The 288358-nt window shown below is 49.6% G+C and overlaps 1 protein-coding gene across 2 annotated transcripts; it reads left to right on the forward strand.

The window, feature by feature from the left end:
- The first annotated feature begins 10704 nt into the window (after nt 1–10704).
- LOC140398974 (uncharacterized) lies at nt 10705–196345 on the forward strand. 2 transcript variants are annotated; one of them, XM_072487993.1, is made up of 6 exons: nt 10705–11893; nt 58804–58964; nt 71568–71693; nt 87780–88034; nt 107049–107315; nt 191445–191528. In XM_072487993.1, the coding sequence occupies exons 2-5, from the start codon at nt 58883–58885 to the stop codon at nt 107312–107314; spliced, it is 729 nt and encodes a 242-aa protein (XP_072344094.1). In that variant the 5' UTR covers nt 10705–11893; nt 58804–58882; the 3' UTR covers nt 107315; nt 191445–191528. The 2 variants fall into 2 exon arrangements, with proteins under 2 accessions (XP_072344094.1, XP_072344095.1); XM_072487994.1 differs by lacking the exon at nt 107049–107315 and having other exon boundaries at nt 191445–196345.
- Nucleotides 196346–288358: the final 92013 nt, after the last annotated feature.

Raw genomic sequence — 288358 nt, forward strand, 5'->3', positions numbered from 1 at the left:
GGTTAATTCCTCTTCCTCGTGTGCCAGGCTTAGCCTGTTGCAATTTAAGGTGTTTCATAGAGCGCGTATGAAGGGGGAGAGATTGAGTAGGTTCTTTGAGGTGGAGGACAGATGTGGGAGGTGCTCAGGAAGTCCGGCGAACTATGTCCATATGTTTTGGTCATGCCCGGCACTGGAGGGGTTCTGGAGGGGAGTTGCAGGAACAGTATCTAAGGTGGTGAAAGTCCGGGTCAAGCCAAGCTGGGGGCTAGCAATATTTGGAGTAGTAGATGAGTCGGGAGTGCAGGAGGCGAAAGAGGCCGGCATTCTGGCCTTTGCGTCCCTAGTAGTCCGGCGAAGGTCTTGCTAATGTGGAAGGAGGCGAAGCCCCCCAGCGTGGAGGCCTGGATAAACGATATGGCTGGGTTTATCAAGTTGGAGAGGATAAAGTTTGCCTTGAGAGGGTCTGAGCACGGGTTCTACAGGCGGTGGCAACTGTTCCTAGACCATCTCGCGGAGCGTTAGCTGAGGGTCGGACGGCAGCAGCAGCAACCCAGACTGTCCACACCCTCCTCTCAGCCTCCCCCAGCCCTACACTCACCTTACCCCACACAACCTCCCCCACCTTCCCACAACCCTACCCCCAACCTCCTCACTGCCTCCCCCATCCTCCCCTATCCTCCCCCAACCTTCCCACCATCCTCTACCAACACCGACAACCTCCCTCTCCCCCAGACTTCCCCCAACCCTCCCTCCACATTGTTGTGTTATGTACTCTGGGTTAACACAGGCTGCAACTTGATGCAGCTTTGACCAAAAGATACTCCAGGCTTTGAAGTAAGTTCAATGTGATTTATTGAACCATTAGCACAGTTCTCTATCAGTTCGACTCTCCTGCTAATCTTGCTATAGTAACTCAGTCTAACTAACCAGTCTGCCCTAAGCCACGTGGTGGGTCTGATGCTTCTGATCTGCCCCTGTCCTACTGTCTAAGTGTCGCCTGTGGAAAGAGACAGAGCATGTGTGCCCTGTCCTTATATATGGGTTGTGTAATGCCCCCTTGTGGTAGTGTCACCTCTTGGTGTCTTGACTACCCATTGGTCGTGCTCTATTCTATGTGTTCATTAGCTGTATGTCTGCATGTCATGACGTCTCTGGTGCTCCCTCTAGTGTTTATTTAGTCGTAGTGTATTTTTATTAACCCCTTGTGTATTTACAGTGATGCATATCACCACATCCCCCCTTTTTTCGTGGTACATATTTTCTGTACAGTGTTAAAGACAAAGTGAACAAAAACAGGTAACTAAGTGATGACATGGACAAGTTATGATGACTGTGATGACGATACAAGATCAAAGAATAGTTATGATGACATTGAGGATTATACAATACCAAATAATAGTTATGATGATGTTGAGGATTATACAATACCAAATAATAGTTATCAGTCCAAAGTTCATGAATTTACACGGTCGCGTGGCTTTCTCGCGCTGTTGTGGAAGTGTCAATGTTGATGTTGTCATTCCCTTGTGAAGGCCGTCTGTGTCCTGGTGTTTACGTAACCAAGAGGTCACCAGGAGGTGTTCCAATGGTCAAATAGCTTCATTGTCTGAGGTGGACTCTTTTTTTTAATGCTTGTGGTAACAATTCTTGATGACATCTTTCCTGAAAGCTGGTTTGCTTGTCCGTAGTGTAGCAAACGTGAATTAGTAAGATGCGTTGACATGCCGTGGTATGTTTGCACTCTCGCCATTGTTCTGAGCTGAGCAGTAACGTTGTCCCTCATGGGCAGAGTTGTACCATGTCGTCGCAGTTGTTGTTCTATTGTTGTTGGCATTGTTGTCTTTGTCGTGCTTGTTGTTGTGCTTGTTGCCTCTGGTACGCTTCTTGTTGTTGTTGTTGTTATATGTTTTGTTGTTGTGTTTGTTGCGCTCAATGACCACACCGAGTGGAGAATTCCGGTCCTTCACAAAGTTACTTGTGTCAGTGTCCTTTGTGGCATCTGCTGTTTCATTGAGCGTGCCGTCTCTGATTCCTCGGCCCTCCCCGTCTGGAGTCATGTCCGGTTCACTGGAATCATCTTTGGCTTGTCGGTGCTCCCCGTCTGGAGCCCTTTCTGCTTCACCTGAATCACCTTTGGTTTCTTGATGCTCCCCGTCTGGAGTCATTTCAGGTTCTTGTGGAGAGGCTCGAGAGGATGAGGTTTGAATTAACGTGGTGCCACTGGAGTCACTAGTAGCCTCACTTTGCTTGTCGAGTGCCTCTGTACATACTAGCTGAGATCTGTCAGACTCGCTGAGGTGTCGCACATCTTGTATGGGAATTGTGAAGCCTTTGTCACTTGTCGCACATACAGTGGGTAGACCCTCAGTGTCTTCTTGTCGGTTAGATGAGCCAGGTAGACTGTCAGAGTCTTCTTTTGGTGGCTCAAATAATCTGGGTAGACTGTCATAGTCTTCTTGCTGTGCACTTGAGCGTGGCAGACTTGCATCGTCTGCTGCTGGTTGCTCAGATAAGGTTGCTAGACCTTCATGGTCTTGTTCATGCAAGGACTGCGCTCTGGAGTCTTGCGTTGCTTCCATCGTGGAGTCTGTCAACGAGATCGCTGTGGCGGCTTGTATTGCTCTGTCTGTGGAGTCTGGCATCGTTCCCTGTGTGGAGTCGTGCCGTGGTCTCGCTGTGGAGTCTTTCTGTGTTCTCTGTGTGGAGACGTGCCGTGGTCTCGCCGTGGAGTCGATCTGTGCGCTCTCAACGGAGTCGTGCAGCGGTCTCGCTATGGAGTCTGTCATCGCTTTCTGTGTGGAGTCGGGGACTCTTTGTGGTGCGTGGACCACTCTCTTGGCGTCAGGCCTCTCTCTGTGGGCTTGTACCGCTCTCTGTCGCTTGGCGTCAGGCCGCTCTCTGTGGGCTTGTACCGCTCTCTGTCGCTTGGCGTCAGGCCGCTCTCTGTGGGATTGTACCGCTCTCTGACTCTTGGCGTCAGGCCGCTCTCTGTGGGCTTGTACCGCTCTCTGTCTCTTGGCGTCAGGCCGCTCTCTGTGGGCTTGTACCGCTCTCTGTCTCTTGGCGTCAGGCCGCTCTCTGTGGGCTTGTACCGCTCTCTGTCTCTTGGCGTCAGGCCGCAGCAGAATCCTGTACTCATGGGTCGGGATGTCGTCTATGCTGGGCTGAGGATCCTCAAATCCGAAGAACCCATCCATGACTGTGCCGGATGCTTCAATGTACAACACATCTCGTTGCGGTTCGGATTTGGTACTGAGGTCGCCACGTCCAATGATGAAATCATCGTCTGAGTCGTAGTCTTCAAGGACTAAATCATCTCTTAGGGCGGTGCTAACTGCTTGTTGCAGTTTCTGCAGATGTTACTTTCAGCTACTGGTCGAAGTCCAGACATTGTGCTGTCGTTCCAGGTGAAAGAATTGTGTTTTCTGGCGGTAATTTTTTTCTCACTATTTTCAGACATTTCCCCTTTAGGCGGGCGTGGTCCGGGGACTCTGACGTATGACGCTGAATTGTAGAGCGTAGGAATGGATTGCGCATGCGCAGATTGCTTTTCCTTCACTGTGCGCTCTTTTCACAACTGCGCATGCACGGCCTCTCTTTACCTGTGCCTCGTGGTGAATATAGGCACCAGTTTTACCGATTTCTGTTGTGTTCACCTCACAGTAGTTTTCAAACTTGTTCAGGACTGTCTGGAAGTCTCTCTTGTCCTGCCCTTTGGAGTACTTGAAGGACTCGAAGATTTCTGTTGCACTTTCACCCGCAATGGTGAGTAGAAGATCTATCTTCTCAGCATTGGCCACGCCATCTAGGTCGGATGCTACCATGTAAATCTCAAATCTCTGCTTGAATGCACGCCAGTTGGCACTGAGATTGCCATGGTACCTGAGCTGCTGAGGAACCGGACTCTCGATCATCTTGCCTGGGTGCTGTTGCTAGTAGTCACGGATCTCGCTGAGTTGAACTATATAGATTCAACAGGCACTACTGGTACCATGTTGTGTTGTGTACTCTGGGATAACACAGGCTGCAACTCGATGCAACTTTGACCAAAAGATACTCCAGACTTTGAAGTAAATTCAATGTGATTTATTGAACCATTAGCACAGTTCTCTGACTTTGACTCTCCTGTTAATCTTGCTATAGTAACTCAGTCTAACTAACCAGTCTGCTCTAAGCCACGTGGTGGGTGTGATGCTTCTGATCTGCCCCTGTCCTTGTCTCTGAGTGTCGCCTGTGGAAAGAGACAGAGCATGTGCGCCCTGTCCTTATGTGTAATGCCCCCTTGTGGTAGTGTCACCTCTGGGTGTCTTTACTGCCCATTGGTCGTGTCCAATTCTATGTGTTCATTAGCTGTATGTCTGCATGTCATAACATCTCTGGTGCTCCCTTTAGTGTTTACTTAGTCATAGTGTATTTACATTAACCCCTTGTGTATTTACAGTGATGCATATCACCACACACACCTCCTCATCTAACCCCACAATCCTCCCCCCACCCCCTGCAGCCTCAGCCTCTCTCCAGCCTCCACTAACACCCCCCCACCCCTACCCCCACCCCTTCCCAAACCCTACCCCACACCTCACTCCTCTAACCTTCCCTCAACCGCCCCACCAACTCGCCCCCTCCCCCACCACCTCCCCACCACCCTCCCCTCACCCTCCACCACAACCTACCCTCGGCTTCCCCAACCCCTCCTCCCTCCCCTCCCCATCCACCCCTCAGCTTCCACCAGCCTCCCCCCCCCCCCAACCTCCCTCACTCTCCACTCAGCCTCTCCCCACCCTCCTCCAATCTGCCCTCCCCCTCCCCCAGCTTCCGCCACCCTCCCCCTCCCCCTGCCCTCAGCCTCCGCACCCAGCCTCCCCCACCCCGCCCTCCCCCCCACCCCTGCTTTAGCCACCTCTTTTCTTGGGAAAGGAAATCCCGGGATTTCCAACTTTCCTGAGAGGCTTGTGAGAACACCGTGGCCTTGTGGGTAATGTCACCGGACTACTAATCCAGAGGCCTAATGTTCCGGGGTGGGGTACACACGGTTGAATCCCACCACAGCAATCAACTCTTAATGGCCCCTCGGAAACGGCCTCTAGCGAGTCCAGGGGAGCAATGGGCAAAAAACACTCGCCCGGCCAGTGAACCCCACATCGCCATCAAAGGATAAAGAAAGCAAATGATCTCAGATAATCTTAGCGCATCTTCAACCCCAGTCTTTCTGACCTCAGGTGATTGTGACAGTGACTGAACTACAGCAGCTAATCCGATTGGCTGTCTCTCTGAGATGGTGAGCATTGCTGAAAAAATGATTATCTCTTTCTCTCTCTCTCTCTCTTTCCATCTCACTGTGCCTCTCTTTCTGTCTGTCTCTCTCTCTCTCTCTTCGTCTCACTGTCTCTCCCTTTGTCACTCACAGTCTGTCTGTCTCTCACTCTCTGCCTCACTGTCTCTCTCTTTTGTCACTCTCTGTCTGTCTGCCTCTCTGTCTTTCTATCTCTTTGTCTCTGTCTGTCTCTCACTCTCTGTCTCACTGTCTCTCTCTTTGTCACTCTCTGTTGTCTGTCTCTCTCTGTCTCACTGTCTCTCTTTCAGTCCATCTCTTTGTCTCTGTCTGTCTGTCTCTCTTTCTCTCTCTGACTGTCTCTCTCTCGGTCTGTCTGTCTCTCTCTCTCTGTCTCACTGTCTCTCTCTTTCTGTCTCTCTCTTTGTCACTCTGTCTGTCTCTCACTCCCTGTCTCACTGTCTCTCTCTTTCTGTCTCTCCCTTTGTCTTTGTCTCTGTCTGTGTGGTAGTCACCACTAACTGTATTAGATGTATATTAGATGTAGTACGATAAGGCTCCTGTACTAGAGGTACATGGGTAAATCCCTGCCTGCTGACTCCGCCCAGTAGGCGGAGTATAAATGTGTGTGCTCACCGGAGCTGCTCCCATTCTGGAGGCCACACATCTTTGCTCAATAAAGCCTCAATTATTCACTACTCTCATCTTGGTAGAAATGGATAGTGCATCACTCTCTCTGTCTGTCTCTCTCCTTCTCTGTCTGTCTGTCTCTCTCTGTCTCACTGTCTCGCTCTGTCTCACTGTCTCTCTCTGTCTGTCTGTCTCACTGTCTCTCACTTTCTCTCTGTCTGTCTGTCTGTCTCACTGTCTCTCACTTTGTCTCTCTCTGTCTGTCTGTCTCTCACTTTCTCTCTCTCTGTCTGTCTCACTGTCTCTCAGTTTCTGTCTCTGTCTGTCTGTCTGTCTCACTGTCTCTCAGTTTCTGTCTCTGTCGGTCTGTCTGTCTCACTGTCTCTCTCTCTCTTTGTCTCTGTCTGTCTGTCTCTCTTTCTCAGTCTCACTGTCTCTTTTTGTCTGTCTGCCTGTCTCTCTTTCTCTGTTGTTACGACACCCTGGGCTAGTGTGCACTCAATCCCAGCCCCACGTGCCCCGGGGTCACAACACTAGTGAATTCACCAATTATTCTTCGAAAAATACCCAAAGTGTATGGCTGCCCAATAATTACAGTCACCAGGTGGGGATCTTCTCTTGGAGGGCGGGGGGGCTAACAGAAAACGACAGTGTTAGACAGTATGACACATGTAGCGCAGGGGGTGGGTAGCTGGTGGTCTCAGTAGCCAGGGCACCTGGCCATGGAGGCCGGTGTGGGTTCCGACATGTGGTGCAGGATGGGGGGTTGGGCCCCCCTCTGGGTGGGGGCAGGGAGTAGGGTTATGGGTGTGTGGGACGGGGGTTCGTGCGAGGCGCACAGTGCTGCCTACTCACCCTGGCCGCTGTGAGGAGGCCGTGAAGTTTTTTACGGGAGTGCTGGCTGGTCCGGAGGGTGTTACCCATGGCGCTGACCGTCTCTGCCACCTGCGCACAGGCATGGCGATGGGCAGCGGGTAGCAGCCTCCTTCCCGGGTACAGGGTGGCCCGCCTCTCCACCACCGCGCCCAGCAGGGTCTCCAGCTCAATGCCCATAAATGGTGGGGGCACGGTTCTTGCTGCCGTCTGGTTGGCTGGGATGGTGAGTGAGGGGAGTGAAGTGTGTATATGTGTCATGAATCAGCTGTGCAGCCAACTGAGCTACATCCCAGTTGCATTGGTAACCAGTCAACCCTTAAATTCGTGACAAAGCATCCGCAATCACATTATCCTTTCCAGGATTATGCACAATTTTGACATTGAACTGTTGTAATAATAAATTCCACCAGAATAATCCTGTGTTCCAGGTTTTAAATCTCTCTATACACGCAGGTGGATTATAGTCTGTGTAACAAAGCTTTGTTGGTTGATTGGTCGGACATAGACTTCAAAGTGCTGCAGAGCTAGTAGCAAGGCCAAGGCTTCCTTTTCGATGGACTTAATTATTTCAAAAATATCCCACTGGCCTCTCTATTCCTGCATCGTTGTCTTGTAGCAGCACCGCCCCCACCCGCAGGTCTTTGGCATGTGTGGCCTTTTTAAATGGTCTGGAAAAGTCCGGGGCGGCCAGCGCCAGTTTGTCCACTAACATGGCCGTCAATCTCGCAATCCCCACTTGGCGTTCTGTGGACCACAGCGGTTTCGCTTGTTTCGGCATCATGTCCAGCATGCATTGTATTTCAGTCTCTAACTGAGCCACTCTCCATGGTTTTAATCAAGATGGATGTGGCTTTATTGGTAAAGAGTTCCTTATAGCTACTTCATGATTAGTGCCCCCTGGTGTTTCACTACAACCCTGTTATGATACCTGTCTCTTTCTGTCTCTTTCTGACTCTTTCTCTCCCTCGTGTCATGCAGTCAGTCTTTTCTGATTGTCCAATGAATGTTGAACCAAATTTCGAGGATCTTCCACAACTAAACTGCACGTGGCATTGACAATGCTGAGTGAAATACTTGACTCAATTTTCATCAGTAAAAAGTTTCAACCCCTCCAGCTCTATATTCTCCCTTTCCCCCGCGCACAGCTTCTCACCGTCAGTTGCAGGTGAGGGTCCAATCTCCGAAGGGTTGACCAACTGTATCTGCAAACTTGTCTTGCAGCTTTTAAACCTCATCCCCCCTGGATTGGGCAAGGCCCCCCCCTCCCCTCCCCCGGGCCCCACCCCCAGCAGTGGGTACCTTGACACTGCCAGCCTGGCACCCTGGCTCCGGATGTCCCGGCCTCAACAGACGGAGATCCTGCGCGACAATGGACATGTGGTCTGGGAGAGGGAAGGACCATTTTGTCTGACATGAAGAGCTCACTTGAGGCAGGTCACCTGGGCGAAGGGGCAGTGGATCTGCAGCTCTGTGGCACAGGCCCACCTCACCGTCACTGGCTGCTTTCTCCTCCATCAACCCTGTGATTTCCTGCGATTCCTCGTAGTGGGGTGAGGAATGGACTCTCTGGTACTCCCTCCCCCGCCCCATATTGGCCCTTGCCCGCTTATTATGGGCTACCTTCTGCTTTGTGAGCCGCAAGCTTGATGAGTCAGGGGGTCTATAGCAGGTGGCATGTGTGGGCACCGCACCTGGACTTGAAGGGGTTGTGCCAATGGGTGCCGGGTGGGCTGAGGAACAAACATGGAGACCGGATGTGGGGAGGGTGCGATTTGGGCAGGGGGGGGGGGGTGGTATTTGTTGGGTGGCAGGCGGAACCGATGCCAGGTAACTTCCCCTTGCAGCTCGGTGGAGATCGCTGGTCTTCTTCCCGCTGGTCGTCCTGGTCATTCTGCCCGCGTTGACAGCCGCTGCCACTGCCCCCCAAGGCGGCATTGCCGACCCTGCTGTTGGTTCTCCCTCCCCCTCAGTGGTCTCTCCTCCTCGGGAAGCCTGGCCAGGTCCGCTTCGCCAAAGCGAGGAGCAGGTCTGTGCGCTGCCGTGGGGCGTGTGTGTTGACTGGGGGTGAGTGGTGGGGGAGCGTTTAAAAGCACCCCCCCCGGTGGAGACCGTGGCGAAGGCGGAAGGGAAAGAGTGCCCCCACGGCACAGGCCCGCCCGCGGATCGGTGGGCCCCGATCGCGGATAAGGCCACCGTGGGGGCACCCCCCGGGGCCAGATCGCCCCGCCCCCCCCCAGGACCCCGGGGCCCGCCCGCACCACCTTGTCCCGCCGGTAAGGTAGGTGGTTTAATCTACGCCGGTGGGACAGGCATTTTAGCGGCGGGACTTCGGCCCATCCGGGCCGGAGAATCGCGCGGGGGGGCCCGCCAACCGGTGCGGCGCGATTCCCGCCCCCCCGAATATCCGGTGGTGGAGAATTCGGCAACCGGCGGGGGCGGGATTCACGCCAGCCCCCGGCGATTCTCCGACCCGGCGGGGGAGGAGAATCTCGCCCATCGTGTGGGCTCATTTTTGGCATTAAGTGACGGTGAATATGGGCCGCGATCTCGCCAATGTGAGACATCCCGCCAACCACACTCAAAATCGGCCCGCTCAATCCCACCCAGGGAGATGAAGTGATAGAGAGAGACAGAGAGAGAGATGGAGAGAAAAAGAAAGTGATTGGCAGAAAGAGGAGAGAGAGCAGGTGACAGAAAGAGAGACAGAGAAAATGTGATAAAGACGGAGAGAGATGGAAAGAATGAGGAAATAGCAGAGATAGAGAGACGGAGTGGGGAAGTGACAGAGACAGACAGAGAGAGATAGAAAGTGATAGAGACTGAGAGATTTCAAGAAAGTGACAGCGAGACGAGGAGAGAGAAAGTGACTGAGCAACAAATAGAGAGAGGGAAATATCATAGATTATCATAGAATTTACAGTGCAGAAGGAGGCCATTCGGCCCATCGAGTCTGCACCGGCTCTTGGAAAGAGCACCCTACCCAAGGTCAACACCTCCACCCTATCCACATAACCCAGTAACCCCACCCAACACTAAGGGAAACTTTGGACACTAAGGGCAATTTATCATGGCCAATCCACCTAACCTGCACATCTTTGAACTGTGGGAGGAAACCGGAGCACCCGGAGGAAACCCACGCACACACGGGGAGAACGTGCAGACTCCGCACAGACAGTGACCCAAGCCGGGATCGAACCTGGGACCCTGGAGCTGTGAAGCAATTGGGCTAACCACAATGCTACCATGCTGCCCAGATGGAGAGATAGAGAAAGTGATAGCGAGACAGAGGGAGATGTTGAGAGAGAGTAAGTGGAAGACAGGGAGAGAGAGAGAGAGTGAGGGGTACAGAGAGTCAATGTTGAGGGAGTGTCAGCGAGTATATAGATACAGGTGCCTCTGGATGTGGCTGCTTAAGAAGGGCGGCACAATAGCACAGTGGTTAGCACAGTTGCTTCACAGCGCCAGGGTCCCAGGTTCGATTCCCCGTTGGGTCACTGTCTGTGCAGAGTCTGCACGTTCTCCCCGTGTGTGCGTGGGTTTCCTCCGGGTGCTCCGGTTTCCTCCCACAGTCCAAAGATGTGCAGGTTAGGTGGATTGGCCGTGATAAATTGCCCTTAGTGTCCACAAAGGTGAGGTGGGGTTACTGCGTTGCGGGGACAAGGTGGAGGTTTGGGCTTCATGCTCTTTCCAAGGGCCGGCTCGATGGGCCGAATGGCCTCCTTCGGCACTGTAAATTCAGGATTCTACGATTCTAAGGAGGTAATAAACAATCAAATTGAGAGCTGTCGAGCTGATGTGTTTATTCTGTCTTCCTCCCCTCCTCCCAGGCAGTTACTCAGCACCCAGAGCTGCTGTGGGAGGGAAGTGATCCTCACACCAGCCCAGCTGAGCTGAGCTGGGCCAGAGCCCAGCATCCCCCACCCCCCTCCTCTCCCCACAGCTCCGGAAACTCTGGCAGCTCTTTGCTCACAGCTCCACTTAAATCTGGGCAACCAGCCGGCAGCAGAACAAACTACACGGGAGAGAGTGAGAGACAGAGTGAGAGACAGAGTGAGAGACAGAGAGGGAGAGAGAGAAAGAGAGTGAGAGTGAGAGACAGAGAGAGAGACAGAGAGGGAGAGAGAGAAAGAGAGTGAGAGTGAGAGACAGAGAGAGAGACAGAGAGGGAGAGAGAGAAAGAGAGTGAGAGTGAGAGTGAGAGACAGAGAGAGAGGGAGAGACAGAGAGAGGGAGAGACAGAGGGGGAGGGAGAGAGAGAGAGTGAGAGACAGAGAGATAGAGAGAGAGGGAGAGACAGAGAGAGTGAGAGACAGAGAGAGAGGGAGAGACAGAGAGAGTGAGAGACAGCGAGAGGGGGAGAGACAGAGAGATAGACAGAGAGAGTGAGAGACAGAGAGAGAGAGAGAGAGGGAGAGACAGAGAGAGTGAGAGACAGAGAGAGAGGGAGAGACAGAGAGAGTGAGAGACAGAGAGAGGGAGAGACAGAGGGGGAGGGAGAGAGAGAGAGTGAGAGACAGAGAGATAGAGAGAGAGGGAGAGACAGAGAGAGTGAGAGACAGAGAGAGAGGGAGAGACAGAGAGAGTGAGAGACAGAGAGAGAGGGAGAGACAGAGAGATAGACAGAGAGAGTGAGAGACAGAGAGAGAGAGAGAGAGAGACAGAGAGAGCGAGAGAGAGAGAGACAAAGAGACAGAGAGGGAGAGGGAGAGACAGAGAGAGGGAGAGGGAGAGACAGAGAGTGAGAGAGAGAGACAGAGAGGGAGACAGAGAGAGAGAGGGAGAAAGACAGCGAGAGAGACAGAGATACATAGAGAGACACAGAGAGGGAGGGAAAGAGACTGACAGACAGATAGATTGTGGGAGAGACAGAGAGAAAGGGAGAGACATAAATAGAGAAATTCAGAGAGAGGGGGACACACACAAAGAGAGGGAGGGAGATAGAGATAGAGAAGGAGAGAGAGACACCGAGACACAAGCTAAGGAACAGAAATCTGTCACTCTCACATGCAGAGAATCAGTGAATAGAAGACATCTCGAGAAAAAGAGTGAACGTTCGCACCCAATCAATCATCTGGAGAAAATAAAGATTGCATTTTTCATGTGCACAGAGATCTGCAGATCCCGGAGTGAAAGGTGAGTGTATTGGTGAACATTACTGTTTCAAAAAAGACTTTCACTGCATCATCCGTCAGGAGATACAACTTGCAAAGTAGCAGCAACACAATCTGGAGACAGAGAGAGAGACGGGCAGACAGACAGAGACAGACAGAGAGAGAGAGAGACAGACAGAGAGAGACAGACAGAGAGAGACAGGGAGAGAGACAGACAGAGAGAGACAGGGAAAGAGACAGACAGCCAGAGAGACAGACAGGCAGAGAGACAGGGAGAGAGACAGAGAGAGACAGGGAAAGGATCAGGCAGAGAGAGACACAGAGAGAGCGACACAGAGAGAGAGACAGACAGAGAGAGACAGAGAGAGAGAGAGACAGAGAGAGAGACAGAGAGGGAGAAATAGAGAGAGACAGAGAGAGAGAGAGACCGAGAGAGAGACAGAGAGGGAGAGATAGAGAGAGACCGAGAGACAGAGAGAGAGAGAGAGAGCCAAAGAGAGAAAGAGAGAGGGAGGTATAGAGACAGAGAGTGAAACAGAGAGACAGAAGGATACAGAGAGAGAGGCAAAGAGAGATGGAGAGAGAGGCAGAGATAGGCAGAGAGAGACAGGGAGATAGTGAGAGAAAAACAGAGAGAGAGAAAGACAGAGACACAGAGAGAGAGACTGAGGGAGAAAGACAGAGACAGAGAGAAAGATGGCGAGAGTCACAGAGTCATTGAATTTTACAGCACACAAGGAGAGGCCCTTCCTCCCTCATGTCCTTGCTAGCCATTCCACCCCTATCTATTCTTGCTGCAATACTGTGTTCAGTTCTGGTCACCCTATAGAAAGGATATTATTAAACTAGAAAGAGCGCAGGAAAGATTTACAGGATTGCTACTGGGATTGATGGTCTGAGCTATAAGGAGAGGCTGGATAGGCTGGGACTTTTTCCCTGGAGTGTAGGAGGTTTAGGAGTGATCTTATAGTGATCGAAAAATAATGAGGAGCATCGATAAGGTAGAGTGTCAACATCTTCTCCCAAAGGTAGAGGAGTCTGGAACTAGAGGTTTAAGGTGAGAGGGGAGAGATAGAAAAGGGTCCAGAGAGACAATTCTTTCACAGAGAGGGTGCTGAGTGTCTGGTACGAGCTGCCAGAGGCAGTAGTGGAGATGGGTACAATTTTTTCTTTTAACAAGCATTTAGACAGTTATATGGGAAGCTGGGTATGGAGGGCTATGGGGCAAATGCACCAATTGGGACCGGCATAGTGGTAAAAACTGGGCAGCATGGCCACGTTGGGCCGAAGGGCCTGTTTTCATGCTGTAAACATCTAATCCCATTTTCCAGCACTTGAGGAGGCCCTTTGGCCCATCACGTGCATGCTGACCATTCCGTCCCCAACTACTCGAATCCCCTTTTCCAACACTTGTTCCTTTATATGCTGATCTGAATGTTTCTTAAACATTGAGGATTCCCGCCTCTACCACACTTTCAGTCAGTGACTTCCACATTCCCTCCACAGTCTGGGCAAAGAAGTTCCACCTCACATCCCCTCTAAACCTCCTGCCCCTTTAACTTAAATCTTTGCCCCCTGGTATTGACCCCTCCGGGAAGGGGAAATGTGCAGACTCCTCACTGTCTGTGCGGAGTCTGCACGCCCTCCCCGTGTGTGCGTGGGTTTCCTCCGGGTGCTCCGGTTTCCTCCCACAGTCCAAAGAACATAGAACGTAGAACATGTCAGCGCAGTACAGGCCCTTCGGCCCTCGATGTTGCGCCGACCTGTGAAACCACTCTAAAGCCCATCTACACTATTTATTGTCCATATGTCTATCCAATGACCATTTGAATGTCCTTAGTGTTGGCAAGTCCACTACTGTTGCAGGCAGGGCATTCCACACCCTTACTACTCTCTGAGTAAAGAACCTACCTCTGACATCTGTCTTATATCTATCTCCCCTCAATTTAAAGCTATGTCCCCTCGTGCTAGACATCACCATCCAAGGAAAAAGGCTCTCACTGCCCACCCTATCCAATCCTCGGATCATCTTGTATGCCTCAATTAAGTCACCTCTTAACCTTCTTCTCTCTAACGAAAACAGCCTCAAGTCCCTCAGCCTTTCCTCATAAGATCTTCCCTCCATACCAGGCAACATTCTGGTAAAGAAGTGCAGGTTAGGTGGATTGGCCATGCTAAATTGCCCTTAGTGTCCAAAATTGCCCTTAGTGTTGGGTGGGGTTACTGGGTTATGGGGATAGGGTGGAGGTGTTGACCTTGGGTAGGGTGCTCTTTCCAAGAGCCGGTGCCGACTCGATGGGCCGAATGGCCTCCTTCTGCACTGTAAATTCTATGATCTATGATTTATTTCTATCTATCCCTATCCATGTCCCTCATAATTTTATACTCCCCAAAATGGAACATCCCGCCGGCGGAGAATTCAGCACATTGGCTATGTATCTTGGAGGTCTGGTCCTGGTGTCATATTGGGTTCAATGAAGTGTCTGGGATGTATTAAACTTTGGAATTTAAATGGTTTAGAATTATGGATAAAATATTCTGTGTGGAGTATTGCTTTGTGAGAGAGAGAGGATTGTATGTAGGTGTGTATGAGAGAAAACCGTTTGTGCATGAGAGAGAGTGTGTGTGTGTTTGAGAGAGAGAGGATTGTGTGTGTGTGAGAGAGAAGGGTGTATGTGTGTGAGAGAGGGGATTGTGTGTGTGTGAGAGAGAGGATTGTGTGTGTGCGAGAGAGAGAAGGGTGTATGTGTGTGAGAGAGAGGATTGTGTGTGTGTGAGAGAGAGGATTGTGTGTGTGTGAGAGAGAGAAGGGTGTATGTGTGTGAGAGAGGGGATTGTGTGTGTGTGAGAGAGAGGATTGTGTGTGTGTGAGAGAGAGAAGGGTGTATGTGTGTGAGAGAGGGGATTGTGTGTGTGCGAGAGAGAGAAGGGTGTATGTGAGTGAGAGAGAGGATTGTGTGTGTGTGAGAGAGGGGATTGTGTGTGTGTGAGAGAGAGAGTGTGTGTGTGTTTGAGAGAGAGGATTGTGTGTGTGCGAGAGAGGGGATTGTGTGTGTGTGAGAGAGAGAAGAGTGGATGTGTGCGAGAGAGGGGATTGTGTGTGTGTGAGAGAGAGGATTGTGTGTGTGTGAGAGAGAGGATTGTGTGTGTGTGAGAGAGAGAAGAGTGGATGTGTGTGAGAGAGGGGATTGTGTGTGTGTGAGAGAGAGGATTGTGTGTGTGTGAGAGAGAGGATTGTGTGTGTGTGAGAGAGAGAAGAGTGGATGTGTGTGAGAGAGGGGATTGTGTGTGAGAGAGAGGATTGTGTGTGTGAGAGAGAGGATTGTGTGTGTGTATGAGAGAGAAGGGTGTATGTGTGTGAGAGAGGGGATTGTGTGTGTGAGAGAGAGGATTGTGTGTGTGTGAGAGAGAGGATTGTATGTGTGTGAGAGAGAGAAGAGTGTATGTGTGTGAGAGAGGGGATTGTGTGTGTGTGAGAAAGAGGATTGAGTGTGTGTGAGAGAGAGGATTGTGTGTGTGTGAGAGAGAGAAGGGTGTATGTGTGTGAGAGAGGGGATTGTGTGTGTGTGAGAGAGAGAACAGTGTATGTGTGTGAGAGAGGGGATTGTGTGTGTGTGTGAGAGAGAGGATTGTGTGTGTGTGAGAGAGAGAGAAGAGTGTATGTGTGTGAGAGAGGGGATTGTGTGTGTGTGAGAGAGAGGATTGTGTGTGTGTGAGAGAGAGGAGTGTGTGTGTGAGAGAGAGGATTGTGTGTGTGTGAGAGAGAGAGAAGAGTGTATGTGTGTGAGAGAGGGGATTGTGTGTGTGAGAGAGAGGATTGTGTGTGTGTGAGAGAGAGGATTGTATGTGTGTGAGAGAGAGAAGAGTGTATGTGTGTGAGAGAGGGGATTGTGTGTGTGTGAGAAAGAGGATTGAGTGTGTGTGAGAGAGAGGATTGTGTGTGTGTGAGAGAGAGAAGGGTGTATGTGTGTGAGAGAGGGGATTGTGTGTGTGTGAGAGAGAGAACAGTGTATGTGTGTGAGAGAGGGGATTGTGTGTGTGTGTGAGAGAGAGGATTGTGTGTGTGTGAGAGAGAGAGAAGAGTGTATGTGTGTGAGAGAGGGGATTGTGTGTGTGTGAGAGAGAGGATTGTGTGTGTGTGAGAGAGAGGAGTGTGTGTGTGAGAGAGAGGATTGTGTGTGTTTGAGAAAGAGGATTGTGTGTGTGTGAGAGAGGGGATTGTGTGTGTGTGAGAGAGAGGATTGTGTGTGTGTGAGAGAGAGGATTGTGTGTGAGAGAGAGAAGGGTGTATGTGTGTGAGAGAGGGGATTGTGTGTGTGTGAGAGAGAGGATTGTGTGTATTTGAGAGAGAAGGGTGTATGTGTGTGAGAGAGAGGAGTGTGTGTGTGTGAGAGAGAGAAGGGTGTATGTGTGTGAGAGAGAGGATTGTGTGTGTGTGAGAGAGAGAAGGGTGTATGTGTGTGAGAGAGAGGAGTGTGTGTGTGAGAGAGAGAAGAGTGTGTGTGTTTGAGAGAGAAGGGTGTATGTGTGTGAGAGAGATGATTGTGTGTGTGTGTGAGAGAGAAGGGTGTATGTGTGTGAGAGGGAGGATTGTGTGTGTGTGAGAGAGAGGATTGTGTGTGTGACAGAGAGGATTGTGTGTGTGTGAGAGGGAGGATTGTGTGTGTGTGTGAGAGAGAGGATTGTGTGTGTGAGAGAGGAGATGGTGTGTATGTGAGAGAGAGGATTGTGTGTGTGTTTGAGAGAGAGGGTTGTGTGTGTGTGCGAGAGAGGATTGTGTGTGGGTTTGTGAGAGAGGATTGTGTGTGTGTGTGAGAGAGAGGATTGTATGTGTGTGTGAGAGGGAGGGTTGTGTGTGTGTGAGAGAGGATTGTGTGTGTGTGTGAGAGAGAGGATTGTGTGTGTGTGCGAGAGGGTGGATTGTGTGTGCGAGAGAGGATTGTGTGTGTGTTTGTGAGAGAGGACTGTGTGTGAGAGAGAGGATTGTGTGTGTGTGAGAGGGAGGATTGTGTGTGTGTGTGAGAGAGAGGATTGTGTGTGTGTGTGAGCGGGAGGATTGCGTGTGCGAGAGAGGATTGTGAGTGTGTGTGAGAGAGGATTGTGTGTGTGTGTGAGAGAGGATTGTGTGTGTGTGAGTGGGAGGATTGTGTGTGTGAGAGAGAGGATTGTGTGTGTATGTGAGAGGGAGGATTGTGTGTGCGAGAGAGGATTGTGTGTTTGTGTGAGAGAGAGAATTGTATGTGTGTGTGAGAGGGAGGATTGTGTGTGCGAGAGGATTGTGTATGTGTGAGAGAGGATTGTGTGTGTGTGTGTGAGAGATAGGATTGTGTATGTGAAAGAGAGGATTGTGTGTGTGTTTGTGAGAGAGGATTGTGTGTGTGTGTGAGAGGGAGGATTGTGTGTGCGAGAGAGGATTGTGTGTGTGTGAGAGAGGATTGTGTGTGAGAGTGGATTGTGTGTGTGTGTTTGAGAGAGAGGATTGTGTGAGAGAGATAATTGTGTGTGTGAGAGAGGATTGTGTGTGTGTTTGTGAGAGATGATTGTGTGTGTGTGAGACAGAGGATTGTATGTGTGTTTGTGAGCGAGGATTGTGTGTGTGTGAGAGAGAGGATTGTGTGTGAGTGAGAGAGGATTGTGTGTGTGTTTGTGAGAGAGGATTGTGTGTGTGTTTGTGAGAGAGGATTGTGTGTGTGTGTGAGAGAGGATTGTGTGTTTGTGTGTGAGAGAAGATTGTGTGTGTGAGAGAGAGGCTGTGTGTGTGAGAGAGAGGATTGTGTGTGTGTGTGAGAGGGAGGATTGTGTGTGCGAGAGAGGATTGTGTGTGTGTTTGTAGAGAGGATTGAGTGTGTGAGAGAGAGTTGTGTGTGTGTGAGAGAGAGGAGTGTGTGTGAGAGAGAGGATTGTGTGTGTGTGAGAGAGAGGATTGTGTGTGTGTGTGAGAGAGAGAAGGGTGTATGTGTGAGAGAGAGGGGATTGTGTGTGTGTGAGAGAGAGGATTGTGTGTGTGAGAGAGAGGATTGTGTGTGTGTGAGAGAGAGGATTGTGTGTGTGAGAGAGAGAAGGGTGTATGGGTGTGAGAGAGGGGATTGTGTGTGTGAGAGAGAGAAGAGTGTATGTGTGTGAGAGAGGGGATTGTGTGTGTGAGAGAGAGAGGATTGTGTGTGTGTGAGAGAGAGGATTGTGTGTGTGAGAGAGAGAAGGGTGTATGTGTGTGAGAGAGAGGATTGTGTGTGTGAGAGAGAGAAGGGTGTATGGGTGTGAGAGAGGGGATTGTGTGTGTGAGAGAGAGAAGAGTGTATGTGTGTGAGAGAGGGGATTGTTTGTGTGTGAGAGAGAGGATTGTGTGTGTGTGAGAGAGAGGATTGTGTGTGTGAGAGAGAGAAGGGTGTATGTGTGTGAGAGAGGGGATTGTGTGTGTGAGAGAGAGAAGAGTGTATGTGTGTGAGAGAGGGGATTGTTTGTGTGTGAGAGAGAGGATTGTGTGTGTGTGAGAGAGAGGATTGTGTGTGTGAGAGAGAGAAGGGTGTATGTGTGTGAGAGAGGGGATTGTGTGTGTGAGAGAGAGAGGATTGTGTGTGTGTGAGAAAGAGGATTGTGTGTGTGTGAGAGAGAGGATTGCGTGTGTGAGAGAGAGAAGGGTGTATGTGTGTGAGAGAGGGGATTGTGTGTGTGTGAGAGAGAGGATTGTGTGTGCGTGAGAGAGAGGATTGTGTGTGTGTGAGAGAGAGGATTGTGTGTGTGTGAGAAAGAGGATTGTGTGTGTGTGAGAGAGAAGAGTGTATGTGTGTGAGAGAGAGAGAAGGGTGTATGTGTGTGAGAGAGGGGATTGTGTGTGTGTGAGAGAGAGGATTGTGTGTGTGAGAGAGGGGATTGTGTGTGTGTGAGAGGGGATTGTGTGTGTGTGAGAGAGAGGATTGTGTGTTTGTGAGAGAGAGAAGAGTGTATGTGTGTGAGAGAGGGGATTGTGTGTGTGAGAGAGGGGATTGTGTGTGTGTGAGAGAGAGGATTGTGTGTTTGTGAGAGAGAGAAGAGTGTATGTGTGTGAGAGAGGGGATTGTGTGTGTGTGAGAAAGGAGTGTGTGTGAGATAGAGGGGTGTGTGTGAGGCAGAGGATTGTGTGTGAGAGAGGATTATGGGGCGAGATTCTCCACTCCCACGCCGAAGTGGCCGCGCCGTTGTGAACGCCGTCGAGGTTCACGACGGCGCGGAACGGCCCCGGTCCCGACCGATTCAGGCCCTGACAATGGGCCAGGACCGGGCCCGCGTCATCTACACGCGCCAGGCCTTGTCGCCCGCGTAAAGGCGGCGCCACATAGATGACGCTGCCGGCGCCTCATAACGGGCTTCATCCGCGCATGCGTCACCATGCAAGAGGTCCGCCCCGCAAGAAGCTGGCGGACGGATCTTGCGGGGCCGCGGAAGGAAGGAGATCCTCCTTCAGAGAGGACGGCCCGACGATCGGTGGGCACCGATCGCGGGCCACCCCACATTTGAGGAACCCCCCGGTGCAGGATCCCCCCTCGCCCCCCCGCAGGCCGCCCCCCAGTGTTCACGCACCGCCCACGACTGCAGCGACCAGGTGTGGACGGCGCCGGGGGGAACCCGCCGTTTTGGCCTGGTCGCTCGGCCCATCCGGGCCTGAGAATAGCGGGAGTGCCGGAGAATCGCCATTTTGGGTGTCTCCGGCGATTCTCCGGCCTGCGGCCCGCGAAACTCGACCGGGCCGTTCCCGCCGCTTGGGAGAATTGCGGGAGGGCATCGGACCGGCGTCCCGGAAAAATTTGGCGGCCCAGGCGATTCTCCCAACCGGCGAGGGAGTGGAGAATCGCGCCCATGGTGTTTGAGGGAGGATACTGTGTGTGAGAGAGAGGATGTGAGTGTGTGAGAGAGAGGATTGTGTGTGTGTGAGAAAGAGGAATGCGTGTGTGAGATACAGAGGAGTGTGTGTGAGGTAGAGGATTTTGTGTGTGTGAGAGAGAGGATTGTGTGTGTGTGATAGAGAGGATGTGAGTGTGTGAGAAAGAGGATTATGGTGTTTGAGGGAGGATTTTGTGGGTGAGAGAGAGGATTGTGTGTGTGAGGTAGGTTTGTGTGTGTGTGTGAGCGACAGAGGAATGTGTGTGTGATATATCATCAATTCACAGCGAGACCATATGAACAAGTGAACAAAGGTTTTATTACACAAAGAACTAGCCTGCCAGTAACTTATGTACAAATGAGCGCCACCCACTGGGCGCAGGACTATATACCGTCCCGGGGGTGGGGGGGGGGGGGGGGCGGAGCCAGAGGCGGAGCCCACCGGGGTTCCAGCTCAATCCTTAAAGGTTAAAGCTTACACAGGCGCCACATCTCCTGGTGAATACATTTCACCACATTCACCCCCTGTTTAAAAAAAACACAATGTCTGGCGTGGTGACGTGGGTCTAATGTCCAGTCTATCCGGAGGCTGGATCGTCCTTTTAGACCTCCTCAGCTCTGGTGGCGCGGCGGGCACGGATGCCGTAGATGATGGTGACTCCGAGAGCATGTTGTTCGGAGATGCCTACCGGCGTGTCGGAGATGGTTGTGAGGCAGTGGTCGGCAGGGGCGGGTGGCTGCTGTGAAGGCGCGGGGGGAAGTGCAGGTGCGGGGGGCGGCATAGGTGCGGGACGACATACGAGCCCCAGGGGGGCGAAAGAGACACGGTTGGTGACGGTAGGCGATGTTGGGATCCGGGGGGGACGTGTTGGCAGGGGAACCAGCGGGCGGCAGGTCCCGTAGGGAGACTGTATCTTGCCGTCTGTCTGGGTGCGCGCCGTAGGCGTAATGGGGGTTTGCGTGCAGCAGCTGGACCCTCTTGACTAGGGGGTCGGTCTTATGGCTCCTCGCATGCCTCCGGAGAAGGACAGGCCCCAGATTTGTCAGCCAGGATGGAAGCGAGATCCCGGAGATGGACTTCCTGAGGAAGACAAACACACAGTCGTGAGGGGTCTCGTTCATGGCTGTGCAGAGGAGCGACCTAATGGAGTGGAGCGCGTCGGGGACGACCTCATGCCAGCGGGGAATCGGGAGAATTCTAGACCAGAGGGCAAGAAGGACGGCCTTCCATACCGTCGCGTTCTCCCTCTCCACCTGCCCGTTGCCCTGCGGGTTGTAGCTGGTCGTCCTGCTCGAGGCGATGCCCTTACCGAGCAGGTACTGACGTAGCTCATCGCTCATAAACGATGTGCCCCGGTCACTGTGGACGTAGGCAAGGAAACCGAACAGGGTGTAGATGCTGTGCAGGTCCTTTATTCCTGTGGCCGAGGTCATGTCGGGGCAGGGGACAGCGAAGGGGAAGCGAGCGTACTCGTCAATGACGGTCAGGAAGTACAGATTGCGGTTGGTGGACGGGAGTGGCCCCTTGAAGTCGATACTGAGGCGCTCAAAGGGCCGGAAGGCCTTTACCAGGTAGGCCTTGCCTGGCCGATAGAAGTGCGGCTTGCACTCCGCGCAGACTTGGCAGTCCCTGGTCACGGGCCTGACCTCCTCGGTGGAGTAGGGCAGGTTGTGGGACTGAATAAAATGCACAAACCAGGTGACCCCTGGGTGGCAGAGGTCGGACCTCCTGCGCGCTGGCGCAAGTACCGCGGGACAGGGCATCTGAGGGCTCGTTCAGTTCCCCAGGACGATACTTAATATCGTAAGTGTAGGTGGAGAGTTCGATCTTGTCCCGCTGTGCATTGTCAAACATAAAGGCTACCTTTACGTTGGTCGGTGACGAGGGAGAACCTCCTACCAGCTGGGTCGTGCCTCCAATTCCGCACAGCTTCCACAATGGCTTGCGCCTCCTTCTCGACAGAGGAGTGTCGACTCTCGGAAGCATTGAGGGTTCTCGAGAAGAAGGCTACGGGCCTGCCCGCCTGGTTGAGGGTAGCAGCCAGGGCGACGTCTGACGCATCGCTCTCTACCTGAAAAGGGATGGACTCGTCCCTTTTCAGCGGCCTTGGTGATGTCAGCCTTGTTGCGGCTGAAGGCCGAGCGGGCCTCAGCCGGTCTTAATCAGTGGGCGGGCTTTGTCCGCGTAGTTGGGGACCCACTGGGCGTAGTATGAGAAAAGCCCCAGGCAGCGTTTGAGGGCCTTGAGGCTGTGGGGAAGGGGAAGTTCCGTGAGGGGCGCATGCGGTCGGGGTCGGGCCCCAGGACTCCGTTTTCCACGACATAGCCGAGGATGGCTAGCCGGGTGGTGCGGAAAACGCACTTCTCCCTATTACATGTGAAGTTGAGGGATTGGGCGGTTTGGAGGAACTTCTTCAGGTTGGCGTCGTGGTCCTGCTGGTTATGGCCGCAGGTGGTGACATTGTCCAAGTACGGGTATGTAGCCCGCAGCCTGTACTGGTCCACCAATTGGCCCATCGCTTTCTGGAGGACCCCCAATAGTGACGCCGAAAGGGACCCTGAGGAAGTGGAAGAGTCGGCCGGTTGCTTCAAAAGCCGCGTAGTGACGATCCCCCGGGCGGATCGGGAGCTGGTGGTAGGCAGACTTCAGATCCACCGCAGAGAAAACCCAGTATTGTGCGATCTGGCTGACCATCTCCGCAATGCGGGGGAGGGGGTACACGCATCCAGTTGCGTGAACCGGTTTATGGTCTGGCTGTAGTCCACCACCATCCGGTTCTTTTCCCCAGTCCTGACAACCACCACTTCAGCTCTCCAGGGGCTGTTGCTGGCCTCAATGACCCCACTCTCAAGAATTCTCCCGATTCCCCGCTGGCCCTGTGACTTGATGAAAGTCATGTCTTGTGCACTGAACCGCCTGCTCCTGGTGGCAACGGGATTACAGTCGGGTGTGAGGTTCGCGAAGAGCGAAGGTGGGGGGGCCGACCTTAAGGGTCGCGAGGCTACATACCGTAAGGTGGGGTAAGGGTCCGCCGAACTTCCGGGTCAGGCTTCGGGGACTGCATTGGAAGTCCAGTCCAAGCAGTAGAGGGGCGCAGGGGTGAGGGAGGAATACAGCTTAAAAAGGGCATACAAGGTTCGCGACACAGTACCCCCGGATCCGGACCGAATGGGATCCGGAGGCGAGGGAGATCGTTTGAGATGCGTGGTAGATGCGCAGGGAGCAGCGCCTTACCGTTTCGGGGTGTACGAAGCTCTCCGTGCTCCCGGAGTCGAAGAGACAGGGGGCAAAATTCTCCCCCAACGGCGGGATGTCCGCCGACTGGCGCCAAAGCCGGCGCCAATCAGACGGGCATCGCGCCGGACAAAGGTGCGGAAGGCATTGAGGGGCTAGGCCGACGCCGGAGGGATTTCCGCCCCGCCAGCTGGCGGAAATGGCGTTTGTTTCCCCGCCAGCTGGCGCGGAAATGCGGCGCATGCGCGGGAGCGTCAGCGGCCGCTGTCAGTTTCCCGCGCATGCGCAGTGGGGAGAGTCACTTCCGCCTCCGCCATGGTGGAGGCCGTAGCGGAGGCGGAAGGGAAAGAGTGCCCCCACGGCACAGGCCCGCCCGCGGATCGGTGGGCCCCGATCGCGGGCCAGGCCACCGTGGGGGCACCCCCCGGGGTCAGATCGCCCCGCGCCCCCCCCAGGACCCCGGAGCCTGCCCGCGCTGCCTGGTCCCGCCGGTAAATACCAGGTTTGATTTACGTCGGCGGGACAGGCAATTCCTGGGCGGGATTTCGGCCCATCCGGGCCGGAGAATCCAGCGGGGGTCCCGCCAACCGGCGCGGCCGGATTCCCGCCCCCGCCCAATCTCCGGTACCGGAGACTTCGGCGGGGGCGGGGGCGGGATTCACGGCGGCCAACGGCCATTCTCCGACCCGGCGGGGGGTTGGAGAATGACGCCCAGGGGGTCTCATGCCCTTTGACCCGGAAGACCATCATGGAACTCCTCAGGTGCTTCGGCCGCGACTGGTCGAGGTTGACGGCGCCGAGCTGCGGGTAATCAGTGTAGTCGGAGGAATCTGGGTCATAAAATGGCGGCCCCCATGAGTCGCACGTGTCGGATTGAGGTGAAGATGGCGCCCCCACGAGTTGCACGTGGCTGATGACACGTCTGAAGGGGGCGTTTCTGGCAGGCACGCAGCCGCATTACACGGTCTACGGGCCTGTGAGTCCATGTGTCGGGCCTGAGGAGCTTTCGGCTTCTGGGCCTTCGGTCTGGCCAGACAGACTCTGGCGAAGTGACCCTTTTTGCCGCAGTCGCTGCATGTCGCCGAGCGGGCTGGGCAACGCTGCCGTGGGTGTTGGCCTTGGCTGCAGAAGTAGCACGACGGTCCCCCGGTCTGGGCGGGCAGCTGCGTGGCACAGGCCTGTGGCGTGGCAGGGTCTGGCGACATCCGCGTCGGCGGGACCCACGTGGGGCTCGCTGGGTCCGCGGGAACGCACTGAGGCTCTGGTAGGCCACCTCTCATGAGGTGGCTAGTTTTACCGTGTCCTACTGGTCGGTACGCCCGTTTTCCAGCAGTCGCTGCCTGACGTAATTAGAGTGGACCCCAGCCACATAGGTGTCCCGGATCTGCAGCTTCATGTGCTCCTCAGCCATCACGTCTTGATAATTACAGTTTCTGGCGAGTAGGGTCAGGTTTTCCAGATATCCGTCCAGAGATTCTCCTGCGCGCTGCCGGCGGATAGTGAGCAGATGCCGCGCGAACATTTCGTTTACAGGCTTGATTAAGCGCTTCTTCGAAATCGCGACCGCTGCCTCGTACGTGGCCGCCTTTTCGATCAAGACTGAAATTAAGTGACTCATCTGGGCGTGGAGGAGGTGCAGCTTGCGAGCTTCGGGGATAGGCGCTTCGGAGGAGCCGAGGTAGGCCTCGAAGCAGCGGAGCCAGTGAGAGAAGTTCCCCTTGGCTTCTGGGGTACGGGCGTCTAAGTCGAGTCGAGTTGTTCTGGCTTGAGAGCGGCGTCCATAGTGACGTTGCTTGTGTAATAAATTGATAAATTCACAGCGAGACCGTATGAACAAGTGAACGAAGGCTTTATTACACAAAGAACGAGCCTGCCAGTGACTGCTGTACAAATGAGTGCCAACCACTGGGCGCACGACTATATACCGTCCCGGGGGGGCGGAGCCAGAGGCGGGGTTCCTGCTCAATCCTTAAAGGTTAAAGTTACACAGGCACCACATCTCCTGGTGAATACATTTCACCACAGTGAGAGAGAGGATTGTGTATGTGTGTGAGAGATAGGATTATGTGTGTGTGTGAGAGACAGGAGTGCGTGTGTGAGAGAGGAGTGTTTGTGTGTGAGAGAGGATTGTGTGTGTGAGATAGAGGATTGTTTGTGTGTGAGAGAGGATTGTGTGTGTGAGGATTGTGTGTGTGAGAGGAGGATTGTGTGTGTGTGAGGGTTGTGTGTGTGAGGGTTGTGTGTGTGTGAGGATTGTGTGTGTGAGAGGATTGTGTGTGTGAGAGGATTGTGTGTGTGAGGATTGTGTGTGTGTGAGGATTGTGTGTGTGAGAGGATTGTGTGTGTGAGGATTGTGTGTGTGAGAGGATTTTGTGTGTGAGAGGAGGATTGTGTGTGTGTGAGGATTGAGTGTGTGAGGATTGTGTGTGTGAGAGGATTGTGTGTGTGAGAGGATTGTGTGTGTGAGAGGAGGATTGTGTGTGTGAGAGGATTGTGTGTGTGAGGATTGTGTGTGTGAGGATTGTGTGTGTGAGGATTGTGTGTGTGAGGATTGTGTGTATGAGGATTGTGTGTGTGAGGATTGTGTGTGTGAGAGGAGGATTGTGTGTGTGTGAGGATTGTGTGTGTGAGGATTGTGTGTGTGAGAGGATTGTGTGTGTGAGAGGATTGTGTGTGTGAGAGGAGGATTGTGTGTGTGAGAGGATTATGTGTGTGAGGATTGTGTGTGTGAGGATTGCGTGTGTGAGGATTGTGTGTGTGAGGATTATGTGTGTGAGGATTGCGTGTGAGAGGATTGTGTGTGTGAGGATTGTGTGTGTGTGAGGATTGCGTGTGAGAGGATTGTGTGTGTGAGGATTGTGTGTGTGTGAGGATTGCGTGTGTGAGGATTGTGCGTGTGAGGATTGTGTGTGTGAGAGGAGGATTGTGTGTGAGGATTGTGTGTGTGTGAGGATTGTGTGTGTGAGAGGATTGTGTGTGTGAGGATTGCGTGTTTGAGGATTGTGTGTGTGAGAGGATTGTGTGTGTGAGAGGATTGTGTGTGTGAGAGGATTGTGTGTGTGAGGATTGCGTGTGTGAACATTGTGTGTGAACATTGTGTGTGTGAGGATTGTGTGTGTGAGAGGATTGTGTGTGTGAGGATTGTGTGTGTGAGAGGATTGTGTGTGTGAGGATTGCGTGTGTGAGGATTGCGTGTGTGAGGATTGCATGTGTGAGGATTGTGTGTGTGAGGATTGTGTGTGTGAGAGGATTGTGTGTGTGAGGATTGCGTGTGTGAGGATTGTGTGTGTGAGGATTGCGTGTGTGAGGATTGCATGTGTGAGGATTGTGTGTGTGAGGATTGTGTGTGTGAGGATTGTGTGTGTGAGGATTGTGTGTGTGAGAGGATTGTGTGTGTGAGGATTGTGTGTGTGAGAGGATTGTGTGTGTGAGGATTGCGTGTGTGAGGATTGCGTGTGTGAGGATGGCGTGTGTGAGGATGGTGTGTGTGAGGATTGTGTGTGTGAGAGGATTGTGTGTGTGAGAATTGCGTGTGTGAGGATTGCGTGTGTGAGGATTGTGTGTGTGAGGATTGTGTGTGTGAGGATTGTGTGTGTGAGGATTGTGTGTGTGAGAGGAGGATTGTGTGTGTGTGAGGATTGTGTGTGTGAGAGGATTGTGTGTGTGAGAGGATTGTGTGTGTGTGAGGATTGTGTGTGTGTGAGGATTGTGTGTGTGTGAGGATTGTGTGTGAGAGGATTGTGTGTGTGAGAGGATTGTGTATGTGTGAGGATTGTGTGTGTGAGAGGATTGTGTGTGTGAGAGGAGGATTGTGTGTGTGTGAGGAGGATTGTGTGTGTGTGAGGATTGTGTATGTGTGAGGATTGTGTGTGTGAGAGGAGGATTGTGTGTGTGTGAGGATTGTGTGTGTGTGAGGATTGTGTGTGTGTGAGGATTGTGTGTGTGTGAGGATTGTGTGTGTGTGATGATTGTGTGTGTGTGAGGATTGTGTGTGAGAGGATTGTGTGTGTGAGGATTGTGTGTGTGTGAGGATTGTGAGTGTGAGGATTGTGTGTGTGTGAGCACCATATGAACAAGTGAACGAAGGCTTTATTACACCAAGAACAAGCCTGCCGGTGACTTCTGTGCAAATGAGCACCACCCACTGGACGCAGGACTATATACCGTCCCGGGGGATGCGGAGCCAGAGGCGGAGCCCACCGGGGTTCCATCTCAATCCTTAAAGATTAAAGTTACACAGGCACCACATCTCCTGGTGAATACATTTCACCACAGTGAGAGAGAGGATTGTGTATGTGTGAGAGAGAGAGGAGTGCGTGTGTGTGAGAGAGGATTGTGTGTGTGTGTGAGAGAGAGGAGTGCGTGTGTGAGAGAGAGGAGTGCCTGTGTGAGAGAGGAGTGTTGTGTGACAGAAAGAAGATTGTGTGTGTGAGAGAAAGGAGTGCGTGTGTGAGGGAGGAGTGTTTGTGTCTGAGAGCGGATCGTGTGTGTGTGATAGAGGATTGTGTGTGTGAGAGGATTGTGTGTGTGAGGAGTGTGTGCGTGTGTGAGAGAGGAGTGTTTGTGTCTGAGAGAGGATTGTGTGTGTGTGTGAGGATTGTGTGTGAGAGGATTGTGCGTGTGAGGATTGTGTGTGTGTGAGAATTGTGTGTGTGTGAGGATTCTGTGTGTGAGGATTGTGTGTGTGAGAGGATTTTGTGTGTGAGAGGATTGTGTGTGTGAGGATTGTGTGTGTGAGGATTGCGTGTGTGTGAAGATTGTATGTGTGTGAGGATTGTGTGTGTGAGAGGATTGTGTGTGTGAGGAGTGTGTGCGTGTGTGAGAGAGGAGTGTTTGTGTCTGAGAGAGGATTGTGTGTGTGTGTGAGGATTGTGTGTGAGAGGATTGTGCGTGTGAGGATTGTGTGTGTGTGAGGATTGTGTGTGTGAGGATTGTGTGTGTGTGAGGATTGTGTGTGAGAGGATTGTGTGTGTGTGAGGATTGTGTGTGTGAGAGGAGGATTGTGTGTGTGTGAGGAGGATTGTGTGTGTGTGAGGATTGTGTATGTGTGAGGATTGTGTGTGTGAGAGGAGGATTGTGTGTATGTGAGGATTGTGTGTGTGTGAGGATTGTGTGTGTGTGAGGATTGTGTGTGTGTGAGGATTGTGTGTGTGTGATGATTGTGTGTGTGTGAGGATTGTGTGTGAGAGGATTGTGTGTGTGAGGATTGTGTGTGTGTGAGGATTGTGTGTGTGAGGATTGTGTGTGTGTGAGCACCATATGAACAAGTGAACGAAGGCTTTATTACACCAAGAACAAGCCTGCCGGTGACTTCTGTGCAAATGAGCACCACCCACTGGACGCAGGACTATATACCGTCCCGGGGGATGCGGAGCCAGAGGCGGAGCCCACCGGGGTTCCATCTCAATCCTTAAAGATTAAAGTTACACAGGCACCACATCTCCTGGTGAATACATTTCACCACAGTGAGAGAGAGGATTGTGTATGTGTGAGAGAGAGAGGAGTGCGTGTGTGAGAGAGAGGATTGTGTGTGTGTGTGAGAGAGAGGAGTGCGTGTGTGAGAGAGAGGAGTGCCTGTGTGAGAGAGGAGTGTTGTGTGACAGAAAGAAGATTGTGTGTGTGAGAGAAAGGAGTGCGTGTGTGAGGGAGGAGTGTTTGTGTCTGAGAGCGGATCGTGTGTGTGTGATAGAGGATTGTGTGTGTGAGAGGATTGTGTGTGTGAGGAGTGTGTGCGTGTGTGAGAGAGGAGTGTTTGTGTCTGAGAGAGGATTGTGTGTGTGTGTGAGGATTGTGTGTGAGAGGATTGTGCGTGTGAGGATTGTGTGTGTGTGAGGATTGTGTGTGTGTGAGGATTCTGTGTGTGAGGATTGTGTGTGTGAGAGGATTTTGTGTGTGAGAGGATTGTGTGTGTGAGGATTGTGTGTGTGAGGATTGCGTGTGTGTGAAGATTGTATGTGTGTGAGGATTGTGTGTGTGAGAGGATTGTGTGTGAGGAGTGTGTGCGTGTGTGAGAGAGGAGTGTTTGTGTCTGAGAGAGGATTGTGTGTGTGTGTGAGGATTGTGTGTGAGAGGATTGTGCGTGTGAGGATTGTGTGTGTGTGAGGATTGTGTGTGTGAGGATTGTGTGTGTGTGAGGATTGTGTGTGAGAGGATTGTGTGTGTGAGGATTGTGTGTGTGTGAGGATTGTGTGTGAGAGGATTGTGTGTGTGAGGATTGTGTGTGTGTGAGGATTGTGTGTGAGAGGATTGTGTGTGTGTGAGGATTGTGTGTGTGAGGATTGTGTGTGTGTGAGGATTGTGTGTGTGAGAGGAGGATTGTGTGTGTGTGAGGAGGATTGTGTGTGTGAGAGGATTGTGTATGTGTGAGGATTGTGTGTGTGAGAGGAGGATTGTGTGTGTGTGAGGATTGTGTGTGTGTGAGGATTGTGTGTGTGTGAGGATTGTGTGTGTGTGAGGATTGTGTGTGTGTGATGATTGTGTGTGTGTGAGGATTGTGTGTGAGAGGATTGTGTGTGTGAGGATTGTGTGTGTGTGAGGATTGTGTGTGTGAGGATTGTGTGTGTGTGAGCACCATATGAACAAGTGAACGAAGGCTTTATTACACCAAGAACAAGCCTGCCGGTGACTTCTGTGCAAATGAGCACCACCCACTGGACGCAGGACTATATACCGTCCCGGGGGATGCGGAGCCAGAGGCGGAGCCCACCGGGGTTCCATCTCAATCCTTAAAGATTAAAGTTACACAGGCACCACATCTCCTGGTGAATACATTTCACCACAGTGAGAGAGAGGATTGTGTATGTGTGAGAGAGAGAGGAGTGCGTGTGTGAGAGAGAGGATTGTGTGTGTGTGTGAGAGAGAGGAGTGCGTGTGTGAGAGAGAGGAGTGCCTGTGTGAGAGAGGAGTGTTGTGTGACAGAAAGAAGATTGTGTGTGTGAGAGAAAGGAGTGCGTGTGTGAGGGAGGAGTGTTTGTGTCTGAGAGCGGATCGTGTGTGTGTGATAGAGGATTGTGTGTGTGAGAGGATTGTGTGTGTGAGGAGTGTGTGCGTGTGTGAGAGAGGAGTGTTTGTGTCTGAGAGAGGATTGTGTGTGTGTGTGAGGATTGTGTGTGAGAGGATTGTGCGTGTGAGGATTGTGTGTGTGTGAGGATTGTGTGTGTGTGAGGATTCTGTGTGTGAGGATTGTGTGTGTGAGAGGATTTTGTGTGTGAGAGGATTGTGTGTGTGAGGATTGTGTGTGTGAGGATTGCGTGTGTGTGAAGATTGTATGTGTGTGAGGATTGTGTGTGTGAGAGGATTGTGTGTGTGAGGAGTGTGTGCGTGTGTGAGAGAGGAGTGTTTGTGTCTGAGAGAGGATTGTGTGTGTGTGTGAGGATTGTGTGTGAGAGGATTGTGCGTGTGAGGATTGTGTGTGTGTGAGGATTGTGTGTGTGAGGATTGTGTGTGTGTGAGGATTGTGTGTGAGAGGATTGTGTGTGTGAGGATTGTGTGTGAGAGGATTGTGTGTGTGAGGATTGTGTGTGTGTGAGGATTGTGTGTGAGAGGATTGTGTGTGTGTGAGGATTGTGTGTGTGAGGATTGTGTGTGTGAGGATTGTGTGTGTGTGAGCACCATATGAACAAGTGAACGAAGGCTTTATTACACCAAGAACTAGCCTGCCAGTGACTTCTGTACAAATGAGCGCCACCCACTGGACGCAGGACTATATACCGTCCCGGGGAGGTGGAGCCAGAGGCGGAGCCCACCGGGGTTCCATCTCAATCCTTAAAGATTAAAGTTACACAGGCACCACATCTCCTGGTGAATACATTTCACCACAGTGAGAGAGAGGATTGTGTGTGTGTGAGAGAGGAGTGCGTGTGTGAGAGAGGATTGTGCATGTGTGAGAGAAAGGAGTGCGTGTGTGAGAGAGGAGTGTTTGTGTGTGAGAGAAGAGTGTTTGTGTGTGAGAGAGGAGTGTTTGTGTGTGATAGAGGATTGTGTGTGTGAGAGAGGATTGTGCATGTGTGAGAGAAAGGAGTGCGTGTGTGAGAGAGGAGTGTTTGTGTGTGAGAGAAGAGTGTTTGTGTGTGAGAGAGGAGTGTTTGTGTGTGATAGAGGATTGTGTGTGTGAGAGAGGATTGTGCATGTGTGAGAGAAAGGAGTGCGTGTGTGAGAGAGGAGTGTTTGTGTGTGAGAGAAGAGTGTTTGTGTGTGAGAGAGGAGTGTTTGTGTGTGATAGAGGATTGTGTGTGTGTGAGAGAGGATTGTGTGTGTGAGAGAGGATTGTGTGTGTGACAGAGGATTGTGGGTGTGTGTGAGGATTGTGTGTGTGAGGATTGTGTGTGTGAGGATTGTGTGTGTGAGGATTGTGTGTGTTAGAGGATTTTGTGTGTGAGAGGTTTGTGTGTGTGAGGATTGTGTGTGTGTGAGGATTGTGAGTGTGTGAGGATTGTGTGTGTGAGGATTGTGTGTGTGTGAGGATTCTGTGTGTGAGGATTGTGAGTGTGAGAGGATTTTGTGTGTGAGAGGATTGTGTGTGTGAGGATTGTGTGTGTGAGGATTGCGTGTGTGTGAAGATTGTATGTGTGTGAGGATTGTGTGTCTGTGAGGATTGTGTGTCTGTGAGGATTGTGTGTCTGTGAGGATTGTGTGTGTGAGGATTGTGTGTGTGTGAGAGGATTGTGTGTGTGTGAGGATTGTGTGTGTATGAGGATTGTGTGTGTGTGAGGATTGTGTGTCTGTGATGATTGTGCGTGCGAGAGGATGGTGTGTGTGTGAGGATTGTGTGTGTGAGGATTGTGTGTCTGTGATGATTGTGCATGTGAGAGGATAGTGTGTGTGTGAGGATTGTGTGTGTGTGAGGATTGTGTGTGCGTGAGGATTGCGTGTCTGTGAGGATTGTGTGTGTGAGAGGATTGTGTGTGTGTGAGGATTGTGTGTGTGTGAGGATTGTGTGTGTGAGAGAATTCTGTGTGTGAGGATTGTGTGTATGTGTGAGGATTGCGTGTCTGTGAGGATTGTGTGTGTGTGAGATCTGTGTGTGTGTGAGGATTGTGTGTGTGTAAGGATTGTGTGTGTGTGTGAGGATTGTGTGTGTGTGAGGATTGTGTGTATGGGAGGATTGTGTGTGTGTGAGGATTGTGTGTGTGAGAGGATTGTGTGTGTGAGGATTGTGTGTGTGTGTGAGGATTGCGTGTCTGTGAGGATTGTGTGTGTGAGACAATTGTGTGTGTGTGAGGATTGTGTGTGTGTGTGAGGATTGTGTGTGTGTGAGGATTGTGTCTGTGTGTGAGGACTGTGTGTGTGAGGATTGTGTGTGTGTGAGAGGATTGTGTGTGTGTGAGGATTGTGTGTGTATGAGGATTGTGTGTGTGTGAGGATTGTGTGTCTGTGATGATTGTGCGTGCGAGAGGATGGTGTGTGTGTGAGGATTGTGTGTGTGAGGATTGGGTGTCTGTGATGATTGTGCATGTGAGAGGATAGTGTGTGTGTGAGGATTGTGTGTGTGTGAGGATTGTGTGTGCGTGAGGATTGCGTGTGTGTGAGGATTGTGTGTGTGTGTGAGGATTGTGTGTGTGTGAGGATTGTGTGTATGGGAGGATTGTGTGTGTGTGAGGATTGTGTGTGTGAGAGGATTGTGTGTGTGAGGATTGTGTGTGTGTGTGAGGATTGCGTGTCTGTGAGGATTGTGTGTGTGAGACGATTGTGTGTGTGTGAGGATTGTGTGTGTGTGTGAGGATTGTGTGTGTGTGAGGATTGTGTGTGTGTGTGAGGATTGTGTGAGTGTGAGGATTGTGTGTGTGTGTGAGGATTGCGTGTCTGTGAGGATTTTGTGTGTGAGAGGATTATGTGTGTGTGAGGATTGTGTGTGTGTGAGGATTGTGTGTGTGTGTGAGGATTGTGTGTGTGTGACGATTGTGTGTGTGAGGATTGTGTGTGTGTGAGGATCGTGTGTGTGTGAGGATTGTGTGTGTGAGGATTGTGTGTGTGTGAGGATTGTGTGTGTGTGTGTGAGGATTGCGTGTCTGTGAGGATTGTGTGTGTGAGAGCATTGTGTGTGTGTGAGGGTTGTGTGTGTATGTGAGGATTGTGTGTGTGAGGATTGTGTGTGTGAGAGGATTGTGTGTGAGGATTGTGTGTGTGTGTGAGGATTGCATGTCTGTGAGGATTGTGTGTGTGAGAGGATTGTGTGTGTGTGAGGATCATGTGTGTGTGAGGATCATGTTTGTGTGAGGATTGTGTGTGTGAGGATTGTGTGTGTGAGGATTGTGTGTGTGTGAGGATCGTGTGTGTGTGAGGATTGTGTGTGTGTGTGAGGAATGTGTGTGTGTGAGGATTGTGTGTATGGGAGGATTGTGAGTGTGTGAGGATTGTGTGTGTGAGAGGATCGTGTGTGTGTGAGGATTGTGTGTGAGAGGATTGTGTGTGTGAGGATTGTGTGTGTGTGTGAGGATTGCGTGTCTGTGAGGATTGTGTGTGTGAGACGATTGTGTGTTTGTGAGGATTGTGTGTGTGTGTGAGGATTGTGTGTGTGTGAGGATTGTGTGTGTGTGTGAGGATTGTGTGAGTGTGAGGATTGTGTGTGTGTGTGAGGATTGCGTGTCTGTGAGGATTTTGTGTGTGAGAGGATTATGTGTGTGTGAGGATTGTGTGTGTGTGAGGATTGTGTGTGTGTGTGAGGATTGTGTGTGTGTGAGGATTGTGTGTGTGTGAGGATTGTGTGTGCGTGAGGATTGCGTGTGTGTGAGGATTGTGTGTGTGTGTGAGGATTGTGTGTGTGTGTGAGGATTGCGTGTCTGTGAGGATTTTGTGTGTGTGAGGATTGTGTGTGTGAGGATTGGGTGTCTGTGATGATTGTGCATGTGAGAGGATAGTGTGTGTGTGAGGATTGTGTGTGTGTGAGGATTGTGTGTGCGTGAGGATTGCGTGTGTGTGAGGATTGTGTGTGTGTGTGAGGATTGTGTGTGTGTGAGGATTGTGTGTATGGGAGGATTGTGTGTGTGTGAGGATTGTGTGTGTGAGAGGATTGTGTGTGTGAGGATTGTGTGTGTGTGTGAGGATTGCGTGTCTGTGAGGATTGTGTGTGTGAGACGATTGTGTGTGTGTGAGGATTGTGTGTGTGTGTGAGGATTGTGTGTGTGTGAGGATTGTGTGTGTGTGTGAGGATTGTGTGAGTGTGAGGATTGTGTGTGTGTGTGAGGATTGCGTGTCTGTGAGGATTTTGTGTGTGAGAGGATTATGTGTGTGTGAGGATTGTGTGTGTGTGAGGATTGTGTGTGTGTGAGGATTGTGTGTGTGTGAGGATTGTGTGTGTGAGGATTGTGTGTGTGTGAGGATCGTGTGTGTGTGAGGATTGTGTGTGTGAGGATTGTGTGTGTGTGAGGATTGTGTGTGTGTGTGTGAGGATTGCGTGTCTGTGAGGATTGTGTGTGTGAGAACATTGTGTGTGTGTTAGGGTTGTGTGTGTATGTGAGGATTGTGTGTGTGAGGATTGTGTGTGTGAGAGGATTGTGTGTGAGGATTGTGTGTGTGTGTGAGGATTGCATGTCTGTGAGGATTGTGTGTGTGAGAGGATTGTGTGTGTGTGAGGATCATGTGTGTGTGAGGATCATGTGTGTGTGAGGATCGTGTGTGTGTGAGGATTGTGTGTGTGAGGATTGTGTGTGTGTGAGGATTGTGTGTGTGTGTGTGAGGATTGTGTGTGTGTGAGGATTGTGTGTATGGGAGGATTGTGAGTGTGTGAGGATTGTGTGTGTGAGAGGATCGTGTGTGTGTGAGGATTGTGTGTGAGAGGATTGTGTGTGTGAGGATTGTGTGTGTGTGTGAGGATTGCGTGTCTGTGAGGATTGTGTGTGTGAGACGATTGTGTGTGTGTGAGGATTGTGTGTGTGTGTGAGGATTGTGTGTGTGTGAGGATTGTGTGTGTGTGTGAGGATTGTGTGTGTGTGAGGATTGTGTGTGTGTGTGAGGATTGCGTGTCTGTGAGGATTTTGTGTGTGAGAGGATTATGTGTGTGTGAGGATTGTGTGTGTGTGAGGATTGTGTGTGTGTGTGAGGATTGTGTGTGTGTGAGGATTGTGTGTGTGAGGATTGTGTGTGTGTGAGGATCGTGTGTGTGTGAGGATTGTGTGTGTGAGGATTGTGTGTGTGTGAGGATTGTGTGTGTGTGTGTGAGGATTGCGTGTCTGTGAGGATTGTGTGTGTGAGAGGATTGTGTGTGTGTGAGGATCATGTGTGTGTGAGGATCATGTGTGTGTGAGGATTGTGTGTGTGAGGATTGTGTGTGTGAGGATTGTGTGTGTGTGTGAATCGTGTGTGTGTGAGGATTGTGTGTGTGAGGATTGTGTGTGTGTGAGGATTGTGTGTGTGAGAGGATCGTGTGTGTGTGAGGATTGTGTGTGTGTGTGAGGATTGTGTGTGTGTGAGGATTGTGTGTATGGGAGGATTGTGTGTGTGTGAGGATTGTGTGTGTGAGAGGATCGTGTGTGTGTGAGGATTGTGTGTGTGAGGATTGTGTGTGTGAGGATTGTGTGTGTGTGAGGAATGTGTGTGTGAGGATTGTGTGTGTGTGAGGATCGTGTGTGTGTGAGGATTGTATGTGAGGATTGTGTGTGTGTGAGGATTGCGTGTGTGAGAGAGGATCGTGTGTGTGTGAGGATTGTGTGTGTGAGGATTGTGTGTGTGTGTGAGGATTGTATGTGTGAGGATTGTGTGTGTGTGAGGATCGTGTGTGTGTGAGGATTGTGTGTGTGAGGATTGTGTGTATGTGTGAGGATTGCGTGTCTGTGAGGATTGTGTGTGTGTGTGAGGATTGTGTGTGTGTGAGGATTGTGTGTATGTGAGAATTGTGTGTGAGGATTGTGTGTATGTGAGAATTGTGTGTGTGAGGATTGTGTTTGTGTGAGGATTGTGTGTGTGTGAGGATTGTGTGTGTGTGAGGATTGTGTGTGTGTGGGGATTGTGTGTGTGTGAGGATTGTGTGTGTGTGAGGATTGTGTGTGTGTGTGAGGATTGTGTGTGTGTGAGGATTGTGTGTGTGTGGAAATTGTGTGTGTGTGAGGATTGTGTGTGTGTGTGAGGATTGTGTGTGTGTGAGGATTGTGTGTGTGTGTGAGGATTGTCTGTGTGTGAGGATCGTGTGTGTGTGAGGATTGTGTGTGTGAGGATTGTGTGTTGAGGATCATGTGTGTCTGTGAGGATTGCGTGTCTGCGAGGATTGTGTGTGTGAGAGGATTGTGTGTGTGTGAGGATCATGTGTGTGTGAGGATTGTGTGTGTGAGGAATGTGTGCGTGCGTGCGGATTGTGTGTGTGAGGATTGTGTGTGTGTGAGGATCGTGTGTGTGTGAGGATTGTGTGTGTGTGTGAGGATTGTGTGTGTGTGAGCATTGTGTGTGTGTGAGGATTGCGTGTGTGTGTGAGGATTGTGTGTGTGAGGATTGTGTGTGTGTGTGAGGATTGTGTGTGTGTGAGAATTGTGTGTGTGAGGATTGTGTGTGTGTGAGGATTGTGTGTGTGAGAGGATCGTGTGTGTGTGAGGATTGTGTGTGTGAGGATTGTGTGTGTGAGGATTGTGTGTGTGTGTGAGGATTGTGTGTGTGAGGATTGTGTGTGTGTGAGGATCGTGTGTGTGTGAGGATTGTGTGTGTGAGGATTGTGTGTGTGTGAGGATTTTGTGTGCGAGAGGATCGTGTGTGTGTGAGGATTGTGTGTGTGAGGATTGTGTGTGTGTGAGGATTGTGTGTGTGAGGATTGTGTGTGTGTGAGGATCGTGTGTGTGTGAGGATTGTGTGTGTGAGGATTGTGTGTATGCGTGAGGATTTCATGTCTGTGAGGATTGTGTGTGTGTGTGAGGATTGTGTGTGTGTGAGGATTGTGTGTATGTGAGAATTGTGTGTGTGAGGATTGTGTGTATGTGAGAATTGTGTGTGTGAGGATTGTGTTTGTGTGAGGATTGTGTGTGTGTGAGGATTGTGAGTGTGTGTGTGAGGATTGTGTGTGTGTGAGGATTGTGTGGGTGAGGATTGTGTGTGTGTGAGGATTGTGTGTGTGTGTTAGGATTGTGTGTGTGTGAGGATTGTGTGTGTGTGAGGATTGTGTGTGTGTGAGGATTGTGTGTGTGTGAGAGGATTGTGTGTGTGAGGATTGTGTGTATGTGAGAATTGTGTGTGTGAGGATTGTGTTTGTGTGAGGATTGTGTGTGTGATGATTGTGTGTGTGTGAGGATTCTGTGTGTGTGATGATTGTGTGCGTGTGTGAGGATTGTGTGTGTGTGAGGATTGTGTGTATGGGAGAATTGTGTGTGTGAGGATTGTGTGTATGTGAGAATTGTGTGTGTGAGGATTGTGTTTGTGTGAGGATTGTGTGTGTGTGAGGATTGTGTGTGTGTGTGAGGATTGTGTGTGTGTGAGGATTGTGTGTGTGTGTGGCGATTGTGTGTCTGTGTGAGGATTGTGTGTGCGTGTGAAGCTTGTGTGTGTGTGTGAGGATTGTGTGTGTGTGAGGATTGTGTGTGTGTGAGGATTGTGTGTGTGTGAGGATTGTGTGTGTGAGATCTGTGTGTATGTGAGGATTGTGTGTGTGTGAGGATTGTGTGTGTGTGTGAGGATTGTGTGTGTGTGAGGATTGTGTGTATGGGAGGATTGTGTGTGTGTGAGGATTGTGTGTGTGAGAGGATTGTGTGTGTGAGGATTGTGTGTGTGTGTGAGGATTGCGTGTCTGTGAGGATTGTGTGTATGAGACGATTGTGTGTGTGTGAGGATTGTGTGTGTGTGTGAGGATTGTGTGTGTGTGAGGATTGTGTGTGTGTGTGAGGATTGTGTGTGTGTGAGGATTGTGTGTGTGAGGATTGTGTGTGTGTGAGGATCGTGTGTGTGTGAGGATTGTGTGTGTGAGGATTGTGTGTGTGTGAGGATTGTGTGTGTGTGAGGATTGTGTGTGTGTGTGAGGATTGCGTGTCTGTGAGGATTGTGTGTGTGAGAGGATTGTGTGTGTGTGAGGGTTGTGTGTGTGTGTGAGGATTGTGTGTGTGAGGATTGTGTGTGTGTGAGGATTGTGTGTGTTAGGATTGTGTGTGTGTGTGAGGATTGTGTGTGTGAGGATTGTGTGTGTGTGAGGATTGTGTGTGTGAGAGGATCGTGTGTGTGTGAGGATTGTGTGTGTGAGGATTGTGTGTGTGAGGATTGTGTGTGTGTGTGAGGATTGTGTGTGTGAGGATTGTGTGTGTGTGAGGATTGTGTGTGTAGGATTGTGTGTGTGAGGATTGTGTGTTTGAGAGGATCGTGTGTGTGTGAGGATTGTGTGTGTGAGGATTGTGTGTGTGTGTCAGAATTGTGTGTGTGAGGATTGTGTGTGTGTGAGGATCGTGTGTGTGTGAGGATTGTGTGTATGTGTGAGGATTGCCTGTCTGTGAGGATTGTGTGTGTGTGTGAGGATTGTGTGTGTGTGAGGATTGTGTGTATGTGAGAATTGTGTGTGTGAGGATTGTGTGTATGTGAGAATTGTGTGTGTGAGGATTGTGTTTGTGTGAGGATTGTGTGTGTGTGAGGATTGTGTGTGTGTGTGAGGATTATGTGTGTGTGAGGATTGTGTGTGTGTGAGGATTGTGTGTGTGTGAGGATTGTGTGTGTGTGTGAGGATTGTGTGTGTGTGAGGATTGTGTGTGTGTGAGGATTGTGTGTGTGTGAGGATTGTGTGTGTGTGTGAGGATTGTGTGTGTGTGAGGATTGTGTGTGTGTGTGAGGATCGTGTGTGTGTGAGGATTGTGTGTGTGAGGATTGTGTGTGTGAGGATCGTGTGTGTGTGTGAGGATTGCGTGTCTGTGAGGATTGTGTGTGTGAGAGGATCGTGTGTGTGTGAGGATTGTGTGTGTGAGGATTGTGTGTGTGTGTGAGGATTGTGTGTGTGAGGATTGTGTGTGTGTGAGGATCGTGTGTGTGTGAGGATTGTGTGTATGTGTGAGGATTGCGTGTCTGTGAGGATTGTGTGTGTGTGAGGATTGTGTGTGTGTGAGGATTGTGTGTATGTGAGAATTGTGTGTGTGAGGATTGTGTGTATGTGAGAATTGTGTGTGTGAGGATTGTGTTTGTGTGAGGATTGCGTGTGTGTGAGGATTGTGCGTGTGTGTGAGGATTGTGTGTGTGTGAGCATCGTGTGTGTGTGTGAGGATTGCGTGTCTGTGAGGATTGTGTGTGTGAGAGGATTGTGTGTGTGTGAGGATCATGTGTGTGTGAGGATTGTGTGTGTGAGGATTGTGTGCGTGCATGCGGATTGTGTGTGTGAGGATTGTGTGTGTGTGAGGATTGTGTGTGTGTGAGGATTGTGTGTGTGTGAGCATTGTGTGTGTGTGAGGATTGCGTGTGTGTGTGAGGATTTTGTGTGTGAGGATTGTGCGTGTGTGTGAGGATTGTGTGTTTGTGAGGATCGTGTGTGTGTGTGAGGATCGTATGTGTGAGGATTGTGTGTGTGAGAGGATTGTGTGTGAGGATTGTGTGTGTGTGTGAGGATTGCGTGTCTGTGTGGATTGTGTGTGTGAGAGAATTGTGTGTGTGTGAGGGTCATGTGTGTGTGTGTGAGGATTGTGTGTGTGAGGATTGTGTGTGTGTGTGAGGATTGTGTGTGTGAGGATTGTATGTGTGTGAGGATTGTGTGTGTGAGAGGATTGTGTGTGTGAGGATAGTGTGTGCGAGGATTGTGTGTGTGAGGATTGTGTGTGTGTGTGAGGATTGTGTGTGTGTGTGAGGATTGTGTGTTTGTGAGGATCGTGTGTGTGTGTGAGGATCGTATGTGTGAGGATTGTGTGTGTGAGAGGATTGTGTGTGAGGATTGTGTGTGTGTGTGAGGATTGCGTGTCTGTGTGGATTGTGTGTGTGAGAGGATTGTGTGTGTGTGAGGGTCATGTGTGTGTGTGTGAGGATTGTGTGTGTGAGGATTGTGTGTGTGTGTGAGGATTGTGTGTGTGAGGATTGTGTGTGTGTGAGGATTGTGTGTGTGAGAGGGTTGTGTGTGTGTGAGGATTGTGTGTGTGAGGATTGTGTGTGTGAGGATTGTGTGTGTGTGTGAGGATTGTGTGTGTGAGGATTGTGTGTGTGTGAGGATCGTGTTTGTGTGAGGATTGTGTGTGTGAGGATTGGGTGTGTGTGAGGATTGTGTGTGTGAGAGGATCGTGTGTGTGTGAGGATTGTGTGTGTGAGGATTGTGTGTGTGTGTGAGGATTGTGTGTGTGAGGATTGTGTGTATGTGAGGATCGTGTGTGTGTGAGAATTGTGTGTGTGAGGATTGTGTGTATGTGTGAGGACTGCGTGTCTGTGAGGATTGTTTGTGTGTATGAGGATTGTGTGTGTGTGAGGATTGTGTGTATGTGAGAATTGTGTGTGTGAGGATTGTGTGTCTGTGAGAATTGTGTGTGTGAGGATTGTGTTTGTGTGAGGATTGTGTTTGTGTGAGGATTGTGTGTGTATGAGGATTGTGTGTGTGTGAGGATTGTGTGTGTGTGAGGATTGTGTGTGTGTGAGGATTGTGTGTGTGTGAGGATGTGTGTGTGTGAGGATTGTGTGTGTGAGGATTGTGTGTATGTGTGAGGATTGCGTGCCTGTGAGGATTGTGTGTATGTGTGAGGATTGCGTGTCTGTGAGGATTGTGTGTGTGTGTGAGGATTGTGTGTGTGAGAGGATCGTGTGTGTGTGAGGATTGTGTGTATGTGAGAATTGTGTGTGTGAGGATTGTGTGTATGTGAGAATTGTGTGTGTGAGGATTGTGTTTGTGTGAGGATTGTGTGTGTGTGAGGATTGTGTGTGTGAGGATTGTGTGTGTGTGATGATTGTGTGTGTGTGTGAGGATTGTGTGTGTGAGGATTGTGTGTATGTGAGTATTGTGTGTGTGAGGGTTGTGTGTATGTGAGAATTGTGTGTGTGAGGATTGTGTTTGTGTGAGGATTGTGTGTGTGTGAGGATTGTGTGTGTGTGTGAGGATTGTGTGTGTGTGAGGATTGTGTGTGTGTGAGGAATGTGTGTGTGTGTGAGGATTGTGTGTGTGTGTGAGGATTGTGTGTGTGTGAGGATTGTGTGTGTGTGAGGATTGTGTGTGTGTGAGGATTGTGTGTGTGTGAGCATTGTGTGTGTGTGAGGATTGTGTGTGTGTGAGAATTGTGTGTACGTGAGATTTGTGTGTGTGAGGATTGTGTGTGTGAGGATCGTGTGTGTGTGTGAGGATTGCGTGTCTGTGAGGATTGTGTGTGTGAGAGGATTGTGTGTGTGAGGATCATGTGTGTGTGAGGATTGTGTGTGTGAGGATTGTGTGCGTGCGTGTGGATTGTGTGTGTGAGGATTGTGTGTGTGTGAGGATTGTGTGTGTGTGAGGATTGTGTGTGTGTGAGGATTGTGTGTGTGTGAGCATTGTGTGTGTGTGAGGATTGTGTGTGTGTGTGAGGATTGTGTGTGTGAGGATTGTGTGTGTGTGTGTGAGAATTGTGTGTGTGTGAGGATCGTGTGTGAGTGTGAGGAATGTATGTGTGAGGATTGTGTGTGTGAGAGGATCGTGTGTGTGTGAGGATCGTGTGTGTGAGGATTGTGTGTGTGAGGATTGTGTGTGTGTGTGAGGATTGTGTGTGTGAGAATTGTGTGTGTGTGAGGATCGTGTGTGTGTGAGGATTGTGTGTGTGAGGATTGTGTGTGTGAGGATTGTGTGTGTGTGAGGATTGTGTGTGTGTGTGAGGATTGTGTGTGTGAGGATTGTGTGTGTGTGAGGATCGTGTGTGTGTGAGGATTGTGTGTGTGAGGATTGTGTGTATGTGTGAGGACTGCGTGTCTGTGAGGATTGTGTGTGTGTATGCGGATTGTGTGTGTGTGAGGATTGTGTGCATGTGAGAATTGTGTGTGAGGATTGTGTGTCTGTGAGAATTGTGTGTGTGAGGATTGTGTTTGTTTGAGGATTGTGTTTGTGAGGATTGTGTGTGTGTATGAGGATTGTGTGTGTGTGAGGATTGTGTGTGTGTGAGGATTGTGTGTGTGTGAGGATTGTGTGTGTGTGTGTGAGGATTGTGTGTGTGTGAGGATTGTGTGTGTGTGAGAAGAGTGTGTTTGTATGAGGATTGTGTGTGTGTGTGAGGATTGTGTGTGTGTGTGAGGATTGTGTGTGTGTGAGGATCGTGTGTGTGTGTGAGGATTGTGTGTGTGAGGATTGTGTGTGTGAGAGGATTGTGTGTGTGAGGATCGTGTGTGTGTGTGAGGATTGCGTGTCTGTGAGGATTGTGTGTGTGAGAAGATTGTGTGTGTGTGAGGATCATGTGTGTGTGAGGATTGTGTGTGTGAGGATTGTGTGTGTGTGTGTGAGGATTGTGTGTGTGAGGATTGTGTGTGTGTGAGGATTGTGTGTTGGAGAGGATCGTGTGTGTGTGAGGATTGTGTGTGTGAGGATTGTGTGTGTGTTTGTGAGGAATGTGTGTGAGGATTGTGTGTGTGAGGATCGTGTGTTTTTGAGGATTGTGTGTGAGAGGATCGTGTGTGTGTGAGGATTGTGTGTGTGAGGATTGTGTGTGTGTGTGAGGATTGTGTGTGTGAGGATTGTGTGTGTGTGAGGATCGTGTGTGTGTGAGGATTGTGTGTGTGAGGATTGTGTGTATGTGTGAGGATTGCGTGTCTGTGAGGATTGTGTGTGTGAGAGGATTGTGTGTGTGTGAGGATTGTGTGTATGTGAGAATTGTGTGTGTGAGGATTGTGTGTATGTGAGAATTGTGTGTGTGAGGATTGTGTTTGTGTGAGGATTGTGTGTGTGTGAGGATTGTGTGTGTGTGAGGATTGTGTGTGTGTGTGATGATTGTGTGTGTGTGTGAGGATTGTGTGTGTGTGAGGATTGTGTGTTTGTGAGAATTGTGTGTGTGAGGATTGTGTGTATGAGAATTGTGTGTGTGAGGATTGTGTTTGTGTGAGGATTGTGTGTGTGTGAGGATTGTGTGTGTGTGCGAGGATTGTGTGTGTGTGAGGATTGTGTGTGTGTGACGATTGTGTGTGTGTGTGAGGATTGTGCGTGTGTGTGTGTGTGAGGCTTGTGTGTGTGTGTGAGGATTGTGTGTGTGTGAGGATTGTGTGTGTGTGAGGATTGTGTGTGTGTGAGGATTGTGTGTGTGTGACGATTGTGTGTGTGTGTGAGGATTGTGTGTGTATGTGTGTGTGTGTGTGAGGCTTGTGTGTGTGTTTGAGTATTGTGTGTGTGTGAGGATTGTGTGTGTGTGAGGATTGTGTGTGTGTGAGGATTGTGTGTGTGTCAGGATTGTGTGTGTGTGAGGATTGTGTGTCTGTGAGGATTGTGTGTGTGTGAGGATTGCGTGTCTGTGAGGATTGCGTGTCTGTGAGGATTGTGTGTGTGTGAGGATTGCGTGTCTGTGAGGATTGTGTGTCTGTGAGGATTGCGTGTCTGTGAGGATTGTGTGTCTGTGAGGATTGTGTGTCTGTGAGGATTGTGTGTGTGTGAGGATTGTGTGTCTGTGAGGATTGTGTGTCTGTGAGGATTGTGTGTCTGTGAGGATTGTGTGTGTGTGAGAATTGTGTGTCTGTGAGGATTGTGTGTCTGTGAGGATTGTGTGTCTGTGAGGATTGTGTGTCTGTGAGGATTGTGTGTGTGTGAGAATTGTGTGTCTGTGAGGATTGTGTGTGTGTGAGGATTGTGTGTCTGTGAGGATTGTGTGTCTGTGAGGATTGTGTGTGTGTGAGGATTGTGTGTCTGTGAGGATTGTGTGTGTGTGAGGATTGTGTGTGTGTGATGATTGTGTGTGTGTGTGAGGATTGTGTGTGTGTGAGGATTGTGTGTTTGTGAGAATTGTGTGTGTGAGGATTGTGTGTATGAGAATTGTGTGTGTGAGGATTGTGTTTGTGTGAGGATTGTGTGTGTGTGAGGATTGTGTGTGTGTGCGAGGATTGTGTGTGTGTGAGGATTGTGTGTGTGAGAGGATTGTGTGTGTGAGGATTGTGTGTGTGTGTGAGGATTGCGTGTCTGTGAGGATTGTGTGTATGAGACGATTGTGTGTGTGTGAGGATTGTGTGTGTGTGTGAGGATTGTGTGTGTGTGAGGATTGTGTGTGTGTGTGAGGATTGTGTGTGTGTGAGGATTGTGTGTGTGAGGATTGTGTGTGTGTGAGGATCGTGTGTGTGTGAGGATTGTGTGTGTGAGGATTGTGTGTGTGTGAGGATTGTGTGTGTGTGAGGATTGTGTGTGTGTGTGAGGATTGCGTGTCTGTGAGGATTGTGTGTGTGAGAGGATTGTGTGTGTGTGAGGGTTGTGTGTGTGTGTGAGGATTGTGTGTGTGAGGATTGTGTGTGTGTGAGGATTGTGTGTGTTAGGATTGTGTGTGTGTGTGAGGATTGTGTGTGTGAGGATTGTGTGTGTGTGAGGATTGTGTGTGTGAGAGGATCGTGTGTGTGTGAGGATTGTGTGTGTGAGGATTGTGTGTGTGAGGATTGTGTGTGTGTGTGAGGATTGTGTGTGTGAGGATTGTGTGTGTGTGAGGATTGTGTGTGTAGGATTGTGTGTGTGAGGATTGTGTGTTTGAGAGGATCGTGTGTGTGTGAGGATTGTGTGTGTGAGGATTGTGTGTGTGTGTCAGAATTGTGTGTGTGAGGATTGTGTGTGTGTGAGGATCGTGTGTGTGTGAGGATTGTGTGTATGTGTGAGGATTGCCTGTCTGTGAGGATTGTGTGTGTGTGTGAGGATTGTGTGTGTGTGAGGATTGTGTGTATGTGAGAATTGTGTGTGTGAGGATTGTGTGTATGTGAGAATTGTGTGTGTGAGGATTGTGTTTGTGTGAGGATTGTGTGTGTGTGAGGATTGTGTGTGTGTGTGAGGATTATGTGTGTGTGAGGATTGTGTGTGTGTGAGGATTGTGTGTGTGTGAGGATTGTGTGTGTGTGTGAGGATTGTGTGTGTGTGAGGATTGTGTGTGTGTGAGGATTGTGTGTGTGTGAGGATTGTGTGTGTGTGTGAGGATTGTGTGTGTGTGAGGATTGTGTGTGTGTGAGGATTGTGTGTGTGTGAGGATCGTGTGTGTGTGAGGATTGTGTGTGTGAGGATTGTGTGTGTGAGGATCGTGTGTGTGTGTGAGGATTGCGTGTCTGTGAGGATTGTGTGTGTGAGAGGATCGTGTGTGTGTGAGGATTGTGTGTGTGAGGATTGTGTGTGTGTGTGAGGATTGTGTGTGTGAGGATTGTGTGTGTGTGAGGATCGTGTGTGTGTGAGGATTGTGTGTATGTGTGAGGATTGCGTGTCTGTGAGGATTGTGTGTGTGTGTGAGGATTGTGTGTGTGTGAGGATTGTGTGTATGTGAGAATTGTGTGTGTGAGGATTGTGTGTATGTGAGAATTGTGTGTGTGAGGATTGTGTTTGTGTGAGGATTGCGTGTGTGTGAGGATTGTGCGTGTGTGTGAGGATTGTGTGTGTGTGAGCATCGTGTGTGTGTGTGAGGATTGCGTGTCTGTGAGGATTGTGTGTGTGAGAGGATTGTGTGTGTGTGAGGATCATGTGTGTGTGAGGATTGTGTGTGTGAGGATTGTGTGCGTGCATGCGGATTGTGTGTGTGAGGATTGTGTGTGTGTGAGGATTGTGTGTGTGTGAGGATTGTGTGTGTGTGAGCATTGTGTGTGTGTGAGGATTGCGTGTGTGTGTGAGGATTTTGTGTGTGAGGATTGTGCGTGTGTGTGAGGATTGTGTGTTTGTGAGGATCGTGTGTGTGTGAGAGGATTGTGTGTGAGGATTGTGTGTGTGTGTGAGGATTGCGTGTCTGTGTGGATTGTGTGTGTGAGAGAATTGTGTGTGTGTGAGGGTCATGTGTGTGTGTGTGAGGATTGTGTGTGTGAGGATTGTGTGTGTGTGTGAGGATTGTGTGTGTGAGGATTGTGTGTGTGTGAGGATTGTGTGTGTGAGAGGATTGTGTGTGTGAGGATAGTGTGTGCGAGGATTGTGTGTGTGAGGATTGTGTGTGTGTGTGAGGATTGTGTGTGTGTGTGAGGATTGTGTGTTTGTGAGGATCGTGTGTGTGTGTGAGGATCGTATGTGTGAGGATTGTGTGTGTGAGAGGATTGTGTGTGAGGATTGTGTGTGTGTGTGAGGATTGCGTGTCTGTGTGGATTGTGTGTGTGAGAGGATTGTGTGTGTGTGAGGGTCATGTGTGTGTGTGTGAGGATTGTGTGTGTGAGGATTGTGTGTGTGTGTGAGGATTGTGTGTGTGAGGATTGTGTGTGTGTGAGGATTGTGTGTGTGAGAGGGTTGTGTGTGTGTGAGGATTGTGTGTGTGAGGATTGTGTGTGTGAGGATTGTGTGTGTGTGTGAGGATTGTGTGTGTGAGGATTGTGTGTGTGTGAGGATCGTGTTTGTGTGAGGATTGTGTGTGTGAGGATTGGGTGTGTGTGAGGATTGTGTGTGTGAGAGGATCGTGTGTGTGTGAGGATTGTGTGTGTGAGGATTGTGTGTGTGTGTGAGGATTGTGTGTGTGAGGATTGTGTGTATGTGAGGATCGTGTGTGTGTGAGAATTGTGTGTGTGAGGATTGTGTGTATGTGTGAGGACTGCGTGTCTGTGAGGATTGTGTGTGTGTATGAGGATTGTGTGTGTGTGAGGATTGTGTGTATGTGAGAATTGTGTGTGTGAGGATTGTGTGTCTGTGAGAATTGTGTGTGTGAGGATTGTGTTTGTGTGAGGATTGTGTTTGTGTGAGGATTGTGTGAGTATGAGGATTGTGTGTGTGTGAGGATTGTGTGTGTGTGAGGATTGTGTGTGTGTGAGGATTGTGTGTGTGTGAGGATGTGTGTGTGTGAGGATTGTGTGTGTGAGGATTGTGTGTATGTGTGAGGATTGCGTGCCTGTGAGGATTGTGTGTATGTGTGAGGATTGCGTGTCTGTGAGGATTGTGTGTGTGTGTGAGGATTGTGTGTGTGAGAGGATCGTGTGTGTGTGAGGATTGTGTGTATGTGAGAATTGTGTGTGTGAGGATTGTGTGTATGTGAGAATTGTGTGTGTGAGGATTGTGTTTGTGTGAGGATTGTGTGTGTGTGAGGATTGTGTGTGTGTGAGGATTGTGTGTGTGTGATGATTGTGTGTGTGTGTGAGGATTGTGTGTGTGAGGATTGTGTGTATGTGAGTATTGTGTGTGTGAGGGTTGTGTGTATGTGAGAATTGTGTGTGTGAGGATTGTGTTTGTGTGAGGATTGTGTGTGTGTGAGGATTGTGTGTGTGTGTGAGGATTGTGTGTGTGTGAGGATTGTGTGTGTGTGAGGATTGTGTGTGTGTGTGAGGATTGTGTGTGTGTGTGAGGATTGTGTGTGTGTGAGGATTGTGTGTGTGTGAGGATTGTGTGTGTGTGAGGATTGTGTGTGAGTGAGGATTGTGTGTGTGTGAGGATTGTGTGTGTGTGAGAATTGTGTGTACGTGAGATTTGTGTGTGTGAGGATTGTGTGTGTGAGGATCGTGTGTGTGTGTGAGGATTGCGTGTCTGTGAGGATTGTGTGTGTGAGAGGATTGTGTGTGTGAGGATCATGTGTGTGTGAGGATTGTGTGTGTGAGGATTGTGTGCGTGCGTGTGGATTGTGTGTGTGAGGATTGTGTGTGTGTGAGGATTGTGTGTGTGTGAGGATTGTGTGTGTGTGAGGATTGTGTGTGTGTGAGCATTGTGTGTGTGTGAGGATTGTGTGTGTGTGTGAGGATTGTGTGTGTGAGGATTGTGTGTGTGTGTGTGAGAATTGTGTGTGTGTGAGGATCGTGTGTGTGTGTGAGGAATGTATGTGTGAGGATTGTGTGTGTGAGAGGATCGTGTGTGTGTGAGGATCGTGTGTGTGAGGATTGTGTGTGTGAGGATTGTGTGTGTGTGTGAGGATTGTGTGTGTGAGAATTGTGTGTGTGTGAGGATCGTGTGTGTGTGAGGATTGTGTGTGTGAGGATTGTGTGTGTGAGGATTGTGTGTGTGTGAGGATTGTGTGTGTGTGTGAGGATTGTGTGTGTGAGGATTGTGTGTGTGTGAGGATCGTGTGTGTGTGAGGATTGTGTGTGTGAGGATTGTGTGTATGTGTGAGGACTGCGTGTCTGTGAGGATTGTGTGTGTGTATGCGGATTGTGTGTGTGTGAGGATTGTGTGCATGTGAAAATTGTGTGTGAGGATTGTGTGTCTGTGAGAATTGTGTGTGTGAGGATTGTGTTTGTTTGAGGATTGTGTTTGTGAGGATTGTGTGTGTGTATGAGGATTGTGTGTGTGTGAGGATTGTGTGTGTGTGAGGATTGTGTGTGTGTGAGGATTGTGTGTGTGTGTGTGAGGATTGTGTGTGTGTGAGGATTGTGTGTGTGTGAGGAGAGTGTGTTTGTATGAGGATTGTGTGTGTGTGTGAGGATTGTGTGTGTGTGTGAGGATTGTGTGTGTGTGAGGATCGTGTGTGTGTGTGAGGATTGTGTGTGTGAGGATTGTGTGTGTGAGAGGATTGTGTGTGTGAGGATCGTGTGTGTGTGTGAGGATTGCGTGTCTGTGAGGATTGTGTGTGTGAGAAGATTGTGTGTGTGTGAGGATCATGTGTGTGTGAGGATTGTGTGTGTGAGGATTGTGTGTGTGTGTGTGAGGATTGTGTGTGTGAGGATTGTGTGTGTGTGAGGATTGTGTGTTGGAGAGGATCGTGTGTGTGTGAGGATTGTGTGTGTGAGGATTGTGTGTGTGTTTTTGAGGAATGTGTGTGAGGATTGTGTGTGTGAGGATCGTGTGTTTTTGAGGATTGTGTGTGTGAGAGGATCGTGTGTGTGTGAGGATTGTGTGTGTGAGGATTGTGTGTGTGTGTGAGGATTGTGTGTGTGAGAATTGTGTGTGTGTGAGGATCGTGTGTGTGTGAGGATTGTGTGTGTGAGGATTGTGTGTATGTGTGAGGATTGCGTGTCTGTGAGGATTGTGTGTGTGAGAGGATTGTGTGTGTGTGAGGATTGTGTGTATGTGAGAATTGTGTGTGTGAGGATTGTGTGTATGTGAGAATTGTGTGTGTGAGGATTGTGTTTGTGTGAGGATTGTGTGTGTGTGAGGATTGTGTGTGTGTGAGGATTGTGTGTGTGTGATGATTGTGTGTGTGTGTGAGGATTGTGTGTGTGTGAGGATTGTGTGTTTGTGAGAATTGTGTGTGTGAGGATTGTGTGTATGAGAATTGTGTGTGTGAGGATTGTGTTTGTGTGAGGATTGTGTGTGTGTGAGGATTGTGTGTGTGTGCGAGGATTGTGTGTGTGTGAGGATTGTGTGTGTGTGACGATTGTGTGTGTGTGTGAGGATTGTGCGTGTGTGTGTGTGTGAGGCTTGTGTGTGTGTGTGAGGATTGTGTGTGTGAGGATTGTGTGTGTGTGAGGATTGTGTGTGTGTGAGGATTGTGTGTGTGTGACGATTGTGTGTGTGTGTGAGGATTGTGTGTGTGTGTGTGTGTGTGTGAGGCTTGTGTGTGTGTTTGAGGATTGTGTGTGTGTGAGGATTGTGTGTGTGTGAGGATTGTGTGTGTGTGAGGATTGTGTGTGTGTCAGGATTGTGTGTGTGTGAGGATTGTGTGTCTGTGAGGATTGTGTGTGTGTGAGGATTGCGTGTCTGTGAGGATTGCGTGTCTGTGAGGATTGTGTGTGTGTGAGGATTGCGTGTCTGTGAGGATTGTGTGTCTGTGAGGATTGCGTGTCTGTGAGGATTGTGTGTCTGTGAGGATTGTGTGTCTGTGAGGATTGTGTGTGTGTGAGGATTGTGTGTCTGTGAGGATTGTGTGTCTGTGAGGATTGTGTGTCTGTGAGGATTGTGTGTGTGTGAGAATTGTGTGTATGTGAGAATTGTGTGTCTGTGAGGATTGTGTGTCTGTGAGGATTGTGTGTCTGTGAGGATTGTGTGTCTGTGAGGATTGTGTGTGTGTGAGAATTGTGTGTCTGTGAGGATTGTGTGTGTGTGAGGATTGTGTGTCTGTGAGGATTGTGTGTCTGTGAGGATTGTGTGTCTGTGAGGATTGTGTGTGTGTGAGGATTGCGTGTCTGTGAGGATTGCGTGTCTGTGAGGATTGTGTGTGTGTGAGGATTGCGTGTCTGTGAGGATTGTGTGTCTGTGAGGATTGCGTGTCTGTGAGGATTGTGTGTCTGTGAGGATTGTGTGTCTGTGAGGATTGTGTGTGTGTGAGGATTGTGTGTCTGTGAGGATTGTGTGTCTGTGAGGATTGTGTGTGTGTGAGAATTGTGTGTATGTGAGAATTGTGTGTCTGTGAGGATTGTGTGTCTGTGAGGATTGTGTGTCTGTGAGGATTGTGTGTCTGTGAGGATTGTGTGTGTGTGAGAATTGTGTGTCTGTGAGGATTGTGTGTGTGTGAGGATTGTGTGTCTGTGAGGATTGTGTGTCTGTGAGGATTGTGTGTGTGTGAGGATTGTGTGTCTGTGAGGATTGTGTGTGTGTGAGGATTGTGTGTCTGTGAGGATTGTGTGTGTGTGAGGATTGTGTGTGTGTGAGGATTGTGTGTGTGTGAGGATTGTGTGTCTGTGAGGATTGTGTGTCTGTGAGGATTGTGTGTGTGTGAGGATTGTGTGTCTGTGAGGATTGTGTGTGTGTGAGGATTGTGTGTGTGTGAGGATTGCGTGTCTGTGAGGATTGTGTGTGTGTGAGGATTGTGTGTCTGTGAGAATTGTGTGTCTGTGAGGATTGTGTGTCTGTGAGGATTGTGTGTGTGTGAGGATTGTGTGTCTGTGAGGATTGTATGTCTGTGAGGATTGTGTGTCTGTGAGGATTGTGCGTGTGTGAGAATTGTGTGTATGTGAGAATTGTGTGTGTGTGAGGATTGTGTGTGTGTGAGGATTGCGTGTCTGTGAGGATTGCGTGTCTGTGAGGATTGTGTGTCTGTGAGGATTGTGTGTGTGTGAGGATTGTGTGTGTGAGGATTGTGTGTTTGTGTGAGGATTGCGTGTCTGTGAGGATTGTGTGTGTGAGGATTGTGTGTCTGTGAGGATTGTGTGTGTGTGAGGATTGTGTGTGTGTGAGGATTGTGTGTCTGTGAGGATTGCGTGTCTGTGAGGATTGTGTGTCTGTGAGGATTGTGTGTCTGTGAGGATTGTGTGTCTGTGAGGATTGCGTGTCTGTGAGGATTGTGTGTCTGTGAGGATTGTGTGTGTGTGAGGATTGTGTGTGTGTGAGGATTGTGTGTGTGAGGATTGTGTGTCTGTGAGGATTGTGTGTCTGTGAGGATTGTGTGTGTGTGAGGATTGTGTGTGTGTGAGGATTGTGTGTCTGTGAGGATTGCGTGTCTGTGAGGATTGTGTGTCTGTGAGGATTGTGTGTCTGTGAGGATTGTGTGTCTGTGAGGATTGTGTGTGTGTGAGGATTGTGTGTGTGTGAGGATTGTGTGTGTGAGGATTGTGTGTCTGTGAGGATTGTGTGTGTGAGGGAGATGAATGACATCGGTGACTATGTGGGGGGTTGGATCAATAAGCTCGCAGAAGACAGAAAGACTGTGCGGGTGGTGAACAATGAGACAAAAACTTAAAACACACGACAACCTCAGCAGGTCTGACAGCATCTGTGGAGCGAGAATGGAGATCACATTACCAGTCTGGCTGGCTCTTTGTCAAAATGAAAGAGACAAATGGAAATCTTTGGATAGAAGAGCAGTGGGGTTGTGTGTCGTGGGGTACAGGAAGATAGAGATGGGCTGGTCAAATGGGCAGGTAAGTGGCAGATGAAATTTAACCGTGAGAAGTGTGAGGTGCTACACTTTGGAAGGAGTATGCAGCTAATGGCCAGGCACTGGGAAGGTCCGAGGAACAAAGGGACTTTGGTGTGTTTGTCCGTCGATCTCTGAAGACGGGAGGGTGGTGAAATAGGCACTTTATCAATCGAGGCATAGATTACAAAAGCATTGAGGTCATGGGCGGGATTCTCTAATAATGGGGCTATGTCCCCACGGCGACGTGAAAACCGGCACCAATGACTGTGGCGTCAATGGCCCCTGAAAGTTAGGAATTCTCACCTTTCTCGGGGGCTAGGTTGGCGCCGGAGTGATCCCCGCTGGAGCGGAATGGCCTGCGCGAGTTCCCGCATGCGTAGAACGGCCGGCGTATTTGCGTGCATGCGCGGAATGGCTGGCGTGATTCGGCGCATGCACGGGGCTTCCCTCCTCCGTTCCGACGTTATGGGCCAGGGTTTAGAGAGCCCCAAAGTGTATCATGGAGTTCACCTGACCCACGACTTTTAATAGATTGTGGTATGGGGAGCACACGGCCCACTCTACAGGTGTGGGACAGCAGAAATGGAAAAGTATTTTTTAAAGCAAAACAATGTTTATTCTATGAACTCAAGTTAACCTTTTTAAAACATACAGTGAACATCTTAGCAACCATTAATTCAAATACACCCCCCAAAGAATAAAACACTAAGTAATCCTTCATAACTTCCCAACAACATCCAGAAGACTTAAGAAACACCTTTTAACAGAAGCACGTTAGGTTTACATTCAGTATTGAGAACATTTATAATTCTGAATTCACCAATAGGGCAGCACGGTTGCATTGTGGTTAGCACAATTGCTTCACAGCTCCAGGGTCCCAGGTCCGATTCCCCGTTGGGTCACTGTCTGTGTGGAGTCTGCACATCCTCCCCGTGTGGACGTGGGTTTCCTCCGGGTTTTCCGATTTCCTCCCACAATCCAAAGATGTGCAGGTTAGGTGGATTGGCCATGATAAATTGCCCTTAGTGTCCAAAATTGCCCTTAGTGTTGGGTGGGGTTGCTGGGTTATGGGGATAGGGTGGAGGTGTTGACCTTGGGTAGGGTGCTCTTTCCAGGAGCCGGTGCAGACTCGATGGGCCGGGTGGCCTCCTTCTGCACTGCAAATTCTATGATATGAAAATGATCAGGAGACAGTCTTTTCATGGCAGAGAGATCAACAGTACACCTGCTCTGTCTGGCTTCAGCTCCAACACTGAAAACGAAACTAAAACACCCTGCAGCAAACAGCCTAAAATGAAAGTAAAGAGCTGACAGACAGTCCAGCTCCACCCACACTCTGACATCACTGATAAACACCCATTCCTTAAAGGTACTGTCACATGACACCTGCCCCCGGGCAATACAGGGGCCCGGCGCGGAGTAAAGTATGTCCCCACGGAACCAGACGGCCGGCGATCGTTAGGCCCCGATTGCGGGCCAGGCCACCATGGGGGCCCCCCCCCAAAGGTCGGATCCCCCTGCCCCCCCCCTCCAGGACAGCCCCCGCACACTCACCATCCAGGTCCCGCTTGTGGGAGGTGAGTAATCCACGCCGAAACTCGTCGACCACTCGGCCCATCGGGGCCCGGAGAATCGCCGGGGGGGGGGGGGGCCCTGTCAATGGCCCCCCCCTCCAGCGCCCGAAAAACGGCAGCAGACAATGGGGAAGCTGGCGTCGGGGCGGCGGGCCTCGGGGATTCTCCCACCCCGCTCCGGGCCGGAGAATCCCGGCCCATGTTGGAGTTGTATGGAACGTTTGTGAATCCACAGCTTGAGTGAGGTGTGGGAAGTTTCGGGGGGATTTCAGGGAAAACCCTTTTCCCCGGAGGGTGGTGACGGTCTGGAATACACTGCCTGGGAGAGTGGTACAGGCGGGTTGCCTCACATCCTTTAACAAGTACCTGGGTGAGCATACTCTTTTTGTGCAGCGCCTTACCGTGTCGGGGTGGACAAAGCTCTCCGTGCTCCCGGAGTCGAAGAGGCAGGGGGTCTCGTTCCCGTTGACCCGGACGACTATCATGGAGTTCTTTAGCGGTTTCGGCTGCGACTGGTCGAGGGTCACCGCGCCCAGCTGCGGGTAGCCTGCGTGGTCGGTGGAGTCACTAGATGGCGGCCCCCATGTGTCGCACGTTTCGGACGGGATAGAAGATGGCGGCCAAGATGGCCGCCCCCATCGGTCGCACACGTGTCGGTCGGTGCCGGGGCCGGCGGCCAAGATGGCAGCCCCCATGAGTCGCACGTGTCGGCCAGTGTTGGGGCCGGCGGCCAAGATGGCGGCCCCCACAATTCGCACAATGCCGATGCCGCATCTGGAGGGGGCGTTCCGGGCAGGCACGCAGCCACATTGCGGGGTCTGCGAGTCCATAGGTCGGGCCTGGTGCGTTTTCGATTTCTGGGCCTTAGGTGGACCCAGACAGACTCTCGCGTAGTGCCCCTTTTTCCCGCAGTCGCTGTACGTCGCTGAGCGGGCTGGGCAACGCTGCCGGGGGTGTTGGCCCTGGCCGCAGAAGTAGCATTGCGGTTCTCCGGGCTGGGCTGGCAGACGCGCGGCACAGGCCTCTAACATAGGCGGGTCCGACGGGGGCCGCGACGATGGTGTCCACGGGGGGTTCGTCGGGCCCGCGGGGAACGCGCTAAGGTTCTGGTAGGCCACCCCTAGCGAGATAGCTTAGTTTACCGTTTCCCGCAGGTCGGAGGTCCCGTTTTCCAGCAGACGCTGCCTGATATAGTTCGAGCGGACCCCCGCCACGTAGGTGTCCCGGATCTGTGAGTTCATATGCTCCTCCGCCGTCACATCACGATAGCTGCAGTTCCTCGCGAATAGGGTCAGGGTTTCCAGATACTCGTCCAGCGATTCTCCGGCGCGTTGACGGCGAGTAGTGGGGAGGTGTCTAGTGAACACCTCGTTTACAGGTTCACGAAGTGCGCCTTGAGGGTTGCGACCGCCTCCTCGTACGTGGCCGCTTTCTCAATCATTACCGAGATTCGATGGCTCACCCGAGCGTGGAGGAGTCGCAGTTTGAGGGTCTCCGAGGGACCCGTTGTGGAGGAGTCGATGTAGGCCTCGAAGCATCGAAGCCAATGTTCAAATATTTCCTTGGCTTTGGACGCGCGGGCGTCGAGTTCGAGCCTGTCTGGCTTTAGAGCGGCTTCCATGGTGCTGTCTATTACTAAGAAATTGATATACCTTCAATTCACCAAGAGGCCGAGAAAGCGAGTGAACGTAAGGCTTTATTAGTCGTGAACTTGCCTAGCCAGAGTCGGTTGTGCAGATGAGTGCCACCCGTAGGTGGCTGGGTTATATATGGCCCCGGTGAGGGCGGAGCCAGAGGCGGAGCCCACCGGCGTGACAGTACAGTATCTGGAAGCAGGTCGTATCACCACTTCCAGGTCAAAGGTTACATTAGGTGGATACAATGTTGCAGTGTCATGCATTATGGTGAGTACATTCACCACACTTTGTATCTAACCCCGTGCTGTACCTGTCCTGGGAGTGTTTGATGGGGACAGTGTAGAGGGAGCTTTACTCTGTATCTAACCACGTGCTGTACCTGTCCTGGGAGTGTTTGATGGGGACAGTGTAGAGGGAGCTTTACTCTGTATCTAACCACGTGCTGTACCTGTCCTGGGAGTGTTTGATGGGGACAGTGTAGAGGGAGCTTTACTCTGTATCTAACCCCGTGCTGTACCTGTCCTGGGAGTGTTTGATGTGGACAGTGTAGAGGGAGCTTTACTCTGTATCTAACCCCGTGCTGTACCTGTCCTGGGAGTGTTTGATGTGGACAGTGTAGAGGGAGCTTTACTCTGTATCTAACCCCGTGCTGTACCTGTCCTGGGAGTGTTTGATGTGGACAGTGCAGACGGAGCTTTACTCTGTATCTAACCCCGTGCTGTCCCTGTCCTGGGAGTGTTTGATGGGGACAGTGTCGAGGGAGGTTTACTCTGTATCTAACCCCGTGCTGTCCCTGTCCTGGGAGTGTTTGATGGGGACAGTGTAGAGGGAGCTTTACTCTGTATCTAACCCCGTGCTGTACCTGTCCTGGGAGTGTTTGATGGGGACAGTGCAGACGGAGCTTTACTCTGTATCTAACCCCGTGCTGTATCTGTCCTGGGAGTGTTTGATGGGGACAGTGTAGAGGGAGCTTTACTCTGTATCTAACCCCGTGCTGTACCTTTCCTGGGAGTGTTTGATGGGGACAGTGTAGAGGGAGCTTTACTCTGTATCTAGCCCCGTGCTGTACCTGTCCTGGGAGTGTTTGATGGGGACAGTGTAGAGGGAGCTTTACTCTGTATCTAACCCCGTGCTGTACCTGTGTTGGGAGTGTTTGATGTGGACAGTGCAGACGGAGCTTTACTCTGTATCTAACCCCGTGCTGTACCTGTCCTGGGAGTGTTTGATGTGGGCAGTGCAGACGGAGCTTTACTCTGTATCTAACCCCGTGCTGTACCTGTCCTGGGAGTGTTTGATGGGGACAGTGTAGAGGGAGCTTTACTCTGTATCTAACCCCGTGCTGTCCCTGTCCTGGGAGTGTTTGATGGGGACAGTGTAGAGGGAGGTTTACTCTGTACCTAACCCCGTGCTGTCCCTGTCCTGGGAGTGTTTGATGGGGACAGTGTAGAGGGAGCTTTACTCTGTAACTAACCCCGTGCTGTACCTGTCCTGGGAGTGTTTGATGGGGACAGTGTAGAGGGAGCTTTACTCTGTATCTAACCCCGTGCTGTCCCTGTCCTGGGAGTGTTTGATGAGGACAGTGTAGAGAGAGCTTTACTCTGTATCTAACCCCGCGCTGTCCCTGTCCTGGGAGTGTTTGATGGGGACAGTGCAGACGGAGCTTTACTCTGTATCTAACCCCGTGCTGTATCTGTCCTGGGAGTGTTTGATGGGGACAGTGTAGAGGGAGCTTTACTCTGTATCTAACCCCGTGCTGTACCTTTCCTGGGAGTGTTTGATGGGGACAGTGTAGAGGGAGCTTTACTCTGTATCTAGCCCCGTGCTGTACCTGTCCTGGGAGTGTTTGATGGGGACAGTGTAGAGGGAGCTTTACTCTGTATCTAACCCCGTGCTGTACCTGTCCTGGGAGTGTTTGATGTGGACAATGTAGAGGGAGCTTTACTCTGTATCTAACCCCGTGCTGTACCTGTCCTGGGAGTGTTTGATGTGGACAGTGTAGAGGGAGCTTTACTCTGTATCTAACCCCGTGCTGTACCTGTCCTGGGAGTGTTTGATGTGGACAGTGCAGACGGAGCTTTACTCTGTATCTAACCCCGTGCTGTACCTGTCCTGGGAGTGTTTGATGGGGACAGTGTAGAGGGAGCTTTACTCTGTATCTAACCCCGTGCTGTACCTGTCCTGGGAGTGTTTGATGTGGACAGTGCAGACGGAGCTTTACTCTGTATCTAACCCCGTGCTGTACCTGTCCTGGGAGTGTTTGATGGGGACAGTGTAGAGGGAGCTTTACTCTGTCTCTAACCCCGTGCTGTACCTGTCCTGGGAGTGTTTGATGGGGACAGTGTAGAGAGAGCTTTACTCTGTCTCTAACCCCGTGCTGTACCTGTCCTGGGAGTGTTTGATGTGGACAGTGTAGAGGGAGCTTTACTCTGTATCTAACCCCGTGCTGTACCTGTCCTGGGAGTGTTCGATGGGGACAGTGTAGAGAGAGCTTTACTCTGTCTCTAACCCCGTGCTGTACCTGTCCTGGGAGTGTTTGATGGGGACAGTGCAGACGGAGCTTTACTCTGTATCTAACCCCGTGCTGTACCTGTCCTGGGAGTGTTTGATGGGGACAGTGTAGAGGGAGCTTTACTCTGTATCTAACCCCGTGCTGTACCTGTCCCGGGAGTGTTTGATGTGGACAGTGTAGAGGGAGCTTCACTCTGTATCTAACCCCGTGCTGTACCTGTCCTGGGAGTGTTTGATGGGGACAGTGTAGAGGGAGCTTTACTCTGTATCTAACCCCGTGCTGTACCTGTCCTGGGAGTGTTTGATGGGGACAGTGTAGAGGGAGCTTCACTCTGTATCTAACCCCGTGCTGTACCTGTCCTGGGAGTGTTTGATGGGGACAGTGTAAGGGAGCTTTACTCTGTATCTAACCCCGTGCTACAATGGGCAGACTTTTAAGCTGTATGGGAATCGGCACCCTGTACCTACTAAGTCACCCAGGCTTCTCAATGGCTGCTTGTTGGTTTCAATTAATCAAGCGATGCTGGGAAGTGTTGCCAAGGGTGGTGAGGCTGACACTGTGTGGGATATGCGGTGGATGTGAGGCTGTGTTCGTTGGCAGGGTTGTTTGGGGCTGGTGGGCCGGCGGGGCTGAGGGAACTGTAGTAGGGGCAGGACCGTGGCTGAAACTCCGCGTAGTGCATCATCTGCGCGGACCCACACTGCACATGGATATAATTGTGAGAGGGGCTGGAGGCGTTGGTGAAATTTGGGATTGCGGGGGTTGGGAGTGGTGGTGATTGGGGAGTTATCTCTGTGACTGGGCTCCCAATATTGATCCTGGAGAGAAATCCATAATCCCAGGTCAAATCCCACCCGTCTTGTTGGTGGTTGTGGGATCTTGCTATGCGGAAAACAGCTCCGCTGCCCCCATGGCCTCCGCGTGCATCCAGAACGGTCTCGAGTCGAGGCAGCAATGTGGGTAAGGTACCCATCCACCAGTCCGAGCTTGCTGTGTAGAGATGGCTGTGAATACGGGCTAGGTTTTGTTGAGAGAGCAGTGGGAGCATGGCGATGTGCGGCCTATTTGACCTTTGACCCCCCCCCCCCCCGCCCCCCCAAGGAAGAGTTGCAGGGAGAGGCGACCCTTTATCAAGGGACACGGAGGAGCCAGGGATTTTGGGGAAGATGCATTTGAGAACAGTTCTCGAGTTTGAGTTTGGAATTGGTTAAAACGACATAAAACGGAGGGCAAGGGGTCCAAAATGGAGCCAGCTTTCGCTGCAAAATGGAGGGTCCATTGCGTGCCTCAAAGATTCCCGAAAATGTTTTAAATCATGATTACTCGCCCCAGGGAACATTCTGCCAGAGAGGGAAAGGCATTGGAGGTGAATAAAACACATGGGTGTGCTGGAAGTATACGTCAGTGAAGGATGTGGTCTACATTTCAATCACCCCCTCTCTCCTTCTCTCCCTCTCTCTGTTGCTAGGCCGCTGGCCGTCCCACTCGGCTGCTCCGCTTGGCTGATCCCTTTCCACGTTCCTTAGCGAACCCTGTCCTGCCGCCGGATGTCGGAGTGTGAGAAAGTCCTCGTCCATTGTCCAGGATGCGAGTCCCAGGCGGATCCTGGGAAAGACGCCGTCCGCAATGGTGAGTGCGCTATTTTTACTTTGTCGCCAAGGCTGGTTGGACTGCGCCAGGGCAGATCGAGTTGCAGATTGGGGGGGGGGAAGCAGGATGGGGATGAAAGGCCCCTGCATCCTTCAATATCCCACCCAGTCCCTGGTCACTGTTGGGTGTGTGGCTAGGGGGCAACCACACTGTTCTCAGTATTGCAAGTGGGATAGGGAGACAGGAACTACTATGTACAGTATCAATACAGTGCCGAAGGCGGCCATCCAGCTGCACCAACTCTCCAAAAGTGCCCCCTCAACTAGGGCCAATTCACAGCCCTCTCCACTTGACCCCACCTGACATGTGGACACTGAGGGCAATTTTTAGCAGGGCCAATCCACCTAACCGGCACAGCTTTGGACAGTGGGAGGAAACCGGAGCATCCGGAGGAGACCCGGGCAGAACGTGCAGACTCTACACAGACAGTCAGCTGAGGCCGGAATCGAACCCGGGTCCCTGGTGCTGTGAGGCAGCAGTGCTCACCACTCTGCCACCCTGGGTGAGGGAGGAGGCAGATTCCAAGTGTGATACGGGGAACGGACTGTGTATTCCACATGGAACAGGGAGACAGTATTCCAAGTGGGATGCAGAGACGGGAAAGGTGCACAGTATTCCAAGTGGGATACAGAGACGGGAAAGGTGCACAGTATTCCAAGTGGGATACAGAGACGGGAAAGGTGCACAGTATCCCAAGTGGGATACAGAGACGGGAAAGGTGCACAGTATTCAAAGTGGGATGCAGAGACGGGAAAGGTGCACAGTATTCCAAGTGGGATGCAGAGATGGGAAACGTGCACAGTATTCCAAGTGGGATACAGAGACGGGAAAGGTGCACAGTATTCCAAGTGGGATACAGAGATGGGAAAGGTGCACAGTATTCCAAGTGGGATGCAGAGATGGGAAACGTGCACAGTATTCCAAGTGGGATACAGAGACGGGAAAGGTGCACAGTATTCCAAGTGGGATACAGAGACGGGAAAGGTGCACAGTATTCCAAGTGGGATACAGAGACGGGAAAGGTGCACAGTATTCCAAGTGGGATACAGAGACGGGAAAGGTGCACAGTATTCCAAGTGGGATACAGAGACGGGAAAGGTGCACAGTATTCCAAGTGGGATACAGAGACGGGAAAGGTGCACAGTATTCCAAGTGGGATACAGAGACGGGAAAGGTGCACAGTATTCCAAGTGGGATACAGAGACGGGAAAGGTGCACAGTATTCCAAGTGGGATACAGAGACGGGAAAGGTGCACAGTATTCCAAGTGGGATACAGAGACGGGGAAGGTGCACAGTATTCCAAGTGGGATACAGAGACGGGAAAGGTGCACAGTATTCCAAGTGGGATACAGAGACGGGAAACGTGCACAGTATTCCAAGTGGGATACAGAGACGGGGAAGGTGCACAGTATTCCAAGTGGAATACAGAGACGGGAAAGGTGCACAGTATTCCAAGTGGGATACAGAGACGGGAAACGTGCACAGTATTCCAAGTGGGATACAGAGACGGGGAAGGTGCACAGTATTCCAAGTGGGATACAGAGACGGGGAAGGTGCACAGTATTCCAAGTGGGATACAGAGACGGGGAAGGTGCACAGTATTCCAAGTGGGATACAGAGACGGGAAACGTGCACAGTATTCCAAGTGGGATACAGAGACGGGAAAGGTGCACAGTATTCCAAGTGGGATACAGAGACGGGAAAGGTGCACAGTATTCCAAGTGGGATACAGAGACGGGAAAGGTGCACAGTATTCCAAGTGGGATACAGAGACGGGAAAGGTGCACAGTATTCCAAGTGGGATAAAGAGACGGGAAAGGTGCACAGTATTCCAAGTGGGATACAGAGACGGGAAAGGTGCACAGTATTCCAAGTGGGATAAAGAGACGGGAAAGGTGCACAGTATTCCAAGTGGGATACAGAGATGGGAAAGGTGCACAGTATTCCAAGTGGGATACAGAGACGGGAAAGGTGCACAGTATTCCAAGTGGGATACAGAGACGGGAAAGGTGCACAGTATCCTAAGTGGGATACAGAGACGGGAAATGTGCACAGTATTCCAAGTGGGATACAGAGACGGGAAAGGTGCACATTATTCCAAGTGGGATACAGAGACGGGAAAGGTGCACAGTATTCCAAGTGGGATACAGAGACGTGGAAAGGTGCACAGTATTCCAAGTGGGATAGAGAGACGGGAAAGGTGCACAGTATTCCAAGTGGGAGACAGAGACGGGAAAGGTGCACAGTATTCCAAATGGGATACAGAGACGGGAAAGGTGCACAGTATTCCAAGTGGGATACAGAGACGGGAAAGGTGCACAGTATTCCAAGTGGGATACAGAGACGGGAAAGGTGCACAGTATTCCAAGTGGGATACAGAGACGGGAAAGGTGCACAGTATTCCAAGTGGGATACAGAGACGGGAAAGGTGCACAGTATTCCAAGTGGGATACAGAGACGGGAAAGGTGCACAGTATTCCAAGTGGGATACAGAGACCGGAACTGTGCACAGTATTCCAAGTGGGATAGGGAGACGGAACTGTGCACAGTATTCCAAGTGGGATAGAGAGACCAGAACAGTGCACAGTATTCCAAGTGGGATATAGCGATGGGAACTGTGCACAGTATTCCAAGTGGGACACGGAGACTGGAACTGTGCGCGGTATTCCAAGTGGGATATAGAGATGGGAACAGTGCACAGTATTCCAAGTGGGACACGGAGACCGGAACTGTGCACAGTATTCCAAGTGGGATACGGAGACTGGAACTGTGCGCAGTATTCCAAGTGGGACACGGAGACCGGAACTGTGCTCAGTATTCCAAGTGGGATACGGAGACCGGAACTGTGCACAGTATTCAGAGTGGGATATACAGACCGGAACAGTGCACAGTATTCCAAGTGGGATAAGGAGACCGGAACTGTGCACAGTATTCCAAGTGGGATATACAGACCGGAACAGTGCGCAGTATTCCAAGTGGGATATACAGACCGGAACGGTGCTCAGTATTCCAAGTGGGATATACAGACCGGAACTGTGCACAGTATTCCAAGTGGGATATACAGACCGGAACAGTGCGCAGTATTCCAAGTGGGATACAGAGACCAGAACAGTGCACAATATTCCAAGTGGGATACGGAGACTCGAACCTGTGCGGAACCTTACTTTGGCCCAATTTGTGGGCAGTTCTGTGATGGATATGGAGACACATGAGGGGGGGGGGGGAAAGGGGTGGGCAGAACGACAAGGACAATCCCAGAAGTGAGTGGGGAGAATGTGGGACTCGCTCCCATGGGGAGTGGGGAGAATGTGGGACTCGCTCCCATGGGGAGTGGGGAGAATGTGGGACTCGCTCCCACAGGAAGCGGGGAGAATGTGGGACTCGCTCCCACAGACAGTGGGGAGAATGTGGATCTCGCTCCCACGGGGAGTGAGGAGAATGTGGGACTCGCTCCCAGGGGGAGTGGGGAGAATGTGGAACTCACTCCCACGGGGAGTGGGGAGAATGTGGGACTCGCTCCCACGGGGAGTGGGGAGAATGTGGGACTCGCTCCCAGGGGGAGTGGGGAGAATGTGGAACTCGCTCCCACGGGGAGTGGGGAGAATGTGGGACTCGCTCCCACAGGAAGCGGGGAGAATGTGGGACTCGCTCCCACAGACAGTGGGGAGAATGTGGATCTCGCTCCCACGGGGAGTGAGGAGAATGTGGGACTCGCTCCCAGGGGCAGTGGGGAGAATGTGGAACTCACTCCCACGGGGAGTGGGGAGAATGTGGGACTCGCTCCCACGGGGAGTGGGGAGAATGTGGGACTCGCTCCCAGGGGGAGTGGGGAGAATGTGGAACTCGCTCCCACGGGGATTGGGGAGAATGTGAAACTCGCTCCCACGGGGAGTGGGGAGAATGTGGAACTCGCTCCCACGGGGAGTGGGGAGAATGTGGAACTCGCTCCCACGGGGAGTGGGGAGAATGTGGAACTCGCTCCCACGGTGAGTGGGGAGAATGTGGGACTCGCTCCCACGGGGAGTGGGGAGAATGTGAAACTCGCTCCCACGGGGAGTGGGGAGAATGTGGGACTCGCTCCCACGGGGAGTGGGGGGAATGTGGGGCTCGCTCCCACGGGGAGTGGGGAGAATGTGGGACTCGTTCCCACGGGGAGTGGGGAGAATGTGGGACTCGCTCCCACAGGGAGTGGGGAGAATGTGGGACTCGCTCCCACAGGGAGTGGGGAGATTGTGGAACTTGCTCCCACAGGGACTGGGGAGAATGTGGTACTCGCTCCCATGGGGAGTGGGGGGAATGTGCGACTCGCTCCCACAGGGAGTGGGGAGAATGTGAAACTCGCTCCCACGGGGAGTGGGGAGAATTTGAAACTTGCTCCCACAGGGAGTGGAGAGAATGTGGTACTTGCTCCCACGGGGAGTGGGGAGAATGTGGAACTCGCTCCCACGGGGAGTGGGGAGAATGTGGAACTCGCTCCCACGGGCAGTGGGGAGAATGTGGGACTCGCTCCCACGGGGAGTGGGGAGAATGTGAAACTTGCTCCCACAGGGAGTCATAGAAGTTTACAGCATGGAAACAGGCCCTTCGGCCCAACCAGTCCATGCCGCCCAGTTTTTACCATTAAGCTAGTCCCAGTTGCCCGCACTTGGCCCATAACCCTCTATACCCATCTTACCCATGTAACTATCTAAATGCTTTTTAAAAGACACAATTGTACCCGCCTCTACTACTACCTCTGGCAGCCCATTCCAGACACTCACTACCCTCTGAGTGAAGAAATTGCCCCTCTGGGCCCTTCTGAATCTCTCCCCTCTCACCTTAAACCTATGCCCTCTAGTTTTAGACTCCCCTACCTTTGGGAAAAGATGTTGACTATCTACCTTATCTATGCCCCTCATTATTTTATAGACCTCTATAAGATCACCCCTAAGCCTCCTACGCTCCAGGGAAAAATGTCCCAGTCTATCCAGCCTCTCCTTATAACTCAAACCATCAAGTCCCGGCAACATCCTAGTAAATCTTTTCTGTACTCTTTCTAGTTAAATAATATCCTTTCTATAATAGGGTGACCAGAACTGCACACAGTATTCCAAGTGTGGCCGTACCAATGTCTTGTACAACTTCAACAAGACGTCCCAACTCCTGTATTCAATGTTCTGACCAATGAAACCAAGCATGCCGAATGCTTTCTTCACCACCCTGTCCACCTGCGACTCCACCTTCAAGGAGCTATGAACCTGTACTCCTAGATCTCTTTGTTCTATAACTCTCCCCAATGCCATACCATTAACTGAGTAGGTCCTGGCCTGATTCGATCTGCCAAAATGCATCACCTCACATTTATCTAAATTAAACTCCATCTGCCATTCGTCGGCCCACTGGCCTAATTGATCAAGATCCCGTTGCAATCCTAGATAACCTTCTTCACTATCCACTGTGCCACCAATCTTGGTGTCATCTGCAAACTTACTAACCATGCCTCCTAAATTTTCATCCAAATCATTAATATAAATCACAAATAACAGTGGACCCAGCACCGATCCCTGAGGCACACCACTGGTCACAGGCCTCCAGTTTGAAAAACAACCCTCTACAACCACTTCTGCCTTCTGTCGTCCAGCCAATTTTGAATCCAATTGGCAACCTCACCCTGGATCCCGTGAGCTTTAACCTTCTGCAACAACCTACCATGCGGTACCTTGTCAAAGGCTTTGCTAAAGTCCATGTAGACAACGTCTACTGCACTGCCCTCATCTACCTTCTTGGTCACTCCCTCAAAAAACTCAATCAAATTTGTGAGACATGATTTTCCACGCACAAAGCCATGCTGACTGCCCCGAATCAGTCCTTGCCTCTCTAAATGCTTGTCGATCCTGTCTCTCAGAATACCTTCTAGCAACTTACCTACTACAGACGTTAGGCTCACCGGTCTGTAGTTCCCAGGCTTTTCCCTGCTGCCCTTCTTAAACAAGGGCACAACATTCGCCACTCTCCAATCTTCAGGCACCTCACCTGTGGCTGCCGATGATTCAAATATCTCGGTTAGGGGACCCGCAATTTCCTCCCTAGCCTCCCACAACATCCTGGGATACATTTCATCAGGTCCCGGGGATTTATCTACCTTGATGCGCTTTAAGACTTCCAGCACCTCCTCCTCTGTAATATGCACACTTCTCAAGACATCACTATTTATTTCCCTTAGTTTCCTAACATCCATGCCTTTCTCCACCGTGAATACCGATGAGAAATATTCATTCAGGATCTCACCCAACTCTTGTGGCTCTGCACATAGATGTCCTTGTTGATCCTTAAGAGGCCCTACTCTGTCCCTAGTTACTCTTTTCCCCTTTATGTATCTGTAGAATCTCTTTGGATTCTCCCTTGCATTATTTGCCAAAGCAATTTCATGTCCCCTTTTTGCCCTCCTGATTTCCCTCTTAACTCTATTTCGACAATCTCTATACTCTTCAAGGGATCCACTTGATCCCAGTTGCTTTTGTACGTCATATGCCTCCTTCTTCTTTTTGACCAGAGTCTCAATATCTCGAGTCATCCAGGGTTCCCTACTTCTACCAGCCTTGCCCTTCACTCTAAAGGGAATGTGCTTACCCTGCACCCTGGTTAACACATTTTTAAAAGCCTCCCATTTACCAGCCGTCCCTTTGCCTGCCAATAGTCTCCCCCAATCTACCTCTGCAAGTTCCTGTCTGATACCATCAAAATTGGCCTTGCCCCAATTAAGAATTTTAACTCTTGGGCCAGACCTATCATTCTCCATAGCTATCTTAAAACTAATGGAATTATGGTCACTTGTCCCAAAGTGATCCCTCACTAGCACTTCTGTCACTTGCCCTTCCTTATTTCCCAAGACGAGGTCAAGTTTTGCCCCCTCTCTAGTCGGTCCATCCACATACTGAATGAGAAATTCCTCCTGAATACACTCAACAAATTTCCCTCCATCCAAGCCCCTAATGCTATGGCTGTCCCAGTCAATGTTGGGAAAGTTAAAGTCCCCTACTACTACCACCCTATTATTCTTGCAGCTATCTGTAATCTCCTTACATATTTGCTCCTCAATTTCCCGCTGACTATTTGGGGGCCTGTAGTACAGTCCTACCAAGGACTGGGAGTGGGGAGATTTTGGAAATCGCTCCCACAGGGAGTGGGGAGAATGTGGAACTCGCTCCCACGGGGAGTGGGGAGAATGTGGAACTCGCTCCCACAGGGGGCAAAATTCTCTGGTACCGGCGCGATGTCCGCCGACTGGCACCCAAAACGACGCAAATCAGTTGGGCATCGCGCCGCCCCAAAGGTGCGGAATGCTCCGCATCATGGTGGGCAGAGCCCCAACCTTAAGGGGTAGGCCCGCGCCGGACAAATTTCCTCCTCGCCAGCTGGCGGAAAAGCCTTTGGTGCCCCGCCAGCTGGCACGGAAATGACATCTCCGGGTGGCGCATGCGCGGGAGCGTTAGCGGCCGTTGACGGCATTCCCGCGCATGCAGCCTCTTCCGCCTCCGACATGGTGGAGACCGTGGCGAAGGCGGAAGGAAAAGAGTGCCCCCACGGCACAGGCCCGCCCGCGGATTGGTGGGCCCCGATCGCGGGCCAGGCCACCGTGGGGGCACCCCCCGGGGCCAGATCGCCCCGCGCCCCCCCCCCAGGACCCCGGAGCCCGCCCGCGCCGCCTTGACCCGCCGGTAAGGTAGGTGGTTTAATCTACGCCGGAGGGAAAGGCATTTTAGCAGCGGGACTTCCGCCCATCCGGGCCGGAGAATCGCGGGAGGGGGGCCCGCCAACCGGCGCGATCCCGCCCCCCGCCGAATATCCGGTGCTGAAGGATTCGGCAACCGGCGGGGGCGGGATTCACACCAGCCCCCAGCGATTCTCCGACCCGGCGGAGGGGGTCGGAGAATCTCGCCCAGGGAGTGGGGAGAATGTGGCACTCGCTCCCATGGGGAATGGGGAGAATGTGGGACTCGCTCCCACAGGGCGAGGGCGGAATGTGGAACTCGCTCCCACGGGGAGTGGGGAGAATGTGGGACTCGCTCCCACAGGGCGAGGGCGGAATGTGGAACTCGCTCCCACAGGGAGTGGGGAGAATGTGGAATTCGCTCACATGGGGAATGGGGAGAATGTGGAACTTGCTCCCACAGGGAGTGGGGAGAATGTGGAATTCGCTCACATGGGGAATGGGGAGAATGTGGAACTCGCTCCCACGGGGAGTGGGGAGAATGTGGAACTTGCTCCCACAGGGAGTGGGGAGAATGTGGAACTCACTCCCACGGGATAGAGGATGAGCCACGATCAAATTGAATGGCGGAACAGGCTGGAAAGGCCAAACTGCGTCCTCCTGCTCCTGTTTTCTACGTCTCTACGTCACTTCAGAGGGCGGCGAGGGAAACTCCCTGCGGTCCAGAGTATTCCGGGCCTTGGATTTATAGGCCGACAGTTCCGGTTGTGATGCGTGTCAAATCCCACGGGACGTCCAGAACCCGTATTAAAGCGCAGTTCCTGCTCGCCAAGCCTCCCACTGCTGGCCCTAATGGACATCCTGACAGGTTAATCTCCAGGTCTTTAAACGCCTCCTTGTCTGGAAGCGAAAATGATGTCAAGTGATCTCCCCAGGCTTCCCAGGCAGACGGGGTAATGGATCTCCACACTGGCAGCTAAGCTCCGAGACTGAGAAGTGATTAATCTGATGCAACATTAAATAGGTTCTGACATTATACAACCGCACTGGTGAGCCCACATCTGGAGTCCTGTGGACGGTATCAGCCTCCTTATTTGGGGAAGGATGTAAATGTGTTGGAAACAGTTCGGAGAAGGTTTACCAGACTCATACCAGGAATGGGCGGGTTGTCCAATGAGGGAACGTCGGACAGGCCGGGATTGCATCCCGCTGGGAGTTTAGAAGATTCAGAGGCAACTCGGTTACAACCTTTTCAGATCCTGAGGTGGGGTCTCGACAGGGTGGCTGTGGAGAGGGTGTTTCCTCTTGTGGAAGAATCTAGAACTGGGGGTGTGGGTGTTTAAAAGTAAGGGGGTCGCCCATTTCAGATGGAGTTTCTCTCAGACGGTCGAGAGTCTCCCCCCCGCAACCCTCGATGCCCTCCCGCGTCTCCAAACCCGCGTCTCCAAACCTCAGTTTTTCAGGCCGCCTGTCTTTTGTTCTTCGAGTTGCTGCGTTTTGTCTCAACCTCACGCAGCTCTGGCGCCTTGTCCCGCCCCTCCGCCCTGATGACGAGCAGAAAAAGGAACTCGTAACGTGAACCCTGCTTTCTCGCCCAGCGTTCAGGCCGACCATACGATGCTCGGCCTTGACGAGGGCTTGGCTGAATAACGGGGAACAGAGAGGCCGAATAAATAGGCCCTGTCCATATCGACGAGCCCCAGCCGGTGGAGTGCGACAACGATGCACTTTGGGAGGACTGGCGAGGCACGGGGATACACAATGAACGTCAGGAGGTGCAGAGGACCAGAGGGGCCTTGGGATTACAGAAAAGTAGAAACATGGAACCCAGGAGCAGGAGTGGCCATTTCGAACCTGCTCCACCATTCAAAATGATCATGGCCAATCCTCAGCGCCATATACCCGTTTACTCCCCATACCCCTTGATGACACTAAAATCTAAAATATCTCTCTCTCTTTTTTGAATACCTTCAGTGACTTGGCCTCCACAGCCTCCCGTGGCAAAGAATTTCACAGGCTCTCAGAGCGAAGAAATTTCTCCTCATCTCAGTCCTAAATTCTTTTAAAATTAATTTTTCCACGATGTGGGCGTCGCTGTTTCGGCCAGCATTTAGTGCCCCTCAGAAGGTGGGGGTGAGTTGCCTTCTTGAACAGCTGCAGTCCCTGAGGTGTAGGTGCACCCACTGTTCTGTTAGGGAGGGAGTTCCAGGATGTTGCCTCAGCGACAGTGAAGGGACGGGGATATTTGTTCAAGTTGGGATGGTGAGTGACTTCGAGGGGAACCAGGTGGTTCCCAGGCATCTGCTGCTCTTGTCCTTCGAGGCGGTAGTGGTTGTGGGTTTGGAAGGTGCTGTCTAAGGAACCTTGGTGAGTTACTGCAGTGCATCTTGTAGATGGTACACACGGCTGCCACTGTTCGTCGGAGGTGGAGGGTATGAATGTTTGCGGAAGGGGGAGCAATCAAGCGGTCTGCGTTGTCCTGGATGGTGTTGAGCTTCTTGAGTGTTGTTGGAGATGCACTCATTCAGGCAAGTGGAGAGTATTCCATTACACTCCTGACTTGTGCGTTGTAGATGGTGGACAGGCTTTGGGGGGGTCAGGAGGTGAGTTACTCTCCGCAGGATTCCCAGCCTCTGACCTGCCCTGGCAGCCACAGTATTAATATGGCGGGGTCCAGTTCAGTTTCTGATCAATGGTAACCCCCAGGATGTTGATTCATAGAATCATAGAATTTACAGTGCAGAAGGAGGCCATTCGGCACATCGAGTCTGCACCGGCCCTTGGAAAGAGCGCCCTACCCAAGCCCACACCTCTACCCTATCCCCGTAACTCATTGCGGGGGATTCAGCGATGGTAATGCCACTGAATGTCAAGGGGCAGTGGTTAGATCCTGTCTTGTAGGAGATGGTCATTGCCTGGCACTCGTGTGGCACGAATGTAACTTGCCACTGGTCAGCCCGAGCCTGGACATTGCCCAGATCTTGCTGCATTTGGACATGGACTGAGGAGTCGCGAATGGTGCTGAACATTGTGCAGTCATCCGCCAACATCCCCATTTCTGACCTTGCGATGGAAGGAAGGTCATTGATGAAGCAGCTGAAGGTGGTTGGGCCTAGGACACTACCCTGTATCCTGAGAAGGTGTCGCCTGGTTCTAGATACCACCAACCAGGAAAAATGCCCTCCCTGTATCAAGTCTGTCCAGTCCTGTTAGAATTTTATATTAGATCTCCTCTCAGCCACAAAGCAGCGTAGATAAGGTGGTTAAAAAGACCTACGGGATACTTATCTTTATTAATTGAGGCACAGATTTTAAGAGCAGGGAGGTTATAACGGAGCTGTATAAAACTCTGGTTAGGCCACAACTGGAGTACTGTGTGCAGTTCTGGTCGCCACACTATCGGAAGGATGTGGTCGCAGGAGACAGGGTTCAGAGGAGGTTCGCCAGGATGTTGCCTGGGATGGAGTGTTTCAGCTATGAAGAGAGGCCGGTTAGTCTGGGGTTGTTTTCCTTGGAGCAGAGAAAGCTGATGGAGGACCTCATCGAGGTGCACAAAATTATGAGCGACATAGATAGGATAGATAGGGAGGAACCTTTCCCCTGAGTCGAGGGAAGGCAGAGATAGGGGTGGTAGAGGTGGGAACACACAACATTTAAGAAGCATTCAGATGAGTATTTCAAACATTACAGCACACAAATTTCATGTGCTGGAAAATGGGATTGCAATAGATACAGTGTTTGATGGGCTGGCACATCCACAGTGGGCCGAATAGTCCATTTCTGTGCTGTAAACCTCTATGACTCTGTGGCTTTATGATCAGTGAATGGGCCTCAACTCTTCAGGATCAGTATTAATGACTTCAATGATGGGACCAAGTGGATTGTAACCAAATTTGCTGATGGTACTAAGATTGCCAGGAAGGTGAGCTGTGAGGAGAATACAAAGTGTTTGTAAAAGGGAAATTGAGAGGTTAAGTTAGTGGGCAAAGGTTTGACAGCTAGGAAATAGTGACATAGTCCACTTTGGCAGGTTGAACAGAAAAGCAGAATATCGAAGAGCCTGTGGAATGCGGCGTTACAGAGGGATCTGGGTGCCCTTGTAGACAAATCACAAAAACTTATCTTAAGGACATAGCGAGTGTGTGGGAAGGCAAATGGAATGTCGTCCTTTATCGCAAGGGGTGGGGGTGAATGGAGTATAAAGGTCATAATGTTGCTCCAACTGTACAGGGTGGTGGCCGTTTCCGCACCTGGAGTACTGCGTACAGTTTTTGGCCTCCTTATCCTTACTAGAGGAGGGGGATTCACTCATGTTGGAGGCCATTCGGGGAAGGTTCACGGGGCCGATTCCTGGGATGAAAGATGGGGGGGGGGGGGTTGTCTGATGAGGAAAGGGTTGAGCAGGTCGGGGCCCTGTACCCTTGAGGAACGGGAGGCGATTTTATTGAGACATATCAAATTCTGACGGGGGAGGGGGTGGATGCTGAGAGGGTGTTTCCCCCTTCGTGAGGGGGAATCTAGAACTGGGGGGAGGGGGAACAGTTTGAGAAGATGGATATGAGGAGGAGTTTTTTTCTCTGGGTGGTGGGGGGGGGGGGGGATCAGTCTGTGCAACCTCCCACCCCCACCCCAGACAGCAGTGGGGGCTGCGGCTCTTTGAATATATTCAAGGCCCGGTTGGACAGATTTCTGATCAACGAGAGGGTCAAGGGTCATGGGGGGAGGGGGAGAGGCAGACAGCAAAGTGGAGTTGAGATCCCGATCAGATCAGACACGGGTCTTATCGGATGGAGGTGGGGGAGCAGGACTCGAGGGGATGAATGGCGTCCTCCCCACTATTATTGCTTATGTTTGAATTTAATCGCTGTCGTTTCTCTCTCTCTCTCCCCAGACGACAAAGGTGGAGATGGTTACTCATCGGACAGCCAGCGCTCTTTCACTGGGGACGAGTTCACCGCCAACGAGAGCTCGCGGCTCATACCCACTCCAGGAGGGACGACCGCGGACACGCCGCGAGGTAAACAAAGGCCCCCCCCCGCCAACTCCCAGGCTGGGGGCAGGAACCAAACCCAGCCCAGGCCCCTTCCCTCCCCCACCTCCCAGGGAAGGAGGGGATCCGAGATCTTCCTCCTCCACCTGTCCCGGGAGTCGGTGTCACTCGCCGGGCCGACCCCCCCCCCCCCGCTTGCCGCACCTCACTCCAATCCAATCCACTACCTCTCCGAGTCCCCCAGTGGGGGGAGATGTGGGGGGGGGGGGACACACAACCAAACTGGAAAATGTGCAAGGGACAAAGAGCGAGAGAAAGAGACAGAAGATGTGTGAGGGAAAGAGGGAGAAAGAGAGGAAAGAGAAAATGCTGGAAAATCTCAGCAGGTCTGGCAGCATCAGTAGGGAGAGAAAAGAGCTAACGTTTCGAGTCCGATGTCTCTTTGTCAAAGCTAACAGACAGAGAATGTGTGAAATATTTATACGGTGGAGTGAGAATGAAAGATGAGTCATAGCCACAGAAACCCAGGGAAACCGGATGCTAATGGCCACAGAAACCAAGGGGAAGAGTGCTCATGGCAGTCCCCAGAGAGGACAAAAGGTGAGAAAGGCCAAACAGCAGAGAAACTAACATCAGAGGATGACCTGTAGATGTGGGGGGAGGGAAAGCAAAGAGGAGAAAGGTGAAGGAAAGTTGATAAGATGGGGGGGGGGGGGGGAATTAAATATATATTAAGAAAGAAAGAATTGGTAAAAATGAAATGAAAACAAATGGGTCGAGGTGGGGTAGAGCTGATCATCTGGAGTTGTTGAATTCAATGTTCAGGCCGGAAGGCTGTAGCGTGCCTAACCGGAAGATGAGATGTTGTTCCTCCAGTTTGCGTTGAGCTTCACTGGAACATTGCGGCAGGCCAAGGACAGACATGTGGACACGGGAGCAGGGTCTTGTTTAAAATGATAAGCAACAGGAAGGTCAGGGTCCTAGGAGAAAGAGAGATTGCACGTGAGAGAGAGAGAGAGAAAAACTGTGTGAGAGAGAGGGTGAGAGAAAAAATGTGAGAGAAAGAGAGAATGTGAGAGAAAGTGGGAGAAAGAGACAGAGAATGTGTGAGGGAAAAAGAGATTGCGTGTGAGAGAGAGGGAATGTGTGAGAGAAAAAGAGATTGCGTGTGAGAAAGAGAGAATGTGTGAGAGGAAGAGATTGCGTGTGAGAAAGAGAGAATGTGTGAGAGAAACAGGAAAAATGTGAGAGGGGAAAATGTGAGGAAGAGAGAGAATGTGTGAGAGCGAGAATGTGTGACAGGAAGTGAGAGACAGAGAGGATGTGTGCGAGAAAGTAAGAGGACTTGTGAATGAAAGAGAAAATGCATGAGAAAGATAGGGGCGGGATTCTCAATCGGAAAACGCGATTGGGCGGAGAATAGATTTGTGTGACAAAATCGCTGCGGGTGCTGGATTTGACGGCAAATCGCAATTCTCCGGTGCCTCGACAGGGCCGTCAATGCGGTCCAGAACGCACCTACAGACAACACCGCTTCCATATCATTAGCGGGCCCGACCCGGGATTCTCTGGGGCATCCACGATTCTCCGCATCTGATTGGCCGAGTGTATTTACAGTGCCCTAGTGTATCTACATTAACCCCTTGTGTATTTACAGTGATGATGCATATCACCACAGTCCCTAAGAGCCTCCCCCTCTTCAGGCTCCTCTACATCCCCCTTCACCCCCCCCCCCCCCCCCCACCACCCCTCAACCTCCCACAGGCCTCTGATTACCTGCTCTGCATCTCCCCTCCATTCATACCCCCCTGCATCATCCTTTCCTGGCCCCCCCCCACCCCCTCAGGCCCTGACCCTTGGCAGTGCCAACCTGGCACCTGCACACCTTGACTCTGCCACCCTGGGAGTTCTACTGCTGGATTTGAGGTGCCACCTGGGCACCTTGGCAGTCCCAGGGAGATAGTGCCAAGGTGGCCGTGCCAAGGTGCCCACATTGCAGGGGGAGGGCCAGGTGACCACCCTGCATTGTCCCTGACCACCCAGGGGCCTCCGATGGCCCAGGAGACCCCCAGGTGCTGTTCCACCTGGTCCTGCCCATTGTGTGTGGGATTTGGGGGTGACCTGGGTAGATCCCGCGAGCCTTCATGAAGCCAGCGGGAGACGTGGCCGGGAGACCATGGCCAGAATGTGTGACTGAGAGAGAATCTGTCAGAGATGGGGATAGAGAGAGTGAGAGAATGATTGAGAGAAAGAGGATGTTGACGATGTAAGAGTGGCGGATAGAGGCGCATGGGGTGTGGAAATGCTAGCACGGACAGATGGGCTGAATGGCATGAACACTGAAACCCGCTGTAAATGTCAGTGCAATGTGCACGTTGGGCAAAGGGTGTGCATCAAGGTCCAGGGCGCGAGCCCCGACGCCGGTGTGCGATTCTGCGAGGTGCGGAGCATCGGCGCCTCGTGGCCCGCTGTCCGAGGCCGGGCCGTAAATTCTCTAGCCTGGATGGGCCGAGCGGCCGCGCGGAAACGGCAGAGTCCCGCCGACGCCGTTCACCCCTGGTCGCTGCTAGCGGGAACACTGCGCGAAGGGTCGGGGACGGCCTGTGGGGGGGGGGGGGGGGGCCCTCCGATGGGGTCTGGCCCGCGATCGTGGCCCACCGATCGGCGGGCTGGACTCTCCCTCGCCGGGCCTACTTTGTTGCGCGGCCGGCCCCTGAACGCCCACGCCATGTTGCGTAGGGGCCGGCGCGATGAAGATGTCCCCCGCGCAGGCGCAGGTTGGCGCAGCGCCCATTTGGCACCCGGAAGGGAGGCTGGGGCGGCATGAGGCGCTCCAGCGCCGTGCTGTCCCGCTGTGGGGGCCAGAATCGGTCGTCCCCGCGCCCGTTTCGCGCCGTCGTGAAACGCAACGGCGTTCACGATGGCGCGAACACTTAGTCTCCATTTTGGAGAATCGCGCCCCAGTCTCTCGGGCTCACAAAGGTGAATGTCCAGATTCACCGTGGTGGGTGGGAGATACAGACAGAGGAGAGAGAGAGAGAAGGTGGGGGGGGGGGGGGGGGGGGGTAGGGTACAGAAAGCAACGACAGAGTTGGAATGAGGAATGATGCTGATTAGACAACTGCATGCACTCAGTCCCTCCCCAGCATTCATCTTCACTTAAAGAGTTCTTGCTGAGCTTGAGAACAAGCTGCTCCCAGAGGGCAAAGTCTGATCAATTAGAGCACAGACCAGAGAGGCGAATTGGCAATTAAGCACTGGCCTGTCCTGTCCAAACCCTGTCCATTTAATGAACCATTCAAAAAGACAATCCCTGCTGCATCTTGGCACACACAAGGGCCATTCTTACACAACAGGATCCCAGTGTGAGTCCCGCAGTGATGCCAATCACTCTCACGGTCACCTATAGTGTGGAGGGAGCTTTACTCTGTATCTAACCCCGTGCTGTACCTGTCCTGGGAGTGTTTGATGCGGACAGTGTAGAGGGAGCTTTACTCTGTATCTAACCCCGTGCTGTACCTGTCCTGGGAGTGTTTGATGGGGACAGTGTAGAGGGAGTTTTACTCTGTATCTAACCCCGTGCTGTACCTGTCCTGAGAGTGTTTGATGGGGACAGTGTAGAGGGAGCTTTACTCTGTATCTAACCCCGCGCTGTACCTGTCCTGGGAGTGTTTGATGGGGACAGTGTAGAGGGAGCTTTACTCTGTATCTAACTCCGTGCTGTACCTGTCCTGGGAGTGTTTGTTGGGGACAGTGTAGAGGGAGCTTAACACTGTATCTAACCCCGTGCTGTACCTGTCCTGGGAGTGTTTGATGGGGACAGTGTAGAGGGAGCTTTACTCGGTAACAAACCCCGTGCTGTACCTGTCCTGGGAGTGTTTGATGGGGACAGAGTAGACGGAGCTTTACTCTGTATCTAACACCGTGCTGTACCTGTCCTGGGAGTGTTTGATGGGGACAGTGTACAGGGAGATTTAGTCTGTATCTAACCCCTTGCTGTACCTATCCTGGGAGTTTTGGATGGGGACAGTGTCGAGGGAGCTTCACTCTGTATCTAATCCTGTGCTGGACCTGTCTTGGGAGTGTTTGATGGGGACAGTGTAGAGGGAGCTTTACTCTGTATCTAACCCCGTGCTGTACCTGTCCTGGGAGTGTTTGATGGGGGCAGTGTAGAGGGAGCTTAACACTGTATCTAACCCCGTGCTGTACCTGTCCTGGGAGTGTTTGATGGGGACAGTGTAGAGGGAGCTTTACTCGGTAACTAACCCCGTGCTGTACCTGTCCTGGGAGTGTTTGATGGGGACAGTGTAGAGGGAGCTTTGCTCTGTATCTAACTCCGTGCTGTACCTGTCCTGGGAGTGTTTGTTGGGGACAGTGTAGAGGGAGCTTTACTCTGTATCTAACCCCGTGCTGTACCTGTCCTGCGAGTGTTTGATGGGGACAGTGTAGAGGGAGCTTTACTCTGTATCTAACCCCGTGCTGTACCTGTCCTGGGAGTGTTTGATGGGGGCAGTGTAGAGGGAGCTTAACACTGTATCTAACCCCGTGCTGTACCTGTCCTGGGAGTGTTTGATGGGGACAGTGTAGAGGGAGCTTTACTCGGTAACTAACCCCGTGCTGTACCTGTCCTGGGAGTGTTTGATGGGGACAGTGTAGAGGGAGCTTTACTCTGTATCTAACTCCGTGCTGTACCTGTCCTGCGAGTGTTTGTTGGGGACAGTGTAGAGGGAGCTTTACTCTGTATCTAACCCCGTGCTGTACCTGTCCTGGGAGTGTTTGATGGGGACAGTGTAGAGGGAGCTTTACTCGGTAACTAACCCCGTGCTGTACCTGTCCTGGGAGTGTTTGATGGGGACAGTGTAGAGGGAGCTTTACTCTGTATCTAACTCCGTGCTGTACCTGTCCTGGGAGTGTTTGTTGGGGACAGTGTAGAGGGAGCTTAACACTGTATCTAACCCCGTGCTGTACCTGTCCTGGGAGTGTTTGATGGGGACAGTGTAGAGGGAGCTTTACTCGGTAACTAACCCCGTGCTGTACCTGTCCTGGGAGTGTTTGTTGGGGACAGTGTAGAGGGAGCTTTACTCTGTATCTAACCCCGTGCTGTACCTGTCCTGGGAGTGTTTGATGGGGGCAGTGCAGAGGGAGCTTTACTCTCTACCTAACCCCGTGCTGTACCTGTCCTGCGAGTGTTTGATGGGGACAGTGTAGAGGGAGCTTTACTCTGTATCTAACCCCGTGCTGTACCTGTCCTGGGAGTGTTTGATGGGGGCAGTGTAGAGGGAGCTTAACACTGTATCTAACCCCGTGCTGTACCTGTCCTGGGAGTGTTTGATGGGGACAGTGTAGAGGGAGCTTTACTCGGTAACTAACCCCGTGCTGTACCTGTCCTGGGAGTGTTTGATGGGGACAGTGTAGAGGGAGCTTTACTCTGTATCTAACTCCGTGCTGTACCTGTCCTGGGAGTGTTTGTTGGGGACAGTGTAGAGGGAGCTTAACACTGTATCTAACCCCGTGCTGTACCTGTCCTGGGAGTGTTTGATGGGGGCAGTGTAGAGGGAGCTTTACTCGGTAACTAACCCCGTGCTGAACCTGTCCTGGGAGTGTTTGTTGGGGACAGTGTAGAGGGAGCTTTACTCTGTATCGAACCCCGTGCTGTACCTGTCCTGGGAGTGTTTGATGGGGGCAGTGTGGAGGGAGCTTAACACTGTATCTAACCCCGTGCTGTACCTGTCCTGGGTGTGTTTGATGGGGACAGTGTAGAGGGAGCTTTACTCTGTATCTAACCCCGTGCTGTACCTGTCCTGGGAGTGTTTGATGGGGACAGTGTAGAGGGAGCTTTACTCTGTATCTAACCCCGTGCTGTACCTGTCCTGGGTGTGTTTGATGGGGACAGTGTAGAGGGAGCTTTACTCTGTATCTAACCCCGTGCTGTACCTGTCCTGGGAGTGTTTGATGGGGGCAGTGTAGAGGGAGCTTTACTCGGTAACTAACCCCGTGCTGTACCTGTCCTGGGAGTGTTTGTTGGGGACAGTGTAGAGGGAGCTTTACTCTGTATCGAACCCCGTGCTGTACCTGTCCTGGGAGTGTTTGATGGGGGCAGTGTGGAGGGAGCTTTACTCTGTATCTAACCCCGTGCTGTACCTGTCCTGGGTGTGTTTGATGGGGACAGTGTAGAGGGAGCTTTACTCTGTATCTAACCCCGTGCTGTACCTGTCCTGGGAGTGTTTGATGGGGACAGTGTAGAGGGAGCTTTACTCGGTAACTAACCCCGTGCTGTACCTGTCCTGGGAGTGTTTGATGGGGACAGTGTAGAGGGAGCTTTACTCTGTATCTAACTCCGTGCTGTACCTGTCCTGGGAGTGTTTGTTGGGGACAGTGTAGAGGGAGCTTAACACTGTATCTAACCCCGTGCTGTACCTGTCCTGGGAGTGTTTAATGGGGACAGTGTAGAGGGAGCTTTACTCGGTAACTAACCCCGTGCTGTACCTGTCCTGGGAGTGTTTGTTGGGGACAGTGTAGAGGGAGCTTTACTCTGTATCTAACCCCGTGCTGTACCTGTCCTGGGAGTGTTTGATGGGGGCAGTGCAGAGGGAGCTTTACTCTCTACCTAACCCCGTGCTGTACCTGTCCTGCGAGTGTTTGATGGGGACAGTGTAGAGGGAGCTTTACTCTGTATCTAACCCCGTGCTGTACCTGTCCTGGGAGTGTTTGATGGGGGCAGTGTAGAGGGAGCTTAACACTGTATCTAACCCCGTGCTGTACCTGTCCTGGGAGTGTTTGATGGGGACAGTGTAGAGGGAGCTTTACTCGGTAACTAACCCCGTGCTGTACCTGTCCTGGGAGTGTTTGATGGGGACAGTGTAGAGGGAGCTTTACTCTGTATCTAACTCCGTGCTGTACCTGTCCTGGGAGTGTTTGTTGGGGACAGTGTAGAGGGAGCTTAACACTGTATCTAACCCCGTGCTGTACCTGTCCTGGGAGTGTTTGATGGGGGCAGTGTAGAGGGAGCTTTACTCGGTAACTAACCCCGTGCTGAACCTGTCCTGGGAGTGTTTGTTGGGGACAGTGTAGAGGGAGCTTTACTCTGTATCGAACCCCGTGCTGTACCTGTCCTGGGAGTGTTTGATGGGGGCAGTGTGGAGGGAGCTTAACACTGTATCTAACCCCGTGCTGTACCTGTCCTGGGTGTGTTTGATGGGGACAGTGTAGAGGGAGCTTTACTCTGTATCTAACCCCGTGCTGTACCTGTCCTGGGAGTGTTTGATGGGGACAGTGTAGAGGGAGCTTTACTCTGTATCTAACCCCGTGCTGTACCTGTCCTGGGTGTGTTTGATGGGGACAGTGTAGAGGGAGCTTTACTCTGTATCTAACCCCGTGCTGTACCTGTCCTGGGAGTGTTTGATGGGGGCAGTGTAGAGGGAGCTTTACTCGGTAACTAACCCCGTGCTGTACCTGTCCTGGGAGTGTTTGTTGGGGACAGTGTAGAGGGAGCTTTACTCTGTATCGAACCCCGTGCTGTACCTGTCCTGGGAGTGTTTGATGGGGGCAGTGTGGAGGGAGCTTAACACTGTATCTAACCCCGTGCTGTACCTGTCCTGGGTGTGTTTGATGGGGACAGTGTAGAGGGAGCTTTACTCTGTATCTAACCCCGTGCTGTACCTGTCCTGGGAGTGTTTGATGGGGACAGTGTAGAGGGAGCTTTACTCTCTATCTAACCCCGTGCTGTACCTGTCCTGGGTGTGTTTGATGGGGACAGTGTAGAGGGAGCTTTACTCTGTATCTAACCCCGTGCTGTACCTGTCCTGGGAGTGTTTGATGGGGACAGTGTGGAGGGAGCTTTACTCTGTATCTAACCCCGTGCTGTACCTGTCCTGGGAGTGTCTGATGGGGACAGTGGAGCTTTCCTCTATACCAGAGAGAAGGGAACAAGATAGCCAAGAAGAGAGAGGGCAATGGAGACCCCATAGGGAGGGCAATGAGAGACCCCGGAGGGAGGGCAATGAGAGACCCCAGAGGGAGGGCAATGAGAGACCCCCGAGAGAGGGCAATGATAGACCCCAGAGGGAGGGCAATGAGAGACCCCAGAGAGAGGGCAATGAGAGACCCCGGAGGGAGGGCAATGAGTGACCCCTGAGGGAGGACAATGGGAGACCCAAGAGGGAGGGCATTGAGAGTCCCCGGAGGGAGGGCAATGAGAGACCCCAGAGGGAGGACAATGGGAGACCCCAGAGGGAGGGCAGTGAGAGACCCCAGAGAGAGGGCAATGGAAGACCCCAGAGGGAGGACAATGGAAGACTCCAGAGGGAGGGCAATGAGAGACCGCAGAGGGAGGGCGGTTGGAGAACCCAGAGGGAGGGCAATGAGAGACCCCAGAGGGAGGGCAATGAGAGACCCCAGAGGGAGGGCATTGAGAGACCCCAGAGTGAGGGCAATGAGAGACTCTGGAGGGAGGGCATTGAGAGACCCCAGAGGGAGGGCAATGAGAGACCGCAGAGGGAGGGCAGTTGGAGAACCCAGAGGGAGGGCAATGAGAGACCCCAGAGGGAGGGCAATGAGAGACCCCAGAGGGAGGGCAATCAGAGACCCCAGAGGGCGGGCAACGAGAGATCCTGGAGGGAGGCAATGGGAGACCCCAGAGGGAGGGCAATGGGAGACCCCAGAGGGAGGGCAATGAGAGACCCGAGAGGGAGGACAATGAGAGACCCCAGAGGGAGGGCAATGAGAGACCCCCGTGAGAGGGCAATGGGAGACCCCAGAGGGAGGGCAATGGGAGACCCCAGAGAGAGGGCAATGAGAGACCCCCGAGGGAGGGCAATGAGAGACCCGAGAGGGAGGGCAATGAGAGACCCCAGAGGAGGGCAATGAGAGACCCCATAGGGAGGACAATGAGAGACCCCAGAGGGAGGGCAATGAGAGACCCCGGAGGGAGGGCAATGAGAGACCCCAGAGAGAGGGCATTGAGAGACCCCAGAGGGAGGGCAATGCGAGACCCCAGAGGGAGGGCAATGGGAGACCCCAGAGGGAGGGCAATGAATGACCCCGGAGGGAGGGCAATGAGAGACCCCAGAGGGAGGGCAATGAATGACCCCGGAGGGAGGGCAATGAGAGACCCCAGAGGGAGGGCAATGAGAGACCCCAGAGGGAGGGCAATGAGAGACCCCAGAGAGAGGGCATTGAGAGACCCCAGAGGGAGGGCAATGGGAGACCCCAGAGGGAGGGCAATGAGAGACTCTGGAGGGAGGGCATTGAGAGACCCCAGAGGGAGGGCAATGAGAGACCCCAGAGGGAGGGCAATGAGAGACCCCAGAGTGAGGGCAATGAGAGACTCTGGAGGGAGGGCATTGAGAGACCCCAGAGGGAGGGCAATGAGAGACCCCAGAGGGAGGGCAATGAGAGACTCTGGAGGGAGGGCATTGAGAGACCCCAGAGGGAGGACAATGAGAGACCCCAGAGTGAGGGCAATGAGAGACTCTGGAGGGAGGGCATTGAGAGACCCCAGAGGGAGGGCAATGAAAAAATTGCTGAATGGAACCAAGTGAACACGTCGTGTTTGATTGACGTTGATTCAAGTTGATTGAAGTTAAGAAGAGCAGGTGTTAAGGTTCCATTTGTGAAACTTTTACGTCCAGTAAGAAGATGATGGATTTCAAAAATACTTCACGATATACGAGGAAGCACGGAATGTGAAGTGGAATCAGCAAAATGCATTCGAGCTCTGGAGAAGACATGAAAACAACAAGACGAAACGCAAACTTGGAGAATAAAGAAGTTGTAAAAACAATTTACCAAATGAAGTTAAGGAGGGAGAATTAATGAGAGAAATGGGGAAGAAGCTGAACTCCACTTGAAACAACTGGAAAATGAGAAAAGTCCAGTGAGGAATTGAATTCACAGGTGAGACTAAGATGAGTGGTAGAGCAAAGTGTTCAGAGGGCACTGAAAGTTTGCAGAGGGATATACATAGTTCAAGTGAGTGGGCAAGGATCTGGCAGGTGGAGTTCAATGTTGGTAAATGTGAGGTCATCCATTTTGGTCGGAATAACAGCAAAATGGACTATTATTTAAAAGGTAAAATAATTGCAGCAAGGACCTGAGTGTCTTTGTGCATTAATCGCAAAAAATTGGTGTGCAGGTGCAGCAGGTAGTTAAGAAGGCAAATTGAGTTTTGCCCTTCATTGCTAGAGGGTTGGAGTTTAAAAGCAGGGAGGTTATGTTGCAGCTGTATAGGGTGCTGGTGAGGCCACACCTGGAGTACTGTCTCCAGTTTTGATCTCCTTACCTGAGAAAGGATGTATTGGAACTGGAGGGTGTGCAGAGGTTGATTCCGGAGTTGAGAAGTTTAGCTTATGAGGAGGGACTGAATGGGCAGCACGGTAGCACAGTGGCTAGGACTATTACTTCACAGCACCATTGTCCCAGGTTCGATTCCCGGCTTGGGTCACTGACTGCGTGGAGTCTGCACGTTTTCCCCGTGTCTGCGTGGGTTTCCTCCGGGTGCTCCGGTTTCCTCCCACAAGTCCCGAAAGACGTGCTTGTTAGGTGAAATGGGCATTCCAAATTCTTCCTTTGTGTACCCGAACAGGTGCCGGAGTGTAACAACTAGGGGATTTTCACAGTAACTTCATTGCAGTGTTAATACAAGCCTACTTGTGACACTAATAAAGATTATTATGATTATTATTAGACTGGGACTATACTCATTGGAATTCAGAAGAATGAAGGGGGATCGTATGGAAACATATAAAGTTATGAAGGGAATAGATAAGATAGAAGCAGAGAGGTTGTTTCCACTAGTGGCATAGAACTAGGGGCATAGTCTCAAAATAAGGGGGAGCAGATTTCGGACTGAGCTGAGGAGGAAGTTCTTTACCTGAAGGGTTGTGAATCTGTGGAATTCCCCTGCCCAGTGAGGCAGTTGAGGCTACCTCGTTCAGTGTTTTTAGGTAAAAGATAGATAGGCTTTTGCACAGGTAAAAGAATTAAGGGTTACAGTGAGTGGGCGGGTAAGTGGAGGTGACCACAGAAAGATCAGCCATGATGTTATTGAATGGCGGGGCAGGCCCGAGGGGTCAGATGGCCCACTCCTGCTCCTAGTTCTTGGGCGGGATTCTCTCGCACATCGGGGCCGGGCCGGAGAATCGCCGGGACCGGCGCGAATCGCGCCACGCCGCCCCGACGGCGGTCTGCCGATTCTCCGGAGCGCGTCGCCCCTCGGGGCCTGCTCTGCGGCCCCCCCCCCCCCCCCCCCCCCCCCCGGCGATCCTCGGCCTGGGATGGGCCGAGCGGCCACGCTAAAAAAGCTGAGTCCTGCCGGCGTCGTCCACACCTGCTCTTACCCGGTGGGACCTCGGCGTGGATGCATCTGGGGGCGGCCTGGTGGGGGGGGGGGGCGATCGGGGCCCACCGATCGGCGGGCCGGCGCCTCGGGCTGGAGGCCTCTCTTGATCCGCGCCAGCCACTGTGGCCCTACGCCATGTTGCGTGGGGACCGGCGCGGAGAAGGGAGACTCTGCGCATGCGCGGCAATCGCACCCGTCCCACTGCGCATACGCAGACCCGCGGCGCCCAGCTGACGCCGGTGATTGGCAGCTGGAACGGCCTGGGTCGCTCCAGTGCCGTGCTGGCCCCCTGTAGGGGTCAGAATTGCTGATCCTGAGGTCGTGTTGACGCCGTCGAGAAACGCGACAGCGTTTACGACGGCGTCAACACTTAGCCTCAGGATCAGAGAATCCAGCCCCATATGTTCCTACGAATCGGGAGACTGTGAATCTTGGCAATGAGAAGTTAATTGAAGAGTTAAAAACATTGACACGGACAGCAGCATCAGCAATTCAGATGGCGAACGAGACTGTGATTCCGTGCCAGAAGAAGATTGCTGAAATGGTCTTACTGAGGGAAAAGCACACCGACAACCAAAATCACAAACGCTCGATGAGAAAGGTGCTGAGTCAGAATGTTGGAATGAGGAGGAGCTTTGCCATGTGACCTAAATGCCAGAAACAGAGCGACCTTTCCTTCACAGGTGACAGAACGAGACCATGAGAGGACTGTCAGCACATAAGACTGTTCTATTGTGATGATATGTGTGCATTATTACGTAAACTGCTCGGCAGAGTAAGTGTTAACATGCGACTGGATCGTGGCCTGTAGTCACATGGCCAGAGAACCGTCTCGGACACAACTCGGTAAGTAGCAAGCCTGTGTGGAACATTTCCATGGGAGACCATATTGACAACTGTATATCATTAAAACCTACCAATAAAAGTGTTTGGGCCGCCGGGCCGGAGAATCGCCGGGGGTGGGGGGGTGGGGGGCATGAATCCCGCACCCACCGGCTGCCGAATTCTTCGGCGCCGGGGTTTTGGCGGAGACGGAAATCGCGCCGCGCCGATCGGCGGCGATTGTCCGTCCTGCGATGGGTCGAGCGGCCGCCCATTTTAGGCCGGTCCCGTCGGCGTATATTCGACCTGGTACTTACCGGCGGGACCTGGTTCTGCGGGCGGCCTCCAGCGTCCTCGGGGGGGTGCGGGGGGTTCACGCCACTCCTCGGCGCCGGGACTGCCCGCCCAGCCGGGTAGGGGAGAACCCCGCCCTATGTTTAAACACACAAACCTCAATGAGCCACCAAGACTCGAACATAAAAGAAAACGTAAGTACATACGTGTTTCACAATATGAAACTTCGATAGTGGATCAAGTGGATTCGGTAGTGGATCCCAGAATTACTGCCTCTGAGATCGGGCTCCTGACGTACCAGGTAGATATGGAGGGATGGGTTGTTCGTGAACGCGTGGATCACTTGAGGGGTACGGAGATGCTCCAGCAGTCAGTGTTACCATCAAGTACAGTGGTTAGCACTGTTGCTTCACAGCTCCAGGGTCCCAGGTTTGATTCTGGGCTTGGGTCACTGACTGTGGAGTCTGCACGTTCTCCCCATGTCTGCGTGGGCCTCCTCCGGGTGCTCCGGTTTCCTGCCACATTTCCCAAAAGACGTGCTATTAGGTAATTTGGATATTCTGAATTCTCCCTCTCTGTACCCGAACAGGCGCCGGAATGTGGTAACTAGGGGCTTTTCACAGTCACTTCATTCCAGTGTTAATGTAAGCCTACTTGTGACAATAAAGATTATTATTATTATCTCTGGGCACTGAGGGACAATTTATCATGGCCAATCCACCTAACCTACACGTCTTTGGACTGTGGGAGGAAACCGGAGCACCCGGAGGAAACCCACGCAGACATGGGGAGAACGTGCAGACTCCGCACAGACAGTGACCCAAGGCCAGAATCAAACCTGATACCCTGGCACTGTAGGCAGCGGTGCTAACCACTCTGCCAACATGATGCCCTGGAAGCAAACAGTGATGAACTGCCAGTGCCAGAAGAGGTACCCATTATTGCAGTTTCTGTCAATGTCGATCCTGTGGAAATATCTCTGACAACAGAACTACGTCTTTCTGAAAAGAACGGAAACCTGCTCAAGGACTCGATTTATAATTCTTCAACGCATCTATATAATTTAGTTAAAAGTTAGGACCAAGTGAATTTGTTATTGAAGATTGTGTAAAGGAGTTAAAGAGGGAGGGATATGGTGATTGTCCCCTTAACGGGAACACAGCAGAAAAATGTCACCTGGCTTGGAGAACCAATTGGGACTCAGTGGGGAATCCCCACAGCAGGTGTCGCCCTCTTAGGCAGGATACATTTTGGGAGCCCTCTTAGGCAGGATACATTTTGGGAGCTCTCTTAGGCAGGACACATTTTGGGAGCCCTCTTAGGCAGGATACATTTTGGGAGCTCTCTTAGGCAGGACACATTTTGGGAGCTCTCTTAGACAGGATACATTTTGGGAGCAATCTTAGGCAGGACACATTTTGGGAGCTCTCTTAGGCAGGACACATTTTGGGAGCTCTCTTAGGCAGGACACATTTTGGGAGCTCTCTTAGGCAGGACACATTTTGGGAGCTCTCTTAGGCAGGACACATTTTGGGAGCTCTCTTAGGCAGGACACATTTTGGGAGCTCTCTTAGGCAGGACACATTTTAGGAGCTCTCTTAGGCAGGATACATTTTGGGAGCAATCTTAGGCAGGATACATTTTGGGAGCTCTCTTAGGCAGGACACATTTTGGGAGCTCTCTTAGACAGGATACATTTTGGGAGCAATCTTAGGCAGGACACATTTTGGGAGCTCTCTTAGGCAGGACACATTTTGGGAGCTCTCTTAGGCAGGACACATTTTGGGAGCCCTCTTAGGTAAGACACATTTTGGGAGCTCTCTTTGACAGGACACATTTTGGGAGCCCTCTTAGGCAGGACACATTTTGGGAGCTCTCTTTGACGGACACATTTTGGGAGCTCTCTTAGGCAAGACACATTTTGGGAGCTCTCTTTGACAGGACACATTTTGGGAGCCCTCTTAGGCAGGACACATTTAGGGAGCTCTCTTTGACAGGACACATTTTGGGAGCTCTCTTAGGCAGGATACATTTTGGGAGCAATCTTAGGCAGGATACATTTTGGGAGCTCTCTTAGGCAGGACACATTTTGGGAGCTCTCTTAGGCAGGATACATTTTGGGAGCAATCTTAGGCAGGACACATTTTGGGAGCTCTCTTAGGCAGGACACATTTTGGGAGCTCTCTTTGGCGGACACATTTTGGGAGCTCTCTTAGGCAAGACACATTTTGGGAGCTCTCTTAGGCAGGACACATTTTGGGAGCTCTCTTTGACAGGACACATTTTGGGAGCTCTCTTTGACAGGACACATTTTGGGAGCCCTCTTAGGCAGGACACATTTTGGGAGCTCTCTTTGACGGACACATTTTGGGAGCTCTCTTAGGCAAGACACATTTTGGGAGCTCTCTTAGGCAGGACACATTTTGGGAGCTCTCTTTGACAGGACACATTTTGGGAGCTCTCTTTGACAGGACACATTTTGGGAGCCCTCTTAGGCAGGACACATTTTGGGAGCCCTCTTAGGCAGGACACATTTTGGGAGCTCTCTTTGACAGGACACATTTTGGGAGCCCTCTTAGGCAGGACACATTTTGGGAGCTCTCTTTGACAGGACACATTTTGGGTGCTCTCTTTGACAGGACACATTTTGGGAGCTCTCTTTGACAGGACACATTTTGGGAGCTCTCTTTGACAGGACACATTTTGGGAGCCCTCTTAGGCAGGACACATTTTGGGAGCTCTCTTTGACAGGACACATTTTGGGAGCCCTCTTAGGCAGGACACATTTTGGGAGCTCTCTTTGACAGGACACATTTTGGGAGCTCTCTTTGACAGGACACATTTTGGGAGCTCTCTTTGACAGGACACATTTTGGGAGCTCTCTTTGACAGGACACATTTTGGGAGCCCTCTTAGGCAGGACACATTTTGGGAGCTCTCTTTGACAGGACACATTTTAGGAGCTCTCTTAGGCAGGAGACGTTTTGGGAGCTCTCTTAGGAAGGAGACGTTTTGGGAGCTCTCTTAGGCAGGACACATTTTGGGAGCTCTCTTCGGCACGAGACGTTTTGGGAGCTCTCTTAGGCAGGAGATGTTTTGGGAGCTCTCTTAGGCAGGAGACATTTGGGGAGTTTTCTTTGGCAACAGGGAGCAAGCTGCAACACAGTGGCTGCTGAACAAGTCTGACAAAAGGATTTCTTAATGTGTTTACGAATGAACTTTTCATGTGCATCTTCACACTAACCCCCGTGCTGTACCTGTCCTCGGAGTTTGATGGGGACAGTGTAGAGGCAGCTTTACTCTGTATCTAACCCCGTGCTGTACCTGTCCTGGGAGTGTTTGATGGGGACAGTGTAGAGGCAGCTTTACTCTGTATCTAACCCCGTGCTGTACCTGTCCTGGGTGTGTTTGATGAGGACAGTGCAGAATGAGCTTTACTCTGTATCTAACCTGGTGCTGTACCTGTCCTGGGAGTGTTTGATGGGGACAGTGTAGAGGGAGCTTTACTCTGTATCTAACCCCGTGCTGTACTTGTCCTGGGAGTGTTTGATGTCCACATTATACATGTCCCTGTGACTGTGTTGAACTCACCAGCTCTCTCTCTTTGTCTCCTCTCTGACTGTGTCTCTCTCTCTCTCTCTATTCACTGTTGCTATGTAGACACCTCTGTATCGCAGCCAGCATTACCAGTGCCAGTCTTGGGTGACACAGCATCAAAGCGAACACCTACCCAGTATACCAATGGAGGTGCCACTTCCAGCTGTGCCCAGAGTCACCCTGGTCCGGTGTCAGCGCCTATTTGTACATCCCCAGGCGCCCGGTCAGAGAAGGCGCGCCTGGGCTCAACATCTTCTGTCTACACTCGAAGCAGCTACAAGTCAGCGACCTCTCAGCTGTCGTCGCCAGTGGGTGAAGGTGAGTAACCTACCTGCCCGTCATTGCCCACTTTAGTACCGAAGCCTGTGGGGGAGGGCGGTGATTTTTAACCGTTGTCTGCTTCGTGCTGACACCAGTCCTAGAGGCCCCACACCATAGACCACCTTGCCCCACTGCTGAGGGACTGCCTCACCACAGTAATGTTCACAGAAGGCTCTCGGAAAAGTGCCACATGAAAGTATGTTCATGATAACAATTCAGGCCATCGACTACCATTGCATTTGCCTGACTGTGGGATGGCCAAGAAGGTGGATGGAATTGATTGAATCGGCTGTGTTTTGAGTAGCCAGAATAAGCGTTCGGGGAACTGCCTTTGGGATCTGTGGTAGGGAATTTTGTAGTTTAGGAACAAGCTGGTCGGCTCCTTCAACTGTTTGTCAGTGTTTCTGCCCCCACACCACCTACTTCACCTCCCCCATACCCCATATCCTATTAATTTCTCCATCAGTGTTTATCCAGCTTCCTCCTTCCATCCTTAAGCACATCGAGACGATTTACCTCAACCACTCCCCGTGGGAGCGAGTTCCACATTCTCCCCACTCCCCGTGGGAGCGAGTTCCACATTCTCCCCACTCCCCGTGGGAGCGAGTCCCACATTCTCCCCACTCCCCGTGGGAGCGAGTCCCACATTCTCCCCACTCCCCGTGGGAGCGAGTTCCACATTCTCCCCAATCCCCGTGGGAGCGAGTTCCACATTCTCCCCACTCCCCGTGGGAGCGAGTCCCACATTCTCCCCACTCCCCGTGGGAGCGAGTTCCACATTCTCCCCAGTCCCCGTGGGAGCGAGTCCCACATTCTCCCCACTCCCCATGGGAGCGAGTCCCACATTCTCCCCACTCCCCCTGGGAGCGAGTGCCACATTCTCCCCACTCCCCATGGGAGCGAGTCCCACATTCTCCCCACTCCCCGTGGGAGCGAGTTCCACATTCTCCCCACTCCCTGTGGGAGCGAGTCTCACATTATCCCCACTCCCTGTGGGAGCGAGTCCCACATTCTCCCCACTCCCCATGGGAGCGAGTTCCACATTCTCCCCACTCCCTGTGGGAGCGAGTCTCACATTATCCCCACTCCCCGTGGGAGTGAGTTCCACATTCTCCCCACTCCCCGTGGGAGCGAGTTCTACATTCTCCCCACTCCCCGTGGGAGCGAGTCCCACATTCTCCCCACTCCCCGTGGGAGCGAGTTCCACATTCTCCCCACTCCCCGTGGGAGCGTGTCCCACATTCTCCCCACTCCCCGTGGGAGCGAGTTCCACATTCTCCCCACTCCCTGTGGGAGCGAGTCTCACATTATCCCCACTCCCCGTGGGAGCGAGTCCCACATTCTCCCCACTCCCCATGGGAGCGAGTTCCACATTCTCCCCACTCCCCGTGGGAGCGAGTTCCACATTCTCCCCACACCCCGTGGGAGCGAGTTCCACATTCTCCCCACTCCCCGTGGGAGCGAGTTCCACATTCTCCTCACTCCCCGTGAGAGCGTGTCCCACATTCTCCCCACTCCCCGTGGGAGCGAGTCCCACATTCTCCCCACTCCCCGTGGGAGCGAGTTCCACATTCTCCCCACTCCCTGTGGGAGCGAGTCTCACATTATCCCCACTCCCCGTGGGAGCGAGTCCCACATTCTCCCCACTCCCCATGGGAGCGAGTTCCACATTCTCCCCACTCCCCGTGGGAGCGAGTTCCACATTCTCCCCACTCCCTGTGGGAGCGAGTCTCACATTATCCCCACTCCCCGTGGGAGCGAGTCCCACATTCTCCCCACTCCCCGTGGGAGCGAGTTCCACATTCTCCCCACTCCCCGTGAGAGCGAGTCCCACATTCTCCCCACTCCCCATGGGAGCGAGTTCCACATTCTCCCCACTCCCCGTGAGAGCGAGTCCCACATTCTCCCCACTCCCCGTGGGAGCGAGTTCCACATTCTCCCCACTCCCCGTGGGAGCGAGTCCCACATTCTCCCCACTCCCCGTGGGAGCGAGTTCCACATTCTCCCCACTCCCCGTGAGAGCGAGTTCCACATTCTCCCCACTCCCCATGGGAGGGCGTTCCACATTCTCCCCACTCCCAGTGGGAGCGAGTCCCACATTCTCCCCACTCCCCTTGGAAGTGAGTTCCACATTCTCCCCACTCCCCGTGAGAGCGAGTTCCACATTCTCCCCACTCCCCATGGGAGCGAGTTTCACATTCTCCCCACTTCCCATGGAAGTGAGTTCCACATTCTCCCCACTCCCCGTGGACACGAGTTCCACATTCTGCCCACTCTCTGGATGAAGGCCTGTCGGCTGAAATATTCTCTCTGGTGTCTCTCAGTCCTCTCTCTCTCAGGGAGATATCTGTACAATGACTGGTGTCTCAGTCCCCCCACCCCACTCTCTCTCAGGGAGATATCTGTACACTGACTGGTGTCTCTCAGTCCCCTCTCTCTCAGGGAGATATCTGTACACTGACTGGTGTCTCTCAGTCCCCTCTCTCTCTCAGGGAGATATCTGCACACTGACTGGTGTCTCTCAGTCCCCTCTCTCTCAGGGAGATATCTGTACACTGACTGGTGTCTCTCAGTCCCCTCTCTCTCTCAGGGAGATATCTGCACACTGACTGGTGTCTCTCAGTCCCCTCTCTCTCAGGGAGATATCTGTACACTGACTGGTGTCTCTCAGTCCCCTCTCTCTCTCAGGGAGATATCTGTACACTGACTGGTGTCTCTCAGTCCCCTCTCTCTCTCAGGGAGATATCTGTACACTGACTGGTGTCTCTCAGTCCCCTCTCTCTCAGGGAGATGTCTGTACACTTGACTGGTGTCTCACAGACCCCTCTCTCTCTCAGTGAGATATCTGGGGCGTCATTCTCCGACCCCCCGCCGGGTCGGAGAATGGCCGTTGGCCGCCGTGAATCCCGCCCCCGCCCCCGCCGAAGTCTCCGCTCCCGGAGATTGGGCGGGGGCGGGAATCCAGCCGCGCCGGTTGGCGGGACCTCCCGCTGGATTCTCCGGCCCGGATGGGCCGAAGTCCCGCCCAGAAACTGCCTGTCCCGCCGACGTAAATCAAACCTGGTATTTACCGGCGGGACCAGGCGGTGTAGGCGGGCTCCGGGGTCCTGGGGGGGGGCGCGGGGCGATCTGACCCCGGGGGGTGCCCCCACGGTGGCCTGGCCCGCGATCGGGGCCCACCGATCCGCGGGCGGGCCTGTGCCGTGGGGGCACTCTTTCCCTTCCGCCTCCGCTACGGCCTCCACCATGGCGGAGGCGGAAGAGACTCTCCCCACTGCGCATGCGCGGGAAACTGTCAGCGGCCGCTGACGCTCCCGCGCATGCGCGGGGAAACTGACAGCGGCCGCTGACGCTCCCGCGCATGCGCCGCATTTCCGCGCCAGCTGGCGGGGCAACAAACGCCATTTCCGCCAGCTGGCGGGGCGGAAATCCCTCCGGCGTTGGCCTAGCCCCTCAATGTTGGGGCTAGGCCGCCAAAGATGCGGAGACTTCCGCACCTTTTTGCCGGCGCGATGCCCGTCTGATTTGCGCCGGCTTTGGCGCCAGTCGGTGGACATCGCGTCGTTGGGGGAGAATTTCGCCCCTGTACACTGACTGGTGTCTCTCAATTCCCCCTCTCTCTCTCAGGGAGATATCTGTACTCTGACTGGTGTCTCTCAGTCCCCTCTCTCTCTCGGAGAGATATCTGTACACTGACTGGTGTCTCTCAATTCCCCCTCTCTCTCTCAGGGAGATATCTGTACTCTGACTGGTGTCTTTCAGTCCCCCCTCTCTCTCTCAGGGAGATATCTGTACTCTGACTGGTGTCTTTCAGTCCCCCCTCTCTCTCTCAGGGAGATATCTGTACACTGACTGGTGTCTCTCAATTCCCCCTCTCTCTCTCTCAGGGAGATATCTGTACTCTGACTGGTGTCTTTCAGTCCCCCCTCTCTCTCTCAGGGAGATATCTGTACACTGACTTGTGTCTCTCAGTCCCTCTCTCTCAGGGAGATATCTGTACACTGACTGGTGTCTCTCAGCCCCCGCTCTCTCAGGGAGATATCTGTACACTGACTGGTGTCTCTCAGTTCCCTCTCTCTCAGGGAGATGTCTGTACACTGACTGGTGTCTCACAGACCCCTCTCTCTCTCAGTGAGATATCTGTACACTGACTGGTGTCTCTCAATTCCCCCTCTCTCTCTCTCAGGGAGATATCTGTACTCTGACTGGTGTCTTTCAGTCCCCCCTCTCTCTCTCAGGGAGATATCTGTACACTGACTGGTGTTTCTCAGTCCCCTCTCTCTCTCAGGGAGATATCTGTACACTGACTTGTGTCTCTCAGTCCCCTCTCTCTCAGGGAGATATCTGTACACTGACTGGTGTCTCTCAGCCCCCTCTCTCTCAGGGAGATATCTGTACACTGACTGGTGTCTCTCAGTCCCCTCTCTCAGGGAGATATCTGTGACTGGTGTCTCCCATCCCTCTCTCTCTGGGAGATATCTGTACACTAACTGGTGTCTCTCAGTCCCCTCGCTCTCAGGGAGATATCTGTACACTGACTGGTGTCTCTCAGTCCCCTCTCTCTCTCAGGGAGATATCTGTACACTGACTGGTGTCTCTCAGTCCCCTCTCTCTCAGGGAGATATCTGTACACTGACTGGTGTCTCTCAGTCCCCTCTCTCTCAGGGAGATATCTGTGCACTGACTGGGGTCTCTCAGTCCCCTCTCTCTCAGGGAGATATCTGTACACTGACTGGTGTCTCTCAGTCCCCTCACTCTCTCAGGGAGAATCTGTACACTGACTCGTGTCTCTCAGTCCCCTCCCTCTCTCTCAGGGAGATATCTGTACACTGACTGGTGTCTCTCAGTCCGCTCTCTCTCAGGGAGATATCTGTACACTGACTGGTGTCTCTCAGTCCCCTCTCTCTCTCAGGGAGATATCTGTACCCTGTCTGGTGTCTCTCAGTCCCCTCTCTCTCTCAGGGAGATATCTGTACACTGACTGGTGTCTCTCAGTCCCCTCTCTCTCAGGGAGATATCTGTACCCTGTCTGGTGTCTCTCAGTCCCCTCTCTCTCTCAGGGAGATATCTGTACACTGACTGGTGTCTCTCAGTCCCCTCTCTCTCAGGGAGATATCTGTACCCTGTCTGGTGTCTCTCAGTCCTCTCTCTCTCTCAGGGAGATATCTGTACACTGACTGGTGTCTCTCAGTCCCCTCTCTCTCAGGGAGATATCTGTACCCTGTCTGGTGTCTCTCAGTCCCCTCTCTCTCTCAGGGAGATATCTGTACACTGACTGGTGTCTCTCAGTCCCCTCTCTCTCAGGGAGATATCTGTACCCTGTCTGGTGTCTCTCAGTCCTCTCTCTCTCTCAGGGAGATATCTGTACACTGACTGGTGTCTCTCTGTCCTCTCTCTCTCAGGGAGATATCTGTACATGGACAGGTATCTCTCAGTCCCCTCTCTCTCTCTCAGGGAGATATCTGTACACTGACTGGTGTCTCTCAGTCCCCTCTCTCTCAGGGAGATATCTGTACACTGACTGGTGTCTCTCAGTCCCCTCTCTCAGGGAGATATCTGTACACTTACTCGTGTCTCCCAGTCCTCCCTCTCTCTCAGGGAGATATCTGTATACTTACTTGTGTCTCCCAGTCCTCCCTCTCTCTCAGGGAGATATCTGTACACTGACTGGTGTCTCTCAGTCCCCTCTCTCTCAGGGAGATATCTGTACACTGACTGGTGTCTCTCAGTCCCCTCTCTCAGGGAGATATCTGTACACTGACTGGTGTCTCTCAGTCCCGTCTCACTCAGGGAGATATCTGTACACTGACTGGTGTCTCTCAGTCCCGTCTCTCTCAGGGAGATATCTGTACACTGACTGGCGTCTCTCAGTCCCCTCTCTCTCTCTCACAGGGAGATATCTGTACGCTGACTGGTGTCTCTTAGTCTCCTCTCTCAGGGAGATATCTGTACACTGACTGGGGTCTCTCAGTCCTCTCTCTCTCAGGGAGATATCTGTACACTGACTGGTGTCTCTCTCTGTCCCCTCTCTCTCAGGGAGATATCTGTACACTGACTGGTGTCTCTCAGTCCTCTCTCTCAGGGAGATATCTGTACACTGACTGGTGTCTCTCTCTGTCCCCTCTCTCTCAGGGAGATATCTGTACACTGACTGGTGTCTCTCTCTGTCCTCTCTCTCTCAGGGAGAATCTGTACACTGACTGGGGTCTCTCTCTGTCCCCTCTCTCTCAGGGAGATATCTGTGTCATGATATTCATATAAACATACCATGGTGCAAACACACACACACTGATGGACAGATCAACGGACCAATCAACACACACGCAACATCACAGCCAATCACCAGTGAGAGCACACGCACTATAAAACAGGGAACACCACAGTTCCCGCTCACTCTACCAGGAGATAGCTCAGAGCACAGAGCTCACAGCGTGCCACTCTGACATACACCATGTGCTGAGTGCCTCACTAAGATAGTGCTAGGGCTGTGTCCACAGGTTAGCCGGTGAAGTACGAACCACAGCCAGAGGTTAACAGTGGTTGTTATCAAGAATAATAAAACAGAGTTGTACCATCTACAACCCTGTTGGTTCATTTGTATAGCGAACACCCAACACGACATAGTACCAGGATTGGAACTCAGCAACTGTGAGACCTACCTGCACATCTTCAGGGATCCGCCATCCTGCTCCATGGACACCATCAGCCCGCCGCAGCCACTCTGAATCGCTGGAAATCGTGGCTTCAACTGGAAGCTGTTTAAACAGCGCTTCCAGTTCTTCCTAGAAGCCACAGACAGGGAGAATGCATCGGACACCAGGAAGATCGCCCTCCTCCTCTCCACGGCAGGGCAACACGCCATCCACATCTACAACTCCCTGGCACTCGCGGAAGGTGAGGACAAGACGAAGTACAAGACGGTCCTGCTAAAACTTGAGCAACACTTCAGCGTGGAAGTGAATGAGAGCTTCGAGAGGTACCTCTTCCAGCAGCGCCTGCAGGGTAAGGATGAGCCTTTTCAATCTTTTTTGACACACCTCCGTATCCTTGCGCAGTCCTGCGGCTATGAGGCCACCTCCGATTCCATGATACGGGATCAGATAGTTTTTGGGGTCATCTCGAACACCCTGCGCCAGCAGCTCCTCAAAATAAAGAGCCTCACCCTAGCCACCGCCATCGAAACCTGCGTCCTCCACGAAAATGCGACCAGCCGGTACTCCCAATTCCAGGCGGCCGAATCGGCACGGCAGGGGTCCCACGAGGCCGAGCGGGTCCAGTCGATCGAGTTCCTCCCAGCCCGCGGCCCGGACGAGGGCGACCATTTTGCACGCTTTCCGAGGCCTCCCGCGCTTGTATGCGGCAAAAGAGACGTCGACGCAGAGGGACGTGATGCGCAGGCGTGCTCTACGCAGGACTGAACTGCGCATGCGCGGTAGTGCAACGAACGCCATGACGTCACGACGTGCGGCAACTGTGGATCCGCACACTTAAAGTGGCAATGTCCAGCCAAGACTCGACAATGCCTCCGCTGTGGCAGCATGGGCCACTACGCTGCCTGCTGTCGAGCAGCTCAACCTGCCAACGCTCCGCAATTCCGCCAGCCTCGCAGGGACGTGCGGGCCATTCAGCTTCCATACACCGAGTCATACCCTGACGACGTACAGACCGGTGACACCGACGACCGGGAAGCCTTCCGCATTGCGGTAATTGACAAAAATCGGATGTCCTCAAGTAGGACCCATCAGCCGATGCCAGTGCACAGCGTTAATCCAGGCGATGAATGGTGTGCCACCCTAACGGTCAACCAATCACCAATCACATTCCGTTTACACACTGGTGCCTCCTCCAATCTCCTCGTATGGTCAGCCTTCTACGCCTTGAAGGTCAAACCACCGATTCTGCCATCCCGCTGTCAGTTGGTCGATTACAACGGAAACGTTATCCCGGCCATGGGGTCCTGCCAGCTCGAGGCTACACACAATTCACATACAGCCACATTGTTCTTTGAGATAGTTGGATCCTCGAAGGACTCTCTGTTAGGCGCACAGGCGTGCAAGGTCCTCCACCTCGTTCAGCGGGTACACACTCTGTCTCCAGAAGGCACGTCCGATTTCCCGGATGCAGAATTTAGGGCGCAGCTCCACTCGCTCCTCGCCCACAACCAGGAGGTTTTCGAGGGCATGGGCACACTGCCCTACACTTACAGAATACGGCTCAAACCGGACGCCACCCCGGTCATTCACGCACCTCGTAAAGTCCCAGCACCACTCAAGGACCGCCTCAAGCAGCAGCTGCAGGATCTCCAGGACCAAGGAGTGCTTTCCCAGGTCACGGAGCCTACGCCATGAGTCAGCTCCATGGTGTGCGTTAAAAAGCCCTCTGGCGAACTCCGGATCTGCATCGACCCGAAAGACCTGAACAATAACATCATGAGGGAACACGACCCCATACCCAAACGGGAAGAGATCACGAGCGAAATGGCTCGGGCTAAAATCTTTACAAAGCTTGATGCATCAAAGGTTTTTTGGCAGATTCAGCTGGATCAGTCCAGCAGGAAGCTGTGCACTTTCAACACTCCATTTGGCAGATACTGATACAATAGGATGCCGTTCGGCATCATCTCGGCCTCCGAGGTGTTCCATCGCATCATGGAACAGATGATGGAGGGCATCGAAGGGGTGCGTGACTATGTTGACGACGTCATCATCTGGTCCACCACACCACAGGAGCACATCAGTCGTCTCCAGCGCGTCTTTGCTCGGATACGAGATCAGGGCCTGCGCCTCAACCGAGCCAAGTGTTCTTTTGGCCAAACTGAGCTAAAGTTTCTGGGGGACCACATCTCCCGGTCAGGGGTGCGGCCGGATGCCGACAAAGTGACAGCTATTACAGCCATGCCGCAGCCGGCAGACAAGAAGGCAGTGCTACTCTTTCTCGGGATGGTCAACTTCCTGGGGAAGTTTATTCCCAACTTTGCCTCCCACACAACGGCTCTTCGCCACCTGGTGAAGAAGACTATGGAATTCCAGTGGCTGCCCGCACACCAGAGTGAATGGGAGGAGCTCAAGATCAAGCTCACCACCGCCCCGGTCTTGGCGTTCTTCAACACTAATCGAGATACAAAGATCTCGACTGATGCCAGCCAGTCCGGCATTGGGGTGGTACTCCTGCAACGGGACGACACTGCATCATGGGCCCCGGTTGCCTATGTCTCGCGGGCCATGACCCCCACAGAACAGCGCTACGCGCAGATCGAGAAGGAGTGCCTGGTCTTGTTAACCGGCATAGATAAATTCCACGAAGGTCTCCCTCAGTTCACCGTGGAGACCGACCATCGCCCCCTGGTCGGCATCAGACAAAAGGACCTTAATGAGATGACCCCTCGCCTCCAGCGCATTCTGCTCAAGCTCCGGAGGTACGACTTCCAACTGGTCTACACCCCGGGAAAGGACCTCATCATCGCGGATGCCCTGTCCAGAGCAGTGAGCACACCGCCCGAATCGGAGGGGTTCATCTGTCAGGTCAAAGCGCATGTGGCCTTCACATCGGCCAATCTGCCAGCTAATGATTCGAGTCTGGCCCGTATTCGCCGGGAGACTGTGGCTGACCCCCTTCTACAACGTGTAATGCGCCACATGACGGGAGGGTGACTCAAAGGACAGTGCCCACAATTCTACAATGTCTGGGACGACTTGGCCGTCATTGATGGTGTCCTCCTAAAGCTGGACCGGATTGTGATCCCACACAGCATGCACAGGCTGGTCCTCGAACAACTGCACGAAGGCCATCTCGGGGTTGAGAAGTGCAGGCGGAGGGCCCGAGAGGCGGTATACTGGCCGGGCATCAGCGAAGACATCGCCAACATGGTGCTCAACTGCCCCACCTGCCAAAGGTTTCAGCCGGCGCAACCCCCTGAGACACTTCAGTCCCATGAGCTGGTGACGTCCCCCTGGGCGAAGGTGGATGTGGACCTCTTTCATGCGCTCGGCGGGACTATGTCATCATAATTGACTATTTTTCCAATTATCCGGAGGTCATACGCCTGCACGACATGACATCATCAGCTGTAATCAGAGCATGTAAAGAAGCCTTCGCTCGCCATGGCATTCCGCTAACCGTCATGTCGGACAATGGGCCCTGTTTTGCGAGCCAAGAATGGTCTTCTTTTGCTGCTTCATACAACTTAACGCACGTGACGTCCAGCCCTCTGCATCCCCAGTTGAATGGCAAGGCGGAAAAGGGCGTCCATATCGTGAAGCGGCTCCTCTGCAAGGCTGCTGATGCCGGATCTGACTTCTGTTTCGCCCTGCTGGCCTATCGCTCAGCCCCACTGTCCACGGGCCTCTCACCAGCCCAGCTGTTGATGGGTCGCACCCTCAGGACCACTGTGCCATCCATTCATGTTCCTGAACCCGACCATGCTCCAGTACTGCAAAGGATGCGACAGCAGCGTGCTCAGCAGAAGGTGGCACATGACTCTCGGGCGACTGATCTTCCTGCCCTGTCGCCTGGAGACAACGTCCACATACACCTACCAGAGGGTGGCTGGTCGGCAACCGCCGAGGTTCTCCGCCGCGTGGCTCCCCGCACGTTCCTGGTTCGCATGCCTGATGGCTCCATTCACCGGCGTAATCGGCGGGACCTTCGGCTGCTTCCGCGCTCGCTACGTGATCATCCACCGGTGCTACGCCCTCCTGTTGTCCCTGATGTCGACTTCGTGGAGCTTCCTGCCACCATGCCTATTCCTCTATCGCCCGTGGCCAGGCCCATTCCTCAGCCGGTGGATCCTGACCCACCCTTGAGGCGGTCAACCCGAATTCGTCGCCCACCTGAGAGACTGGACTTATGAGCCTGTTTGCACATTGGACTCACTGAATTGTTTTACAACAATGTTAATGTGTTTCTCTTCTGTCGTGCCAGGAGTTCTCTTTCGATATTTGATGATTGCTCTAGTTTTGTTTATGGTACAACCTCGTTGCTCTGTTGCATCTGACACCTTCCTATGTATATAGTTTAGCCTCATGTACATATTGTAAATATTGCACACACATACTCAGCCGCACTCAGTACACACCAATATTTATTACCATATAGGCACATATTCTTGTGAAAGGGGGGATGTCATGATATCCACATCAGCATATCATGGTGCAATCACAAACACACTGATGTACAGATCAACGGACCAATCAACACACACGCAACATCACAGCCAATCACCAGTGAGAGCACACGCACTATAAAACAGGGAACACCACAGTTCCCGCTCATTCAACCAGGAGATAGCTCAGAGCACAGAGCTCACAGCGCGCCACTCAGACATAGACCATGTGCTGAGTGCCTCTCGAAGATAGTGCTGGGATGGGTCCACAGGTTAGCTGGTAAAGTACGAACCACAGCCAGAAGTTAACAGTTGTTATCAAGAATAATAAAACAGAGTTGTACCATCTACAACCGTGTTAGTTCGTTTGTATAGCGGAACACCCAACACGCAATCTGTACACTGACTGGTGTCTCACAGTCCCCTCTCTCTCAGGGAGATATCTGTACACTGACTGGTGTCTCTCAGTCCCCTCTCTCTCAGGGAGATATCTGTACACTGACTGGTGTCTCTCAGTCCCCTCTCTCTCTCAGGGAGATATCTGTACACTGACTGGTGTCTCTCAATCCCCTCTCTCTCAGGGAGATATCTGTACACTGACTGGTGTCTCTCAGTCCGCTCTCTCTCAGGGAGATATCTGTACACTGATTGGTGTCTCTCAGTCCCCTCTCTCTCTCAGGGAAATATCTGTACACTGACTGGTGTCTCTCAGTCCCCTCTCTCTCAGGGAGATATCTGTACACTGACTGGTGTCTCTCAGTCCGCTCTCTCCCAGGGAGATATCTGTACACTGACTGGTGTCTCTCAGTCCCCTCTCTCTCAGGGAGATATCTGTACACTGACTGGTGTCTCTCAGTCCCCTCTCTCTCTCAGGGAGATATCTGTACACTGACTAGTGTCTCTCAGTCCCCCCTCTCTCAGGGAGATATCTGTACACTGACTGGTGTCTCTCAGTCCCCTCTCTCATAGGGAGATATCTGTACACTGGCTGGTGTCTCTCAGTCCCCTCTCTCTCTCAGGGAGATATCTGTTCACTGACTGGTGTCTCTCAGTCCCCCCTCTCTCTCAAAAAGATATCTGTACACTGACTGGTGTCTCTCAGTCCCCTCTCTCTCAGGGAGATATCTGTACACTGACTGGTGTCTCTCAGTCCCCTCTCTCTCAGGGAGATATCTGTACACTGACTGGTGTCTCTCAGTCCCCTCTCTCTCTCAGGGAGATATCTGTACACTGACTAGTGTCTCTCAGTCCCCCCTCTCTCAGGGAGATATCTGTACACTGACTGGTGTCTCTCAGTCCCCCCTCTCACAGGGAGATATCTGTACACTGACTGGTGTCTCTCAGTCCCCCCTCTCTCTCAAAAAGATATCTGTACACTGACTGGTGTCTCTCAGTCCTCTTTCTCTCTCAAAAAGATATCTGTACACTGACTGGTGTCTCTCAGTCATCTTTCTCTCTCAAAAAGATATCTGTACACTGACTGGTGTCTCTCAGTCCCCTCTCTCTCTCAGGGAGATATCTGTACACTGACTGGTGTCTCTCAGTCCCCCCTCTCTCTCAAAAAGATATCTGTACACTGACTGGTGTCTCTCAGTCCCCTCTCTCTCTCAGGGAGATATCTGTACACTGACTGGTGTCTCTCAGTCCTCTTTCTCTCTCAAAAAGATACCTGTACACTGACTGGTGTCTCTCAGTCCCCTCTCTCTCTCAGGGAGATATCTGTACACTGACTGGTGTCTCTCAGTCCCCTCTCTCTCAGGGAGATATCTGTACACTGACTGGTGTCTCTCAGTCCCCTCTCTCTCAGGGAGATATCTGTACACTGACTGGTGTCTCTCAGTCCGCTCTCTCTCAGGGAGATATCTGTACACTGACTGGTGTCTCTCAGTCCCCTCTCTCTCTCAGGGAGATATCTGTACACTGACTGGTGTCTCTCAGTCCCCTCTCTCTCAGGGAGATATCTGTACACTGACTGGTGTCTCTCAGTCCGCTCTCTCTCAGGGAGATATCTGTACACTGACTGGTGTCTCTCAATCCCCTCTCTCTCTCTCAGGGAGATATCTGTACACCGACTGGTGTCTCTCAGTCCCCTCTCTCTCAGGGAGATATCTGTACACTGACTGGTGTCTCTCAATCCCCTCTCTCTCTCTCAGGGAGATATCTGTACACTGACTGGTGTCTCCCAGTCCTCCCTCTCTCTCAGGGAGATATCTGTACACTGACTGGTGTCTCTCAGTCCCCTCTTTCCCACGGAGATATCTGTACACTGACTGGTGTCTCCCATTCCCCTCTCACAGGGAGATATCTGTACACTGACTGGTGTCTCTCAGTCCCCTCCCTCTCTCAGGGAGATATCTGTACACTGACTGGTGTCTCTCAATCCCCTCCCTCTCTCTCAGGGAAATATCTGTACACTGACTGGTGTCTCTCAGTCCCCCCTCTCTCTCAGGGAGATATCTGTACACTGACTGGTGTCTCTCAGTCCCCCCTCTCTCTCAGGGAGATATCTGTACACTGACTGGTGTCTCTCAGTCCCCTCTCTCTCAGGGAGATATCTGTACACTGACTGGTGTCTCTCAGTCCGCTCCCTCAGGGAGATATCTGTACACTGACTGGTGTCTCTCAATCCCCTCTCTCTCAGGGAGATCTCTGTACACTGACTGATGTCTCTCAGTCCCCTCTCTCTCTCAGGGAGATATCTGTACACTGGTGTCTCTCAGTCCTCTCTCTCTCAGGGAGATATCTGTACACTGACTGGTGTCTCTCGGTCCGCTCTCCCTCAGGGAGATATCTGTATACTGACTGATGTCTCTCAGTCCCCTCTCTCTCAGGGAGATATCTGTACACTGACTGATGTCTCTCAGTCCCCTCTCTCTCAGGGAGATATCTGTACACTGACTGGTGTCTCTCAGTCCCCTCTCTCTCTCAGGGAGATATCTGTACACTGACTGGTGTCTCTCAGTCCCCCCTCTCTCTCAGGGAGATATCTGTACACTGACTGGTGTCTCTCAGTCCCCACTCTCTCTTCAGGGAGATATCTGTACACTGACTGGTGTCTCTCAGTCCCCTCTCCCTCAGGGAGAGATTGTCACCATTGTTTCTCAGTTGAAGTGAAAGCTGCCCTTCGGCCTGTATGTCCGACGGGCAATGGAAACTATGCAGAAAATGTATACAACATGTTTAACAATTTGCTTTCCCTCTCCCGGACTTTCATTTTTTAGTAATACCTGTTTTGAACACACAGCTACAATAAAGGGACAAGCGGCTTTGTTTTTCTGACCTTCCCGCTCCTCTGCAGGAGAGGAAGCCTGGAGCCTGATCCTTGGCAACTGTCAGGAAACGAAAGTTTATTCAGGGGCTCATGTGTCATCTGGTTGTCTCTCATTTCCTGGCGACACTCCCAGTACTGGTGAAAGGGCGATCAAAACAGATTTCCCCCGGTTGGCGCTGCATGCAGCTTAGCCTGCACTGCATTCTGGAGGATTGATGGCGGCCTGACACAAGGCCTCAATCCCACAGTAGTGGCTTGGAGTCAGCTCCACCGCCTCAGTTGTCATCTGCTGCTGAAACCCTCAAGCCTGATCCAACCCCGCTCCAGACTTGACTATTCTGTTCAAGGCCTCGTTACCTACCCAACCCTTCTATCCCTACATCCCATGGCCTAACGCGCACCCAGCACTGAGGTGGCAGACCCGCTCCTGGTCCGGCAATGCCTCCATTTTAAAATTCTCATCCTCCTTTTCAACTCCGGCCTGTAACGAAAAGGGTTTCCTTTACTCCACAACAGGCTGGTATTGGGTGTCACAGACGACTGTGGGTGTCTCTCTCTTGCAGGTGTTGAAACCCCGACCCGGAAGTGTCGCACTGGGACAGCTTCGCAAGAGAGAGGGGACAATCTCACTGTTTATACCTAACCAGTGAAGTTGCCCTTATGCCACACCAGTTACCTTGACTGCCACCTACGCCTGTGTGAGTCTCTCTCCTGTGATGGTGAAGTGTCACCCGGTAGTGCCCTCCTGGTGCAACTTCACAAGAGGGAGAGAAAGAGGGACCACTGTTTATTCCTGACCAGTGGCCTCTCTTGAGTGAGCGTGCTCGAAGCGCTCAGATCCCCTTTTCCGGTCCTTGACTACGGGACTATGTCCTGGCAATTATTGTGACTTGACCACAGCGGACAGTGAAAGGAAGGTGAGACCACAATAATGGTAGTTTTAAAATAATTGATTTATTCAAGAGAAATTAAGTCTTCTGCAACTCAGATTACCCCACACACACAATTATGAAATACTATCTGTAAAACAAGAGACTAAACGGCACAAAGAACAAAGAAAAGTACAGCGCAGGAACAGGCCCTTCGGCCCTCCAAGCCCGTGCCGACCATGCTGCCCGACTAAACTACAATCTTCTACACTTCCTGGGTCCGTATCCCTCTATTCCCATCCTATTCATGTATTTGTCAAGATGCCCCTTAAATGTCTCTATCGTCCCTGCTTCCACCACCTCCTCCGGTAGCGAGTTCCAAGCACCCACTATCCTCTGTGTAAAAAAACTTGCCTCGTACATCTCCTCTAAACCTTGCCCCTCTCACCTTAAACCTATGCCCCCAAGTAATTGACCCCTCTACCCTGGGGAAAAGCCTCTGACTATCCACTCTGTCTATGCCCCTCATAATTTTGTAGACCTCTATCAGGTCGCCCCTCAACCTCCTTCGTTCCAGTGAGAACAAACCGAGTTTATTCAACCGCTCCTCATAGCTAATGCCCTCCATACCAGGCAACATTCTGGTAAATCTCTTCTGCACCCTCTCTAAAGCCTCCACATCCTTCTGGTAGTGTGGCGACCAGAATTGAACACTATACTCCAAGTGTGGCCTAACTAAGGTTCTATACAGCTGCAACATGACTTGCCAATTCTTATACTCAATGCCCCGGCCAATGAAGGCAAGCATGCCGTATGCCTTCTTGACTACCTTCTCCACCTGTGTTGCCCCTTTCAGTGACCTGTGGACCTGTACACCTAGATCTCTCTGACTGTCAATACTCTTGAGGCACATCGACAATTCTTACAGCTTACACAGATTTACATTACGACGCAAACACAGATGCACAAATATATTCACTCACCCACCCCAAACTTCAACCAGCTATACTAATTGGGAGTTTTCTGTGAGCTGGAGGAAAATACTCACCGCTCCAGGGACAGGATAGTTAAAAAAACGATGGCACAGATTTCTTTAGATCTTCTTCCAAGTTGGCCGGTCCTTGTGGCTATTGCTCCTCCGGTTCTCGTGGTCTGTTTTCAGCAAGGCGAAGCGTGTGTCAGGTCAGGAGAGTCGAGTTCTTCCAACAGTTCCTCAGACTTGACTTTTTAAGGGCAAAACCTTGAAAGGGTCAAACACTGACCCTCCCGCAGGTGAGTTCCAGGACAAAGGAAGCCTTTCTGATTGTTGACAGGATGGAAGTGATCAAGTTCCCCAATCACAAGGTGTCATAATGTAATTTGATTTTAATCAATGCCCTTACAAAAAGCTTGCAATATCTCTGGTTTCTGCTGGTCTCTTGACAATGGTCGCTGGAGATAACTTTAATTGTTATCCCATTACGGTATTGTGCGTCTTTCTGGCCAGGGCCGCAAGTGACTTGCATTTCAACTGCCCCCTCTGAATGAGATTGGGCTGTTTCGTGACTCATGGCCTGTTTGTCTTGATTCTGTTGTCTAGACATGGTTTGTACAGCAATCTGTCCATTTAAAATGGAATGTCCTGTTCCAACATGTCCAGTTCATTTTGGTCCTTTGATGAGTTTGCTACAACTTACAGGCCCCTGCCCCTCGCCTCCCCCTTACCCACTTGTCAGCAACCTCCTCCAGCCCACGAAAGTCACTGCGTTCTCCCGTACTGAGAACAAGTATCTTTGTTAAAGGTGGTATATCAATGCAGCTGTTGTTCATTTCTGTACTTCTAAGCTAATTGTGCTCCTTCTCTCCCTTGCACTTTTGTGAGATTTGGGAAGGTCAAAGGTCCAACCTTCCTGTCAGTAGAACACACAGGCGACCAGACGCAGTGGCGGGGGAAGACTTACACGATGACACCATGGGAGGAAGAATTACAGGGACAGGCAGGTTATTCCAGGGTTGAGGAGTTTGGCGGGAATTGGACCGGTTTCTACTGACTGCAGATAGCTTTCAGCGATTAGGCGACGAGGAATTGATGAAGCTCCAGTTGATCATTTGTGGAGGTTTGGGATTGAGGGATACGGGAAGATTGTGGGATTGAGGGATACAGGGATAAAGTGAGAGCGAGGGATATGGAGAGAATGTGGGATTGAGCGATATGGTGAGAAAGTGGGGATTGAGGGATTTGCGGAGAATGTGAGATTGAGGGATATGGGGATAAAGTGGGGAATGGGTGATGTGAGGAGAAGGTGGGATTGAGCGATATGGGGAGAAGGTGGGATTAAGGGAAATGGAGAAAAGGTGGGAATTGAGGGACACAGGGAGAAGGTGGGATTCAGTGATATAGGGAGAAGGTGGGTTTGGGGCATACGGTGATGAAGTGGGGATTAAGGGACAGGGAGAGGTGGAATTGAGGGATGTGTACAGAAACTATGATTGAGGGGAAAGGGAGAAGGTGGGGTTTGAGGGATATAGGAAGAAGGTGAGGTTTGAGGGATATGGGAAGAAGGTGAGGATTGAGGGATACAGGGAGAAGTGGGGGTTGAGGGATACGGGAAGGAGGTGGGCATTGAGGGATACGAGAAGAAGGTGGGGATTGAGGGATAAGGGAAGAAGATGAGGAATAAGGGATGCAGGGAGAAGGGATTGAGGGATAGGGGAAGGAGGTGGGGGATTGAGGGATACAGGAGGAAGGTGAGGATTGATGGATATGGGGAGAAGGTGGGAATTGAGGGATACGGGGAGACAGTGGGAAATGAGGGATACGAGGAATAGGTGGGGATACGGGATGTAGGGAGAAGGGGATTGAGGGATATGGGAAGGAGGTGGGGGATTGAGGGACACGGGAAGGAGGTGGGGGATTGAGGGATACGGGAGGAAGTTGAGGATTGAGGGATATGGGGAGAAGGTGAGGATTGAGGGATACGGGGAGACAGTGGGAAATGAGGATTACGAGGAATAGGTGGGGATACGGGATAGAGGGAGAAGGGGATTGAGGGACACAGGGAGGTGGAAAATGAGGGATCCGAGGAATCGGTGGGGATTGAGGGATAAGGAAAGGATGTGGAATTGAGGGAGTTATACAGAAACTGGGATTGAGGGACACGGGGAGAAGGTTGGGATTGAACAATAAAGACAGAAGGTAGGTATTGAGGGATACGGGAAGAAGGTGGGGATTTAGGGATATGGGGAGAAGGTGGGAAATGAGGGATTGTGGTGAAGGTGGGGATTGAGGGATATGGGGAGAAGGTCGGATTGATGGCTAAGGGGAAAAGCTGGGGATATGGACATGCAGGGAGAAGGAGGGGTTTGAGGGACGGTGACACAGTCGTTAGCAATGCCACCCTCACAGCGCCAGGGACCCGGGTTCAATTCTGGTCTTGTGTGACTATCGGTGTGGAGTTTGCACGTTCTCCCCGTGTCTGTGTGGGTTTCCTCCCACAGGCCAACGATGTGCAGGTTAGGTGTGGTTACGGGGATAGGAGGAGGGAGTGGGCCTAGGTAGGGTGCTTTTACAGAGAGTCGTGCAGAGTTGATGGGCCGAATGGCCTCCTTCTGTACTGCAGGGTTTCTATGGATTCTACGGACGTCGGGAGAAAGTGGGATTGAGGGAGATGGGAGATATAATACTAACAAAGCTGAGGTCTGTGCACTAACACTGCTCTCTCTCTCTCTCAAATCCATTTCTCCATTGCCCTTCACTCCCTTCTCTTTCTGCCACCTCTTCACCCCCTCAGACGTCTGTGCCACCGTTCTGCTCACTTGTCTCTTCTGCCAGTTTACTGACTGCTGTCAGTTGATGCCCTCCCTGTGCATGGAGAGCCTCTGCAGCCTGTGGTGCTGCTCCAGCCAGACCATTGCCCTTGGGGCCACGGGGGAGAGAGAGCGCAGCGGCGACTGCCGGTGCGGCTGTGACCCGGACACGTCCATCTTTGATATGTGTCAGCAGACAGGCGACTGCTTGGAGCTGGCCCTGGAAATCTCCGAGCTGTGTTATCACTGAGGTAAACTGTGGGTGGGGTGGGGGTGGGGGGAAGGGGGGGGGGGGGGACCCCGGCCACGTCACTGAGGAGGCCATTCGGCCCTTGTTGTCACTGCTGGCGTTTTCATAGAGCTCTGCGATTGGACATCCGGTCCCCAACAGCCCCATCCCTCGACCAGAGACACGCTCATCTTTTTAATCCTTCATTCATACAGCCAATTGCCAATTTTGACCATCAAACTGCTTCCACACCTTCCCAGATCCCAACTCGCTCTCCCCCATCCCATAGTAACCCCCTGATATATCCCAGACCCCACACTGTAACCCCCTCATATACCCCACACCCCTCACTGTAACACACTGATATATCCCACACCCCTCACTGTAACACTCTGATATACCCCACACCCCTCACTGTAACACTCTGATATATCCCACACCCCTCACTGTAACACTCTGATATACCCCACACCCCTCACTGTAACACTCCGATATATACCACACCCCTCACTGTAACACTCTGATATATCCCACACCCCTCACTGTAACACTCTGATATACCCCACACCCCTCACTGTAACACTCTGATATACCCCACACTCCTCACTGTAACACTCTGATATACCCCACACACCTCACTGTAACACTCTGATATACCCCAGGCCCCTCACTGTAACACACTGATATATCCCACACCCCTCACTGTAACACTCTGATATACCCCACACCCCTCACTGTAACACTCTGATATACCCCACACCCCTCACTGTAACACTCTGATATACCCCACACCCCTCACTGTAACACTCTGATATACCCCACACCCCTAACTGTAACACTCTGATATACTCCACACCCTTCACTGTAACACTCTGATATACCCCACACCCCTCACTGTAACACTCTGATATACCCCAGGCCCCTCACTGTAAAACACTGATATACCCCACACCCCTCACTGTAACACTCTGATATATTATACCCCTCACTGTAACACTCTGATATACTCCACACCCTTCACTGTAACACTCTGATATACCCCACTCACCTCACTGTAACACTCTGTTATACCGCAGGCCCCTCACTGTAACACACTGATATATCCCACACCCCTCACTGTAACACTCTGATATATCCCACACCCCTTACTGTAACACTCTGTTATACCCCACACCCCTCACTGTAACATTGATATATCCCACACCCCTCACTGTAACACTGATATACCCCAGGCCTCTCACTGTAACACACTGATATACCCCAGACCCCTCACTGTAACACTCTGATATACCCCACACCCCTCACTGTAACACTCTGATATATCCCACACCCCTCACTGTAACATTCTGATATATCCCACGCCCCTCACTGTAACACTCTGATATATCCCACACCCTCACTGTAACACTCTGATATATCCCACAACCCTCACTGTAACATTGATATATCCCACACCCCTCACTGTAACGCTCTGATAGATCCCACACCCCTCACTGTAACACTGTTATACCCCACACCCCTCACTGTAACACTCTGATATACCCCACACCCCTCACTGCAACACTGATATACCCCTCACTGTAACGCACTGATATTCTCCACAACCCTGATTGTAACACTCTGATATACCCCACACCCCTCACTGTAACACTCTGATATACACCAAACCCCTCACTGTAACACTCTGATATATCCCACACCCCTCACAGTAACATTGATATACCCCACACCCCTCACTGTATATCAATGTTGATATACCCCACTCTGATATACCCCACACCCCTCACTGTAACACTCTGATATACCCCACACCCCTCACTGTAACACTCTGATATACCCCGCACCCCTCACTGTAACACTCTGATATATCCCACAGCCCTCACTGTAACACTCTGATATATCCCACACCCCTCACTGTAACACTCTGATATATCCCACACCCCTCACTGTAACATTGATATATCCTATACCCCTCACTGTAACATTGATATACCCCACACCCCTCACTGTACAAACAAAGAACAAAGAAATGTACAGCACAGGAACAGGCCCTTCGGCCCTCCAAAGCCGTGCCGACCATACTGCCCGACTAAACTACAATCTTCTACACTTCCTGGGTCCATATCCTTCTATTCCCATCCGATTCATATATTTGTCAAGATGCCCCTTAAATGTCCCTATCGTCCCTGCTTCCACTACCTCCTCCGGTAGTGAGTTCCAGGCACCCACTACCCTCTGCGTAAAAAACTTGCCTCGTACATCTACTCTAAACTTTGCCCCTCTCACCTTAAACCTATGCCCCCTAGTAATTGACCCCTCTACCCTGGGGAAAAGCCTCTGACTATTCACTCTGTCTATGCCCCTCATAATTTTGTATACCTCTATCAGGTCGCCCCTCAACCTCCTTCGTTCCAGTGAGAACAAACCGAGTTTATTCAACCGCTCCTCATAGCTAATGCCCTCCATACCAGGCAACATTCTGGTAAATCTCTTCTGCACCCTCTCTAAAGCCTCCACATCCTTCTGGTAGTGTGGCGACCAGAATTGAACACTATACTCCAAGTGTGGCCTAACTAAGGTTCTATACAGCTGCAACATGACTTGCCAATTCATATACTCAATGCCCCGGCCAATGAAGGCAAGCATGCCGTATGCCTTCTTGACTACCTTCTCCACCTGTGTTGCCCTTTCAATGACCTGTGGACCTGTACTCCTAGATCTCTTTGACTTTCAATACTCTTGAGGGTTCTACCATTCACTGTATATTCCCTACCTGCATCAGCCCTTCCAAAATGCATTACCTCACATTTGTCCGGATTAAACTCCATCTGCCATCTCTCCGCCCAAGTCTCCAGACAATCTAAATCCTGCTGTATCCTCAGACAGTCCTCATCGCTATCCGCAATTCCACCAACCTTTGTGTCGTCTGCAAACTTACTAACCAGACCAGTTACATTTTCCTCCAAATCATTTATATATACTACAAAGAGCAAAGGTCCCAGCACTGATCCCTGTGGAACACCACTAGTCACAGCCCTCCAATTAGAAAAGCATCCCTCCATTGCTACCCTCTGCCTTCTATGGCCTAGCCAGTTCTGTATCCACCTTGCCAGTTCATCCCTGATCCCATGTGACTTCACCTTTCGTACTAGTCTACCATGAGGGACCTTGTCAAAGGCCTTACTGAAGTCCATATAGACAACATCTACTGCCCTACCTGCATCAATCATCTTAGTGACCTCCTCGAAAAACTCTATCAAGTTAGTGAGACACGACCTCCCCTTCACAAAACCGTGCTGCCTCTCACTAATACGTCCATTTGCTTCCAAATGGGAGTAGATCCTGTCTCGAAGAATTCTCTCCAGTAATTTCCCTACCACTGAAGTAAGGCTCACCGGCCTGTAGTTCCCGGGATTATCCTTGCTACCCTTCTTAAACAGAGGAACAACATTGGCTATTCTCCAGTCCTCCGGGACATCCCCTGAAGACAGCGAGGATCCAAAGATTTCTGTCAAGGCCTCAGCAATTTCCTCTCCAGCCTCCTTCAGTATTCTGGGGTAGATCCCATCCGGACCTGGGGACTTATCTACCTTAATATTTTTTAAGACACCCAACACCTCGTCTTTTTGGATCACAATGTGACCCAGGCTATCTACACCCCCTTCTCCAGACTCAACATCTACCAATTCCTTCTCTTTGGTGAATACTGATGCAAAGTATTCATTTAGTACCTCGCCCATTTCCTCTGGCTCCACACATAGATTCCCTTGCCTATCCTTCAGTGGGCCAACCCTTTCCCTGGCTACCCTCTTGCTTTTTATGTACGTGTAAAAAGCCTTGGGATTTTCCTTAACCCTATTTGCCAATGACTTTTCATGACCCCTTCTAGCCCTCCTGACTCCTTGCTTCCTACTAAAGTTCCTTCCTACTTTCCTTATATGCCACACAGGCTTCGTCTGTTCCCAGCCTTTTAGCCCTGACAAATGCCTCCTTTTTCTTTTTGACGAGGCCTACAATATCACTCGTCATCCAAGGTTCCCGAAAATTGCCGTATTTATCTTTCTTCCTCACAGGAACATGCCTGTCCTGTATTCCTTTCAACTGACACTTGAAAGCCTCCCACATGTCAGATGTTGATTTGCCCTCAAACATCCGCCCCCAATCTATGTTCTTCAGTTCCCGCCTAATATTGTTATAATTAGCCTTCCCCCAATTTAGCACATTCATCCTCGGACCACTCTTATCCTTGTCCACCAGTACTTTAAAACTTACTGAATTGTGGTCACTGTTACCGAAATGCTCCCCTACTGAAACATCTACCACCTGGCCGGGCTCATTCCCCAATACCAGGTCCAGTACCGCCCCTTCCCTAGTTGGACTGTTTACATATTGTTTTAAGAAGCCCTCCTGGATGCTCCTTACAAACTCCGCCCCCTCTAAGCCCCTGGCACTAAGTGAGTCCCAGTCAATATTGGGGAAGTTGAAGTCTCCCATCACCACAACCCTGTTGTTTTTACTCTTTTCCAAAATCTGTCTACCTATCTGCTCCTCTATCTCCCGCTGGCTGTTGGGAGGCCTGTAGTATACCCCCAACATTGTGACTGCACCCTTCTTATTCCTGATCTCTACCCATATAGCCTCACTGCCCTCTGAGGTGTCCTCTCGCAGTATAGCTGTGATATTCTCCCGAACAAGTAGCGCAACTCCGCCTCCCCTTTTACATCCCCCTCTATCCCGCCTAAAACATCTAAATCCTGGAACGTTTAGCTGCCAATCCTGCCCTTCCCTCAACCAGGTCTCTGTAATGGCAACAACATCATAGTTCCAAGTAGTAATCCAAGCTCTAAGTTCATCTGCCTTACCCGTAATGCTCCTTGCATTAAAACATATGCACTTCAGGCCACCAGACCCGCTGTGTTCAGCAACTTCTCCCCGTCTGCTCTGCCTCAGAGCCACACTGTCCCTATTCCCTAGTTCTCCCTCAATGCTCTCACCTTCTGACCTATTGTTCCCGTGCCCACCCCCCTGCCATACTAGTTTAAACCCTCCCGTGTGACACTAGCAAACCTCGCGGCCAGGATATTTATGTCTCTCCGGTTTAGATGCAACCCGTCCATCTTATACAGGTCACACCTGCCCCGGAAGAGCTCCCAGTGGTCCAGAAAACGGAAACCCTCCCTCCTGCACCAGCTGTTTAGCCACGTGTTTGTCTGCTCTATCTTCCTATTTCTAGCCTCACTGGCACATGGCACAGGGAGTAATCCCGAGATTACAACTCTCGAGGTCCTGTCTTTTAACTTTGTAACACTCTGATATATCCCACACCCCTCACTGGAACACTCTGATATATCCCACACCCCTCACTGTAACACTGATATATCCCACACCCCTCACTGTAACACTCTGATATACCCAACACCCCTCACAGTGACACACTGACATACCCCACACCTCTCACTGTAACACTCTGATATACCCCACACCCCTCACTGTAACACTCTGATATACCCCATACCCCTCACTGCAACACTGATATAGCCCACACCCCTCATTGTAACACTCTGATATATCCCACACCCCTCACTGCAACACTGATATAGCCCACACCCCTCACTGTGACACTCTGATATAACCCACACCCCTCACTGTAACACTCTGATATACCCCACACCCCTCACTGTAACACTCTGATATACCCCACACCCATCACTGCAACACTGATATAGCCCACACCCCTCACTGTGACACTCTGATATAACCCACACCCCTCACTGTAACACTCTGATATACCCCACACCCCTCACTGTAACACTCTGATATACCCCACACCCCTCACTGTAACACTCTGATATACGCCACACCCCTCACTGTAACGTTGATATATCCCACACCCCTCACTTTAACACTCTGATATACACCACACCCCTCACTGTAACACTCTGATATAGCCCACACCCCTCACTGTAACGTTGATATATCCCACACCCCTCACTGTAACACTCTGATATATCCCACACCCCTCACTGTAACATTGATATACCCCACACCCCTCACTGTGACACTCTGATATATCCCACAACCCTCACTGTAACACTCTGATATATCCCACACCCCTCACTGTAACATTGATATGCCCCACACCCCTCACTGTAACACTCTGATATACCCCACACCCCTCACTGTAACATTGATATACCCCACACCCCTCACTGTAACACTGATATCTCCCACACCCCTCACTGTAACACTCTGATATACCCGACACCCCTCACAGTAACACACTGACATACCCCAAACCCCTCACTGTAACACTCTGATATATCCCACACCCCTCACAGTAACACACTTACATACCTCACACCCCTCACTGTAACGTTGATATATCCCACACCCCTCACTGTAACACTCTGATATATCCCACACCCCTCACTGTACCATTGATATACCCCACACCCCTCACTGTGACACTCTGATATATCCCACACCCCTCACTGTAACACTCTGATATATCCCACACCCCTCACTGTAACATTGATATACCCCACACTCCTCACTGTAACACTCTGATATATCCCACAACCCTCACTGTAACATTGATATACCCCACATCCCTCACTGTAACACTCTGATATACCCCACACCCCTCACTGTAACGTTGATATATCCCACACCCCTCACTGTAACACTCTGATATACCCCACACCCCTCACTGTAACACTCTGATATACCCCAGGCCCCTCACTGTAAAACACTGATATACCCCACACCCCTCACTGTAACACTCTGATATATCCCATACACCTCACTGTAACACTCTGATATACTCCACACCCTTCACCGTAACACTCTGATATACCCCACACCCCTCACTGTAACACTCTGTTATACCGCAGGCCCCTCACTGTAACACACTGATATATTCCACACCCCTCACTGTAACACTCTGATATATCCCACACCCCTCACTGTAACACTCTCATATATCCCACACCCCTTACTGTAACACTCTGTTATACCCCACACCCCTCACTGTAACATTGATATATCCCACACCCCTCACTGTAACACTCTGATATACCCCAGGCCCCTCACTGTAACACACTGATATACCCCAGACCCCTCACTGTAACACTCTGATATACCCCACACCCCTCACTGCAACACTCTGATATATCCCACACCCCTCAATGTAACATTCTGATATATCTCACGCCCCTCACTGTAACACTCTGATATATCCCACAACCCTCACTGTAACATTGATATATCCCACAACCCTCACTGTAACGCTCTGATAGATCCCACACCCCTCACTGTAACACTGTTATACCCCACACCCCTCACTGTAACACTCTGATATACCCCACACCCCTCACTGCGACACTGATATACCCCACACCCCTCACTGTAACGCACTGATATTCTCCACAACCCTGATTGTAACACTCTGATATACCCCACACCCCTCACTGTAACACTCTGATATACCCCACACCCCTCACTGTAACACTCTGATATACCCCACGCCCCTCACAGTAACACTCTGATATACCCCACACCCCTCACTGTAACACTCTGATATACTCCACACCCCACAGTGTAACACTCTGATATACCCCACACCCCTCACTGTAACATTGATATATCCCATACCCCTCACTGTAACATTGATATACCCCACACCCCTCACTGTAACACTCTGATATATCCCACACCACTCACTGGAACACTCTGATATATCCAACACCCCTCACAGTGACACACTGACATACCCCACACCTCTCACTGTAACACTCTGATATACCCCACACCCCTCACTGTAACACTCTGATATACCCCACACCCATCACTGTAACATTGATATACCCCACACCCCTCACTGTGACACTCTGATATATCCCACAACATTCACTGTAACACTCTGATATATCCCACACCCCTCACTGTAACATTGATATGCCCCACACCCCTCACTGTAACACTCTGATATACCCCACACCCCTCACTGTAACACTCAGATATGTCCCGCACCCCTCACTGTAACACTCTGATATATCCTGCCCCCCTCGCTGTAACACTCTGATATATCCCACACCCCTCACTGTAACACTCTGATATACCCCACATCCCTCACTGTCACGCTCTGATATATCCCTCACCCCTCACTGTAACACTCTGATATATCCCACACACCTCACTGTAACACTCTGATATACCCCAGGCCCCTCACTGTAACACACTGATATATCCCACACCCCTCACTGTAACACTCTGATATACCCCACACCCTTCACTGTAACACTCTGATATACCCCACACCCCTCACTGTAACACTCTGATATACCCCACACCCCTCACTGTAACACTCTGATATACCCCACACCCCTAACTGTAACACTCTGATATACTCCACACCCTTCACTGTAACACTCTGATATACCCCAAACCCCTCACTGTAACACTCTGATATTCCCCAGGCCCCTCACTGTAAAACACTGATATACCCCACACCCCTCACTGTAACACTCTGATATATCCTATACCCCTCACTGTAACACTCTGTTATACCGCAGGCCCCTCACTGTAACACACTGATATATCCCACACCCCTCACTGTAACACTCTGATATATCCCACACCCCTCACTGTAACACTCTGTTATACCCCACACCCCTCACTGTAACATTGATATATCCCACACCCCTCACTGTAACACTCTGATATACCCCAGACCCCTCACTGTAACACACTGATATACCCCAGACCCCTCACTGTAACACTCTGATATACCCCACACCCCTCACTGTAACAGTCTGATATATCCCACACCCCTCACTGTAACATTCTGATATATCCCACGCCCCTCACTGTAACACTCTGATATATCCCACACCCTCACTGTAACACTCTGATATATCCCACAACCCTCACTGTAACATTGATATATCCCACACCCCTCACTGTAACGCTCTGATAGATCCCACACCCCTCACTGTAACACTGTTATACCCCACACCCCTCACTGTAACACTCTGATATACCCCACACCCCTCACTGCAACACTGATATACCCCACACCCCTCACTGCAACGCACTGATATTCTCCACAACCCTGATTGTAACACTCTGATATACCCCACACCCCTCACTGTAACACTCTGATATACCCCACACCCCTCACTGTAACACTCTGATATACCCCACGCCCCTCACAGTAACACTCTGATATACCCCACACCCCTCACTGTAACACTCTGATATACTCCACACCCCACAGTGTAACACTCTGATATACCCCACACCCCTCACTGTAACATTGATATAACCCACACCCCTCACTGTATATCAATGTTGATATACCCCACTCTGATATACCCCACACCCCTCACTGTAACACTCTGATATACCTCACACCCCTCACTGTAACACTCTGATATACCCCGCACCCCTCACTGTAACACTCTGATATATCCCACAGCCCTCACTGTAACACTCTGATATATCCCACACCCCTCACTGTAACACTCTGATATATCCCAAACCCCTCACTGTAACATTGATATATCCCATACCCCTCACTGTAACATTGATATACCCCACACCCCACACTGTAACACACTGATATATCCCACACCCCTCACTGTAACACTCTGATATACCCAACACCCCTCACAGTTACACACTGACATACCCCACACCTCTCACTGTAACACTCTGATATACCCCACACCCCTCACTGTAACACTCTGATATACCCCACACCCATCACTGCAACACTGATATAGCCCACACCCCTCACTGTAACACTCTGATATACCCCACACCCCTCACTGCAACACTGATATAGCCCACACCCCTCACTGTGACACTCTGATATATCCCACACCCCTCACTGTAACACTCTGATATATCCCACACCCCTCACTGCAACACTGATATAGCCCACACCCCTCACTGTAACACTCTGATATACACCGCACCCCTCACTGTAACACTCTGATATACCCCTCACTGTAACGTTGATATATCCCACACCCCTCACTGTAACACTCTGATATATCCCACACCCCTCACTGTAACATTGATATACCCCACACCCCTCACTGTGACACTCTGATATATCCCACAACCTTCACTGTAACACTCTGATATATCCCACACCCCTCACTGTAACATTGATATGCCCCACACCCCTCACTGTAACACTCAGATATACCCCACACCCCTCACTGTAACACTCAGATATGTCCCGCACCCCTCACTGTAACACGCTGATATATCCTGCCCCCCTCGCTGTAACACTCTGATATATCCCACACACCTCACTGTAACACTCTGATATACCCCACATCCCTCACTGTCACGCTCTGATATATCCCTCACCCCTCACTGTAACACTCTGATATATCCCACACCCCTCACTGTAACATTCTGATATATCCCACACCCCTCACTGTAACACTCTGATGTACCCCACACCCCTCACTGTAACACTCTGATATATCCCGCACCCATCACTGTAACACTCTGATATACCCCACACTCCTCACCGTAACACTCTGATATATACCGCACCTCTCACTGTAACACTCTGATATATCCCACACCCCTCACTGTAACACTCTGATATACCCCACACTCCTCACCGTAACACTCTGATATATCCCGCACTCCTCACTGTAACACTCTGATATATCCCGCACCCCTCACTGTAACACTCTGATATATCCCACACCCTTCACTGTAACACTCTGATATATCCCGCACACCTAACAGTAACACTCTGATATATCCCAGGCCCCTCACTGTAACACTCTGATATATCCCAGGCCCCTCACTGTAACACTCTGATATATCCCGCACCCCTCACTGTAACACTCTGATATATCCCGCACCCTCCACTGTAACAATCTGATATATCCCGCACACCTCACTGTAACACTCTGATATATCCCAGGCCCCTCACTGTAGCACTCTGATATATCCCGCACCCCTCACTGTAACAGTCTGATATACCCCACACCCCTCACTGTGACACTCTGATATATCCCACACCCCTCACTGTAACACTCTGATATACCCCACACCTCTCACTGTAACACTCTTTTATACCCCACACCCATCACTGTAACACTCTAATATACCCCAGACCCCTCACTGTAACACTGATGTACCCCACACCCCTCACTGTAACACACTGGTATACCCCAGACCCCTCACCTTTAACCCCCTGATATTCCCCACACCCCTCACAGTAACATTCTGATATATCCCACACCCCTCACTGTAACACTCTGATATACCCCTCACCCCTCACTGTAACACTCTGATATACTCCACACCCCTCACTGTAACACTCTGATATACCCCACACCCCTTACTGTAACACTCTGATATACTCCACATCCCTCACTGTAAAACTCTGATATACCCCACACCCCTCACTGTAACACTCTGATATACTCCACATCCCTCACTGTAACACTCTGATATATCCCACACCCCTCACTGTCACGTTCTGATATATCCCTCACCCCTCACAGTAACACTCTGATATATCCCACACCCCTCACTGTAACACTCTGATATATCCCACACCCCTCACTGTAACACTCTGATGTACCCCACACCCCTCACTGTAACACTCTGATATATCCCGCACCCCTCACTGTAACACTCTGATATACCCCACACCCCTCACTGTAGCACTATGATATATCCCGCACCCCTCACTGTAACACTCTGATATACCCCACACCCCTCACTGTAACACTCTGATATACCCCACACTCCTCACCGTAACACTCTGATATATCCCGCACACCTCACTGTAACACTCTGATATATCCCGCACCCCTCACTGTAACACTCTGATATATCCCGCACCCTTCACTGTAACACTCTGATATATCCCGCACACCTAACTGTAACTCTCTGATATATCCCAGGCCCCTCACTGTAACACTCTGATATATCCCAGGCCCCTCACTGTGACACTCTGATATATCCCGCACCCCTCACTGTAACACTCTGATATATCCCGCACCCTTCACTGTAACAATCTGATATATCCCGCACACCTCACTGTAACACCCTGATATATCCCACACCCTTCACTGTAACACTCTGATATATCCCGCACACCTAACAGTAACACTCTGATATATCCCAGGCCCCTCACTGTAACACTCTGATATATCCCAGGCCCCTCACTGTAACACTCTGATATATCCCGCACCCCTCACTGTAACACTCTGATATATCCCGCACCCTCCACTGTAACAATCTGATATATCCCGCACACCTCACTGTAACACTCTGATATATCCCAGGCCCCTCACTGTAGCACTCTGATATATCCCGCACCCCTCACTGTAACAGTCTGATATACCCCACACCCCTCACTGTGACACTCTGATATATCCCACACCCCTCACTGTAACACTCTGATATACCCCACACCTCTCACTGTAACACTCTTTTATACCCCACACCCATCACTGTAACACTCTAATATACCCCAGACCCCTCACTGTAACACTGATGTACCCCACACCCCTCACTGTAACACACTGGTATACCCCAGACCCCTCACCTTTAACCCCCTGATATTCCCCACACCCCTCACAGTAACATTCTGATATATCCCACACCCCTCACTGTAACACTCTGATATACCCCACACCCCTCACTGTAACACTCTGATATACTCCACACCCCTCACTGTAACACTCTGATATACCCCACACCCCTTACTGTAACACTCTGATATACTCCACATCCCTCACTGTAAAACTCTGATATACCCCACACCCCTCACTGTAACACTCTGATATACTCCACATCCCTCACTGTAACACTCTGATATATCCCACACCCCTCACTGTCACGTTCTGATATATCCCTCACCCCTCACAGTAACACTCTGATATATCCCACACCCCTCACTGTAACACTCTGATATATCCCACACCCCTCACTGTAACACTCTGATGTACCCCACACCCCTCACTGTAACACTCTGATATATCCCGCACCCCTCACTGTAACACTCTGATATACCCCACACCCCTCACTGTAGCACTATGATATATCCCGCACCCCTCACTGTAACACTCTGATATACCCCACACCCCTCACTGTAACACTCTGATATACCCCACACTCCTCACCGTAACACTCTGATATATCCCGCACACCTCACTGTAACACTCTGATATATCCCGCACCCCTCACTGTAACACTCTGATATATCCCGCACCCTTCACTGTAACACTCTGATATATCCCGCACACCTAACTGTAACTCTCTGATATATCCCAGGCCCCTCACTGTAACACTCTGATATATCCCAGGCCCCTCACTGTGACACTCTGATATATCCCGCACCCCTCACTGTAACACTCTGATATATCCCGCACCCTTCACTGTAACAATCTGATATATCCCGCACACCTCACTGTAACACCCTGATATATCCCACACCCCTCACTGTAACACTCTGATATATCCCAGATCCCTCACTATAACACTCGGATATACCCCACACCCCTCACTGTAACACTCTGATATACCCCAAACCCCTCAGTGTAACACTCGGATATACCCCACATACCTCACTAGAACTGATGTACCCCACCCCGCTCACTGTAAAACTCTGATATACCCCACACGCCTCACTGTAACACTCTGATATACCCCACACCACTCACAATAACAATCTGATATATCCCACACCACTCAGTGTAACACTCTGATGTACCCCACACCCCTCACTGAAACACTCTGATATACCCCACACCCCTCACTGTAACACTCTGATGTATCCCACACCCTTCACTGTAACACTCTGATATACCCCACACCCCTCACAGTAACACTGATATACCCCACACCCCTCACTGCAACACTCTGATATACCACACACCCTTCACTGTAACACTCTGATATATCCCACACCCTTCACAGTAACACTCGGATATACCCACACCCCTCACTGTAACAGTCTGATATACCCCACACCCCTCACTGTAACACTCTGATATACCCCACATCCCTCACTGTAACTGATATACCCCACGCCGCTCACTGTAACACTCTGATATACCACACATGCCTCACTGTAACACTATGATATACCCCACACACCTCACTGTAACACTCTGGTATATCCCGCACACCTCACTGTAACACTCTGATATCTCACAGGCCCCTCACTGTAACACTCTGTTATATCCCATACCCCTCACTGTAACACTTTGATATACCCCACACCCCTCACTGTAACACTCTGATATATCCCACAGCCCTCACTGTAACACTCTGATATATCCCACACCCCTCACTGTAACACTCTGATATATCCCACACCCCTCACTGTAACATTGATATATCCTATACCCCTCACTGTAACATTGATATACCCCACACCCCTCACTGTACAAACAAAGAACAAACAAATGTACAGCACAGGAACAGGCCCTTCGGCCCTCCAAGCCCGTGCCGACCATACTGCCCGACTAAACTACAATCTTCTACACTTCCTGGGTCCGTATCCTTCTATTCCCATCCGATTCATATATTTGTCAAGATGCCCCTTAAATTTCCCTATCGTCCCTGCTTCCACTACCTCCTCCGGTAGTGAGTTCCAGGCACCCACTACCCTCTGCGTAAAAAACTTGCCTCGTACATCTACTCTAAACTTTGCCCCTCTCACCTTAAACCTATGCCCCCTAGTAATTGACCCCTCTACCCTGGGGAAAAGCCTCTGACTATTCACTCTGTCTATGCCCCTCATAATTTTGTATACCTCTATCAGGTCGCCCCTCAACCTCCTTCGTTCCAGTGAGAACAAACCGAGTTTATTCAATCGCTCCTCATAGCTTATGCCCTCCATACCAGGCAACATTCTGGTAAATCTCTTCTGCACCCTCTCTAAAGCCTCCACATCCTTCTGGTAGTGTGGCGACCAGAATTGAACACTATACTCCAAGTGTGGCCTAACTAAGGTTCTATACAGCTGCAACATGACTTGCCAATTCATATACTCAATGCCCCGGCCAATGAAGGCAAGCATGCCGTATGCCTTCTTGACTACCTTCTCCACCTGTGTTGCCCTTTCAATGACCTGTGGACCTGTACTCCTAGATCTCTTTGACTTTCAATACTCTTGAGGGTTCTACCATTCACTGTATATTCCCTACCTGCATCAGCCCTTCCAAAATGCATTACCTCACATTTGTCCGGATTAAACTCCATCTGCCATCTCTCCGCCCAAGTCTCCAGACAATCTAAATCCTGCTGTATCCTCAGACAGTCCTCATCGCTATCCGCAATTCCACCAACCTTTGTGTCGTCTGCAAACTTACTAACCAGACCAGTTACATTTTCCTCCAAATCATTTATATATACTACAAAGAGCAAAGGTCCCAGCACTGATCCCTGTGGAACACCACTAGTCACAGCCCTCCAATTAGAAAAGCATCCCTCCATTGCTACCCTCTGCCTTCTATGGCCTAGCCAGTTCTGTATCCACCTTGCCAGTTCATCCCTGATCCCATGTGACTTCACCTTTCGTACTAGTCTACCATGAGGGACCTTGTCAAAGGCCTTACTGAAGTCCATATAGACAACATCTACTGCCCTACCTGCATCAATCATCTTAGTGACCTCCTCGAAAAACTCTATCAAGTTAGTGAGACACGACCTCCCCTTCACAAAACCGTGCTGCCTCTCACTAATACGTCCATTTGCTTCCAAATGGGAGTAGATCCTGTCTCGAAGAATTCTCTCCAGTAATTTCCCTACCACTGAAGTAAGGCTCACCGGCCTGTAGTTCCCGGGATTATCCTTGCTACCCTTCTTAAACAGAGGAACAACATTGGCTATTCTCCAGTCCTCCGGGACATCCCCTGAAGACAGCGAGGATCCAAAGATTTCTGTCAAGGCCTCAGCAATTTCCTCTCCAGCCTCCTTCAGTATTCTGGGGTAGATCCCATCCGGCCCTGGGGACTTATCTACCTTAATATTTTTTAAGACACCCAACACCTCGTCTTTTTGGATCACAATGTGACCCAGGCTATCTACACCCCCTTCTCCAGACTCAACATCTACCAATTCCTTCTCTTTGGTGAATACTGATGCAAAGTATTCATTTAGTACCTCGCCCATTTCCTCTGGCTCCACACATAGATTCCCTTGCCTATCCTTCAGTGGGCCAACCCTTTCCCTGGCTACCCTCTTGCTTTTTATGTACGTGTAAAAAGCCTTGGGATTTTCCTTAACCCTATTTGCCAATGACTTTTCATGACCCCTTCTAGCCCTCCTGACTCCTTGCTTAAGTTCCTTCCTACTTTCCTTATATGCCACACAGGCTTCGTCTGTTCCCAGCCTTTTAGCCCTGACAAATGCCTCCTTTTTCTTTTTGACGAGGCCTACAATATCACTCGTCATCCAAGGTTCCCGAAAATTGCCGTATTTATCTTTCTTCCTCACAGGAACATGCTTGTCCTGTATTCCTTTCAACTGACACTTGAAAGCCTCCCACATGTCAGATGTTGATTTGCCCTCAAACATCCGCCCCCAATCTATGTTCTTCAGTTCCCGCCTAATATTGTTATAATTAGCCTTCCCCCAATTTAGCACATTCATCCTCGGACCACTCTTATCCTTGTCCACCAGTACTTTAAAACTTACTGAATTGTGGTCACTGTTACCGAAATGCTCCCCTACTGAAACATCTACCACCTGGCCGGGCTCATTCCCCAATACCAGGTCCAGTACCGCCCCTTCCCTAGTTGGACTGTTTACATATTGTTTTAAGAAGCCCTCCTGGATGCTCCTTACAAACTCCGCCCCCTCTAAGCCCCTGGCACTAAGTGAGTCCCAGTCAATATTGGGGAAGTTGAAGTCTCCCATCACCACAACCCTGTTGTTTTTACTCTTTTCCAAAATCTGTCTACCTATCTGCTCCTCTATCTCCCGCTGGCTGTTGGGAGGCCTGTAGTATACCCCCAACATTGTGACTGCACCCTTCTTATTCCTGATCTCTACCCATATAGCCTCACTGCCCTCTGAGGTGTCCTCTCGCAGTATAGCTGTGATATTCTCCCGAACAAGTAGCGCAACTCCGCCTCCCCTTTTACATCCCCCTCTATCCCGCCTAAAACATCGAAATCCTGGAACGTTTAGCTGCCAATCCTGCCCTTCCCTCAACCAGGTCTCTGTAATGGCAACAACATCATAGTTCCAAGTAGTAATCCAAGCTCTAAGTTCATCTGCCTTACCCGTAATGCTCCTTGCATTAAAACATATGCACTTCAGGCCACCAGACCCGCTGTGTTCAGCAACTTCTCCCCGTCTGCTCTGCCTCAGAGCCACACTGTCCCTATTCCCTAGTTCTCCCTCAATGCTCTCACCTTCTGACCTATTGTTCCCGTGCCCACCCCCCTGCCATACTAGTTTAAACCCTCCCGTGTGACACTAGCAAACCTCGCGGCCAGGATATTTATGTCTCTCCGGTTTAGATGCAACCCGTCCATCTTATACAGGTCACACCTGCCCCGGAAGAGCTCCCAGTGGTCCAGAAAACGGAAACCCTCCCTCCTGCACCAGCTGTTTAGCCACGTGTTTGTCTGCTCTATCTTCCTATTTCTAGCCTCACTGGCACATGGCACAGGGAGTAATCCCGAGATTACAACTCTCGAGGTCCTGTCTTTTAACTTTGTAACACTCTGATATATCCCACACCCCTCACTGGAACACTCTGATATATCCCACACCCCTCACTGTAACACTGATATATCCCACACCCCTCACTGTAACACTCTGATATACCCAACACCCCTCACAGTGACACACTGACATACCCCACACCCCTCACTGTAACACTCTGATATACCCCACACCCCTCACTGCAACACTGATATAGCCCACACCCCTCATTGTAACACTCTGATATATCCCACACCCCTCACTGCAACACTGATATAGCCCACACCCCTCACTGTGACACTCTGATATAACCCACACCCCTCACTGTAACACTCTGATATACCCCACACCCCTCACTGTAACACTCTGATATACCCCACACCCATCACTGCAACACTGATATAGCCCACACCCCTCACTGTGACACTCTGATATAACCCACACCCCTCACTGTAACACTCTGATATACCCCACACCCCTCACTGTAACACTCTGATATACCCCACACCCCTCACTGTAACACTCTGATATACGCCACACCCCTCACTGTAACACTCTGATATATCCCACAGCCCTCACTGTAACACTCTGATATATCCCACACCCCTCACTGTAACACTCTGATATATCCCACACCCCTCACTGTAACATTGATATATCCTATACCCCTCACTGTAACATTGATATACCCCACACCCCTCACTGTACAAACAAAGAACAAACAAATGTACAGCACAGGAACAGGCCCTTCGGCCCTCCAAGCCCGTGCCGACCATACTGCCCGACTAAACTACAATCTTCTACACTTCCTGGGTCCGTATCCTTCTATTCCCATCCGATTCATATATTTGTCAAGATGCCCCTTAAATTTCCCTATCGTCCCTGCTTCCACTACCTCCTCCGGTAGTGAGTTCCAGGCACCCACTACCCTCTGCGTAAAAAACTTGCCTCGTACATCTACTCTAAACTTTGCCCCTCTCACCTTAAACCTATGCCCCCTAGTAATTGACCCCTCTACCCTGGGGAAAAGCCTCTGACTATTCACTCTGTCTATGCCCCTCATAATTTTGTATACCTCTATCAGGTCGCCCCTCAACCTCCTTCGTTCCAGTGAGAACAAACCGAGTTTATTCAATCGCTCCTCATAGCTTATGCCCTCCATACCAGGCAACATTCTGGTAAATCTCTTCTGCACCCTCTCTAAAGCCTCCACATCCTTCTGGTAGTGTGGCGACCAGAATTGAACACTATACTCCAAGTGTGGCCTAACTAAGGTTCTATACAGCTGCAACATGACTTGCCAATTCATATACTCAATGCCCCGGCCAATGAAGGCAAGCATGCCGTATGCCTTCTTGACTACCTTCTCCACCTGTGTTGCCCTTTCAATGACCTGTGGACCTGTACTCCTAGATCTCTTTGACTTTCAATACTCTTGAGGGTTCTACCATTCACTGTATATTCCCTACCTGCATCAGCCCTTCCAAAATGCATTACCTCACATTTGTCCGGATTAAACTCCATCTGCCATCTCTCCGCCCAAGTCTCCAGACAATCTAAATCCTGCTGTATCCTCAGACAGTCCTCATCGCTATCCGCAATTCCACCAACCTTTGTGTCGTCTGCAAACTTACTAACCAGACCAGTTACATTTTCCTCCAAATCATTTATATATACTACAAAGAGCAAAGGTCCCAGCACTGATCCCTGTGGAACACCACTAGTCACAGCCCTCCAATTAGAAAAGCATCCCTCCATTGCTACCCTCTGCCTTCTATGGCCTAGCCAGTTCTGTATCCACCTTGCCAGTTCATCCCTGATCCCATGTGACTTCACCTTTCGTACTAGTCTACCATGAGGGACCTTGTCAAAGGCCTTACTGAAGTCCATATAGACAACATCTACTGCCCTACCTGCATCAATCATCTTAGTGACCTCCTCGAAAAACTCTATCAAGTTAGTGAGACACGACCTCCCCTTCACAAAACCGTGCTGCCTCTCACTAATACGTCCATTTGCTTCCAAATGGGAGTAGATCCTGTCTCGAAGAATTCTCTCCAGTAATTTCCCTACCACTGAAGTAAGGCTCACCGGCCTGTAGTTCCCGGGATTATCCTTGCTACCCTTCTTAAACAGAGGAACAACATTGGCTATTCTCCAGTCCTCCGGGAGATCCCCTGAAGACAGCGAGGATCCAAAGATTTCTGTCAAGGCCTCAGCAATTTCCTCTCCAGCCTCCTTCAGTATTCTGGGGTAGATCCCATCCGGCCCTGGGGACTTATCTACCTTAATATTTTTTAAGACACCCAACACCTCGTCTTTTTGGATCACAATGTGACCCAGGCTATCTACACCCCCTTCTCCAGACTCAACATCTACCAATTCCTTCTCTTTGGTGAATACTGATGCAAAGTATTCATTTAGTACCTCGCCCATTTCCTCTGGCTCCACACATAGATTCCCTTGCCTATCCTTCAGTGGGCCAACCCTTTCCCTGGCTACCCTCTTGCTTTTTATGTACGTGTAAAAAGCCTTGGGATTTTCCTTAACCCTATTTGCCAATGACTTTTCATGACCCCTTCTAGCCCTCCTGACTCCTTGCTTAAGTTCCTTCCTACTTTCCTTATATGCCACACAGGCTTCGTCTGTTCCCAGCCTTTTAGCCCTGACAAATGCCTCCTTTTTCTTTTTGACGAGGCCTACAATATCACTCGTCATCCAAGGTTCCCGAAAATTGCCGTATTTATCTTTCTTCCTCACAGGAACATGCTTGTCCTGTATTCCTTTCAACTGACACTTGAAAGCCTCCCACATGTCAGATGTTGATTTGCCCTCAAACATCCGCCCCCAATCTATGTTCTTCAGTTCCCGCCTAATATTGTTATAATTAGCCTTCCCCCAATTTAGCACATTCATCCTCGGACCACTCTTATCCTTGTCCACCAGTACTTTAAAACTTACTGAATTGTGGTCACTGTTACCGAAATGCTCCCCTACTGAAACATCTACCACCTGGCCGGGCTCATTCCCCAATACCAGGTCCAGTACCGCCCCTTCCCTAGTTGGACTGTTTACATATTGTTTTAAGAAGCCCTCCTGGATGCTCCTTACAAACTCCGCCCCCTCTAAGCCCCTGGCACTAAGTGAGTCCCAGTCAATATTGGGGAAGTTGAAGTCTCCCATCACCACAACCCTGTTGTTTTTACTCTTTTCCAAAATCTGTCTACCTATCTGCTCCTCTATCTCCCGCTGGCTGTTGGGAGGCCTGTAGTATACCCCCAACATTGTGACTGCACCCTTCTTATTCCTGATCTCTACCCATATAGCCTCACTGCCCTCTGAGGTGTCCTCTCGCAGTATAGCTGTGATATTCTCCCGAACAAGTAGCGCAACTCCGCCTCCCCTTTTACATCCCCCTCTATCCCGCCTAAAACATCGAAATCCTGGAACGTTTAGCTGCCAATCCTGCCCTTCCCTCAACCAGGTCTCTGTAATGGCAACAACATCATAGTTCCAAGTAGTAATCCAAGCTCTAAGTTCATCTGCCTTACCCGTAATGCTCCCTGCATTAAAACATATGCACTTCAGGCCACCAGACCCGCTGTGTTCAGCAACTTCTCCCCGTCTGCTCTGCCTCAGAGCCACACTGTCCCTATTCCCTAGTTCTCCCTCAATGCTCTCACCTTCTGACCTATTGTTCCCGTGCCCACCCCCCTGCCATACTAGTTTAAACCCTCCCGTGTGACACTAGCAAACCTCGCGGCCAGGATATTTATGTCTCTCCGGTTTAGATGCAACCCGTCCATCTTATACAGGTCACACCTGCCCCGGAAGAGCTCCCAGTGGTCCAGAAAACGGAAACCCTCCCTCCTGCACCAGCTGTTTAGCCACGTGTTTGTCTGCTCTATCTTCCTATTTCTAGCCTCACTGGCACATGGCACAGGGAGTAATCCCGAGATTACAACTCTCGAGGTCCTGTCTTTTAACTTTGTAACACTCTGATATATCCCACACCCCTCACTGGAACACTCTGATATATCCCACACCCCTCACTGTAACACTGATATATCCCACACCCCTCACTGTAACACTCTGATATACCCAACACCCCTCACAGTGACACACTGACATACCCCACACCCCTCACTGTAACACTCTGATATACCCCACACCCCTCACTGCAACACTGATATAGCCCACACCCCTCATTGTAACACTCTGATATATCCCACACCCCTCACTGCAACACTGATATAGCCCACACCCCTCACTGTGACACTCTGATATAACCCACACCCCTCACTGTAACACTCTGATATACCCCACACCCCTCACTGTAACACTCTGATATACCCCACACCCATCACTGCAACACTGATATAGCCCACACCCCTCACTGTGACACTCTGATATAACCCACACCCCTCACTGTAACACTCTGATATACCCCACACCCCTCACTGTAACACTCTGATATACCCCACACCCCTCACTGTAACACTCTGATATACGCCACACCCCTCACTGTAACGTTGATATATCCCACACCCCTCACTTTAACACTCTGATATACACCACACCCCTCACTGTAACACTCTGATATAGCCCACACCCCTCACTGTAACGTTGATATATCCCACACCCCTCACTGTAACACTCTGATATATCCCACACCCCTCACTGTAACATTGATATACCCCACACCCCTCACTGTGACACTCTGATATATCCCACAACCCTCACTGTAACACTCTGATATATCCCACACCCCTCACTGTAACATTGATATGCCCCACACCCCTCACTGTAACACTCTGATATAACCCACACCCCTCACTGTAACATTGATATACCCCACACCCCTCACTGTAACACTGATATCTCCCACACCCCTCACTGTAACACTCTGATATACCCGACACCCCTCACAGTAACACACTGACATACCCCAAACCCCTCACTGTAACACTCTGATATATCCCACACCCCTCACAGTAACACACTGACATACCTCACACCCCTCACTGTAACGTTGATATATCCCACACCCCTCACTGTAACACTCTGATATATCCCACACCCCTCACTGTACCATTGATATACCCCACACCCCTCACTGTGACACTCTGATATATCCCACACCCCTCACTGTAACACTCTGATATATCCCACACCCCTCACTGTAACATTGATATACCCCACACTCCTCACTGTAACACTCTGATATATCCCACAACCCTCACTGTAACATTGATATACCCCACATCCCTCACTGTAACACTCTGATATACCCCACACCCCTCACTGTAACGTTGATATATCCCACACCCCTCACTGTAACACTCTGATATATCCCACACCCCTCACTGTAACATTGATATACCCAACACCCCTCACTGTGACACTCTGATATACCCCACACCCCTCACTGTAACATTGATATACCCCACACCCCTCACTGTAACATTGATAGACCCCACACCCCTCACTGTAACATTGATATACCCCACACCCCTCACTGTAACACTCTGATATATCCCACACCCTCAGTGTAACACTCTGATAAACCCGACACCCCTCACAGTAACACACTGACATAAACCACACCCCTCACAGTAACACACTGACATACCCCACACCCCTCACAGTAACACACTGACATACCCCACACCCCTCACTGTAACACTCTGATATACCCCACACCCCTCACTGTAACACTCTGATTTACCCCACACCCCTCACTGTAACACTCTGATATACTCCACACCCCTCAGTGTAACACTCTGATATACCCCACACCCCTCACTGTAACATTCCGATATACCCCAGACCCCTCACAGTAACACTCTGATATACCCCAGACCCCTCACTGTAACACTCTGATATACCCCACACCCCTCACTGTAACATTCTGATATACCCCAGACCCCTCACGGCAACACCCTGATATACCCCAGACCCATCACTGTAACACTCTGATATACCCCACACCCCTCACTGTAACATTGATATATCCCACACCACTCACTGTAACACTCTGATATACCCCATACCCCTCACTGTAACACTCTGATATATCCCACACCCCTCACTGTAACATTGATATATCCCACACCACTCACTGTAACACTCTGATATACCCCATACCCCTCACTGTAACACTCTGATATACCCCACACCCCTCACTGTAACATTGATATATCCCACACCACTCACTGTAACACTCTGATATACCCCATACCCCTCACTGTAACACTCTGATATACCCCACACCACTCACTGTAACATTGATATATCCTACACCACTCACTGTAACACTCTGATATACCCCACGCCACTCACTGTAACACAGATATATCCCACACCCCTCACTGTAACACTCTGATATATCCCACACCCCTCACTGTAACACTCTGATATAACCCATACACCTCACGGTAACAGTCTGATATATCCCACACCCCTCACTGTAACACGCTGATATACCCCAAGCCCCTCACTGTAACACTCGGATATACCCCACACCCATCACTGTAACACTCAGATATACCCCACACCCCTCACTGTAACACTCAGATATATCCCGCACCCCTCACAGTAACACTCTGATATACCCGACACCCCTCACTGTAACATTCTGATATATCCCACACCCCTCACTGTAACACTCAGATATATCCCACACCCCTGACTGTAACACTCTGATATACCCCACAGCCCTCACTGTAACACTCTGATATACCCCACACTCCTCACTGTAACACTCTGATATACCCCACACACCTCACTCTAACACTCTGATATACCCCAGGCCCCTCACTCTAACACACTGATATATCCCACACCCCTTACTGTAACACTCTGATATACCCCACACCCCTCACTGTAACACTCTGATATACCCCACACCCCTCACTGTAACACTCTGATATACCCCACACCCCTAACTGTAACACTCTGATATACTCCACACCCTTCACTGTAACACTCTGATATACCCCACACCCCTCACTGTAACACTCTGATATACCCCAGGCCCCTCACTGTAAAACACTGATATACCCCACACCCCTCACTGTAACACTCTGATATATCCCATACACCTCACTGTAACACTCTGATATACTCCACACCCTTCACCGTAACACTCTGATATACCCCACACCCCTCACTGTAACACTCTGTTATACCGCAGGCCCCTCACTGTAACACACTGATATATTCCACACCCCTCACTGTAACACTCTGATATATCCCACACCCCTCACTGTAACACTCTCATATATCCCACACCCCTTACTGTAACACTCTGTTATACCCCACACCCCTCACTGTAACATTGATATATCCCACACCCCTCACTGTAACACTGTTATACCCCACACCCCTCACTGTAACACTCTGATATACCCCACACCCCTCACTGCAACACTGATATACCCCACACCCCTCACTGTAACGCACTGATATTCTCCACAACCCTGATTGTAACACTCTGATATACCCCACACCCCTCACTGTAACACTCTGATATACCCCACACCCCTCACTGTAACACTCTGATATACCCCACGCCCCTCACAGTAACACTCTGATATACCCCACACCCCTCACTGTAACACTCTGATATACTCCACACCCCACAGTGTAACACTCTGATATACCCCACACCCCTCACTGTAACATTGATATATCCCATACCCCTCACTGCAACATTGATATACCCCACACCCCTCACTGTAACACTCTGATATATCCCACACCACTCACTGGAACACTCTGATATATCCAACACCCCTCACAGTGACACACTGACATACCCCACACCTCTCACTGTAACACTCTGATATACCCCACACCCCTCACTGTAACACTCTGATATACCCCACACCCATCACTGTAACATTGATATACCCCACACCCCTCACTGTGACACTCTGATATATCCCACAACCTTCACTGTAACACTCTGATATATCCCACACCCCTCACTGTAACATTGATATGCCCCACACCCCTCACTGTAACACTCTGATATACCCCACACCCCTCACTGTAACACTCAGATATGTCCCGCACCCCTCACTGTAACACTCTGATATATCCTGCCCCCCTCGCTGTAACACTCTGATATATCCCACACCCCTCACTGTAACACTCTGATATACCCCACATCCCTCACTGTCACGCTCTGATATATCCCTCACCCCTCACTGTAACACTCTGATATATCCCACACACCTCACTGTAACACTCTGATATACCCCAGGCCCCTCACTGTAACACACTGATATATCCCACACCCCTCACTGTAACACTCTGATATACCCCACACCCTTCACTGTAACACTCTGATATACCCCACACCCCTCACTGTAACACTCTGATATACCCCACACCCCTCACTGTAACACTCTGATATACCCCACACCCCTAACTGTAACACTCTGATATACTCCACACCCTTCACTGTAACACTCTGATATACCCCAAACCCCTCACTGTAACACTCTGATATACCCCAGGCCCCTCACTGTAAAACACTGATATACCCCACACCCCTCACTGTAACACTCTGATATATCCCATACCCCTCACTGTAACACTCTAATATACTCCACACCCTTCACTGTAACACTCTGATATACCCCACACCCCTCACTGTAACACTCTGTTATACCGCAGGCCCCTCACTGTAACACACTGATATATCCCACACCCCTCACTGTAACACTCTGATATATCCCACACCCATCACTGTAACACTCTGATATATCCCACACCCCTTACTGTAACACTCTGTTATACCCCACACCCCTCACTGTAACATTGATATATCCCACACCCCTCACTGTAACACTCTGATATACCCCAGACCCCTCACTGTAACACACTGATATACCCCAGACCCCTCACTGTAACACTCTGATATACCCCACACCCCTCACTGTAACAGTCTGATATATCCCACACCCCTCACTGTAACATTCTGATATATATCCCACGCCCCTCACTGTAACACTCTGATATATCCCACACCCTCACTGTAACACTCTGATATACCCCACAACCCTCACTGTAACATTGATATATCCCACACCCCTCACTGTAACGCTCTGATAGATCCCACACCCCTCACTGTAACACTGTTATACCCTACAACCCTCACTGTAACACTCTGATATACCCCACACCCCTCACTGCAACACTGATATACCCCACACCCCTCACTGCAACGCACTGATATTCTCCACAACCCTGATTGTAACACTCTGATATACCCCACACCCCTCACTGTAACACTCTGATATACCCCACACCCCTCACTGTAACACTCTGATATACCCCACGCCCCTCACAGTAACACTCTGATATACCCCACACCCCTCACTGTAACACTCTGATATACTCCACACCCCACAGTGTAACACTCTGATATACCCCACACCCCTCACTGTAACATTGATATAACCCACACCCCTCACTGTATATCAATGTTGATATACCCCACTCTGATATACCCCACATCCCTCACTGTGACACACTGACATACCCCACACCTCTCACTGTAACACCCCTCACTGTAACATTGATATGCCCCACACCCCTCACTGTAACACTCTGATATACCCCACACCCCTCACAGTGACACACTGACATACCCCACACCTCTCACTGTAACACTCTGATATACCCCACACCCCTCACTGTAACACTCTGATATACCCCACACCCATCACTGCAACACTGATATAGCCCACACCCCTCACTGTAACACTCTGATATACCCCACACCCCTCACTGTAACACTCTGATATACCCCACACCCCTCACTGTAACACTCTGATATACCCCACGCCCGTCACAGTAACACTCTGATATACCCCACACCCCTCACTGTAACACTCTGATATACTCCACACCCCACAGTGTAACACTCTGATATACCCCACACCCCTCACTGTAACATTGATATATCCCATACCCCTCACTGTAACATTGATATACCCCACACCCCTCACTGTAACACTCTGATATATCCCACACCACTCACTGGAACACTCTGATATATCCAACACCCCTCACAGTGACACACTGACATACCCCACACCTCTCACTGTAACACTCTGATATACCCCACACCCCTCACTGTAACACTCTGATATACCCCACACCCATCACTGTAACATTGATATACCCCACACCCCTCACTGTGACACTCTGATATATCCCACAACCTTCACTGTAACACTCTGATATATCCCACACCCCTCACTGTAACATTGATATGCCCCACACCCCTCACTGTAACACTCTGATATACCCCACACCCCTCACTGTAACACTCAGATATGTCTCGCACCCCTCACTGTAACACTCTGATATATCCTGCCCCCCTCGCTGTAACACTCTGATATATCCCACACCCCTCACTGTAACACTCTGATATACCCCACATCCCTCACTGTCACGCTCTGATATATCCCTCACCCCTCACTGTAACACTCTGATATATCCCACACACCTCACTGTAACACTCTGATATACCCCAGGCCCCTCACTGTAACACACTGATATATCCCACACCCCTCACTGTAACACTCTGATATACCCCACACCCTTCACTGTAACACTCTGATATACCCCACACCCCTCACTGTAACACTCTGATATACCCCACACCCCTCACTGTAACACTCTGATATACCCCACACCCCTAACTGTAACACACTGATATACTCCACACCCTTCACTGTAACACTCTGATATACCCCAAACCCCTCACTGTAACACTCTGATATACCCCAGGGCCCTCACTGTAAAACACTGATATACCCCACACCCCTCACTGTAACACTCTGATATATCCCATACCCCTCACTGTAACACTCTGATATACTCCACACCCTTCACTGTAACACTCTGATATACCCCACACCCCTCACTGTAACACTCTGTTATACCGCAGGCCCCTCACTGTAACACACTGATATATCCCACACCCCTCACTGTAACACTCTGATATATCCCACACCCCTCACTGTAACACTCTGATATATCCCACACCCCTTACTGTAACACTCTGTTATACCCCACACCCCTCACTGTAACATTGATATATCCCACACCCCTCACTGTAACACTCTGATATACCCCACACCCCTCACTGCAACACTGATATACCCCACACCCCTCACTGCAACGCACTGATATTCTCCACAACCCTGATTGTAACACTCTGATATACCCCACACCCCTCACTGTAACACTCTGATATACCCCACACCCCTCACTGTAACACTCTGATATACCCCACGCCCCTCACAGTAACACTCTGATATACCCCACACCCCTCACTGTAACACTCTGATATACTCCACACCCCACAGTGTAACACTCTGATATACCCCACACCCCTCACTGTAACATTGATATAACCCACACCCCTCACTGTATATCAATGTTGATATACCCCACTCTGATATACCCCACACCCCTCACTGTAACACTCTGATATACCTCACACCCCTCACTGTAACACTCTGATATACCCCGCACCCCTCACTGTAACACTCTGATATATCCCACAGCCCTCACTGTAACACTCTGATATATCCCACACCCCTCACTGTAACACTCTGATATATCCCAAACCCCTCACTGTAACATTGATATATCCCATACCCCTCACTGTAACATTGATATACCCCACACCCCACACTGTAACACACTGATATATCCCACACCCCTCACTGTAACACTCTGATATACCCAACACCCCTCACAGTGACACACTGACATACCCCACACCTCTCACTGTAACACTCTGATATACCCCACACCCCTCACTGTAACACTCTGATATACCCCACACCCATCACTGCAACACTGATATAGCCCACACCCCTCACTGTAACACTCTGATATACCCCACACCCCTCACTGTAACACTCTGATATACCCCACACCCCTCACTGTAACACTCTGATATACCCCACGCCCCTCACAGTAACACTCTGATATACCCCACACCCCTCACTGTAACACTCTGATATACTCCACACCCCACAGTGTAACACTCTGATATACCCCACACCCCTCACTGTAACATTGATATATCCCATACCCCTCACTGTAACATTGATATACCCCACACCCCTCACTGTAACACTCTGATATATCCCACACCACTCACTGGAACACTCTGATATATCCAACACCCCTCACAGTGACACACTGACATACCCCACACCTCTCACTGTAACACTCTGATATACCCCACACCCCTCACTGTAACACTCTGATATACCCCACACCCATCACTGTAACATTGATATACCCCACACCCCTCACTGTGACACTCTGATATATCCCACAACCTTCACTGTAACACTCTGATATATCCCACACCCCTCACTGTAACATTGATATGCCCCACACCCCTCACTGTAACACTCTGATATACCCCACACCCCTCACTGTAACACTCAGATATGTCCCGCACCCCTCACTGTAGCACTCTGATATATCCTGCCCCCCTCGCTGTAACACTCTGATATATCCCACACCCCTCACTGTAACACTCTGATATACCCCACATCCCTCACTGTCACGCTCTGATATATCCCTCACCCCTCACTGTAACACTCTGATATATCCCACACACCTCACTGTAACACTCTGATATACCCCAGGCCCCTCACTGTAACACACTGATATATCCCACACCCCTCACTGTAACACTCTGATATACCCCACACCCTTCACTGTAACACTCTGATATACCCCACACCCCTCACTGTAACACTCTGATATACCCCACACCCCTCACTGTAACACTCTGATATACCCCACACCCCTAACTGTAACACTCTGATATACTCCACACCCTTCACTGTAACACTCTGATATACCCCAAACCCCTCACTGTAACACTCTGATATACCCCAGGCCCCTCACTGTAAAACACTGATATACCCCACACCCCTCACTGTAACACTCTGATATATCCCATACCCCTCACTGTAACAATCTGATATACTCCACACCCTTCACTGTAACACTCTGATATACCCCACACCCCTCACTGTAACACTCTGTTATACCGCAGGCCCCTCACTGTAACACACTGATATATCCCACACCCCTCACTGTAACACTCTGATATATCCCACACCCCTCACTGTAACACTCTGATATATCCCACACCCCTTACTGTAACACTCTGTTATACCCCACACCCCTCACTGTAACATTGATACATCCCACACCCCTCACTGTAACACTCTGATATACCCCAGACCCCTCACTGTAACACACTGATATACCCCAGACCCCTCACTGTAACACTCTGATATACCCCACACCCCTCACTGTAACAGTCTGATATATCCCACACCCCTCACTGTAACATTCTGATATATCCCACGCCCCTCACTGTAACACTCTGATATATCCCACACCCTCACTGTAACACTCTGATATATCCCACAACCCTCACTGTAACATTGATATATCCCACACCCCTCACTGTAACGCTCTGATAGAACCCACACCCCTCACTGTAACACTGTTATACCCCACACCCCTCACTGTAACACTCTGATATACCCCACACCCCTCACTGCAACACTGATATACCCCACACCCCTCACTGCAACGCACTGATATTCTCCACAACCCTGATTGTAACACTCTGATATACCCCACACCCCTCACTGTAACACTCTGATATACCCCACACCCCTCACTGTAACACTCTGATATACCCCACGCCCCTCACAGTAACACTCTGATATACCCCACACCCCTCACTGTAACACTCTGATATACTCCACACCCCACAGTGTAACACTCTGATATACCCCACACCCCTCACTGTAACATTGATATAACCCACACCCCTCACTGTATATCAATGTTGATATACCCCACTCTGATATACCCCACACCCCTCACTGTAACACTCTGATATACCTCACACCCCTCACTGTAACACTCTGATATACCCCGCACCCCTCACTGTAACACTCTGATACATCCCACAGCCCTCACTGTAACACTCTGATATATCCCACACCCCTCACTGTAACACTCTGATATATCCCAAACCCCTCACTGTAACATTGATATATCCCATACCCCTCACTGTAACATTGATATACCCCACACCCCACACTGTAACACACTGATATATCCCACACCCCTCACTGTAACACTCTGATATACCCAACACCCCTCACAGTGACACACTGACATACCCCACACCTCTCACTGTAACACTCTGATATACCCCACACCCCTCACTGTAACACTCTGATATACCCCACACCCATCACTGCAACACTGATATAGCCCACACCCCTCACTGTAACACTCTGATATACCCCACACCCCTCACTGTAACACTCTGATATACCCCACACCCCTCACTGTAACACTCTGATATACCCCACGCCCCTCACAGTAACACTCTGATATACCCCACACCCCTCACTGTAACACTCTGATATACTCCACACCCCACAGTGTAACACTCTGATATACCCCACACCCCTCACTGTAACATTGATATATCCCATACCCCTCACTGTAACATTGATATACCCCACACCCCTCACTGTAACACTCTGATATATCCCATACCACTCACTGGAACACTCTGATATATCCAACACCCCTCACAGTGACACACTGACATACCCCACACCTCTCACTGTAACACTCTGATATACCCCACACCCCTCACTGTAACACTCTGATATACCCCACACCCATCACTGTAACATTGATATACCCCACACCCCTCACTGTGACACTCTGATATATCCCACAACCTTCACTGTAACACTCTGATATATCCCACACCCCTCACTGTAACATTGATATGCCCCACACCCCTCACTGTAACACTCTGATATACCCCACACCCCTCACTGTAACACTCAGATATGTCCCGCACCCCTCACTGTAGCACTCTGATATATCCTGCCCCCCTCGCTGTAACACTCTGATATATCCCACACCCCTCACTGTAACACTCTGATATACCCCACATCCCTCACTGTCACGCTCTGATATATCCCTCACCCCTCACTGTAACACTCTGATATATCCCACACACCTCACTGTAACACTCTGATATACCCCAGGCCCCTCACTGTAACACACTGATATATCCCACACCCCTCACTGTAACACTCTGATATACCCCACACCCTTCACTGTAACACTCTGATATACCCCACACCCCTCACTGTAACACTCTGATATACCCCACACCCCTCACTGTAACACTCTGATATACCCCACACCCCTAACTGTAACACTCTGATATACTCCACACCCTTCACTGTAACACTCTGATATACCCCAAACCCCTCACTGTAACACTCTGATATACCCCAGGCCCCTCACTGTAAAACACTGATATACCCCACACCCCTCACTGTAACACTCTGATATATCCCATACCCCTCACTGTAACAATCTGATATACTCCACACCCTTCACTGTAACACTCTGATATACCCCACACCCCTCACTGTAACACTCTGTTATACCGCAGGCCCCTCACTGTAACACACTGATATATCCCACACCCCTCACTGTAACACTCTGATATATCCCACACCCCTCACTGTAACACTCTGATATATCCCACACCCCTTACTGTAACACTCTGTTATACCCCACACCCCTCACTGTAACATTGATATATCCCACACCCCTCACTGTAACACTCTGATATACCCCAGACCCCTCACTGTAACACACTGATATACCCCAGACCCCTCACTGTAACACTCTGATATACCCCACACCCCTCACTGTAACAGTCTGATATATCCCACACCCCTCACTGTAACATTCTGATATATCCCACGCCCCTCACTGTAACACTCTGATATATCCCACACCCTCACTGTAACACTCTGATATATCCCACAACCCTCACTGTAACATTGATATATCCCACACCCCTCACTGTAACGCTCTGATAGAACCCACACCCCTCACTGTAACACTGTTATACCCCACACCCCTCACTGTAACACTCTGATATACCCCACACCCCTCACTGCAACACTGATATACCCCACACCCCTCACTGCAACGCACTGATATTCTCCACAACCCTGATTGTAACACTCTGATATACCCCACACCCCTCACTGTAACACTCTGATATACCCCACACCCCTCACTGTAACACTCTGATATACCCCACGCCCCTCACAGTAACACTCTGATATACCCCACACCCCTCACTGTAACACTCTGATATACTCCACACCCCACAGTGTAACACTCTGATATACCCCACACCCCTCACTGTAACATTGATATAACCCACACCCCTCACTGTATATCAATGTTGATATACCACACTCTGATATACCCCACACCCCTCACTGTAACACTCTGATATACCTCACACCCCTCACTGTAACACTCTGATATACCCCGCACCCCTCACTGTAACACTCTGATATATCCCACAGCCCTCACTGTAACACTCTGATATATCCCACACCCCTCACTGTAACACTCTGATATATCCCAAACCCCTCACTGTAAGATTGATATATCCCATACCCCTCACTGTAACATTGATATACCCCACACCCCACACTGTAACACACTGATATATCCCACACCCCTCACTGTAACACTCTGATATACCCAACACCCCTCACAGTGACACACTGACATACCCCACACCTCTCACTGTAACACTCTGATATACCCCACACCCCTCACTGTAACACTCTGATATACCCCACACCCATCACTGCAACACTGATATAGCCCACACCCCACACTGTAACACTCTGATATACCCCACACCCCTCACTGCAACACTGATATAGCCCACACCCCTCACTGTGACACTCTGATATATCCCACACCCATCACTGTAACACTCTGATATATCCCACACCCCTCACTGCAACACTGATATAGCCCACACCCCTCACTGTAACACTCTGATATACACCGCACCCCTCACTGTAACACTCTGATATACCCCTCACTGTAACGTTGATATATCCCACACCCCTCACTGTAACACTCTGATATATCCCACACCCCTCACTGTAACATTGATATACCCCACACCCCTCACTGTGACACTCTGATATATCCCACAACCTTCACTGTAACACTCTGATATATCCCACACCCCTCACTGTAACATTGATATGCCCCACACCCCTCACTGTAACACTCAGATATACCCCACACCCCTCACTGTAACACTCTGATATATCCCACAGCCCTCACTGTAACACTCTGATATATCCCACACCCCTCACTGTAACACTCTGATATATCCCAAACCCCTCACTGTAACATTGATATATCCCATACCCCTCACTGTAACATTGATATACCCCACACCCCACACTGTAACACACTGATATATCCCACACCCCTCACTGTAACACTCTGATATACCCAACACCCCTCACAGTGACACACTGACATACCCCACACCTCTCACTGTAACACTCTGATATACCCCACACCCCTCACTGTAACACTCTGATATACCCCACACCCATCACTGCAACACTGATATAGCCCACACCCCTCACTGTAACACTCTGATATACCCCACACCCCTCACTGTAACACTCTGATATACCCCACACCCCTCACTGTAACACTCTGATATACCCCACGCCCCTCACAGTAACACTCTGATATACCCCACACCCCTCACTGTAACACTCTGATATACTCCACACCCCACAGTGTAACACTCTGATATACCCCACACCCCTCACTGTAACATTGATATATCCCATACCCCTCACTGTAACATTGATATACCCCACACCCCTCACTGTGACACTCTGATATATCCCACAACCTTCACTGTAACACTCTGATATATCCCACACCCCTCACTGTAACATTGATATGCCCCACACCCCTCACTGTAACACTCTGATATACCCCACACCCCTCACTGTAACACTCAGATATGTCCCGCACCCCTCACTGTAACAGTCTGATATATCCTGCCCCCCTCGCTGTAACACTCTGATATATCCCACACCCCTCACTGTAACACTCTGATATACCCCACATCCCTCACTGTCACGCTCTGATATATCCCTCACCCCTCACTGTAACACTCTGATATATCCCACACACCTCACTGTAACACTCTGATATACCCCAGGCCCCTCACTGTAACACACTGATATATCCCACACCCCTCACTGTAACACTCTGATATACCCCACACCCTTCACTGTAACACTCTGATATACCCCACACCCCTCACTGTAACACTCTGATATACCCCACACCCCTCACTGTAACACTCTGATATACCCCACACCCCTAACTGTAACACTCTGATATACTCCACACCCTTCACTGTAACACTCTGATATACCCCAAACCCCTCACTGTAACACTCTGATATACCCCCGGCCCCTCACTGTAAAACACTGATATACCCCACACCCCTCACTGTAACACTCTGATATATCCCATACCCCTCACTGTAACACTCTGATATACTCCACACCCTTCACTGTAACACTCTGATATACCCCACACCCCTCACAGTGACACACTGACATACCCCACACCTCTCACTGTAACACTCTGATATACCCCACACCCCTCACTGTAACACTCTGATATACCCCACACCCATCACTGCAACACTGATATAGCCCACACCCCACACTGTAACACTCTGATATACCCCACACCCCTCACTGCAACACTGATATAGCCCACACCCCTCACTGTGACACTCTGATATATCCCACACCCATCACTGTAACACTCTGATATATCCCACACCCCTCACTGCAACACTGATATAGCCCACACCCCTCACTGTAACACTCTGATATACACCGCACCCCTCACTGTAACACTCTGATATACCCCTCACTGTAACGTTGATATATCCCACACCCCTCACTGTAACACTCTGATATATCCCACACCCCTCACTGTAACATTGATATACCCCACACCCCTCACTGTGACACTCTGATATATCCCACAACCTTCACTGTAACACTCTGATATATCCCACACCCCTCACTGTAACATTGATATGCCCCACACCCCTCACTGTAACACTCAGATATACCCCACACCCCTCACTGTAACACTCTGATATATCCCACAGCCCTCACTGTAACACTCTGATATATCCCACACCCCTCACTGTAACACTCTGATATATCCCAAACCCCTCACTGTAACATTGATATATCCCATACCCCTCACTGTAACATTGATATACCCCACACCCCACACTGTAACACACTGATATATCCCACACCCCTCACTGTAACACTCTGATATACCCAACACCCCTCACAGTGACACACTGACATACCCCACACCTCTCACTGTAACACTCTGATATACCCCACACCCCTCACTGTAACACTCTGATATACCCCACACCCATCACTGCAACACTGATATAGCCCACACCCCTCACTGTAACACTCTGATATACCCCACACCCCTCACTGTAACACTCTGATATACCCCACACCCCTCACTGTAACACTCTGATATACCCCACGCCCCTCACAGTAACACTCTGATATACCCCACACCCCTCACTGTAACACTCTGATATACTCCACACCCCACAGTGTAACACTCTGATATACCCCACACCCCTCACTGTAACATTGATATATCCCATACCCCTCACTGTAACATTGATATACCCCACACCCCTCACTGTGACACTCTGATATATCCCACAACCTTCACTGTAACACTCTGATATATCCCACACCCCTCACTGTAACATTGATATGCCCCACACCCCTCACTGTAACACTCTGATATACCCCACACCCCTCACTGTAACACTCAGATATGTCCCGCACCCCTCACTGTAACACTCTGATATACCCCACACCCCTCACTGTAACACTCTGATATACCCCACACCCCTCACTGTAACACTCTGATATACCCCACACCCCTAACTGTAACACTCTGATATACTCCACACCCTTCACTGTAACACTCTGATATACCCCAAACCCCTCACTGTAACACTCTGATATACCCCCGGCCCCTCACTGTAAAACACTGATATACCCCACACCCCTCACTGTAACACTCTGATATATCCCATACCCCTCACTGTAACACTCTGATATACTCCACACCCTTCACTGTAACACTCTGATATACCCCACACCCCTCACTGTAACACTCTGTTATACCGCAGGCCCCTCACTGTAACACACTGATATATCCCACACCCCTCACTGTAACACTCTGATATATCCCACACCCCTCACTGTAACACTCTGATATATCCCACACCCCTTACTGTAACACTCTGTTATACCCCACACCCCTCACTGTAACATTGATATATCCCACACCCCTCACTGTAACACTCTGATATACCCCAGACCCCTCACTGTAACACACTGATATACCCCAGACCCCTCACTGTAACACTCTGATATACCCCACACCCCTCACTGTAACAGTCTGATATATCCCACACCCCTCACTGTAACATTCTGATATATCCCACGCCCCTCATTGTAACACTCTGATATATCCCACACCCTCACTGTAACACTCTGATATATCCCACAACCCTCACTGTAACATTGATATATCCCACACCCCTCACTGTAACGCTCTGATAGAACCCACACCCCTCACTGTAACACTGTTATACCCCACACCCCTCACTGTAACACTCTGATATACCCCACACCCCTCACTGCAACACTGATATACCCCACACCCCTCACTGCAACGCACTGATATTCTCCACAACCCTGATTGTAACACTCTGATATACCCCACACCCCTCACTGTAACACTCTGATTTACCCCACACCCCTCACTGTAACACTCTGATATACCCCACGCCCCTCACAGTAACACTCTGATATACCCCACACCCCTCACTGTAACACTCTGATATACTCCACACCCCACAGTGTAACACTCTGATATACCCCACACCCCTCACTGTAACATTGATATAACCCACACCCCTCACTGTATATCAATGTTGATATACCACACTCTGATATACCCCACACCCCTCACTGTAACACTCTGATATACCTCACACCCCTCACTGTAACACTCTGATATACCCCGCACCCCTCACTGTAACACTCTGATATACCCCACAGCCCTCACTGTAACACTCTGATATATCCCACACCCCTCACTGTAACACTCTGATATATCCCAAACCCCTCACTGTAACATTGATATATCCCATACCCCTCACTGTAACATTGATATACCCCACACCCCACACTGTAACACTCTGATATACCCAACACCCCTCACAGTGACACACTGACATACCCCACACCTCTCACTGTAACACTCTGATATACCCCACACCCCTCACTGTAACACTCTGATATACCCCACACCCATCACTGCAACACTGATATAGCCCACACCCCACACTGTAACACTCTGATATACCCCACACCCCTCACTGCAACACTGATATAGCCCACACCCCTCACTGTGACACTCTGATATATCCCACACCCCTCACTGTAACACTCTGATATATCCCACACCCCTCACTGCAACACTGATATAGCCCACACCCCTCACTGTAACACTCTGATATACACCGCACCCCTCACTGTAACACTCTGATATACCCCTCACTGTAACGTTGATATATCCCACACCCCTCACTGTAACACTCTGATATATCCCACACCCCTCACTGTAACATTGATATACCCCACACCCCTCACTGTGACACTCTGATATATCCCACAACCTTCACTGTAACACTCTGATATATCCCACACCCCTCACTGTAACATTGATATGCCCCACACCCCTCACTGTAACACTCAGATATACCCCACACCCCTCACTGTAACACTCAGATATGTCCCGCACCCCTCACTGTAACACGCTGATATATCCTGCCCCCCTCGCTGTAACACTCTGATATATCCCACACACCTCACTGTAACACTCTGATATACCCCACATCCCTCACTGTCACGCTCTGATACATCCCTCACCCCTCACTGTAACACTCTGATATATCCCACACCCCTCACTGTAACATTCTGATATATCCCACACCCCTCACTGTAACACTCTGATGTACCCCACACCCCTCACTGTAACACTCTGATATATCCCGCACCCCTCACTGTAACACTCTGATATACCCCACACTCCTCACCGTAACACTCTGATATATACCGCACCTCTCACTGTAACACTCTGATATATCCCACACCCCTCACTGTAACACTCTGAAATACCCCACACTCCTCACCGTAACACTCTGATATATCCCGCACTCCTCACTGTAACACTCTGATATATCCCGCACCCCTCATTGTAACACTCTGATATATCCCACACCCTTCACTGTAACACTCTGATATATCCCGCACACCTAACAGTAACACTCTGATATATCCCAGGCCCCTCACTGTAACACTCTGATATATCCCAGGCCCCTCACTGTAACACTCTGATATATCCCGCACCCCTCACTGTAACACTCTGATATATCCCGCACCCTCCACTGTAACAATCTGATATATCCCGCACACCTCACTGTAACACTCTGATATATCCCAGGCCCCTCACTGTAGCACTCTGATATATCCCGCACCCCTCACTGTAACAGTCTGATATACCCCACACCCCTCACTGTGACACTCTGATATATCCCACACCCCTCACTGTAACACTCTGTTATACCCCACACCTCTCACTGTAACACTCTTTTATACCCCAGACCCCTCACTGTAACACTCTGATATACCCCACGCCTCTCACTGTAACACTCTGATATACCCCAGACCCCTCACTGTAACACACTGGTATACCCCAGACCCCTCACCTTTAACCCCCTGATATTCCCCACACCCCTCACAGTAACATTCTGATATATCCCACACCCCTCACAGTAACACACTGATAATTCCCACACCCCTCTCTGTAACACTCTGATACACTCCACACCCCTCACTGTAACACTATGATATACCCCACACCCATCACTGTAACACTCTAATATACCCCAGACCCCTCACTGTAACACTGATGTACCCCACACCCCTCACTGTAACACACTGGTATACCCCAGACCCCTCACCTTTAACCCCCTGATATTCCCCACACCCCTCACAGTAACATTCTGATATATCCCACACCCCTCACTGTAACACTCTGATATACCCCACACCCCTCACTGTAACACTCTGATATACTCCACACCCCTCACTGTAACACTCTGATATACCCCACACCCCTTACTGTAACACTCTGATATACTCCACATCCCTCACTGTAAAACTCTGATATACCCCACACCCCTCACTGTAACACTCTGATATACTCCACATCCCTCACTGTAACACTCTGATATATCCCACACCCCTCACTGTAACATTCTGATATACCCCACACCCCTCACTGTAACATTCTGATATACCCCACACCCCTCACTGTAACACTCTGATATACTCCACATCCCTCACTGTAACACTCTGATATATCCCACACCCGTCACTGTAACGTTTGATATACCCCACACTCCTCACCGTAACACTCTGATATATCCCGCACCACTCACTGTAACACTCTGATATATCCCACACCCCTCACTGTAACACTCCAATATATCCCACACTCCTCACTGTAACATTCTGATGTATCCCACACCCCTCACAATAACACTCTGATATATCCCGCACCCCTCACTGTAACACTCAGATATAGCCCACACCCCTCACTGTAACACTCTAATATATCCCAGACCCCTCACTGTAACACTGATATACCCCACACCCCTCTCAGTTACACACTGATATACTCCACACCCCTCACTGTGACACCCTGATACACCCCACAACCCTCACTGTAACACTGATATACCCCACACCCCTCACTGTAACACTCTGATATACCCCAGACCCCTCACTGTATCACTCTGATATACCCCACACCCCTCACAGTAACATTCTGATATATCCCACACCCCTCACTGTAACACTCTGATATACCCCACATCCCTCACTGTCACGTTCTGATATATCCCTCACCCCTCACAGTAACACTCTGATATATCCCACACCCCTCACTGTAACACTCTGATATATCCCACACCCCTCACTGTAACACTCTGATGTACCCCACACCCCTCACTGTAACACTCTGATATATCCCGCACCCCTCACTGTAACACTCTGATATACCCCACACCCCTCACTGTAGCACTATGATATATCCCGCACCCCTCACTGTAACACTCTGATATACCCCACACCCCTCACTGTAACACTCTGATATACCCCACACTCCTCACCGTAACACTCTGATATATCCCGCACACCTCACTGTAACACTCTGATATATCCCGCACCCCTCACTGTAACACTCTGATATATCCCGCACCCTTCACTGTAACACTCTGATATATCCCGCACACCTAACTGTAACTCTCTGATATATCCCAGGCCCCTCACTCTAACACTCTGATATATCCCAGGCCCCTCACTGTGACACTCTGATATATCCCGCACCCCTCACTGTAACACTCTGATATATCCCGCACCCTTCACTGTAACAATCTGATATATCCCGCACACCTCACTGTAACACCCTGATATATCCCACACCCCTCACTGTAACACTCTGATATATCCCAGATCCCTCACTATAACACTCGGATATACCCCACACCCCTCACTGTAACACTCTGATATACCCCAAACCACTCAGTGTAACACTCGGATATACCCCACATACCTCACTAGAACTGATATACCCCACCCCGCTCACTGTAAAACTCTGATATACCCCACACGCCTCACTGTAACACTCTGATATACCCCACACCACTCACAATAACAATCTGATATATCCCACACCACTCAGTGTAACACTCTGATGTACCCCACACCCCTCACTGAAACACTCTGATATACCCCACACCCCTCACTGTAACACTCTGATGTATCCCACACCCTTCACTGTAACACTCTGATATACCCCACACCCCTCACAGTAACACTGATATACCCCACACCCCTCACTGCAACACTCTGATATACCACACACCCTTCACTGTAACACTCTGATATATCCCACACCCTTCACAGTAACACTCGGATATACCCACACCCCTCACTGTAACACTCTGATATACCCCACACCCCTCACTGTAACACTCTGATATACCCCACATCCCTCACTGTAACTGATATACCCCACGCCGCTCACTGTAACACTCTGATATACCACACATGCCTCACTGTAACACTATGATATACCCCACACACCTCACTGTAACACTCTGGTATATCCCGCACACCTCACTGTAACACTCTGATATCTCACAGGCCCCTCACTGTAACACTCTGTTATATCCCATACCCCTCACTGTAACACTTTGATATACCCCACACCCCTCACTGTAACACTCTGATATATCCCACACCCCTCACTGTAACACTCTGATATAACCCCCAACCCTCACTGTAACACTCTGATATATCCCACACCCCTCACTGAAACACTCTGATATATCCCACACCCCCCACTGTAACACTATGATATATCCCACACCCCTCACTGTAACACTCTGATATACTCCACACCGCTCACAGTAACACTCTGATATACCCCATACCCCTCACTCTAACACTCTGATATACTCCACATCCCTCACTGTAAAACTCTGATATACCCCACACCCCTCACTGTAACACTCTGATATACTCCACATCCCTCACTGTAACACTCTGATATATCCCACACCCCTCACTGTAACGTTTGATATACCCCACACTCCTCACCGTAACACTCTAATATATCCCGCACCACTCACTGTAACACTCTGATATATCCCACACCACTCACTGTAACACTCCGATATATCCCACAACCCTCACTGTAACACTCTGATATACCCCACAGCCCTCACTGTAACACTCTGATATGCTCCACATCCCTCACTGTAACACTCTGATATACCCTACACCCCTCACTGTAACATTCTGATATACTCCACATCCCTCACTGTAACACTCTGATATATCCCACACCCCTCACTGTAACGTTTGATATACCCCACACACCTCACCGTAACACTCTGATAAATCCCGCACCACTCACTGTAACACTCTGATATATCCCACACCCCTCACTGTAACACTCCGATATATCCCACACCCCTCACTGTAACATTCTGATGTATCCCACACTCCTCACAATAACACTCTGATATATCCCGCACCCCTCACTGTAACACTCAGATATAGCCCACACCCCTCACTGTAAAACTCTGATATACCCCACACCCCTCTCAGTTACACACTGATATACTCCACACCCCTCACTGTGACACCCTGATACACCCCACAACCCTCACTGTAACACTGATATACACCACACCCCTTACTGTAACACTCTGATATACCCCAGACCCCTCACTGTAACACTCTGATATACCCTACACCCCTCACTGTAACAATCAGATATACCCCAGACCCCTCACTGTAAAACTCTGATATACTCCAGACCCTTCACTTTAACCCCCTGATATTCCCCAAACCCCTCAAAGTAACAATCTGATATATCCCATATCCCTCACTGTAACACACTGAGAATTCCCACATCCCTCACTGTAACACTCTGATATATCCCATACCCCTCACTCTAACACTGATATACCCTACACCCCTCACTGTAACACTCTGATATACCCCAAACCCCTCACTGTAACACTCGGATATACCCCACACCCCTCACTGTAACACTCTGATATACCCCACATCCCTCACTGTCACGTTCTGATATATCCCTCACCCCTCACAGTAACACTCTGATATATCCCACACCCCTCACTGTAACACTCTGATATATCCCACACCCCTCACTGTAACACTCTGATGTACCCCACACCCCTCACTGTAACACTCTGATATATCCCGCACCCCTCACTGTAACACTCTGATATACCCCACACCCCTCACTGTAGCACTATGATATATCCCGCACCCCTCACTGTAACACTCTGAGATACCCCACACCCCTCACTGTAACACTCTGATATACCCCACACTCCTCACCGTAACACTCTGATATATCCCGCACACCTCACTGTAACACTCTGATATATCCCGCACCCCTCACTGTAACACTCTGATATATCCCGCATCCTTCACTGTAACACTCTGATATATCCCGCACACCTAACTGTAACTCTCTGATATATCCCAGGCCCCTCACTGTAACACTCTGATATATCCCAGGCCCCTCACTGTGACACTCTGATATATCCCGCACCCCTCACTGTAACACTCTGATATATCCCGCACCCTTCACTGTAACAATCTGATATATCCCGCACACCTCACTGTAACACCCTGATATATCCCACACCCCTCACTGTAACACTCTGATATATCCCAGATCCCTCACTATAACACTCGGATATACCCCACACCCCTCACTGTAACACTCTGATATACCCCAAACCACTCAGTGTAACACTCGGATATACCCCACATACCTCACTAGAACTGATATACCCCACCCCGCTCACTGTAAAACTCTGATATACCCCACACGCCTCACTGTAACACTCTGATATACCCCACACCACTCACAATAACAATCTGATATATCCCACACCACTCAGTGTAACACTCTGATGTACCCCACACCCCTCACTGAAACACTCTGATATACCCCACACCCCTCACTGTAACACTCTGATGTATCCCACACCCTTCACTGTAACACTCTGATATACCCCACACCCCTCACAGTAACACTGATATACCCCACACCCCTCACTGCAACACTCTGATATACCACACACCCTTCACTGTAACACTCTGATATATCCCACACCCTTCACAGTAACACTCGGATATACCCACACCCCTCACTGTAACACTCTGATATACCCCACACCCCTCACTGTAAAACTCTGATATACCCCACATCCCTCACTGTAACTGATATACCCCACGCCGCTCACTGTAACACTCTGATATACCACACATGCCTCACTGTAACACTATGATATACCCCACACACCTCACTGTAACACTCTGTTATATCCCGCACACCTCACTGTAACACTCTGATATCTCACAGGCCCCTCACTGTAACACTCTGTTATATCCCATACCCCTCACTGTAACACTTTGATATACCCCACACCCCTCACTGTAACACTCTGATATATCCCACACCCCTCACTGTAACACTCTGATATAACCCCCAACCCTCACTGTAACACTCTGATATATCCCACACCCCTCACTGTAACACTCTGATATATCCCACACCCCCCACTGTAACACTATGATATATCCCACACCCCTCACTGTAACACTCTGATATACTCCACACCGCTCACAGTAACACTCTGATATACCCCACACCCCTCACTCTAACACTCTGATATACTCCACATCCCTCACTGTAAAACTCTGATATACCCCACACCCCTCACTGTAACACTCTGATATACTCCACATCCCTCACTGTAACACTCTGATATATCCCACACCCCTCACTGTAACGTTTGATATACCCCACACTCCTCACCGTAAAACTCGAATATATCCCGCACCACTCACTGTAACACTCTGATATATCCCACACCACTCACTGTAACACTCCGATATATCCCACAACCCTCACTGTAACACTCTGATATACCCCACAACCCTCACTGTAACACTCTGATATGCTCCACATCCCTCACTGTAACACTCTGATATACCCTACACCCCTCACTGTAACATTCTGATATACTCCACATCCCTCACTGTAACACTCTGATATATCCCACACCCCTCACTGTAACGTTTGATATACCCCACACACCTCACCGTAACACTCCGATATATCCCACACCCCTCACTGTAACATTCTGATGTATCCCACACTCCTCACAATAACACTCTGATATATCCCGCACCCCTCACTGTAACACTCAGATATAGCCCACACCCCTCACTGTAACATTCTGATGTATCCCACACTCCTCACAATAACACTCTGATATATCCCGCACCCCTCACTGTAACACTCAGATATAGCCCACACCCCTCACTGTAAAACTCTGATATACCCCACACCCCTCTCAGTCACACACTGATATACTCCACACCCCTCACTGTGACACCCTGATACACCCCACAACCCTCACTGTAACACTGATATACACCACACCCCTTACTGTAACACTCTGATATACCCCAGACCCCTCACTGTAACACTCTGATATACCCCACACCCCTCACTGTAACAATCAGATATACCCCAGACCCCTCACTGTAAAACTCTGATATACTCCAGACCATTCACTTTAACCCCCTGATATTCCCCAAACCCCTCAAAGTAACAATCTGATATATCCCATATCCCTCACTGTAACACACTGAGAATTCCCACATCCCTCACTGTAACACTCTGATATATCCCATACCCCTCACTCTAACACTGATATACCCTACACCCCTCACTGTAACACTCTGATATACCCCAAACCCCTCACTGTAACACTTGGATATACCCCACACCCCTCACTGTAACACTCTGATACACCCCAGGCCCCTCACTGGAACACACTGCGATACCCCACACCCCTCACTGTAACACTCAGATATATCCCGCACCCCTCACTGTAACACTCTGATATACCCCACATTACTCACCATAACACTCTGATATATCCCGCACCCCTCACTGTAACACTCTGATATACCCCACACCCCTCACTGTAACACTCTGATATACCCCACACCCCTCACTGTAACACTCTGATATATCCCACACCACTCACTTTAACACTCTGATATATCCCACATCCCTCACTGTAACACTCTGATAAACCCCACACCCCTCACTGTAACACTCTGATATATCCCACACCCCTCACTGTAACACTCTGATATATCCCACACCCCTCACTGTAACACTCTGATATATCCCACACCCCTCACTGTAACACTCTGATATATCCCAGACCCCTCACTGAAACACTCGGATATACCCCACACCCCTCACTGTAACACTCTGATATACCCCACACCCCTCACTGTAACACTCTGATATACCCCACATCCCTCACTGTAACTGAGATACCCCACACCGCTCACTGTAACACTCTGACATACCACACACGCCTCACTGTAACACTCTGATATATCCCACACACCTCACTGTAACACTCTGATATACCCCACACCCCTCACTGTAACACTCTGATATATCCCGCACACCTCACTGTAACCCTCTGATATCTCCCAGGCCCCTCACTGTAACACTCTGATATATCCCATACCCCTCACTGTAACACTCTGATCTACCCCACACCCCTCACTGTAACACTCTGATATATCCCATACCCCTCACTGAAACACTCTGATATACCCCACACACCTCACTGTAACACTCTGATATATCCCACACCTCTCACTGTAACAGTCTGATATAACCCACACCCCTCACTGTAACACTCTGATATATCCCACAACCCTCACTGTAACACTCTGATATATCCCACCCCGCCACTGTAACACTCTGATATATCCCACACACCTCACTGTAACACTCCAATATTTCCCACACCCCTCACTGTAACATTCTGATATATCCCACACACCTCACTGTAACACCCTGATATATCCCACAACCCTCACTGCAACACTCTGATATATCCCATACCCCTCACTGTAACACTCTGATCTACCCCACACCCCTCACTGTAACACTCTGATATAACCCACACCCCTCACTGTAACAATCTGATATACCCCAGACCCCTCACCTTAACCCCCTGATATTCCCCACACCACTCAACGTAACATTCTGATATATCCCATATCCCTCACTGTAACACTCTGAGAATTCCCTCACCCCTCACTGTAACACTCTGATATATCCCGCACACCTCACTGTAACACTCTGATACACCCCACACCCCTCACAGTAACACTCTGATATACCGCAGACCCCTCACTGTAACACTGATATACCCTACACCCCTCACAGTAACGCTCTGATATACCCCACACCCCTCACTGTAACACTGATATACCCTACACCCCTCACAGTAACACTCTGATATACCCCACATCCCTCAATGTAACACTCTGATATACCCCAGACCCCTCACTTTAACCCCCTGATATTCCCCACACCCCTCACTGTAACACTCTGATATATTTCGCACCCCTCACTGTAACACACCGATATTCTCCACACCCCTCACTGTAACACTCTGATATACCCCACACCCCTCACAGTAATACTCTGATATACCCCAGACCCCTCATTGTAACACTCTGATATACCCCAGACCCCTCACTGTAACCTCCTGATATTCCCGACACCCCTCACAGTAACATTTTGATATATCCCATATCCCTCACTGTAACACTCTGATAATTCCCTCATTACTCACTGTAACACACTGATATATCCCACACCTCTCACTGTAACACTCTGATATATCCCGCACCCCTCACTATAACATTCTGATATATCCCACACCCCTCACTGCAACACTCTTTTATACCCCACACCCCTCACGGTAACACTCTGATAGACCCCTCACTGTAACACTCTGATATATCCCACACACCTCACTGTAACACTCTGATATATCCCACACCCCTCACTGGAACACTCTGATATATCCCAAATCCCTCACTATAACACTCGGATATACCCCACACCCCTCACTGTAACACTCTGTTATACCCGAAACCCCTCACTGTATCATTCGGATATACCCCACATCCCTCACTATAACTGATATACCCCACACCGCTCACTGTAAAACTCTGATATACCCCACACGCCTCACTGTAACACTCTGATACATCCCACACACCTCACAGTAAGACTCTGATATACCCCACACCCCTCACTGTAACACTCTGATATACCTCACACCCCTCACTGTAACACTCTGATTTTTCCCACAGCCCTCACTGTAACACTTTGATATACCACACACCCCTCACTGGAACTCTGATGTATCCCTCACTGTAACACTCTCATATACCCCACAACCCCTCACAATAACAATGTGGTATGTCCCACACTCCTCACAGTGGCACTCTGATATATCCCACACCCCTCCCTGTAACACTCTGATATAACCCACACCCCTCACTGTAACACTCTGATATACACCACACCCCTCACTGTAACACTCTGATATACACCACACCCCTCACTGTAACACTCTGATATACGCCACACCCCTCACTGTAACACTCTGATATACTCTACACCCCTCACTGTAACACTCTGATATACCCTACACCCCTCACTGTAACACTCTGATATATCCCACACCCCTCACTGTAACACTCTGATGTACCCCACACCCCTCACTGTAACCCTCTGATTTTTCCCACAGCCCTCACTGTAACACTTTGATATCCCCCACACCCCTCACTGAAACTTTGATGTATCCCTCACTGTAACACTCTCATATACCCCACAACCCTCACTGTAACACTCTGATATAACCCACACCCCTCACTGTAACACTCTGATATACACCACACCCCTCACTATAACACTGGTATACCACACACCCCTCACTGTAACACTCTGATATACGCCACACCCCTCACTGTAACACTCTGATATACTCTACCACCCTCACTGTAACACTCTGATATACCCCACAACCCCTCACAATAACAATGTGGTATATCCCACAACACTCAGTGTAACACTCTGATGTACCCCTCACCCCTCACTGAAACACTCTGATATACCCCACACCCCTCACTGTAACACTCTGATATATCCCACACCCTTCACTGTAACACTCTGATATACCCCACACCCCTCACAGTAACACTGATATACCCCACACCCCTCACTGTAACACTCTGATATACCACACACCCCTCACTGTAACACTCTGATATATGCCACATCCCTCACTGTAACACTCTGATATATCCCACACACCTCACTGTAACACTCCGATATATCCCACACCCCTCACTGTAACATTCTGATGTATCCCACACCACTCACAGTAACACCATGATATATCCCGCACCCCTCACTGTAACACTCTGATACACCCCAGGCCCCTCACTGGAACACACTGCGATAGCCCACACCCCTCACTGTAACTCTCTGATATATCCCACACCTCTCACTGTAACACTCTGATATATCCCACACACCTCACTGTTACACTCTGATATACCCCACACCTCTCACTGTAACACTCTAATATACCCCACACCCCTCACTGTAACACACTGGTATACCCCAGACCCCTCACCTTCAACCCCCTGATATTCCCCACACCCCTCACAGTAACATTCTGATATATCCCACATCCCTCACTGTAACACTCTGATATACCCCACACCCCTCACTGTAACACTCTGATATAGTCCACACCCCTCACTGTAACACTCTGATATACCCCACACCCTTCACTGTAACACTCTGATATACTCCACACCCCTCACAGTAAAACACTGATAAACCCCACACCCCTCACTGTAACACTCTGATATACTCCACATCCCTCACTATAAAACTCTGATATACCCCACACCCCTCACTGTAACACTCTGATATATCCCACACCCCTCACTGTAACACTCCGATATATCCCACACCCCTCACTGTACAATTCTGATGTATCCCACACCCCTCACTGTAACACTCTGATATACCCCACACCCCTCACTGTAACACTCTGATATACTCCACATCCCTCACTGTAATACTCTGATATACCCTACACCCCTCACTGGAACACTCTGAAATACCCCACACTCCTCACCGTAACACTCTGATATATCCCGCACCACTCACTGTAACACTCTGATATATCCCACACCCCTCACTGTAACCCCCTGATATATCCCACACCCCTCACTGTAACACTCTGATATAGCCCAGACCCCCCACTGTAACACTCTGATATACCCCAGACCCCTCACTGTAACACTCGGATATATCCCACACCCCTCACTGTAACACTCTAATATATCCCAGACCCCACACTGTAACACTGATATACCCCACACCCCTCTCAGTAACACACTGATATACTCAACACCCCTCACTGTGACACCCTGATACAACCCACAACCCTCACTGTAACACTCTGATATACCCCAGACCCCTCACTGTAACACTCTGATATACCCCACACCCCTCACTGTAACACTCTGATATACTCCACACCCCTCACTGTAACACTCTGATATACCCCACACCCCTCACTGTAACACTCTGATATACTCCACACCCCTCACAGTAACACTCTGATATACCCCACACCCCTCACTGTAACACTCTGATATACTCCACATCCCTCACTGTAAAACTCTTATATACCCCACACACCTCACTGTAACATTCTGATGTATCCCACACCGCTCACAATAACACTCTGATATATCCAGCACCCCTCACTGTAACACTCAGATATAGCCCACACCCCTCACTGTATCACTCTAATATATCCCAGACCCCTCACTGTAACACTGATATAACCCACACCCCTCTCAGTAACACACTGATATACTCCACACCCCTCACTGTGACACCCTGATACACCCCACAACCCTCACTGTAACACTGATATACCCCACACCCCTTACTGTAACACTCTGATATACCCCAGACCCCTCACTGTAACACTCTGATATACCCCACACCCCTCACTGTAACAATCAGATATACCCCAGACCCCTCACTGTAACACTCTGATATACTCCAGACCCCTCACTTTAACCCCCTGATATTCCCCAAACCACTCAAAGTAACAATCTGATATATCCCATATCCTTCACTGTAACACACTGAGAATTCCCACACCCCCTCACTGTAACACTCTGATATATCCCATACCCCTCACTCTAACACTGATATACCCCACACCCCTCACTGTAACACTCTGATATACCCAAACCACTCACTGTAACACTCGGATATACCCCACACCGCTCACTGTAACACTCTGATACACCCCACATTACTCACCATAACACTCTGATATATCCCGCACCCCTCACTGTAACACTCTGATATATCCCACACCCCTCACTGTAACACTCTGATATATCCCACATCCCTCACTGTAACACTCTGATGTACCCCACACCCCTCACTGTAACACTCTGATATATCCCACACCCCTCACTGTAACACTCTGATATATCCCACACCCCTCACTGTAACACTCTGATATACCCAAGAACCTCACTGTAACACTCTGATATACCCCACACCCCTCACTGTAACAATCAGAAGTACCCCAGACCCCTCACTGTAACACTCTGATATACTCCAGACCCCTCACTTTAACCCCCTGATATTCCCCAAACCCCTTAAAGTAACATTCTGATATATCCCATATCCCTCACAGTAACACACTGAGAATTCCCACATCCCTCACTGTAATACTCTGATATATCCCATACCCCTCACTCTAACACTGATATACCCCACACCCCTCACTGTAACACTCTGATATACCCCAAATCCCTCACTGTAACACTCGGATATACCCCACACCCCTCACTGTAACACTCTGATACACCCCAGGCCCCTCACTGGAACACACTGCGATACCCCACACCCCTCACTGTAACACTCTGATATATCCCACACCTCTACTGTAACACTCTGATATATCCCACACACGTCACTGTTACACTCTGATATACCCCACACCTCTCACTGTAACACTCTAATATACCCCACACCCCTCACTGTAACACACTGGTATACCCCAGACCCCTCACCTTCAACCCCCTGATATTCCCCACACCCCTCACAGTAACATTCTGATATATCCCACATCCCTCACTGTAACACTCTGATATACCCCACACCCCTCACTGTAACACTCTGATATACTCCACACCCCTCACTGTAACACTCTGATATACCCCACACCCTTCACTGTAACACTCTGATATACTCCACACCCCTCACCGTAACACACTGATATACCCCACACCCCTCACTGTGACACTCTGATATACTCCACATCCCTCACTGTAAAACTCTGATATACCCCACACCCCTCACTGTAACACTCTGATATATCCCACACCCCTCACTGTAACGTTTGATATACCCACACTCCTCACCGTAACACTCTGATATATCCCGCACCACTCACTGTAACACTCTGATATATCCCACACCCCTCACTGTAACACTCCGATATATCCCACACCCCTCACTGTACAATTCTGATGTATCCCACACCCCTCACTGTAACACTCTGATATACCCCACACCCCTCACTGTAACACTCTGATATACTCCACATCCCTCATTGTAACACTCTGATATACCCTACACCCCTCACTGGAACACTCTGAAATACCCCACACTCCTCACCGTAACACTCTGATATATCCCGCACCACTCACTGTAACACTCTGATATATCCCACACCCCTCACTGTAACCCCCTGATATATCCCACACCCCTCACTGTAACACTCTGATATATCCCAGACCCCCCACTGTAACACTCTGATATACCCCAGACCCCTCACTGTAACACTCGGATATACCCCACACCCCTCACTGTAACAATCAGAAGTACCCCAGACCCCTCACTGTAACACTCTGATATACTCCAGACCCCTCACTTTAACCCCCTGATATTCCCCAAACCCCTTAAAGTAACATTCTGATATATCCCATATCCCTCACTGTAACACACTGAGAATTCCCACATCCCTCACTGTAATAATCTGATATATCCCATACCCCTCACTCTAACACTGATATACCCCACACCCCTCACTGTAACACTCTGATATACCCCAAAGCCCTCACTGTAACACTCGGATATACCCCACACGCCTCACTGTAACACTCTGATACACCCCAGGCCCCTCACTGGAACACACTGCGATACCCCACACCCCTCACTGTAACACTCTGATATATCCCACACCTCTCACTGTAACACTCTGATATAACCCACACACCTCACTGTTACACTCTGATATACCCCACACCTCTCACTGTAACACTCTAATATACCCCACACCCCTCACTGTAACACACTGGTATACCCCAGACCCCTCACCTTTAACCCCCTGATATTCCCCACAGCCCTCACAGTAACATTCTGATATATCCCACATCCCTCACTGTAACACTCTGATATACCCCACACCCCTCACTGTAACACTCTGATATACTCCACACCCCTCACTGTAACACTCTGATATACCCCACACCCCTCACTGTAACACTCTGATATACTCCACACACCTCACTGTAACACCCTGATATATCCCACTACCCTCACTGTAACACTCTGATATATCCCATACCCCTCACTGTAACACTCTGATCTACCCCACACCCCTAACTGTAACACTCTGATATGTCCCACACCCCTCACTGAAACACGCTGATATATCCCACACACCTCACTGTAACACTCTGATATATCCCATACCTCTCACTGTCACACTCTGATATATCCCATACCTCTCACTGTAACACTCTGATATATCCCACAACCCTCACTGTAACACTCTGATATATCCCACACCCCCCACTGTAACACTCTGATATAGCCCACACCCCTCACTGTAACACTCTGATACACCCCACACCCCACACTGTAACACTCTGATATATCCCACACACCTCACTGTAACACTCCAATATATCCCACACCCCTCACTGTAACATTCTGATATATCCCATATCCCTCACTGTAACACACTGATATACTCCACACCCCTAACTGTAACACTCTGATATATCCCACACACCTCACTGAAACACCCTGATATATCCCATACCCCTCACTGTAACACTCTGATCTACCCCACACCCCTAACTGTAACACTCTGAAATATCCCACACCCCTCACTGTAACACTCTGATATAACCCACACCCCTCACTGTAACACTCTGATATACCCCAGTCCCCTCACTGTAACACTCTGATATATCCCACAACCCTCACTGTAACACTCTGATAATTCCCACACCCCTCACTGTAATACACTGATATATCCCACACACCCCACTGTAACACTCCAATATATCCCACACCCCTCACTGTAACATTCTGATGTATCCCACACCACTCACAGTAACACTCTGATATACCCCACACCCCTCACTGTAACACTCTGATATACCCCACACCCCTCACTGTAACACTCTGATATACCCCACACCCCTCACTGTAACACTCTGATATACCCCACACCCCTCACTGTAACACTCAGATATACCCGACACCCCTCACCGTAACACTCTGATAATTCCCTCATTCCTCACTGTAACACATTGATATATCCCACACCCCTCACTGTAACACTCTGATATACCCCAGACCCCTCATTGTAACACTCTGATATACCCCAGACCCCGCACTGTAACCTCCTCATATTCCCCACACCCCTCACTGTAACACTCTGATATATCCCATATACCTCACTGTAACACACTGATATACCCCACACCCCTCACTGTAACACTCTGATATATCCCGCACCCCTCACTATAACATTCTGATATATCCCACACCCCTCACTGCAACACTCTGATATACCCAAACCACTCACTGTAACACTCGGATATACCCCACACCGCTCACTGTAACACTCTGATACACCCCACATTACTCACCATAACACTCTGATATATCCCGCACCCCTCACTGTAACACTCTGATATATCCCACACCCCTCACTGTAACACTCTGATATATCCCACATCCCTCACTGTAACACTCTGATGTACCCCACACCCCTCACTGTAACACTCTGATATATCCCACACCCCTCACTGTAACACTCTGATATATCCCACACCCCTCACTGTAACACTCTGATATACCCAAGAACCTCACTGTAACACTCTGATATACCCCACACCCCTCACTGTAACAATCAGAAGTACCCCAGACCCCTCACTGTAACACTCTGATATACTCCAGACCCCTCACTTTAACCCCCTGATATTCCCCAAACCCCTTAAAGTAACATTCTGATATATCCCATATCCCTCACAGTAACACACTGAGAATTCCCACATCCCTCACTGTAATACTCTGATATATCCCATACCCCTCACTCTAACACTGATATACCCCACACCCCTCACTGTAACACTCTGATATACCCCAAATCCCTCACTGTAACACTCGGATATACCCCACACCCCTCACTGTAACACTCTGATACACCCCAGGCCCCTCACTGGAACACACTGCGATACCCCACACCCCTCACTGTAACACTCTGATATATCCCACACCTCTACTGTAACACTCTGATATATCCCACACACGTCACTGTTACACTCTGATATACCCCACACCTCTCACTGTAACACTCTAATATACCCCACACCCCTCACTGTAACACACTGGTATACCCCAGACCCCTCACCTTCAACCCCCTGATATTCCCCACACCCCTCACAGTAACATTCTGATATATCCCACATCCCTCACTGTAACACTCTGATATACCCCACACCCCTCACTGTAACACTCTGATATACTCCACACCCCTCACTGTAACACTCTGATATACCCCACACCCTTCACTGTAACACTCTGATATACTCCACACCCCTCACCGTAACACACTGATATACCCCACACCCCTCACTGTGACACTCTGATATACTCCACATCCCTCACTGTAAAACTCTGATATACCCCACACCCCTCACTGTAACACTCTGATATATCCCACACCCCTCACTGTAACGTTTGATATACCCACACTCCTCACCGTAACACTCTGATATATCCCGCACCACTCACTGTAACACTCTGATATATCCCACACCCCTCACTGTAACACTCCGATATATCCCACACCCCTCACTGTACAATTCTGATGTATCCCACACCCCTCACTGTAACACTCTGATATACCCCACACCCCTCACTGTAACACTCTGATATACTCCACATCCCTCATTGTAACACTCTGATATACCCTACACCCCTCACTGGAACACTCTGAAATACCCCACACTCCTCACCGTAACACTCTGATATATCCCGCACCACTCACTGTAACACTCTGATATATCCCACACCCCTCACTGTAACCCCCTGATATATCCCACACCCCTCACTGTAACACTCTGATATATCCCAGACCCCCCACTGTAACACTCTGATATACCCCAGACCCCTCACTGTAACACTCGGATATACCCCACACCCCTCACTGTAACAATCAGAAGTACCCCAGACCCCTCACTGTAACACTCTGATATACTCCAGACCCCTCACTTTAACCCCCTGATATTCCCCAAACCCCTTAAAGTAACATTCTGATATATCCCATATCCCTCACTGTAACACACTGAGAATTCCCACATCCCTCACTGTAATAATCTGATATATCCCATACCCCTCACTCTAACACTGATATACCCCACACCCCTCACTGTAACACTCTGATATACCCCAAAGCCCTCACTGTAACACTCGGATATACCCCACACGCCTCACTGTAACACTCTGATACACCCCAGGCCCCTCACTGGAACACACTGCGATACCCCACACCCCTCACTGTAACACTCTGATATATCCCACACCTCTCACTGTAACACTCTGATATAACCCACACACCTCACTGTTACACTCTGATATACCCCACACCTCTCACTGTAACACTCTAATATACCCCACACCCCTCACTGTAACACACTGGTATACCCCAGACCCCTCACCTTTAACCCCCTGATATTCCCCACAGCCCTCACAGTAACATTCTGATATATCCCACATCCCTCACTGTAACACTCTGATATACCCCACACCCCTCACTGTAACACTCTGATATACTCCACACCCCTCACTGTAACACTCTGATATACCCCACACCCCTCACTGTAACACTCTGATATACTCCACACACCTCACTGTAACACCCTGATATATCCCACTACCCTCACTGTAACACTCTGATATATCCCATACCCCTCACTGTAACACTCTGATCTACCCCACACCCCTAACTGTAACACTCTGATATGTCCCACACCCCTCACTGAAACACGCTGATATATCCCACACACCTCACTGTAACACTCTGATATATCCCATACCTCTCACTGTCACACTCTGATATATCCCATACCTCTCACTGTAACACTCTGATATATCCCACAACCCTCACTGTAACACTCTGATATATCCCACACCCCCCACTGTAACACTCTGATATAGCCCACACCCCTCACTGTAACACTCTGATACACCCCACACCCCACACTGTAACACTCTGATATATCCCACACACCTCACTGTAACACTCCAATATATCCCACACCCCTCACTGTAACATTCTGATATATCCCATATCCCTCACTGTAACACACTGATATACCCCACACCCCTAACTGTAACACTCTGATATATCCCACACACCTCACTGAAACACCCTGATATATCCCATACCCCTCACTGTAACACTCTGATCTACCCCACACCCCTAACTGTAACACTCTGAAATATCCCACACCCCTCACTGTAACACTCTGATATAACCCACACCCCTCACTGTAACACTCTGATATACCCCAGTCCCCTCACTGTAACACTCTGATATATCCCACAACCCTCACTGTAACACTCTGATAATTCCCACACCCCTCACTGTAATACACTGATATATCCCACACACCCCACTGTAACACTCCAATATATCCCACACCCCTCACTGTAACATTCTGATGTATCCCACACCACTCACAGTAACACTCTGATATACCCCACACCCCTCACTGTAACACTCTGATATACCCCACACCCCTCACTGTAACACTCTGATATACCCCACACCCCTCACTGTAACACTCTGATATACCCCACACCCCTCACTGTAACACTCAGATATACCCGACACCCCTCACCGTAACACTCTGATAATTCCCTCATTCCTCACTGTAACACATTGATATATCCCACACCCCTCACTGTAACACTCTGATATACCCCAGACCCCTCATTGTAACACTCTGATATACCCCAGACCCCGCACTGTAACCTCCTCATATTCCCCACACCCCTCACTGTAACACTCTGATATATCCCATATACCTCACTGTAACACACTGATATACCCCACACCCCTCACTGTAACACTCTGATATATCCCGCACCCCTCACTATAACATTCTGATATATCCCACACCCCTCACTGCAACACTCTGATATACCCCACACCCCTCACGGTAACACTCTGATAGACCCCTCACTGTAACACTCTGATATATCCCACACACCTCACTGTAACACCCTGATATATCCCACACCCCTCACTGTAACACTCTGATATATCCCAGATCCCTCACTATAACACTCGGATATACCCCACACCCCTCACTGTAACACTCTGATATACCCCAAACCCCTCAGTGTAACACTCGGATATACCCCATATACCTCACTAGAACTGATATACCCCACCCCGCTCACTGTAAAACTCTGATATACCCCACACGCCTCACTGTAACACTCTGATATACCCCACACCACTCACAATAACAATCTGATATATCCCACACCACTCAGTGTAACACTCTGATGTACCCCACACCCCTCACTGAAACACTCTGATATACCCCACACCCCTCACTGTAACACTCTGATGTATCCCACACCCTTCACTGTAACACTCTGATATACCCCACACCCCTCACAGTAACACTGATATACCCCACACCCCTCACTGCAACACTCTGATATACCACACACCCTTCACTGTAACATTCTGATATATCCCACACCCTTCACAGTAACACTCGGATATACCCCACACCCCTCACTGTAACACTCTGATATACCCCACACCCCTCACTGTAACACTCTGATATACCCCACATCCCTCACTGTAACTGATATTCCCCACGCCGCTCACTGTAACACTCTGATATACCACACACGCCTCACTGTAACACTATGATATACCCCACACCCCTCACTGTAACACTCTGGTATATCCCGCACACCTCACTGTAACACTCTGATATCTCACAGGCCCCTCACTGTAACACTCTGATATATCCCATACCCCTCACTGTAACACTCTGATATACCCCACACCCCTCACTGTAACACTCTGATATATCCCACACCCCTCACTGTAACACTCTGATATAACCCCCAACCCTCACTGTAACACTCTGATATATCCCACACCCCCCACTGTAACACTATGATATATCCCACACCCCTCACTGTAACACTCTGATACACTCCACACCGCTCACAGTAACACTCTGATATACCCCACACCCCTCACTGTAACACTCTGATATACTCCACATCCCTCACTGTAAAATTCTGATATACCCCACACCCCTCACTGTAACACTCTGATATACTCCACATCCCTCACTGTAACACTCTGATATATCCCACACCCCTCACTGTAACGTTTGATATACCCCACACTCCTCACCGTAACACTCTAATATATCCCGCACCACTCACTGTAACACTCTGATATATCCCACACCACTCACTGTAACACTCCGATATATCCCACACACCTCACTGTAACACCCTGATATATCCCACAACCCTCACTGCAACACTCTGATATATCCCATACCCCTCACTGTAACACTCTGATCTACCCCACACCCCTCACTGTAACACTCTGATATAACCCACACCCCTCACTGTAACAATCTGATATACCCCAGACCCCTCACCTTAACCCCCTGATATTCCCCACACCACTCAACGTAACATTCTGATATATCCCATATCCCTCACTGTAACACTCTGAGAATTCCCTCACCCCTCACTGTAACACTCTGATATATCCCGCACCCCTCACTGTAACACTCTGATACTCCCCACACCCCTCACAGTAACACTCTGATATACCGCAGACCCCTCACTGTAACACTGATATACACTACACCCCTCACAGTAACGCACTGATATACCCCACACCCCTCACTGTAACACTGATATACCCCACACCCCTCACAGTAACACTCTGATATACCCCACACCCCTCAATGTAACACTCTGATATACCCCAGACCCCTCACTTTAACCCCCTGATATTCCCCACACCCCTCACTGTAACACTCTGATATATTTCGCACCCCTCACTGTAACACACCGATATTCTCCACACCCCTCACTGTAACACTCTGATATACCCCACACCCCTCACAGTAATACTCTGATATACCCCAGACCCCTCATTGTAACACTCTGATATACCCCAGACCCCTCACTGTAACCTCCTGATATTCCCGACACCCCTCACAGTAACATTTTGATATATCCCATATCCCTCACTGTAACACTCTGATAATTCCCTCATTACTCACTGTAACACACTGATATATCCCACACCTCTCACTGTAACACTCTGATATATCCCGCACCCCTCACTATAACATTCTGATATATCCCACACCCCTCACTGCAACACTCTTTTATACCCCACACCCCTCACGGTAACACTCTGATAGACCCCTCACTGTAACATTCTGATATATCCCACACACCTCACTGTAACACTCTGATATATCCCACACCCCTCACTGGAACACTCTGATATATCCCAAATCCCTCACTATAACACTCGGATATACCCCACACCCCTCACTGTAACACTCTGTTATACCCGAAACCCCTCACTGTATCATTCGGATATACCCCACATCCCTCACTATAACTGATATACCCCACACCGCTCACTGTAAAACTCTGATATACCCCACACGCCTCACTGTAACACTCTGATATACCTCACACCCCTCACTGTAACACTCTGATTTTTCCCACAGCCCTCACTGTAACACTTTGATATACCACACACCCCTCACTGGAACTCTGATGTATCCCTCACTGTAACACTCTCATATACCCCACAACCCTCACTGTAACACTCTGATATACCCCACAACCCCTCACAATAACAATGTGGTATGTCCCACACTCCTCACAGTGGCACTCTGATATATCCCACACCCCTCCCTGTAACACTCTGATATAACCCACACCCCTCACTGTAACACTCTGATATACACCACATCCCTCACTGTAACACTCTGATATACACCACACCCCTCACTGTAACACTCTGATATACGCCACACCCCTCACTGTAACACTCTGATATACTCTACACCCCTCACTGTAACACTCTGATATACCCTACACCCCTCACTGTAACACTCTGATATATCCCACACCCCTCACTGTAACACTCTGATGTACCCCACACCCCTCACTGTAACCCTCTGATTTTTCCCACAGCCCTCACTGTAACACTTTGATATACCCCACACCCCTCACTGGAACTCTGATGTATCCCTCACTGTAACACTCTCATATACACCACAACCCTCACTGTAACACTCTGATATAACCCACACCCCTCACTGTAACACTCTGATATACACCACACCCCTCACTATAACACTGGTATACCACACACCCCTCACTGTAACACTCTGATATACGCCACACCCCTCACTGTAACACTCTGATATACTCTACACCCCTCACTGTAACACTCTGATATACCCCACAACCCCTCACAATAACAATGTGGTATATCCCACAACACTCAGTGTAACACTCTGATGTACCCCTCACCCATCACTGAAACACTCTGATATACCCCACACCCCTCACTGTAACACTCTGATATATCCCACACCCTTCACTGTAACACTCTGATATACCCCACACCCCTCACAGTAACACTGATATACCCCACACCCCTCACTGTAACACTCTGATATACTCTACACCCCTCACTGTAACACTCTGATATACCCCACAACCCCTCACAATAACAATGTGGTATATCCCACAACACTAAGTGTAACACTCTGATGTACCCCTCACCCCTCACTGTAACACTCTGATATATCCCACATCCCTCACTGTAACACTCTGATATATCCCACACCCCTCACTGTAACACTCCGATATATCCCACACCCCTCACTATAACATTCTGATGTATCCCACACCACTCACAGTAACACCATGATATATCCCGCACCCCTCACTGTAACAACCTGATATAACCCACACCCCTCACTGTAACACTCTGATATACCCCACACCCCTCACTGTAACATTGGTATACCCCACACCCCTCACTGTAACACTCTGATATACGCCACACCCCTCACTGTAACACTCTGATATACTCTACACCCCTCACTGTAACACTCTGATATACCCCACAACCCCTCACAATAACAATGTGGTATATCCCACAACACTCAGTGTAACACTCTGATGTACCCCACACCCCTCACTGAAACACTCTGATATACCCCACACCCCTCACTGTAACACTCTGATATATCCCACACCCTTCACTGTAACACTCTGATATACCCCACACCCCTCACAGTAACACTGATATACCCCACACCCCTCACTGTAACACTCTGATATACCACACACCCCTCACTGTAACACTCTGATATATCCCACATCCCTCACTGTAACACTCTGATGTATCCCACACCCCTCACTGTAACACTCCGATATATCCCACACCCCTCACTGTAACATTCTGATGTATCCCACACCACTCACAGTAACACCATGATATATCCCGCACCCCTCACTGTAACAACCTGATATAGGCCACACCCCTCACTGTAACATTCTGATATACCCCACACCCCTCACTGTAACACTGATATACCCCACACCCCTCACTGTAACACTGATATGCCCCAGACCCCTCATTGTAACACTGATATACCCCAGAACTCTCACTGTAACACTGATATACCCCACACCCCTCACTGTAACACTGATATACCCCACACCCCTCACTGTAACACTGATATACCCCAGACCCCTCACTGTAACACTGATATACCCCAGACCTCTCACTGTAACACTGATATACCCCACACCCCTCTCAGTAACACTCTGATACACACCACACCCCTCACAGTAACACTCTGATATACCCCAGACCCCTCACTGTAACACTCTGATATACCCCACACCCCTCACAGTAACACTGATATATCCCACACCCCTCACTGTAAAGCTCTGATATAACCCTGACCCCTCACTTTAATCCCCTGATATTCCCCACACCCCTCAGAGTAACATTCTGATATATCCCACATCCCTCACTGTAACACACTGAGAATTCTCACATCCCTCACTGTAACACTCCGATATATCCCGCACCCTTCACTGTAACACTCTGATATATCCCGCAACCCTCACTGTTACACTCTGATATATCCCGCACCCTTCTCTGTAACACTCTGATATATCCCGCACCACTCACTGTAACACTCTGATATATCCCACACCACTCACTATAACATTCTGATATATCCCATATCCCTCACTGTAACACATTGATAATTCCCTCATTCCTCACTGTAACACACTGATATATCCCACATCCTTCACTGTAACACTCAGATATACCCCACACCCCTCAAAGTAACACTGATATACCCCACACCCCTCACTGTAACACTCTGATATACCACACACCCCTCACTGTAACACTCTGATATATCCCACACCCCTCACTGTAACACTCTGATATATCCCACACCCCTCACTGTAACACTCCGATATATCCCACACCCCTCACTGTAACATTCTGATATATCCCACACCCTTCACTGTAACACTCTGATATACCCCACACCCCTCACTGCAACACTGTGATATACCCCAGACCTCTCACTGTAACACTGATATACCTCACACCCCTCTCATTAACACACTAATATACCCCACACCCCTCAATGTAACACTCTGATATACCCCACACCCCTCACGGTAACACATTGATATACCCCACACCCCTCACTGTAACACTCTGATACACCCCACACCCCTCACTGTGACACTCTGATACACCCCACACCCCTCACAGTAACACTCTGATATACCCCAGACCCCTCACTGTAACACTCTGATATACCCCACACCTCTCACAGTAACATTGATATATCCCACACCCCTCACTGTAACGCTCTGATATACCGCACACCCCTCACTGTAACACTCTGATATACCCCAGACCCCTCACTTTATCCCCCTGATATTCCCCACACCCCTCACAGTAACATTCTGATATATCCCATATCCCTCACTGTAACACACTGAGAATTCCCACATCCCTCACTGAAACACTCTGATATATCCCACACACCTCACTGTAACACTCTGATATATCCCACACCTCTCACTGTAACACTCTGATATAACCCACACCCCTCACTGTAAAACTCTGATATATCCCACAACCCTCACTGGAACACAATGATATATCCCATACCCTTCACTGTAACACTCTGATATACCCCACACCCCTCACTGTAACACACTGAGAATTCCCACATCCCTCACTGTAACACTCCGATATATCCCGCACCCTTCACTGTAACACTCTGATATATCCCTCACTGTAACACTCTGATATATATCCCGCACCCTTCTCTGTAACACTCTGATATATCCCGCACCACTCACTGTAACACTCTGATATATCCCACACCACTACTATAACATTCTGATATATCCCATATCCCTCACTGAAACACATTCATAATTCCCTCATTCCTCACTGTAACACACTGATATATCCCACACCCCTCACTCTAACACTCTGATATATCCCGCACCCCTCACTATAACATAACGATATACCCCACACCCCTCCCAGGCGCCTCACTGTAACAGTCTGATATATCCCATACCCCTCACTGTAACACTCTGATCTACCCCACACCCCACACTGTAACACTGATATATCCCACACCCCTCACTAAAATACTCTGATAAATCCCACACACCTCACTGTAACACTCTGATATATCCCACATCTCTCACTGTAACACTCTGATATAACCCACACCCCTCACTGTAACACTCTGATATATCCCACACCCCTCACTGTAACACTCTGATATATCCCACACACCCCACTGTAACACTCTGATATATCCCACACTCCTCACTGTAACACTCTTATATACCGGCACCCCTCACTGTAACATTCTGATATAGCCCACACCCCTCACTGTAAACTCAGATATACCCGACACCCCTCACTGTAACACTCTAATATACCCCAGACCCCTCACTGTAACACTGATATACCACACACCCCTCACTGTAACACACTGATGTAATCCACACCCCTCACTGTAACACTCCGATATATCCCGCATCCTTCACTGTAACACTCTGATATATCCCACACCACTCACTATAACATTCTGATATATCCCATATCCCTCACTGTAACACATTGATAATTCCCTCATTCCTCACTGTAACACACTGATATATCCCACACCCCTCACTGTAACACTCTGATATATCCAGCACCCCTCACTGTAACACTCTGATATATCCCACACCACTCACTATAACATTCTGATATATCCCATATCCCTCACTGTGACACATTGATAATTCCCTCATTCCTCACTGTAACACACTGATATATCCCGCACCCCTCACTGTAACACTCTGATATATCCCGCAACCCTCACTATAACATTCCTATATACCCCACACCCCTCACTGCAACACTCTGATATACCCCACACCCCTCACGGTAACACTCTGATAGACCCCTTACTGTAACACTCTGATATATCCCACACCCCTCACTGTAACACTCTGATATATCTCACATCCCTCACTGTAACACTCTGATATATCCCAGACCCCTCACTGAAACACTCGGATATACCCCACACCCCTCACTGTGACACTCTGATATACCCCACACCCCTCACTGTAACACTTTGATATACCCCACATCCCTCACTGTAACTGATATACCCCACACCGCTCACTGTAACACTCTGACATACCACACACGCCTCACTGTAACACACTGATATATCCCACACACCTCACTGTAACACTCTGATATACCCCACACCCCTCACTGTAACACTCTGATATATCCCGCACACCTCACTGTAACACTCTGATATCTCCCAGGCCCCTCACTGTAACACTCTGATATATCCCATACCCTTCACTGTAACACTCTGATATACCCCACACCCCTCACTGTAACACACTGAGAATTCCCACATCCCTCACTGTAACACTCCGATATATCCCGCACCCTTCACTGTAACACTCTGATATATCCCGCACCCCTCACTGTAACACTCTGATATATCCCGCACCCTTCTCTGTAACACTCTGATATATCCCGCACCACTCACTGTAACACTCTGATATATCCCACACCACTACTATAACATTCTGATATATCCCATATCCCTCACTGAAACACATTGATAATTCCCTCATTCCTCACTGTAACACACTGATATATCCCACACCCCTCACTGTAACACTCTGATATATCCCGCACCCCTCACTATAACATTCCGATATACCCCACACCCCTCCCAGGCGCCTCACTGTAACAGTCTGATAAATCCCACACACCTCACTGTAACACTCTGATATATCCCACATCTCTCACTGTAACACCCTGATATAACCCACACCCCTCACTGTAACACTCTGATATATCCCACACCCCTCACTGTAACACTCTGATATATCCCACACACCCCACTGTAACACTCTGATATATCCCACACTCCTCACTGTAACACTCCGATATATCCCACACCCCTCACTGTAACGTTCTGATGTATCCACACCCCTCACAATAACACTCTTATATATCCGGCAGCCCTCACTGCAACATTCTGATAAAACCCACACCCCTCACTGTAAACTCAGATATACCCGACACCCCTCACTGTAACACTCTAATATACCCCAGACCCCTCACTGTGACACTGATATACCACACACCCCTCACTGTAACACACTGATGTAATCCACACCCCTCACTGTAACACTCCGATATATCCCGCATCCTTCACTGTAACACTCTGATATATCCCACACCACTCACTATAACATTCTGATATATCCCATATCCCTCACTGTAACACATTGATAATTCCCTCATTCCTCACTGTAACACACTGATATATCCCACACCCCTCACTGTAACACTCTGATATACCCCACACCCCTCACGGTAACACTCTGATAGACCCCTTACTGTAACACTCTGGTATATCCCACACCCCTCACTGTAACACTCTGATATATCTCACATCCCTCACTGTAACACTCTGATATATCCCAGACCCCTCACTGAAACACTCGGATATACCCCACACCCCTCACTGTAACACTCTGATATACCCCACACCCCTCACTGTAACACTCTGATATACCCCACATCCCTCACTGTAACTGATATACCCCACACCGCTCACTGTAACACTCTGACATGCCACACACGCCTCACTGTAACACTCTGATATATCCCACACACCTCACTGTAACACTCTGATATACCCCACGCCCCTCACTGTAACACTCTGATATATCCCACACCCCTCACTGTAACACTCTGATATATCTCACATCCCTCACTGTAACACTCTGATATATCCCAGAACCCTCACTGAAACACTCGGATATACCCCACACCCCTCACTGTGACACTCTGATATACCCCACACCCCTCACTGTAACACTTTGATATACCCCACATCCCTCACTGTAACTGATATACCCCACACCGCTCACTGTAACACTCTGACATACCACACACGCCTCACTGTAACACACTGATATATCCCACACACCTCACTGTAACACTCTGATATACCCCACACCCCTCACTGTAACACTCTGATATATCCCGCACACCTCACTGTAACACTCTGATATCTCCCAGGCCCCTCACTGTAACACTCTGATATATCCCATACCCTTCACTGTAACACTCTGATATACCCCACACCCCTCACTGTAACACACTGAGAATTCCCACATCCCTCACTGTAACACTCCGATATATCCCGCACCCTTCACTGTAACACTCTGATATATCCCGCACCCCTCACTGTAACACTCTGATATATCCCGCACCCTTCTCTGTAACACTCTGATATATCCCGCACCACTCACTGTAACACTCTGATATATCCCACACCACTACTATAACATTCTGATATATCCCATATCCCTCACTGAAACACATTGATAATTCCCTCATTCCTCACTGTAACACACTGATATATCCCACACCCCTCACTGTAACACTCTGATATATCCCGCACCCCTCACTATAACATTCCGATATACCCCACACCCCTCCCAGGCGCCTCACTGTAACAGTCTGATAAATCCCACACACCTCACTGTAACACTCTGATATATCCCACATCTCTCACTGTAACACCCTGATATAACCCACACCCCTCACTGTAACACTCTGATATATCCCACACCCCTCACTGTAACACTCTGATATATCCCACACACCCCACTGTAACACTCTGATATATCCCACACTCCTCACTGTAACACTCCGATATATCCCACACCCCTCACTGTAACGTTCTGATGTATCCACACCCCTCACAATAACACTCTTATATATCCGGCAGCCCTCACTGCAACATTCTGATAAAACCCACACCCCTCACTGTAAACTCAGATATACCCGACACCCCTCACTGTAACACTCTAATATACCCCAGACCCCTCACTGTGACACTGATATACCACACACCCCTCACTGTAACACACTGATGTAATCCACACCCCTCACTGTAACACTCCGATATATCCCGCATCCTTCACTGTAACACTCTGATATATCCCACACCACTCACTATAACATTCTGATATATCCCATATCCCTCACTGTAACACATTGATAATTCCCTCATTCCTCACTGTAACACACTGATATATCCCACACCCCTCACTGTAACACTCTGATATACCCCACACCCCTCACGGTAACACTCTGATAGACCCCTTACTGTAACACTCTGGTATATCCCACACCCCTCACTGTAACACTCTGATATATCTCACATCCCTCACTGTAACACTCTGATATATCCCAGACCCCTCACTGAAACACTCGGATATACCCCACACCCCTCACTGTACCACTCTGATATACCCCACACCCCTCACTGTAACACTCTGATATACCCCACATCCCTCACTGTAACTGATATACCCCACACCGCTCACTGTAACACTCTGACATGCCACACACGCCTCACTGTAACACTCTGATATATCCCACACACCTCACTGTAACACTCTGATATACCCCACGCCCCTCACTGTAACACTCTGATATATCCCGCGCACCTCACTGTAACACTCTGATTTCTCCCAGGCCCCTCACTGTGACACTCTGATATATCCCATACCCTTCACTGTAACACTCTGATCTACCCCACACCTCTCACTGTAACACTCTGATATAACCCACACCCCTCACTGTAACACTCTGATATATCCACACCCCTCACTGCGACACTCTGATATACCCCACACCCCTCACTGTAACATTCTGATATATCCCACACACCTCACTGAAACACTCTGATATATCCCACACACCTCACTGTAACACTCTGATATATCCCACACCTCTCACTGTAACACTCTGATATAACCCACACCCCTCACTGTAAAACTCTGATATATCCCACAACCCTCACTGGAACACTCTGATATATCCCATACCCTTCACTGTAACACTCTGATATACCCCACACCCCTCACTGTAACACACTGAGAATTCCCACATCCCTCACTGTAACACTCCGATATATCCCGCACCCTTCACTGTAACACTCTGATATATCCCGCACCCCTCACTGTAACACTCTGATATATCCCGCACCCTTCTCTGTAACACTCTGATATATCCCGCACCACTCACTGTAACACTCTGATATATCCCACACCACTACTATAACATTCTGATATATCCCATATCCCTCACTGAAACACAAAGAACAAAGAACAAAGAAATGTACAGCACAGGAACAGGCCCTTCGGCCCTCCAAGCCCGCGCCGACCATACTGCCCGACTAAACTACAATCTTCTACACTTCCTGGGTCCGTATCCTTCTATTCCCATCCTATTCATATATTTGTCAAGATGCCCCTTAAATGTCCCTATCGTCCCTGCTTCCACTACCTCCTCCGGTAGCGAGTTCCAGGCACCCACTACCCTCTGCGTAAAAAACTTGCCTCGTACATCTACTCTAAACCTTGCCCCTCTCACCTTAAACCTATGCCCCCTAGTAATTGACCCCTCTACCCTGGGGAAAAGCCTCTGACTATCCACTCTGTCTATGCCCCTCATAATTTTGTAGACCTCTATCAGGTCGCCCCTCACTGTAACACTCCGATATATCCCACACCCCTCACTGTAACGTTCTGATGTATCCACACCCCTCACAATAACACTCTTATATATCCGGCAGCCCTCACTGTAACATTCTGATATAGCCCACACCCCTCGCTGTAAACTCAGATATACCCGACACCCCTCACTGTAACACTCTAATATACCCCAGACCCCTCACTGTGACACTGATATACCAGACACCCCTCACTGTAACACACTGATGTAATCCACACCCCTCACTGTAACACTCCGATATATCCCGCATCCTTCACTGTAACACTCTGATATATCCCACACCACTCACTATAACATTCTGATATATCCCATATCCCTCACTGTAACACATTGATAATTCCCTCATTCCTCACTGTAACACACTGATATATCCCACACCCCTCACTGTAACACTCTGATATATCCAGCACCCCTCACTGTAACACTTTGATATATCCCACACCACTCACTATAACATTCTGATACATCCCATATCCCTCACTGTAACACATTGATAATTCCCTCATTCCTCACTGTAACACACTGATATATCCCACACCCCTCACTGCAACACTCTGATATACCCCACACCCCTCACGGTAACACTCTGATAGACCCCTTACTGTAACACTCTGATATATCCCACACCCCTCACTGTAACACTCTGATATATCTCACATCCCTCACTGTAACACTCTGATATATCCTAGACCCCTCACTGAAACACTCGGATATACCCCACACCCCTCACTGTAACACTCTGATATACCCCACACCCCTCACTGTAACACTCTGATATACCCCACATCCCTCACTGTAACTGATATACCCCACACCGCTCACTGTAACACTCTGACATGCCACACACGCCTCACTGTAACACTCTGATATATCCCACACACCTCACTGTAACACCCTGATATACCCCACACCCCTCACTGTAACACTCTGATATATCCCGCGCACCTCACTGTAACACTCTGATATCTCCCAGGCCCCTCACTGTGACACTCTGATATATCCCATACCCTTCACTGTAACACTCTGATCTACCCCACACCTCTCACTGTAACACTCTGATATATCCACACCCCTCACTGCAACACTCTGATATACCCCACACCCCTCACTGTAACATTCTGATATATCCCACACACCTCACTGAAACACTCTGATATAACCCACACCCCTCACTGTAAAACTCTGATATATCCCACAACCCTCACTGGAACACTCTGATATATCCCACACACCCCCACTGTAACACTCTGATATATCCCACACACCTCACTGTAACATTCTGATGTATCCCACACCACTCACAGTAACACTCTGATATAGCCCACACCCCTCACTGTAAACTCAGATATACCCGACACCCCTCAGTGGAACACTCTAATATACCCCAGACCCCTCACTGTAACATTCTGATATATCCCATATCCCTCACTGTAACACTCTGATAATTCCCTCATTCCTCACTGTAACACATTGATATATCCCACACCCCTCACTGTAACACTCTGATATACCCCAGACCCCTCATTGTAACACTCTGATATACCCCAGACCCCTCACTGTAACCTCCTGATATTCCCCACTCCCCTCACAGTAACATTCAGATATGTACCATATCCCTCACTGTAACATACTGATATATCCCACAACCCTCACTGTAACACTCTGATATATCCCGCACCCCTCACTATAACATTCTGATATTCCCCACACCCCTCACTGCAACACTCTGATATACCCCACACCCCTCACGGTAACACTCTGATAGACCCCTCACTGTAACACTCTGATATATACCACACACCTCACTGTAACACCCTGATATATCCCACACCCCTCACTGTAACACTCTGATATATCCCAGATCCCTCACTATAACACTCGGATATACCCCACACCCCTCACTGTAACACTCTGATATACCCCAAACCCCTCAGTGTAACACTCGGATATACCCCACATCCCTCACTATAACTGATATACCCCACACAGCTCACTGTAAAACTCTGATATACCCCACACGCCTCACTGTAACACTCTGATATATCACACACACCTCACAGTAAGACTCTGATATACCCCACACCCCTCACTGAAACACTCTGATATACCCCACACCCCTCACTGTAACACTCTGATATACCACACACCCCTCACTGTAACACTCTGATTTTTCCACAGACCTCACTGTAACACTTTGATATACCCCACACACCTCACTGTAACTCTCTGATATACCCCACAACCCCTCACAATAACAATGTGGTATATCCCACACCCGTCACTGTAACACTCTGATATACCCCACACCACTCACAATAACAATCTGATATATCCCACACCACTCACTGTAACACTCCGATATATCCCACACCCCTCACTGTAACATTCTGATATATCCCGCACCCCTCACTGTGACTGATATACCCCACACCGCTCACTGTAACACACTGATCTCCCCCACACACTTCACTGTAAACTCAGATAGATGCCACACCCCTCACTGCAACACACTGATATACCCCACACCCCTCACTGTAACGCTCTGATATATCCCGCACCCTTCACTGTAACACTCTGATATATCCCGCACCCTTCACTGTAACACTCTGATATATCCCGCACACCTCAAGTAACACTCTGATATACCCTTAACCCCTCACTGTAACCCCCTGATATTACCCACACCCCTCACAGTAACATTCTGATATATCCCATCTCCCTCACTGTAACACACTGAGAATTCCCACATCCCTCACTGTGAGACTCTGATATACCCCACACCTCTCACTGTAACACTCTGATTATCCCACACCCCTCACTGTAACACTCCGATATATCCCACACCCCTCAATGTAACACTCTGATATATCCCACACCCTTCACTGTAACACTCTGATATATCCCACACCCCTCACTGTATCACTCTGATATATCCCACACCCCTCACTGTAACATTCTGATATATCCTGCACCCCTCACTGTAACACTCTGAAGTATCCCAGGCCCCTCACTGTAACACTCTGATATATCCCACACCCCTCACTGTAACACTCTGAGATACCCCACATCCCTCACTGTAAAACTCTGATATATTCCACACCTCTCACTGTAACACTCTGATTATCCCACACCCCTCACTGTAACACTCTGATATATCCCACACCCCTCACTGTAACACTCTGATATATCCCACACCCTTCACTGTAACACTCTGATATATCCCAGACCCCTCACTGTAACACTCTGATATATCCCATATCCCTCACTGTAACACACTGATATATCCCGCACCCCTCTCTGTAACACTCTGATATATCCCGCACCCTTCACTGTAACACCCTGATATATGCCGCACACCTCACTGTAACACTCTGATATATCCCGCACCCTTCACTGTAACTCTGATATATCCCACACCCCTCACTGTAACACTCTGATATATCCCACACCCCTCACTGTAACACTCTGATATATCCCATATCCCTCACTGTAACACTCTGATATACCCCACATCCCTCACTGTAACACTCTGATATGCCCCAGATCCCTCACTTTAAACCCTGATATTCCCCACACCCCTCACTGTAACATTCTGATATATCCCATATCCCTCACTGTAACACACTCAGAATTCCCACATCCCTCACTGTAACACTCTGATATCTCCCACACCCCTCACTGTAACACTCTGATATACCCCACACCCCTCACTGTGACTTTCTGATAGACCCCTCACTGTGACACTCTGATATATCCCACACCCCTCACTGTAACACTCTGATATATCCCACACCTCTCACTGTAACACTCTGATATATCACACACCTCTCACTGTAACACTCTGATATATCCCGCATCGCTCACAGTAACACTGATATATCCTACACCCCTCACTGTAACACTCTGTTATATCCCAGGCCCCTCACTGTAACACTCTTATATATCCTATACCCCTCACTGTGACACTCTGATATATCCCACACCCCTCACTGTAACACTCTGATATATCCCACACCTCTCACTGTAACACTCTGATATATCACACACCTCTCACTGTAACACTCTGATATATCCCGCATCGCTCACAGTAACACTGATATATCCTACACCCCTCACTGTAACACTCTGTTATATCCCAGGCCCCTCACTGTAACACTCTTATATATCCTATACCCCTCACTGTAACACTCTGAGATACCCCACACCACTCACTGTAACACTCTGATATATTCCACACCCCTCACTGTAACACTCTGTCATATCCCACACCCCTCACTGTAACACTCTGATATATCCCACGCCTCTCACTGTAACACTCTGATATATCCCACACCCCTCACTGTAACACTCTGATATATCCCACATCCCTCACTGTACCACTCTGATATATCCCACACCCCTCACTGGAACACTCGGATATATCCCACACCCCTCACTGTAACACTCTGATATACCCCACACCCCTCACTGTAACACTCTAATATACCCCAGACCCCTCACTGTAACACTCTGATATACCCCAGATCCCTCACTTTAACCCCCTGATATTCCCCACACCCCTGACAGTAACATTCTGATATATCCCATATCCCTCACTGTAGCACTCTGATATATCCCGCACCCCTCACTGTAACACTCTGATATATCCCGCACCCCTCACTTTTACCCCCTGATATTCCTCACACCCCTCACAGTAACATTCTGATATATCCCATATCCCTCACTGTAACACTCTGATATATCCCGCACCCCTCACTGTAACACTCTGATATGTCCCGCACCCCTCACTGTAACACTCTGATATACCCCACACCCCTCACTGTAACACTCTGATATATCCCACTCCTCTCACTGTAACACTCTGATATATCCCACACCCCTCACTGTAACACTCTTATACATCCCACACCCCTCACTGTAACACTCTGATATATCCCACACCCCTCACTGTAACATTCTGATGTATCCCACACCCCTCACAGTAACACTCTGATATATCCCACACCCCTCACAATAACACTCAGATATATCCCGCACCCCTCACTGTAACAATCTGAAATAGCCCACACCTCTCACTGTAACACTCTGATATACCCCACACCTCTCACTGTAACACTCTAATATACCCCAGACCCCTCACTGTAACACTGATATACCCCACACCCCTCACTGTAACACAATGATATACTCCACACCCCTCACTGTAAAACTCTGATACACCCCACACCCCTCACAGTAACACTCTGATATACCCACTCCCCTCACTGTAACACTCTGATATACCCCAGATCCCTCACTTTAACCCCCTGATATTCCCCACACCCCTCACTGTAACATTCTGATATATCGCATATCCCTCACTGTAACACACTGAGAATTCCCACATCCCTCACTGTAACACTCTGATATATCCCACACCCCTCACTGTAACACTCTGATATACCCCAGACCCCTCATTGTAACACTCTGATATACCCCAGACCCCTCACTGTAACCTCCTGATATTCCCCACTCCCCTCACAGTAACATTCAGATATGTACCATATCCCTCACTGTAACATACTGATATATCCCACAACCCTCACTGTAACACTCTGATATATCCCGCACCCCTCACTATAACATTCTGATATTCCCCACACCCCTCACTGCAACACTCTGATATACCCCACACCCCTCACGGTAACACTCTGATAGACCCCTCACTGTAACACTCTGATATATACCACACACCTCACTGTAACACCCTGATATATCCCACACCCCTCACTGTAACACTCTGATATATCCCAGATCCCTCACTATAACACTCGGATATACCCCACACCCCTCACTGTAACACTCTGATATACCCCAAACCCCTCAGTGTAACACTCGGATATACCCCACATCCCTCACTATAACTGATATACCCCACACAGCTCACTGTAAAACTCTGATATACCCCACACGCCTCACTGTAACACTCTGATATATCACACACACCTCACAGTAAGACTCTGATATACCCCACACCCCTCACTGAAACACTCTGATATACCCCACACCCCTCACTGTAACACTCTGATATACCACACACCCCTCACTGTAACACTCTGATTTTTCCACAGACCTCACTGTAACACTTTGATATACCCCACACACCTCACTGTAACTCTCTGATATACCCCACAACCCCTCACAATAACAATGTGGTATATCCCACACCCGTCACTGTAACACTCTGATATACCCCACACCACTCACAATAACAATCTGATATATCCCACACCACTCACTGTAACACTCCGATATATCCCACACCCCTCACTGTAACATTCTGATATATCCCGCACCCCTCACTGTGACTGATATACCCCACACCGCTCACTGTAACACACTGATCTCCCCCACACACTTCACTGTAAACTCAGATAGATGCCACACCCCTCACTGCAACACACTGATATACCCCACACCCCTCACTGTAACGCTCTGATATATCCCGCACCCTTCACTGTAACACTCTGATATATCCCGCACCCTTCACTGTAACACTCTGATATATCCCGCACACCTCAAGTAACACTCTGATATACCCCACACCCCTCACTGTAACCCCCTGATATTCCCCACACCCCTCACAGTAACATTCTGATATATCCCATCTCCCTCACTGTAACACACTGAGAATTCCCACATCCCTCACTGTGAGACTCTGATATACCCCACACCTCTCACTGTAACACTCTGATTATCCCACACCCCTCACTGTAACACTCCGATATATCCCACACCCCTCAATGTAACACTCTGATATATCCCACACCCTTCACTGTAACACTCTGATATATCCCACACCCCTCACTGTATCACTCTGATATATCCCACACCCCTCACTGTAACATTCTGATATATCCTGCACCCCTCACTGTAACACTCTGAAGTATCCCAGGCCCCTCACTGTAACACTCTGATATATCCCACACCCCTCACTGTAACACTCTGAGATACCCCACATCCCTCACTGTAAAACTCTGATATATTCCACACCTCTCACTGTAACACTCTGATTATCCCACACCCCTCACTGTAACACTCTGATATATCCCACACCCCTCACTGTAACACTCTGATATATCCCACACCCTTCACTGTAACACTCTGATATATCCCAGACCCCTCACTGTAACACTCTGATATATCCCATATCCCTCACTGTAACACACTGATATATCCCGCACCCCTCTCTGTAACACTCTGATATATCCCGCACCCTTCACTGTAACACCCTGATATATGCCGCACACCTCACTGTAACACTCTGATATATCCCGCACCCTTCACTGTAACTCTGATATATCCCACACCCCTCACTGTAACACTCTGATATATCCCACACCCCTCACTGTAACACTCTGATATATCCCATATCCCTCACTGTAACACTCTGATATACCCCACATCCCTCACTGTAACACTCTGATATGCCCCAGATCCCTCACTTTAAACCCTGATATTCCCCACACCCCTCACTGTAACATTCTGATATATCCCATATCCCTCACTGTAACACACTCAGAATTCCCACATCCCTCACTGTAACACTCTGATATCTCCCACACCCCTCACTGTAACACTCTGATATACCCCACACCCCTCACTGTGACTTTCTGATAGACCCCTCACTGTGACACTCTGATATATCCCACACCCCTCACTGTAACACTCTGATATATCCCACACCTCTCACTGTAACACTCTGATATATCACACACCTCTCACTGTAACACTCTGATATATCCCGCATCGCTCACAGTAACACTGATATATCCTACACCCCTCACTGTAACACTCTGTTATATCCCAGGCCCCTCACTGTAACACTCTTATATATCCTATACCCCTCACTGTGACACTCTGATATATCCCACACCCCTCACTGTAACACTCTGATATATCCCACACCTCTCACTGTAACACTCTGATATATCACACACCTCTCACTGTAACACTCTGATATATCCCGCATCGCTCACAGTAACACTGATATATCCTACACCCCTCACTGTAACACTCTGTTATATCCCAGGCCCCTCACTGTAACACTCTTATATATCCTATACCCCTCACTGTAACACTCTGAGATACCCCACACCACTCACTGTAACACTCTGATATATTCCACACCCCTCACTGTAACACTCTGTCATATCCCACACCCCTCACTGTAACACTCTGATATATCCCACGCCTCTCACTGTAACACTCTGATATATCCCACACCCCTCACTGTAACACTCTGATATATCCCACATCCCTCACTGTACCACTCTGATATATCCCACACCCCTCACTGGAACACTCGGATATATCCCACACCCCTCACTGTAACACTCTGATATACCCCACACCCCTCACTGTAACACTCTAATATACCCCAGACCCCTCACTGTAACACTCTGATATACCCCAGATCCCTCACTTTAACCCCCTGATATTCCCCACACCCCTGACAGTAACATTCTGATATATCCCATATCCCTCACTGTAGCACTCTGATATATCCCGCACCCCTCACTGTAACACTCTGATATATCCCGCACCCCTCACTTTTACCCCCTGATATTCCTCACACCCCTCACAGTAACATTCTGATATATCCCATATCCCTCACTGTAACACTCTGATATATCCCGCACCCCTCACTGTAACACTCTGATATGTCCCGCACCCCTCACTGTAACACTCTGATATACCCCACACCCCTCACTGTAACACTCTGATATATCCCACTCCTCTCACTGTAACACTCTGATATATCCCACACCCCTCACTGTAACACTCTTATACATCCCACACCCCTCACTGTAACACTCTGATATATCCCACACCCCTCACTGTAACATTCTGATGTATCCCACACCCCTCACAGTAACACTCTGATATATCCCACACCCCTCACAATAACACTCAGATATATCCCGCACCCCTCACTGTAACAATCTGAAATAGCCCACACCTCTCACTGTAACACTCTGATATACCCCACACCTCTCACTGTAACACTCTAATATACCCCAGACCCCTCACTGTAACACTGATATACCCCACACCCCTCACTGTAACACAATGATATACTCCACACCCCTCACTGTAAAACTCTGATACACCCCACACCCCTCACAGTAACACTCTGATATACCCACTCCCCTCACTGTAACACTCTGATATACCCCAGATCCCTCACTTTAACCCCCTGATATTCCCCACACCCCTCACTGTAACATTCTGATATATCGCATATCCCTCACTGTAACACACTGAGAATTCCCACATCCCTCACTGTAACACTCTGATATATCCCGCACCCCTCACTGTAACACTCTGATATGTCCCACACCCCTCACTGTAACACTCTGATATACCCCAAACCCCTCACTGTGACTTTCTGATAGACCCCTCACTGTAACACTCTGATATATCCCGCACCCCTCACTGTAACACTCTGATATATCCCGCACCCCTCACTGTAACACTCTGATATACCCCACACCCCTCACTGTAACACTCTGATATATCCCACTCCTCTCACTGTAACACTCTGATATATCCCACACCCCTCACTGTAACACTGACATATCCCACACCCCTCACTGTAATACTCTGATATATCGTACACGCCTTACTTTAACACTCTGATATACCCCACATCCCTCACTGTAACGATCACATATATCCCACACCCCTCACTGTAACACTCTGTTATACACCACACCCCTCACTGTAACTGATATACCCCACACCCATCACTGTAACACTCTGATATACACCACACCCCTCACAATAACACTATTTTATATCCCGCACTCCTCACTGTAACCCTCTGATATATCCTGCACTCCTCACTGTAACACTCTGATATACACCACACCCCTCACTGTAACACTCTGATATACCCCACACCCCTCACTGTAACACTCTGATATATCCCATACCCCTCACAATAACACTCAGATATATCCCGCACCCGTCACTGTAACACTCTGATATACCCCACACCTCTCACTGTAACACTCTAATATACCCCAGACCCCTCACTGTAACACTGATATACCCCACACCCCTCACTGTAACACAATGATATACTCCACACCCCTCACTGTAAAACTCTGATACACCCCACACCCCTCACAGTAACACTCTGATATACTCCACACACCTCACTGTAACACTCTGATATACCCCAGATCCCTCACTTTAACCCCCTGATATTCCCCACACCCCTCACTGTAACATTCTGATATATCCCATATCCCTCACTGTAATACTCTGAGAATTCCCACATCCCTCACTGTAACACTCTGATATATCCCGCACCCCTCACTGTAACACTCTGATATGTCCCACACCCCTCACTGTAACACTCTGATACACCCCACACCGCTCACTGTAACACTCTGATATACCCCGCACCCCTCACTGTAACACTCTGATATACCCCGCACCGCTCACTGTAACACTCTTATATACCCCACACCCCTCACTGTAACACTCTGATATACTACACAACCCTCACTGTAACACTCTGATATACCCCACACCCCTCACTGTAACACTCTGATATACCCCACACACCTCACTGTAACACTCTGATATACCCCACACCCCTCACTGTAACACTCTGATATACCCCACACCCGTCACTGTAACACTCTTATATATCCCATATCCCTCACTATAACACTCTGATACATCCCACACCCCTCACTGTAACACTCTGATATATGCCACACCCCTCACTGTAACACTCTGATATATCCCATATCCCTCACTGTAACAATCTGATATACCCCACACCCCACACTGTAACACTCTGATATATCCCACTCCCCTCACAGTAACACTCTGATATATCCCATATCCCTCACTGTAACACTCTGATATACTCCACACCCCTCACTGTCACACTCTGATATATCCCACACCCCTCACTGTAACACTCTGATATATCCCACTCCCCTCACAGTAACACTCTGATATATGCCACACCCCTCACTGTAACACTCTGATATATCCCATATCCCTCACTGTAACAATCTGATAAACCCCACACCCCTCACTGTAACACTCTGATATATCCCACTCCCCTCACAGTAACACTCTGATATATCCCATATCCCTCACTGTAACACTCTGATATACCCCACACCCCTCACTGTAACAATCTGATATACCCCACACCCCTCACTGTAACACTTATATACCCCACACCCCTCACTTGATGTTTTGTGCATGCTAAGATCTGGATTCTTGTGTTGGTTTATGATTAATTTGTGCGATTTTACTCTAACCTCATCTCTCTTTTTCTGCCCTTTCTCCACTTATCCCCCCCTCATTCCCCCTCTCTTTCTCTCGCTCCCTTTCACTTTCTCATCCACTCTCTTTCCGTCTCTTCCCTCCACCTGTCTATCCCCATCTGTTCTCTCGTTCTCCTCTCTTTCTATCTTTATCCTAACTATTGCTCCCTTGTTTTCCTTAACTCTCTGTCGCTCTCTCTCCCTTGTACTATATCCCTCCACTCCATCCCATCTCTTCCTCTCCACTCTACCTCTCTCCTCTCTCTTTCCACTCAATATTTGTTTCGTGTCCACTCTGTTTGTGTCTCTCTCTCCTGATACTCTTGTTTCCTTCTGTTCAAAATCCTTGCCTCCCCCTCTCTCTTCCCACCCACTTCCCCCTCTTTTCCCATCTCTCACCCTCTCTCTCCCTGCCGCTCTCTTTTTCTCTCTCTCTCGCTCCTCTATCCCTCTCTCATTTGCCCCCCCCCCTCTCTCTGCCTCTCTCTCTGTCTTCACTCTCTCTTTCCCTCTCTCACTCCCCTACCCCTCTCCCACTTGTCCCCTTCTCTCGTTCTCTCTGCCTCTCCCTTATCTCTCTCTATCTCTCTCTGCCTTATCTCTCACTCTCTCTCTGTCTCTCTCTCTCCCCCGGCCCTCAATTTCTCTTTCTCGCTCCTCTATCCCTCTCTCACTTGCCCCCCTCTCTCGCTCTCTCTGCCTCTCCCTTATCTCTCTGTCGCTCTCTCCCTCTCTCTCCATCCCCCCCCCGCAGATTGCTGTGTCCACTGTATCCTGGCCTGCCTGTTTTGTGAGTTCTGTGACCTCCTGCTGGACTGTGCCTCATGTGGGTCTGAGGGTGAGGCCTTCTGCTGCTGCGGGTCAGGAGAGGCCTGCCGTGGGGGTGACGAGAGCTGCCCCTGCAATGTGGAGTGTGGCGTACTGGAGGATTGCTGCGGCTCCTCCGACTGTTTGGAGATCTGTCTGGAATGTTGTTCTATTTGTTTCTCAGCCTGACAGGCGCCCCGAGCGGAGTCCCGGGACGCCGCTACAATATTGGCCAAGAGCCTCTCTATGACATGAGCCTGCTCCCATCACTCCTCTTCTTTTACTCTCAACCTATCCCCGATGCCCGAACCTGAATCGCCCCCCCCCCTTTCCTCACCCACTGTCCTCCCCATTCCCTTCCTATCTCATCGAATCCCTACAGTGCAGAAGGGGGCCATTCGGCCCATCACATCAGCACCTCTGTGATGCGACCATCAATTCACTCGAAGACACGTGGAGAAGTAAACCGTGGTTTTAATCAGCTTAGAACTGAGCCTGCCTGTGACCGGTGCAACACTGAAGGCGGCCCCGCAGGTCAGCAGCTCTTATACTTCCTGTAAAGGGGGTGGGGCCATGAGCGGAACCCGTACAGGCCCCAACATATCCCCTGTGGGTGAAGCCACACAATGGCCCATAGGTAGAGTCCACAGGGTTAAACACATAACACAGTGCACTGGTGAATTATCTGTAATTATACATTCACCACACTCTGAAAGAGCTCCCTACCCTGGCACACTTCGCCACCACATCCCAATCACCCCTTAAACTAACCTATTGGACACTAAGGGTCAATTTATCACGGCCAGTTCATCTCACCTGCACACCTTTGGACTGTGGGAGGAAACCGGAGCACCCGGAGGAAACCCACGCAGACACGGGCTATAAGTGAAAACTCCGTACAGTGACCCAAGGCCGGAATCAAACCTGGTTCCCTGGTGCAGGGAGGCAACAGTGCTAACTGCTGTACCACTGATCTCCTCACCTCCCCTCTCCCAACCTTCCCCCCTCCCCTCCGTCTTCCCGCTCTCCCCCATTCCCCAGGTTTCCCCTTCTCCTCCCTCCACCCTTACCCCTCCCCTCCCTATCTCCTCACCTCCCTTCCCCCAAAACCCGCCCTTCCCCCACTCCTCCCTATCTCCCCACCTCTCGTCCCCCAGCCTCCACTCGTCTCCTTCCCTTCCCCATCTTCTCACCTCCACTCCTCCACCCTCCCCATCAACTCCATCTTCCCCCTCTCCTCTCCTCTCCCTCCTTTTCCCCCATTCCCATCTGACCTCCCCACTCCATTTTGTCTTCCCCGTCAGACACTCTTCCCCCTCCTCCTCCCCCATCCATTTCCATTCCCACCCTTCTCCGCTGCTCCACCCGTCCCTCCACACATCCACCTCTCCTCCTCACCTCTCCCCCTTCCTCTCCCTGTTCCCCCCACCACCCATTGTCTGTCACCTGTCTCCCCCTGTCTACCTTGCCCCGCGCAGCATCCTTCTCCACACCCCTCCCACACACACACCCTGCCCCCCCCTACATTACTGCCGATGCCTCATACGAAAGCCTCTTCCTCAGCTTCCAGTGGTGTGTTTGGCACCGATGATGATCCTGAGATGACGTTTAACATTTCTGAAAATCCTATCCTCAAATCATGAGTTTGATTGACTGGGCAAAGACTGGTGGGCAATGACGGGCGTCCCCTGTCTCCTTCCCATAAAACCTCTTTGTTCTGCTGCCAGCCTAGTAATCCACACGTCCTCGCTCAGTACTCATCAAATCCTCCCTGGTAGCATTTGGGGAATTTGGAATCCAATTTTGACGTCTCTCTTTCTCGCTCCCTCTATCTCCTACGTTCTCTCTCTCTGTCTGTTTAAATGCCATGACCTGAAGTTTTTTAAAAAATCCCCAGCCCTACATACCTAAAAAAAACTAGACTGCAGCTATCGTGTCAAGTAAATAAAAAGTATATGTTACTGCAGTGCATTGATTGACAGGCCATCTGATGTAGCTTTCAAAAAAATCACCACCTGTTCCTGCCATTTCCATTGACATTTTCCAAGGGCTGTTATTGCAACGAAGCCTATTATGAATGCTTGGCTGTGTTTCAAAAAAGACAAACACGCTTATCTTGCTTGGCGCAGGGACGAGCAGAATCTGAGATCACATTGCGATCGATAGTTTGAATGGACTATTAAAGGGTTATGTTGTACCGGTGCAAGTGACTGTGAGCACTCTGGATTGCCTGAACATGCCATCTGACCGCTTTATTGAAGGAAATCTGCTGCCCTTATATGGCCTGGACCTATATGTGACTCCATTCCTATCCCAACAGGATTACTCTCTAAAGAACGCCCCACCATCACTTTTTGGCATTCAGGAATGGACAATGGTGCAGGGATTGTGGAACGGCCCAGGAGGAGGACATTTGGCCCATCGCCATTGTGCTGGACCCTATGAATGAGATATGTGACTCCAGACCCCCACTCAGCAATGCAGTCGACTTTTACTTGTTCCTCAGGGGCGAGGAATAAATGCTGGTCAAGCCGGTGACACCCCCACCCGATGAACTAATTGATAAAAACAACTTGCTACGTCAAAAATAAAGTTCTCCTCATCTCCCCTTTCCCTCTCGTTCTTTCACGGATTCTCTTCAATCTGAACCCCCATCCTTCGGTTACCGACCCTTCCTGCCGCTGTTGGAAACACTTTCACCTCATTCATCCGATCGAAACTCCCCCCCCCCCGCCCCCTCGTGATTGTGAACACCTCGATTAAATCCCCCACTTAACTTTCTCTGGTCCGAGGATAACAATCCCACTCTCTCCCAGTCTCTCTCTTTCTCTCTTCACATGAACTGAAACAGTTTTGGGATTAATCGTCCACCAGCCGCTTCCTCTCCGAGGCTCTGACACCTTCTCTGAAACTGTGGCGCCCAGAGATAGACACCTTGCTCCGTGTTTGGTGATGTTTCGACATTTTGCTTTCGGCCTCCATTCACAAAGCCCAGTTTTGCCGTGTTAAACGGTATTCTCAATCTGTCCAGCCACCCTTCAAAGACTGGTGTACAACTATCGGCCAGGGCTCTCACCCCCCCTCCCCCCCCCCCCTCCAGCCTGACTCACTTTAGAATCATCCCAGCGTAGGGCAGCATGGTGGCGCAGTGGTTAGCACTGGGACTACGGCGCTGAGGACCCGGGTTCGAACCCCGGGTCACTGTCCGTGTGGAATTTGCACATTCTCCCGTGTCTGCGTGGGTTTCACCCCCACAACCCAAAGGTGTGCAGGTTAGCTGGATTGGCCACGCTAAATTGCCCCTTAATTGGAACACAAATAATTGGGTACTCTAAATTAAAAAATCATCCCAACGAGTCTCTATGGCACCTCCATGTTCTTCCTGTCAATGTGCATCACTTCACACTGCCATGCGTTAAACTGTATTCGCCGGTTGTCTGCCCAACTCACCGGTCTGTCTGTCTGTGTCCCTCTGAACTCTCTTCATCCTCCTCACTGTTGACAGCATCTCCAGCATTTCACACCATCTTTGAAATTGTGTCCTCTGCACTCCCAAGTTCACATATTTAATGCATATATCAGAGGGAGCAGTGATCCTAATACAGAATGGTGTGGGGGGGGGGGGGGATCTGCACAATGTGCTCTCCTCCCATCGGAATGATAATCCCCACTACGATTCTCTGCTCTCTAACTCTGCACCAACTCTGTGTCCATATTGTCACTGCCCCTTTAATCTCCCCCCCCCCCCCCCCTTCGCAACCCCATTGACTTTCAACCTTTGCCAAACATTGGCAAACAAACCTATTTAGATGAGGCCCCAAACGCCTTTTGGAAGTCCATGCCCACAATGCCAACCTCGGGTCCCCCTTCGACTCTCTCTTTGTTGAAGATCTCAATTGAATTCTTGCCAATTCTTCACACACCCCAGAGATAAGCGTGGAAGAAGGAGCCTCGACCTCTAGGTTCCTGGTTCAACACCCAATCACATCCACGAGCTTTATCAGTACACCCCGATGCAACTTGTTTCCACAATACTCATTGGTTCCTAAGCTTTTGACAGGCCATCTGGTGTAGCTCAGAAAAAAACCATAACCATCTGTTCCTGCAGTTTTCTAAAAACTTCATTGTTGAAATTTCCTAAGGGCGTACAACTGAGACATTTACGAATGCTTGGCTGAGTTTTTAAAAAAAAGTTAAGAAAGCCAATAAGTAACGCAAAAGCCTTTCATGAGGAATTTTGTCTACAGCTTTGCAGCAGCCATAAATGCTCTCCCTCTCTCTCTCTGATGAATGGCTTGGTTGCACCCAGCACGTTGATGAGGTGCCTGGTTCGGGAAGGATGCCATCTCAAGGGCAACCAGTGCCATTGGTAACTGCTGGAGGCGCTCAGACGTCGATTGGGATGGAGGTTGCCTTTTTTTAGCTAATGGCCTTTCGGCAGAACTCTGGCCTTGACTTGACTGAGTCATGAACTGACGCAGGGCCCGGGCTGACTTCCTGAAGGGGGAGGTGGCCGCCTTTGGTCCATATTGGAGACCCATTCACGGTGACCTGGGTAAGACTGAGATTCCATTGGCTGAAATGCCAATTGGGAGAATCAAGGGCTCCCATTGGTTGCTATTTCTGAGGCGCCCAATTGCACTCACATTCGGGCAAGATGAGAGGGGCAATCCTGGTGGACTAAAAGGGCAGGATGTTGGCATTTTCCAACAGTGCTGGGTTCGTGTGCATTTACCCGCATTAATGTATAAATCTGTAATCTTCATATTAACCAATGTGGCTTTTATATATTTCATATTTGCTAAATATTTCAGTAAAAAAATTAAATAAAATAACTCTGCAAGTACATTTTAAGCCTACATTCTTGGATTTTGTTCAGTTTAAATCTGTTTTTGCTCATTGGAATCAATCATTTTTATAATACTGATAATGTTTATTGTCACAAGTAGGCTTATTTTAACACTGCAATTAGGTTACTGTGAAAAGCCCCTAGTCGCCATATTCCGGCGCCTGTTCGGGTACACAGAGGGAGAATTCAGAATGGCCACCTCACCGAACAGCACGACTTTCGGGACTTGTGGGAGGAAACCGGAGCACCCAGAGGAAACCCACAGACACGGGGAGAACGTACAGACTCCGCACAGACAGTGACCCAAACCGGGAATCGAACCTGGGACCTGTGAAGCAACAGTGCTAACTACTGTGCTACTGTGTTGCCCAGTGAGGGGGAGAGAAGTGGATGGGAATTAACTGCGCCTCAATTTGTCACAATCTCACCCTGACTGAAGATCGCAGGTATGAGCCCCCCCCCGCTCTCCCCGGTCCCGCCGCCCCCACCCCACACATACCACACCTCAGCGCAAGATCTCATATTCATGCTCCATTCTGCAGGCCACACTGTTGGAGTGTCAGTGCTGAGGGGGTGTCGCACTGTCGGAGGGTCAGTGCTGAGGGAGCACCGCACTGTCGGAGGGTCAGTGCTGAGGGAGCGCCGCACTGTCGGAGGGTCAGTGCAGAGGGAGCGCCACACTGTCGGAGGGTCAGTGCTGAGGGAGCGCCGCACTACATAGATTACATAGAACATACAGTGCAGAAGGAGGCCATTCGGCCCATCGAGTCTGCACCGACCCACATTAATCCCTCACTTCCACCTTATCCCCGCAACCCAATAACCCCTCCCAACCCTTATGGACACTACGGGTAATTTAGCATGGCCAATCCACCTAACCTGCACGTCTTTGGACTGTGGGAGGAAACCGGAGCACCCGGAGGAAACCCACGCGGACACGGGGAGAACGTGCAAACTCCGCACAGACAGTGACCCAGCAGGGAATCGAACCTGGGACCCTGGCGCTGTGAAGCCACAGTGCTAATCACTTGTGCTACCGTGCTGTCGGAGGGTCAGTGCTGAGGGAGCGCCGCACTGTCGGAGGGTCAGTGCAGAGGGAGCGCCGCACTGTCGGAGGGTCAGTGCAGAGGGAGCGCCGCACTGTCGGAGGGTCAGTGCAGAGGGAGCACTGCACTGTCGGAGGGTCAGTGCTGAGGGAGTGCCGCACTGCCAGAGGGTCAGTGCTGAGGGAGATCCGCACAGTTGGAGGGTCAGTGCTGAGGGAGCGCCGCACTGTCAGAGGGGCAGTGCTGAGGGAGCGCCGCACTGTCAGAGGGTCAGTGCTGAGGGAGCGCCGCACTGTCGGAGGGTCAGTGCTGAGGGAGTGCCGCACTGTCGGAGGGTCAGTGCTGAGGGAGCGCCGCACTGCCGGAGGGTCAGTGCTGAGGGAGCACCGCACTGTCGGAGGGTCAGTGCTGAGGGAGCGCCGCACTGGCGGTGGGTCAGTGCTGAGGGAGCGCCGCACTGTCAGAGGGTCAGTGCTGAGGGTGCGCCGCACTGTCGGAGGGTCAGTACTGAGGGAGTGCCGCACTGCCAGAGGGTCAGTGCTGAGGGAGCGCCGCACTGGCGGTGGGTCAGTGCTGAGGGAGCGCCGCGCTGTCAGAGGGTCAGTGCTGAGGGTGCGCCGCACTGTCGGAGGGTCAGTGCTGAGGGAGTGCTGCACTGTCAGAGGGTCAGTGCTGAGGGAGTGCTGCACTGTCAGAGGGTCAGTGCTGAGGGAGTGCCGCACTGTCAGAGGGTCAGTGCTGAGGGAGTGCTGCCCTGTCAGAGGGTCAGTGCTGAGGGAGTGCCGCACTGCCAGATGGTCAGTGCTGAGGGAGTACCGCACTGTTGGAGGGTCAGTGCTGAGGGAGCGCCGCACTGTCGAAGGGTCAGTGCTGAGGGAGCACCGCACTGTCAGAGGCTCAGTGCTGAGGGAGAGCCGCACTGTCAGAGGGTCAGTGCTGAGGGAACGTCGCACTGTCAGAGGGTCAGTGCTGAGGGAGCGCCGCACTGTTGGAGGGTCAGTGCTGAGGCAGCGGTGTGCTGCCGCTTTGCTGTGTGTGGGATCTTTCTGTGTAGAGGGCGGCTGTAAAATTGGCTGCTCTACTTTCAGAAAGTATTCTGTTCACCACGGAGCGTATTGGGGCACCCCAAGGATGTGAAAGGTGCTATTGAAATGTAACCGTCTCATCCCTTCCAATGTTAGCCGTTTTAGTTGCTGTGATATGAAGAGTCTCAAGTTCTTGTTCTTGTTTACCAAACACCATTTATTTCACTTCCACAGCCTCTGCACAAAACTCTTAACAACACACCACCTGACAGAGGCCACCTGAAGCCCCTTTACATATCAGTGTCAATTAATGGATACTTAACATAAATGAGACAACTAATTGCAATGTCTCTGAATTCATTACTTAACAGTCTCCCCTTCCTTGGAGAAAAAAAAATAATTAGGTGAAATTTTTTTTTAAAGAAACTCAAAAACACACACATGATTTCCCCCCCTCTTTTTTTTTGTTTGGATGAGAAAGAAAAAAAAAACAGTCACAGAAACAAGCGCCCTTCAGAAACAATATCCAAAAGTTTCTGTGAACTCGCCCCTCTTTTCGTAAAACAGTCTGACAGTTGATAGCTCCTGTCGACCCATTTAATTTTTGTTATTTCCCCTCTGTCCAACATCTGCTTCAAACTTGCGATGTCTATCAGTAACCTCTTTTCATTGACACTTTTTGTAGAGTGCACATTTTCCCACAGGGATTTATTGTCAATGTGACAATCAATAGGTATATTACCCAAATCCCCTGATCCCAAAATTTCTGTCAATATCATACTTATATAAAAGGCCATATCCACCGCCTCTACAAGGCTTAACGTCTCAGCAGCCAAAGTGCTTTTGACCACTCTCCTTATTTTCTTTGTTTCCCACACAAGCGGGCAACATTTACCATTGTTCCCCAAAAGGAAAATTATAAAATCTCCTGCGCTTGAAACCCCATCACATAAATTTGCATAGGACGCATCACTATAAACTATGGTGTTTCAAGTGCTTAAGGTCACCTAAAACCGGGAACTTCAAAACACACTCCTGCATTTTTAGTTTGGCCAACGCTTTATTTGCTCTTATTATGTCTTCCACTTTGGGATCATTCATTTTTGTACTCAACTCTAAGACATCAAAACTCACGTCCTGTCTAGTCTGTCTACCTAACCAGTTCAGTTGCCCAATTAAACTTCGCAGTTGCTCTTTTTTTATCTTTGAAACCATTGCGTCTTTTTATGAAACCCGGCCACGACTAATTGCTATTGGGCTGATGCTTTCCAAATAAGATTGCTGACGTAAAGTTGCCCCTAACTTAGTCTGTCCAATTTCCAGTCCAATATATTTAAATGCACCGGAAGCCTGACTTCCAACCCTGAATTCTTTCCTCAAACCAGAGATTACAATAGCTTCAAAATCACTACTCCCACCCCACAAAAAATCATCGACATGCATCATAAAAATGCCAGAAAGATTTCCTTTATAGTGCCAGTAAAACATTGCAGGATCTGCTTTCAACTGGCAACAGCCTAACTTTAACAAAACTGACCGTACCGAAAAATACCAGACTCTAGATGCATCATTTAATCCATATACACATTTGTTCAACTTCCAGAGTACCCCTTCTGTGTTAGCTGCTTCTTTAGGAGGACAGAGAAAAATGTCTCTCTGGAGCTGATGCCCCTGCAAAAAGGCAGCTTTTATATCAATAGATTTGCATTCCCATGCCTTTGTGGCTAATAGAGCCAAGAAGATCTTTAAACTAACCTTTCCTGCTGTAGGTGAATCTACCCTTAATTCCTGATCTTCTAAGTTTTCTTCAAATCCCCTTGCCACGAGCCTGGCCTTTGCCTTATAAGTTCCATCCGGAAGAACCTTTTCCGTGCAAATCCATCTGTGGGATAGCGCTCTTTGTCCCCTATCCGGTACTTCCGTGTATACCCCAAATTCACTCCAACTATGCAATTCTTGCTGTTTAGCTTCTTCGATAACTTTTTCATCTAATTTATTTGAAGCCACCAAAATCTCCCGTGCATGTGGGCTTCTACTCCTATTAGTATTCGTAGTCTTACTCATGTTCCGAGATCTTGATAAACTACGTCCCCTCTCCCGCCTGGTATCTCGTTCTGTACTGCTACTGCTTGATCTTTCCCTTCTGCTATGGGATGTCCTTTCAATAGTTCTCGACCTTTTCCTGCGAACCTGTTCACTATCCGATGTACTATCTGAACTGGCACGGAGTTTCTGTGCCCTCCATTTTTAAACTTTGTTTTCCCAATCCATTGTCTTGACTCCTTCCCCTGAATGCTGTACATTCGACCAATGTTTATCCTTTCCAGTGGCCTTCCCTGCTCTACTAATAACAGTTGCATCCTTCCATTGACTAGACCCTTAAGGCAAGTATGTCACTTTTGTACCAACTTTTGGCAGTTGCCCTTTCAGAAAACTGGCCTGTTTTAATTCACCAGAAGTGTTGTGTTCCTCCACAGAAACCCTATCTATATCAGTCAATTGGTCCTCATAGTTCTGTAACACATGCGTACCAGATGACTCTGGTTCCTCGTCATGTCTGTCTGCTCTGTCTAAATTTGAAAATTTGTAATCTGTACCCATTATGCTTGATGAATGGACCCTAACAGTTTGATTACCATGTTGCAAAATAATTGTTTTGCCATCTATGCCTATGATCTTCCCTGGGCCTTTCCATTCATTAGAATTGTCTCTCTTATAGTATACCATGCCTCCTTGCTGAAAAACGGCATCTGATGGCCATATGTTATGTCTTAAAGCTCTGAGAATTCTTTCAGAGACTTCTGCTTCCAAAAAAGCTTTTCTACTTCAGCAAAACCAGAGCTAATTGTAGTCCCCTCCCAAGCTGGAGACTGGTCATCCAAAATGGACGGAATTTTTGGATTTCTACCAAACACTAATTGATAAGGACTATAGCCCCCAACCATCTGCAATGAATTCTTTGCATGCACTGCCCATGCTAAAGCTGAATTTAGCCAGCAATTTGGTCAATCTGCCAAAATTTTCCGAAGCACATCATCGATGACAGCATGATTTCTTTCACAGACACCATTACTAAATGGGCTTTCTGCAGCCGTATTCATTACTCTGATATTCATGTTTTCACACATATCCCTAAACTCATCATGAGCAAATTCTCCCCCATTGTCCGTAAGGAATTTTGCCCATTCCTGTTACAAGTGTATCTTCCATATTCTGCCTTATTGCAGGCTGACCTATTTAGGTCATCAGAGCCATCGGAATCGAATGTATTCCCAGAAACTTTTGTAAAGCTTTTGCCATCTGTTCGAATAAGGTATCCTTATCAGTAAACTGAACTCCTGTCAAAACCAGGAGCCTATCCATGTTGCTCACTCTCGCACAGTCAAGGGGCAGGATTCTCCAATATCGGCGCGATGTCCGCCGACCGGCGCCAAAAACGGCGCGAATCAGTCCGGCATCGCCCCGCCCCAAAGGTGCGGAATTCTCCGCACCTTGAGGGGCCGAACCCTCACCTTGAGGGGCTAGGCCCGCGCCGGACTGATTTCCACCCCGCCAGCTGGTGGGAAAGGCCTTTGGTGCCCCACCAGCTGGCGCAAAACTGACTTTGCCGGGCGGCACATGCGCGGGAGCGTCAGCGGCCGCTCACGGCATCCCCGTGCATGCGCAGTGGAGGGGGTCGCTTCCGCCTCCGGCATAGTGGAGACCGTGGCGAAGGCAGAAGGAAAAGAGTGCCCCCACGGCACAGGCCCGCCCGCGGATCGGTGGGCCCCGATCACAGGCCAGGCCACCGTGGGGGCACCCCCCGGGGCCAGATCGCCCCGCCGGTGGGCCCGAGGACCCCGGAGCCCGCCCGCACCGCCTTGTCCCGCCGTCCCAAAGGTGGTTCAATCCACGCCGGCTGGCGTGGGTTTACAGCGGCGGGACTTCGGCCCATCGCGGGCCGGAGAATCGCAGGGGGGGGGGGGTGCGCCAACCGGCGCGGCGCGATTCCCGCCCCCATCGAATATCTGGTGCCGAAGAATTCGGCAACTGGCGGGGGCGGGATTCACACCAGCTCCCGGCGATTCTCTGACCTGGCGGGGGGTCGGAGAATCCCGCCCAAGTAATTTAAAGGCCAACACAGACTGTGGAAATTCCAGGTTGTGTTTCTGCAGCCTTTTATATAGTCTGCCGATTTCCATTATATAGTCTTCCATGGAGATAGCCTCCATTTTCCGGAACTTATCAAAATCCGACCATGCTTCATACGCACTTAACAAGTCACCTTACTTATAAATCTTATCCATATATTGTAATAAAGTCTCCAGACCTTCTTCTGAGTCTAACTCTTCCAATTCCAGCTCAGAAAGCACTTTGTTTCGGATTTTACTGCCATATGGTAGAGAAAGAGCCAATGCCATACCTTGTTTTCTCTTTCCCAAAGCAGTTACCTTAGTCCACATAACTACTGCACTTCTCCATTGGTCATACGATTCCCTTTCAAAAAATAAGGGAGGATAGTCATATCCAGCCACCTTTATCCTCGGTTCAGCCATATATCCCTTTTATTTTTATTTTCTCACTCACTCCTTGGTTTGCTCTGGAAAAGTTGTATCTTTCAACCCTTCACATTTACCCAGCAACCATCCTCTGCTACCAATTGTTCGCCGTTTTAGTTGCTGTGATATGAAGGGTCTAAAGTTCTGTTCCTTTTCACCAAACACCGTTTATTTCACTTCCAACAGCCTCTGTACCAAACTCTTAACAACACACCACCTGACAGAGGCCACCTGAAGCCCCTTTACATATCAGTGTCAATTAATGGATACTTAACATAAATGAGACAACTAATTGCAATGCCTCTTAACCCATTACTTAACATCCAATATCCACGTGCAGCGAGTGTAGTCGGAGATTTGGGGAGTCGGTCGCAATGTGAGTTGTGGGTTTTCAGCCGGGTCCCTCATCGCCGCAGTTGCGCCAAAGTTCGGACCGCCACGTTTGTGGCTGACGCTAAAGGAGGGAACGCACCAGAAAGGCGGATGCAGGAATTGCCAGGCATGGCTGGGCAGACTGGCGGCCAACACAGTTTAGTGCCGGGTGAATATCAGCAGCGTAAAGGGAGCGAATGGCGTAGACACCGAGTGAGCATTTGGAGCTTTGCTGGTGGTCAATACATCAGGACAACACAGTGAAGCAGCAGCATTAACAACGGCTCCTTCAGGGCCAGACCACTGCCGGCACTGTCTTCAAACGGTCTTCCAGACCTCCGAAATTCCTGCTTTGCTAAATAACCTCACTCTCATTCCTCTCTTTACCCCTCACGTGCACTCTTCATCCCTCACTCTCTTTATCCCTCATTCTCTCACCCTCTCCCTCTATATCTCTCACTTTCCTTCCTTCCCTCTCTATTCCTCACTCCCTTTCCTCTCTTTGCCCCTCACTCGCACTCTCCATCCACCATTCTTTATCTCATTCTCTCACCCTCTCTCTCTGTATCTCGCACCCTCCCTCCTTCTCCCTCTCTTTATTCCTCACTCCCTTTCCTCTTTGCCCCTCACATGCACTCTCCGTCCCTCATTCTTCATCCCGCATTCTCTCACCCTCTCTTTCTATAACTCTCACTCTCCTTCCTTCCCTCACCTTTATCCCTCACTCTCACTCATTATCGTTATTCACAAACCTTTTCCTCACTCTTCTCTCCTTACTCTCTCTTTCACTCATTCTCTCTTTCTCTTTATCCTTCACACTCACTCACTCTCTCTATCCCAAACTCTCACTCTCCCTCTCTTTCTCACTCTTTCACTTACTTTATCGCTCTCACTTGTTTCAACCCCATCTTCTCCATCTTTATCCCTCTCTCTATCTTCATCTGTCTCTCTTCATCTCTCTCACGCACTCTCTGTCTCTCACAATTTCATTCTCTCTCTTTATCTGTCTTGATCCCTCTTTCTCTCTTTGTCCCTCACTCTCTATTTACCTCTCTCCCTCTTTATTCCTGTCTCTCGTACCCCTCTCTCTCTTCATCCCTCACACTCTCCATCTCTTTACACCTCTCCCTTAATTTCTCTCTCTCGCTCGTTATCTCTCACTCTCTCTCATTATCTCCCCTCCCTCTTTATCCCGTTCTCTCTCTATCTCTTTACCCGCTGACTTATTTTTTCTCTCTCTCTCTGCTTTCCCCCCCCCCCCTCTCTCTTTATCTCTCACTCTCTTTCTCTATCTCTTTACCCCCTCTCTCTCTTGATCCCTCAGACTCTGTTTATCCATTTCCCCCTTTATCCCTCACTCTTTGTCTGCTCTCTGTGGTATCAAAGTTCCAGCTGATCCTGACTGAGGTAAGGTGTGTTGGAAATGTTTTGATGTTTATATTGTTCCATCCAAAGGTTAGATTTTTCCAAGTGGGAAGAGCAGACACGGCCAACATGACACGGTTAACGAACACATCAGAAATGCATGGAGCCGGAGCACATCCCAGACTGCTCCTTCATTCATTCAACATATTTGGAGAGCAATATCGACCAGCAATGCGTACAGACCATGGGGTAAAAGACAGGGCAGGGTCTCCCCATCAGAGACCCCTTTTATAGAGAGTCTCCCTGTCAGAATCATAGAATCATAGAATTTACAGTGCTGAAGGAGGCCATTCGGCCCATCGAGTCTGCAACGGCTCTGACAAAAAGCCCCCTAGGACCCTACTGAAGCCCACTTATCTACCCTATCCCCGTAACCCAGAACCCCCGCTTAACATTTTTTGAGACACTAAGGGCAATTAAGCACGGCCAATCCACCTAACCCGCATATTTTTAGACTGTGGGAGGAAACCGGAGCACCCGGACACGGGGAGAGAGTGCAAACTCCGCACAGTGACCCAACCGGGAATCGAACCTGGGATCCTGGAGCTTTGAAGCAACTGTGCTAACCACTATCTTCAGAGACCCCTTTTAGAGAGTCACCAATCAGAGACCCGTTTTAGAGAGCCTCCCCCATCAGAGACCCCTTTTATAGAGCCTCCCCCATCAGAGACCCCTTTTAGAGAGCCTCTCCCATCAGAGACCCCTTTTATAGAGTCTCCCATCAGAGACCCTTTTAGAGAGCCTCCCCCATCAGAGACCCTTTTATAGAGTCTCCCATTAGGGACCCTTTTAGAGAGTCTCCCCCATCAGAGACCCTTTGAGAGAGCCTCCCCCATCAGAGACCCTTTTATAGAGTCTACCCCATCAGAGACCCTTTTAGAGAGTCTCCCCCATCAGAGACCCCTTTTATAGAGTCTACCCCATCAGAGACCCTTTTCGAGAGTCTCAAATCAGTGACCCCTTTTTATAGAGTCTCCCCCATCAGAGACCTCTTTTATAGAGCCTCCCACATCAGAGACCCTTTTATAGAGCCTTCCATCAGAGACCCCTTTTTATAGAGTCTCCCCCATCAGAGATCCTTTTATAGAGTCTCCCCCATCAGAGATCCATTTATAGAGTCTCCCCCATCAGAGACCCTTTTATAGAGTCTCCCCCATCAGAGACCCCTTTTATAGAGCCTCCCCATCAGAGACCCTTTTAGAGAGTCTCCCATCAGTGACCCCTTTTTATAGAGTCTCCCCCATCAGGGATCCTTTTATAGAGTCTCCCCCATCAGAGACCCTTTTATAGAGTCTCCCCCATCAGAGACCCTTTTATAGAGTCTCCCCCATCAGAGACTCCTTTTATAGAGTCTCCCCCATCAGAGACCCTTTTATAGAGTCTCCCCCATCAGAGACCCTTTTATAGAGTCTCCCCCATCAGAGACTCCTTTTATAGAGTCTCCCCCATCTGGGACCCTTTTATAGAGTCTCCCCATCAGAGAACCCTTTTTATAGAGTCTCCCCATCAGAAAACCCTTTTTATAGAGTCTCCCCCATCAGAGACCCTTTTATAGAGTCTCCCCCATCAGAGACCCTTTTATAGAGTCTCCCCATCAGAAAACCCTTTTTATAGAGTCTCCCCCATCAGAGACCCTTTTATAGAGTCTCCCCCATCAGAGACCCTTTTATAGAGTCTCCCCATCAGAAAACCCTTTTTATAGAGTCTCCCCCATCAGAGACCCTTTTTATAGAGTCTCCCCCATCAGAGACCCTTATATAGAGTCTCCCCATCAGAGACCCTTTTATAGAGTCTCCCATCAGAGACCCTTTTATAGAGTCTCCCCCATCAGAGACCCTTTTATAGAGTCTCCCCCATCAGAGACCCTTTTATAGAGTCTCCCCCATCAGAGACCCTTTTATAGAGTCTCCCCCATCAGAGACCCTTTTATAGAGTCTCCCATCAGAGACCCTTTTATAGAGTCTCCCCCATCAGAGACCCTTTTATAGAGTCTCCCCCATCAGAGACCCTTTTATAGAGTCTCCCATCAGAGACCCTTTTATAGAGTCTCCCCCATCAGAGACCCTTTTATAGAGTCTCCCCCATCAGAGACCCTTTTAGAGAGCCTCCCCCATCAGAGACCCTTTTATAGAGTCTCCCCCATCAGAGACCCTTTTATAGAGTCTCCCCCATCAGAGACCCTTTTATAGAGTCTCCCCCATCAGAGACCCTTTTATAGAGTCTCCCATCAGAGACCCTTTTATAGAGTCTCCCCCATCAGAGACCCTTTTATAGAGTCTCCCCCATCAGAGACCCCTTTTATAGAGCCTCCCCATCAGAGACCCTTTTAGAGAGTCTCCCATCAGTGACCCCTTTTTATAGAGTCTCCCCCATCAGAGACCCTTTTATAGAGTCTCCCCCATCAGAGACCCTTTTATAGAGTCTCCCCCATCAGAGACCTTTTTATAGAGTCTCCCCCATCAGAGACCCTTTTAGAGAGCCTCCCCCATCAGAGACCCTTTTATAGAGTCTCCCCCATCAGAGACCCTTTTATAGAGTCTCCCATCAGAGACCCTTTTATAGTCTCCCCCATCAGAGACCCCTTTTATAGAGTCTCCCCATCAGAGAACCCTTTTTATAGAGTCTCCCCATCAGAGAACCCTTTTTATAGAGTCTCCCCATCAGAGAACCCTTTTTATAGAGTCTCCCCATCAGAGAACCCTTTTTATAGAGTCTCCCCCATCAGAGAACCCTTTTTATAGAGTCTCCCCCATCAGAGACCCTTTTATAGTCTCCCCCATCAGAGACCCTTTTATAGAGTCACCCCCATCAGAGACCCTTTTTTAGAGCCTCCCATCAGAGACCCTTTTATAGAGTCTCCCCCATCAGAGAACCCTTTTGATAGAGTCTCCCCCATCAGAGACCCTTTTATAGAGTCTCCCCCATCAGAGACCCTTTTATAGAGTCTCCCCCATCAGAGACCTTTTTATAGAGTCTCCCCCATCAGAGACCCTTTTAGAGAGCCTCCCCCATCAGAGACCCTTTTATAGAGTCTCCCCCATCAGAGACCCTTTTAGAGAGCCTCCCCCATCAGAGACCCCTTTTATAGAGTCTCCCCCATCAGAGACCCTTTTATAGAGTCTCCCATCAGAGACCCTTTTATAGAGTCTCCCCATCAGAGAACCCTTTTTATAGAGTCTCCCCATCAGAGAACCCTTTTTATAGAGTCTCCCCCATCAGAGAACCCTTTTTATAGAGTCTCCCCCATCAGAGACCCTTTTATAGAGTCTCCCCCATCAGAGACCCTTTTAGAGAGCCTCCCCCATCAGAGACCCCTTTTATAGAGTCTCCCCCATAAGAGACCCTTTTGTAGAGTCTACCCCATCAGAGAACCTTTTATAGAGTCTCCCCCATCAGAGACCCTTTTGTAGAGTCTACCCCATCAGAGAACCTTTTATAGAGTCTCCCCCATCAGAGACCCTTTTATAGAGTCTCCCCCATCAGAGACCCTTTTATAGTGTCTACCCCATCAGAGACCCCTTTTATAGCGTCTACCCCATCAGAGACCCCTTTTATAGCGTCTACCCCATCAGAGACCCCTTTTATCGAGACTCTACCCCATCAGAAACCCCTTTTATAGTGTCTATCCCATCAGAGACCCCTTTTATAGTGTCTACCCCATCAGAGACCACTTTTATAGTGTCTACACCATCAGAGACCCCTTTTATCGAGACTCTACCCCATCAGAAACCCCTTTTATTGTGTCTACCCCATCAGTGACCCTTTAATAGAGTGTCCGTGTCAGAATCATAAAATCATAGAATTTACAGTGCTGAAGGAGGCCATTCGGCCCATCGAGTCTGCACCGGCTCTGACAAAAAGACCCCTAGGAATTGACTGAAGCTCACTTATCTACCCTATCCCCGTAACCCAGAACCCCCGCTTAGCATTTTTTTGGGACACTAAGGGCAATTAAGCACGGCCAATCCACCTAACCCGCACATTTTTAGACTGTGGGAGGAAACCGGAGTACCCGGACACGGGGAGAGAGTGCAAACTCCGCACAGTGACCCAACCGGGAATCGAACCTGGGATCCTGGAGCTTTGAAGCAACTGTGCTAACCACTATCCTCAGAGACTCCTTTTAGAGAGTCTCCCATCAGAGACCCGTTTTAGAGAGCCTCCCCCATCAGAGACCCCTTTTATAGAGCCTCCCCATCAGAGACCCGTTTTAGAGAGCCTCCCCCATCAGAGACCCCTTTTATAGAGTCTCCCCCATCAGAGACCCCTTTTATAGAGCCTCCCCATCAGAGACCCCTTTTAGAGAGCCTCCCCCATCAGAGACCCTTTTATAGAGTCTCCCCCATCAGAGACCCTTTTAGAGAGTCTCCCCCATCAGAGACCCTTTTATCGAGTCTCCCCATCAGAGACCCCTTTTAGAGAGCCTCCCATCAGTGACCCTTTTATAGAGTCTCCCCCATCAGAGACCCTTTTATAGAGTCTCCCCCATCAGAGACCCTTTTATAGAGTCTCCCCCATCAGAGACCCCTTTTATAGAGCCTCCCCCATCAGAGACCCTTTTATAGAGTCTCCCCCATCAGAGACCCTTTTAGAGAGTCTCCCATCAGTGACCCCTTTTAGAGAGCCTCCCCCATCAGAGACCCCTTTTAGAGAGTCTCCCATCAGTGACCCCTTTTAGAGAGCCTCCCCCATCAGAGACCCCTTTTAGAGAGTCTCCCATCAGTGACCCCTTTTAGAGAACCTCCCCTATCAGTGACCCCTTTTATAGAGCCTCCCCATCAGAGACCCCTTTTATAGAGCCTCCCCATCAGAGACCCCTTTTATAGAGCCTCCCCATCAGAGACCCTTTTATAGAGTCTCCCCCATCAGAGACCCCTTTTAGAGAGTCTCCCATCAGTGACCCCTTTTAGAGAACCTCCCCTATCAGTGACCCCTTTTATAGAGCCTCCCCATCAGAGACCCCTTTTATAGAGCCTCCCCATCAGAGACCCTTTTATAGAGTCTCCCCCATCAGAGACCCCTTTTAGAGAGTCTCCCATCAGTGACCCCTTTTAGAGAACCTCCCCTATCAGTGACCCCTTTTATAGAGCCTCCCCATCAGAGACCCCTTTTATAGAGTCTACCCCATCAGTGACCCCTTTTAGAGAGCCTCCCCATCAGAGACCCTTTTATACTGTCTCCCCCATCAGAGACCCCTTTTAGAGAGTCTACCCCATCAGTGACCCCTTTTATAGAGCGTTCTTCCTAGTTCACAGGGCAAAGGCCGCTCGTCTACTCAAGCTCCCTGAAGCCCCTGACAGGCCTCCCTGAGATTTTAATTGATCACTTGCATGGTGTTTGAGAAGGCTGATCACCACCCTCTTCTCGAGGGGCTTCCTTGAGTGGGTCCGTCCCACCCCCTCCACACCCCCACATGCTGAATGCGCAGTATACGAAAACCCGGTGATATTCGCCTATTTTGTTTATTTAATTTTATTTAATCCCAACAGCTATTTAACTTTAGGTCTGTTTTACTCCGGACTAATTTACACCTCATAGCATATCAGCTCATGGCCGTTACAATCTATCGCTTCCACCCAGCCCCAGCGGAATCCTCTGGGGCAGTATGATTTATTGGCGGCAAGGCTGACCTTACTCCGAGCGAGGAGTCAGCAGGCCTCAATCCCTGGGCCTGGGCCTTACTCGGTTTGGCACTCGGCTGAAGTGGGTTGCCAGGGCAACAGGCCAAATGCAGCTTCTGATGTCAGCCTCTTATCACACCCCAGCTTTCAATCATTTCCTACCAAGTCCCTGGAGAGATTAATCAACAATTTTACGTATATATATTTATATCTACGCACATTTTATTTAAAGAAAATCAGGGCCAGCCTTTAATCGGGGGAAATGGGGTCTTTTGTCAAAACAGGCACTGAATTGGACCACACCCAGCCCGGAAAATGATCTTTTCTTTATTGCTTCCACAACAGAGTTTGGCTAATCGCTTCGATGTCACAATATTTTGTCTTGTAGCTCGTTGACGCTCTTGGGTTGACCTCTGACCTGTTGCCAATAGGGCACATGTGTAACTGGGTCAGCAAGGAGGTTTTGGTGCCTTCTTTTGGCCATGTCAGCGAGGCGTGCCGAGCTCCAGATGGGCCAGGAGGGATGTGTCCCCGCACCGCGATAATGCTATTCGAGACGGAGGGTTTGAATTCTGCTCGACCGTTTACGATGTGGAATCACGCTCGGAAATGAATGAGGGATTTGAATTTTACATCTGGTCAAAGTGATTATTGATTCTGTTTGAGAGTGTCAAAGCTCCAATGGAGGGAGCGACTGTAGGCCTTAGGCAAGGAAATCCCTTGGAGGGTCTGCACTGATGGAGCAGTGCACTGTCAGAGGTTCAATGCTGAGGGAGCGCTGTGCAGTCAGAGGGTCCTCTCTGAAGGAGTGCTGTATTGCCTGAGGGTCCGCACGGAGGCATCACTGGACTGTCGGAGGGCCAGTGCTGACACAAAGCTGTTGGAGTGTCTGTACTTCTGAAGTGCCGCACTGTCAGAGGGTCAGTGCTGAGGGCTGTTTTTAAAGTAACTTTCATGTCATAAAGAAAATAGCTTATTATACATGAAACAATGCTTAACAATAACATGAAACATTAACTCTTAACTGTGATCTTTTATCTCCACTCAAGCAAAACCCATCTCAGGTCAAAAAACACTTTTAAATACAGTTGGAAAACACAGGGAATCAGGAGATGTCTTGGATAAACTGCTGAGAGAGAGAGATCCTTCAGCACCCAGCTTGCAGAACCTTGCCTGATTTCCAGCCTGAGAAATTACTCTTTCCTGTCCCCAGCTGTCATCCGCACCCTACACCAGAGCAGATACACATACCTCAGTGGGAGAGGTTAGTGGTCAAGCTCCCAAGGCACAATCTGGTGAGCACCACACAGCTGCTGATGTGCATCAGGTAGAGGCAGGAGCCCCCAGACGAGACGGAGGGCTGCTCGATCCCAGGATCCAGCTGGGTCCCAGCCTGATGCTGAGCCTCTGGAACAGGTTACCCGGAGATGATGGAGAGGTTAGGGAGCGGCCGGAACGTTCAGAGGGAGATGTCAGCGTCACTCCAGCAGGATGGTGACCGCAGTGGGGAGCCTGGTGCACGACGTCGGCCGCATGCGTGAAGGTGCCCAAGGCATGGTGCAGTCGGGGATGGCCATGGGGAGGTGCTGCAGAGCATGGCCTAATCACTGAGGTGCATTAGTGCTGCAGACCATAGGTAACCGCCAGGATGGTAGAGCCAGACTATGCATGGGCAGCCGGGGCTCGAACCAGCTTCCCCTACGTACCAAGGTGAACCCCAGGGCCCTATGGGCACCGACCGGGAGGAGGGGGCGCTGGGTGCCAACCTGGGTCGTCCCATGGGGCGGCGACGGTGGCCACCAGCTCTCCCGAGTTCCACCCCTCTGATGAGGCTTTGTCTCGGGGTCAGCACACGGGACAGGGTGGCACGTCTGTGCATGTGCCGCCGCCAAGTGAGCCGGGGCCCTCCGGCCCCAGAGCCCCCAGAGGACGCCCGCCAGGGGCATCGAAGGCCATGGGTGAGGAAGACAGCTGGCAGCCTCCACCTCAGATGTGCATCCTGGGGAAACACCGAGACGCAGTGGTAGCGCAAAGCACGTTGAGGATCACTGAGGGCAGCGGGGGAGAGAGGGCGAGTTAGGTAGGGAGTGGCTGGAGGGGGGGGGTTGGGGGAGGATGGCACCATCAGGAGAGTGGGACCTGTATTGAACAATAAACACCCTTGTGCACAACCATTATGATGCCTCTGTCACTTTCTTTGCAATGCATCACCGTGTGCAGGTGATGGGTGTGAGCGAGCCCCCAGCAGACAGGCAGGGGTCAGACTATGGCATAGAGTGAGGAGCACCAACGCCCAGCTCTCTGCGGGTTATCACCCCCCCCGCCTCGACAGTGACCCGCTGACAGAGCCGGGGGCGGGTGTCCTCCTCCTCCACCTGGTTGCAGGTCCGCGAGGGCGTTGCACAGGAGTTGCACCGTCTCCTTGTTCATGCGGCACGCGCTGTCCGTCAATTGTTCAAATGACCAGCAGCACCTGTACACCCTGGGCCATAGCGGGACTCTCCCTCTGGGTCCCTCCCTGGCCTGACGGGCGGCCGTGTCCTCAGGGTGTGGGACAGGATCTGCCACATGGGCCGCTGCCTCGAGCATCTGCAGACGCTGCTTCAGCCGCCTTCTCCGGCGTCTGGCTGCATCGCGTAGCATCCGCACCAATTGGGCAGCTTCTGCATCCGACATCCCTGCCACACCGTTCAATATCTGTGAGGAAGTGGGAGTGGGTGTTAGACTGACAAACAGCGGGGGCTCCCACCCCGGGACCCTCCATTCCCCTCCCACCACCCTCCAGGAACACCCTCCCCATGTACCCCAGCCCATGGCGGGCCCCCCCCTCACTGGGCCCCAGACCCTGTACCCTGGTCACCCGCTCACAATATCACCCAACCGGGCGCTTGCCCCCTCCCCGCGGCACTCACCCACCCTCCGGCCGTGGACATATTGCTGGATCTGCGTCCCACCCCCTGGGTGTTCGGGTGTTGGCTGCTGCGTGTGTGGTCTTGCCTCCCGCAGTGTTCAGCTACACTGCCCAGGCATCACGGTCTGTTGGGATGCCAGGCCACATACCCGCATGCTACATGGCCCACCCATGGGAATACACTTGGCATGGGAGAAGTGCTCACCTAACCACGATTGCCAATTCCCTGTTAGCAATGTCCTTCAGCCGCACGGCCAGAGGCCTCGGCAGCCGGTGGGGGTTATGGGTGGTCCGGGATTAGACAGGCAGGGACAGGGTTGCCCCCGGAATGGGCAGCGAGCGGTTGCCCCCCCCCCCCCAGCACCCTCCCACCCTCCTAAGGCGTCCACCCCCAGCCGAGGGCCCCCCGTTCTCCGCCCTGCACAGGAGCAGGAGACCCAGCACCCCCCCCCCCCCGGTCTCTTTGCCTGTGAGCAACGATGGCTGCTCCCCTCCTCGGCTCCCCACAGAAGCCCTTCCGCCAGGCCCACGATTTTCAAAAGGAGCACTAATCGGCGCAGCGGGACCACCTGCTGGGGAGGCCGCTGAATGACGGGAGGCCATTGGATGAGGGATTGCTCCAGTTAATGGTATGTAAATGGGGCTTGAGGGTGATAATTGGTTTCTCATCACGTTGCGGCAAGGTCCTGATTTTGCCGACGGGGGTTGCATCGCAAACGTTTGGCGCCCAACGCAATTTCTGTTTCTGGCCTCCCCCGTTTTCACCGGCCTTGCTCCGCTTGAGCGCGAGTGTAACAAGGCCAGAAGATGGCGCTCTAAGCGTTCCCGCCAGGACTGAATAGCGTGCAATTCGCATTTCCAATGGGGGCGCTATTCGACAAGTGCCCCCACGGAACAAGCCATCCACAGGTCGGTGGGCCCCGACCGACGGACAGCCCACTGTGGGGCCCCCCCCCCCCCCCGGGGTCGGTCCGCTCCCCCCCATGAGGACCGCCCCCGCATGCTCACCTGCCAGGTCCGGCCGTGCGTCAGGTGAGTAATTCACGCCGGCGGGACCTGGCCAGAACTGGGCCCTGAGAATCGCCGTGGGGGGCCGACCGGCGGGGCGGGAAAGGGCGGGAAAGGGCGGGAATCCCACCACCGCACGAAAAACGGTGCCGGTGCATACGGCAGCCGGCGGCTGGGCGGCAGGGGCAGCATTCAAGCCTCCCCCCGGGGATTCCCCCACCCACCGCAGGGTCGGAGAATCCCAGCCCGGATCCACCATCCTCGGGAAAGGGTGTACACTTGGTTCCACCTCTTCCGCTGGAACCATGTTCATTTTGCCACTTTAATAAACCCCACTGACTTATCCACAAGTGCTGAGGGAGTGCCGCACTGTCGGAGGGTCAGTGCTGAGGGAGCGCCGCACTGTCGGAGGGTCAGTGCCGAGGGAGCGCCGCACTGTCGGAGGGTCAGTGCTGAGGGAGCGCCGCACTGTCGGAGGGTCAGTGCCGAGGGAGTGCCGCACTGTCGGAGGGTCAGTGCTGAGGGAGCGCCGCACTGTCGGAGGGTCAGTGCTGAGGGAGTGCCGCACTGTCGGAGGGTCAGTGCTGAGGGAGCGCCGCACTGTCGGAGGGTCAGTGCTGAGGGAGTGCCGCACTGTCGGAGGGTCAGTGCCGAGGGAGTGCCGCACTGTCGGAGGGTCAGTGCTGAGGGAGCGCCGCACTGTCGGAGGGTCAGTGCTGAGGGAGTGCCGCACTGTCGGAGGGTCAGTGCTGAGGGAGCGCCGCACTGTCGGAGGGTCAGTGCCGAGGGAGCGCCGCACTGTCGGAGGGTCAGTGCTGAGGGAGTGCCGCACTGTCGGACGGTCAGTGCTGAGGGAGCACCGCACTGTTGGAGGGTCAGTGCTGAGGGAGCGCCGCACTGTCGGAGGGTCAGTGCTGAGGGAGCACCGCACTGTTGGGGGGTCAGTGCTGACGGAGTGCCGCACTGTCGGAGGGTCAGTGCTGAGGGAGCGCCGCACTGTCGGAGGGTCAGTGCTGAGGGAGCGCCGCACTGTCAGAGGGTCAGTGCTGAGGGAGTGCCGCACTGTCGGAGGGTCAGTGCTGAGGGAGTGCCGCACTGTCGGAGGTCAGTGCTGAGGGAGCACCGCACTGTCGGAGGGTCAGTGCTGAGGGAGTGCCGCACTGTCGGAGGGTCAGTGCTGAGGGAGCGCCGCACTGTCGGAGGGTCAGTGCCGAGGGAACGCCGCACTGTCGGAGGGTCAGTGCTGAGGGAGCGCCGCACTGTCGGAGGGTCAGTGCTGAGGGAACGCCGCACTGTTGGAGGGTCAGTACTGAGGGAGCGCCGCACTGTCGGAGGGTCAGTGCTGAGGGAGTGCCGCACTGTTGGAGGGTCAGTGCTGAGGGAGTGCCGCACTGTGGGAGGGTCAGTGCTGAGGGAGCGCCGCACTGTCAGAGGGTCAGTGCTGAGGGAGCGGCGCACTGTCGGAGGGTCAGTGCTGAGGGAGTGCCGCACTGTCGGAGGTTCTTGTTGTCCTTCTGCAGTACCTGTAAGATATCTCAATGAGGTCAATATTTGTCCCCCAACTAGTGTCTATAAATAAATTAATAAAAAGAGCCTGTGGTTGTGGGATCTTACTCTGTACTCTCAGCCTGGCTGATTTCTGGAGTGGATACATTCCAGTCTATAATTCCTCCACCGGCTGTGGGTGGCTTTGGGACATCCTCTGCGGGTGAAAGGTGCTGGCGGAATGCCAATCCTGTTCCGTGCTGAAGGCCTCTCAATCTCGAGGGGGGTGTTGAAAGATTCCGACGAATCTGTGTGGTGTTGACAGAGGGTGACCTGTTCTCGGAGAGAGTTCCGTGTTGTGCTCCAGCAGTGTTATCCCGGGGCAGGGACCACCAGATGAAAGGCTGCCGTTAGCTGGTTTATTTGTGGCCCTCTCCTACGTCAGTTCACAGGGCTGACTTCGGGCCTATGCAAACAAAGCTGTGAGGGAAGATAGTTCTCCATTGGGACCTGCAATCAGCAACTCACTAAGTACAAACAGGCAGGGACGGACCAATTCAGTCGGGCGCAGCTCGTAAATCCATCCCTGCGGCTGTGACACTGCCTGCTCACGAGGCAACAGAGCCTCGTGTGGCACTGAGGCACCAAGCAATGCAACCTTCGTGAGGGTCGGGAAAGGGATCAGTTTACCAAATTGTTTTGCCCCTGATCCTTGGTCAACCGCAGGAGAGCCAATCCCTCTACACTGTCCTTGTCAAACACTCCCAGGACAGGTACAGCACGGGGTTAGATACAGAGTAAAGCTCTCTCTATACTGTCCCCATCAAACACTCCCAGGACAGGTACAGCACGGGGTTAGACACAGAGTAAAGCTCCCTCTACACTGTCCCCATCAAACACTCCCAGGACAGGTACAGCACGGGGTTAGATACAGAGTAAAGCTCTCTCTATACTGTCCCCATCAAACACTCCCAGGACAGGGACAGCACGGGGTTAGATACAGAGTAAAGCTCCCTCTACACTGTCCCCATCAAACACTCCCAGGACAGGTACAGCACGGGGTTAGATACAGAGTAAAGCTCCCACTATACTGTCCCCATCAAACACTCCCAGGACAGGTACAGCACGGGGTTAGATACAGAGTAAAGCTCTCTCTACACTGTCCCCATCAAACACTCCGAGGGCAGGTACAGCACGGAGTTAGATACAGAGTAAATCTCCCTCTACACTGCCCCCATCAAACACTCCCAGGACAGGTACAGCACGGGGTTAGATACAGAGTAAACTTCCCTCTACACTGTCCCCATCAAACACTCCCAGGACAGGTACAGCACGGGGTTAGATACAGAGTAAAGCTCCCTCTACACTGTCCCCATCAAACACTCCCAGGACAGTTACAGCACGGGGTTAGATACAGAGTAAAGCTCTCTCTACACTGTCCCCATCAAACACTCCGAGGGCAGGTACAGCACGGAGTTAGATACAGAGTAAATCTCCCTCTACACTGTCCCCCATCAAACACTCCCAGGACAGGTACAGCACGGGGTTAGATACAGAGTAAAGCTCCCTCCACACTATCCCCATCAAACACTCCCAGGACAGGAACAGCACGGGGCTAGAAACAGAGTGAAGCTCCCTCTGCACTGCCCCATCAAACACTCCCAGGACAGGTACAGCACGGGGTGAGATACAGAGTAAAGCTCCCTCTACACTGTCCCCATCAAACACTCCCAGGACAGGTACAGCACGGGGTTAGATACAGAGTAAAGCTCCCTGTACACTGTCCGCATCAAACACTCCCAGGACAGGTACAGCACGGGGTTAGACACAGAGTAAAGCTCCCTCTACACTGTCCCCATCAAACACTCTCAGGACAGGTACAGCACGGGGTTAGATACAGAGTAAAGCTCTCTCTATACTGTCCCCATCAAACACTCCCAGGACAGGGACAGCACGGGGTTAGATACAGAGTAAAGCTCCCTCTACACTGTCCCCATCAAACACTCCCAGGACAGGTACAGCACGGGGTTAGATACAGAGTAAAGCTCCCACTATACTGTCCCCATCAAACACTCCCAGGACAGGTACAGCACGGGGTTAGATACAGAGTAAAGCTCTCTCTACACTGTCCCCAACAAACACTCCGAGGTCAGGTACAGCACGGAGTTAGATACAGAGTAAATATCCCTCTACACTGTCCCCATCAAACACTCCCAGGACAGGTACAGCACGGGGTTAGATACAGAGTAAACTTCCCTCTACACTGTCCCCATCAAACACTCCCAGGACAGGTACAGCACGGGGTTAGATACAGAGTAAAGCTCCCTCTACACTGTCCCCATCAAACACTCCCAGGACAGGTACAGCACGGGGTTAGATACAGAGTAAAGCTCTCTCTACACTGTCCCCATCAAACACTCCGAGGGCAGGTACAGCACGGAGTTAGATACAGAGTAAATCTCCCTCTACACTGTCCCCCATCAAACACTCCCAGGACAGGTACAGCACGGGGTTAGATACAGAGTAAAGCTCCCTCCACACCATCCCCATCAAACACTCCCAGGACAGGTACAGCACGGGGCTAGAAACAGAGTGAAGCTCCCTCTGCACTGCCCCATCAAACACTCCCAGGACAGGTACAGCACGGGGTGAGATACAGAGTAAAGCTCCCTCTACACTGTCCCCATCAAACACTCCCAGGACAGGTACAGCACGGGGTTAGATACAGAGTAAAGCTCCCTGTACACTGTCCGCATCAAACACTCCCAGGACAGGTACAGCACGGGGTTAGATACAGAGTAAAGCACCCTCTACACTGTCCCCATCAAACACTCCCAGGACAGGGACAGTACGGTGTTAGATATACAGTAAAGCTCCCTCTACACAGTCCCCACCAAACACCCCCAGGACAGGTACAGCACGGGGTTAGATACAGAGTAAAGCTCCCTCTACACTGTCCCCATCAAACACTCCCAGGACAGGTACAGCACGGGGTTAGATACAGAGTAAAGCTCTCTCTACACTGTCCCCATCAAACACTCCGAGGGCAGGTACAGCACGGAGTTAGATACAGAGTAAATCTCCCTCTACACTGTCCCCATCAAACACTCCCAGGACAGGTACAGCACGGGGTTAGATACAGAGTAAAGCTCCCTCCACACTATCCCCATCAAACACTCCCAGGACAGGTACAGCACGGGGCTAGAAACAGAGTGAAGCTCCCTCTGCACTGCCCCATCAAACACTCCCAGGACAGGTACAGCACGGGGTGAGATACAGAGTAAAGCTCCCTCTACACTGTGCCCATCAAACACTCCCAGGGCAGGTACAGCACAGGGATACATAGAGAGTAAAGCTCCCTCTACACTGTACCCATCAAACACTCCCAGGACAGGTACAGCACGGGCTAGATACAGAGTAAAGCTCCCTCTACACTGTCCCCAACAAACACTCCCAGGACAGGTACAGCACGGGGTTAGATACAGAGTAAAGCTCCCTCTACACTGTCCCCATCAGACACTCCCAGGACAGGTACAGCACGGGGTTAGATACAGAGTAAAGCTCCCTCTACACCGTCCCCATCGAACACTCCCAGGACAGGTACAGCACGGGGTTAGATACAGAGTAAAGCTCCCTCTACACTGTCCCCATCAAACACTCCCAGGACAGGATGTTGTGTCAGTAACCTCCAGTAATTTGACTCGGCGCTAATTCCAAAATCCTCAAAGTGTGAATAATGCTGGTATCGTTGTGGTAGTATGTATTGGGGGTCATGTGGAACTGGAAGCCCTAATGTCATTGGCTGACAGATCCCGGGACCTGGTTAGCCGTTGACCTCAAGCTCCGCCCTGAAGGCGGAGTATAAGAAGCCGGAGTCTTCCCCCGCAGGCCAGTTTACTATCGAGCTGCGGGAGAACAGACACGCTTAATAAAGCCTCATCGACTTCACTCTATTCGTCTCAGGGAGTCTTTGTGCGCTACAATTTATTAAGCGTGCCTAAAAAGGACTATGGAGCTCAGGATCATTCCGGAATGCCTGAGGATCAGCCCCCACGCAGCGAACGCGGCAGCAGCCTTCAAACACTGGCAGACTTGCTTCGAGGCCTACCTCAGAACGACCACCGGCCGAGTCTCAGAAGACCAAAAACTGCAGGTCCTGCACTCAAGGGTGAGCACGGTGATTTTCTCCCTCATCGAAGACTCGGACTATTTCCAGACGGCGTTCACAGCACTGAGAAGTCTCTACGTTCGCCCAGTGAACCAAATCAACGCTCGCTACCAGCTCGCGACAAGCTCCCGGAGAATCGATGGACGAGTTCTACGCCGCGCTGCTGATTTTGGGACGAGCCTGCAGCTGCCCGTCGGTGAACGCAAACGAACACACGGACATGTTAATGCGCGACGCTTTTGTGGCTGGTATGCAATCCTCCCAAATCCGCCAAAGACTTCTAGAAAAAGAGTCGCTAGGACTCTCAGAGGCACGGGCCCTAGCAGCCTCCCTAGACGTGGCCGCGCGTAATACCCGCGCCTACGGCCCCGACCGCGCGGCAACCCATTGGGCCCGTACGTACCCGTCGCGGCAAACCCCCTACCCCCCCCCCCAGACACCTCACAGGCTTGCGGGGTCCAAACGCCAAGTCGCACCGGGGGCACCCGCTGTTATTTCTGCGGCCAGGCGAAACACCCCCGACAGCGCTGCCCGGCCCGCGCAGCTATCTGCAAAAGCTGCGGGAAAAAGGGCCATTCTGCGGTTGTGTGCCGGTCCCGCGAGGTCGCCGCTGTCCCGGGAGAACAGGGAGCCCTACAGTCAGTCTATGCGCCCCAACCCCCCAGCACGCCATGTACGACCCGCAGGCGCAGCCGCTCTGGGTCCCGACCACCGCGGTCCCGGGAGGACTGGGAACCCTGCACGCCGCCTACGCTCCCCAACCCCCCTCCCCGTAGCCCATGTATGACCCGCCGCCGGCGCTACCGCTTTGGGTCCCGGCCAACACTCTCCACAGCGAGGAGGGAGTTTTCCGCGTCCCTAACGCCACCCTAACCCCCACCCCGCGCCCCACGCCTGACCCGCCGGCGCCACCTACTTGGGCCCCGACCACCGCTGTCCCCAGCGAGGGAGCTCCGCACGGTCCCAGCGCTCGCGGCCCCACGCCTGACCCGCCGGCGCCACCGACTTGGGCCCCGACCACCGCTGTCCCCGGGAGGGAGCTCCGGGCGGTCCTAGCGCTCGCGGTCCTAGCGCTCGCGGTGAGGGAGATCCGCGCGGTCCTAGCACTCGCGGTCCTAGCGCTCCCCAGCCTCCCCAGCACACCATGTGCGACCCGCAGACGCCGCCATTTTGGGTCCCGACCACCACGCGGGGAGGAGGGGCGCCGATGTGCGACCCGCAGACGCCGCCATTTTGGGTCCCGGCCACCACGAGGGGAGGAGGGGCGCCGCCATCTTCGACCGCCCCAGACCTGTACGACGCATGGGGGCGGCCATTTTGTCCACCCCCGCCGCCATCTTGTGACCCCCCAGCCACGTGCGATGTATGGGGGCAGCCACTTTGTTCATCCCCGCCGCCATCTTGGACGGCAACAATGGACCCCACTCCACTACTACAACCATGGCTCGCTTCGATTACGCTCGATCAAGCTCGGCCCCGGACACTCCAGATGACGACAACAACGGTACTAATAAACGGCCACGAGACGCCATGCCTAGTCGACTCCGGGAGCACGGAAAGCTTTATACACCCCGACACGGTAAGACGCTGTTCCTTGACCACCTATCCCAGCGCACAAAAGATTTGCCTAGCTGCAGGATCCCACTCCGTTCAGATCCGGGGATTCTGCATAGTTACCCTAACGGTGCAGGGGAGGGAGTTCAAAAACTACAAACTAAACGTCCTTCCCCAACTCTGTGCCCCCACCTTGCTGGGATTAGATTTCCAATGCAATCTACAGAGCCTTACGTTCAAATTCGGCGGCCCCATACCCCCACTCACTATCTGCGGCCTCGCAACCCTCAAGGTGCAACCCCCGTCCTTGTTTGCGAACCTCACCCCGGATTGCAAACCCGTCGCCACTAGGAGCAGACGGTACAGCGCCCAGGACCGGATCTTCGTTCGGTCCGAAGTCCAGCGGCTACTAAAGGAGGGCATAATCCAGGCCAGTAATAGTCCCTGGAGAGCGCAGGTGGTAGTAGTGAAGACAGGGGAGAAACAAAGGATGGTCATTGACTATAGCCAGACCATCAACAGGTACACACAACTAGACGCGTACCCTCTCCCCCGCATATCCGACATGGTTAATCGGATTGCCCAATATAAAGTCTTCTTCTCCGTGGACCTCAAGTCCGCCTACCATCTGCTCCCCATCCGCCCAAGTGACCGCAAGTACACAGCCTTCGAGGCAGACGGGCGATTATACCATTTCCTACGGGTCCCATTTGGTGTCACAAACGGGGTCTCGGTCTTCCAACGGGAGATGGACCGAATGGTTGATCAACATGGGTTGCGGGCCACGTTCCCGTATCTCGACAATGTAACCATCTGCGGCCACGATCAGCAGGACCACGACGCCAACCTCCAAAAATTCCTCCAGACCGCCAAAGCCTTGAACCTCACGTACAACGAGGACAAGTGCGTTTTTAGCACCGACCGGCTAGCCATTCTGGGCTACGTAGTGCGCAATGGGATAATAGGCCCCGACCCCGAATGTATGCGCGCACTCATGGAATTTCCCCTCCCGCACTGCCCAAAAGCCCTGAAACGCTGCTTGGGCTTCTTTTCGTACTACGCCCAGTGGATCCCCCAGTACGCAGACAAGGCCCGCCCCCTAATACAGACCACGACCTTCCCTCTGTCGACAGAGGCTTGCCAGGCCTTCAGCCACATCAAAGCGGATATCGCAAAGGCCACGATGTGCGCCATCGACGAGTCCCTCCCCTTCCAGGTCGAGAGCGACGCCTCCGACGTAGCTCTAGCGGCCACCCTTAACCAAGCGGGCAGACCCGTGGCCTTTTTCTCCCGGACCCTCCACGCCTCAGAAATCCGCCACTCTTCAGTAGAACAGGAAGCCCAAGCCATAGTGGAAGCTGTGCGACATTGGAGGCATTACCTGGCCGGCAGGAGATTCACTCTCCTCACGGACCAACGGTCGGTAGCCTTCATGTTCGATAATGCACAGCGGGGCAAAATCAAAAACGACAAGATCTTAAGGTGGAGGATCGAGCTCTCCACCTTCAACTATGAGATTTTGTATCGTCCCGGAAAGCTGAACGAGCCGTCCGAGCCCTATCCCGCGGCACATGTGCCAACGCACAAATTAACCGCCTCCAAACCCTCCACGAGGACCTTTGCCACCCGGGGGTCACTCGGTTTTACCACTTCATCAAGTCCCGCAATCTCCCATACTCTTTAGAGGAGGTCCGTACAGTCACAAGGGACTGCCACATCTGCGCGGAATGCAAGCCGCATTTTTTCAGGCCAGATGGAGCGCACCTGATTAAGGCTTCCCGCCCCTTTGAACGCCTCAGTCTCGATTTCGAAGGGCCCCTCCCCTCCACCGACCGCAACGCATATTTTCTTAATGTCGTGGACGAATACTCCCGCTTCCCTTTTGCCATTCCCTGCTCTGACATGACCGCGGCCACAGTCATTAAAGCCGTGAACAGCATCTTCACACTGTTCGGTTACCCCGCATACGTCCACAGCGACAGGGGGTCCTCTTTCATGAGTGACGAGCTGCGCCAGTTCCTGCTCAGCAAGGGCATAGCCTCAAGCAGGACGACCAGCTACAACTCCCGGGGGAACGGGCAAGTAGAAAGGGAGAACGGCACGGTCTGGAAGGCCGTCCTACTGGCCCTACGGTCCAGGGATCTCCCAGTTTCAAGGTGGCAGGAGGTCCTCCCGGACGCTCTCCATTCCATCCGGTCGTTATTATGTACGAGCACTAATCAAACGCCTCATGAGCGTCTCCTTGTCTTCCCCAGGAGGTCCTCCTCTGGAACGTCGCTGCCGACCTGGCTGGCGGCCCCAGGACCCATCCTTCTCCGAAAGCACGTGCGGGCACATAAGGCGGACCCGTTGGTCGAAAGGGTTCACCTCCTCCACGCGAACCCGCAGTACGCTTACGTGGAGTACCCCAACGGCCGACAGGACACGGTCTCCCTGCGGGATCTGGCGCCCGCCGGCAACACGCACACCCCCCCCCGACACCATCAACCCAACCGCCCCCCTTCCTGCCACCGCCGCACCCCGCGACCGCCCCCTTCCCAGGAGGATCGGTTCCCCTCCCCTCAGCACCGACCAAGAATCAAGCCCGAGCTGAAACCGTACGGCTCCTGGAGGCGACAACACCGGTACAAGCACCACCACCACCGCCGGGGCCGAGGCGATCAACACGGACGACCAGACCGCCCGACCGACTCGTGGCGTCGATGTAAAACAAATATGGACTGTTCACAAGAACATTTTGCTTTTCTTCCTATACCCTCTGTAAATAGTTGCAACAGGACGAAATTGTCCAATACTGTATTGCCATGTGAATGTTTTGTCCTCCCAGGACCAGCCCTGTAAACCCTTACCACCATACGAAGCATCACCCCGCCGGGTTCATTTTTGACAAGGGGTGAATGTGGTAGTATGTATTGGGGGTCATGTGGGACTGGAAGCCCTAATGTCATTGGCTGACAGATCCCGGGTCCTGGTTGGCCGTTGACCTCAAGCTCCGCCCTGAAGGCGGAGTATAAGAAGCCGGAGTCTTCCCCCGCAGGCCAGTTTACTATCGAGCTGCGGGGGAACAGACACGCTTAATAAAGCCTCATCGACTTCACTCTATTCGTCTCAGGGAGTCTTTGTGCGCTACAATCAGTAACACAGGGTGCTGGGGGGAGAGGGGTAACTGAGTGACAGTGTGAGGGAGCTGGATTAACATCAGTACAGATACAGTCAGTAACACAGGGTGCTGGGGGAGAGGGGTTACTGAGTGACAGTGTGAGGGAGCTGGATTAACATCAGTACAGATACAGTCAGTAACACAGGGTGCTGGGGGAGAGGGGTTACTGAGTGACAGTGTGAGGGAGCTGGATTAACATCAGTAGAGATACAGTCAGTAACACAGGGTGCTGGGGGGAGAGGGGTTACTGAGTGACAGTGTGAGGGAGCTGGATTAACATCAGTACAGATACAGTCAGTAACACAGGGTGCTGGGGGAGAGGGGTTACTGTGTGACAGTGTGAGGGAGCTGGATTAACATCAGTACAGATACAGTCAGTAACACAGGGTGCTGGGGGAGAGGGGTTACTGAGTGACAGTGTGGGGAAGCTGGATTAACATCAGTAGCGATACAGACAGTAACACAGGGTGCTGGGGGAGAGGGGTTACTGAGTGACAGTGTGAGGGAGCTTGATTAACATCAGTAGAGATACAGTCAGTAACACAGGGTGCTGGGGGAGAGGGGTTACTTTGTGACAGTGTGAGGGAGCTGGATTAACATCAGTACAGATACAGTCAGTAACACAGGGTGCTGGGGGAGAGGGGTTACTGAGTGACAGTGTGAGGGAGCTGCATTAACATCAGTACCGATTACAGTCAGTAACACAGGGTGCTGGGGGAGAGGGGTTACTGAGTAACAGTATGAGGGAGCTGGATTAACATCAGTACAGATACAGTCAGTCACACAGGGTGCTGGGGGAGAGGGATTACTGAGTGACAGTGTGAGGGAGCTGGATTAACATCAGTACAGATACAGTCAGTAACACAGGGTGCTGGGGGGAGGGGTTACTGAGTGACAGTGTGAGAGAGCTGGATTAACATCAGTACAGATACAGGGCGTCATTCTCCGACCCCCCGCTGGGTCGGAGAATGGCCGTTGGCCGCCGTGAATCCCGCCCCCGCCCCCGCCGAAGTCTCCGAAGGGAGAAAAGTCGGCGGGGCGTTAATGGCGCCGCTGCCGCGGAGAATGTCACGGGTCTGCGCAAGGCAGCCGATTTTCGGCCTGCCGATATTCTCCCTTCCGGATGGGCCGAAGTCCCGTCGACGTGATGACCGTTCACGTCGACGTCAATCAAACCTCCTTTTCAGCGGCGTGACCCGGTGCTCCAGGCTCACGCCGACCAGCGAGGAGGTGAGTGACGGCCTGGGGGGTTGGCTCTGGGCAGGAAATGGCGTGGCCGCAGACTGATTGCGTGAGGAGAGGTGTGTCTCGGCTTGTGTGTGTGTGCGGCGGGGGGGGGGGGGGGGGGGGGGGTGGTTAGAGTAGGCTGGGCTCCGGGGGAGTGCCGGGAGGGGGTCCGTGCCGGGGTGGAGGTTGGGGGGGGGGGGGGTCCGTGCCGGGGTGGAGGTTGGGAGTTGGGGAGGGGGTACCTGCCGGGGTGGAGGATGGGGAGGGGGTCCGTGCCGGGGTGGAGGTTGGGGGGGGGTCCGTGCTGGGGTGGAGGTTGGGGGGGGGGGGGTCCGTGCCGGGGTGGAGGTTGGGGGGGGTCCGTGCCGGGGTGGAGGTTGGGGGTTGGGGGGGGGTCCGTGCTGGGGTGGAGGTTGGGGAGGGGGTCCGTGCCGGGGTGGAGGTTGGGGAGGGGGTCCGTGCCGGGGTGGAGGTTGGGGGGGGGTCCGTGCCGGGGTGGAGGTTGGGGGGGGGGTCCATGCCGGGGTGGAGGTTGGGGGTTGGGGAGGGGGTCCGTGCTGGGGTGGAGGTTGGGGGGGGTCCGTGCCGGGGTGGAGGTTGGGGGTTGGTGGGGTCCGTGCTGGGGTGGAGGTTGGGGAGGGGGTCCGTGCCGGGGTGGAGGTTGGGGAGGGGGTCCATGCCGGGGTGGAGGTTGGGGGGGGGGGTCCGTGCCGGGGTGGAGGTTGGGGGTTGGGGAGGGGGTCCGTGCCGGGGTGGAGGTTGGGGAGGGGGTCCGTGCCGGGGTGGAGGTTGGGGGTTGGGGGGGGGTCCGTGCTGGGGTGGGTGATGGGAGGGCAAATGAGTTGGTCCACCTGGCCAGGTGCCAGCCTCCAACAGTTGGACCCATGCGGTCCATGCCACCTGGCTGGGGGGAGGAGGGGATATGGGCAATGATGACATGTCGTCGTTCCCCTCCCCCCCACCAGGCCGTCATGTTTTCAGACCATCCAGCGATGTTGGCCGCCGTGGTGGCAGCCGCTCATGTCTATGTTGCCCTGGATGAGGAGGAGGAGGAGGAGGAGGAGTAGGAGCGTGCCAGAGAGGCGGCGCAGGCTGCCGCAGAGGGGCAGGCGGCAGCCGCCCAGGCTGGAGGGACACCTGACTGACAGGACGAGGAGGGGGAGGAGGACGTCGCGGCCCCACGGCAACGGAGGCACCCGAGGGCGCCCCGTGTGTACCGGCCCCGGCAGTCATACCAGGACCTCACGGACCGGGAATGCAGGAGGAGACTCCGGATGAGCCGGGAAACCGTGGCACACATCTGCCACCTGCTGGCACACCTGTCACCGCGTGGCACTGGCGGGGGACACCCTCTCCCCGTGTCCGTCAAGGTTACGGTGGCCCTGAACTTTTATGCAACGGGGTCATTCCAGGCACCGAGTGGGGACATGTCCGGCATATCGCAGACATCGGTGCATCGGTGCATCCGGGCAGTGACAGATGCCCTTTATGCCATGGCGCACCGCTACATCCGCTTCCCCGTGGACCGGGCCAGCCAAGATGCCCGGGCCGTGGGCTTCTCTGCCGTTGCCGGGTTCCCCATGGTCCAGGGCGCGATCGATGGGATGCACGTCGCCGTGCGGCCACCTGCAGATAACAGGGCCGTGTTCACTAATAGGAAGGGGACCTATTCAATGAACGTACAGGTGGTCTGCGACCACCGCATGATGATCCTGCACGTCTGCGCCCGTCACCCAGGCAGTGTACACGACTCATTCGTGTTGTCGCGGTCATCCATCCCCGGCATGTACGAGGGACGCCATCCCCGGCTGAGGGGCTGGTTGCTGGGCGACAGGGGCTACCCATTGCGATCGTGGCTGATGACGCCTATACGGAGGCCACGCAATGAGGCGGAGAACCGCTACAATGATGCCCATGTAGCGACAAGGGGAGTGATCGAGAGGTGCTTTGGCGTGCTGAAGATGCGTTTCAGGTACCTGGACCTCTCTGGGGGCGCCCTCCAGTATCGGTCAGATAGGGTCGGCCGCATCATTGTGGTGTGCTGCGTCCTGCACAACATAGCCCAGCAGAGGGGCGATGTGCCGCAGGCAGAGGAGGGCGGAGTGGAGGAGCAGCAGGAAGAGGCCCAGTCCTCCCCAGATGAGGGGGATGGGGGCAATGGTCAGGGCAGACGGGGTAGACACAGACGGGTGGCTGTCCACCGTTACCGGCTGGCCCAGCGGGCACGGGACAGACTGATAGACGCCCACTTCACTGACTAGATGGGCGTGGGAATCGGGTAGTATGGCCACAGACCGCACACCATGACAACAGCCGACCACCCACACCCCCCACCCATCCACCCACCCAGCACCCTCACCCCCCTCCCAACCCCACACACCCCACCCGCATGCACACCACCCCCCCCCCCAATTGCCGATCCACCGGCGGCACAACGGGCCGGGCTCACCCAGTTGCGGGTGGACGCGTGTCTATCGCAGGCCATGGAGAATGATGACAACCCGCCTCCGATGAGCTCCTGGCTCTACATCGTTGGACTATGTCTGACCCATGGCCACAGTACCACCATCCACCTGGACCATCCCTGCATGCGGCTGTGACACTGCAGCGCACGGTCCCGTCCTCTGCCCGGGGGATGTTGATGGCGGCCCAGGGGGAAGGGGGCAGACTCACCTGGGGCTGAGGTAAGACCACCCCTCACACACACACTTGCGCTCAACGTACATGACACCCCCGCACACTTTGGACAGAGCACAAAGGCAGCTTCGGTAGGTGTAACATTGACTTTAATAACCAAAGGAGTTCATGCACGTGCCCTAGCGCCTAAAACTCATCTGTGCCCTGCACCCGTGCCAACTTACTCAGTGTCTAATTGTTTGGCCTTACGGGCCCTTTGACTACGTCTACGTGGTTCCCCAGACGGTACAGCAGAACTGGAGGTGGACTCCTGTGATTCCTGCCCTCTGACACTGGATCCCTTTGGCGGCCGTTTCCTGGGGCGTCCTGGCCTAGATGGGCCAGGCTGCGGCCCGGGTGACTGGGATGGCGAGCTGCCAGCCTGTCCTGCCCGTTGCCCACCCGATGCACCTGGGACGGAAGGGGGGGCGGTGTCGCGGTGTACCGGGACCTCCCCTACAGAGGGAGCCGGGACGGACCACACCACCTCCTCCTCCCTCGGGGTGCCCGATGGCCCCCAGGCCTCTACATGGGTGGGGGATGCGAACGGACTGGCCATCCGACGCGCCCCCGACATCTGGCGCTGCCAGTCCTGGAGGCCCGTGCTGGTATCGACAGGGGTCTGCAGGTTTGCAGCCATGGAGCCCAGGGGGTTGTCGAACCCTGTCTGCGACAGTGCGACGCCAGCTCGCACATGGCCACTGGCGCCGATGCCCTCAGCGATGGCCTGCTGAGACTGGGCCATGGCCTGCAGAGACTGGGCCATGGCCTGCAGAGACTGGGCTATGGCCTGCTGAGACTGGGCCATGGCCTGCTGAGACTGGGCCATGGCCTGCTGAGACTGGGCTATGGCGTGCTGAGACTGGGCTATGGCGTTGAGCGCCTCTGCCATCTGGCGTTGGCACTGGCTCATGGCCTCCTGTGAGAGGGCAGCCATTTCCTGGGCCACAGACGCCGCCTGCACGGAAGGCCCCAGGCCTCGCAAACCGTTCCCCATGTCTGACACCGTCGCACCCATTGCCTCCACCGCGGACGCCACCCGTGCGGTGTCAGCCTGGGTGGCACGCATGACCGGGACCACTCCCAGCTCCTGGACGCGGGTGGACTCCTCCACCTGCGACCGCAGCCGCCGCAAGCCACCCGTCACCCTATTCGCTCGTCTCCGTGTCAGTGGTCGCATCGGATCTATGTGTGGGTGTGGTAACTGCAGGAACCCGGGATCCATCTGGGCGGCAGATGTTCGCTTGGGCTGGGCTGCCCTCCGACCGCCCGGCCCCTCTGCTGCTCCTACCTCCACCTGCTGTACCGGGGCGGCTGTGTTGTGCGCACCAGTGAGTGTACCAGACGCCTCATCACTAAAGTGCCCAACCGTGGTGAGTGTTTCTGCGATGGTGGAGGGTGTTGGTGACAGCAGTGGCGTTGTGTCGTGCTCTTCATCCCACTCTGAGTCCATGGCACTTTGGGGTGGGGGTTCGTCTCCACCCATCCACTCTGAGTCACTGTCCGGTATTTCGTCTTCCCGGGTAGGGGTGTCCTGGGTAGTGCTGTCCCGGGTAGTGCTGTCCCGGGTAGTGCTGTCCCGGGTAGGGGTGTCCTGGGTAGTGGTGTCCCGGGTAGGGGTGTCCTGGGTAGTGGTGTCCCGGGTAGGGGTGTCCTGGATAGTGGTGTCCTGGGTAGTGGTGTCCTGGCTCGGATGTGACGGGGGCCTGTGGCTGCCCCCCTCATCGCTGGGTGGTCGCTCCCGCACGTGACGGGGGTGTCGTCTCCCTGTTGCTCCAGGTCTCTCCGTCTCCCGTGGTGTGCGAGGGGCATCCTGCGGGCGTCGCATGCCGGAGGGTGCGGGTCTCTCCGTCTCCCGTGGTCTCCGAGGGGCATCCTGCGGGCGTCGCATGCTGGAGGGTTCGGGTCTCTCCGTCTCCCGTGGTCTCCGAGGGGCATCCTGCGGGCGTCGCATGCTGGAGGGTGCGGGTCTCTCCGTCTCCCGTGGTCTCGGAGGGGCATCCTGCGGGCGTCGCATGCTGGAGGGTGCGGGTCTCTCCGTCTCCCGTGGTCTCCGAGGGGCATCCTGCGGGCGTCGCATGCTGGAGGGTGCGGGTCTCTCCGTCTCCTGTGGTCTCCGAGGGGCATCCTGCGGGCGTCGCATGCTGGAGGGTGCGGGTCTCTCCGTCTCCTGTGGTCTCCGAGGGGCATCCTGCGGGCGGTCTGCATCTGCGGGGATGGGTGCCTGCACGTTTGGTCCTGCAATACACAATGAAGCATGCATGGTTAGACATCAGGCAGTGATCAGGTGATACGGGGAGGGGGATATAGGGGAGGGGGGATATGGGGACGGGCTGTTGGTGGCTCACTTGCTCGTGGGGCCCCGACCTCTGCATCAGCAACCTCCCGGTCCTCAGGTCCGCCAGCCAGTTCCAGGGCCCTTTCCTCGTGTACGGTCAGTGGCCTCTCATCAGCGGGTCCTCCTCCAGTCCTCACATGCTCCCTATTGTTGTGTGCGCGCTTCTCCTGGGGGGGGGGGGGGGGGGGGGTGGTGGCAGGGGTAAAAGGCAACACTGTTAGGCAGGTATATGAATGCACGCCATCGGTTGCGCGTGCATTGCAGAGGTTAAGGTTAGGGCTGGATTCACTTGGGGATATGGGGGATATGGGGGAGGGGGCATATGGGGGAGGGGGGATATGGGGGATATGGGGGAGGGGGGATATGGGGGATATGGGGGAGGGGGGATATGGGGGATATGGGGGAGGGCGGAATATGGGGGATATGGGGGAGGGGGGGATATGGGGAGGGGGGGATATGGGGGAGGGGGGGATATGGGGAGGGGGGGATATGGGGGAGGGGGGATATGGGGGATATGGGGGATATGGGGGAGGAGGGGATATGGGGGAGGGGGGGATATGAGGGAGGGGGGGATTTGGGGGAGGGGGGATATGGGGGAGGCTCACCCTGCCTGCTCTGACGAGGTCGTTCACCTTCTTGTGGCACTGGGTGCCTGTCCGTGGTGTCAGGGCCACAGCGGTGACGGCCTCTGCCACCTCCCTCCACAGACGCCGGCTGTGGCGTGGGGCAACTCTGCGGCCGTGCCCGGGATACAGGGCGTCCCTCCTCTGCTCCACCGCGTCCAGGAGCGCCTCCACATCGCGTGACTCGAACCTCGGGGCTGAGCGACGGCCAGCCATCAAGTCGGGTGTTGCGGTCGGCTGTTCCGGTCGGGTGGGGGGGAGCTGCACGGCCTTATGAGCCGTCACGCCGTGCAGCGCGTATGACGCTGCACGGCGTGAACCACTGCGCAAGCACGGATCCCGTTACGTCACTGCTAGCCCATTTCGGGCCGCAGAATATCGGCCCATTTTTATGACGTGACGCAAGTGGGATTTGCGCCGTTTTTTGCGCCGATCGGCGGACTTTCCGCCGATAATGGAGAATTTCGCCCAAAGTCAGTAACACTGGGTGCTGAGGGAGAGGGGTTACTGAGTGACAGTGTGAGGGAGCTGGATTAACATCAGTAGAGATACAGTCAGTAACACAGGGTGCTGGGGGAGAGGGGTTACTGAGTGACAGTGTGAGGGAGCTGGATTAACATCAGTACAGATACAGTCAGTAACACAGGGTGCTGGGGGGGAGAGGGGTTACTGAGGGACAGTGTGAGGGAGCTGGATTAACATCAGTAGAGATACAGTCAGTAACACAGGGTGCTGGGGGAGAGGGGTTACTGAGTGGCAGTGTGAGGGAGCTGGATTAACATCAGTACCGATTACAGTCAGTAACACCGGGTGCTGGGGGGAGAGGGATTACTGAGTGACAGTGTGAGGGAGCTGGATTAACATCAGTACCGATTACAGTCAGTAACACCGGGTGCTGGGGGGAGAGGGATTACTGTGTGACAGTGTGAGGGAGCTGGATTAACATCAGTACCGATTACAGTCAGTAACACAGGGTGCTGGGGGGAGAGGGGTTCCTGAGTAACTGTGTGAGGGAGCTGGATTAACATCAGTACAGATACAGTCAGTCACACAGGGTGCTGGGGGGAGAGGGATTACTGAGTGACAGTGTGAGGGAGCTGGATTAACATCAGTACAGATACAGTCAGTAACACAGGGAGCTGGGGGAGAGGGGTTACTGAGTGACAGTGTGAGGGAGCTGGATTAACATCAGTAGAGATACAGTCAGTAACACAGGGTGCTGGGGGGAGAGGGGTTACTGAGTGACAGTGTGAGGGAGCTGGATTAACATCAGTACAGATACAGCCAGTAACACAAGGTGCTGGGGGGAGAGGGGTTACTGAGTGACAGTGTGAGGGAGCTGGATTAACATCAGTACCGATTATAGTCAGTAACACTGGGTGTTGGGGGGAGAGGGGTTACTGAGTGACAGTGTGAGGGAGCTGGATTAACATCAGTCGAGATACAGTCAGTAACACAGGGTGCTGGGGGAGAGGGGTTACTGAGTGACAGTGTGAGGGAGCTGGATTAACATCAGTAGAGATACAGTCAGTAACACAGGGTGCTGGGGGAGAGGGGGTTACTGAGTGACAGTGTGAGGGAGCTGGATTAACATCAGTACAGATACAGTCAGTAACACAGTGTGCTGGGGGAGAGGAGTTACTGAGTGACAGTGTGAGAGAGCTGGATTAACATCAGTAGAGATACAGTCAGTAACACAGGGTGCTGGGGGAGAGGGGGTTACTGAGTGACAGTGTGAGGGAGCTGGATTAACATCAGTACAGGTGCAGTCAGTAACACAGGGTGCTGGGGGTGAGGAGTTACTGAGTGACAGTGTGAGGGAGCTGGATTAACATCAGTACCGATTACTGTCAGTAACACCGGGTGCTGGGGGGAGAGGGATTACTGAGTGACAGTGTGAGGGAGCTGGATTAACAACAGTCGAGATACAGTCAGTAACACAGGGTGATGGGGGAGAGGAGTTACTGAGTGACAGTGTGAGGGAGCTGGATTAACATCAGTACAGATACAGTCAGTAACACAGGGTGCTGGGGGAGAGGGGTTACTGAGTGACAGTGTGAGGGAGCTGGATTAACAACAGTCGAGATACAGTCAGTAACACAGGGTGCTGGGGGAGAGGGGTTACTGAGTGACAGTGTGAGGGAGCTGGATTAACATCAGTACAGATACAGTCAGTAACACAGGGTGCTGGGGAGAGGGGTTACTGAGTGACAATGTGAGGGAGCTGGATTAACATCAGTACAGATACAGTCAGTAACACAGGGTGCTGGGGGAGAGGGGTTACTGAGTGACAGTGTGAGGGAGCTGGATTAACATCAGTACAGATACAGTCAGTAACACAGGGTGCTGGGGGAGAGGGGTTACTGAGTGACAGTGTGAGGGAGCTGGATTAACAACAGTCGAGATACAGTCAGTAACACAGGGTGCTGGGGGAGAGGGGTTACTGAGTGACAGTGTGAGGGAGCTGGATTAACATCAGTACAGATACAGTCAGTAACACAGGGTGCTGGGGAGAGGGGTTACTGAGTGACAGTGTGAGGGAGCTGGATTAACATCAGTACAGATACAGTCAGTAACACATGGTTCTGGGGGAGTGGGGTTACTGAGTGACAGTGTGAGGGAGCTGGATTAACATCAGTACCGATTACAGTCAGTAACACAGGGTGCTGTGGGGAGAGGGATTACTGAGTGACAGTGTGAGGGAGCTGGATTAACATCAGTAGAGATACAGTCAGTAACACAGGGTGCTGGGGGAGAGGGGTTACTGAGTGACATTGTTAGGGAGCTGGATTAACATCAGTAGAGATACAGTCAGTAACACCGGGTGCTGGGGGGAGAGGGATTACTGAGTGACAGTGTGAGGGAGCTGGATTAACAACAGTCGAGATACAGTCAGTAACACAGGGTGATGGGGGAGAGGAGTTACTGAGTGACAGTGTGAGGGAGCTGGATTAACATCAGTACAGATACAGTCAGTAACACAGGGTGCTGGGGGAGAGGGGTTACTGAGTGACAGTGTGAGGGAGCTGGATTAACAACAGTCGAGATACAGTCAGTAACACAGGGTGCTGGGGGAGAGGGGTTACTGAGTGACAGTGTGAGGGAGCTGGATTAACATCAGTACAGATACAGTCAGTAACACAGGGTGCTGGGGAGAGGGGTTACTGAGTGACAATGTGAGGGAGCTGGATTAACATCAGTACAGATACAGTCAGTAACACAGGGTGATGGGGGAGAGGAGTTACTGAGTGACAGTGTGAGGGAGCTGGATTAACATCAGTACAGATACAGTCAGTAACACAGGGTGCTGGGGAGAGGGGTTACTGAGTGACAATGTGAGGGAGCTGGATTAACATCAGTACAGATACAGTCAGTAACACAGGGTGCTGGGGGAGAGGGGTTACTGAGTGACAGTGTGAGGGAGCTGGATTAACATCAGTACAGATACAGTCAGTAACACAGGGTGCTGGGGAGAGGGGTTACTGAGTGACAGTGTGAGGGAGCTGGAATAACATCAGTACAGATACAGTCAGTCACACAGGATGCTGGGGGAGAGGAGTTACTGAGTGACAGTGTGAGAGAGCTGGATTAACATCAGTAGAGATACAGTCAGTAACACAGGGTGCTGGGGGAGAGGGGTTACTGAGTGACAGTGTGAGGGAGCTGTATTAACATCAGTAGAGATACAGTCAGTAACACAGTGTGCTGGGGGGAGAGGGATTACTGAGCGACAGTGTGAGAGAGCTGGATTAACATCAGTAGAGATACAGTCAGTAACACAGGGTGCTGGGGGAGAGGGGGTTACTGAGTGACAGTGTGAGGGAGCTGGATTAACATCAGTACAGATACAGTCAGTAACACAGGGTGCTGGGGGAGAGGAGTTACTGAGTGACAGTGTGAGGGAGCTGGATTAACATCAGTAGAGATACAGTCAGTAACACAGGGTGCTGGGGGAGAGGGGTTACTGAGTGACAGTGTGAGGGAGCTGCATTGAAATCAGTCGAGATACAGTCAGTAACACAGGGTGCGGGGGGAGAGGGGTTACTGAGTGACAGTGTGAGGGAGCTGGATTAACATCAGTACAGATACAGCCAGTGACACAGGGTGCTGGGGGGAGAGGGATTACTGAGTGACAGCGTGAGGGAGCTGGATTAACATCAGTAGAGATACAGTCAGTAACACAGGGTGCTGGGGGAGAGGGGTTACTGAGTGACAGTGTTAGGGAGCTGGATTAACATCAGTACAGATACAGTCAGTAACACAGTGTGCTGGGGGGAGAGGGATTACTGAGTGACAGCGTGAGGGAGCTGGATTAACATCAGTACCGATTACAGTCAGTAACACAGGGTGCTGGGGGGAGAGGGATTACTGAGTGACAGTGTGAGGGAGCTGGATTAACATCAGTACAGATACAGCCAGTAACACAGGGTGCTGGGGGAGAGGGGTTACTGAGTGACAGTGTGAGGGAGCTGGATTAACATCAGTACAGATACAGCCAGTGACACAGGGTGCTGGGGGGAGAGGGATTACTGAGTGACAGCGTGAGGGAGCTGGATTAACATCAGTAGAGATACAGTCAGCAACACAGGGTGCTGGGGGAGAGGGGTTACTGAGTGACTGTGTGAGGGAGCTGGATTAACATCAGTAGAGATACAGTCAGTAACACAGGGTGCTGGGGGAGAGGGGTTACTGAGTGACAGTGTGAGGGAGCTGGATTAACATCAGTACAGATACAGTCAGTAACACAGGGTGCTGGGTGGAGAGGGGTTACTGAGTGACAGTGTGAGGGAGCTGGATTAAAATCAGTACAGATACAGTCAGTAACACAGGGTGCTGGGGGGAGAGGGGTTACTAAGTGACAGTGTGAGGGAGCTGGATTAACATCAGTATACATACAGTCAGTAACGCAGTGTGCTGGGGGGAGAGGGGTTACTGAGTGACAGTGTGAGGGAGCTGGATTGACATCAGTACAGATACAGTCAGTAACACAGGGTGCTGGGTGAGAGGGGTTACTGAGTGACAGCGTGAGGGAGCTGGATTAACATCAGTACAGATACAGCCAGTAACACAAGGTGCTGGGGGGGAGAGGGGTTACTGAGTGATAGTGTGAGGGAGCTGGATTAACATCAGTACCGATTACAGTCAGTAACACTGAGTGTTGGGGGGAGAGGGGTTACTGAGTGACAGTGTGAGGGAGCTGGGTTAACATCAGTAGAGATACAGTCAGTAAAACTGGGTGCTGAGGGAGAGGGGTTACTGAGTGACAGTGTGAGGGAGCTGGATTAACATCAGTAGAGATACAGTCAGTAACACAGGGTGCTGGGGGAGAGGAGTTACTGAGTGACAGTGTGAGGGAGCTGGATTAACATCAGTACAAATACAGTCAGTAACACAGGGTGCTGGGGGGAGAGGGGTTACTGAGTGACAGTGTGAGGGAGCTGGATTAACATCAGTAGAGATACAGTCAGTAACACAGGGTGCTGGGCGGAGAGGGATTACTGCGTGACAGTGTGAGGGAGCTGGATTAACATCAGTACAGATTACAGTCAGTAACACCGGGTGCTGGGGGGAGAGGGATTACTGAGTGACAGTGTGAGGGAGCTGGATTAACATCAGTAGAGATACAGTCAGTAACACAGGGTGCTGGGGGAGAGGGGGTTACTGAGTGACAGTGTGAGGGAGCTGGATTAACATCAGTACAGATACAGTCAGTAACACAGGGTGCTGGGGGAGAGGAGTTACTGAGTGACAGTGTGAGAGAGCTGGATTAACATCAGTAGAGTTACAGTCAGTAACACAGTGCTGGGGGAGAGGGGTTTACTGAGTGACAGTGTGAGGGAGCTGGATTAACATCAGTACAGATAGTCAGTAACACAGGGTGCTGGGGGAGTGGGGTTACTGAGTGACAGTGTGAGGGAGCTCGATTAACATCAGTAGAGATACAGTCAGTAACACTGGGTGCTGAGGGAGAGGGGTTACTGAGTGACAGTGTGAGGGAGCTGGATTAACATCAGTAGAGATACAGTCAGTAACACAGGGTGCTGGGAGAGAGGGGTTACTGAGTGACAGTGTGAGGGAGCTGGATTAACATCAGTACAGATACAGTCAGTAACACAGGGTGCTGGGAGAAAGGGGTTACTGAGTGACAGTGTGAGGGAGCTGGATTAACATCAGTACAGATACAGTCAGTAACACAGGGTGCTGGGGGAGAGGGGTTACTGAGTGACAGTGTGAGGGAGCTGCATTAACATCAGTACAGATACAGTCAGTAACACAGGGTGCTGGGCGGAGAAGGATTACTGTGTGACAGTTTGAGGGAGCTGGATTAACATCAGTACCGATTACAGTCAGTAACACAGGGTGCTGGGGGAGAGAGGTTACTGAGTGACAGTGTGAGGGAGCTGCATTAACATCAGTACAGATACAGTCAGTAACACAGGGTGCAGGAGGAGAGGGGTTACTGAGTGACAGTGTGAGGGAGCTGCATTAACATCAGTACAGATACAGTCAGTAACACAGGGCGCTGGGAGAGAGGGGTTACTGAGGGACAGTGTGGGGGAGCTGGATTAACATCAGTAGAGATACAGTCAGTAACACAGGGTGCTGGGCGGAGAGGGATTACTGTGTGACAGTGTGAGGGAGCTGGATTAACATCAGTACAGATACAGTCAGTAACACAGGGTGCTGGGGGGAGAGGGATTACTGAGTGACAGTGTGAGGGAGCTGGATTAACATCAGTACAGATACAGTCAGTATCATAGGGTGCTAGGGGAGAGGGGTTACTGAGTGACAGTGTGAGGGAGCTGGATTAACATCAGTAGAGATACAGTCAGTAACACAGGGTGCTGAGGGAGAGGGGTTACAGAGTGACAGTGTGAGGGAGTTGGATTAACATCAGTAGAGATACAGTCAGTAACACAGGGTGCTGGGGGAGAGGGGTTACTGAGTGACAGTGTGAGAGAGCTGCATTAACATCAGTACAGATACAGTCAGTAACACAGGGTGCTGGGGAAGAGGGGTTACTGAGGGTCAGTGTGGGGAGCTGGATTAACATCAGTAGAGATACAGTCAGTAACACAGGGTGCTGAGGGAGACGGATTACTGTGTAACAGTGTGAGGGATCTGGATTAACATCAGTACCGATTACAGTCAGTAACACAGGGTGCTGGGAGAAAGGGGTTACTGAGTGACAGTGTGAGGGAGCTGGATTAACATCAGTACAGATACAGTCAGTAACACAGGGTGCTGGGGGAGAGGGGTTACTGAGTGACAGTGTGAGGGAGCCTCATTAACATCAGTACAGATATAGTCAGTAACACAGGGTGCTGGGCGGAGAGGGATTACTGTGTGACAGTGTGAGGGAGCTGGATTAACATCAGTACCGATTACAGTCAGTAACACAGTGTGCTGGGGGAGAGGGGTTACTGAGTGACAGTGTGAGGGAGCTGGATTAACATCAGTACAGATACAGTCAGTAACACAGGGTGCTGGGGGAGAGGGGTTACTGAGTGACAGTGTGAGGGAGCTGGGTTAACATCAGTAGAGATACAGTCAGTAACACAGGGTGCTGGGGAAGAGGGATTACTAAGTGACAGTGTGAGGGAGCTGGATTAACATCAGTACAGATACAGTCAGTAACACAGGGTGCTGGGGGGAGAGTGATTACTGAGTGACAGTGTGAGAGAGCTGCATTAACATCAGTACAGATACAGTCAGTAACACAGGGTGCTGGGGAAGAGGGGTTACTGAGGGTCAGTGTGGGGGAGCTGGATTAACATCAGTAGAGATACAGTCAGTAACACAGGGTGCTGAGGGGAGAGGGATTAGTAAGTGACAGTGTGAGGGAGCTGGATTAACATCAGTACCGATTACAGTCAGTAACACCGGGTGCTGGGGGGAGAGGGATTACTGAGTGACAGTGTGAGGGAGCTGGATTAACATCAGTACAGATACAGTCAGTAACACAGGGTGCTGGGGGAGAGGGGTTACTGAGTGACAGTGTGAGGGAGCAGGATTAACATCAGTACAGATACAGTCAGTAACACAGGGCGCTGGGAGAGAGGGGTTACTGAGGGACAGTGTGGGGGAGCTGGATTAACATCAGTAGAGATACAGTCAGTAACACAGGGTGCTGGGCGGAGAGGGATTACTGTGTGACAGTGTGAGGGAGCTGGATTAACATCAGTACAGATACAGTCAGTAACACAGGGTGCTGGGGGGAGAGGGATTACTGAGTGACAGTGTGAGGGAGCTGGATTAACATCAATACAGATACAGTCAGTAACATAGGGTGCTAGGGGAGAGGGGTTACTGAGTGACAGTGTGAGGGAGCTGGATTAACATCAGTAGAGATACAGTCAGTAACACAGGGTGCTGAGGGAGAGGGGTTACAGAGTGACAGTGTGAGGGAGTTGGATTAACATCAGTAGAGATACAGTCAGTAACACAGGGTGCTGGGGGAGAGGGGTTACTGAGTGACAGTGTGAGAGAGCTGCATTAACATCAGTACAGATACAGTCTGTAACACAGGGTGCTGGGGAAGAGGGGTTACTGAGGGTCAGTGTGGGGGAGCTGGATTAACATCAGTAGAGATACAGTCAGTAACACAGGGTGCTGAGGGAGACGGATTACTGTGTGACAGTGTGAGGGATCTGGATTAACATCAGTACCGATTACAGTCAGTAACACAGGGTGCTGGGAGAAAGGGGTTACTGAGTGACAGTGTGAGGGAGCTGGATTAACATCAGTACAGATACAGTCAGTAACACAGGGTGCTGGGGGAGAGGGGTTACTGAGTGACAGTGTGAGGGAGCTGCATTAACATCAGTACAGATACAGTCAGTAACACAGGGTGCTGGGCGGAGAGGGATTACTGTGTGACAGTGTGAGGGAGCTGGATTAACATCAGTACCGATTACAGTCAGTAACACAGTGTGCTGGGGGAGAGGGGTTACTGAGTGACAGTGTGAGGGAGCTGGATTAACATCAGTACAGATACAGTCAGTAACACAGGGTGCTGAGGGAGAGGGGTTACTGAGTGACAGTGTGAGGGAGTTGGATTAACATCAGTAGAGATACAGTCAGTAACACAGGGTGCTGGGGAAGAGGGATTACTAAGTGACAGTGTGAGGGAGCTGGATTAACATCAGTACAGATACAGTCAGTAACACAGGGTGCTGGGGGGAGAGTGATTACTGAGTGACAGTGTGAGAGAGCTGCATTAACATCAGTACAGATACAGTCAGTAACACAGGGTGCTGGGGAAGAGGGGTTACTGAGGGTCAGTGTGGGGGAGCTGGATTAACATCAGTAGAGATACAGTCAGTAACACAGGGTGCTGAGGGGAGAGGGATTACTAAGTGACAGTGTGAGGGAGCTGGATTAACATCAGTACAAATACAGTCAGTAACACTGGGTGTTGGGGGGAGAGTGATTACTGAGTGACAGTGTGAGGGTGCTGGATTAACATCAGTAGAGATACAGTCAGTGACACAGGGTGCTGGGAGGAGAGGGATTACTGAGTGACAGTGTGAGGGAGCTGGATTAACATCAGTACCGATTACAGTCAGTAACACCGGGTGCTGGGGGGAGAGGGATTACTGAGTGACAGTGTGAGGGAGCTGGATTAACATCAGTACAGATACAGTCAGTAACACAGGGTGCTGGGGGAGAGGGGTTACTGAGTGACAGTGTGAGGGAGCAGGATTAACATCAGTACAGATACAGTCAGTAACACAGGGCGCTGGGAGAGAGGGGTTACTGAGGGACAGTGTGGGGGAGCTGGATTAACATCAGTAGAGATACAGTCAGTAACACAGGGTGCTGGGCGGAGAGGGATTACTGTGTGACAGTGTGAGGGAGCTGGATTAACATCAGTACAGATACAGTCAGTAACACAGGGTGCTGGGGGGAGAGGGATTACTGAGTGACAGTGTGAGGGAGCTGGATTAACATCAATACAGATACAGTCAGTAACATAGGGTGCTAGGGGAGAGGGGTTACTGAGTGACAGTGTGAGGGAGCTGGATTAACATCAGTAGAGATACAGTCAGTAACACAGGGTGCTGAGGGAGAGGGGTTACAGAGTGACAGTGTGAGGGAGTTGGATTAACATCAGTAGAGATACAGTCAGTAACACAGGGTGCTGGGGGAGAGGGGTTACTGAGTGACAGTGTGAGAGAGCTGCATTAACATCAGTACAGATACAGTCTGTAACACAGGGTGCTGGGGAAGAGGGGTTACTGAGGGTCAGTGTGGGGGAGCTGGATTAACATCAGTAGAGATACAGTCAGTAACACAGGGTGCTGAGGGAGACGGATTACTGTGTGACAGTGTGAGGGATCTGGATTAACATCAGTACCGATTACAGTCAGTAACACAGGGTGCTGGGAGAAAGGGGTTACTGAGTGACAGTGTGAGGGAGCTGGATTAACATCAGTACAGATACAGTCAGTAACACAGGGTGCTGGGGGAGAGGGGTTACTGAGTGACAGTGTGAGGGAGCTGCATTAACATCAGTACAGATACAGTCAGTAACACAGGGTGCTGGGCGGAGAGGGATTACTGTGTGACAGTGTGAGGGAGCTGGATTAACATCAGTACCGATTACAGTCAGTAACACAGTGTGCTGGGGGAGAGGGGTTACTGAGTGACAGTGTGAGGGAGCTGGATTAACATCAGTACAGATACAGTCAGTAACACAGGGTGCTGAGGGAGAGGGGTTACTGAGTGACAGTGTGAGGGAGTTGGATTAACATCAGTAGAGATACAGTCAGTAACACAGGGTGCTGGGGGAGAGGGGTTACTGAGTGACAGTGTGAGAGAGCTGCATTAACATCAGTACAGATACAGTCAGTAACACAGGGTGCTGGGGAAGAGGGGTTACTGAGGGTCAGTGTGGGGGAGCTGGATTAACATCAGTAGAGATACAGTCAGTAACACAGGGTGCTGAGGGGAGAGGGATTACTAAGTGACAGTGTGAGGGAGCTGGATTAACATCAGTACAGATACAGTCAGTAACACTGGGTGTTGGGAGGAGAGTGATTACTGAGTGACAGTGTGAGGGTGCTGGATTAACATCAGTAGAGATACAGTCAGTGACACAGGGTGCTGGGAGGAGAGGGATTACTGAGTGACAGTGTGAGGGAGCTGGATTAACATCAGTACCGATTACAGTCAGTAACACCGGGTGCTGGGGGGAGAGGGATTACTGAGTGACAGTGTGAGGGAGCTGGATTAACATCAGTACAGATACAGTCAGTAACACAGGGTGCTGGGGGGAGAGGGGTTACTGAGTGACAGTGTGAGGGAGCAGGATTAACATCAGTACAGATACAGTCAGTAACAGAGTGTGCTGGGGGGAGAGGGGTTACTGGGTGACAGTGTGAGGGAGCAGGATTAACATCAGTACAGATACAGCCAGTAACACAGGGTGCTGGGGGAGAGGGGTTACTGAGTGACAGTGTGAGGGAGCAGGATTAACATCAGTACAGATACAGTCAGTAACACAGTGTGCTGGGGGGAGAGGGGTTACTTGGTGACAGTGTGAGGGAGCAGGATTAACATCAGTACAGATACAGTCAGTAACACAGGGTGCTGGGGGAGAGGGGTTACTGAGTGACAGTGTGAGGGAGCTGGATTAACATCAGTACCGATTACAGTCAGTAACACTGGGTGTTGGGGGGAGAGTGATTACTGAGTGACAGTGTGAGGGAGCTGGATTAACATCAGTAGAGATACAGTCAGTAACACAGGGTGCTGGGGGGGCGAGGGGTTATTGAGTGACAGTCTGAGGGAGCTGGATTAACATCAGTAGAGATACAGTCAGTAACACAGGGTGCTGGGGGAGAGGGGTTACTAAGTGACAGTGTGAGGGAGCTGGATTAACATCAGTAGAGATACAGTCAGTAACACAGTGTGCTGGGGGGAGAGGGGTTACTGAGTGACAGTGTGAGGGAGCTGGATTAACATCAGCAGAGATACAGTCAGTAACACAGGGTGCTGGGGGAGAGGGGTTACTAAGTGACAGTGTGAGGGAGCTGGATTAACATCAGTAGAGATACAGTCAGTAACACAGGGTGCTGGGGGAGAGCGGTTACTGAGTGACAGTGTGAGGGAGCTGGATTAACATCAGTACCGATTACAGTCAGTAACACTGGGTGTTGGGGGGAGAGTGATTACTGAGTGACAGTGTGAGGGAGCTGGATTAACATCAGTAGAGATACAGTCAGTAACACAGGGTGCTGGGGGGAAGAGGGGTTACTGAGTGACAGTGTGAGGGAGCTGGATTAACATCAGTAGAGATACAGTCAGTAACACAGGGTGCTGGGGGGGAGAGGGGTTATTGAGTGACAGTGTGAGGGAGCTGGATTAACATCAGTAGAGATACAGTCAGTAACACAGGGTGCTGGGCGGAGAGGGATTACTGTGTGACAGTGTGAGGGAGCTGGATTAACATCAGTACCGATTACAGTCAGTAACACAGGGTGCTGGGGGGAGAGGGGTTACTGAGTGACAGTGTGAGGGAGCTGCATTAACATCAGTACAGATACAGTCAGTAACACAGGGTGCTGGGGGAGAGGGGTTACTGAGGGACAGTGTGGGGGAGCTGGATTAACATCAGCAGAGATACAGTCAGTAGCACAGGGTGCTGGGCGGAGAGGGATTACTGTGTGACAGTGTGAGGGAGCTGGATTAACATCAGTACAGATACAGTCAGTAACACAGGGTGCTGGGGGGAGAGGGATTACTGAGTGACAGTGTGAGGGAGCTGGATTAACATCAGTACAGATACAGTCAGTAACATAGGGTGCTAGGGGAGAGGGGTTACTGAGTGACAGTGTGAGGGTGCTGGATTAACATCAGTAGAGATACAGTCAGTAACACAGGGTGCTGAGGGAGAGGGGTTACAGAGTGACAGTGTGAGGGAGTTGGATTAACATCAGTAGAGATACAGTCAGTAACACAGGGTGCTGGGGGAGAGGGGTTACTGAGTGACAGTGTGAGAGAGCTGCATTAACATCAGTACAGATACAGTCAGTAACACAGGGTGCTGGGGAAGAGGGGTTACTGTGGGTCAGTGTGGGGAGCTGGATTAACATCAGTAGAGATACAGTCAGTAACACAGGGTGCTGAGGGAGAGGGATTACTGTGTGACAGTGTGAGGGATCTGGATTAACATCAGTACCGATTACAGTCAGTAACACCGGGTGCTGGGGGGAGAGGGATTACTGAGTGATAGTGTGATGGAGCTGGATTAACATCAGTACAGATACAGTCAGTAACACAGGGTGCTGGGGAGAGGGGTTACTGAGTGACAGTGTGAGGGAGCTGGATTAACATCAGTACAGATACAGTCAGTAACACAGGGTGCTGGGTGGAGAGGGGTTACTGAGTGACAGTGTGAGGGAGCTGGATTAACATCAGTACAGATACAGTCAGTAACACAGGGTGCTGGGGGGAGAGGGGTTACTGAGTGACAGTGTGAGGATGCTGGATTAACATCAGTAGAGATACAGTCAGTAACACAGGGTGCTGGGGGGGAGAGGGGTTATTGAGTGACAGTGTGAGGGAGCTGGATTAACATCAGTACAGATACAGTCAGTAACACAGGGTGCTGGGTGGAGAGGGGTTACTGAGTGACAGTGTGATGGATCTGGATTAACATCAGTACAGATACAGTCAGTAACACTGGGTGTTGGGGGGAGAGTGATTACTGAGTGACAGTGTGAGGGTGCTGGATTAACATCAGTAGAGATACAGTCAGTAACACAGGGTGCTGGGGGGAGAGGGGTTATTGAGTGACAGTGTGAGGGAGCTGGATTAACATCAGTAGAGATACAGTCAGTAACACAGGGTGCTGGGGGAGAGGGGTTACTAAGTGACAGTGTGAGGGAGCTGGATTAACATCAGTACAGATACAGTCAGTAACACAGGGTGCTGGGGGAGAGGGGTTACTGAGTGACAGTGTGAGGGAGCTGGATTAACATCAGTAGAGATACAGTCAGTAACACAGTGTGCTGGGGGGAGACGGATTACTGTGTGACAGTGTGAGGGATCTGGATTAACATCAGTACCGATTACAGTCAGTAACACAGGGTGCTGGGAGAAAGGGGTTACTGAGTGACAGTGTGAGGGAGCTGGATTAACATCAGTACAGATACAGTCAGTAACACAGGGTGCTGGGGGAGAGGGGTTACTGAGTGACAGTGTGAGGGAGCTGCATTAACATCAGTACAGATACAGTCAGTAACACAGGGTGCTGGGGGAGAGGGGTTACTAAGTGACAGTGTGAGGGAGCTGGATTAACATCAGTAGAGATACAGTCAGTAACACAGTGTGCTGGGGGGAGAGGGGTTACTGAGTGACAGTGTGAGGGAGCTGGATTAACATCAGCAGAGATACAGTCAGTAACACAGGGTGCTGGGGGAGAGGGGTTACTAAGTGACAGTGTGAGGGAGCTGGATTAACATCAGTAGAGATACAGTCAGTAACACAGGGTGCTGGGGGAGAGCGGTTACTGAGTGACAGTGTGAGGGAGCTGGATTAACATCAGTACCGATTACAGTCAGTAACACAGTGTGCTGGGGGAGAGGGGTTACTGAGTGACAGTGTGAGGGAGCTGGATTAACATCAGTACAGATACAGTCAGTAACACAGGGTGCTGAGGGAGAGGGGTTACTGAGTGACAGTGTGAGGGAGTTGGATTAACATCAGTAGAGATACAGTCAGTAACACAGGGTGCTGGGGGAGAGGGGTTACTGAGTGACAGTGTGAGAGAGCTGCATTAACATCAGTACAGATACAGTCAGTAACACAGGGTGCTGAGGGGAGAGGGATTACTAAGTGACAGTGTGACGGAGCTGGATTAACATCAGTACAGATACAGTCAGTGACACAGGGTGCTGGGAGGAGAGTGATTACTGAGTGACAGTGTGAGGGTGCTGGATTAACATCAGTAGAGATACAGTCAGTGACACAGGGTGCTGGGAGGAGAGGGATTACTGAGTGACAGTGTGAGGGAGCTGGATTAACATCAGTACAGGTACAGTCAGTAACATAGGGTGCTAGGGGAGAGGGGTTACTGAGGGTCAGTGTGGGGGAGCTGGATTAACATCAGTAGAGATACAGTCAGTAACACAGGGTGCTGAGGGGAGAGGGATTACTAAGTGACAGTGTGAGGGAGCTGGATTAACATCAGTACAGATACAGTCAGTAACACTGGGTGTTGGGAGGAGAGTGATTACTGAGTGACAGTGTGAGGGTGCTGGATTAACATCAGTAGAGATACAGTCAGTGACACAGGGTGCTGGGAGGAGAGGGATTACTGAGTGACAGTGTGAGGGAGCTGGATTAACATCAGTACCGATTACAGTCAGTAACACCGGGTGCTGGGGGGAGAGGGATTACTGAGTGACAGTGTGAGGGAGCTGGATTAACATCAGTACAGATACAGTCAGTAACACAGGGTGCTGGGTGGAGAGGGGTTACTGAGTGACAGTGTGAGGGAGCAGGATTAACATCAGTACAGATACAGTCAGTAACAGAGTGTGCTGGGGGGAGAGGGGTTACTGGGTGACAGTGTGAGGGAGCAGGATTAACATCAGTACAGATACAGTCAGTAACACAGGGTGCTGGGGGAGAGGGGTTACTGAGTGACAGTGTGAGGGAGCAGGATTAACATCAGTACAGATACAGTCAGTAACACAGGGTGCTGGGGGAGAGGGGTTACTGAGTGACAGTGTGAGGGAGCTGGATTAACATCAGTACCGATTACAGTCAGTAACACTGGGTGTTGGGGGGTGAGTGATTACTGAGTGACAGTGTGAGGGAGCTGGATTAACATCAGTAGAGATACAGTCAGTAACACAGGGTGCTGGGGGGGCGAGGGGTTATTGAGTGACAGTCTGAGGGAGCTGGATTAACATCAGTAGAGATACAGTCAGTAACACAGGGTGCTGGGGGAGAGGGGTTACTAAGTGACAGTGTGAGGGGGCTGGATTAACATCAGTAGAGATACAGTCAGTAACACAGTGTGCTGGGGGGAGAGGGGTTACTGAGTGACAGTGTGAGGGAGCTGGATTAACATCAGTAGAGATACAGTCAGTAACACAGGGTGCTGGGGGAGAGGGGTTACTAAGTGACAGTGTGAGGGAGCTGGATTAACATCAGTAGAGATACAGTCAGTAACACAGGGTGCTGGGGGAGAGCGGTTACTGAGTGACAGTGTGAGGGAGCTGGATTAACATCAGTACCGATTACAGTCAGTAACACTGGGTGTTGGGGGGAGAGTGATTACTGAGTGACAGTGTGAGGGAGCTGGATTAACATCAGTAGAGATACAGTCAGTAACACAGGGTGCTGGGGGGGAGAGGGGTTACTGAGTGACAGTGTGAGGGAGCTGGATTAACATCAGTAGAGATACAGTCAGTAACACAGGGTGCTGGGGGGGAGAGGGGTTACTGAGTGACAGTGTGAGGGAGCTGGATTAACATCAGTAGACATACAGTCAGTAACACAGGGTGCTGGGGGGGAGAGGGGTTATTGAGTGACAGTGTGAGGGAGCTGGATTAACATCAGTAGAGATACAGTCAGTAACACAGGGTGCTGGGCGGAGAGGGATTACTGTGTGACAGTGTGAGGGAGCTGGATTAACATCAGTACCGATTACAGTCAGTAACACAGGGTGCTGGGGGGAGAGGGGTTACTGAGTGACAGTGTGAGGGAGCTGCATTAACATCAGTACAGATACAGTCAGTAACACAGGGTGCTGGGGGAGAGGGGTTACTGAGGGACAGTGTGGGGGAGCTGGATTAACATCAGCAGAGATACAGTCAGTAACACAGGGTGCTGGGCGGAGAGGGATTACTGTGTGACAGTGTGAGGGAGCTGGATTAACATCAGTACAGATACAGTCAGTAACACAGGGTGCTGGGGGGAGAGGGATTACTGAGTGACAGTGTGAGGGAGCTGGATTAACATCAGTACAGATACAGTCAGTAACATAGGGTGCTAGGGGAGAGGGGTTACTGAGTGACAGTGTGAGGGTGCTGGATTAACATCAGTAGAGATACAGTCAGTAACACAGGGTGCTGAGGGAGAGGGGTTACAGAGTGACAGTGTGAGGGAGTTGGATTAACATCAGTAGAGATACAATCAGTAACACAGGGTGCTGGGGGAGAGGGGTTACTGTGTGACAGTGTGAGGGATCTGGATTAACATCAGTACCGATTACAGTCAGTAACACCGGGTGCTGGGGGGAGAGGGATTACTGAGTGATAGTGTGATGGAGCTGGATTAACATCAGTACAGATACAGTCAGTAACACAGGGTGCTGGGGAGAGGGGTTACTGAGTGACAGTGTGAGGGAGCTGGATTAACATCAGTACAGATACAGTCAGTAACACAGGGTGCTGGGTGGAGAGGGGTTACTGAGTGACAGTGTGAGGGAGCTGGATTAACATCAGTACAGATACAGTCAGTAACACAGGGTGCTGGGGGGAGAGGGGTTACTGAGTGACAGTGTGAGGATGCTGGATTAACATCAGTAGAGATACAGTCAGTAACACAGGGTGCTGGGGGGGAGAGGGGTTATTGAGTGACAGTGTGAGGGAGCTGGATTAACATCAGTACAGATACAGTCAGTAACACAGGGTGCTGGGGAAGAGGGGTTACTGTGGGTCAGTGTGGGGAGCTGGATTAACATCAGTAGAGATACAGTCAGTAACACAGGGTGCTGAGGGAGAGGGATTACTGTGTGACAGTGTGAGGGATCTGGATTAACATCAGTACCGATTACAGTCAGTAACACCGGGTGCTGGGGGGAGAGGGATTACTGAGTGATAGTGTGATGGAGCTGGATTAACATCAGTACAGATACAGTCAGTAACACAGGGTGCTGGGGAGAGGGGTTACTGAGTGACAGTGTGAGGGAGCTGGATTAACATCAGTACAGATACAGTCAGTAACACTGGGTGTTGGGGGGAGAGTGATTACTGAGTGACAGTGTGAGGGTGCTGGATTAACATCAGTAGAGATACAGTCAGTAACACAGGGTGCTGGGGGGGAGAGGGGTTATTGAGTGACAGTGTGAGGGAGCTGGATTAACATCAGTATAGACACAGTCAGTAACACAGGGTGCTGGGGGAGAGGGGTTACTGAGTGACAGTGTGAGGGAGCTGGATTAACATCAGTACAGATACAGTCAGTAACACAGGGTGCTGGGGGAGAGGGGTTACTGAGTGACAGTGTGAGCGAGCTGGATTAACATCAGTAGAGATACAGTCAGTAACACAGTGTGCTGGGGGAGAGGGGTTACTGAGTGACAGTGTGAGCGAGCTGGATTAACATCAGTACAGATACAGTCAGTAACACAGGGTGCTGGGGGAGAGGGGTTACTGAGTGACAGTGTGAGGGAGCTGGATTAACATCAGTACAGATACAGTCAGTAACACAGGGTGCTGGGGGAGAGGGGTTACTGAGTGACAGTGTGAGGGAGCTGGATTAACATCAGTACAGATACAGTCAGTAACACAGGGTGCTGGGGGAGAGGGGTTACTGAGTGACAGTGTGAGCGAGCTGGATTAACATCAGTAGAGATACAGTCAGTAACACAGTGTGCTGGGGGGAGAGGGGTTACTAAGTGACAGTGTGAAGTAGCTGGATTAACATCAGTACTGATTACAGTCAGTAACACAGAGTGCTGATCTCATGCGATAAGAAGGGCTAGTCTGCCACCTTCTGGCCATCTGTCCTTTTTCAAGTCCCATCTCTCTGTCCCTTTCCAAAGATCCCACTTGACCTCTGACCCCTGAGCTGGAGGAAGTCATGAATTTCCCTGTCCGACCATCACCACGTGAGTGTCGGACCTTTGTGTCGTTCCCATGTCCCCAAATCTGTAGCCCTCCTCCTTCATGCCCCTCGCCCCAATGTTCCGCAGCTCGCACCCTGCACCCTCTACCCCCCCACAACCCTACACCACTCTCATGGCCTATTGCTGTAACCCTCACACTCATAACTTTTCGCATTTGATTGTTTGAAAGTTTAGAGGGGGAGGGGTGGGCGGGAGGAACAATATGGTGTTGGATGGTTTGAATGTTTGTGGAAGGGGGGGCAATCAAACAGGCTGATTCGTCCTGGATGCTGTCGAGCTTCTTGAGTGTTTAAATCCAGGCGAGTGGAGAGTATTCCTCACACTCCTGACTTCTGCCTTGTAGATGTTGGACAGACTTTGGGGGGGAGTCAGGAGGTGAGTTGCTCTCCGCAGGAATCACAGCCTCTGACCTGCTCTTTGCGTATTTAACTGGCAGGTTCCAGTTCAGTTTCTGATCTATAACCCCAGGGTGTTGATTGTGGCGTTACTGCCTGGCACTCGTGTGGCACGAATGTCAGCCCGTGCCTGGACATTGCCCAGGTCTTGCTGCATTTGGACAGGGACTGCTTCATTACCTGCGGAGTCGCGAATGGTGCTGAACATTGTGCAGTCATCTGCAAACATCCCCACTTCTGACCTTGTGATGGAAGGGAGGTCATTGATGAAGCAGCTGAAGATGGTTGGGGCCGAGGACACTACCCTGAGGAACTCCTGCAGTGATGTCCTGGAGCTGAGATGATTGACCTCCAACCACCACAACCATCTTCCTTTGTGCCGGGTATGACTCCAACCAGTGGAGAGATTTCCCCCTGACTCCCATTGACTCCAGATTTGCTCCTGGTCTGATGAATCCCAGTTTTCAAATCCATCCCATGAACTCCTCCCTATCACTGTAACCAATAATAAAGTCCACCAACACCTAAAATGCAGCCTATCGCTGGAACCTACTCCAGTCCCAACACACTCCCTATCTCTGTAACCTCCTCCAGCACCTACAACCCTCCCTATCTCTGTAACCTCCTCTAGTCCCAACAACCCTCCCTATCTCTGTGACCTCCTCTAGTCCCAACAACCTTCCCTATCTCTGTAACCTCCTCCAGCACCGACAACCCTCCCTATCTCTGTAACCTCCTCCAGCACCTACAACCCTCCCTATCTCTGTAACCTCCTCTAGTCCCAACAACCCTCCCTATCTCTGTAACCTCCTCCAGCACCGACAACCCTCCCTATCTCTGTAACCTCCTCCAGCACCTACAACCCTCCCTATCTCTGTAACCTCCTCCAGTCCCTACAATCCTCCCTATCTCTGTAACCTCCTCCAGCCCCTACAACTCTCCCTATCTCTGTAACCTCCTCCAGCACCTACAACCCTCCCTATCTCTGTAACCTCCTCCAGTCCCTACAATCCTCCCTATCTCTGTAACCTCCTCCAGCCCCTACAACTCTCCCTATCTCTGTAACGTCCTCTAGTCCCAACAACACTCCCTATCTCTGTAACCTCCTCCAGCACCTGCAACCCTCCCTATCTCTGTAACCTCTTCCAGCCCCCACAACCCTCCCTATCTCTGTAACCTCCTCCAGCCCCTACAACCCTCCCTATCTCTGTAACCTCCTCCAGCACCTACAACCCTCCCTATCTCTGTAACCTTTTCCAGCCCCCACAAACCTCCCTATCTCTGTCACCTCCTCCAGCCCCTACAACCCTCCCAATCTCTGTAACCTCCTCCTGCCACTACAACCCTCCCTATCTCTGTGACCTCTTCCAGTCCCTACAACCCTCCCTATCTCTGTGACCTCTTCCAGTCCCTACAACCCTCCCTATCTCTGTAACTTCCTCCAGGCCCCTACAACCCTCCCTATCTCTGTGACCTCTTCCAGTCCCTAGAACCTTCCCTATCTCTGTAATCCATGCAGCTAATAGAACCATCCCGATCTCTGTCACATCGTACAATCCTCTTTATCTCTGTAATCTCCTCCAGGCCCCTACCCCCTACCTGTTCCTGTAACCTCCTCCAGCCTATAAGCCTCCCTATCTCTCTAACCACCTAATCCCACCCCTTATCTCTATAAAGTCCACCAACACCTACAACCCTCCCGATCACTGTAGCCTCCTCCAGTCCCTGCAACCTTCCCTATCTCTGTAACCTCCTCCAGCCCTGACAATCCTCCCCATCTCTGTAACCTCTTCCAGCCCCTACAACCCTCCCTCTCTCTGTAACCTCCTCCAGCCTGTACAACCCTCCCTATCTCTGTAACCTCCTCCAGCCCCTACAACCCTCCCGATCTCTGTAACCTCCTCCAGCCCCTACAACCCTCCCTATCTCTGTAACCTCCTCCAGCCCCTACAACCCTCCCTCTCTCTGTAACCTCCTCCAGCCTGTACAACCCTCCCTATCTCTGTAACCTCCTCCAGCCCCTACAACCCTCCCGATCTCTGTAACCTCCTCCAGCCCCCATGTGGTGGTATGGATTAGGGGTAGTACGGTACCTGTGATGCCGAGAGGCTATTGGTAGACAGACACTGGGTCATGATTGGATCTGCCGCCCGCTGGCTCCACCCAGTAAGGCGGAGTATAAGAACCCGGGTTCTCCCAGCAGCCGCATTCTGTAACTGAGCTGCTGGGGAACAAGTCTGCATAATAAAGCCTTCGATTGACTTCATCTCTTCTTGTCTCGTGAGTAATTGATTGTGCTACAATTTATTAAGCAGACTTAAAAGACTATGGAGCTCCGGATGCCCCGGAGTGTCTGCGAATCAGCCCCCATGCAGCAAACTCGGCGGCCGTGTTTAAACACTGGCTAGCGTGCTTTGAGGGATACCTCCGAACAGCCCCCGGCCGGATCACAGAAGACGAGAAAATGCAGGTCCTACATTCCAGGGTGAGCCCGGAGATCTACACGCTCATCGAAGACGTGGAGGATTTCCCGACGGCGCTCACCATGCTGAAAGGGGTCTACATTCGGCCCGTAAACCAAGTCTACGCATGCCACGAACTCGCAATGAGACGGCAAATCCCCAGAGAATCACTGGACGAGTTCTACAGCGCACTGCTAATATTGGGAAGGAACTGCAACTGCCCGTCGGTGAGCGCAAACGAGCATACGGAGCTTCTAATCAGGGATGCTTTTGTGGCAGGTATGACCGCATCCCAAATTCGCCAGCGACTGCTGGAGACTCACTAGGGCTCACGGAGGCACGGGCCCTTCCGGCCTCCCTCGATGTGGCCTCACAAAATGCCCGCGCTTACGGCCCCGACCGCGCAGCAGCCCCTTGGGCTCCGTGGACCCCCGCTGCGATCGACTCCCCGGCAGCCCCCATCCCCTGCAAGCCTGCGCGGCCAGAGCACCAGACCATCCGGGTGGGCCCCGGTGCTATTTTTGCAGACAGGCGAAACACCCCTGGCAGCGCTGCCCGGCCCGCTCGGCCATCTGTAAAAGTTGCGGCAAGAAGGGGCACTATTCGGCGGTGTGCCAGTCCCGGGGGGTCGCCGCAATCTCCGGGGGAGAACAGGGACAGCAGACTCAACCCCCCCAACAATCAATGTGCGGCCCGCGGGCGCCGCCATTTTGGGTCCCAGACTCCATGCGGGGAGGATGGGCGCCGCCATCTTGTAACCCCCCGGACACGTGCGATCCTTGGGCGCGGCCATTTTGTCCTCCCCCGACCGCGTGCGATCCATGGACACTGCCATCTTGGCTGATAGCCAAGGACCCCAGCATAGACGGCTCCACGGGGTCTGAAGGAAACGCCCCGATGCAGCAGCCACGACTGGCTTTGGTGACCCTGGACCAGTCGCGGCCCCAGACGCTCCAAACGGTAACAACGACGGTGCTGGTTAACGGGTACGAAACGCCATGCCTGGTCAACTCTGGGAGCACGGAAAGTTTTATCCATCCGGATACGGTAAAACGCTGTTTTCTTTCCATTCGTCCGAGCACCCAAAAGATTTTCCCGGCAGCGGGATCCCATTCCGTAGAGATCAAAGGGTTCTGCATCGCGAACCTAACAGTGCAAGGGAGGGAGTTTAAGAATTATCAGCTTTATGTCCTCCCCCACCTCTGCGCTCCCAGTCTCCTCGGGTTAGATTTCCAATGTAACCTCCAGAGCTTAACATTGAAATTCGGCGGCCCTAAATCCCCACTCACTATCTGCAGCCTCGCGACCCTCAAGGTTGAACCGCCTTCCTTGTTTGCGAACCTCACCCCGGATTGCAAACCCGTCGCCACTAGGAGCAGACGGTACAGCGCCCAGGACCGAACGTTTATCCCGTCTGAAGTCCAGCGGCTGCTGAAGGAAGGCATAATCCAGGCCAGCAATAGTCCCTGGAGAGACCAGGTGGTAGTTGTAAAGACCGGGGAGAAGCAGAGGATGGTCGTAGACTATAGGCAAACGATCAATAGGTCCACGCAGCTCGATGCGTACCCACTTCCCCGCATATCCGACATGGTCAATCGGATTGCACAGTACAAGGTCTTTTCCACCGTGGACCTTAAGTCCGCATACCACCAGCTCCCCATCCGCCCGAGCGACCGCAAGTACACGGCCTTCGAGGCAGACGGGCGGCTCTACCACTTTTTAAGGGTCCCATTTGGCGTCACTAACGGAGTCTCATTGGAGGCATTACCTGGCCGGCAGGAGATTCACTCTCCTCACTGACCAACGGTCGGTAGCCTTTATGTTCGATAATGCACAGCGGGGCAAGATCAAAAACAACAAGATCCTGCGGTGGAGGATCGAACTCTCCACCTACAACTATGAGATCTTGTACCGTCCCGGAAAGCTGAACGAGCCGTCCGATGCCCTATCCCGCGGCACATGTGCCAACGCACAAGTAGACCGCCTCCAAGCCCTCCACGAGGACCTCTGCCACCCGGGGGTCACTCAATTCTACCACTTTGTGAAGACCCGCAACCTCCCTTACTCTGTGGAGGAGGTCCGAACAGCCACCAGGAACTGCCAAATCTGCGCAGAGTGCAAGCCTCACTTTTTCAGGCCAGATAGAGCGCACCTGATAAAGGCTTCCCGACCCTTTGAGCGCCTCAGTCTGGATTTCAAAGGCCCCCTCCCCTCCACCGACCGCAACACGTACTTCCTAAACATGGTGGACGAATACTCTCATTTCCCTTTCACCATCCCCTGTCCTGACATGACAGCGGCCACAGTCATTAAAGCCCTCTGCACCATCTTTACACTGTTCGGTTTCCTCGCGTACATCCATAGCGACAGGGGGTCCTCCTTCATGAGCGACGAACTGCGTCAATTCCTGCTCAGCAAGGGCATTGCCTCAAGTAGGACGACCAGTTACAACCCCCGGGGTAACGGTCAGGTAGAGAGGGAGAACGGTACGGTCTGGAAGACTGTCCTACTGGCCCTACGGTCCAGAAGTCTCCCAGTTTCCCGGTGGCAGGAGGTCCTCCCGGACGCTCTCCACTCCATCCGGTCGCTGCTGTGTACCACCACTAATCAAACGCCTCACGAGCGCCTCCTTGTCTTCCCTAGGAAGTCCTCCTCCGGAACGTCACTTCCGACCCGGCTGGCAGCCCCAGGACCCATCTTGCTCCGAAAGCATGTGCGGGCGCACAAATCGGACCCGTTGGTCGAGAGGGTTCATCTTCTCCATGCAAACCCCCAATACGCCTACATGGCGTACCCCGACGGCCGACAGGACACGGTCTCCCTGCGGGACCTGGCGCCCGCCAGAACCACACACACCCGCCCAACACCAATCACCCCCTCCCTCCCGCCGGCACACCCCACGGACGCTCTCTTCCCGGGTGGATCGGTCCTCCTCCCGTGCCCGCCCAGGAGTAGTGAAACAGGAACAAACAGCGCGACGCTCCCAGAGACGACAGTGCCCGAGCCAGCACATGCACCACCATCGGGGCTGAGACGATCGACAAGGACGACCAGGGCACCCACTCGACTCGTGGAATCCGTGTGACAAAGCAAGATCTGTAAATAATTCAATAGCCCAGTAAAGCGGCAGTGTAAATAGTTCACCGTTGAGATCGATGCATAGCACTGTGTTAAGATAATTCCAGTACCAGCTTTGTAAACCCCTACCACCATGCGACCCACCACCCCGCCGGGTTCTTTTTTAACAAGGGGTGAATGTGGTGGTATGTATTAGGGGTAGTACGGTACCTGTGCTGCCGAGAGACTATTGGCAGACAGACACTGGGTCCTGATTGGATCTGCCGCCCGCTGGCTCCACCCAGTAAGCCGGAGTATAAGAACCCGGGTTCTCCCAGCAGCCGCATTCTGTAACTGAGCTGCGGGGGAACAAGTCTGCTTAATAAAGCCTTCGATTGACTTCATCTCTTCTCGCCTCATGAGTAATTGATTGTGCTACACCCCACAACTCTCCCGATCTCTGTGACCTCCTCCAGCCCTTACAACACTCCCTATCTCTGTAACCTCTGTGGTGATATGCATCACTGTAAATACACAAGGGTTTAATGTAGGTACACTACAACTAGGTAAACACTAAAGGGAGCTCCAGAGACATCATGACACACAGTCATTCAACCAATAGGGCAGTAAGATAGGACACGACCAATGGGCAGTCAAGACACACCCAGAGGTGACACTACCACAAAGGGGCAACCCATATAAAAGGACAGAGGACACATGCTCTTTCTCTGTCCATAGGTGACACTCAGAGACACAGGGGCAGATCAGGAAGCATCACACCCACCGCATGGATTAGAGCAGACTGGTCAGTTAGATTGAGTTACTATAGTAAGATTAGCAGGAGAGTCGAACTCAAGTAGGAGAATTGTTAACTGTTCAATAAATGTGTTAAATCTATCTCCAAGAGGGGCTGGTTTAGCAGAGGGCTAAAGAGCTGGCTTTTAAAGCAGACCAAGGCAGGCCAGCAGCATGGTTCAATTCCCGTACCTGCGTCCCTGAACAGGTGCCGGAATGTGGCGACTAGGGGCTTTTCACAGTAACTTCATTTGAAGCCTACTTGTGACAATAAGCGATTTTCATTTTCATTGCATTTCATTTTCATTTCATTTCATTTCAAGTCTGATCCTTCCTTTGTCAGAGTATACATCAAGGAAGCAGCTTATGCTACATGAAGAAGCATAACACAACATGGTACCAGTTAGTGACATGATGAATCTCTATAGTTCAACTCAACAAATCCGTGACTACCAGCAACAGCACCAGCCAAGACGTTCAAGATTCCGGTTCCACAGCAGCTCTGGTACCACGCCAATCTCAGTGCAAACTGGCGTGCGTTCAGGCAGAGATTCAAGATCTACCTGGTAGTGTCCGACCTAGATGCCGTGGCGGATGCAGAGAAAATAAAGCTTCTGCTCACCATTGCGGGTGCAAGAGCAGCAGAAATCTTCGAGACCTTCAAGTACTCCAAAGGGCAAGACAAGAGAGACTTCCAGGCAGTCCTGGACAAGTTTCAAGACTACTGCGAGGAACACACAAGAGAGAACGGTAAAAGAGGCGCCAATACTCACCACGAGGCGAAGGTAGGTCTGCAAATGCAGAAAACGGCAGTTTTGATTGGCAGCCATCTTGAGAAAGGAGCTGCACATGTGCAGTTCCCCAGAAGCTGAAAACAGGCAAGACAGTGTTTTGCGCATGCGTGAGAAGCCGTGCATGCACAGTTGCGAAAAGAGCGCAAAGTACAGAAAAAGCGATCTGCGCATGCGCAATCCATTCCTACGCTCTACGTCACCAGCGTCATGGCGTCAGAGGCACCGGACCACGGACACTTAAAGGGGAAATGTCCCAAAACAGTGAAAGAAAGTTTTAAAGCCAGAAAACACAATTCTTTCACCTGGAACGACAGCACAATGTCTGGACTTCGACCAGTAGCTGAAAGTAACCTCCGCAGAACCTGCAACAAGCAGTTAGCACCGCCCTAAGAGATGATTTGGTCCTTGAAGACTACGACTCAGACGTTGATTACTTCTTTGGACATAGCGAGCACAATGACAGGTCCGACACAGAAAGTAATGATATGGTCCTTCAAGACTACGACTCAGACGAAGATTTCATCTTTGGAGATGGTGACCCCAGTACCAAATCCGAACCGCAACGCGATGTGTTGTACAGTGAAGAATCCGACACAGATATGGACGAGTTCTTCGAATTTGAGGATCTTCAGCCCAGCACATATGACATCCCGACTCGTGAGTGCAGGATTATGCTGCGGCCTGACACCAAGAGACAGAGAGCGGTACAAGCCCACAGAGAGCGGCCTGACGCCAAGCGACAGAGAGCGGTACAAGCCCACAGAGAGCGGCCTGCTGCCGCACAGAGTGGTCCATGCACCGCGAAGAGTCCCCAACTCCACAGCGAGACCACTACACGACTCCTTTGAGAGCGCGCAGATCGACTCCACAGCGAGACCACTGCACGACTCCTTTGAGAGCGCGCAGATCGACTCCACAGCGAGACCATTGCACGACTCCACACAGGGAACGATGCCAGACTCCACAGACAGAGCAATACAAGCCGCCACAGCGATCTTGTTGACAGACTCCCCGATGGAAGCAACGCAAGACTCCAGAGCGCAGTCCTTGCATGAACAAGACCATGAAGGTCTAGCAACCTTATCTGAGCAACCAGCAGCAGACGATGCAAGTCAGCCATGCTCAAGTGCACAGCAAGACGACTATGACAGTCTACCGTGCTCACGTGAACAACAAAAAGACTATGACAGTCTACCCAGATTATTTGAGCCACCAGTAGAAGACTCTGACAGTCTACCTGGCTCAATTAACCGACAAGAAGACACTGAAGGTCTTCCCACTGTATGCGCGACAAGTGATTGTGATGGATATCACGTTCACTGCAGAATTCGGATTAAAAATAAGGCAGTAATATAAACAGCATTTTAATTCAAGATGGAATAAAACCACTCCAGCTAAAGGTCAGGTAGAGGTTACCACCTGATGGGAGAGACTCCAAACTGGTTCCACGGATTCATTAGTATCGAACAATTAAAGCCTTTTCATTGATAGACCATAAATCCTTTGAGACAAACTCCCCTCCCGAGAATGATTAAAAAATACAAGGACAGGGACCGCTCCAGATAAATAGATACACAAATCTTTCCCTAACTATATCTCTTGACACTTAGGATAACACCCTCACAAAAGTGTCTGTTTTGATATCTGGAAAGAATGTCACCCAGACGAAAGGCAGGCACCAACCAGTGCCTCCCTTGCCAATATATCATAGAACCCTGGACAATTACACAAACACTACAAACTATTAAAAGATCTACCAGTGATAGTACATCCAATTAGCCATTTGGCTATAGGTAATTAACCAACAATAAATGCCAAGGTAACAAATGCCTTCCTGAACCGATAAGCAAGTTTAATGTATAAAAGGAGGAGGCATTTTAGCAGAAGCTAGAGTTCTCTCTCTCTGACCCCCCTTCTTAGGGTGAGAGTCAGTTGGTTCTCAAGGAGCTTGGCTCATCGCACAAAACCTATTGTAAGTATGGTTTTTAACTTCTTAGAAATGTACTCGGAAACTGATCGAGATTCTTTAAGGATTTTTCCATGTTTAGATATGTTAGTAGATAACTAGGACTGTTTAGTCCACTTATACTTTAACTCTGCAATTCAGTATGTATCTATTGGTAGTATTTTCACAATAAAGATACTTTAATTAAAATCGTACTGTGTGAAAATTAATCTCGAGGCTGAATTCCTAGACACTCATTTAGGATAGGACCCCCGACCTCAAGAGGTATCGATTTAGTTATGAGTGACGAATCTGAGCTCTCCCTGTAGAAAGTAACTGAAATCCTGTTTAACTGTTTGAGACCCGGAAAAGATCTATCCTGAGTCTTGGCAGGAAAACAGGTTTCCCTCTTTTAATAGGTTAATCTAGGGCATAGGTTAGTAACAGAGTATTATCAGGTCCAGGATAACCTAAATCCACGACATGATAGAGGCATCGCAATTCCCATACAGGATGTGCAACATGACAGCGAGACTGACTGTTCTCCGCTAGTCCGGCACTCGACAATCAAAGTGAGGCTACTAGTGACTCCAGTGACACCACGTTAATTCAAACCTCATCCACTCGAGCCTCTCCACGAGAAAATGCATTCCTGAACATTTTGACTCCGGACGGGGAGCATCAAGACACCTCAGATCATTCTAGTGAACCTGAAATGACTCCAGATGGGGAGTGCCAGGAAACCAAAGGTGATTCAGGTGAAGCAGAAAGGGCTCCAGACGGGGAGCATCGACAAGTCAAAGATGATTCCAGTGAACCGGACATGACTCCAGACGGGGAGGGCCGAGGAATCAGAGACGGCACGCTCAATGAAACAGCAGATGCCACAAAGGACACTGACACAAGTAACTTTGTGAAGGACCGGAATTCTCCACTCGGTGTGGTCATTGAGTGCAACAAACACAACAAAACATATAACAACAACAACAACAAGAAGCGTACCAAAGTCACCAACCTCAACAACAAGCGCGACAAAGACAACAACAATGGCACAATGACTGGTACGACATGGTACAACTCTGCATCTGCAGGACAGTGTAACAGCACAGCTAACACTGGCAGGAGTACAGACATACCCTGGCATGACAGCAAATCTCCCCGATCCAAGTTTGCTGCACTGCAAACTACTCTCTGAGTAAAGAACCTACCTCTGACATCTGTCTTATATCTATCTCCCCTCAATTTAAAGCTATGTCCCCTCGTGCTAGACATCACCATCCAAGGAAAAAGGCTCTCACTGTCTACCCTATCCAATCCTCTGATCATCTTGTATGCCTCAATTAAGTTACCTCTTAACCTTCTTCTCTCTAACAAAAACAGCCTCAAGTCCCTCAGTCATTCCTCATAAGATCTTCCCTCCATACCAGGCAACATTCTGGTAAATCTCCTCTGCACCCTTTCCAATGCTTCCACATCCTTCCTATAATGCGGCGACCAGAATTGCACGCAATACTCCAAGTGCTGCCGCACCAGAGTTTTGTACAGCTGCAACATGACCTCATGGCTCCTAAACTCAATCCCTCTACCAATAAAAGCTAACACACAATACGCCTTCTTAACAACCCTCTAAACCTGTGTGGCAACTTTCTGGGATCTATGTACATGGACACCAAGATCTCTCTGCTCATCCACACTGCCAAGAATCTTACCATTAGCCCAGTACTCTGTCTTCCTGTTATTCCTTCCAAAATGAATCATCTCACACTTTTCTGCATTAAACTCCATTTGCCACCTCTCACCCCAGCGCTGCAGCTTATCTATGTCCCACTGTAACTTGTAACATCCTTCCGCACTGTCCACAACTCCACCGAATATAGTGCCATCTGCAAATTTACTCACCCATCCTTCTACGCCCTCCTCCAGGTCATTTATAAAAATGACAAACAGCAGTGGCCCCAAAACAGATCCTTGTGGTACACCACTAGTAACTGGACTCCAGTCTGAACACTTCCCATCAACCACCACCCTTCGTCTTCTTCCAGCTGGCCAATTTCTGATCCAAACTGCTAAATCTCCCTGAATCCCATGCCTCCGTATTTTCTGCAGTAGCCTACCGTGGGGAACATTATCAAACGCTTTACTGAAATCCATATACACCACATGAACTGCTTTACCCCCATCCACCTGTTTGGTCACCTTCTCAAAGAACTCAACAAGGGTTGTGAGGCACGACCTACCCTTCACAAAACAGTGTTGACTATCTCTAATCAAATTATTCCTTTCCAGATGATTATACACCCTATCTTTTATAAACCTTTCCAAGATTTTGCCCACAACAGAAGTAAGGCTCACTGGTCTATAGTTACCGGGGTTGTCTCTACTCCCCTTCTTGAACAAGGGGACAACATTTGCTATCCTCCAGTCTTCTGGCACTATTCCTGTAGACAAAGATGACTTAAAGATCAAAGCCAAAGGCTCAGCAATCTCCTCCCTAGCTTCTCAGAGAATCCTAGGATAAATCCCATCCGGCCCAGAGGACTTATCTATTTTCATACTTTCCAGAATTGCTAACACCTCCTCCTTATGAACCTCAAGCCCTTCTAGTCTAGTAGCCTGAATCTCAGTATTCTCCCCGCCAACATTGTCTTTTTCCTGTGTGAATACTGACGAAAAATATTCATTTAGCACCTCTCCTATCTCCTCGGACTCCAAGTACAACTTCCCACTACTGTCCTTGACTGGCCCTACTCTTACCCTAGTCATTCGTTTATTCCTGACATATCTACAGAAAGCTTTAGGGTTATCCTTGATCCTACCTGCCAAGGACTTCTCATGTCCCCTCCTGGCTCTTCTTAGCTCTCTCTTTAGGTCCTTCCTAGCTAACTTGTAACGCTCGAGCGCCCTAACTGAACCTTCATGTCTCATCTTTACATAAGCCTCCTTCTTCCCCTTGACAAGTGTTTCGACTGCCTTAGTAAACCACAGTTCCCTCGCTCGACCACTTCCTCCCTGCCTGACAGGTACATACTTATCAAGGACACGCAGTAGCTGTTCCTTGAACAAGCTCCACATTTCCATTGTGCCCATCCCCTGCAGTTTTCCTCTCCATCCGATGCATCCTAAGTCTTGCCTCATCGCATCATAATTGCCTTTCCCCCAGGTTTAACTCTTGTCCTGCGGTATATACCTATCCCTTTCCATCACTAAAGTATAAAAATATTAATTCATGAACTTTGGACTCATACATCTTATTTGGTATTGTATAATCATCATTGTACATGTCATCACTTATCTACCTACTTTGTTCAATTTTCTTTAACACTGTACAGAAAATATGTAACACGAAACAAGGGGGGATGTGGTGAGATGCATCACTGTAAATACACAAGGGGTTAATGTAGGTACACTGCAACTAGGTAAACACTAGAGGGAGCACCAGAGACATCATGACACACAGACATTCAACCAATAGGGCAGTAAGATAGGACACGACCAATGGGCAGTCAAGACATACCCAGATGTGACACTACCACAAGGGGGCAACCCCTATAAAAGGACAGAGGACACATGCTCTTTCTCTTTCCATAGGCGACACTGAGAGACACAGGGGCAGATCAGGAAGCATCACACACACCACATGGATTAGAGCAGACTGGTTAGTTAGATTGAGTTACTAAAGTAAGATGAGCAGGACAGTCGAACTCAAGTAGGAGAATTGTTAACTGTTCAATAAATGTGTTAAACTTATCTCCAAGTCTGAACCTTCCTTTGTCAGAGCATACATCAAGGAAGCAGCTTATGCTACATGAAGAAGCATAACACAACAACCTCCTCCAGCCCCTACAACCCTCCCTATCTCTGTAACCTCCCCCAGTCCCTACAACCCTCCCTATCTCTCTAACCTCCTCCAGCCCCTTCCTATTGTTGTATAGAATCTATGGCATCCCTACAGTGGAGATGGAGGCCATTTGGCCCATCGGGTCTGCACTAACCCCCTGTCCGAATTTCTCACTGTCTATCTCTCTCTTTGTCTCTCTCTCTGTCTGTCTCCGTCTGTCTCTCTGTCTCTCTCTCTCTGCCTCTCTCTGTCTCTTTCAATGTTCTCTCTCTCTCTTTGTCTCTCTCTCTTTGTCTCACTCTCTCCCGCTCTCTGTCTGTCTCTCCAACTGTCTCTCTCTCTCTCTGACTCTCCGACTGTCTCTCTGTCTGTCTCTCACTCCATTTCTTTCTCTTTCTGTCTCTCTCCCACCATCTCTCTCCCTGTGTCCCCCTCTCTCTGTCTCTCTCTCTTGCTGTCTGCACTTCTCTCTCTCTCTCTCTCTCATTATCTCTCTGTCTCACTCTCCCTGTCTCTCTGTGTCTCTCTCAGTCTGTCTCTCTCTCTCTCATTATCTGTGTCTCACTCTCACTGTCTCTGTCTGTCTTTCTCTCCCTCTGTGTCTCTCTCTCTGTCTCTCCCTCTCTCTCGCTCTGTTTTTCTGTGTCTCTCTCTGTCTGTCTCTCTCTCTCTCATTATCTCTCTGTCTCACTCTCACTGTCTCTGTCTGTCTCTCTCTCCCTCTGTGTCTCTCTCTGTCTCCATCTTTCTCTCTCTGTTTTTCTATGTCTCTCTCTGTCTGTCTCTCACTCCCTCTGTGTCTCTCTCTCTGTCTCCATCTTTCTCTCTCTGTTTTTCTATGTCTCTCTCTGTCTGTCTCTCTCTCCCTCTGTGTCTCTCTCTCTGTCTCTCCCTCGCTCTCTCTCTGTTTTTCTATGTCTCTCTCTGTCTGTCTCTCTCTCCCTCTGTGTCTCTCTCTGTCTCCATCTTTCTCTCTCTGATTTTCTATGTCTTTCTCTGTCTGTCTCTCTCTCTCTCTCTGTCTCTCTGTGTCTCTCCCTCTCTCTCTCTCTGTTTTTCTGTGTCTCCCTCTCTGTCTGTCTCTCTCTCTCTCATTATCTCTCTGTCTCACTCTCACTGTCTCTGTCTCTCTCTCCCTCTGTGTCTCTCTCTGTGTCTCTCCCTCTCTCTCTCTGTTTTTCTGTGTCTGTCTCTCTCTCTCTCATTAGCTCTCTGTCTCACTCTCACTGTCTCTGTCTGTCTCTCTCTCTCTGTGTCTCTCTCTCTGTGTCTCTCCCTCTCTCTCTCTCTGTTTTTCTGTGTCTCTCTCTGTCTGTCTCTCTCTCTCTCATTATCTCTCTGTCTCACTCTCGCTGTCTCTGTCTGTCTCTCTCTCCCTCTATGTCTCTCTCTGTGTCTCTCCCTCTCTCTCTCTCTGTTTTTCTGTGTCTCTCTCTGTCTGTCTCTCTCGCTCTCATTATCTCTCTGTCTCACTCTCACTGTCTCTGTCTGTCTCTCTCTCCCTCTGTGTCTCTCTCGCTGTCTCCATCTTTCTCTCTCTGTTTTTCTGTGTCTTTCTCTGTCTGTCTCTCTCTCCCTCTGTGTCTCTCTCTGTGTCTCTCCCTCTCTCTCTCTCTGTTTTTCTGTGTCTCTCTTTCTCTGCATTCTCTCTCTCTGTCTCTCCCTCTCTCTCATTATCTCTCTGTTTCACTCTCACTGTCTCTGTCTGTCTTTCTCTCCCTCTGTGTCTCTCTCTGTGTCTCTCCCTCTCTCTCTCTCTCTCTTTTTCTGTATCTCTCTTTCTCTGCATTCTCTCCCTCTGTCTCTCCCTCTGTTTTTCTATGTCTTTCTCTGTCTGTCTCTCTCTCCCTGTGTCTCTCTCTGTGTCTCTCCCTCTCTCTCTCTGTTTTTCTGTGTCTGTCTCTCTCTCTCTCATTATCTCTCTGTTTCACTCTCACTGTCTCTGTCTGTCTTTCTCTCCCTCTGTGTCTCTCTCTGTGTCTCTCGCTCACTCTCCCTGGGTGCGGAGAATCGGCGTTCGCGCAAGAAATCGGGACCAGCGCTGGCTCGCCGATTCTGCGGGCCCTGAAAAGCGGTGTCACTGGGGAGTACGCCGCGCCGGGGGCCATTGCCAGAGGCCCGCTCAGCAATCCACCGCCCCCGACCGGCGGAAGTCCCGCCGCCGTGAAACTAACCTGCTCCGGCCTGACGGGATACTTGTGTGGCGGCTGCGGACTCAGTCCGCGGCTGCCCTGGTCGGGGGGGGGGTGCGGCCGATCGGGGAATGCTTGTGCGGGGGTTGAGGGTTGGGCGAGGGGCCGAGCGGGGGGGGGGCCTTTGTGGGTCTAGCCCCGCAGGCCGAGTCTGCCATGGAGCGCGGCACGGCCGATGGGGGCCGCATGCGCGAACTCTGACCCAGACGTGCGGGGGCCCGTATCTGCAGCAAAAGCGGGGGTGTAGGGAGCTGGGGGGTGGGGGGCGGTGGGGAGTGGCGGTAGGGAAACGGGATGGGGGTGCCAGGTTTCGGGTGGGTGGGGAGGAGCGAGGGGTGGCTGGGTGTGCGGGGTGGGGTGTGTGCGGGGGGGTGGGTGGGGAGGGGGTGGGGTTGGAGAGGGGGCGGGTGGGGGGGGGGGGGGGGCAACCTCTCAGTCTCTGAAGCATCACAGAGCCAGTTGAGACCTGCAGGGTCGAGAGTTAAACTAGGTTAAGGAGGTTTATAAAAAGAAGCAACGATGTTAAAAACGGCCTCCTTGCCGCTCGGTCCCAGAGCCCCCAAGAGTGCGAGTAATTAAATCGGGGAAATGAGCAGCGTGCCTGTAAATCCAGCCTGGGAATGGCGAGCGATCCGGTTGCTAATGGTCACCGTGAGAAGGAGACCGAGATCGTCAGATACCGGCTGATTAGAGAGAGGGGCGGGGACGTGAAAAATTAATTTGTGGATTTAATTGAAATGGGAAAAGTTGCAGCAAAGGGGCCGGAGATGGAAAGATTTGCAGAGCGGGGGCGGTGGGGGGGGGGGGGGGCGGGGGGGTGGAGGAAGCAGCGAGCGACCCACTTGTCGTGCGAGGGAGCTGGGAGGCCCAGTGCAATTAGGCTCCATCTCCAAATAGACTGGAGGACAGGGCAGGCCGGGGGCCGGGGGGGGGGAGGGGGGGAGCGGAGGCCAAGAACAAAGGAAAGTACAGCCCAGGAACAGGCCCTTCGGCCCTCCAAGCCTGCACCGACCATGCTGCTGCCTGAGCTAAAACCCTCTACCCTTCCTGGGTCCGTATCCCTCTATTCCCATCCTATTCTGGACTTTAACCTGGTGTTGTAAGACTTCATACTGTGCTCACCCCAGTCCAACGCCGGCATCTCCACATCATGGCATCCTATTTGTGTATTTGTCAAGATGCCCCTTAAATGTCACTATCGTCCCTGCTTCCACCACCTCCTCCGGTAGCGAGTTCCAGGCACCCACTACCCTCTGTGTAAAAAACTTGCCTCGTACGTCTCCTCTAAACCTTGCCCCTCGCACCTTAAACCTATGCCCCCTAGTAATTGACACCTCTACCCTGGGAAAAAGCCTCTGACTATCCAAAAATCGAGGGCATGGGGAGCGAAGGTTATGGATGACAGACTGCACCCACCCCTGCAATGGTGTTAAAGGGTACGCCGCTAACCTATTAAGGAGCAACTTTGCATTTTAATCTGCGATAATTAAATCCACAATTTAATTTTGCACGTTAATGCTCGCCTCACGTCTCTCTAACCAGCTTTGATCTGACGAGTTTGTTATCTTTCTCACAGTTTTTTCCTCCTTGTAACTAAGACCGCCCACTGCCATCTCTGTAACATCGCCTGACTCTGTTCGCCCCACTCTCCCACCACTGAGCTCATCCCCTTTGGAAAACCTCCATCCCTGCCTTCCTCACCTGCAGACTCAGCTATTTCATCACTCTCCTGGCTGCTCTCCACACCATCTCGCGAACCTCAGCTCATCCCAAACTCTGGTGTCTCCAACCACCCTCCCCCCTCTCCACACCCCACCACACCCTGCCATGTCCTAACTCACACCGAGTCCAAAGTTCATCCATCACCCCCCCCGTGCTCGCTGACCCACACCGGCTCCCAGTCCGGCATCGCCTCGATTTTAAAATCCTCATCTTTGTTTTCAACCCCCTCACCCCCTCCCTACCTGTGTAACTTCCTCCATCCCTACAACCCTCCCTATCTCTGTAACCTCCTCCAGCCCCGACAACCCTACCTATCTATGTAACCTCCTCCAGCCACGACAACCCTCCCTATCTCTGTAACCTCCTCCAGCTCCTACAACCCTCCCTATCTCTGTAACCTCCTCCAGCTCCTACAACCCTCCCTATCTCTGTAACCTCCTCCAGCCCCTACAACCCTCCCTATCTCTGTAACCTCCTCCAGCCCCTACAACCCTCCCTATCTCTATAACCTCCTCCAGCCCCTACAACCCTCCCTATCTCTGTAACCTCCTCCAGCCCCTACAACCCTCCCTATCTCTGTAACCTCCTCCAGCTCCTACAACCCTCCCTATCTCTGTAACCTCCTCCAGCTCCTACAACCCTCCCTATCTCTGTAACCTCCTCAGCCCCTACAGTCTCCCTATCTCTGTAGCCTCCTCCAGCCTCTACAACCCTACCTATCTCTGTAACCTCCTCCAGACCCTTCAACCCTCCCTATCTCTGTAACCTCCTCCAGCTCCTACAACCCTCCCTATCTCTGTAACCTCCTCCAGCCCCTACAACCCTCCCTATCTCTGTAACCTCCTCCAGCCCCTACAACCCTCCCTATCTCTGTAACCTCCTCCAGCTCCTACAACCCTCCCTATCTCTGTAACCTCCTCAGCCCCTACAGTCTCCCTATCTCTGTAGCCTCCTCCAGCCTCTACAACCCTCCCTATCTCTGTAACCTCCTCCAGACCCTTCAACCCTCCCTATCTCTGTAACCTCCTCCAGCTCCTACAACCCTCCCTATCTCTGTAACCTCTTCCAGCCTCCACAACCCTCCCTATCTCTGTAACCTCCTCAGCCCCTACAGTCTCCCTATCTCTGTAGCCTCCTCCAGCCTCTACAACCCTCCCTATCTCTGTAACCTCCTCCAGACCCTTCAACCCTCTCTATCTCTGTAAGCTTCTCCCGTCACTACAACCCTCTCTATCTCTCTAACCTCCTCCACCCCCTACACCCTCTCTATCTCTGTAACCTTCTCCAGACACTACAACCCTCTCTATTTCTCTAACCTCCTCCAGTCCCAACAACCTTCCCTCTCTCTGTAACCTCCTCCAGACGCTACAACCTTCCCTCTCTCTATAACCACCTCCAGACTCTATAACCCTCCCTATCTCTGTAACCTCCCCCAGACACTACAACCCTCTCTATCTTTCTAACCTCCTCCAGCCCCTACAACCCTCCCTATCTCTGTAACCTCCCCCAGACCCTAAAACCCTTCCTATCTCTGTTACCTCCTTCATGGGCAACACGGTAGCACAGTGGTTAGCACAGTTGCTTCACAGCTCCTGGGTCCCAGGTTCAATTTCTGGCTTGGGTCACTGTCTGTGCGGAGTCTGCACGTTCTCCCCGTCTCTACGTGGATTTCTTCCGGGTGCTCCAGTTTCCTCCCACAGTCCAAAAATGTGCAGTTTAGGTGGATTGTTGTCCAAAAGGTTGGGTGGGGTTACGGGAATAGGGTGGAGTCATGGTCTTAGATAGGGTGCTCTTTCCAGGGGTCGGCGCAGACTCAATGGCCGAATGGGTTCCTTCTGCACTATAAATTCTATGATTCCTGAGTAATAATGAGCGGGAAAAGATTTAACCTTCTTAGGATCCCCGTGCAGCCGGAAAAGCCAGGCACAAAAACCTCTGGAGAAATATTGCAGGTCCACTATTCACCACAACCTGATCGCACAATTTATAGATAACCTGAAAAGACTGGCTGAACACTGCGAATTCGGGGATGTGTTAGACGATACCATCATAGATAGATTAGTCTGTGGTTTAAGGAGTGAATCTATTCAAAAGTGGTTGTTAACCAAACTCAACCTGAAAGTTTTGGGAAGTTGCTGTATCCATGGAAGTATCAAGAATTCACAAGATGTTGGCTGAAACTCGAAAGCAAACAGATTGGAACTTTCCAAAGGTGTGCACAAAACCGACACTCAGCAGCAGATTGTTGGTTCAAAGACATCGGGAACGACTCAACGGAACTGCTCCTCACTTTAGCGATGCCAACCTGGCCAGGCTTCTTGATGCTGTCGATGAGAAACGGGCCACACTGTTCCTCCGAGGGGGTGGGAGGACCAACAGCAGAGTCAGCAATTCCGCCTGGGAGGCTGTGGCAGTGGTTGTCAGTGCGGGCAGCGTGACCAGGAGATCCGCCGTCCAATTTCGGAAGAAGACCAGCGAGCTGCAATGGTAAGTTACCACCTCTCTCCTGGCATCGGTTCCGCCTGCCACCCTTCAAATTCCTCCCCCCCCCCAAATCGCTGGCTGACACCTTGCACCCTCTCCACATCTGGTCTTCATGCTTGTTCCTCACAACCCCCTGGCACCCACTGGCACAAACCCTTCATGTCCAGGTGCGGTGCCCACACATGCCATCTGCTATAGACTCCACAACCCATCAAGTTTGTGGATCACGAAGCAGGAGAAGATAGCCCATAACAAACAGGAAAGGACCAAGACGGCAGGGGTGAAGGGAGGGAGGGGCACTGCCAGACATCAGAGTCCTCACCCAGCAGGAGGAAAGGGCTCTAGAAACCACCTCAGGGGAGAGCTCTGAGGAGACCACCATCAATGTATCACAGCTACCACCCCCACCTTACACCAACACAGACACACAACTTGGTGGGTATATAGTTGGATATATTTGGATATAGTTGGATATATTAGGATATAGTTGGATATTGTTGGATATAGTTGGATATAGTTGGATATATTTGGATGTAGTTGGATATAGTTGGATATAGTTGGATATAGTTGGATATAGTTAGATATATTAGGATGTAGTTGGATATATTTGGATATAGAGGGATACAGTTGGATATATTTGGATATATTTGGAGATAGTTCGATATAGTTGGATATAGTTGGATATATTTGGAGATAGTTGGATATATTTGGATATAGTTGGATATTGTTGGATATAGTTGGATATAGTTGGATATAGTTGGATATACCAGGATATAGTTGGATATTGTTGGATATAGTTGGATATTGTTGGATATAGTTGGATATAGTTGGATATAGTTGGATATACTTGGATATATTTTGATATAGTTGGATATATTATGATATAGTTGGACATATTTGGATATAGTTGGATATCGTTGGATATAGTTGGATATATTTGGATATAGTTGGATATAGTTGGATATACTTGGATATATTTGGATATAGTTGGATATGTATTGATATAGCTGGATATAGTTGGATATATTATGATATAGTTGGATATATTTGGATATAGTTGGATATCGTTGGATATAGTTGGATATATTTGGATATATTTTGATGTATTTGGATATATTTGGATATAGTTGGATACAGTTGGATATATTTGGATATAGGTGGATATAGTCGGATATAGTTGGATATATTTGGATATAGCTTGACATAGTTGGATATATTTGGACATATTTGGATATAATTGGATACAGTTAGATATATTTGGATACAGTTGGAGATAGTTGGATATATTTGGATGTAGTTGGATATTGTTGGATATATTTGGATATATTTGGATATAATTGGATATAGTTGGATATATTTGGATACAGTTGGACATATTTGGATATAGTTGAATGTATTTGGATATAGTTGGATATTGTTGGATATAGTTAGATATATTTGGATATAGTTGGATATAGTTGGATTATTTTGGATATAGTTGAATATAGTTGGGTATAGTTGGATATTGTTGGATATAGTTGGATATATTTGGATATAGTTGGACATATTAGGATATAGTTGGATACAGTTAGATATAGTTGGACATAGTTGGATATAGTTTGATACATTTGGATAATTTTGGAGAGAGTTGGATATAGTTGTATATAATTGGATATAATTGGATATAGTTGGATATAGTTGGATATAGTTGGATATATTTGGATATAGTTGGATATTGTTGGATATAGTTGGATATAGTTGGATGTAGTTGGATATTGTTGGATATTATTGGATATAGTTGGATATATTTGGATATAGTTGGATATTGTTGGATATTGTTGGATGTCTTTGGATATAGTTGGATATAGATGGATATAGTTGGATATATTAGGATATAGTTGGATATAGCTGGAGATATGTGGATATAGTTTGATATAGTTGGATATATTTGGATATAGTTGAATATCGTTGGATTCAAATGGATATCGTTGGATAGAGTTGGATATATTTGGATACAGTTGGATATATTTGGATATAGTTGGATATTGTTTGATATAGTAGGATATAGTTGGATGTAGCTGGATATAGTTGGATATATTTGGATATAGTTGGAAAAAGTAGGATATAGTTGACTATAGTTGGATATATTTCGATATCGTTGGATATAGTTGGACATAGTTGGATATAGTGGGATATATTTGGATATATTTCGATGTATTTGGATATATTTGGATATAGTTGGATACAGTTGGATATATTTGGATATAGTTGGATATAGTCAGATATAGTTGGATATATTTGGATACAGTTGGATATACTAAGGTATAGTTGAATGTATTTGGATATAGTTGGATATTGGATACAGTTGGATTATGTTGGATATAGTTGGATGTAGTTGGGTATAGTTGGATATTGTTGGATATAGTTGGATATATTTGGATATAGTTGGACATATTAGGATATAGTTGGATACAGTTGGATATAGTTGGACATAGTTGGACATAGTTGGATACATTTGGATATTGTTGGATATAGTTGGATATACTTGTATATAGTTGGATATAAATGGATATAGTTGGCTATAGTTGGATATAGTTGGATATAGTTGGATATATTTGGATATAGTTGGATATTGTTGGATATAGTAGGATATAGTTGAATGTAGTTGGATGTTGTTGGATATATTTGGATATAGTTGGATATATTTGGATATAGTTGGATACAGTTGGATACATTTGGATATAGTTGGATATATTTGGATATTTTTGGATATAATTAGATATACTTGGATATAGTTGGAAAAAGTAGAATATGGTTGACTTTAGTTGGATATATTTCGATATTGTTGGATATAGTTGGACATAGTTGGATATAGTTGGATATAGTTGGATATATATGGATATATTTGGATATAATTGGATATGTATTGATATAGCAGGATATAGTTGGACATATTATGATATAGTTTGATATATATAGATATAGTTGGATATTGTTGGATATCTTTGGATATAGTTGGACATAGATGGATATAGTTGGATATATTAGGATATAGTTGGATATAATTGGATATGGTTGGATATTGTTGGATATAGTTGGATATATTTGGATATGGTTGGATATAGCTGGATATATTTGGATATAATTGGGTATAGTTGGATATATTTGGATACAGTTGGATATATTTGGATACAGTTGGATATATTTGGATATAGTTGGACATATTTGGATATATTTGGATATAGTTGGATATATTTGGGAATAGTTGGATATATATGGAAATAGCTGGATATATTTGGATATTGTTGGATCAATTTGGATATATGTGGATATATTTGGATACAGTTGGATATATTTGGATATAGTTGGATATATTTGGATATAGTAGGATATATTTGGATATAGTTGGATATTGTTGGATATAGTTGGATATAGTTGGATATATCAGGATATAGTTGGATATTGTTGGATATAGTTGGATATATTTGGATATAGTTGGATATATTTGGATATAGTAGGATATATTTGGATATAGTTGGATATTGTTGGATATAGTTGTATATAGTTGGATATATCAGGATATAGTTGGATATTGTTGGATATAGTTGGATATATTTTGATATAGTTGGATATGTTATGATATAGTTGGATATATTTGGATATAGTTGGATATCGTTGGATATAGTTGGATATATTTGGATATATTTCGATCTATTTGGATATATTTGGATATAGTTGGATACAGTTGGATATATTTGGATATAGGTGGATATAGTCGGATATAGTTGGATATATTTGGATATATTTGGATATAGTTTGACATAGTTGAATATATTTGGATATATTTGGATATAATTGGATACAGTTAGATATATTTGGATACATTTGGATACAGTTGGAGATAGTTGGATATATTTGGATGTAGTTGGATATTTTTGGATATATTTGGATATATTTGGATATAATTGGATATAGTTGGATATATTTGGATACAGTTGGACATATTTGGATATCGTTGAATGTATTTGGATATAGTTGGATATTGTTGGATATAGTTAGATATATTTGGATATAGTTGGATACAGTTGGATTATTTTGGATATAGTTGAATATAGTTGGGTATAGTTGGATATTGTTGGATATAGTTGGATATATTTGGATATAGTTGGACATATTAGGATATAGTTGGACATTATTGGATATAGTTTGATACATTTGGATAATTTTGGATATAGTTGGATATAGTTGTATATAATTGGATATAGTTGGATATAGTTGGATATATTTGGATATAGTTGGATGTAGTTGGATATTGTTGGATATTATTGGATATAGTTGGATATATTTGGATATAGTTGGATATATTTGGATATAGTTGGACATTGTTGGATATTGTTGGATGTCTTTGGATATAGTTGGATATAGATGGATATAGTTGGATATATCAGGATATAGTTGGATATAGTTGGAGATATGTGGATATAGTTTGATATAGTTGGATATATTTGGATATAGTTGAATATCGTTGGATTCAACTGGATATCGTTGGATAGAGTTGGATATATTTGGATATAGTATTCTATAGTTGAATATAGTTGGATATTGTTGGATATAGTTGGATACATTTGGATATAGTTGGATATATTTGGTTACAGTTGGATATATTTGTATATAGTTGGAAAATGTAGGATATAGTTGGATATTGTTGGATATAGTTGGAAATATTTGGATATAGTTGAATATCATTGGATTCAACTGGATATCATTGGATAGAGTTGGATATATTTGGATATAGTTGAATATCATTGGATTCTACTGGATATCGTTGGATAGAGTTGTATATATTTGGATAAAGTAGGATATAGTTGGACATAGTTGGATATAGTTGGATATACTTGGATATATTTGGATATGGTTGGATATGTATTGATATAGCTGGATATAGTTGGATATATTATGATATAGTTGTATATATTTGGATATAGTTGGATATCGTTGGATATAGCTGGATATATTTGGATATGTTTGGATATATTTGGATATATTTGGATATAGTTGGATACAGTTGGATATATTTGGATATAGTTGGATATTGTTGGATACAGTTGGATATATTTGGATATAGTTGGATATAGTTGGATATTGTTGGATATAGTTGGATATATTTGGATGTAGTTGGATATATTTGGATATATTTGGATATAGTTGGATATTGTTGGATATTGTAGGATATAGTTGGATATATTTGGATATAGTTGGATATTGTTGGATATAGCTGGATGTATTTGGATATAGGTGCATACAGTTGAATATATTAGGATATAGTTGGATATAATTGGATATAGTTGGATATATTTGGATATAATTGGATATAGTTGGATATATTTGGATACAGTTGGATATGTTAGGATACAGTTGGATATATTTGGATATAGTTGGACATATTTGGATATATTTGGATATAGTTGGATATATTTGGTTATAGTTGGATATATTTGGAAATAGCTGTATATATTTGGATATTGTTGGATCTATTTGGAGATACATGGATATATTTTGATACAGTTGGATATATTTGGAAATAGTTGGATATATTTGGAGATAGTTGGATATATTTGGATATAGTTGGATATGTATTGATATAGCTGGATATAGTTGGATATATTATGATATAGTTGTATATATTTGGATGTAGTTGGATATCGTTGGATATAGCTGGATATATTTGGATATGTTTGGATATATTTGGATATATTTGGATATAGTTGGATACAGTTGGATATATTTGGATATAGTTGGATATTGTTGGATACAGTTGGATATATTTGGATATAGTTGGATATAGTTGGATATTGTTGGATATAGTTGGATATATTTGGATGTAGTTGGATTTATTTGGATATATTTGGATATAGTTGGATATTGTTGGATATTGTAGGATATAGTTGGATATATTTGGATATAGTTGGATATTGTTGGATATAGCTGGATATATTTGGAAATAGCTGTATATATTTGGATATTGTTGGATCTATTTGGAGATATGTGGATATATTTGGATACAGTTGGATATATTTGGAAATAGTTGGATATATTTGGATGTACTTGGATATATTTGGATATAGTTGGATATGTATTGATATAGCTGGATATAGTTGGATATATTATGATATAGTTGTATATATTTGGATATAGTTGGATATCGTTGGATATAGCTGGATATATTTGGATATGTTTGGATATATTTGGATATATTTGGATATAGTTGGATACAGTTGGATATATTTGGATATAGTTGGATATTGTTGGATACAGTTGGATATATTTGGATATAGTTGGATATTGTTGGATATAGTTGGATATATTTGGATGTAGTTGGATATATTTGGATATATTTGGATATAGTTGGATATTGTTGGATATTGTAGGATATAGTTGGATATATTTGGATATAGTTGGATATTGTTGGATATAGCTGGATGTATTTGGATATAGCTGCATACAGTTGAATATATTAGGATATAGTTGGATATAATTGGATATAGTTGGATATATTTGGATATAATTGGATATAGTTGGATATATTTGGATACAGTTGGATATGTTAGGATACAGTTGGATATATTTGGATATAGTTTGAAAATATTTGGATATATTTGGATATAGTTGGATATATTTGGTTATAGTTGGATATATTTGGAAATAGCTGTATATATTTGGATATTGTTGGATCTATTTGGAGATACGTGGATATATTTGGATACAGTTGGATATATTTGGAAATAGTTGGATATATTTGGAGATAGTTGGATATATTTGGATATAGTTGGATATATTTGGATATATTTGGATATAGTGGGATATATTTGGATATAATTTGACATAGTTGGATATATTTGGATACAATTGGATACAGTAAGATATATTTGGATACAGTTGGAGATAGTTGGATATATTTGGATGTAGTTGGATATTGTTGGATTTATTTGGATATAGTTGGATATATTTGGATATATTTGGATATAATTGGATATAGTTGGATATATTTGGATATAGTTGGATATATTTGGTTATAGTTGGATATATATGGAAATAGCTGGATATATTTGGATATTGTTGGATCAATTTGGATATATGTGGATATATTTGGATACAGTTGGATATATTTGGATATAATTGGATATATTTGGATATAGTAGGATATATTTGGATATAGTTGGAGATTGTTGGATATAGTTGGATATAGTTGGATATATCAGGATATAGTTGGATATTGTTGGATATAGTTGGATATATTTGGATATAGTTGGATATATTTGGATATAGTAGGATATATTTGGATATAGTTGGATATTGTTGGATATAGTTGTATATAGTTGGATATATCAGGATATAGTTGGATATTGTTGGATATAGTTGGATATATTTTGATATAGTTGGATATGTTATGATATAGTTGGATATATTTGGATATAGTTGGATATCGTTGGATATAGTTGGATATATTTGGATATATTTCGATCTATTTGGATATATTTGGATATAGTTGGATACAGTTGGATATATTTGGATATAGGTGGATATAGTCGGATATAGTTGGATATATTTGGATATATTTGGATATAGTTTGACATAGTTGAATATATTTGGATATATTTGGATATAATTGGATACAGTTAGATATATTTGGATACAGTTGGATACAGTTGGAGATAGTTGGATATATTTGGATGTAGTTGAATATTTTTGGATATATTTGGATATATTTGGATATAATTGGATATAGTTGGATATATTTGGATACAGTTGGACATATTTGGATATCGTTGAATGTATTTGGATATAGTTGGATATTGTTGGATATAGTTAGATATATTTGGATATAGTTGGATATAGTTGGATTATTTTGGATATAGTTGAATATAGTTGGGTATAGTTGGATATTGTTGGATAGAGTTGGATATATTTGGATATAGTTGGACATATTAGGATATAGTTGGACATTGTTGGATATAGTTTGATACATTTGGATAATTTTGGATATAGTTGGATATAGTTGTATATAATTGGATATAGTTGGATATAGTTGGATATATTTGGATATAGTTGGATGTAGTTGGATATTGTTGGATATTATTGGATATAGTTGGATATATTTGGATATAGTTGGATATATTTGGATATAGTTGGACATTGTTGGATATTGTTGGATGTCTTTGGATATAGTTGGATATAGATGGATATAGTTGGATATATCAGGATATAGTTGGATATAGTTGGAGATATGTGGATATAGTTTGATATAGTTGGATATATTTGGATATAGTTGAATATCGTTGGATCCAACTGGATATCGTTGGATAGAGTTGGATATATTTGGATATAGTATTCTATAGTTGGATATAGTTGGATATTGTTGGATATAGTTGGAAACATTTGGATATAGTTGGATATATTTGGATATATTTGGTTATAGTTGGATATATTTGTATATAGTTGGAAAATGTAGGATATAGTTGGATATTGTTGGATATAGTTGGATATATTTGGATATAGTTGAATATCATTGGATTCAACTGGATATCATTGGATAGAGTTGGATATATTTGGATATAGTTGAATATCATTGGATTCTACTGGATATCGTTGGATAGAGTTGTATATATTTGGATAAAGTAGGATATAGTTGGACATAGTTGGATATAGTTGGATATACTTGGATATATTTGGATATGGTTGGATATGTATTGATATAGCTGGATATAGTTGGATATATTATGATATAGTTGTATATATTTGGATATAGTTGGATATCGTTGGATATAGCTGGATATATTTGGATATGTTTGGATATATTTGGATATATTTGGATATAGTTGGATACAGTTGGATATATTTGGATATAGTTGGATATTGTTGGATATAGTTGGATATATTTGGATGTAGTTGGATATATTTGGATATATTTGGATATAGTTGGATATTGTTGGATATTGTAGGATATAGTTGGATATATTTGGATATAGTTGGATATTGTTGGATATAGCTGGATGTATTTGGATATAGCTGCATACAGTTGAATATATTAGGATATAGTTGGATATAAATGGATATAGTTGGATATATTTGGATATAATTGGATATAGTTGGATATATTTTGATACAGTTGGATATGTTAGGATACAGTTGGATATATTTGGATATAGTTGGACATATTTGGATATATTTGGATATAGTTGGATATATTTGGTTATAGTTGGATATATTTGGAAATAGCTGTATATATTTGGATATTGTTGGATCTATTTGGAGATACGTGGATATATTTGGATACAGTTGGATATATTTGGAAATAGTTGGATATATTTGGAGATAGTTGGATATATTTGGATATAGTTGGATATGTATTGATATAGCTGGATATAGTTGGATATATTATGATATAGTTGTATATATTTGGATATAGTTGGATATCGTTGGATATAGCTGGATATATTTGGATATGTTTGGATATATTTGGATATATTTGGATATAGTTGGATACAGTTGGATATATTTGGATATAGTTGGATATTGTTGGATACAGTTGGATATATTTGGATATAGTTGGATATAGTTGGATATTGTTGGATATAGTTGGATATATTTGGATGTAGTTGGATATATTTGGATATATTTGGATATAGTTGGATATTGTTGGATATTGTAGCATATAGTTGGATATATTTGGATATAGTTGGATATTGTTGGATATAGCTGGATATTTTTGGAAATAGCTGTATATATTTGGATATTGTTGGATCTATTTGGAGATATGTGGATATATTTGGATACAGTTGGATATATTTGGAAATAGTTGGATATATTTGGATATACTTGGATATATTTGGATATAGTTGGATATGTATTGATATAGCTGGATATAGTTGGATATATTATGATATAGTTGTATATATTTGGATATAGTTGGATATCGTTGGATATAGCTGGATATATTTGGATATGTTTGGATATATTTGGATATATTTGGATATAGTTGGATACAGTTGGATATATTTGGATATAGTTGGATATTGTTGGATACAGTTGGATATATTTGGATATAGTTGGATATAGTTGGATATTGTTGGATATAGTTGGATATATTTGGATGTAGTTGGATATATTTGGATATATTTGGATATAGTTGGATATTGTTGGATATTGTAGGATATAGTTCGATATATTTGGATATAGTTGGATATTGTTGGATATAGCTGGATGTATTTGGATATAGCTGCATACAGTTGAATATATTAGGATATAGTTGGATATAATTGGATATAGTTGGATATATTTGGATATAATTGGATATAGTTGGATATATTTGGATACAGTTGGATATGTTAGGATACAGTTGGATATATTTGGATATAGTTTGAAAATATTTGGATATATTTGGATATAGTTGGATATATTTGGTTATAGTTGGATATATTTGGAAATAGCTGTATATATTTGGATATTGTTGGATCTATTTGGAGATACGTGGATATATTTGGATACAGTTGGATATATTTGGAAATAGTTGGATATATTTGGAGATAGTTGGATATATTTGGATATAGTTGGATATATTTGGATATATTTGGATATAGTGGGATATATTTGGATATAATTTGACATAGTTGGATATATTTGGATACAATTGGATACAGTTAGATATATTTGGATACAGTTGGAGATAGTTGGATATATTTGGATGTAGTTGGATATTGTTGGATTTATTTGGATATAGTTGGATATATTTGGATATATTTGGATATAATTGGATATAGTTGGATATATTTGGATACAGTTGGCTATATTTGGATATAGATGAATGTATTTGGATATAGTTGGATATTGTTGGATATAGTTAGATATATTTGGATATAGTTGGATATACTTGGATCTATTTCGATATAGTTGGTTTTATTTTGATATAGATGGATATATTTGGATAGAGTTGGATATCGTTGGATATAGTTGGATATATTTGGATATATTTCGATGAATTTGGATATATTTGGATATAGTTGGATAAAGTTGGATATATTTGGATATAGTTGGATATAGTCAGATATAGTTGGATATATTTGGATACAGTTGGATATACAATGGTATAGTTGAATGTATTTGGATATTGTTGGATATTGTTGGATACAGTTGGATTATGTTGGATATAGTTGGATGTAGTTGCGTATAGTTGGATATTGTTGGATATAGTTGGATATATTTGGATACAGTTGGACATATTAGGATGTAGTTGGATACAGTTGGATATAGTTGGACATAGTTGGCCAGAGTTGGATACATTTGGACATTGTTGGATATAGTTGGATATAGTTGTATATATTTGTATATAGTTGGATGTAGTTGGCTATAGTTGGATACAGTTGGATATATTTGGATATAGATGGATACAGTTGGATACATTTGGATATAGTTGGATATATTTGGATATAGTTGGATACAGTTGGATATATTTGGATATAGTTGGATATACTATGGTATAGTTGAATGTATTTGGATATAGTTGGATATTGTTGGATACAGTTGGATTATGTTGGATATAGTTGGATGTAGTTGGGTATAGTTGGATATTGTTGGATATAGTTGGATATATTTGGATATAGTTGGACATATTAGGATATAGTTGGATACAGTTGGATATAGTTGGACATAGTTGGACATAGTTGGATACATTTGGATATTGTTGGATATAGTTGGATATATTTGTATATAGTTGGATATAATTGGATATAGTTGGCTATTGTTGGATATAGTTGGATATAGTCGGATATAGTTGGATATATTTGGATATAGTTGGATATTGTTGGATATAGTAGGATATAGTTGGATGTAGTTGGATGTTGTTGGATATATTTGGATATAGTTGGATATATTTGCATATAGTTTGATACAGTTGGATACATTTGGATATATTTGGATATATTTGGATATTTTTGGATATAGTTGGATATATTTGGATCTAGTTGGACATTGTTGGATATAGTTGGATATAGTTGGATATATTTGGATATTTTTGGATATAGTTGGATATGTATTGATATACAGGATATAGTTGGACATATTATGATATAGTTTGATAGATTTAGATATAGTTGGATATTGTTGGATATCTTTGGATATAGTTGGACATAGATGGATATAGTTGGATATATTAGGATATAGTTGGATATAATTGGATATGGTTGAATATTGTTGGATATAGTTGGATATATTTGGATATGGTTGGATCTAGTTGGATATATTTGGATATAATTGGATATAGTTGGATATATTTGGATACACTTGGATATATTTGGATACAGTTGGATATATTTGGATATAGTTGGACATATTTGGATATGGTTGGATATAGTTGGATATATTTGGATATAATTGGATATAGTTGGACAAATTTGGGAATAGTTGGATATATATGGAAATAGCTGGATATATTTGGATATTGTTGGATCTATTTGGATATATGTGGATATATTTGGATACAGTTGTATATATTTGGAAATAGTTGGATATATTTGGATATAGTTGGATATATTTGGATATAGCTGGATATATTTGGATATAGTTGGATATATTTGGGAATAGTTGGATATATATGGAAATAGCTGGATATATTTGGATATTGTTGGATCTATTTGGATATATGTGGATATATTTGGATACAGTTGGATATATTTGGAAATAGTTGGATATAGTTGGATATAGTTGGAAATAGTTGGATATAGTTGGATATACTTGGATATATTTTGATATAGTTGGATATGTTATGATATAGTTGGATATATTTGGATATAGTTGGATATTGTTGGATATCTTTGGATATAGTTGGACATAGATGGATATAGTTGGATATATTAGGATATAGTTGACTATAGTTGGATATATTTCGATATTGTTGTATATAGTTGGACATAGTTGGATATAGTTGGATATAGTTGGATATAGTTGGATATATTTGGATATAGTTGGATATGTATTGATATAGCAGGATATAGTTGGACATATTATGATATAGTTTGGTATGTTTAGATATAGTTGGATATTGTTGGATATCTTTGGATATAGTTGGACATAGATGGATATAGTTGGATATATTAGGATATAGTTGGATATAATTGGATATCGTTGGATATAGTTGGATATATTTGGATATGGTTGGATATAGTTGGATATATTTGGATATAATTGGATGTAGTTGGATATATTTGGATTCAGTTGGATATATGTGGATACAGTTGGATATATTTGGATATAGTTGGACATATTTGGATATATTTGGATATAGTTGGATATATTTGGGAATAGTTGGATATATATGGAAATAGCTGGATATATTTGGATATTGTTGGATCTATTTGGATATATGTGGATATATTTGGATACAGTTGGATATATTTGGAAATAGTTGGATATATTTGGTTATAGTTGGATATATTTGGAAAAAGTAGGATATATAGTTGGATATATCAGGATATAGTTGGATATAGTTGGATATTGTTGGATATAGTTGGAAATAGTTGGATATAGTTGGATATACTTGGATATATTTTGATATAGTTGGATATGTTATGATATAGTTGGATATATTTGGATATAGTTGGATATCGTTGGATATAGTTGGATATATTTGGATATATTTGGATACAGTTGGATATATTTGGATATAGGTGGATATAGTCGGATATAGTTGGATATATTTGGATATATTTGGATATAGTTTGACATAGTTGGATATATTTGGATATATTTGGATATAATTGGATACAGTTAGATATATTTGGATACAGTTGGATACAGTTGGAGATAGTTGGATATATTTGGATGTAGTTGGATATATTTGGATACAGTTGGATATATTTGGATATAGTTGGACATATTTGGATATATTTGGATATAGTTGGATATATTTGGGAATAGTTGGATATATATGGAAATAGCTGGATATATTTGGATATTGTTGGATCTATTTGGATATATGTGGATATATTTGGATACAGTAGGATATATTTGGAAATAGTTGGATATATTTGGATATAGTTGGATATATTTGGAAAAAGTAGGATATATTTGGATATAGTTGGATATTGTTGGATATAGTTGTATATAGTTGGATATATCAGGATATAGTTGGATATTGTTGGATATAGTTGGATATTGTTGGATATAGTTGGAAATAGTTGGATATAGTTGGATATACTTGGATATATTTTGATATAGTTGGATATGTTATGATATAGTTGGATATATTTGGATATAGTTGGATATCGTTGGATATAGTTGGATATATTTGGATATATTTGGATACAGTTGGATATATTTGGATATAGGTGGATATAGTCGGATATAGTTGGATATATTTGGATATATTTGGATATAGTTTGACATAGTTGGATATATTTGGATATATTTGGATATAATTGGATACAGTTAAATATATTTGGATACAGTTGGACATATTTGGATATAGTTGAATGTATTTGGATATAGTTGGATATTGTTGGATATAGTTAGATATATTTGGATATAGTTGGATATATTTGGACATATTAGGATATAGTTGGATACAGTTGGAGATAGTTGGACATAGTTGGACATAGTTGGATACATTTGGATATTGTTGGATATAGTTGGATATAGTTGGATATATTTGTATATAGTTGTATATAATTGGATATTGTTGGGTATAGTTGGATATAGTTGGATATATTTGGACATAGTTGGATATTGGTGGATATAGTAGAATATAGTTGGATGTAGTTGGATATTGTTGGATATAGTTGGATATATTTGGATATAGTTGGATTCAGTTGGATACTTTTGGATATAGTTGGATATAGTTGGATATATTTGGATATAGTTGGAATAAGTAGGATATAGTTGACGATAGTTGGATATATTTCGATATCGTTGGATACAGTTGGACATAGTTGGATATAGTCGGATATAGTTGGATATCGTTGGATATATTTGGATATAGTTGGATATGTATTGATATAGCAGGATTTAGTTGGACATATTATGATATAGTTGGATATATTTAGATATAGTTGGATATTGTTGGATATCTTTGGATATAGTTGGACATAGATGGATATAGTTGGATATATTAGGATATAGTTGGATATAACTGGATATGGTTGGATATAGTTGGATATAGTTGGATATACTTGGATATATTTTGATATAGTTGGATATGTTATGATAACGTTGGATATATTTGGATATAGTTGGATATCGTTGGATATAGTTGGATATATTTGGATATATTTCGATGTATTTGGATATATTTGGATATAGTTGGATACAGTTGGATATATTTGGATATAGGTGGATATAGTCGGAAATAGTTGGATATATTTGGATATAGTTTGACATAGTTGGATATATTTGGATATAATTAGATATAGTTGGATATATTTGGATACAGTTGGACTTATTTGGATAGAGTTGAATGTATTTGGATATAGTTGGATATTGTTGGATATAGTTGGATATATTTGGATATAGTTGGATATAGTTGGATATACTTGGATATATTTTGATATAGTTGGATATGTTATGATAAAGTTGGATATTGTTGGATATATTTGGATATAATTGGATATAGTTGGATATATTTGGATACAGTTGGATATATTTGGATACAGTTGGATATATTTGGATATAGTTGGACATATTTGGATATATTTGGATATAGTTGGATATATTTGGGAATAGTTGGATATATATGGAAATAGCTGGATATATTTGGATATTGTTGGATCTATTTGGATATATGTGGATATATTTGGATACAGTTGGATATATTTGGAAATAGTTGGATACATTTGGATATAGTCGGATATATTTGGATATATTTGGATATAGTTGGATATATTTGGATATAGTTGGAAAAAGTAGGATATAGTTGACTATAGTTGGATATATTTCGATATCGTTGGATATTGTTGGACATCGTTGGATATAGTTGGATATATTTGGATATATTTGGATATAGTTGGATACAGTTGGATATATTTGGATATAGGTGGATATAGTCGGATATAGTTGGATATATTTGGATATTTTTGGATATAATTGGACACAGTTAGATATATTTGGATACAGTTGGATACAGTTGGAGATAGTTGGAAATATTTGGATGTAGTTGGATATTGTTGGATATATTTGGATATATTTGGATATATTTGGATATAATTGGATATAGTTGGATATTGTTGGATATAATTAGATATAGTAGGATATAGTTGGATATCCTTGGGTATAGTTGCATGTATTTGAATATAATTGCATATTGTTGGATATAGTTAGATATATTTGGATATAGTTGGATATATTTGGATATAGTTCGATATAGTTCGATATATTTGGATATAGTTGAATATCGTTGGATACAATTGGATATAGTTGGATAGAGTTGGATATATTTGGATATAGTAGGATATTTTTGGAAATAGTTGGATATATTTGGATATAGTTGGATACAGTTGGATATATTTGGATATAGTTGGATATACTATGGTATAGTTGAATGTATTTGGATATAGTTGGATATTGTTGGATACAGTTGGATTATGTTGGATATAGTTGGATGTAGTTGGGTATAGTTGGATATTGTTGGATATAGTTGGATATATTTGGATATAGTTGGACATATTAGGATATAGTTGGATACAGTTGGATATAGTTGGACATAGTTGGACATAGTTGGATACATTTGGATATTGTTGGATATAGTTGGATATATTTGTATATAGTTGGATATAATTGGATATAGTTGGCTATTGTTGGATATAGTTGGATATAGTCGGATATAGTTGGATATATTTGGATATAGTTGGATATTGTTGGATATAGTAGGATATAGTTGGATGTAGTTGGATGTTGTTGGATATATTTGGATATAGTTGGATATATTTGCATATAGTTTGATACAGTTGGATACATTTGGATATATTTGGATATATTTGGATATTTTTGGATATAGTTGGATATATTTGGATCTAGTTGGACATTGTTGGATATAGTTGGATATAGTTGGATATATTTGGATATTTTTGGATATAGTTGGATATGTATTGATATACAGGATATAGTTGGACATATTATGATATAGTTTGATAGATTTAGATATAGTTGGATATTGTTGGATATCTTTGGATATAGTTGGACATAGATGGATATAGTTGGATATATTAGGATATAGTTGGATATAATTGGATATGGTTGAATATTGTTGGATATAGTTGGATATATTTGGATATGGTTGGATCTAGTTGGATATATTTGGATATAATTGGATATAGTTGGATATATTTGGATACACTTGGATATATTTGGATACAGTTGGATATATTTGGATATAGTTGGACATATTTGGATATGGTTGGATATAGTTGGATATATTTGGATATAATTGGATATAGTTGGACAAATTTGGGAATAGTTGGATATATATGGAAATAGCTGGATATATTTGGATATTGTTGGATCTATTTGGATATATGTGGATATATTTGGATACAGTTGTATATATTTGGAAATAGTTGGATATATTTGGATATAGTTGGATATATTTGGATATAGCTGGATATATTTGGATATAGTTGGATATATTTGGGAATAGTTGGATATATATGGAAATAGCTGGATATATTTGGATATTGTTGGATCTATTTGGATATATGTGGATATATTTGGATACAGTTGGATATATTTGGAAATAGTTGGATATAGTTGGATATAGTTGGAAATAGTTGGATATAGTTGGATATACTTGGATATATTTTGATATAGTTGGATATGTTATGATATAGTTGGATATATTTGGATATAGTTGGATATTGTTGGATATCTTTGGATATAGTTGGACATAGATGGATATAGTTGGATATATTAGGATATAGTTGACTATAGTTGGATATATTTCGATATTGTTGTATATAGTTGGACATAGTTGGATATAGTTGGATATAGTTGGATATAGTTGGATATATTTGGATATAGTTGGATATGTATTGATATAGCAGGATATAGTTGGACATATTATGATATAGTTTGGTATGTTTAGATATAGTTGGATATTGTTGGATATCTTTGGATATAGTTGGACATAGATGGATATAGTTGGATATATTAGGATATAGTTGGATATAATTGGATATCGTTGGATATAGTTGGATATATTTGGATATGGTTGGATATAGTTGGATATATTTGGATATAATTGGATGTAGTTGGATATATTTGG

The sequence above is a fragment of the Scyliorhinus torazame genome, chromosome 22 (genome assembly GCF_047496885.1).
Source record: "Scyliorhinus torazame isolate Kashiwa2021f chromosome 22, sScyTor2.1, whole genome shotgun sequence".
NCBI classification, from domain to species: Eukaryota; Metazoa; Chordata; class Chondrichthyes; order Carcharhiniformes; family Scyliorhinidae; genus Scyliorhinus; species Scyliorhinus torazame.

Coding starts and splice junctions, on each gene's coding strand:
- LOC140398974 (XM_072487993.1), top strand. CDS start 58,883: ATGTCGGAGTGTGAGAAAGTCCTCGTCCATTGTCCAGGATGCGAGTCC. Junction 71,694..87,779: donor GACCGCGGACACGCCGCGAG/GTAAACAAAGGC, acceptor GTTGCTATGTAG/ACACCTCTGTATCGCAGCCA. Junction 88,035..107,048: donor GTCGTCGCCAGTGGGTGAAG/GTGAGTAACCTA, acceptor TCACCCCCTCAG/ACGTCTGTGCCACCGTTCTG.